Raw genomic sequence first — 210818 nt, forward strand, 5'->3', positions numbered from 1 at the left:
GTCACCTTCCGCATGGCAAGTGCATCTTGTCTGGGTGTCACTGCGAACTCCTGGCAGAGCTGGAGGCACCTCCATGCTTCCCACAGCTTGTCCCTGTCTGTGTCTGCCACCCCTGCTCTGCCTGCCACGCTCCTCGTGTTATTTGTTACCTACAGACCCCACACAGAACTTAAAACTCTTTCTGCTTTAAGGACAAACTAATAAAACCTCCAAGGCCATCAGAGGAAAGTTTTCCTTGCAATGGACCTGAATGCCAATGTACAATTAAATGTCTTTAAAAACTAAAAGAGAAATGGCAGACTCACCACAGCAGGGCTGTGGACCAAATAAAAACCCATGAACTAATGGTGAATTTTTCCACCAGCCACTTTGAGATGGTCACCACTGAAACCCGAGCCATGTAATTTGCAGATATGAGTCACAAGAGCTGGAGGTCCAAAAGCAATAACAGCAAAGATTGGAGAGATAGCAAAGCTTTGGAGACAAAAAAATTAGTTATTTTTAGGGTCTGATGAGACAGAGGTGAAAGTGTCAGTGGTCTACAGTAAGGTAAGTGTGATATCCAGGTGTTTTGGCAAAGTTGAAATAGTTTCAGTTTCTCCTGGAAAGAAGGTGAAAGCTGGGCATGACTCTGTACAGATAGGGTTACATGAGTTATGAGCAGTAGGACTGTCCCAGAGTGCCAGCTCCACGTGCTTTGACCTTTTCTCAAGTTTTGGGGAAAGTTGCTTCTCAGACATGCCTCCTGCAGCTGAACCTAAGCCCTGTTTCCATTCGCCATGGCTCACCCAGCCTGTTTGGTGTCAGGACAGCTGGCTCCTGCTGAGTCTGTGGAAAGGACTCTGTCCCAGAAGGGCTGCCTGGCTCTTTTAGGCCAGGAGTGCCCAAAGATCCAGTGTGACATTCCGAGCCTGATGGCCAAGCGGAATATCCTGACAACATCCAAAGCCACCCTGCAGAGGCTGCAGGTCAGCAGTGCTGGGACTCTGAGCTGGCACCTCTCAGTGCCCAGGAACACTGAGCCCCAGCTGAGTCCCTCCACCACAAAGCACCTCCACCACTGCCTTTTGGAAAGACCAGATTTGAAACTGGCTTCAGAATTCCACATCTATACCATTTGCATCCTTCAAGGCTTTGCTACCAAGATGCTTCCCCACCATGAGTCTTACCTTGTCTCATTCCTGTTTGAAAATATTTGGTTAATTCACTTTGATTTGGGGAATTCAAAGTGCAACAGATGACAACTCCCCTTCGTGCTTAGAATTTCATTCTGCAGACTGAGACTTTCACAATGCCCTGCTCTCAGTTTTTCTCTCCTGTCCTTAGGAAGTATTACAGACTGTGAGCAGGAGAATGAATCCTTGTCTACAATGTTCAAGCTGTATGTAGACAAGGGGAATTACTAAAACTGGAACAGGCTCAGCACTGACACTTTATGTAGGACATTATGTACCTCCTGAGCTGGGTGTCCTTGCTGAAGTGACACCTCTGCAGAGGAATGCTGACATTGCCAGGGATGTGTTGTGGTAGTGCAGAGGCTCCTGCAAAGACCCAGCAAGGCAAGTTAGCTGGGAGCATATAAAAAAATCTATAAATAACATTCTATAAACAAGGTTCCATAAAAAGACCTAAAAATACCAAAAGGGCATTTTGTCAGTTGTTGGGGTTTGTAAAGGTATTTTATTTATTTTTGTTCTACTGAATGAAGCAGAACAAGCTTTTGGAATGAAGCTTTAGAGCCAGATAAGAAAAGAGAAAAACATAACATCCAAACTGCAAGATGCTGTGTGCCTTTAATGCCCCAAGAAATCAAACTGGGCTGAGCTCCTATCATGGTGGCACAACCTATCCCATGGTCCTATCCCATCATTAGCTCTTTACAGTCATCATTCAACACTTGCTCGGTGCTCAAAAAGGATGATCCTTGATTTCAAGAAGTCTCAATTCAAGTAGTAAGGAATACTTGCAACTTTTGTTTCTGCATTTTGTTTTCATTTTCGTGTTTTAACTTCCTCTGCACTTCACAGTGAACAACAGACTTCAGCCATTGATCTCCAAATGGTTCAAAAACATTCCCTCCTGATTTCAGAAGACAAAGCAGAGTGGTAGCACATTGAAGGAATTTACCTAAGCTCCCTGGGCAGGCCAGGAGCAGAAAGAGCCCAGTCTCTGCAAAGTCACCATGACTCCTCCATCCTCTCCTCTTTTCAATGCTGTGAGTCTCCAGAAGGACAGCCCATGATGGCAGGGGTGACTCTAGGGCAGGAAATGAGCCAAAACAAGTGTCCTGAAGTTACTTCCTAACACAGGAGCAGGGGAGGGTTTTCTATCAGAATCCTTTGGCTCTCCCCATTGAGGCTACAATATTCTGTTAAGAGAGTGGACAAGGACCCAGACAATTTTCACATTCTGTTCCAGCAGAGCCTCCTGCATGGCATCTCTGTCTGAGACCTCAGTTATCCATACTCAGCTGTTGTGGAAGACACAGAATCCCACTGGGCTGCCAGTTGTTCACAGAGTCAGAGTGGAGACATGGCTGCTGTCCTCTGACTTGGAGGGCACTTTGCCCCACAGATCATTTTGGGTCACTGCTTTTGTTTTCAAGGTCTGTTGAACCCCTAAAATACGTGTTTTGAAGATCACCAAGGCAGAGGCTGCCGTGCTTTCGGTGGCATCTCTGTCACAGCATGCTCTCCTCAGAGAAGGAGCACCCAGCGCTCCCAGACATCCCTGCTATGGGAATGACACACCAGTCACACTGTTCACACCAACTGTGGCTGTAAACTCGAGTTCAACTTTGACATTTAGCTCCTGAACAGTGACTCATGGCTGCCCATGGTGCTCTGTTTAGGGATGCAAGGCTCGAAAGCCAATGCAGGAAAAAATCAGCAAGCTACAGAATTTGGAAAGAGGCATTTGCTGAAATGAGGCACCTCATAGTTTTTGTATGTTGCAGGGAAGGAACAATAGATAGGACATGTCCCAGCTGCTGTCTCTTTGCTGTGAGAACTGGCCATGTATATATAAAGTACTTTTCACTAAGTGTACTTTTACCTGGTGTACTTTTTATAAACAGTCTACCAGCCAATGGTGTCACCAAAACCATTCAGTTCAATGAAACCCTCAGCTCTTCCAATTTCCAGAGATTTAGAAAAAAATGGGACCACAAAGTTTGGAGTGCATGGAATAAAACTGTAAAGAACACCACATGCATTGTTTATCATGTTCATCCTGTTAATAATCATTGACTCACTGACTGATTTACAGCTCCTGAGAGTCACTGGATGACCATTTGTGTCCCTTCTGGCCAGGTCTGAGATGGCCCAGGGCATGTGGAAGGTGACAGCAATGAGGACATTCTGTTTCTTGAGGGACACTGAAGAATGTGGGAGCAGTGCTCCATTGTCATCGCAAAGAACCCACCATGGGGAAGCCAGGATATCAACCAAAGCTGATCCAGACACAACCAACTCTCTAACTGTCCCTTCTAATTTTACTAGCAATGTTCTGGAGCTATTTATGCAGCTGGTGTAGAGAGAGCACTAGGAAAAATAGTAATTTTTAAATCCTAAATAACTTTCTATATATGGGTGTCTAGAATTTCTTCACAAATACTAATTAGAACAAACAAGGTTGTATGTAAGTTAACAATTAAAAGTTTGTGAGTCAAGACATTCTGAAGACAAAGTGACACAATTCACCATTTCCTTAAAATCTGCACTACATACAAACACATCTTTCAAGGATGTGCTCTCACTTTTTCAGAGGCTGAAAAGGTGCTCCTTTGAGATGTTTCATTTCCCATGGTACAATTTCCTTGTGCCTCCAACATCTCTGTGAAACCATAACCCCCACTTTGGAGGCAGAGCTAAGCTCTGAGGTCTGTGAGGACTTCATGAGCTGAAGAACAGCCTAGAGTGCCCAAATTTCCCTTCCATTTCCACCTATAGATATAAAATGCATTACCAAACTCCTGTAGCAGAAAATCTGTAAACAGCTGCATGAAGGCATATACACATCTACTGCCTGGAAAATGTCCAAAGGAACAGAAAATCCAGCTCCTTTCCCTCACCTGCATCACAGAATTACTTATTTGCCTAACAGCAGTTTGAGGCAAGTAGTAGATTCAAAGGTTGGTTTAAGACTTATTGACAGTGGTGGGGGGAGGAAAATTGCAGTGGACGTCAGTAATGTGAGCATTTTTGGACTCAAGTAGTGCTCAGATTTAGGAGCAGTGATGCTATTTCAAGGTTATGTTTGCTAATATTAGTAAGTAGTCAGACATACCAGTGCTGCTTTTATTTTTTTGTTTCTATTTTTCCTTAAAGCCAAAGTTTTGATTTAAGACAAAATGCAGCCATGGCAGCAGGAGTAGCAGAGGGGATAACATGGCACCATTCAGCCAAGTCATTTGGATTAGCAGGTTTTGGAAAAAAAGTGGTTTCAGTATATTTAATATTCTTGTCTTAGATTTCTTGAGCTTGTTTCAAACCACTCAACCCTTAAAATCTCATGAGTCAATGTTTCTAACCTAAGACTCACAGGGGATATTCTGGATGCACCTAAGTGGTTTAGAATCCTGTTAGGCTAAGGATGAATGTATACTCTCTGAAGGGTTAAAAAAAAAAAAAAAAGAAAGACAATTCTGCAGGACCTGAGTCCTGATCAATGGGTATTGATAATCATTCACAGAATCCCAGAATGGTTTGGATGGGAAGGGACCTCAAAGCTCATCAAATTCCACGGGCAGGGACACCTTCCACTATCCCAGGTTGCTCCAAGCCATGTCTAGTCTGGCCTTGGACACTCCCAGGGATCCAGGAGCAGCCACAGCTTCTCTGGGCAGCTTTTGTGTGGTATGTGCAGTCAGGGGTCACCTGCTGGTGACCAGCACACTACACACTGCTCCTTACACAGATTACATCACACTATCTGCATGTTGCTCATTTGCAACCCAGCACTGGTCATTAAATAAACATGAATGTGACAGGCAGGCATCTTAACCAGGCATGCAAAAATAACACCAGGTGCAAAGAAACAACTTATTATACACATACAAGTAGGTAACTCAGTCCAGCAAGGCAGCAGGTAATACTGTCCAGGTGCCCTCTGGTAATCCCTTAAAAATAAATTTTTACATCTTTCATATAAGACCCTTTCCCCACTTAATTCCATCTTATTACATTTTATAGAAAATTCAAATGATGAACCTTCAGTTTCTTCAACAATGCATTAGTGTGGTACAGATGCTCTGATTTGGGGTCAATTTCAGTTCTTAAAAAACAAATTACTCATAGTATGTGGGAGTGAGAAGAATTACTGTTTACCTACCTAACTGCTCTGAAACCAGCAGATTGCCCTCACTGCTGTACTACATTTTTGCCATCATGATTCCAAGAAGATAACTGGCAAATAACAGTCTCTGAGCAGCTCTGCTAGGAGGTAAAATTCACAGTTAAATATTCCAGTGGAATGTATGTATGTATGTATGTATGTATGCATGTATGTATGCATGACAAGGCATGTGGATGTGCACTGAATTTGGAATTCTAAACCTGGACTGGTTTGTGTGAAATCCTCACTTTACTGACCTCAAACTCCGTTTTTCTCCCTGGAGAGTGAGCAGTTCTCATAAACAGAGTCTTCAAGGTGCTTAGGAGATTATTTAGAGGACCCAAGTAATCTCATAAACACTGGGTGATTCACATGATCACTGGGTGATTCCCCATGGGAATTCTGAAGGATGAGCCCTTCAATACTGTGCATTTGGCAGGAATTTTACTGTTAAAGGCATTAAAACCCCAAAATATTTTCCCTCTTTTAGATCCCAACATGTAACTCAAATCTGAACCTTTCCTCTAACCTACTGCCATCATTTCCAAATTCCCATGGACACCTCTGAACACCTCAGTGAGCACCCAGAGAGCCTGTAGGGCAGGAGGAGCATGTCCTGCTGTGGTGCTGCAGACCCTGGCCAGGTCTGGCTTTCAGAGCAGGAACAGCAGCATTTCCCACTCAGTGTTTGATGCAGTTCCCCTCTCCACACGCACAGGGAATGTGTGGCTGTGGAGGGAGGTGAAGGCTGATCCCAGGGCAGCATCTCACATTTCACTGCTTTTTAAAGCCCAGACCAACACTGTGCTGTCACTGTTCTGCCTTTAAACAAGCCCTTTCATTTTGGTGCCCTGTGCAGGGCTTTTTGTTTTGCCTTTGGGTTAAAATCCTTTTAACTTGGGATTCTTTTGTGAGAGTTTTCATCCCCCTTCTGGATGTCCCACCCACTCAGCATCACTTGAAAAGAAAAGATTAGATGCCAACTGGTCTCCAAGTACAGAATGAAAGAGAACAACAAATTCTACCAAGGATCTCTCTCAGACTGTAAAAATAAAAGATGAGTTTGTATTGGCAAAGGCCTCTCTTGATCTGTTAATATCAAGGAAGACAAAATTATCTGTGTTCTTTGTGAAGCAGCAGTTGTTTTAGTGGGGAAGGAAGCCAAGACAGCTGTTAGATAGTTCAGTACAAAATACTGACAGCGACACACCAACAACAACATCAGCAGAGAGGGACTCAGCCAAACCGCCAAAACACCAAATATTATTGATGTTTCTGCTTTTCAAAGGTTCGACAAACTGCGATAATTGAAAATTTTCAGAGTGAAAAGATGACTTTTGAGTTCATCTTGGCCAATTCTGCTTAAAGGATGCTGTGGGAAAAGCAGCAAAATCTCTCAGCTACAAAAGACTCCATTGAGAAGAGGGAGGCAGGTCCTGGTCAGCGCTCAAGATTCAGTGGGGAAGGAGCCATCCCTGTTTAGTTTGGATGCAGGACTTTACTCCTTTGAGGAATGAGAGGCTGTGAGATTTCAACAGCTTTTGAGGAGTCCTCAGGTCAAGCTACTTGAACAAATGGCTTTGTCCACATGACCTGCAGTGTACCCAATCCCATGACAAAGGGCTATGAAATCATTTCTTCCACTTCCCTCAGGCAGGATGAAATATGGGGTGCACTGAGGCTGGGAGCAGACTGGAGCTTCGTGGCTGGGACTTTGCTCTGACCCTGTCAGCTCACTCTGCTGCCTTGACCTCTCCTGCACATCATTTCCTCCATTTCTAACTTCCCAGGAAGGGTTTATTTGCAGATCTCCAAGACTTTCAGGTAGATGTTAATACCTAAACACCTGGAATTTAACTCTGCTTTCAGCTGTCCCCTCATACACCCCTACCAGGTACAGCCACAGGTAAGTTGCATATTAAGCTCATCAAGAGAGATATGAGGTATGGAGCAAGATTTGGCCATCAGCAGGAGCTCCAGCCACCAGTGCAATACAGGCTGTTAAAGACTGCAATAAACGTGCCCTCTGGCCTTTTCTGGAAGGTTTCACATCCAATTTCTCCCCTTCCAGGCCCCTGTGTCCTCTGGAAAAGCTTTCTTTTATTCAGCTACACCCTTCTACAGGGCACTCTACTTTCCTCTCCAGCTGCACCTTCTAAGCTTTGCTAACTCAAATTACTGTCTAAATTGCAGTTATGGGGGGAAAAAAAGGTCATTTCTATGAGTGTAGAATTACACATTGGCTGTTTTCTTATAGATTTGGATCATAAAAGAACTTAGAGAAAAAACCTCACGTATACACTTACAGCCCAGCTTGGCTGCAACAGTCTTTGTCTTGCATCAGTGGATGTAGTAGAGAACAGTGTGATACATTTTTATAATTAGGAACAAGAAAGATCTTGCAGCTCTGATGGAAATCAAAGTCCACCCCACCAACAGAAAACTCCCACTGATGAACCTGTTCCAAAAAGGAACTCAGCCCTAGATCTCCCCAAACACTCATTGGGAAACTATAATGAACACTCTTTTCACAGCATCAGTGATTCCTGCAACCTTTTTCCCCTTCTCTGTTTTTATAAGGGATGCATCACATCCTAAATTCCATAACAGATGTTTTTTACAAGGCTAGAATAATTTACAATGAGTGTTGTGTGGATAGGCAACTCAGACTTTTTGAAATCCCTGCGTTTGCAGTGGACACAGCTCTACTGCAGCACTCATGGTCAAACTCAGTGAAAATCCTGAAATCCTCTAACCTACATGTGGGAACTTTCCCAAACCAGAAGTGGATTTGACAAGCCAGCAAGCAGAGAGAGATAATTCTTAGAATTCAAAGTCAGTAGAAATATTTCAATGTCCACAGCAAAATTCACTTTCGGTGTCTGTTATTTCCTATCTCAGTTCTGTGCTGCGGCTCAGCATGGTTTTCACTCAGGGAGCAGATCCTTTTGACTCACCAGACTGAAGATAACCTTGCCAAAAGGGAACTTGCAAGAAGCTGCCCACTGAATTCACAGGAGATGAAAGGAAAGCAGCAGTTCTAACAGCAGCATCACCTGACAAAGTCTTTGGCATTTTATACCTAAAAAAAATCTTTTCTGCAACTTCTCGTAGTGTTTTCAACAGCTGGATGTTTTACTGTATTCATAGGCAGGTCCAAATATAAATAGTAGTTTCTCTACTGACCCACATACTTGGCCTATATTCAGAGTCTTTTAAGATGTTTCCATTAGTTGCAGAACAGTGTCAGGTCTTTCTCCAGAGCAGTGTTATTTATGAGGTCTTATTTCCCAGCACAAAACAGGACTAGATCAGCTGGAGTTGGGCTCCTTGCTCGCAGCTGGAAGCTTGTTTTCCTTCTATCCTCCATGGATATATATCTTTATCCTCAGTGTCTTTCATGGCTGCATTTTTAGATGTAATTTCCAGTGCTGTGTGAAGGAAGGAGACTGAAAGAGAGGATGAGCCACAGCTAGAGGGGAAACTGAGAAAATAAAAATCAAGGAAGAAAGCTAGTAGAAGCTGAGGCACATGGCTCCACAATTACTATTTTTTTTAATATTTTATAACTACATTTACTGTACTCATAACTCATCTGGCCTGTGAAATCTCCACTCCAGAAAATCCGGACTAACTGAATTAATCTAACTACAAAATCCATGGCTCAAATCCTCTGGCCTTTGTCTGGGGAAGTCTTTCATTGGAGCTTTCAGCTGGAAAGAGACTGCAGGAATTTGTGGCTGTGGAGCCTGCAGTTACAATAAATATATAATTCATCATGGAGAGGTTTGTTAAAACCGTTAGGAATAAAATAAATGTTCTTCTTTCCTATTGAAAAGAGATGTCAGTTTTTCTCTTACGATTACTAAAAGGGCCAGCCAGGGAGAATAAAGGCTTATTACATGGGAAAGCATATAGAGCCCTTTTATGAACTCTGGCTGCAGCCCCTCTCTTTGTGAGACTCTTTGTTTCAGTTTGTTTTTCAGCAGCTGTATCTGATCTGTATCTCGAACACTTTCATCCTGTGACAAAACACAGCTGCAAAGTGACTACAAGTTTCTCATCTGTCCATCTCTGTCCACTCTCACAGATGGGACAGGTATGAGAAGCACCAGACCTGGCTTTGGGGAGTTAAATCTGATAAATAATGGTTCAGTGAGTCACGAGGCCTGGCTATCTCTTGGCCTGGCTCATCTTTCTTGGAAGGACCAGTGATAGCACTGTATCACCTAAGATGCTGAATTTCACCAGCATAAAGTGAAGGCAATTACTGGCATAACAGAGTGCCTGGCATTGCCATCCCTTGAAAGGGGATTTTAAGGGCAGAAATATTTTGTTTTCAATTGCAGAATATAAGAAAACTATTCACCTCGTATTTAGTCTAAGCCTTCTACTCTGAAAAATCCTTGACACTCAAACAGGAGTGGCAAGAGCACAGCCAATGCACAGCAGTCTCGAGCATCTCCATGCCTGATTTTTGATGACATAGTTTAAAATATTACAAGGTCCCATTGTATAAAATGTGCATGTTAATGCTTCATTCAGACAAAGCTGCCTCGAGAGAAAATCGTTGATTTTACACAGGAGGGCTGCAGTGAATTCAGGGCATCTTGGACACCAAAGAAGAGCCATGAATATCCTATAAATTCTAGACTTGCCATCTCCCCCCACGTGTTCCCTCTCCAGAAGTTTCCTAGTTTCTCGAAGCACAAGCTCTGTGATGAGCTGCTCACCACAGATGGATTACCCTACCCTAGCCCTGCAAAAATTCCACTAGGAACAGCCACTTCCCAAACACTCCCAAGGAGCCCTGTCCTTCCTGCCCCATGTGATGCTAAAGAATCCCACAGCTGCCAGTTTTGATTTACAGAGAGGGGTAAGACACACTAATGGCTGTGACTTTTACCACTAATTACCACTTATTCAGGCACTAATGCACTTGGTTGGTCAATGCAAGTCAGATGGAAAAGCCTTTGCAATTTGAAAAGAACAGTTTGGAGTTATTAAACATTGTGGATCTCAGGCACTGGCAATGGTTCTCATGGCCACATTTCTCTCCACAGGTAGAAAAAGGGATGTACAGCACCAGCAGCTGGACATGTTTGACCTGGGCTGCACTTACAGATTTACTGGTCTCCTTACTTTGAGTTTGAATGCCATCAGCAAAAGGAGTAGACTGACAAACACAAAATCAGCAAATACCTCCAAAATCATCAAGGGACACCTTCAACTATCCCAGATTGCTCCAAGCCCTGTCCAGCCTGGCCTTGAATGTTTCCAGGGATGGGGCAGCCACAGCTTCTCTGGGCACCCTGTGCCAGGGCCTCTCCACCCTCACAGGGAAGAATTTTTTCCTAATATCCAATCTAACCCTACTCTCTGCCAGTGTGAAGTGATTCCCCCTTGTCCTGCCACTGCAGGCCCTTGTAAATATATTGTCTCCATATTGCTTGTAGACTTTTCTTGTAATCAGAGAGAAATGCAAAATATCAGATATTTTGCAGGATGGAAACTCTGAGTTATTTTTAGTGAAAGGATCAAAATTAGTTCATTAAGAAGCTCTGTCTGATAATGTCAAACCATTCATATCTATAATTAATCTTTAATATTGTGGTAATTTTTAGAAGCTGAAAAGAGCTGAACTCTGAAACATGGAGTCAAAATGAAAGTTGCTTTTTCAATCTTGAGTAGTATCAGTATTTCCGTTGAAAACTTCATCAAGACCAACTTCCCCCAAAATTCTGATTTTTGTGCCAAACCAGCATTTTCAAGACGACATTTATTCTGTCAAAATTAAAAATAAACGTAAAAACCCCAACAAAACAAACCAAACAAAAACCCCAAAACACAACACCCTGCCTGGCAGCCTCCACCTCTCTAAAAATAACTGAGCCAAGTCAAATCCACCCACCTTCCCTCTCCATCACAAAGGCAACCTCTCACAGTTTGATTACAAACCTCAGGGCACGCTGTGGTTTCGCTTCCAGCTGCAGGTCCTGATTACAGGAACACCCCATGACTTCCTACATGAGAAAGGATTTTTCTCAGAAAGAATTGGCCCAGACAGCAATGCCAGTAGGTCTGTCTTGGCAAACAGCTCTGATGGACGTTGTAGTGCAGAATGAGCTCTTTCCCCACTCAGAAGCTCAATCCCATCACACATCTGGCAGCCCAGATGCTGCTAGAACTTTCCCACTCTCTGGATGGAGTAGAGCTTTCCAGTGAAGATCATCACCCATTCAAGTGAGCAAAGGTTTCTCTTGCTTTCAGGAGTGAATTTGAAACCTTAACTAAGAGCATTTTGGGATCTGAGCTTTGCATTTTTCATTATGGGGTTGAGAGAATGCTCTAGCTTAATTAAGAAACTGAGGGGACTCAAAGTAAAAACAGAGCACCATTTCCAGAAACTCATTTAAATACTCTTTTAGAAATCGTTAATTATATATTGTTTAACTTTTTACTTTCTGAACATTTCTTTCCATTCCTACACACAAACCCCACTATTCCTCCACTTTTGGACAACCTGGTCTAGTGGAAAGTGTCCCTGCCCATGGCACAGGGTTGGAACTGGAGGAGCTTTAAGGTCCCTTCCAACCCAAACCATTCAAGGATTCCATGATTTAGAGCTGTGCAAAATCTTCCAAATTCCTTTGATTTGGTATGTCTTACTTCCACTTTGCACCCTCTTTTCATGGGTGTGATCAGCTTTAGGAAGAGGGAAAGCAAGGAGGAGAGGGAGATCCATGATCCACAGCAGGACAGGGAAGACAAGCAGAGCACACCCTGCAGCATTTACAGGCAGGAGGTCTAGGCAGGGAGAGAAATCAGGTAACCACTCTGGTGCAAACAAAGGTGTTTCCGGGTCACTAAAAAATCCAGAATTATTCCACATTTTCTCCAGTCTTCTTTTCCACTGCAAAGACCAAAACCTGCCCCGTCAGATGCCAACCAAGCTGTTACTTGTTTTGTTTTGCAGGTTGCTAAGGAACAGGGCTGTTTTTGCTTACTTGCCTCCCTTGGGCTATTTCACAACACTTTGTAATATACACTGCTCTTTTTTACTGCACATCTGGTTTTGATTTTAGGTTTCAGAACCCCCTCTGAAAACTGAGATATTAGTCTTTCATATCTATCATCTAGACAAAGTGCATCAGCCTGTCAAACTGAGTGCACCGGTGAGACACATTTAACCCTCTCAAGTTACCCTCCCAAAAGCTATTTTCATTTGTTGTCGAGTTCAGACGGTGGAAGTAGCTCAAGTATTTTGTCTAATTTGCTCTGTGAAATTAGCTGCAACCACCATTAAATTTTAGGTATGAAATAAAACTACCCCTTCCTTCAAAATGTGCTATTGGATAGGAAACCCTCCTGCCTGACAAATGCTAACAGAGGGCTGTGCTGTGGATTAATTGCTCATCACCCCATCAGATGCTCGGCAACTTCTCCCAAAGCTCCTAATCTTTCATTTTCCTTGGAAGCAGCTACTCCCAGAAAGCAGCTAACCAGCACAGAGAGGGGTTCTCCTGTGCCTCTGGAAAATGGTGTTGTGGGATGGCAGAAGAGCCCTGTTTGTCCTTTGGGGCAGCTGCAAACACAGCCCTCAGCCCAGCACTGGAGCATCGCGGAGTCACTGAGGTTGGAAAAGCCCTCCGAGATCATCGAGTCCAACCATTAACCCAGCACCACTAACCCATGTCCCCAAGTGCCACATCCACATGTTTTTTGAACACTTCCAGGGATGGTGATTCCACCACTGCTCTGACCACCCTTTCAGTGAAGAAACTTTTCCTAATATCCAATCCAAACCTCCCCTGATGCAACTGGAGGCCATCATCTCAACCACATATAAACACTGTGATGGGAATAACGTATTCCTGCTCTGCTGCTATCCCTAAACCGAGTGATCCTGACCTAAAGCCTCTCCCAAAGCCTTTCCCCAAACTCTGCAAGCAAAGCTCTGACAGAGAGGGGGTGGGCAGAGCTAACACTGCTCCTTTAGTCTTCACCCATCTGGTCCCAGCGTCATTTAAAGTTGCAATTAAAATTTATATCACTGGGCTAAGGTCACTGGGAAAACTTCTGCCAAGAGCTACATACATTTGACACCCTGCAGAGAAAAGAAACTGCCTCTGCTTTATCCTGAGAGTTTGCTTTTCCCAACACCCTGAGGATTTGTCTCCATGCCCTTCTCAAGCTACTCTGATGATCTGATCCTATAAAATTGTATCCACCAGGGAATCCTCTTTTCTCAGCAAGGCATGGGGTCCAGCAGGTTCCAGAGCTCCAGAGCAAGGCCAGGGTGATTCACTCTCTGGCCCTGTAGCCTCTGGCCCCTGGTCCTGCCCAGCAGTGCCAGGGAAGTCCTGTAGCACAGCAGGTTTGAATGATACAAGTTTTTCTAAGAATCACCAAATCTGGGATGATTTATTAAAAAATACCAGCCAGGAAAGACAGGCCTGGCACCTGCATTTTGTGCTGGATGAGGTGCTGGCTGCTGAGGCTACCAGGGCAGGATTCCCAGGTGGGAAGAGTGAAGTCTTCCACAGGGCACTCACCTTCTTCAGCAATACCAGACCAACCCTAAATCCACAACCTTCATCTTCAAAACATTAAGTGAATATTAAATTTTGAGTCTTCAAGATTTTCACCCTTCTCCTGAGATCTATCCCAGCAGTGTTACCCATTCACATTGAAAAAGTAATTGATGCTATGGAGGATCACACCAGTGAAAAATAAACTTGGAGACTCCCAAATTTTTGTCTTACAGAGACTGCCCTTCCCTAAACAGGTGGAAAATACCCTGAGACCACTCCATTGTGGAGGGGATGTAGGTTTATAAGATGCACAGATACCAAATTTTGTGAATTTTAGAGACCTGCTGAGTTCTGGAGATGGTGCCAGTGGCTGCACCTCAAGGTACTGTCCCAGTGCTACCCAGCTCCCTTCCTGACAGGGCACTGGAAGGAGCTCAGCAGCCAAAGGGAGATGTCTGAAGGACAACTGGGCAGTGTGACAGTGGATTTTCCCTTCCCCACCTTCTCCTGGACACAGCAGAAGTCAGCTAAGCATGGAGCTCTACGTGGCAAACCCAGAGCCTGGCAGCAAATCCCCCTCGTGTTTGGGACTTTCAGGAGCCAGGGATTCTCAGTCTCAGGGCTGATTGCTACAGGGTCTCTGAGATCCACACAACCACAGACACTGAGGTCCTGCAGGGCAGCAGAGACTGAGAGCATATGGGACAAAAACCCATGGAAAAATCTCAGGATAAAGCCCAGGCAGTGTCGTCATCACCCCGTCACAGCTTCTTAGCTGCTCCGAGGGCAAAGGCTGAAACAAAGGTATTAAATGTGGCAAACCACATCTTTCCATCTCTTTGCATCAAATCTAAACCACCCCAAGGCTTGGAGCCCTCGTATCCAATTTCCCCCCACACCCCTCTTCCCTCTGGTGTGGTCAGGCTTTCCCCTCCTGCCAGGCCAGCCCTGGAACACTCAAGCTGCTCCCTCCACCCAGTGAGGGTCCTGCCCAAAAGCCGTCCTGCGGCGTGAGCTCACCGTGACCTTTCAGCAGAGCACAGCCCTTCGTCCCTCCCGTGTTTGGAGGGGCTGGTGGAGCCTCATCTGCAGCCCGGGTGCTTCACACTTAACCAATTCATCTCTCTTCCCACAAGGCAAAGGCTGGGCTCTGATGGATGGGTGGCAGGGCAGGAGAGGGTTAAGAACATCATGGAGCAGTGGGGGCATAGGAGAGCTTAATCTGGAAGCAGTTTAAGTAACCTAAGGAGAATCTGATACAGACCAAAGACACACAAGTACAGATGCATTTAATAGAAGCCTCTCTCTGCTCAAGATCTACAGCTGAGACTCCTGCAGCAAAATGTGCTGTTTGGAACATCCTGTGCTCCAACCACCATGGCTATGGGAGGGATTGGAGCCAGTAATGTGCTGGTGCTCTGAAGGACTCAATGTTCACTTCAGACACACGTTTGGGGGATGTATATTTGTGCATAGATTTCGGGATGCAGCACATCCCGCTATGAACTTGGACAGCAGCTCACTCTTCCATCTAAGAATTCCTCTCTGAAGAAATCCCAGTGTTGTGTAAATAAGGGCACAGCCCAAGCTGTTCCAGCAGCAGCTGAGCCAGGTTAAGACATTTTCACCTCCGGCCTGCCCACAGCTGTGTATCCACTGCCCCCCATTAGGGGTTACCACCCTTTTCCATGAGCCTCATAACCACATCTGCAGACACTCCCAAATCTGGCTCTGTCAGAGTGATCCAGCTTAGCATAAGTACTTTTTAGTAGGTTTATTGTTTGGGCTTCTTTCTTTTTTTTTTCTTTTTTTTTTTTTAGCTAGCTCATCTTGAGACGGATAGCTTCTTGACTCAGTTCAGCTGCAACTGGAACAGCATCTCTGACCACACTCCAGTAAAACTGTTGCAAAATTGCATCTGTCAGTCTCTTCAGTCAAAGCCTGTAAGAGTATTCTAAAGGTAGTATATTTAATATTAATCCCCTAAATATTCTTTTGTCTGCTACCTCAGTGTTTCCAAGGTACTACTGGAAATTTAAATACCTCATGGTGGACTGATCACTTTTGTGGGCAACAGCCCTTATTCTCCAGCACCTTGTTTAAGATAATCAACACTGAAGACACAATCACAAAAAAAACCAAACCCAAAACCTCCAGTGCCTCCCTCTTCCAGAGAATTTATGTTTTCCCTTAGGTGCAAGAATCCAGTAAGTCACTGGGGAACTTGATCAGAGACTGTTGATGCATTTACACTCTGTATTATCACTCTGCTTCATTTCCAATCCTTGGCATATGGGACTTAGGAGAATTGTGCAGCCAGGGCCTCGCCTGGCTGTGCCAGGAGGCAGGAAAGGTAGTTTGGGGAGACACAAATATTTGCTTTGCTGACCTCTGTGTTTGGCTCCTAGTAGGTTTGATTTGCATTCTGGGCTGTGCTTGTGCTCTCAGGGAACACACATAACTCAGGCCAATTGTAGGAGATGGGAGTACAAAGAGGAGCCCAGCTCAGGCTCTGACATTTAGCAAGCCAAAAGGTTTGAAAATGAAGCCAAGTCCATTGCCTGGCTTGGCTGTACGAACCAAAACACAAGCCTCGCCACTGGAATTGATTATAGACACATGAAAAGAAAATATATAAAATGATACATAAGGTTCTTGTAACCTCCAGGAGCTGATGCCAGAATTCTCTCCTTGGCTTGGTCCTGCCCTGGCTCGACACAAGTGAGTGCAGAGCTCAGCCGAGGCTGTGCTCAAGTTTTCATCAGATTAACTCTTCAGCCCGGGTCAAAGCAGCCCTTCTCGGCTGCTCCCAGATCTGAGCCTTCCCTGCAGCCACGGGGAAAGGAGGAGCTGTGTGTAAGTGCAGGATTTACAGCCCTTTGCTGGTGCAAAAGGTGCTATAGCTGCTCACGGGAGGAAGGGAAATTGAATTAAAGGAGATTACGAATCTATACAACAGAGTAGCCAGGTGGCTCTTTATGCTAAATGTCAAATACTCCGTGAACCAGACCCACATAAAGTGTATTTTTCCTCTGCTGCAGGTCCCAGTTATCCCTCAACACAAACTGGGGTCTTTGGCTGGCATTTCTTAGCTTAATTAGAGCTCATAATTTAGTTAGGAAGCCTAACCCATACAGACCACTCCATTGATTCAAACAACAAAACCCAGCAGGCACTAAAATATTACGTTTCTTGGAAGAGTGCAAGTTATTAATAGTATTCTTTCAAATCCAAATATGTGTGCTTTTCTGTAGAGTCTCACTATTCTCCAGAAAGACACTTTTTTCTCAGTTTGAAGAATTTGATATGATAGCTTGATATGATTAATGTTACACTTTCAGGAAGGGCTCGAAAGCAGACATTATAATTTTACTGCAATACCAGTGAGACTCAGCATTTCCCTGGAAATGGGCAGAACTAAGATGATGTTAAGCATTTTCCAGTAACCCTTGTGCAAGGCTTTGGGACCTTTCTGAAATGACCACCGAAGGGATTGTCTGAAAAATTAATCAAGCCTTTACCCAAAAACTTTGAAAATTGAGTTACCACAGCTGACTTGCCTGTGGACAAACACCTTTCCCTTCTGAAACACCAAACCCAAGGAGTTAAAGCAAATAAAATGTTCCTGGAAAAGGGCAATGAAATGATCTTTAAGGTCCCCTCCAACCAAGCCATGCTGTGATTCTACAAATACTGGAGTCCAATATTCAGGAACATCATATCTTCTTCTAAGGAATGAGTAATTTACTACTGTTACAGTTACTCCTACAGCAATTTCCCTTTAGACTTCAAAAACTCCTGTGTTCTGCTAACAGAAAGCAGGAGTTCAATAGGGCAAACTCTCCCAATTTAACTTGAGGTTTAGTCTTTTCTGATTCAAAGACATTTCATTTGAAAGTGTTTTTGCTTTATAATAAACAGATAATAAACAGATTCTTGGTTTCCTACAATAAAAAGAGAAAAAGACTGTAAACTTCAAACTTTTAAAAGGGCACATGGGGCTATTCTCTAATTTTACTCTTTGGCTGTGGAATCTATACTCATTAAAAGTGAAAAGTTGAGCTCTGATTACTATTTGTGCTTTAAAAGCTTGCATTTCTACCCCAAATGAAAGGCAAAATGGGCTGATGTGCTTTCACTTTTTGGTTTTAGACTTTTTTTTACCTTCCTATTGCAATATGGCATCAAAATGCAAAGTTTGGATTTCCTAGAGTGCAAAGAAACAAACAACTAATGTAACACTGTTTTAAAGAACCTTTCTAAAAGGAAATGTGTGTATTTAAAGATGTAAAATATTGAAAACATTTTACAGAGTATGATTTTTAGCTCCTAAGTGATAGAAAGGGTCATGAAATGGCCCAACTCTTTCCTTGCTATGAATCATCCTGATATACTGATGATCCAAATATGTAATTCTTCCCTGTTTTGCTATATCTTTCTACAGAAGCATAGTAGATAAATACTAAAAATAATATAATTGAGTTGCAGACATAAATGGAGATTGGATTCTTGACAGCTAGCATGAGATAGACAATAATCCAACCTGATGGGAGAGGGCAAGGAACAAGAAAATGTTTCCATCTCCTCATTTTACTATTAGAAATGGAAATATGACATCTCATAAAGGTCATATTTTGGAGGATGCTGAGCTTCTGTACATTCTGTTGTTGTGCTATAGTAACAATCCTGCTGAGAGCCTGAAAAATCGGATTTTATGTGAGGCTAGGGAAGGGGTGGCAGAGGTAGGACCCACATTTTGGGCTGATCCCAGTGAGTGTGCAGCATCTCCCCGCACAGCCCAGCCCCAGATGCAGCTGCAGCCCTGCCCAGGCTGGGCACACCCTGCTCCCCAAGGCTTTGCCAAATCCTAAATGTCGAGAGCTGAGCTGTCTGCTCTCAGCAAAGCCCAACCGAGCATGTGCAAATCAACAGCACATGGATGAGTTTTCCCCATGTTCCCCACTCGGTTTGGCTGGAGAGTTCAGAACATCCCGAGCTTTAAAGGGTGTTTGGGAACTCTGCTTTCTCCTGCAGCTTGGAAAAAAAAAAAGCCCTTAATTATTATTTCATTAAAACTGTTATTTCAAAACTTGTTTTCGTTGCTAAAGCAGAGCCATAATGATCCAGCCAACACTCTCAATGCAAACACACTCAACACAAAATGGTTTTTAGAACAAACCATTAATTTCGAGACTTCCTGGTAATATATATTGCTGTTAAAGCAAATATTTTTCCATAGGTTTTGAGCCTGTGTTATCAGGGTTGCAATAAATTCTGCTATTCCCACATAAAGTCATTAAAAATAGAAAGGAGTTATGTGTCAACTAAATTATTTCCGTTGGATCAAATGAATTAATCTCATCCTTATTTTCCAACCTTAATTCTAAACATTTCTTGAAGGAATTGAAAAATATGTAAATAGGAACAATCACTTGAGATAAAAATATGCAGGGCACGTTCTGAAAATATTGACATGAAGTGATTGACATTATCAGAGGATCTCTTTGCCTCGAGAGCTCTCCATGAAATTAAATCGTTTCTGACAAGTTCCTGAAGAAATTTTTACTTCAAATGAAACCACATTTTCAAAGAAAAACATTTTGGAGACAAATTGTGTCTCCCCCCTTCTCAGGAACAGAGGGAAGCTCTTTGCCCTGGCAGGACTTTCACTCTGAATTTGCCTATTTTTAGTGCCCTGTGTCAAAACTCAGCAGCAACCTGGGGATTTTACATGCTTTTTTTTGTTTGTTTTTTCTCACTATGAGTAATTTGTGCTGTAGATTGATGCTGCTGCTGTTTGTAAACAGTGGGTTATGAGCTGTTCCTAAAAGCCAGAAGGGGTTTTACCAGAAGGGTGCTCAGCCTTTCCTTTAATTCTTCTTTCTCCTCTTCCCTGCGTGTTTAGCTACAAACTCAATTCCACGTATTCTCGTAAATGCAAGAGCAGAATAAATGTGGAACCACAGCACTTTCAGCTGCCCCACCTCATTCTCACCCCAGAGGTTTCTAAACTGCTCCTCACAGCCAACTTCTGCAGATATGCACGAGCAGCAAACCACGGCTGCCTCCAAGGCATGTCCTGTCTCCACACTCATTTGCAGCATTTTTCTTGGGACAAATCCCACGGGATGGATTCAGAGGCTGTTATTCATTTTTGCAACATGGCTGTTCTGAAATGGGGAAAATTCAAAATAGGGCACAAGCAACAGAAACAGGAGTGAAAAGACAAATGAGTTTCACACACAAACTCAAGAGAGCAAGCAGTTTTTGGGTTGGGGTGTCCAACTCTCTGAGCATGAGGTTTGGGGGTAGTTTTGGGAGCTCTTGTGGGATCAAGTTATCCATGTGAATAAAACATCTGGCTGGATGTAGCTGTATTCCAACTCAGAGATTTTTAAGCTCTACTTTAAATATTCCCCCTCTTCTCCAAGACAAAATGTTGGTAGAAATGATGGGAGAGGCCTTGTAATTCTTCCAGAAGATCAGCTGTGCTGCGTGTTGAGGATCTCTCGTGCTCTTTCAGCATTTCTGCTTCTAGGCTAGAAACTGGAAGTGAAAAGGCATCTTGCTGGAAGAACCCAGAAATCAAGAAGTGCGGAGCCAGGTTGCAAAACAAGGAAAACAATCAGAGGGAAGTAGGTGACCAAAAAGGAGAAAGGAGATGTTTCTAGATAATGCCTGTGTTTGTCTAGCTGGGCAGCAGAGCTACCAATTGACCAGTGCAATAAAAGGAATTCTTCATTTTAACCCTGTTTCTTATGGCAGTGTATGGAAACATCTGCAGGAGTCAGAGTTGCTCACTTCTGCTCTCCCCAAAGGTATCCATAAGAATACTGTGAATTTCAGCTGGTAAATTTTTGGCATATAAAGGAGAGAGCTGAAGAAATGCAACATTATTTCATAAGGGTTTCTCAATAACAAGGTTTTTGATCTTCCTAACATTATCCAGAAATAAAACAGATATTTTCTGCTCAGCTGAGCCCAGCTGGCTGTGTGGAAAACATTTCAAAATCTGCCACAAATCTTTGGGTTTTTTTCCCTGATGTCTGTTAATTTAGTTAAAACAAATCAATTAAACGTCCTAATTACAACTGAAATATATAATTACATTGTGCACTCAGTTCAGTGCATGCTAATGAAGCAATCACCACCTTCTTATTAGTCACTCTGGAAAACTAAACCCAAGTGGGAGCTGAGAAATGTTTTTCTGTATCTCCAAACAAGGCACTTGGTCCATTTTTTGTTTGTTTCTGATCTTGAAATTTGAGCAAAAAGGGCAGCAAAAGATACAGAATCATTATGTTCTTTTCTTTAACTTAGGGCAAAAATTCAAGAGGAATTATCATCCCCTAATGTGGGTCAGCTCAGAAATTAGAGATGATTTTTAACATATATGTTAATATCTTGTTTAAAAGTTTTAGCAAACGAGTATAGATTTTAAAAGACAATACACAGCTCTTTTAAAATTACTTTTCTATCATGTCTAAGTCTGGGTAAGCTTATGAACAGGTAGGGCTTGATTTTAAAATATTGGGAAAATGATCTGCTGCTGAATACTGACATTTATCAGAGGTGGGATCTTTTCCTGTCAAGAATAAGCAGCTCTGAGCTCTTTATACCTTGGATGCTTCCCCTGTTTTGCTTCATCCCAAATCTAATTCAGATGAGAAGTATTTTGGTGAATGTGCTTTGCCTGCCTAAACAGAAATATTAGAGGAGCTACTTACATGGTAATTGATAAATGCATAGAATTACTATCATTCAAACTGCAAATCAGGGAGCAAAATTCAATGATGGTTTAAACATTTCATTGCATTAATGATATAAATGCATAAATTTGCAGAGAACAGCATACAGCCACTTGGCAGCCTTCCACTGTATTTACTTAAAGGTGATAATGCATTTAAAAAGCACTTGAAGCAGAATATGTATTAAGCGCTACTAAACTTGGAGAGATTTATTAGCACAAGCTTTTAGACTGTCTCTGCCCTGAAGCAAACTCATTTTTATTTCTGAAAATTAAAAAAAATAAGGCAATACATCATTTTAAGAAACATCAATGAGGTCGGCATGGGAGTTATCTTAAAATCCAGTATTTCTTCATGACCAGTGCAGGTCTGTAGCCTTTAGCTTGTATGGGACTGACTGATAAGACTGGCCCAGAAATGCTGATAATATCCACAGGATGTTCATTTACACATTAGTGAAAGAATGGAAGTTTGGAAAATTCTCTAGGATCTCCAGAGATTAATGATCTGGCCCTTCCAGCACCTCAAAGTGCTCTGATTTTTCAGGCAGCACTGAAATCCTGTCCTGTCCAGACAAAAATCAAGCACTGCCAATTCTTTGGAGAACTTCAGCTGATTAATATTATTAATTCTCACAGCAGATATGAGCAAAGAGAGCAGGAAAATATTTTCAGCTATTTAAAGGTATTTGCAAAAGTCCTCTATGAGCATTTGCAGGACAGAAGGGATGCAAAAGGAAATATCCTAAACACTAAAGAGGTATCTCAGGATAAACCAGCTGGATATATGTCTGCATCACTATCTTCACTGAACAGAGATCCACAGAGTTTGGAAAGTAAGTGAGAGGCAGGACTTGGGACTTCTCTTTGAGTTGGCATGAAACAATGTGATTGAGGTGGTTGGTCAAACAAACATGGGAACTGTGTGTGTTGTGTGTCATGGCAGCTTGGGATAGACTGCCATTCTTCATTTCAGTAAACATCATTTGGGGCTGAAGAATCAAATGGGAGTGAGTTTACACTGTGACGAGTTCACCTGCTCCATTCCAAGGTGCCAAGGCTCCTAAATGCCTTGAAACACAAAGGGCAGCACCTTCACTTCCATGTGGAGGACATGGATGAAGGGTGGCATTTCTTGTCACCCAGCATTGGCACAAGGCACAGCATTCATGTCCCAAGAACTGTGCCAGGACTCTCCCTGATGTCCACCACAACACCCTAACTGGTGTTTTTAGTAAGAAACAACATCAATTAGTGAGGATTGCAGCATGAAGCTTCCCACTTCCCACCAGGTCAGAGGTGCTGGAGGCCCTGCATCCTGAAGCCAGCAGAGCTCCTGCAGGCTGCTATGGTACAATTCCGACTGTTTCATGCCTGCTACAGTCAGCAACATGGAGTGCATGTGGAAACACAGCCTGTCTGATCTGCTCCACAGAGACACATCCTGCCCTTGGGTTTTTGGGTCTATGCTGACAGGGCAGGCACCCTCCTCCTGGCTGGGGCACGTTCTGAATGGCTGAGCTGCAATGAGCAGATGACAGAGATTTCTCTCCGTTTTAATGCTTTTCTGGCCAAAATCCTCTTTAGAATTTCACTCAGCAAGATCTTTAAATACAACTGAGAGCAGAATTTGGCTCAGGGAGTGTTTCCCCATTTTATTCCCTACAGCTTTTCATTACCACCTTCTAAATCTGTAACGAAACCAGGAGTGTTTTTACGGTGCTCCGTATGAGAGCGTTGCTAATAAGTAGCTCCATTAAAAATAGTAAACATAAATCATTTATTCATTTTATGCATTTCTAAGTCCACTTGAGAATATTTTTGGCTGAGCCAAGGCACAAGTAAGGGTGTTAATTATTATCTTGCTAGAGCAATCAGTTAATAAGGCAGTTAGGAGAGATGTTTGTTAGGAGGTTCTGGGGTGCCCGGAGGCTACTGAAGTCATTGTCTGGGAGAGAACACGACTGCTGGAGCTCGCAGGAGTCTGGTGGCACCAACCCAAAGCCCTCGAGGCCTCTGTCTGCAAATTAGCTGAGAGGAGAGAGCAGACACCAGGTCTGAGCAGGGAGTTGTAAACAAGAGGTAGGAACTCCCAGCGCAGGATCTCACGGAGCAGAGCAGGGCTGGGGCCCCTGAGAGGAGGCAGGAAGGGCTCAGGCAATGGGGTGGAGATGGAGAGGGAATTGAGTTCAGTTTCCTTCTCCCCCCAAACAGCAGCAGCTTTTTCTGGGCTCTGCTGTCTCTTCAGGCCAAGGAGCAAGGCTGTGCACCACCTACAAAGCTCAGCAGCTTGGAGCAGCTCTGCTCTCCCTGCTCACTCATTCCTTCCCTGTGAGGACCCAAATGCTTTCAGTCTCCTCCAGGAGAGATGAGTTCCTTTACTCACTGTTCTGCTGCACCAGAACTGGATGGACATCCAGACCAGTGTGGAACTGACCAAACCCAATGACTGACTGACCCCAGCCAGATGGCCTTTGCTCCCACTGTGCTTCCAGAGAGCTCAATACCACTGAACCCATTCTGCTAAGTGGTGCTTCAATCCAGAGGCCAAGGATAGAGTGAGTTCTCAGATTAAATGCTCAAGGCTCAAGGAGAGCAGCCCGTTGGGGCATCCTGCTCTTCTTCTGCTTGATTTCTGCCTCTTCTCAGCTCAGTAACTTCTATTCTCCACTCACCACAGCAGCAGCGAGTGCCAGCAGCCAAACATCTCCATTAGTGACTGCAGGAGGGAGGTTATCCCAGTCTCCCGAAACCGAAGGAAAACCACAGCTGTCTGCCCTCAGCCTAGGGTGTGTCAAGGAACCTGTCCACAAGGGAAGTGTTTCTGGTTATGAATTATATGCTACAACATCCCCGTGACTCTATTAGGATGCACTCCGAGGTGCTCCAGGGGAAGTCTGTTCTAGGAGCTGAATTCTCCCTGTGGGATGGGAGAAATATTAGAGGAATTGCTGGAGAAGGGAGGGGAAGAAGCTACTTTCTGATGTACTTCAAAGCCAAATAATCTGACTCCTTCTGTCCAACATCCACAAGGGATGATCTTATACAACTTCAAAACACTTAAACTGATTTGCAGCACAGAAATAATTTTTAAATGCTGCTACTTTTACTTGTCCTCCCTAATCCAGTTAGCCCTCAAAATATGGCTGTAGGAGAGAGATCCCATTTCACTTGCACATGGGAGACCCTTTTCATTTGAGACAAAACAAGCCCAAGAACATATCCCAGATCTATCCTACAGTTTGGGATAGTACTGAAGCAGAGGCCTGTTCCTTGTCAGTGAGGGAAATACTGTCATTCCTGTTTTGCAGATGGGAAATTGAGAAAGAACGGGTTGAGTAGCTAATTCAAGGACACAGGAAAATCCATAATCAGGCTGAAAAGTGAACCAAGACCTCCTGACTTCATCCAGTGGGATTGTTGTTGGGCAGATTCTTTTTTCTCTCAGGAGAGTCAGTAAAGCTTCTAAGAAATCTAATATGAACAGCCCAGAGCTGACATTGTGCCTTGGAGCTCCCATTCCAATGGGAGAACATAGATGGAAAATAAATATTAGATAGATTTAATTCATTATTTAATAATCTATTTTGTGCTGGAATGGTTGGATCAGGGGTACAACCTACTCCAACCATTGCCCTGACAGCTTCAGCATCTCTCTGCCTAAGAAACCCCTCCTTCCCACAGACAGGGAGACATTTCAGAACTATTATTCTGTAGAGTTCAATTGACACTCCAGAAGACGACTTTGCTTTTAAAGAGATTAAGTTGATTCCTTCCCATAAATTCAATAGCTACCCCAACTATGCCTCATTGAGAAAACTTAGTCTGACAAGAGTCATGAATTATAACCAGGATAAAATGTTTCATTAAAATACAGATAAGGGAACTTAGGAAGCAAGGGTTTTGTATGGGTAAAACCAATTTTGCTGCAGAAGCAAATCCACAGCCATTTTTCAGGTCAGTAAGTTGAAGTCTGGGTGTTATAAATCCATCATCAATGTTTTCTTACAGCTATAGTAGCTGACACATCTGAATCCCTGGGAGCTAAAAGCATGCCAGGAGAAATGAGCACCATCAAAACACATCAGAAGGAGACATATAGCCATGGCTATAATGTACCTGACTGCTGACGGGACAATATTGGCTTCCCTTCCCCAAGAGTGCCCCAGCAAAAAAACGAGTTCATCATCAGCAAATGCCTGTCCATGAAGGAATTGATTTAAGGGTATCAATTAAAAATTAGCCCCAGTATCACTAGAGGGATGGGTTTAAGCACAATTAATGCAAAAAACTTAATAGCATTCTTTTTGAGGTTCAGTTGAGTAGCCCTGATGACGGTGCATGTGCAGCACTCTCCGCTTCCAGGGGAGTGTAAATTACTCCCTCCTGCACTGATCCATTGAAGTAATTGTAAAATCTTGATTATATCCATGTCAGACGGGTTCAGTTGAGAATAGAACTGCCCAGAAAATTATCCCTCCCTCCCCCACAAAACATTACCATTTCATTTAAAAAGTATGTTAATAATTAAGCAAACAATTGTGGATAAAATCATCTCCAAGTTTTTGTTTTTCTGGTTAAAAATGCATGTGAAAAAGGAGCTTCTCCCTCACAGTGTTCAAAGGTCATGTTTATGTCTAGATTCAAGTAAACAACAAATTTGTCAGTAACATTCTGATCAAGAGCATTACTTGCCCTAGGTGATAATCCAAGTTAATTTACAAGCAAAATGGGGTTTACAACTTTAATCTGTGAAGGAATAAAGTCCTAGAGATTGCTGCTGTGCCCTCATTAAATATCAGGCACTTCTGCAAAAATCCATGTCAGGGACAAGAGTTTCAAATGTGTCTTGTAAGCTGAAATACCCTAAAATGGAGGTTTTGAAACTGGCTTTGTCTCCCACCCCCACAGTGCCGGGTGGTTTTGACCCTTTCTGCTCTGTCCCAACATCCCCAGGGTGTGACTCAGGACAGGGAAGGGGAGAGCTTGGGGTCAGCTGTGGGGCACAACAATGATCCATCATGACAACTCCCTGCCCAGGCCAGAGAAGGTCCCAGGAAAAATCACAGCAAGCTGTGGGTGAGGAGAATTGCTCTGGAACTTGGTATTTCAGGTTTCTCTTACCTCTGTCCCAAAGAACCCCTTTTCCTCATTTTTTTCCAGAATTTTGTGATGCTGGTATGTAAATAATGAAGTCCGAAGAAGTTGTGTCAATGACTTCTGTAAGAAGGACTCCAATTCAGTATTTCTTTTCCGTTTTGTTTTTATCTGATCTGGACAGAACTGTAGGCACTTGGTGCTTCAAAATCTATATTTTGCAATAGGCTTTTGGAAGCCTTTAGATTTTGGAAGTCTGCGTATAATCTATTCTGAGGACATTCTGCCACTCTAAATGCAATTGTCTTTTAGCTATACAACCACCACAGTTTCAAAAATAAACATCTGAAGAAAACTCTGGGGTTTTAAAAATAAGACATTTGTAGGTTAATGATGTTTGAAGAAATCTGGAATGGTATTAATCATTTCAGTTACTCATTGATTTCAACACAAATGTACTGAGAGACGAATACGCATCTACTGGTCATGTTAACCTGCCTTCACCAAAAAATAATACTTCATGTGATACAATGAAATGTTACAAAAATGAATCATTACCTTCTAAACCCAAGCTAAGACCTTCAAAAACTGAAATTATGGGTGATTTTTAAAAGTGATTTCCCCATATTTTTGAAATAATTTTGCCTCTATTTTTAACGCTTGATTTATCTATGTATTTAGAAACCTCTTTCTACAGCCATTCAAAATTCTACTGAAAAGCAGAAGGATTTACTGAGTTACTGAGTTCTTCATGACCTGGGAGCTCCAAGGCCTGTGCAGAGTCAGGGACTCTCTGAGCAGGAAGCAGGAGGATGAACTTGCAGTGCTTTTGCTCAGCACACTGGAACTAAAGCAGTTGGCCGGGGCAGAGGATGAGGTGTGGGGCTCAGTTCCTCACTTCCACAAACCTGGATCAGGAGCACCAGGAGGGACACAAAGGCATCTCCAGGCTTTCAATATCCCTTGGCTGCTGCATCAGTTTGAAGAGCTGTGTTTTTGGGAGGGATGGGAAGCACCAATCTGCCTCGTAGCCACAGCTCCTATTTCTCCTGTTCCACCCAATGCCATTATTTGGAGATTGGCTTGTGCAATTCTCTGTTTATTGCCGGCTTGGTTTTCCTTTTGTTGCAAGAATGAAGCTGACAGCTAAACACGTGTACCTACATTATGAAATCATGCTTAACAAGGAAGAGCTAATTAAGCTGTTACAGTGTTGGCCCATGCCCTGAACGCTGACAGCAACGCCCCACGACTGCACTGCCCTGGGAGGGACAGGGAGGTGACACAGCACGGTGACACTCGGCGACTCGGGGATGGGAATGTGCCAAGAGAGGGAAATGTCTTTCCAGCCAAACGTTGCAAGTCTTCTTGGCATGGCCAGAGCCATCACCACCTCGTCTGTTCCCAAAATCAGTGTGCCCACGATAGGGAGCATAGGAACTTCTCACACAGCTTTTTTAACAAAGCGACTCTGAGGGCACAGTGACAGAAATTCTGTGTGAAACTGCTTGGTCACAGCTGACCCTTTGGAATTCTCAGCCTCAAAGTGTATGGTTTGGTACCCCAAAGTGAAGTCAGTCTCCTCCATACCCTGGCTGGGATGACCACAGTCAGCAGCACTCAGCAGTGCCTTTTGCACATTCCCAGCACTTCCCAGGAAGGTTTCTCAGCTGGAGGACTCAGAATCCACCATATTATTCCAAGAGGATTACATTATTCCCGATGTAGTAGGAATAAAAAACATTCTGTATTGTAATATGAACACAGTGTAGCCTTTTTGCACAACAAAAGCCTCCAGCCACAACACCAGCAAGAATTAAAACCACACTTCCAAGATGTCCAGCTACAGTATGTATTTTATCATTATTCTGCAGACATATGTTTTGTGTGACTTGGTTCATTTATTTCCTTTTTGTTTTCAAAAGCTAACACATGGCCCTGAACAAAAATTACACTTAATTTTTTATTTGTTCAACTCAGTTAAAATCACAGCATTTGTTTTGTAGAATTTTACATAACAATGTGCTGCTTTGTATGACTTTTATGTAATTTAATTTCAGTAAACTAGCCTGAAATAATTTAGGCAGTCTACAGAGAGTTTGTGTATTCAGTGTTAGGGACTTGCATTTTACACATTTATTCATGTCAGACTTAAAATTCAATTTGAGTGTGGGAGTTAGCAGCTTCCCTGTCCCTACATAGAGATAAAATCCACAACAGGTGACAGGATAAATTCTTCCATCCCATCCAGGACTACAAGGGAGGGCTGCTAAATTCTGGTGCTCATCTATTCAAATGGAGGACCACTGGGGAGGAAAAAAAAGATGGTTCAGAAAAATCATTTTACAAGTTTAAAGAGCTGAGAACTGTTTTGTGGACAGCTAGGAGTGCCTGATAATGATTGTTGCCTGATGGACGGACTGGATGAAGGAGATGGTTGACAAATGAAATGATGACAGACCCTCACTGATCTCTCTGGAAAAAGAACAACAAAATGTCAGTAGAAATAAGACAGAATGTATAAATTGGGGGAGAAGTCATGGCTGTGGGAAACCTGCACATCTCGAAGCTGCTGACCAAAACACACTGTGGAACAGTCAGGAAATCAATGCAGGGCTCCTCAATTATAGTTTTGTCCAGGTCTGCTGTTAACAGTTTTGGACAGAGCTAAATGATGCCTTTGGAAGAACTGCCCCCCTGCTAAACAAGGCTGTAGCCTGGGAAGGAGTGTGGCTAAATGGGCAAAATGAGGTGATTAACAGAGATTCTGAGGGTGAGATCCTGGTTTTGTGGAGGGGGAGCAGTGTGGCTGGTGCTCCTGAAAGGCAGGGAAAATACCAGTGTGACCACAGGGCGAGGAGAGTCTGAGAGGGAGATGACCCTGAGTGATGGGGCCAAACACATTGGTCAACTGGGGTTGAACTAAGGGAGTTTTCCTGGCTCTGCTGTCGCAGGCAATCAGAAATGAGACAGAAGTGACTCACAAAGGATGAAAAAACTCAGCACAGACACCCAAGGTGTCAGGAGGAGAGCCCCACGGTGGGTCTGACTGCAACAGTTCGTGCCCACACAGCATTGAGCAGTCAGTGTCACATCACCTTTGAAAACAGCAGCTGATTCTTCCTGAAATTACTTCCCCAGAACTGTTTCTTCCGAGGAAGCCCCTGGAAACCAAACGAGCCGTCAGACTCGTAACACTCGAGTCTGCATTTCTTGTCCTTCGTCTGCTTTCCTTCCTCTTTTCGTGCCTCTTCTGCTTTCGTAGGGACGGCGTGTGGAGCAGCGGGGCTCTGACATCAGAGCTGGGGGCGGCTGCGACACAGAGGGGGCTGACGAGCAGAGGAGGAGGAAGGAGTGCAGGAGAGGAGGAGGAAGGAGGGCAGGAGAGGAGGAGGAAGGAGGGCAGGAGAGGAGGAGGAAGGAGGGCAGGAGAGGAGGAGGAAGGAGTGCAGGAGAGGAGGAAGGAGTGCAGGAGAGGAGGAGGAAAGAGTGCAGGAGAGGAGGAAGGAGTGCAGGAGAGGAGGAGGAAAGAGGGCAGGAGAGGAGGAAGGAGTGCAGGAGAGGAGGAGGAAAGAGGGCAGGAGAGGAGGAGGAAGGAGGGCAGGAGAGGAGGAGGAAAGAGGACAGGAGAGGAGGAGGGCAGGAGAGTAGGAAGAAGAGGAGGAGGGAGGGCATCACGAGGAAGAAGGAGGGCATCACGAAGAGGAAGGAGGGCAGCACGAAGAAGGAGGGCAACAGAGGAGGAGGAAGGAGGGCAACAGAGGAGGAGGAAGGAGGGCAGGAGGGAGGAGGAAGGGCAGCAGAGGAGGAGGAAGGAGGGCAGCAGCAGACGTGAGCAGCTGTCCTGTCCTCGGCACCGCTGTCAGCGCTGCCCTCCTCATCCTGACACAGCTCCCACCAAGGACTGCGCTCCCTCCTTCTTCCTTCAGCTGGAGCGACGCTGCAGCTCCGAAGGCTCCAAAACGCTCCGCACGCATGTTTTAAATTAAAGAGAATTCGTTTTGATATGCCTTTTCCTTGGATCTGTAGACAAAATCAAAGGCAGGTTTCCCTGGGAGATACACATCAAGCTCTGCCTGCAGCTCTGGAGTGTTGCAACACAGCTCGTAGCAACCAGGGAGAAATCAGTTCTCCTTTCAAGGGATTGAAAAACAAAACAATTTCATTGTATTGTAGGAAAACCAGCTTTAGCAGACTGGTGAAGGCGACTTCCTCTGTATTTTTGAGGCCTGACCAGCTTCAGGACCACAACTCCAGCACAGTCAGGATTAAGCCCATTGTCTACAGAGATCATTATTACACTTAGATTCCTATTGAGGTTTCATGGTTCCAATAGGAGGGGGTTGGGAGGAAAGTAATGAAGTTACAGGCTTTTATTGTACAAAGGCAACTGGAGACTTTTTTTAGGATGTTATCTATCAGCCTGTCTGGCAAATGTCTGCCTAGTAATAATGTATCCGTCTGCTGAAACAAGCCTAAATAATGCATCATTATATCAATAATTAATAGGCACATGGGTCAACAAGTTCAAGATTGTTACAGGCAAAGGAGATGTGATGGAAATGGTTCATTCCAGGCCCTGCCAGGCCCGACATGGCAAGCACAGCTTTGCAGGAAAGCGATGGAAGGAGTGTTGGCAGCCAAATTCCAGAGCAGAATGAGCAGGAGACATGGCTTGTGTCTGCCCAGTCCTCACTTACTCACCCAAAACAGGAACCCATCAGGATGGAACTTCCCACAGAAGAGAGGAAGAGAGGCAGAGAGAGTCTCCCATGCTCTTGATTGGGGAACCCAACTTCTCTAACCATATTCAATAGCGCAGATGAAATGTGGTCAAGGAGGTGTTGCTGATTTTAGTACAAGGTGATGATAATGACAGCTGAGATCACCTACGGACCAAAAAATCTGTGCCTGAAGTAACCTGAGGGATTTTAAAAGGGAAAGAGAAAAGAATCAAAGTCACCATATGAAAATGAAATAAAAATCAAAGGGGATGTCAAAATAGAAACACAGAGGAGATATTAATAAAAACATCTCTTTTCCTGAGAAGTGTGCAGAAAGTCAGGCTTTTAGTAATTGTAATTCCTCACTCTCAAACCAGGGGTATGGGCTCCCATCCGATACAGAAGCCTCCTGACATTATTTGGTATCCAGGGACAGAAATGCAAAATTGAGGTTGCTATTTATAAAACAAACAAAGAAAGGAAGCAAACCATGATTGTGAAAACTTCATCCTCTGCAGGTTTGGTCAAGTATCCACATATCACATGTTCATGCTGATCTATGCACACACTCCCCACACACAACAGGACCCCTTAACAATGAAAAGTTAATAAAAATCTCAGATATTATGTGGTGTGAACACAGTATCTTGATGAAACAATTATAATGTCTATATTAAACTTGTCTTAATAGTAGTAACTTAAATGCTTGGAGGAAAGAATTAAGATTTTTGGATAGGTTGGGTTTTATGGTGGTCATGTGGGTTTTGGGATTTTGGGGTTTGGTTTCTTGTTGGGTTTTTTGTTTGTATTTTTTTTAACACAGGTCCTGTATAAGAAAACACAGCACCTATCACAGTTCCATTTTCAGAAAACCACAGCCTACTTACAACCAAGGCAGCACAGAGGGAAACTGAAAGTAGAAAAGAGAGTAACAAGTTGCAAAGGCAGTTCTAGTAACAAGTCATTTTAAAAACCAGATGACCAAAATAGAAAAATCCCAAATTAATAGTTACAGTAAACTGTGCTTTTAAAGTTGTGTGATAAGTTAGTTACTGAAGATTCTGTCAAAGGGGTTTTCTTCAGAGTGAAGCCCTAGAGTATATGGAGGCTGGTTTGTCCTCTGCCTGTTTCTAACCAGCAAACACTGACTGTGCTCACACAAGGAATTCCACCAAGCTCAGAGGAGTGACACCAGCAACAAGTGAGGACAAGACATGATCCGTTTCTGAACTAAGATGAATTAATAACAGAAAGTTGTGCAGTCCCACAGTTCACACAGCCAAGGCTCTCAAGAATGCATTATGAAGCTTTCTTATTTTCTTCTTACAGAGCTCATGGCTTTGGGGTTCAGTTGTCCAAAAACACCAGAGGACCTGTGTGCATCACCTTCTACTCAAGAGACCCAAACACTTGGGAGCAGATTCTGTAGAAATTAATTCTTAAATGTTAAAGCCACTTGTTCTCTCAAACTCTTTCCCAGATAACACTTTGCTGCTTTCTTGGGTGTTTCTGACCCACCAAGGAATCCACCCATGAGGTGGCTGTGTGGGGCTGTACTCAGTCAGCACACACCCACTGGAGTATGGAAATCTGCATTTAACCATACAGCTGTAAGCTTTGACAGTAAATTCCAATGCCATTTATTTCTCTACCTTGCCTCAGGACAGAGGTTCACATTCCCTAAGGAGGATGGGCCCTGGGAAGTGCAAAGGGCTCTGCATTGCTGGGCAGTGACACAGGAGCAGGAAAACAACACCCTGCTCCTGGTAAGGGCAATGTCTCCATCCCCTCTTCATTCCCTCCCACTTTCCATGGAAGGAAAACCTGAAATCGTATGCACATGGATGAAGAGTGAAATGTACCTCTGAGGGCATCTGCAAATGATTCCAAGATGCAAGACATCGAACAGGAAAAGGAAGTCTGGCACCAAGACTTAGGTGGAGTGAGAATTTTCCAAATTAAAGACACTACAGTTCTACAGGAAAGATCAGATGAGAAGACTCCTGACAAGAGGTGTAGAACATCATCTTATAAAGAGCCTTAGGCATGCAGATACCCAAACATCTTTCATTCCTAGTGGCTCATTCCCTTCTCCTTTGAACATCCATGTGGGATGCTGTTAGGTTTCCTATTTCTCTCCTAAAGATAAAACAATGAGAGGCATTTTTTTCCAACATATAGAAGTGAATTTCCAAGATTCATTTCTGAAGTTAACAGCAACAACTTCACGTTTCAAGAGTAATTTATCATAAAGACACATTTCCCTCAACTTAGTAGTACTGAAATCAGAAGGCACCTTTTATCCATACACATGCTCCTCACCATCTACTGACTCTTGAACTGCTGTTTCTCTCACCTGTCTTTACACCAGCTCCATTTTTATTGTACAAAGTTCCTCTGTTCTATTACACAAAACACTTTCCATCCATTCAGACAAAAGAGCTCGACTTCAAGAGATCCTATGTGCTCATAGCAGAAATTTGGTAGTCAGCAAATTCATATGGTTCATTTTATAGATCCAGTTACTTGATCCCAACTCCTTTCTCACCCACATGGTAGGAAGGATTATTCTTCTATTCATGCCTCACAGTCTTTTAATGGATTTAGGGCACAGCTCTTAAAAATGTATAAGAGAGACAGGCATCGCATGATTTTGCTATGGATATTTTATGAGCAAGTCTGGGTGCATGCTGTGTGCTTGAAACAAAAGACTGCACAATGTGCTACCAGGGCAGGAGCTGTGTCATTATGTCTTGCATTCAAGGCTTCTGAGAATCTTGGGCAAGAAAAATAACAAAACAAAGGCAGGGGAGAGACACCAGGACAGAGTAAATGGGTCAAGACAGCACCGATACAATTCGTTGTTATTAAGACCTGTAATTCAGTCATTTGTCAGAGAACAAATCCGATTTAGGGAGCAGCAGCTTGGCCCCTCCTTTTTTATTGGCTGTTATTTGGGGGTTGCATTTGTCAGTTAATTGACTTAAACTACTACCTTGAAAAGACAATACTGGAACCTACGTGCTTCTTAGTTCTGCACCTGCAGCAGCCACCATGAGATGTTTTGGTACCAAGAACTACTTCAGCCATTATTTATCACTGGAGTGATTAATTGACATTTGGAGCATAAACTTCCACTGCTACCGGCCTGATTAAAGGTGTTGGCTGACATTTTTCAGAGCTCTCAACTGCCAAAGAAGACATCAGTGATGTCTTGAGTCTTTCAGATGCGATTTCAAGGAATGCTCTTGCAATGCTTGACCTGTTCTATGAAAAAGATGGACACAGGATGCAAGCAGGGACACAGCTCACAATCCACTGCTCACCAGCCTTTCCAAATCTACTTCTCTCACCACCATTGCAAACAACAAAAAATGCTATTTGTATAGCATTATCTCTAGCATTGTATAGCATTGTATAACATTTATCTGTATCATTTTCACTATTATCATTTTCACAGACCAGCACACTCATGTGGTGCCCTCAACTGCAGGGCTGGAGGAAACTGCCCACCTCAGTACCAGTAACAAATACCCAAATTCTAACTGCAAGCACATGCATATGAGGGCATCTTCAGCTAAAAATGTGGGTGTTTTTCTTGCAATATTACTCAGAAATGAACTTTTAAAGAATCAGCTTTGCCAGAGATATTAGCTTCAATGTTCGGTTTCATTGCAGCTTCATCACCAGGGAGGGCATGAAGGAATTTTTACACATTACTTTTACACGTCACTACTTTTCCTGTTGGGAAATTTGAGTCTCCTAACAATATAGTCCATGAATCCTCAACAACGTCATAATAATGCTTAGAACATACAGTGTCTTTTGTAAATATTGCCTTATTATACTAAATGTAACAACTTCAGTTTGCTATTTATGGGAATGCTCTTTCTCAAGATGCTTCATAGTGGAGAAATGTAAATACTTCTGAAGTGGTAGTTTCTATAGAGACTTACTTTTCCACTGAACTGTAGAATAAACAGCCCAATTTTCTACAAATCTGGAGCATCTCTCCAAAGTGGCAGATAATAATACTTTACCACTCTGTAGCCATTTATGTCTTTGAAGCTTGCTGTAAATATGAACCACTTATGCCTTTGGGAATATCCTTAGGTAGTATCATTAGCCTCACTAAGAAAGGGAGGTAAAAGAGCAGCTAAAAGGCTTTGCACAGAGCAGGGTGGCACTGCTCAGCAGCTTGATGTGCATCACACTTTTATTGCTGCCTCTGTGATAGTTCATCTAATCCCAGCCTCAGAAAGCATCAGTTCCACTCCCAGAAAGAACAGGTCTTTCTCACTGGTAGCTCTGGAGTGAGGGATGAACACAACCCCAAAACAGGCAGCAGGATTTTTTAGAATATCTGTCAGTTTTGCCCAGTGGATGTGTGAGGAGTTAGTGAGCTCATCTCAGGTTTGGCAGTGCTGCTGCATGGAACAGCCCTGGTCTGGGGCTGGTTTGTCTACAAGACTTCCAGCTTGCAAGGAAACTAAGACAGGGAATGCATTTTTCCTGCCATTGATGCAGCCTGAAGAAGCTTCCACCAGAGCAGCCATGAGGAGTTCCTGTCCTCCCCTCAGCCTCTTAGGGAATGCTGTGCTCATCATGTAAGTTGAGGAAAGAAGCTGAAACTTCTTCGGGCTGAACAACTCCTAATATTTTTTATTGCCCTTTTTTACAGAGAACAAACACCACAACACTTGAAACACAGCGAGAGCGCAAAGCTGCACTTGCCCACGTGTGTCCCCTGACCCCTTCCCTCTGCACTGGGGCTGCTCCTGCTCCCTAGGCTCTATGGAAAGGTGCCTGGGCATCATCATTCATCCCCCGAGGTGTTTATCTGCCAGATCTGCCTGTGGCTGGTGGTGCTGCACATCCCTGTCCCTGCCGCCCCAGCCCCGCGCAGATGCCGCGTTAGTGCTGAGAGCAGCGTGGGAGTTGTTCCTCCTCCACACACCAGATGGTTCTGCGTTTGTTTTTAGTGCTTACCTATCTGCTCCTCGACTCCTGAGAGTCATGTGAAGCTGGGAAGGGAAAAATGAAAAGACTTCCCCAGCAGTTTACAGAAAAAAATAATTATCCAGAAGTTTCCTTTTCACGTGTTATCTCAAAACACAGAGAATGTAGTCAAGAAGCATTCAGAACCTTCTCAGAAAGCAGGCAAATCAAGAGATAGAGGCAGATGTGGAAAGTTCCTCAGTATTCAAACAGTGTAGCCAGCTCAGGCAGTGCTCCCTCTGCTCCAGGGACAGATGAGACACCCTTCAGACCAGACTAGATTGGATTAGACTGTCCAGCAATCAGTGCTGGACTAGATTGTCCAACACTTTGGCTGCCTTCCAGTTCCACTGCATAATGAAGAGCAGGTATTTTCCACTTTAACCTTGTCCTTCCTAAGCCAGCAGTATTTAAAAGATGGTGAATCTGCTGAATTTAGCAATGACAATCCATCTGATTTCCCCCTTTCACTTTTAGGAATGCACATGTTTTGATTTTATCTAAACTTATTTCTGCATTACCTGGGCAGTAAATGAACCTATAAATATATTAATAAATAGAAACTAGTGCAAGTAAGGCATTTTATGTGTGGTATTTCTTCTCTGGACTTTTTCAATCCAGTACAGTCCTACTAACTGTTGTGATTTATTCTGGAAGTTGAACGAGATCCAGTTCCTGGGGGCATATAATTATGTCTAAACATTTTTTCTCCAACTTGATTGCATGAAGAAACCTTAAAGTGCGACCGACCCATCTGCATTCTCAAGACTTAAAAACAAGAAGCCAAATGGAGAGATCTCCAAATGAATTTGTAATAAAAGCATCTGAGGAAAACCTTGTAAAAGCCTATTTCAGGTTTGTGGATACCTGACACAGATAAATGTGGTGATACTGACATGCTAAGATAGAAGATGGGTAATTTTACCCCTGGAGCCTTGGATCCTGTCAGGATTGGTGCTCCTGCCCTAGGAATCCTCACTTAGCATGATAGGCAGGCCAGGAGCAAATCCAAAACAGGGTAAGGTCAAAACTGTGTATTTTGTAATCACAATGTAGTGAAGGGAAGCAATAGGAGGCAGCAGTTCAGCTCTCAGCAAAGGAGATAATGGCAAAGTACAAAACCTAAAAATAGGGATCTCTACAACAAAAACACCCTCACCCAACTATGCAAGCAGAGCCATTCTTCCCTGATCCTTCCTTTCCTTTTGCAGATCTCTCCTACCTCTGCTTGGGCTTCTCACCTGTACAGTTGGAGCAATCACAGAGCACACAGAGGGGTGACCTGGGCCAGACACCAGAACTGGCTCCTGCATCCTGCACGGAACTGAAAGGGTGTCCAGCAACTCCCAGAGGTGATGACATTGCTAAAAGCACTGCTCGGGCCTGCAGGGATTTGGTCAGAAGTGCAGCACCTCATCCAGCCAGGGAGAGCAGTTTTGGAATGACAAAGGTCACCTCAAATCATCAGGCTGGGTATCCTCATGGGAAAAAAGCAAATTTTAGGGGTTTTACCGTCACTGCATTATCCTGCATTTACTTCCTATGGCTAGGGCTTGATGAACATCCATTTTCCCTTTCCCCACTGCCAATGTCTGTTGCTCTCACATCCTGGTCCCACTTAGCTCCATCCATATCTTCCCATACTGCAGAACCCACTTCTCCCCAAAAGTGGTTTCATTTCCTCCCCCACTTCTCCCACCACCAGAAGCCCTCTTTCCTCCTATTCCCAGCAAAGAGCGCTTTGCTCCCCTGCTGATTTGAATTCCTCCCTCCTTCTGTGGGCGAAGAATCATTCAGAGCAGTGGCATTTGAAACTCTGCAGAGAAGGTAGGTAGACTCAGTCCCGAGTGGGAGTGCATATCAAGTGCAGTGCTAGTGGGTGCACCCAACCCCAAGACCAGAAGTTCCCAAACTTTCCTGGTGTATAAACAGTGCCTAAGGGCTGGATGCTTCCTCCTGGTCATCTGTGTTGATGGCAGCTGCCCCAGCCAAAACCTCTGCCATGTTATGTATATGAATATATAACATTTAATATTTAATTGTTATGTATAGATAATCATTATTGTATCATATAATTACATTATACCATCATTGTAGATCATAGAAGATTCAGAAAGAGGTTATCTAGAAATATTATCTATAAGAAAACACTGTAAAAAATGAAGAAAAAAAAGAAAGGGGGGGTTTCCATTCCGTTTTAACATCTGGGAACACAGACTTACCATGAAATGCTTCTATTTAATCAATAGTGCTCTTTCCATGGAGAACCACAGAGTGTAACATTTTTTAATTCATGGCTTATAACCTACTGCCTTTTCTGCTGAAAGTGGAGTTGAATTCTTGCCTTATCCCTGCAGAGGTAGTCTTGGCTCCTGCATCACCAGCAGAGCCCCTTCTAGTTCCAGGGTGATTGGAACCAGAGCCACAGAGTCTCACCACAGCCCATGTCTCAGTGACATTTTCATTCTGAGTCACAATTTGATTCAAGGCAAGAAATAAAATTGCCACTGATGGAGGTTCTGCATAAGTCTTTATCACCTGAGCACATGAAACAGGAAAGCTACAGAATGAATTAGTCCAGAACTTGGTGTGCTTAACAAATGTTGTTTAATGACTCTGTTCAGAACACCTACATGTTTTGTTCCTGTTACTTGTACAGCTTTTACATGTGACAAAGAAACTAATTCTTTAACAGAGGAGGGAGAAGGAGAGAGAACAGCTTATGGGTTCTTTTTTTACTGAGTACAATAATAGTAATATGGGCTCTATACCATCTATGTCTCAGTGACTTCTTTTAAATATGTTTAGCCTATAATTGAAGGATAATTATTCTTATTGCCAACTCCATCAGCTCACACTGACATCAGAAAACCCAGCAGTGTTCTGGCTTATGTTTCATCACCAGTAAAGAATTTTGAAAACTGAATTTTCCCCTGTGTGCATGAGGATAATCCTTAAAATTATGGTTTTGGTTGTACCCAGCAAAGAGGCTGCAGCACATACGTGTCCCTGTGTGCACTGGTGTGTCCTGGACATGAATCACAGAATCCCAGACTGGTTTGGGTTGGGAGGGAATTTAAAGTTCATCTTGTTCCACCCCCTGCCATGGGCAAGGACACCTTCAGCTATCCCAGGTTGCTCCCAGCCCCATCCTACCTGGCCTTGGACACTTCCAGGGATCCAGGGGCATCCACAGGTTCTCTGTGCTGTAAAGGAGTATTTGCAAACAGATGTCATGTTGCCTTTTCAGGAAAGTCACCTCTTAGACTGAAAAATCTACTTAAAACCAATGAAACTCCTGTTTTCCTTTGGTCAAGCTTTTTCTGTGTCTAATCCTGCCACAGTTCAGATTCCCGTGGTGTAATTAAACAGACCACAAGTGACAGAGAAAACAAAATATGTGTAAGTGTTACATATAAAAGTTTTGAGGACAAAGGTTCTTTTAAAAGCTCATTTATGAGTGAACTGACATTGCAGTTTTTCTCACTTGGATTACAGACAGAGGCTAGCAAAATTTACAGTAACAAACCCTGTAATTCTCACTCCATTCAGAGAATGACTCAGCACTGCAAGGAAAAGCAGCCTAAATGTTGTGAAGTTTTGACAAACCAGCCGAGGAATGAGCAAGCAGGAGTCCAACGTGGAAGCAGTCAGAGTTTGCATCTGAGGAAAACTCTGCTGAGTACATTTTGGAGGTGGTTTGTCACAGGGCAGTCTCACTGCAAAGTGAAATCCCATGTGTGTATCGAATCCAGTTCCAAAGAATTCCCTTCTGGGTATAAAACTGGTCAAAGAATTCCAGGAAGCCCTTCCTTACAGAGGAAGCTAATTCAAAGTCCCCAAATGCATACCAAAAAATAACTTTCCTTCCACATTTCTCAATCTCAGGCACTTCTTTCTGGCTTCAGAGTGCCTCGACCACTATTTTCAGAGTTACCCTTCTCCCTCCATATCCACAATACAGCTGTTCCTGAGGAATTCACCAGCCCAGCCTCCACTTGTCTCCAGCTTGGGATGACTTGTGCTGCTCCCAGATACATTTCTTGAGAGCAGCCCTTTGATAACCTGCACACTGAGATAACCCCAGGTTCCCCTCCTGCATCTCCTGATAGAGCTGTCCATTTGTCCAGCTTCTGGAGGAGACACTGTGAGCAGGAATGGAGGGGTCAGATGAGGGGTAGCAGAGATAAGGAAGATGCCAGGATCTGGGGGAGGGCAGGGGGAAAGGGAAGAGGTCACACAGGACTGGAGCTGATCACTGTGGAAGATGCTCTGGGATGAACTTGCAGTGTGGGCTGCAAACCTCTGTGACAGCACAGCTGGCAAATCGCAGTGCGAATCCCTTCAGTTTCTACACTTCACACACAAAAAGAGCATAAATATTTTTCTTCCTCTGGCTAATTCTTATGCAAATAGAGGGAAGTTACAAGTTATAAGAAACTGCTGCTCCCCCCTCCAGGTTCACATCAAATCTCTGCTTCACAGCCACAAAAACAAGAACACATCGTGGCTGGGAAGAAACACTTCATTCCAGATCCAGGCTGGATCACAGACAAAAGCTGGCATAACCTCAAATCTCCAGGAGAAGCCATCAGGGGACACTAAGACTGATCTCTTCCTGTGCCTATTGCAACACATCTGCTTGGGCTGGGACTCCAGGCCATCCCCTTTCTGACAAACGTCAGCAAGCAGCGTGTGCTCCTGAAGGCTTTTACATCTGCGAACGACTCACGCTCACTCCAGAGGTTCCTGTTTCATATCCTGTTCTGATTGCTCTCTGTGCATCATGTACGTTAATTTCAAGTACACACAGGGGGCAAAAACAATTTAATAAAGATTATAAAGTCTGAGGATTTGTTAAGGGCTAGCTTGGTGTTAAAAGCACACTGTCACTACACAAATGCACATGGACACTCTGCACAACAGCTTGTATTTCAGAGGAAAGTTAAGACACAAAAATAAGAAATTTTCAATTCTCAGTGACCTTCTAGTGTACACCTTCAGAGACTTTCTAATTTTCAGAATCCTAACCAACATCACACTGACTGCTAGAGCCAGCAGCTCTTCCCCATCCCAGTAAAGTGCACTGGTGTGAGTCCTTCAGAGGCAGTGATCTCTGTGAGATGGGAACAGAGCAGTAACAGATATAAGTATTGGCTTCAATGATTTTGAAGAGAAACATTTCTCTCAAACAGCTGAAGTGTGTTGCAAAACTTTGAAAATCTTGTGGGTTTTGCCTTTGGGAAAGAAATATTTTGATTTCTAACAAACAGGTCTTCTTGTATCTGAGGCTGTCCTGCTGCATGGCCACTGCTGTGACAGGGAACACAGCCCTTTTTGCCATCACAGAGCTCCTGTGCTGCCTATTCCTGCAATTCCAGACAGCAGAGATGGGATTCCAGGCTGCTGTGCGGCGTCCTCAGCTCACACCCACAGACACTCAACACGCAATTCTCTGCCAACATGATTTTTCCTACATCCACGCCTGTGCTGGGCACTAATCCAGGGAAGTTAAAATCCCTCCTCCGTGACACCCACTCAGCACTACAGTATCTGTTTCCCAATCCTTCTGATAAGTGTGCCTGTTATTCGGTTCTAATCTTGTCCCAAACACATCAGTATGCCCTGAAATGAAATAGCAAAGGAGAATTCAAACTAAGCATTTACCTGCAGTGAAGTCTTTTTTTAAAAAAGCATAAAGATATGTCTCAGCCCAAACCCAACAGAGCATCACAGCTCCTGTCTGTGCTCCTCAATAGCAGGGACCATGCCAGGATATTAATTGAGTGCTACACTCAGCAGTCAGACATAAAATATTTGATGCCATAAAACACCAAGGGCAGGTTGTTTGGCTCTGCTTTTCATTCTGCAGGTTACAAATGTTTTGACAAATTTATCTGACTTGCAATCAGTAAATAAGCAAGGCCTAAGACACTCGATGAAGGAACTGTATTTCCCTGATAGAAACACTTTCTCATATAATTTCCAAAGGGAATGTAAGTCTTCAGTGAGTAATACACCATTCCTACTCCCATAGCCTACCCAGTTAGACTCAGATTACCTACATCCACTGAGCAAGAACTGGAAGAGTTACTGCTGCTTTTCAGTACAATCTGAGAACAGATCAGACTCTCTGAGTTACCTGGTTAATGCTGTCACTCACTGTGCTACAGATGTGCTCCTGTGAGCAATGTTTACACATCCTGTCAGCTCTAAAGGTGTAAGAGCAGAGTATATATTATATAGCAGAGTACATCCATGGAAAAGACTCATTATGAGCTCCTATTTCAAGTTAATCTTCATTGACAAATAGCATTTTGGACTTAAGAATTCACATGCATTTCCTCTCTGAGATAACATGAAGATCTTTTATCTTTCAACTCCCAATATCAGATGTGCCCTAAAACAATCTCCTGAATTGTTTCAATACCAACACAAGGATTCTTCAGACTGAGGAAGAGAAAGAGATGGCTGTATACCACATGAGAAAAAGGATTCCTCCTGAATTGTTGGTTCTCCTTAGAAACTTAGAGGAGGTTGTTTTGTGTACAAAACTGCATTCTGGGAGCTTGAAACTCTTCTCAGCTCACTACAGGCACAGCAGATCCAAATGGATCATTGGAGATGGTTATTTGTATGTTTTCATAGCATCTCACCACTCAGAACAGGTTGAAGACTGAACACACAAATAAATGCATCTGAAGAATCAAAGAGTACAATTTTCTCAGTCACCAAAACTGCTCTGCAATTTTTGATTTTCATTTACATCTGCCTTTCTGTCTCCTGAAAGGGCTTGTATATATTTAACTGTTTCTAATGTACTATAAAGAACAGTGAAGAGTTCACACTTCCCTGAACACGACCTGAAAGGCTTCAGATTTATGCAGTCAGAAATCACATACTTTATTAAAGATGATAAATTATGTGACTACAGAATCAGATATAATTAATATGGTGTGTCCTCATTCTCCAAGGAGGGAAAAAAGAGGGATTATCACCATGAAATATCAGCCATGGGTTAGACAGCATTAGAAAGAAAAGGATTAAAATGTGGATTGTGGCTCTTGGTCAGATATGCATCTTTAGTGGAGCAAATTTCACCTAATAAGTCAATTTTCCTCCATCCACCAACCACTAATCTCTGGTAACTGTGTTCCAGGTTATGGACTGGAGTGGAAATCCATGGAAAATGCAGGCAGGGTGCAGATCCTGGATACCTGTATTTGTGATGCTGTTGACACAGCAGCGGCTCGGGGTGCTCCTGCTCCAGCCACGTTTCCTGTTTCTATAAACATGCTCTGTTTGAAATGGGGCTACTCTGGGCACACATGTGCACTTTATGGCCACTCCTGTGCCAACATAAATCAGCCCCAAATGCCATCTGGGTGACATAATGTAAGACTTATGCTTAAGGGAGTCCACATCCATAAGTGAGTGGGTTCCAAAGTAATTAATTGGAGGAGTCCACTCACATTTCAATCTCCCAACCAGACAGGCTGCCCCGTGGTTCCCTTGGCTTTTTTGCCTCAGACTCCCCAAATTTCACTCTTCCATTTCCTTCACTTCCTCACCTTTCAGGGTCAGAGTTTAACGCCGCAAAGGGAAATGAAACAGAGAAAAACAAAACAAAACAAGCTGTGAAGCAGATTAAAGCCACATTTGACATCCAGAACTACACGGTTCCTTTTTCAGCTGCAGGTATGAAGCAGTAATAATTTTGTGTCCACAGTTCACAGTGTAAGCTTGTGTTTTGAAAAAAGGAGGTTTTCTAAGTGCATCTTTGCTCCAAAAAAAAAATTACATGGCTTTTTAAATGTATTCTATTTAATGGTCAAGTCAGCTGAATTCTTAATTGCTCTTTTTTCTTGCTTAGAAATGGAAGAAGAGAGAAACTCTCTTACACTTCCCTCCACTAAATGCACTAAAGGCACTGTCTCTGAGGGGAAGGTGCCTGCAGAGCAAGCCACAGAAATGTGTGCTTCTGCTTCTTGGAGAGGATGGGTCTGCCAAGTGCCTTCTCCTGAGCAGCACCAAGAGAATTGCCATCAGCCCATGGCTCTTGCAGAGCTCCTGCTCTGACTGCACTCCTCAGCAACAGCTATCTGCTCAGAGAAACTCACTCGCTGGAGACAGAGTTCAATTCCTTTCCCAGGAAAACCAGAAAATTAACTCCTACTACCTTCTGTGGAGGCTGGATCAAATGTAAATGAGGAGACAGGCAATTAGTCATGGGATAAAATGGCCCAGAGAATTCAAGAGGAGAGATGCTTTACAGGAGGTGATTAGCTTTTGCTTGCCCAGTCTATACACAGTGCCCTGAGTCAGTGGGAATTTCATGGGATCAACCCTAAGCCAAGGATTCCCATGTTTTCCCAGCAGAGAAAGCTGCAACTGTTTCACACACCAACACAAATGTTCTTTGCTTGGTCCCACATTTCTTCCTCTAAGGCACTCCCAGCTCATGAAGTCTCAGGGATTACAGCAGATTTCTGCAGATCCCAATCGGTTCTGAAACTGCAGAGTTCCCACATTTGTTTGTGCAATACCTGTTCCAGTGCAGAACCTGTTTCTATCAGCCAACCTGATTAAATCTTCATGCTTTTTAAGGAAGACAGATAGTGATGATGTGGACATTTCCAATGAGATCTCTGGCTCATTTGAAACATTCAACCTCACTTTCCAAAAAAAATTTCAGCTTTGTTTCTGGCTGAGTCTGATGAGTGTGTAACCCATACCAGGGCAGACTCAATATTTAAAGCACAGATTTCCAGGATCTTATGAAGAGATCATCATTCCAGCATGATCAATTCAGAATGAAGGAATATGGGAAACCAGTAAGAGAGGTCAGACTTCACAGACCTAGTGAGAAAGCCCAGAAAAAAATGTAATTAACAGTAGCAGAGCATGAGAAAGCAAGACAGGGACTAACCTTTCCTGGTGAATAAATATTTTGCTAAACTACTAACCAGGCAGAAATGAGAGACCCTCCCTTCCAAGGGGATTATTGCATTTTTTCTTCTTTCTTATCTGAGACCCAGAAAATCAAATTTCAAAAACAACTGTCATAGTTTTGAAAATCTAATATAATTTGCTGAACACCAGTGGCTTTTTCTACAACAGCTTAAATAAACGTGCAACACTTCTATGATTATGGAGTTCTGAGGGAGGAACAAGATTTTTCTTTTTACACTTGGAATTCTTCCTCTGTACTTGCCTTATGTCTGAAGAGATTTAAACAGAGGGGGGAAATGTGGCTAAGGGAGTTATTCACCAAATAAAAAAGTGCATGTATACACTCACAGAAACAAAAAAAAAAACCCATGCAGAGAGTTGAGTTTTTTATAAGAATCTCCATTATTTTAGAGAAGAAAGATTGCATGATGTGAATGTTTATGTAAAGATAAATGAACAAGTAAAATAACTGAACAAAGCCATCAAACAAGACTAAACGCCCCAGATATAATTTAATTCATGGTCATGTTGGACACTCTAGCTCATGTCCAGAGTTTCAAAGGGTGTTTCTGGAGCTCAGAGGTAAAACAGAAGTAGCTTTTCAACACATCATCCCAAATTCAGAACTGAATTCTTCTGCCACAAAGCAAATGGATGATTCTTCCAGCCTGGAGATGGAAGAGTCCTGAAAGAGAATGCACTGCAGGGATCAGCCCCAGATAACACAGGAACAAGCAAGATGAGAGTGGAAGAGATAAAATAAATGTGCAAGTAGGCAGGAAACACAACAGAGACTGGAGGCTTGTCCAGAGCTTTTGAGTTTTTAGGAAAACAACTATCTTCCATCACATCCTGTCTCTTGCTTTCGTGATCATTTTGCAACATCCAAATTTTTATCAGCCAAAAAGAGAACAACACTGTACTTTGTACATGATGGTATAACAGGCTAAACTGATTGGATGATACCCTGTGCCAGATTAGGGATCTCTCTGGTCCTTCCTGTATCTGTGGTTGCAGCCACGCACAAAAAAGTAACAAAAAAGTAAAAGGAAGTTTGCAATAGGCAGCTATGGGCAAATCTGCCCACAAGAAGTTCCTTTCTTCTCCCGAAAAGTCAAAGCCTCATTTGCACTCTGAAGTAATTCCCTTGTGCCTTACACAATCCTTAATTATTTTCAATCCTTGCTGTAGTCACTGTGTCCTCATAAACTGGATTAATGCACCTTTTGGAGAATTCACTCCTTCCTGGTGATTTTGTGGCAATTAATTTGTTTTAGGATCCAGATACCTTTCCAAGATGCCTTAATCAACAGCATATCCTGACTTCACCACAAAGCTCCTGAAATTTGTATGTATTAAGTCCAGATTGCAATAATGCAGAGAGGGAGTAAAAATGTCAGAATTTCTCACGTTGAACTGGTGGTTTTAAGTCAGGGGAAGAGGTGGAGCAAGCTTTAAGAGTATGTTGGAGGACCTGGGAAATAAAACCAGAGAATTGCTGCAGAGAACCAGAGATCTTTTAGTCAGAAAGGGATCATGCAATAAGCCAGGAATGAAATCATGGCTTGAGCAATGACTTTGTGCCACCAAGAGAATCCTGTGGGGAGTGGACATGGAAAAGGTGGGCTTAGGCTGGAGTTTTCACACTTAGGAGCACAGGCAGGGAGCCCAGCTAAAGAGCTGAGGGGGAATGATTTACGAGGACGGAATTAAATGGTTAAACAAAAAGTAAGGGCAGACATAACAGTCTACAAATACCCACAGGAGTAAATGCCAAGGGGTGTGAGGAATTTTTGGAACAGCAAAATAAATTTCCCAAGACCAAGGTGCAGTGGCTTGTGACACACTTGCCCAAACAGCTGAAATTTTCTTGGTCATGACTGGTTTGGGCAAAGGATGAAGAAATGAAAGGCAAGGAACAAAACAGGTAAAAGGGATTATACAACTCTGTCCCAGGTGAGCTCCATCACCAGAGAAGCTACTGACAAAGCTCAGCAAGGTCTAGGAGTTGGAGACAGGATTTTGGAACCCTCCTGCAGTTTCTTTCCCCCTTAGGATTTTTGTGGTGGCAGCAATTACAAATGTGATTTAATCCAGACAGTTTCAGGTTGATAGTACAGATGAAGAAATCACACAGCTGCTATTGCACAACATCATTCAGAGCTAGAAAGACTGTCCACCACAGCAGTAGCACTACAATTAACATCCAATTTAATTGGATAAAGGATGAATGTTAAAATTGCACCTTATCTCATGCCCACTTCAGCCCCTGAAACAGCTCTTAACTAGACTTGGAGTTTGTTCTGTGATGAGCACCTGCATGAGGGGTGAGATCCAGTCCAAGGTCATGTTTCAGGGAGGGAAAGATTTCAGCAGGAGGCCTGAGGGATGTGGCTGATGCTCCACATGAGGGGAAAGAGCTGCTAGGGCTACACTGAGCAGGAATGCAAGGGAAAGGGAAGGAATGCAAAGCAAAAATCGAACAAACAAAAAGGACCTTTGAGTTTTGGTTCACAGCGGGGCATTGCAGCTGTGACAGGGTCAGAAAAAGAGACAGCAAGGTAGAAAGGGAGAATGGGATTGGCTCTGGATCCCTCAGATTGCAAAATTATTGCCTAATTAAAGGAAATAAATAAAGGTAAAGGGGAGAAAACAACTCATACACAGTCCTGAATTGTGGTAAGGGGGAGAGGAAAGGGATGAAACAAATCAAAGGCACAGCCACAGGAAACAAATGTAACCCTAAGATACCCTTTATCTCCCTCTTCTCTGACAGATATTCCATTCCCAGTCCCTGGGGATTGGTTTGTGCACTCAGGAGGATAAAGCAGTTTCCTTACTTCTTCCTGCCCTGATTGAGACACTGGATCACTACCATGGGGTGTTGCTTAACTCAGGGCAGGAACCTACTTCTCACTTAGCCCTGACTCCTGGAAAACAATCCCAGCACTGGCATTCAGTAAAGAGGAGCCACATGACTCCCGTGGTGAGGAGGGGACTGAGAGAAACCCAGGGAAGCTGCAGGGGATTTTTTGGGGCTGACCATCTTTAGGTGGTCAGGAGATGATGGCTGTGAGGTTTCCATACAAGCACAGAGGGAAACTCATTGCTAAAATGTCCCCAAGAGAAAAGATGGATGTCAGAACTATCTAACAACAAACTGCACTTTATCTCCTGTTTTAAGGCTTGGAAAGAGCTGACCATCCTAGGGGGAAATGCCACTTAATGTCATAACAACATTTCAAAGCATTTTGGAGATTTAGGTGTTGATTAATAAGACATTCAGGTTTACAAGCCAAAGAAGCCAGGGAATTCTTTTTGCCAAAGGTTTACAAGTGGCAGGCAAAAAATTACTGAGGAAGAAAGGCCTTGTAATTAAATCCTTAACTTGAGATTCAGGTTCTTCTTCTCACCTTAATGCCTAAAATACAAGAGGTGCCTTATATATTTGTAAACACTGTGTTCCTTAAAGGGACAGGAAGGAATGTACAATTCCCAGTTCCTGGCAAGCTGCCAGGAGCCTACAGTGGGAAGAGCTGCCTGACTTTGCAGTAGTGTCATTCCTGTGGTAAATATTTCTAAGAAAATTCAGGTAGTGGCTCAGTACCCAGAATTGTGCCAGGGACAGAATTTGAGCCTATTGTATTTGTTTCCTTGCTGAGGAAGAAAAATGTTTTTCACCTCCCAGACTTCTCTGGGGCTTTTTCTTCTCAAGGTTTTTTAGAAAACCCCTGAGCAGGAAGCTAAAACAATTACCTGAGCAGAGCCAAACAGACTGTAAACTTTGACTCTCCCAAAGAAGCACTTTCTGATGTGCAACAGTTTTCCATGAAGGAGACACTTTCTGCCCTTTAGTTTTGTGGTTTGTTACAACACATTACACTGAAAACCAAGGTAGAACACAAAAAAAGAAAACAATCCTTACAGTGAATCTTTACTTTTGTCTGCAGTCCTTTTCTGGATGTTTATGGCAACCCGTAAAGTTGCTGAAACATGCCTGCTGTATTTTTAATTGTCATTTTAAATGCCAAAACCCAGAAGTCTTGCTTATATTGTATGTGAACACAGTGTCTGCTTATGTTCAAACCCTCAGGCGCTTTAAATAACTCCACTGTACACAGAGAACGTTGTTCATTTTGTTTTTACAATTTTTGCCCGTGCAGAAGGAGCTCTAACGTCCTGAGAACAGAAATGTATGTTCATAAGCAGGGAGCGAGATCACAGCTGGACTCTACCTGAGCCTTGGATCGCGTTTCTGCAGCGGCACGAGCCGAAAAAGCCGCTTATTTCTCTGTTTAATTTCCAAGAGCCACAAGTGGAACAGCACATAGTAGACTTACTGACGTAAGGCACAGGTGAGTGCAGGGTACAGGTCCACCTCTGTGCCTGATCCACAGGGAATATCAGGCTGTTCCAGCCAGACTGTAGAGCCATTACTGCTGTAGCCCTGGAGGAACCCAGGCTGAACCCTGGTGTGTTAGTAAAGGTGGCAGCTGGCATAACAGACTTCTGTGTAGCTTACAAATTTGGGGCATAAAATGGGGGTCTTTTTATGGATTCCAGTGAGTTTTGTACCAAGCCTCCATTGTTCTGCCCTAAAGAATATACCATTAGAGAATTTATAAGCTAATTTGTTGGGGGTTTTTTTTCTTTCAAGGATTAAACAGGAGCAGATCGTAATTTCCTTTAAATGCATCTATTATTCATGAGTATTCAGTAAGTTTTATTATGGGTTAAAAACAACAGCATGTATATCTTTATACTCAATTCCAATCTCCTACATGGGCTGTGAAACTCACATTTTATGTTTAGTTGTGATTGACCATGAAAGTCAGAGGGTAATATGTGTTCCCTGAGCAAAGACACAGACAGGTATCTGGCCAATGTTCATTTTTCACATTAGTTTTCTGTAAATAATCTTACATGCAATTTTGCCACTTCCTCTCTGCAGGAATCTCTGGGAGTCAGTTAGCAAACTGTGGCTTGCAGAAAGCTGACACACAGTATTTATGAACAGAGAGGAAGTAAATTAATTTCAGTGTTTGATTCAACATTGGAGAAAATCTTTTTGCAGTATTTAATCACCCACAGTAACAAGAGGAGGTACAGTCCCTCCTCTAGCCCAGACTTATGACCAGGAAAAGAAAGTTGTGCTGAGTTAGGACTAAAAACAAGGGGTCAATGAAAGAGACACTTAATTTCTCAGTGTCCATCCCATAATGCCAGTCCTGTAAGAGCTGCCACTATTTGTAAAACGTGCAGAAGAGGGATAGGTGGAGAACTGAAGCCACATACACAAGGTGACACCCTTTTTAAGCAACAACCACTTTTTGCAATGACCTGTGCAAGGGTCATTTGGGGTTTTCCTTCCCTTGGAGTCTGGGTTTCCTGAGAGGAAGGAGAGCTGAAATACAGGAACCAGTGGCTGCACACCATTTCCAGCAGCATGGGAGACCTTCCTCATTGACAGAGGTTTAGGAACCACATCTGAATCTCCAAACTTCCTGGTGTTCTCCCTTTGAAAGGAGGGAAGACGGGGGAGGACATGGGTGGAGAAGGTGAAGAGGTGGTTCTGTTCTTTGAAAGGCCTTGCAAACACAGCAAAATTGCTCCCAAACCCTCAAATCATCCTGGAAAATAGGTTGTGATACAAGTGGGAAATACAAGGAGATGTTTCAGCTAATAAAACATGCTGGACTAGCACCACACTTCTGCTTAAAAAGCTGTTTATAATAAACAACAATTACTTACAGTATCGTTGCAAGATCACGAGAGGACTCAGACATTGAAGAGCATCTGGTTCATCTGGGTGAGACCTGGAAAACAGTGTCATGTATCAGCAAACAGCAGCAATAGATGGATTTTTTGTGAGGGCTGTTAGAACAGGAGGAAATGCTCAAACTCTGACTGCTGGGACACTCTGTGATCTAATCCTGGCCAGGGAGAAGAAAATCTGCTCCTCACTAGATCTGATAAGAGAAAAACTTCAATTCCCTAGATAAGAACATCAGTTTGGCTGGGCTGTGTTGCAGATCACTTTTCCACCTTGCAAAGGGTTAATGGGACCCCAGAGATAATAAATGGATTAAGCAGCTGTGTAGGTAGGTGCTTTGGGAGATGAATATAGGTTGATTTTTCACAAACTTAACCCATGCAGAGTGAGTCATAATTTGCACCTTGCGTCACTCAATAAATGGGTCTTTTAAAAGTCAACCCACTGTGAATGGGCTGTGAGCTCTCCAAAAGCAAGGATCCTGCTCTCCTGCCCACAGGAGGATCAAAAAATCCCTTCTCCCTAGGTTACAGTGTGATGGCAATAATAGGGACCAAACAAACAACTCCGTGTTTGTGGGTTTGCCACGTCGCTCTTAAAAGGTCAAAAGGTTTTGACTGAAACAACTGTTCTTGTCTCATGAAAGATGAATTCTTAATCATAAATGTGTATTAATCTCATTGCTGCTCCTGCTGTGCCTTGCAACGCTGCTTCTTTATTCAATTATGCCTCATATCAACTTTTTAATTAATACCTACGTTAGGAAAACCTTGAAAGTTTTGATAAATAACATCTGCTTTTGTGCATTTCAACCGTGCACTTCTGTGAGGAGGAAATGTTTCTATTTTGCAGTCAGCCAGGAGAAAGAAAAGCAAGTAGAGAGGAGGTCTACATGTTCACAGGGATCTCAGCACTGAACAGACAGAATAATCATCTTTTGTTGAATACGAACATAACGAAAAACAAATCCAACAATACCCTTTTGTTCTGAGCAAGAAAGGCAGGGCTTTAATAGTCTTTAAACGAGATAGAAAATTTCCATCCAAATGGAACCATGGAGTAGGTAGACACATTACAATGTTTTGGAGTTCAGTGATTAAATTTAATACTGTGCCAGGCAGTGATTAGTTGATGAAGGGTGTTCAAAACTAGAATAGAAACAAGGGAAGTGTGGCTCCAGTTTAGCTCTGGGCCTCCCGAGCAGTTCAGTGTTCAGCTTTCTACTTAATAGCAGTGTCAAACAAAAAAAAAGTTTGATTTGATTTATTTCTCTAAGGAAACTCAGTGCAGTTGTAAACACAGGCTGCCTGATACTTATTCCTAAACTTCAGCATTCAGGGTCAGATCCAAGAAAGGACCTGAGGTAGCAACCAAAGCACAGAAACACATCCTTTTCTTCAGTACTTTAATACTTCAGTACTAAGCCCTAATTAAGGCTTCTGACTGCCAGCCTCAGAGCTGGGTGTCTAAGTCCCTTGTGGGTCTTTGCCTTAGTGCATTAAACCCCCTGGTGAGCCCAATATGACACATTGTCCTTAACATTTTCCAAACATGACTAATCCCCCTGGAGAACAGGAGCATAAATCCCTTTTAACTTGGCTGTGGTCTCTCCTAAGCCAGCCCAACCCAGGCCATGAGCATGTGGTGCTCTGAGAAGTCACAGCACAACCTGAGCTCCCTGGAAGAAGGTAGATAAACTCAACTTCAGCAAAGACTTCACTTTTCCTGTAAGTCTCACAAAATATAAGGAAAATCAAGCTGAGATCTAAGTGCTCTAGAAGACATGCCAGTTCTATTCTTCTTCCTTTCTTCTCATCAACTATTCCTACCATCCAAGCAAAGGCCATCATCATTCTAATTTGAAACAAGTCCTCTTACATTAATATCTATTTCGGACCAGACCTGCTCTTTGCTGCATTAGCATAAATCTGTTGTCTTTTCATGGACTTTCTCCAACTCTACTCTGGTCTAAGCAAGATCAAAATTTATTTTGGTGATAATTTGCAGGGTTATGCCAAAGGTCAGCATTGTGCAGGCCACAGATCTTGGTGAAATCTCATCTATTCAAGGGGGAAAGAATTTACAGTTACAATTTACTATAATAGTAACATGATTTTTTTAAAAAAATTATAACTTGTAGATAATGTTTCAAGCTTCTCCTTGAAATTTTAAAACCCATCCATCAATTAACAATAATTAATCACCAAGCATGTTAAGTATTAAAAAAAAAGTGAATATGGCACTTGAGGACATGGTGAACAGGGTGGTGGTGCTGGGTTGACAGTTGGATTTCATGATCTCAGAGGTCTTTTCCAACCTTAACAATTCCATCATTCTCTGTTATGTGTGGTAAGTTAACTGCAGCTTTCCCTACAAGAAAGTAAAACAAAAAAAGTCTAGGAAAAACTGTGTTGAAGTCTTTTTAACACTTCAAATGAATGCTTGTGTAAAGCTCCTCTCGGAATCCTCCATCACAGGCAACTTCCCCTGCTGCCAGAAGGCCTGGGAGCTTTTCCCATCAATGTGAGAAGCAAAAGATTTGCACCTTAAGAAAAATTTCCAATTTATCCTTCACATATTACTTGTGCTCCAGGTGGTGGTAAGACATAAATCCTGGAAGCTCTCTCCACAATGGTCGAATGCCAAGAAATGGAGCAGTTTACTGGAACAGCAGCAGTTTCTGATGTCTTTGCAATGCCAGTTTCAACTAGAAAGGTACAATATTTTATATTCTGAGAAGCTGAGCTAGACCATTTTGGCAAAGAGTCTGTCTGCCTACTGAGGGTGGGGTAGGTATTTACTATCTCTATAATGACTTCCTACTGCAAGTGGGTCAGGTAATTCAAATAACTCGCCAAAACTGCCCTTGGTGGAGTCTGGTGAAGTCTCGCCTGTAAGTAAATAGTCCCTGAGCTGCAGAGAGCACATCCTCTGCCATGTGATGTCTCAGCCGTTTCCTGGCACTGCCCCTCCAACAAATCCTTCACTTTATCTCCCTCCCATTGTAACAGTTTCACTGCTGAGGCTGCTGCTGCTGCACTTTGTGCTGCCGGTGGCCTGCTGTGAACTGGAAAAATACCTGCTGAAAAGAGCAGTCAAGGACTGAAATGATAGCAGAGGCTCCTCCTTTCTCTGCCTCTGTTATGGGCAACTGTCCAGTTTGTCAGTTTTGCTTATCCAGCTCCAAAACCAAATGTTTCAGCATCCAGCCTGCACTAATAACCAGGTTTTAAACAAAAAATGCAGCAGAAGATCAATTTGTTGCCTGTGATGTGTGCAGTGCTTGATTTTCCCTCACCCTGAGCCTCAAACACATGGCTCATGTTCGTTCTGGTGTTTGGAGTGGAGTAAAAGGCACCATCTGTGTGGTGGGAAATCACAAACTCGGCAAGGTCACAGAGGTGCTCCTTGCACAGTGGTTGAAATGTTAAAGAAGAGGTATGAAGGAGCTCAAATGGTAAGAAATCACTACCAGCTCCTATATGGCTCCTTAAGGCACTGTGGATGGAGAAGGATGCCAACCAGGAGTTGGACTTTGATGATCCTTGTTGGTCCCTTCCAACCCAGGATATTGTATAATCCTATGAACTCTCCCTTTGCACAGAGCAGCCTCACCTGAGAGCTGCTGGGAAAGGACACACTGATCATTGGAAAGATCCTGCAAGCATTCATTATATGCTTGTTTGCCAAAAACACAGTGGCATGGCTTGGTTCATCACCATTTCAGGCAATGCTGTTCATATTGTACCAATTCACTAAACCAAGTCAGCAAAACAAAAAGATGCTCAGAGACTCTTGCGAGCTCTGGATTAGACTGATGCCTTCTGGGCAATAAACAGCTTCATGAATCCTGGCAGTTTAGAGCAGCTTTTTAAAACAAAATTTCTGAAAGTTATTTCATAGATGAACTGTGTTGTCATGAAAAGTTTTGCTTGTCTATGTTTCCAAACAAGCATGTTCTGGTAAAGAACAAATGAATGTCAATATTATTCCTAAATGTATTTGAAAATTAATACTGTGCCCGTGTGTCACCTCAAAGTACTCTGTTTTGATCTTCCCAAGGTTATCCCAGTGGCTTTGCCCCACAAAAGGAACCACAACCCCGGCAGTGAATGAGTCAGGACACAGAGCTGACTGAGAGCAGGAGCAATGCCTTTGGAGAGCTCAGCCAGCAGAGGCACAGGGCAGAGCTAAGGGTGCAGCAGTGAGGTAACAGCTGAATGGACAGACTGGCAGAAACAGAGAACATTCTCTAAAAATTTTATCTCAAGCTCCTCCACCTCCCATCAAGGCAAAAGACTGTCTCAGGGTCTGCAACACCCCACCTGACAGACCCAAGTGTGCCCTGGACAGACGTGAGCCACACGATGCACGCCCCAAGCGGGAAGGTGGCCCACAGACCCAGCACTTCTGAGCAGGGCTTTGAAAAGAGTTTCCAAGGGCCCTGCACAAAAAGTCCTTTCAAAAGTGCTCCATAAAATACACCTGAAGAAAGCCCGTTAGCTCTGCTCTCTCTGTTTAGCTCAGGTGTTGTTTTTTCACACACAGAAACACATGTACAGACTTAGAGCACCATACAATGCCCCACTAAAGGCATCAAGTGCTGGTTATAACTCCATCCAAGATCAACAAGGTCTTTTTCCACAAGCAACCCTTTGTGTTTGGGAAGCCTTTGCCCTGAATTTTACTGTCTCCAAGTCAACCAACAGGTGCTCTGCAGTCAAACGTGAGCTATTTAAGTGCAACCTGCATAACAACTTCCCAGGCTGGCAGGCAACCTTAAATAGTAGTTAGGGAATGGAATGGGTAAGTTTTATGCAGACAAACAGAAACACTCCCAACAGGAAAAGAAGGGAGGGGGGGCAGGAGGAAAGGAAAATGATATCTTTCTTGGTTTCCATTTAATTTTCTCTTTCATATGTTGGCATAATAACCCTCAAAGAAGAGAGCGAGCCTCCCAAACCCAGACACCATGATAATCTGACATTATACAGTGGTTTTTCTTAAAACTTTCCAGTTTTGTTTTGGACAACAACATAATGTGCTGATTGTATATGGGATATTTTCTCCACTTGCACAGGGCACAGATAGCCTTTACTCCTAATACTGAAAGTGTGTTATTTCAGGCAATTTGACTTATATTTTTTCCCTGAAGAAAGCACTTTGGGGTAGGAAAAAGAAAAAGTGAAAAAGTTGTCTCAGCTAGATGCCAGATGTGTCATTTTGCATTGTAAAGCCACACCAGAATTTATAAGCCATGCAACTGCTCATTGGTGTACCATTCCCAGATCAGATTTTTTAAGTCTGTTTCTAGGATCAGTGTGCATTGTCAAGCTTAAAATGTGGTGTTTAGCATACAAAAGTCAGACCCATCTGAGATGCTATACAATTACTTAAGGGTCAAATTCATCCCTGCCTAAGCATTAAGTTTCCAGGCAGTGAGGGAATTGTATTATTCAGGAGATGGTGACATTACTGTAATTGCCCTCATTTCTGCTACTGGGATGTTTCAGTCTGCATAAAAACAAACTCTTACCTCTTCTCTGTCCTCTTCTTCCCCTACACAACTACTGGCACTGTGCCTTTTTATATTTAATCATAACTATTGATATTTGTGGGGCATGGGCAGGAGAGACACAGAAGAGAGATGTTCCTGGGCACTGCTGGTTGTGAAACAAGAGAGGCACAGGGAGCAAGTCAAACCCCTAAACAGCACCTGTGGTGCTACAATAACAAAAAATAGATTTATTTTTGTTGTGTGGTCTTAACATACATTATACCAGGGGTGATAACACCCAAACATAGGAACAGCCAGCAGTGAGAGCCAGCAGAGCTTTAGCTACTGCCTAACAAAATCCACAGAGCATCCTGGATGCAGCTGGAAGACAGAGAGCACCTTCCCACGGGCAATGGGACATTCACTGGGATACGCAGATCTCTGCATGTGAAGTGGCTCTGCTCACACCGAAAAAAGGCATATCTTGTGCAAAACTGGTTGGAATTCGATGGCTCAGGGAGGGCAGATGAGATCATTTCACCTGGCCTGGCCTGCCAGACAGACCCAGCTCAGCTGGTGCAGTTTTGCTCTTTGAAGACTTGCTCAGTATCAGTTGTGCAACAATTTAGCAGCGTGGGCTGCTTCCGTAGATACGGTCGTGACCCCTAAGAGTGGAAAAACTTGTTTTTGTTGTAGTGGAGGGATTTTCCTGAACTAGGTTAAATAATATTTATTGAGCTAAAGTCTGCAGTTGCTGGAGCTGCTCTGGATTGACATGAGCATGGCTGAGATCTTTCATCTTTTCTTTCATCTGCTACAATATAGAAAATCACTGTCTGTTCATTTTTGTATTCCTTCAACCTTCAGGCCAGAAACTCAGAACTGGCTTTCTGGATCCCTTGATCCTTCAGACAGAGAAATCTGACAATTCCTCAAACCACAGGAAACTTAAAAATAGCACTTGTTCCAGCACAGCTACACATTGTTGTTCTTGAAATCTGGGTTAGAAAATACTTACAGAGTCTCTGAAAGAGAGAGGCCTGAAGCAGAACATCTCTATTACTGCATTCCTTTATTTAAACAATTAACCCTGTGAACAGAAGAGCTACTGACACTGGATTTGCTCTTGATTTTCTTCCTTAAGACTAATTCTTGCATGGATTTCCCAGTGTCTAGCAAGTGTTTTATTTATACTGCAATAGAGGGGGAGATGGGGAAGCACAAGAAAGGGAGACACAGCTTGGGCCTCTACACTGTATTCAACTTTTTCTTTTCACTAAACATCCACGATTTTATTTTCAAGACCTCTACCCTTAATTTGAAGAGCAGGTTGAACAGTTACTGAAGAAGAAATCCAGACATGTATTTTTCCTCTCTGCCCTGCAAATTTTATCATCTAGGGCCAGGTGCTGGTGACAGTTGTGTGGGAACCCACTGGAGTCTTCTACAAAAAACTTTTAGGATTTCTTTTGGGACAGCAGGACACAGACCTCACCTGGCACTAATCAATAGCTTCTACTGAATGCAGCAATTCTGTATTTATTTACCCTTCACCCTCACACTTCGGGGGGCAACCACACTGTTTCCCTGGGAGGAGAAGACTCTCAGGCTAATGTAAATTCGATTAACAGCTCCAAATTTTTACTCAGACAGACGTGACTACAGAGTGCTCCTCCCTGCTAAACATGTCCACTGAAGGGTTTTATTAGCCCACACAGCAATAGCAGCTGCCTCCTTTTTCCCTGCTGGAGCACACCTGGATTGAGGGATCTCCCTGGCCAGCACAAAACCACTCCCTGTTGGTACAGTCTAACGAAACAATGAAAGTAGAGCAATAGTTGTGTCACCTTAATCCAGTGCAGGGACCTACAATTACTTAATATGCATTTGCCTACCTTAAGCAGTCCCTCAGTATTATACACTTCTTCACTTGCCCCTTTTTACACACAAGTTGCAATATTTGGATGACTTCCACCTCATTTTCAATTACAATCTGCTTGTGAAAAGCCTGCAGTGTCTTGTTCATAATCCTTTTTAAGTACAGACTATCAACAAGGCCTGTAAGTGTCCAGACAGAATCTACCCAGAGTGAAGAGGCTAAGATCTGCAAATGATATTTCTTTTCCACTGTAGGTGGATCAGTATGTGTTTGGGAATAAATTTGCTATCTTTTGGGAATATTTCCAGTTAACTCCATGCTAACCACATTTGATTTGCTTGGTTCTGCTTCAGGAACTGAAAGTAGCTTGGCTCCAGCACTAAATAACCAAGCAGGAAATAGCAGAAGGTTTACCATATACAGGCTGGCCAGGGGTGGAGTGACAGATTGAACTAAAAATACAGCAAAGATTGGTTTGGGGAGATTCAGATTGGTTCCAATTTAATTAGGAGATATACAAGCTCCCAGTGCTGGTGATTAAGTTATCTTCATTGAAAACACATTGACATATTCAAATGTCACCATGCTTCGAAAAGGGAAGTGTGGAGACATTAAAGCTTAATGCCCTAAAATGAGGATCTGGTCAAAAAATGCTTTCTGCACTTTGTCAGTCTGTCCCCAGGCCCTGCAGCAGGCAGGGTGCTTCCTCTGCCCCATCCCACACACAAGCAAAAGGGTTAGAAGAAACTTTTAGCTGCATCAGAAAATTCAGTAATATTGCTAACCTTAAAATCCTTGAAACTACTGTCCAATCTTTTAATTAACTTGTTAATTAGATGATACAAAAGAGTTTATGCCCTCATTTACCTCTGATACACACTGAGGTAGCATCAATGCAATCAGTGAACCAAGGCAAAACCAGCAGAAATTAAACTCAGTTTTAGACTTGGGTAGCAAACTCTAGATCTGTCCCTACATTATTCTTTCAATACCAAATATTTTACTGTCTCCCAGTCACATTCTGGACAAATGAATCCTATTCCAGATCTTAACTGGACTGCAAAAATAAAACCTCGACAGCTCATTTATTGATACAGTGAAATATCCAAGCAAGTAATTTTATTGCTATGAAGGAAAACATAACAGCTGGGGGAAAAAACCTCAAGCTGTCATTAGGAGTTCGGCTACAGAGACAAAAAAAGTGAAATGTTTGAAACAAACAGAAAAAGCCCTTTCCAAGGAATGCTGAGAATGGGGTGAGCCCCAGTTGCTCTGATTCCTGGCAGATCCATGTGGCTGTTGAGTTTGATGGATGAAGAGATAGGAAGTCAGGTGGGAAAGTGCCCTCCTGAAAGTAAATCCACATTGTATCTAATCCAGTAGGGAGGAAAACTGTGGGAAAAAAATATTGGCAGAGTCTGAGGCAGGAAAGCTGCCACACTATTCTGCTGTACTTCAGAGGAAAACAGGAGCCCAGATGTTAACACAGGGTCTCCCCAGCCTGGAAAAAGAAAAGGCAAAGAATACCTATCCATACTCCTACCATTATCAGTCTTCCCAGTGCTATTTAAAGAAAGCAGAAGGGCCAAGAGAAGAAGCTGTTTTGCAGCTCTGCACAAACACCCGCAGATAAGGGTGGTACCAGGTGTCAGCTTGCCCTGCAAAGTCACTGAAATGTCAAGGATTGTTTTTCCTCTACTCCCTTTCTCTTTCCTCCGACTGGGAACTGCCAATGTTTATTTAAAATATATCCCTTGTATTTGGCAAGAATGCCAGCGGGGCAGACGTTAATGGATTATTATTTGGGGCTGGCAGCCTGCCAGGGTGATAAGGATAGCCTGCCTGCCCCAAGGCCCAGAGCTGTGCCATTAACAGGGGAGGCAGGAACGCAATCGCCCCGCCAGATGCTCTGCTCTGCCCAGTGCAGCACGCTTTAAAAGCTGCCTCCAACTTACATTTGATCTGACCTATAAAAATAATGAAATAAGTAGAGAGGCAGACACAGCTATGGAGGGGCACTAATCCATCTGCAAGACCCAGGTCTGATACTTCTCTTCAGCAGCAGCGTGGAGAATTTGCTCAAAGCACCGTGAAGTCCCTGCGAGTGTTTCTGTTTCACCCCTGTGCCCTTGAACTAGATCTCAACCTGGGAGCCCTAAACTCGCCTGCTGAAAGCAGCACAAGGCAGGGACCTCACTGTGCTGCTGCAGTGGAATGACAACAAAAGCAGACCTGTCTGAGCCCTGCTGGGGAGAGGAGGAGCCTGGCTTGGAGCAGCGATCCCCACAGTGACACGGTTCATGCCAGTGCCCCCCGAGAAGGCAAGCCCGAAGGAATGTGAGATTTTACAGCTTGGGATATATTTAGATTAACATTGTTTACTATTAATCGTCTTTGCAAAGCCCTTTCTTTCCCAAGGGACGAAAAAAGGCGAGGATGGCTCCACCCTTGTTATCATGTATTTTTTGGAAGACAACCTTTGCCGTGGCCCATCAGACAGCACAGACTATAATTAAGGTGCTTATAATACAATTTAGGAGCTGGGGCACAGCAGCATTTAGTGCTGTGATTGAAAGCCTTCAAGGTTATGTGGAACTGTCCAAGTAGTAATTTTATCGGTTTGGACCTGGCAAAAAAAAGAAACTTTGTGCTCATTTGAGAAGTTGGGCTGCCACTAATGAAGGCAGAGCAAATTGAGCTGCTTTTCTGCTTCTTATGAATACAAACAACCAAGTATTACCCCAGACAGGTGTTCTCTCCAAAAAGAAAACATGCATAAAGATTTATATTACCTTTTTTTTTCCTCTGGATTTCTTTTTTCTCACTTTTAACAGGTCAAAACAAAGCCCCAGGCTCACATACTGTTACCTCAGGAAGGTACCACAGCCCACCTTTGCTGGTGACCTCTCCTGGCTCTGCTGTGGCCCACATTAAAGTCAGGTTCAGAACATGATAATACCCTCATGTCGAGCTGTAAGTCATTCCATTTCAAGAGTGATGGCTGATACTTCCAAAGGAAATTCAGTGCTGAAATAAAAATACGTTTCTTTACTTCTAACAATTCATTGTGCCTTTGCACAGCTACTCCTGAGGTTTTTAAATGGGATTTCTCTTTGAAACAGGGTTCCAGCAGCAGCACAAAATTCAGACATCAGGAGCTGTAGAGCCATCCTCAGTCTCAGGACCATCATAAGGAAGGTCAAGTACACAAGTCCAGAGAGAACTAATCCAACAGCAAACATAGGGTCTGGAAGTTGGTCTGACTTCTCTGTTCTTTCCTTACTCAGATAGTAAGGCAGAGATTTCTGCCCTGAAACTTTACTGGGTTGTCAGCAATGAAAGTTATTGAATTCTTGGATGTAGCTTTGTATTAGCATCAATTCCTGTGGTGGTTATTTAATGTGGAGGTTGTTTGGTATCGAAGTGCCTTGGACTCACAGCCATGAATTACTGGAGCTTAAGAAAGGCAAGTCACCCATGGATGTAGTGAAAGGTAAGTCACCCATGGATGCAGTGAAGCTTAAGTGACCCATGGATGTAGTGCACAGAGGCTCCAGGTTGTGATGGCACAGGCAAACCAGTCTGGAGAATAAAGGAGCACTTCTGCAAAGTGGGATACACAAGTCGAGCTTGTAAACAACATTTATTATTGTTTCTTTATCTCTCACTAGGAAACAAAGATTGTGTTTCTCAGCAGCAGTTTTACCACGACAAATAGCAATCTGATTCCATGGTATGACAGCTTATTCCTAGCACTAGGAGTGGGTGCACCAAGGCAGGACAGATGGAGGCTGTGCCACAATCAACATTCACTGGGGTGTCTGTCCTCACCCACTCATCTGCCTGCTCATTCCTCTCCGACTGCTCTGGGACTGCTCTGACCCCACCCGTGAGCTGTTTCTTTCCTGCTGCCTTCTTACTTGTTTTTCAAGAGCTTTCATGCTGCCCACATGTGTCCCCTCCTCCTCTTGGACGCTGTATTTTCTACAGAAGCAACAGATTGCGGTGATGTTGTCCTTTTGATCTAATGAGAGAAACTCCTACAAAAATGATGTGCATGTGCTTCTTTCCTCATTATTTACCAAGGGGACTTGGATATACACATCTCTCCCATGATCCTACTTTTTCTGTGGGTCCTACCTTTACTGCCCCTTCTGTCTCATAATTTCTGCTGCTTCTCCCCACTCAGCCATGAAGCCCCACAGTTTCCCTGCCTCCCTTGTCTCCTGCTGCTGCTGTTCTCCAAGGGAAAACCTTTTACACGCAGCGAGGGCAGCAACGATCTCAGTCTCACTTCACAGATGCTTACTAAGTCCTTAATCATCGTCTATTTGTCCACGGAATACAACACAGGGTTTGTGATTTCAGACACAAAAGCCTGGCTTTCAGTCAGGCAGGATAGACTCCAGGGTCACTGCTAAAACACCACCAGCACTGGTCCATTTTCTCTGCTGTCCCAGCTCTGGTGAGCTCTTTGTGGTTGAGTTTTATTTTACAGGGATATCAGGTTTCTTTCTCGTTTTTGCTCACGATCATTTTATTTCTGAATCATGGATTCCAGGACAGATTTTTAAAACTGGTGGTGATCATAGTACTGATACTGTTCTAAGATCTCAAAAACCTATAACCTCACACAAATAAATGTAGTCTTTAAAATCATCTCAGGAAGAGAAGAAATGGTTATACTCATGTTACTACAGGCAGTGAGGTTCTTTCAAACCTGTATGTTGGTGGTAAGAGAACCAAGCTCCAAAACGTGCTCCCCAAATAGTTTTCTAAATCCCCTGGAGCACCAGCTAACAAATCCATGTTTCTGTGCTCTGGTTAATCTCAGAAGAAAACAGCACTGCTTAGCACAAAGCCAAACTCTCACTGACTGAAGGAAGTATAAAAATGCATTTTCTTAGTAATTAGAGTTGTGCCTATCAAAGGGAACTTACTACAAAGGACAATTCTTTGCATTTCATTCCACTCAAAAACACAACAATTATCAGTTTCTTTTTAGACAATTTTCCTTTACACGTCTCACCTTCTTTCTAGGCACTTTATTGCTTATATTTCTGTATAAATTCCACCTGCCTCCCAAAATCTCCTGTCTGCCCCTGCCACAGCACTGGTGGGCTCCTCCTGCCACTGGCACTCACTAGCACAATGTGCTACAACTCCCAGGGCTGCAGTTTGAACCCCATAAAAAGCTCCTTCCCTTCTGGAGCCTTGAAGGACTGTGGAGGTCATTTAGAGACCAACCAGCAGCTGCTGCTGATACGGGGGAGGAGGTTGCCTAAACTGAGGATCCTGGCTTTAAGGGAGCACCACACATGGGATTCTTATCCGAGGGTAAAGTGGCTTTCCATCAGTGAAATGGAAAGCCACTTTATGGATTCCATGCCAATCTGTGTGAGGATATGGGCACAATACACAACCTGTGCACTACACACCTGTGCTCTGTCCAAACTGCAGAGTGCCCAAGGTTTTTCTGGTGTTGTGTCTTTGGTCAGAGCAAGGCAGGGCTGTTAACATCCCTTCTGAACATCCTCTCTGGGGGCCCAACTATGCCCTGAAACTGCTCCCGTGCTCTCCATTAAAGTGGAAAGAAAAAAGAGCACAGCTCCTGCAGCTCACTTAGGTCAAATACGAGGTTTCATTTGCCCCTTTGCCTCATTTTGCTGTCATCCTGAGGGGAAAAATAGGGGGTGGGAAGGCACCAGGAGAGAAAAGCATCATAAATCATTCACTGTATTAGCAGGAGGCTGGGTCGGCAAGCCTTGCTCATTTAGCTACCTTAAATTTCATCCAACCTGCTTATCCCCCAGCTGCACGAATAACAGACCACTTGAAAGGTAATATTTTTGCTATTAGTGAAGAAAGGAAAAAATGTGATCTTTGCTGTAGCATGGGAATAATTTTTCCAGAGCTACACAGAATGAGCCTGAGTGAATACTGCTATTTTTGGCAATAGCCCTCCTGTTTAGCTCACATCAATAATTTTAATGCTTTATTTGTGGTTTGGGCTGTAAGAAATGGTGAAAGCCTGTAGAGAAAAAAAAGAAAAGTGTCAAAATTAGCTAAATAATTTTGAGTTCATGACATTCATAAAAATACATGAATGTTTTCAGAATTCTTAGAGTCCATACACGCTCATAAAGCTGAGCTATGAAAGCATTTTATTTTACATATGCAAACATCACCGAATTACTCTTTATGAGGTTTTAATTGGATCTCTAAGGTTTCGGTGGTTACAATGACAGACTGTCAAACACATTCTTAGATTCCTGTGTCTTGCAATGTCAGGAACACAGAGAATCTCATGTTTTGTCCCAGTAGCATTTTTCACGGTATTTTTCATTTTTTATATCACAGCAGCACTGAGTCAGAGGCTCTGGTGTTTGAGGTGCTGCCTAAACAAAGAACTAAACCAGACTTTCAAGGTCTCAAAGCTCTTTACATTTGATGGGGAGATATTTCACTCCAATAACTGCAGCTGATGTTGCATCATCTTCCTCACATTCCCACAGCAGTTCTGACCCCTCTGTAGGTGGCCAGAGATCCCAGTGCTCCCTCTGAACATCAGTTTTCCTCCTACTGCTTACTTTTTCTGTTCCAAAATCTGCTTTGGGAAAGAGAGCAGTGTGACTGCACTGGATATGGGAAAAGATGTACCATAGGTGGGAACATGTCCAGCCAAAAAAATCTGTTGTCTCCCAAAGCTCCCTGCAGATTGGTCACTGGGTTGAAGACACTTTATTTTGGAAGGAAAAGCTTGATTCTTAACTTGCCCCTGAAGAGTGTTCCTCTTTTACAGAACTTATCAAAGTCCTGATAACTTGTCAAAAATACACACAAAAAATCATGCAGTTGACCACCCTTACAAAAACCACATTAAAGCACGAAGCAGCCCACCCAAATATTCACTGTATTTCAAATACAAGAGGAATCACACCCTACTTAGTCATATTGCTCAGGCTGCTGGAGCAGGGCATGTGCTTCATTACTCAGGTGGATTAATCAAGGAAAGGTATTAGCTGGGCCAAATTTTGTCTCCAACAAAATCAAGAAATGAAGATACTACTGGCATTCATGAAAAAGTAAAGATTTTCTTGTGTTTTTACAGGCAAACAGCTACACAGAAACATCCACTCAGGCTCAGCAGCTCAAGTTTAGGACTGTTGCTAAGTGAGTAACTTGGGCTAGAGGAGGGATAATCATTTTTACTACTGCATAGCAACTCTGGGTTTTTTTCTAAAAATTACATGTTTAAGTTCTGCAAATGCTGCAGCCAACACCAAATTCAAAATGATCACATTAACAGAAGAAAGAATAAAAGTGCAAAAAGGGAAACTCTGCTGCCTTCCCCCACTCAACAAATGCCCTTTAATGATGTCAGGCTGAGACTTACGCACAGAGAAGTGACCAGTAAATTTGATTTTTTTTTTTTTCCATTGGAAGCTAAGAGGGTAGCAAGGCCATCTGCATGGTGTTTACACCATGTACTGGCTGCAATTAGAAGCTGTGAATTTGGTCATTAGTTGACTGGTTTAAACACACTGCATTGGCTGAAATGCAGTCATTCCAGGTTCAAGAGCAGCTGTTGTGAAGTGTGTTATTTTAGTTAAGACCATTCCTGAAAGCTGCAGATAGAGGTTCAAGACCCTCTGGAGAAAAGGTACTTTCCTACAGCCTGGGTAAGAATTCCCTTCATTAGACTTGAGTTTTTAAATTTATTTATTCTAAATCTAGTTATGAGCATTTGATAAAACAGCAATACATTTACAACAAAGAAAATACTATGGATATCAGATAAATTAAAGATAAAACTAACTGGGAACAGTAATAACTGCATTTTCTTGAAGAATTACCATTCTGAAAAATAAGTTATCATCATAAAATATGAATGCACAGCCACCTTGATTCATTGAGTGTATAGAAGATATGAGTTTTTACGTCTCTGCAAGATTATGGGTTATTTTTCATTATATTCCAACATGCCCAAATTGTGTTGTCCATCCTCAGCCCAAGAACCTCCTCCCTTTTCACTCATCTTTTAAAAACCAAAATCCGTGTTTTACAGTATTGTAGCTTTGCTGCATAACCTCCTATCTCAAGCCACTGCCCGAGGCACAGCTGCTGTGAATCATTATGTAGAAAAATATCCCCCTGCATAGGGCAGTGAAAGTGCATTAAAAAGAATATCAGGATCTCCAGACCTGGCACAGAGAATCCCTGCAGTACAAGTTGATGAGAACGAGCAGATTTCCACCAGCAAAAAGCTTGAATAACAGTGGTTGAAAGGAACTAAATAGGAATCAGCCCCACACTGATTAGGGGCTGCAGAGGAACATGTGGCCTCAATCATGACAACGCTGGGTTTGAGAACAAAAGCTGCTTCTCCCTTTCCTGGGGACACTTCTTGAATTACATATTCCTTTACACAGGAGACCTGCTGGGCCACGATACACAGATAATCACTAGCCCAGGCACAAGGCTTACTTCTGCTCTGCACTGCTGTAATTATCTTAAGCAGGGTTTACAAATAAAAACACAACTCCCCAGCTCCTCATTTCAGTATATTCCACCTGTCACGATATATCCCAGGGACCACAAACCAAACATGGCCTCTGACTTCAGTTCAAACAACACATGGCCCAGGGTTTCCAAGTTATTATTTGATAATACTGGAAGGTATGGCAGTGTGTGGTCCATCAAAGGCATCTGAGCTGCTCACTCACCCCACAGTGAAGGAAGGTTTCCCATGCTGGTATATTTTAGCTGGCCTGTAATTTGAAAAGTATGATTTTTAGAGCTGGTTACAATTTAAACCGTCCAACATTGAGCAGGTTTTGGACTGTGATGCCAATGTTCATTAGGGAGGGAAATACGAGAAAAATTCCATTAAAATTTAGAAAATTTTAGACAACTATTTGTTTTATTTCACATTCAGAGGGCTCCAGCATCCTTGTATAGATGGTACTACACAAAGTAAATGCAGCATAAGGAACTCCAGTTCATAGAATGACAGAATGTGTGGGACCTTAAAAATCACCTCATTCCACCCCCTGCCATGTGCAGGGACACCTTCCACTAGACCAGGTTGCTCAGAGCTCCATCCAGCCTGGCCTTCTGGTTCAGAAGGGGAGCTCAGTTTTATGGAGTTGAATTCATCATGATGTCTTCTCACACATCAGAAAAGTACATTTCAGCCTAATGTGCAAAAACATCATGTGAATGTCCTTCCCCCCTTCCAGCCTTAATAGCTTTTGAACCAACTAGAAGATTTCAAAGACATTTAACAACACAGAAGAGATTTGTAAGAAATGAAACTTCTATGAACAGTGTGAAAATGGGTATGTGGGTAGGCAAGAAAAAGGTGATTAGTGCTCCCAGCAAGGGAAACATTGCAAAATGGGCTTGTCCTTAATGAGACATCATCAGCTATTTTCCATGCTGGAAATGAGAAATATGATGCTTTTCCCAGTGGTGAGATATTTAATTACAGTTTTGACCTTATATTCACTTAAAAAATCCAACACGGAATACTAAAGTAAATGTATTTTACTTCTTCTCTCGATTAAACTCCTTGTTTGGAAAAGAGGGTAACAAGAGAACTTTCTGGTTAAAATAGTTAAAATGTGATGGTTGATCTGGAGGTGAAAGAGAAGACAAGAGCAGCATTTTAATTAAAAAAAAAAAAAAGTTAAAAAAAAAAAGGAGCACCTGCTAACTTTGATCAGATTTCCTCCTCTCCCCCCAGCCTGCAAATATAAACAGATGGGGTGCCTCAGGTAAAAGATATCTGGCAGCACGGAAAGATCTCTTCCCACTGGTAATGAGGAGATGGATCATATTATCTCAGTAAAGTAAATATTATTTTAAGCCAAAATCTCAGTTATATTTCATGGATTTTTTTTCCCTTCCATTTGTGAACAGATCCCTCTGGGTTCAAGGTGAAATCATTTGGCATGTTAATAGGATTGATCTGCAGAAAATTACGGACTGAAAAACCCCACCCAAACCAACGACGAATGCTGCCGCTGTCACACATTTCATCTGGGTCACTGATGCAGCCTCAAACTTGTCATTTTTACTGGGCACAGAGCTCCTGGTGCAATTAATTCCTCGTAGAGAATTGTAGAGAGGAGGAATGTTCAGGAGGCTGAGTGGGGAGTTCACCTTGTGGCCTGTGCAGGAGCCCAGGAGGCTGCACAAAGCCGTCATTGAGAGCACAGGAGAGCTGTCATTGACACAAACACTTTCCAAAACATTCTTAACTGGAGTTTTGCTGGAAGGTGTGACACAGCTTCAAATATTTGTTTCTTTGTTTCCATGGGAACAACAGCACAGTGGTTTAATAATAAAACAACATCGATCCTCTGAGTTTGAGAAAGTTCCTTGATTTTTGTTTGGAGTTAAAGATTTACTTTTCTATGGGTTTCCCCTTTCCCCGACAACCAAAGAGTTGAACTGTTTTATTTTTTATTTATTAAACTGTGGTTTAATGACCTTTCAGTTCTTTGGGGGGAAATGCAAAACATGAAAGAAAAGTCTTGCAAAATTTGTACTGTCCTGCTGCATAAACCAAGCTCTGCACTAAACACATTCTAAGTTCACATTTTGTAGACTTGGAATATTTCATATCAGATCTTTAACATTCACAATCTTCAATTACCCTCTCTGAATTATGGAGTCTTGACACAACGTCATGGAAAGAGCAGAGTCCAGAATTTGGGGTGTAAAATTTTGTCAGCACTTGAACTTTTATCCCAGTTGTGAAAAGAAGGGAAGAAGTCCAAAGGTGGTTATTCACACAGCCTTATGTAAAATTGTATTTTAATACAGTCCTTCTCTCCAGTCCATAGGAAGAGGAAAATGCTTCCAGAGGGTGTGTCAGAGCAGAAGTTTACTTGAAAAGCTGCTGCAAAAGGCAGCTCAGAGGCATCTGCTCTACCCAGAGAAGCTGAGACAATGGCCTCTCATGTTAGGCACCAACAGCCATGTTTGAAGTTGGGCTATGGATACATTCCCCATGGATTGTGTGTAAATTTACTGTACCTGAAAGTAGTAGGTAAAAAACTGGAACTTAAATAAATGGTTTTGAGATTGAAGGAATATTTTCCTAAAGTGACAGCAATGTGTGTTCAGACCTTATTCCCAAATCTGATGAACATATTTGAATATGTACAGTTCTGACTAAAATATCTGATGCTTTTGGGGAACCAGCTGCATCAAAATACACAAAAGATGTTCTTGCCCCTCAGTGGGATGTGGATGTTTGGTACATTTCCTCCTCCTAAGCATGAGGATCACTAATATTATTCAAAAACCCACCGAAATTGTGGCCTAGGAAGGTCCTCTGCCCAAAATGCCTCTTCTGTGATAAACTATGGACGAGTGTGAGGAGAATCTCAGCACCAGTAAATACTAACCGTGCCACTGGAAAATAAATAGAGACTGACAAATTATTGCTGACGTAATCCCCGTGAGAGTGTCTAGACTAAGGGAGTCAAAGCTCCAGTCCGTAGGCTGGAGTTGGCTCCCTGGACTCTTTCCACCAGCCTCCAGCTCCTTGTGCAATACCCACTGCAATTCAGCCCACAGGCACCTGCTTGGCGGCAGCCAAAAGGCCACGGAGTGCAGACAGGGAGCTGGGAATGAATCCTGCTCCCCACCACAGCTGTCTTGTCTTTCACTTCTGCTCCTCCAGCCCCAGCCCAGGAATCCCCCAAATATCCACTAGCTCTTCATCTCTGCATCAGGCATGGTATCTCAAGGTCTGCAGAGCAATGGATTCTCTCAGCCTCACTTTGTGTTCACAGGTCTGAAAGGAGCTACTTTTCCAAAAGCAGAGCCTTCTTTTTGGCTCCTGCCAAGGGAAAAGAGAGGCAAGATGCAAAGGAAGGATTTTTTTTTTTTTCTTCAAGTGGAGATGAAGCGAAGGGTACTGGAATAAACCCAAGCAGGAGCCAGAAATTACTAACATGGAGGAAAAAGCTCAGAAAAATCAGGAGCTGGAGGAAAAGCTGGAGGTTTTTCCTCGAGGAAGCAACCCCTGAGTAGTGAGAAGAGACACAGAAATGTTTCATTAAGGCATTTTCTTCTTTAGGTAAATTAAAAGTTGGGTTTTTTTAACCTTCAAATGAAATCTGTAACATTCAAAAACAAATAAATCTCTCAGCAGTGTGAGAGGAGTGCAAAATGTGTCTCTTCACTCATCACCCACAGACTTGAACTGAAATAGTCATTTGGCCCTTGCCAAGGTGTGCAGCCGCTTCAGCAGTGCTGTAAATCAAAAGGTCCCCACAGTCTCCACACAAGTAAGAGTCTGAAGGTCACTAAGCATGATGCAACAGTCAAGCATGAAATATGTGTAACTAGACCTGGTACTGTATCATCAACACTGGGAAAAAAACCAAAAAATCTGTGATGCACCTGTCAGGATGGGGTGAGGTAGTCAGGTAGACAGTGCAGCACAGCCACCCTGCTTAACATAACAAAAACAGCTTCCCCAAGCAGGGTGGAAACGATAACTTCCATGAGATTTGGCAGAACAAACAGATGTGGGCAGTTTTGACATTTCACTAACATTTAGCTCTCTCATCAGGCAGGTGACTTCATTCTCTCTGCCAAATAAACAATCCAGCGCTTGCTCACCATAAGGAGACTCTTGTCGTTATCTGCAAGTCATCGCATCACCAACATCAAAGAGTAAGAACAGCTCCTTTCCAGTAAGGAAAACACCCCAGAACCTGTAGGAACTCAAGGCCCTTTTGTGAGAGATGGCACAAGATGAAAATCACCGCAAGATGAAAATCAAGTGGCTTCACAGAGCCTCCATGGGCAGCTGTGCACACCCTGCCGTGGGATGAACAGTTCTGCTGTTTTCCAGGCAGTTTGATTAAATTACAGCTGCTTTGAGAGACTTAAGTGAATTATCAAAATAGGCAGAGCAACCAAAACTATCACACACAAGAAATCATTGGTTGTCCTTCAGAGGGAAGAGGCTCTGCAGCTACTTTGAGTCTTGTGAGAAAAGTGCTCAATTAGCTGAGGAGAGAATCCAAACAAATGCTGTTTCCCTGGGGAACTTCCACCTTGCACTCAGCCCACCTGTTGGATCAGTCTCTATTTCATCTCTTTCACTGGACTTTTGGCTGAAGCCCACCATCTATGTGCTGTTTTCCCAAGAGTGGAGAAGCAGCTGCTTTCCCAAGGCCTGAGAAGACTCATCTGACACATCATGCTCAGGGTAGAGCAGGCAGGGAACCCTCCTGACTCTGGGACGTTGCAACCCATCCACACAAACAGACCCAATCTGCTGCATTCCTGCCAGCCAAACAGGGCTTTTATTTTTTTTAGCTGCTTCCACCATCTCTATCTTAACCAATGACTAAGACCAAAAGAGAAAAATACAGTAGAGAGAGCAAGAAAAAAAAAAAAAACAAAGGAAAAAAACCTTCTGTCGAAAAAACATTCCCTATGCCAAAAGTATTAGTTAACGATTACTGGAAGGCAGTCTAAAGCTTTGATTAACTTGGAAAAAAAAAACCCACAAAAAGAAAAGAAAACAAAAACCCCTAAGAAGAATATGTGAATTAACTACTCTCCATACTTTATTGAGGGTAGTAATCTTTGTGCAGAGGGAACCATCCTGCCAGTTAGTGTCTTCCCATTTATCCACTAAGGGCATCTCCCAGGAAGGGCCAACCATACTCTGAGGCACAGCCAGAAGATGGTGAGACAACCCAAGGTAAATGTGCTTTCTCTTTTTCTTAATTAGATGTCACTCAAAAAGGAAATTCAGACCTTTTGAGCCATTCTGAGATTTGTCTCCTGTTTACCTACATCTCAAGTAGCTCCAAAAATGTCTTAAATTCTCCCAATTCCAACAAGGAGCAGTGAGGCTCCAACTTTTTGCTTTGAGATCTCTTGAGGAAAGGCAACGTTCAAGTGCCAAATACTACAGGTTTCCAGTGGTCTCCAATATCCTGAAAATATGTTATTTTTAGTACGTGGCTGGCAGAGAAAGGAAGTGTTAAATCTTGGACCAGTATCAAATCTGGCTGCAAATTAGCAGCTAGGAACATCCTCTTTGATTATTTATTCTACTTTCCATATCCGAATAGCCCCAGAGGGACAGTAACAATGACAATCACTAGGAAAACACCTGCTGATGGCAGGTTAGTACAGAGCATTTGCCTGGTTCTCCCCACAAAAACATCCTGGAGTATGTTTCCTCATTTTTGACAAGCAGATTCCTGGTGCAAGCGGGATGGTCGGTCAGGAAAGGGCCCCTCATGCTTTGCTGCAACTCCTCCACTGCAACACTTGTAACAGAGCAGGAGGCAAGAAGAAAACCACAGACAATCCAATTCCAGATGCTTTTAGGATTTTGTCAGAGATCCTTATGGCACTGAGTTGAATTGTTTGTAACCATCAAAGCTCAAGAAGTTCATTACAATTTGTCAGGGTTCATAGAGGCTCCAAGGCCTTTCCTCTCACTGTCTGCTAGCAGCTTTCTAAATTAAGAAACATGACCTGCTGCAGCTTTAACAGCATTTTGATCTCGATTACATTTGGCATGGTGCTGGGGCAGCCTTCTTTAAATCACTGGAGTTTCTACAGGCACCAGTCAGGGTAAAATGGGAATTCACACCACTCACCCACAGGGTGGACACAGCCCAGGGAGGGATGGTGGGGCAGGACACAGCTCTAGCATCGTGTTCCTCATTTATTCAACTCTAAATCAAAATGGAGATGTCACCACAGCGCTTCCAGTGCTCCAGGTTTGCCCACACTATCAGAGAGTGGTTGAGTCAATGGCTGGGAGTTCTTGGGCACCATCCTCAACAACCAGTGAGCCTCCTGCACCACAGGACAGTCCCACTCACTCACTCCTTGCTCTGACCAGATCTCTGGTGCCCACAGTGCCACATGGATCTGTCTCTGTCACACTCTCTGCACATTAAGGCAGCAGGTCTGTGAGACATCCTTGTGGATCAGGAGGAATCCATGGTGCATATGCAGCTAGCATAAGCACAGACACTCCCAAGGTGCACAACCACACTATGACATCCTAAATAAAAGCTGCTTTCTTAATAGTAATTAGTGCAAACCTATTGGGAACCTTCTCCCTGAACCAGCTAAGCTTATCATGACTGTCAACCCACCCCTAGCAGCAAAGGTTTGGGTCTTGATTCCAATTTTGGCTGCCTTGCTGTAGCAGAGATGAAGACTTAGATCCAACACACATGGAATGGCCTCTGCTGAAGTACAAAGCAAACTTTCAAAGCTTTCAAACCCCACTCCTCATCCCCCAGCTCCCAGCATGACCCCTGGAACACCCAAAAGGCACCAGGACAGGGCATTTCCAAGTGCAGGACAGCACAGGCAGCTGTCACACATGCTCTGCACCAGAGGCAGGGCACAAACAGCTCTGAAATGCAAGGGGGAGCCTGCAGTGCTGCCAGCTAATAAGGTCAATACAAACGACATCAGCTCCTTCAGGTCAGAAGGAATGACAAGCAGGACATGCCACAGAAGGATGCATGGAGCATTCACAGATGGGCAGGCAATCTCAATTAAACTGTCCCCCCTCCCATTCTCCTCTGAATTACTGCTCTAAAACCCCTTAATTATCTAAACTCAATTAGTCTTAGAATATTTGAAGCTTCCTGTTCAGACTAATTTCTCTCTCTTTCCTCATTTGCAGTGCTTGACTTGCATTAAAGAACACTTAGTGCCTGTGGTAAGGAGAACTCTACAAAGGCGGGTCAGGACTTTGGGGTATTCACAATTTCCCCTCTATTCTTCCTGTGCCTGAGAAGATCATGCACTTAGTACTCCAGATGAAATTTCAGCATCTCTAACATGCTTTTTGATGCCTTTTTTTAATATCTTAAGCCAAACATTTCCATTGCTAGTAGTGACTGTCATCCATCGCAGCTATTTTCACTCCTAAAGATTTCCGTGTGTATTTTCCACAGTTATTTGTAAAGCTGTAATTTTCTATTATTGCTATTATTATTCCTGGGAAACAGAAAAACCATGGTGTTAATTCCAACAGAAAAAGAACATGGGTGGTAAAGCAGATAGTAAGGAAGACAATAGAAGGAAGCAGTTAAAAGATTCCCTTTTGTTTCAGTGATGCAACTTCTCCATGTAGACATTTTCATTCAAAGGGCAGCAATAAAATCACTGAATTTGGAGTCTCCTACTGTTTTAGCCTCTGCAGTGGTGGAGGCCAATATAAAGATTTAATTTTTTATTAGACCTCTTTGAGAAACCTCAATCTTAAGGTTTGGTGTCTTTCCTGAAGTCTGACTATGCCATTCTCCCTCCAATACCTGTGTGAATGTAGGGCCATTTCAGGTGGGGAAGCCCACAGGGTCACAACTTATAAAAACCTCCAGAACTGCCTAAAATCTTTTTAATGGACCTTTAAGTTTCACTGCCTTGATTAAATCAGATTTTTAGATGCACCTCTGCAAAACATGTACTGAGTTGAAAATTTCCTATTTTCACTTAGATTAAATCTACCCAAAAAAGCTTAAAGTGACCTTAAAGTGGTCACAGGTTGTACAAAATGAAAATATCTGTACTTAAAGCAAGTCACTGATGCCTCATGCAGGCAAACCCTCACGGACAGGAAACTGAAGCACAGACATTAAGTGCATTGCTTAAGATTAAGTAAGAAATCTCAGGGCAAGCCAGAACTGAACCCAGTCTGAGTCCTGATTCAGCACTTTAACCACAGAGCTGTGTCCATGAGGCACTTATTGCCTGTGTTTTGGATGCTGAGTGGGATCAGATGGAAACTGCTGCACTGGGAGCTCCACTGGGGAGCCAGACATCTCTGACTAAGGGGCAGGAGCAGGATCACACCTTTCCTGTTTGAGAGGAAACTTCTCCCTCCAGAATCATTCTGGCCCAGAACTGGCTAGAAAACAAGAATTAAGTTTTGCAAACATTTTTGAGCTTTTGCATTTAGTTTTATTCCTGCATTGGGCTAATAGAAAAGTAGATTTTTTTTTCATCAAGGCAGAGACATGAACCTTTTTCTCCTCTGTCCCTTAGAAGTGCTCTTAGTGAGAATATCACCCATCCCCTGTACTCTCACATCTTCAAATTCTGCAGTCTATCCCCTCCACAAGTTTTACCTCTGAGTGAAAAAGGTTTAAACAGACCAGCTCCTTTGAAACGACTACATTTCTACCTAAAGTTCTGTAATTAGCAAGTCATTCTTTCCCAGCAAGTGGCATTTTCTTTAGGCATAAAATGCAGGAGGAAGAGGCCACAGACCATGTTAGTCCTGGATCTAAAGATGCAGATCATAATGCAAAGAATCATTTTGTGCAGTCTAAAGTTGAAAATGTCCTGCAGACTTACTACTGTGGAATGGCCCATTTGTGTTTTCAAGCCACCTTTTGAGTTTGGGGTTTTGTTGGGTTTGGTTTGGCTTTTTTGTTTCTCTTTATAGTTGTTTATACACAGGGAAATGATGAAGTTTTGAATTTGTTTTCTACGTTTTTAGGCTTCATCCTAAAATACACTCTTCATATGAACCAAAGGGGTGACTCCACTTTCAGGTGAACATCAATTTGTTGTTGTGTGTGTTTTACCTTTCACAAGGAATCCATGTACAGAGTTTGGAAGAATATTCCCACCTTCCAACCACCCAGCTGGGCTGCAGCAGCTATTGCTGAAAATGCCAGCTTGTCATTTTATCTGAGAAATTTCTGCAGTGTCAAATCAGTATCAACTTCATGCCTGGCCCTACAGGTATGAAAAGCACTTCAGCTAAAATGCTGTCATTTATGCAAATTATCTAAACCTGTGAATAGTGAATATTTCAGCACCCAGCAGGGATAAGAAAATTTTTGACTTTGACTAGGGTAAGAGCCTCCTTCTTTCACCAATAAAACATGGTGGAAAGGACTAAAGTAAAGGTAAAACTACATAAACTGAAGTTATTGTAACAGCTTGTAAAGACACATGAGAGTCATTACATTATTTATGCACATGAGGGTACTGGGATAGACAGGATTAGATGATTTACCCAAGATCAAACAATGAGTCAGTGACACAGTTTTCTGCTGTCCAGTGAAAACACAGATGTACAGTAAGCTGAAAAGAATTCATTTATTCCCCATATCAAAAGGATAAAGGAGAGAGCATTCCCTCTAGCCAAGCTCGTGGTTCCAATAAGTGTTGATAGAACTGAATTTGGCAACCAGGAAATTAGCTGCACTAGTCACACATGCAAAGCATTTGCTGAAAACGAAAATCTTAAATTACTCAATTATCAACAGTTTTCACTTGCTGAAGCCACAGACCTATCAAAGTTGTTCCTTGCTGCTTTCTTGAGGAATTAGAAGGATACAACCCATCCAGTGTCCAAGGCATGGCATAATCCATCAGGACATTGTGCAATGCCAGAGTCTTGCCTCATGTCTGAGTTCAAATTGCCCAAACTGCATTACTGGGTTTCAGTCAACACCAACTTGGATGGTGGTGTTTTTGACTTATCCATGGCTCAGATTTTAGCAGCCTGATAGGATCAACACTGGAAGAAGGAACAATTCAGCTGAGGGCTTGTGAACCCTCAGAATGCCCTGAAGTGGGCCGTATCCTGCCATAAATATTTGCACAAAAATCCTGCTGACCTCAGTGGTGGTTCTGGGTACAAAATGATGGCAGGATGTGGTCACAGTGATCCTTCTAATAATAGGTTTTCCATTGAGATCAATGGACATTGGGCCCCATTTCATTGCCAAAGCCTGGTTCAGAGCTCTAAAGAGAGACATTGTTTTCCTGCAGCAGGGAGCACACAATTGCCAAATTTACTTCTGGCAAAGGCAGAGATTTATTTTTAATGCTAAACAACACCAAATCCATCTGATACTAATTAAGAGAGTGTCTTCCTTCGGCAAATCTCAAAAAAAAAATCTTCCAATGTGGCTGTTGGAAAGACACATAGAAAACATTAAAACATTAACATATCCATACCTAAAGTCAGATATAAAGTAAGTGAAAACCACTTTTTCTTTACCTGAATGCAGTTTTTAAGATGAGTTTTGCCTGCATGGACGTGGCAGGTGCTCAGCTCTTCAGGAAAGTCAAGTCAATTTAATAGAGGTGTTGAAGACCCAGGCCCCCAAAAAAGCTCCTCACAGGCACATTCCTGAGGCTGTGGGCAGCACCCTTCACTCCATTTTTCCTGAGCCTATCCCTCCCTTGGTGTTCATCACAGCTTTGATGCCTATATGTAGAAATCCTTATCTTCAGGATCCTAAAGGATGACTAAATGTTTTCCCGTGTTTTATTCATTATCTGAGTTCAACTTTAACTGATTTTAATCTTGTGGTTCTGCTATAAAGATAAGCTGTAGCCTGCCAAGGAAATAAGCATTTCACAGGTTAACAGCACCAGTCTTCTAAAAAGGAAGCAGGTTTGTTTTCTGCCTTATTTTCTGGAAAATGTTAAAACAATAAAACGAATAAGAAGCAGTGGAGAACAAGTTGTAAAGGAACTAATTTCCTGCTCGCAGCAGCTCTGATAAATTTCAATCCTGGATGACAGGGGCTGTGGAGAGCAAGGGGAGGGCTGGCTCTTCCTGGAAAGCCAGACAGGATAGGATTGATTTGAGACATCTTCATTGCCAGAACAGCTGGTATTGGCTAATCATCAGAAAACTGAGACCTCGACCTACGGAGAGCTGGGAGCAAGGGAGACGTCTGAATCAAAACTTCACATTCCAAATGTGAAACTGAACAAAATTGCAACAGAAACATTAAAAAAAATAAAATAAAAACGGAAGGCGGGGGGAAAAAAAGCGCCCCTCCTCGCACACAAGCCTTCCTGGAGCCAAATGCCAAAGGAAGTGCCAGTGCCCTGACTAACAAAAGAATCCTGAAACGCTGCAGGCTGCGGTGCCAGCAGCACCCAGTTGCAGTGGGAGGCTGCCTGACACGGCTGCCGGATGCTCCGTGCCTGCCGGATGGAGCAGACAGCTCAGCATGAATCATGGGGCAAAGGATTCCTTCAGTCCGGGAGGAATCGGGACAATACACAGCCTGCCTGCTGTTTGCTGCCTTTTTTTTTTTTTTTTCCTCCTCTTTTTTTTTTTTTTTTTTTTTTTTTTTTTTAAACCACTCCTGACTTTGAGGGACCAGCCGTTTCCTTCCTGCTGTGGGCGTGCAGGCGGCACATGACAGCTCATGGATGGATCTGTGTGTGAGAGAGCACATGAACCGCAGGGAGAGCAGCCAGCCCGGACCCCCCGGCACTGAACTCCCCCAGTTAACCCACGGTACCCTCGCTCTGACCCGAGCACATCTCCCACCATCGTCCTCCCAAGCGCAGCCGTTCATCCCGGTCATGTGCTTTGGACTCACACACGGATTAGAGTCAGCCCTGCAGCGGATTTCAGACTTTTGGAAATCCTTCCCGGAAGGAGGAATGTCTCCATCTTCCTGGCCACAAAGCTGGAAGTGGGACAGAGGGTAACAAAGGGTAACAGAGGGTAACAAAGGGTAACAGAGGGTAACAAAGCTTTCTTACACCCCTCCAAAAATCTACATAGTTCCTTAGGGTTACAGGCAAAGTTTACTTTGGTTTACTGACTCTTCTCGTCCCAGAATGGGGAGGGGAAATGCTTCTACTGGGCCAAACAGGTACCTTCATTCTCATCTCTGTGTGTCAGAACTATTTGAACCAAGCTCTCCTGAATCTGATGGACCACTTGAAAATATTCTCACTGGCCATCAGATTTCTGATGTCTCTACACACCCCAGGTCTGTTCTTAAGGTTACATGGACTCAAGCTGTCTTCTCTGGCTCCTTTGGAAGGACTTTCAACCAGCATCATTCTTCTCTCAGTTTCCAATGGCACTTAGCAAAGTTTCAAATCAATACCCAATTTTTTTCTCTCCACGGCTTGTCAGCCAACTTCAGCACTTTTTATCAAGCTCTTCTGGAAGTCCTGTCATCCCTTGCCTTAGAGGATTCTTTCCCCTAATGATTCCTCTTCTCCCACTCCCACCACACCTGCACACATTCTAATGAGGATCACCCACCAGCTTTCTGTTCCCCATATTTTATGGGCTCCTCAGTTTCCTACTCTACACAGAAAGCACAAGAAGCAAAGAAGAAATCTCATCCACAGTCATGAAAAAACGACAGCATCTTTATGCAGATGCAAATCCTTCTGCACTCCAGACCTTCAGCCCAAGTTCAAGTTCCACCAAATATATGCAAATAAATGGCACCAGGAGGTTGGAGTTTGGCTTTAAAACAACAGGAAGAACGTGATGTTTAAAGAAGGGAGTGTTGCTTGAAAACAACTGCCAACATGCCCTGTGGGTATTATTGGCCATATTCTTAATTGATAACATCTTTATCAGCTGAGAAGTTTTCAGAGGTACTGAGTATCCTGAGAGGGCCTGCAGAGGCAACCACTGACCCTCTCTACCCTCACTCTCACCTTTCCCATTAATAGAAGAGCTTCCAGCTCCCACTGCTCTTTGTATTTGTGTTTATCATCTCAACCCAGATCAGAAACAGCAGCAAGTTAAGATATTTACTATGGGAAAGGGTGAAAGGAACAAGTTCTGGTTATGGTCTCCCACATGTGGTGAGGCTCCTGCTTGGCTAACGAAGTGTGAATACTGATAAACCTCCTGGCTGTGCCTTTTGGCCATGCCCTGCCATGGCTCCTGAATCAGCACAGCGTGGGTGAGCTGTGGGTAGGGGAAGGTTCATGATTAACTGCTCTCTGCTAACAGAAAAATGGTTTGCAAATGAGTTGCTTTAATCCCCACAAAGTGTCTCCAGTGCCTACAGTTTGTATGGTGCCATTGTACTCTTGGAACAGGTGTTTCACTTGCATGAAGCAGTTCTGGGTTTGTTGGCAGTGGAATAAGCTGCATCTTTGTGGAGTGACAGTCTACCATCCTTTCTACATAAATTATTTTTCCTTTTGCCCGAATCATACAAAGATATTGATTGATCAAGAATCCATCAGTCATTTATCAATTAGAAAAGTAGAGTTAAATGCAACAGACTAAACAAACTGAAGAAAAAAGTAAATTCTTCACATCTGTATTTCCACCATGACTGAAAATTCTCAGGTTTTGACCTGCTATGGGAGATAAGTCTGTATATAAAAAAAATCATATAAACCATTCACATCCCCTTGCTGTGGTTTCAAGAGGATAATACTCATATCCTCAAAAGAATCACTTAGCTTTATCTCCACATCCTAAAGTGATTCAGTCTTTGAAAAAAAAAAAGAGTTGTGATCCGAGTTCTTCTTACATTTCCAAATTTCATACAAGAGGCTGAAATAAAATATTGGCATTTGCAACAAAACCACAGCATGGTAATTCCATAAATGATTCCTTCAGCTTCTAAGACCCAGTTGCCTTCAGTGGACCACCACTTCAAACCTGAACTTTGCTGACTGGCTTAGCAATTTGTTCCTGCTATCATGTGACAAGTTTTTGAAGCTCACATGTGTAATGGGGCATTTGCTGCCAGTATCAAAAGAAGGGGAAAAAAAACTAAAAAATATAGTAGAACATGAGGTTCCAATTGTCTGATAAGCAGAAACATCTGTTGGAGTCATGAGCAGTTGATTAGTGGAGTTCATTCCCAGGGTAAGGCTCCACTAGATCTGCTCTTCTATCTAAGTATAGGATTGTAGTCACTGGAAGCATTACACAGAGGTACAAAGAACAGGCAAAAGAGGCAGAAATCATTTTTTAGGGCACCAGGATCCTTAAAAACCAGCTATAATGCAGTGGTCTAGGGCACTGCTTCACATGATACCAGCATGTAAAATTAACAGCTGTATTTAAACTTCCCCACAACAGCTAAACATCTGCCAGTCTGTCAGCTATAAACCTACGCTGGTTTTAAAGCTGATAACTAGAGACTGTAAAAATTCTTCTGGAAGATAAAACACAAGGTACAAGCTGTCAGTCTGAGCGTATTTCTTACTTGCAAAATAATCAGACTGGGTTGGGCTCAGCATACTGGTCGAGGTAATGACAAAAACATGAGTTGTTTTTTAAGATGCTGCTTGGATTTCAGCCTAAAGCTTTTCCACCTCATTACACTAAGACAAGGATTAACACCTGGGAACATTTGCACAAAAAGCAGAGGCTGATCAGAATTGCTAATTCAGCCTCTAAAGCTGCAGCAATACTAGATGGATAGAGATGTATAAACTACTTTCATTAAGGTCACTGTTGCAGATCTGTGCTCACAACACCACAAGCCTTGGCACCCAGGAATACACGAAACCACCAGGAAGAGGATGTCCTTAAGGCTAAGCCTCTCCTTCATTAACTTGAATATCTAATTGTAGGTTTACTGGGAATCTCAGCCCTAGCTCTTGTTCAATTCCTGGTGTCGGTGGCCTGACCTGACCTCCCAGTTTCCTGGTGTTCCATCTGCATCCACCTGTCACCTCATGCCTATTCCCCATCCAGGAATGGGGTACTGTTACGTTAAAAATAACAACTAAAACTTGGTAGCCAGCAATTTCACTTCCCCTCCTGACTTTACTGACTGTTTTGTCTTTACCAAACCCCTAAAATAATAAATACAAAAAACCTTGTAAAATTGGTGGGGGTTGTGTTCAGTTCCTAGTTTGATTCAACCTAAAATGATTCTGGGAGATTTTTATTATACAGAAATAAAAGGTGTCCCCCTTTTATCATGAAGGACAAATTTCCAAGATGCTCCAGTTACCTAAGGAAATGGCCTTTTCTGAGGGCTATGAATGGGTTGATTTCAGGCTGTTTTCAGTCTATCTAAAGCAGAAGTATCTCTTCATGCTTGTAAAGTAAAAATGGTATTTGACTGTAAAAAATATTATCAGATATTCCTAAAAGAAATTGTTTCCATCTGAATAGATACAATATTTACAAGTATTTTTCTGCCTTTCAGAAAGTATTGCACTCCCACCCCTAAAATCCCTTCCGTGCCTTCCAGTTCCCTGTAAGAACATTTCTATCATTAAGACCCTACTATGTGCCTGTTTTTTCTTACCTAAGCTTACAGGCAGAAGGGGAATTCACCTGCCAGCACCCTTCTTGAGGTGCCAGTGAAACCAGGGATATTCACTGGCTCTGACAACACATCCAACCATCCTTCCCTATCTGAACATGTCATTGACTTCTGAACCCACATGTTACAGTGTGTGAGTCCAAGCATAACCGCATTTGGCTTTTCTAAGCACACATGTGGATCCTCTTTCCAGTGCTCCTTCCTGAGAATAAGAGTGAAATTGTTTCATCCAGGAGCCTTTTGCTGACCTTCATGACTGGCCCCTCAGCTAAACCTGACTTCTGTGGAAAAGATACATTCAGTTCTTCTCCCCTCCCACATAGCCTGAGACTTTCTGTGTGTGCTTTCCCCCTTTGTTTCTTCAACAAATCTTTTTTACAGCTCCTCACTGTACACATGAACTATCTTTTAAAAGTTACCTGAACTCTCTGGATGTAAGCCAGATGGAAAATAAACTTCAGACACCTACATTAGGCACAGCTATATGCCTAATAAGCTAATTATTGACTTAATAAATTCAGGCCCTTAGCAAGGGTTATTGTTTCAGGCCACAAGCTACTTTACCATGGACACATAATTCTCTAATATAAATAGTTTACACCTAGCTATCTTGGCATTTGAGCAGATAAAGCTGAAGTCCATCCACAAAAGACCAACAGACCTGCCCTGGGTGACTCTTATCAGGCCTAGAGGCTTTCACTCCCTTGTTAACTTTACCAGATAAGTGCCACCTTTTGTCCAAAACTACAAGCGCTTTCATGGATTGCCATTAAGATTTAATGACAGACTTTGTCACTGCAAAGACACCTCATGACACAAAAATTCCATTGCATCAGCTTGCTAATATCATAAAATTAACTTAAATTTTTATCAAAGATCTAAATTCCCAAAATTATCGGTGCTGTTGTAGCTCTGTGATGAGGATAAGTTCTTTGTAAGAAACGAGGGCTGAGATGAAAGATCTCTGGGGAGCCACAATGTTTCCAGAAGCCTTGGGGACTCGATGTCTCTTCCTCTCCACCACGATTTACAAACAATAGAAATCTCTAAATGATCTGCTCATCGTGAGTGAGCTTTGGGGCAGCTCTGTGCACCTCAGCATCAGAGGTGGAGGAAGGTGCAATTAATGAGAGCAGAAAGACATGGAAGTGGAAGACACAGCTCTGTCCCTTCACCCTGTGCACACTCATGGCTTGTGTCATTAATTGTGCTGCTCCAGGAAACACACACAGCCTTGGATGAACAGTGGTTTGGGGATTTATCTCATTATTGGGCTTAGGAAGGGTAGACACCACCAACACTCAAGGGCCAGGATATGTCTCATTTCTGCCTTCTCTTCCCAAGAATGGATGGAAACAGCTCCAGTGCAGAGGCTTTGGACTAGACCGAGCAAAAGGAAGGGACACTGGAAAAGCCTCTGGGAGCCACAGAGCACAGGGAGCAGGAGGGACTGCTCGGTTTTGGTGTCTGTATCCGTTATGAGTAAGTCAGGGGTGTCCTGACAAGAAGGCCTCAAGAGCTGGGGTGTGGCAGCCTTTGGCACAGGCAGAGGGGCACTGGAGCCGGCGGAGGGTTTCCTCCGGAATAGGCTGGAGTGTGAGCCAGGGCAGGAGGTTCCTGTGCCACTGGGAGCTGGGATCCAGCCTCTGCCAGAGCCAGGTGACTCATGGCGGGGGGAAGGCAAGACTTGGCAACCTGGGCTGTCTCACACAGCAGCAGGTTTTGTTCTCCACGGGATAACCCAGGGACTGCGTGGCACACGGCCAAACTCTTGAGTAAAGGACTGCAGTCCTCGTCCCTGTCTGGCCACCTTCCTAACAGCAGAGGACCACATCAATTCATGCAGCACACAGGGCTTGGCACATCCTCGTCCTCCCTGCTGCCCAAATGATGGGGGAAGGCTGTGCAGCAGTGATGCTGGTGGGACAAGGAATCTCCTGCTCCTTTCCCCTGCAGCAGGCAGACCTGGCAGGCCCAGGAGCTGGGAATGTCCGCCCGGGACAGGACGCCACTCCCACGCAGCACAGCGAAACCAGGGCTGTGATTCACAGGGGGAACCACTTCCCTTGGGACAGAGGTAATGGCTCCCATTTCCTGCTCTCTACCTACCCAATTTTTAAGGTTCCCATCCTCACCACAAGCATCACACAGCTTGCACAACAGCGGCTGGGCTGCTGTGGTTTACAGCCCAGCACTCCAAGGTGTTTCTGGTCAGTACCTTTAAAGCTGGGATGCATCCACTTGTGAGGAGAGCCTCAGGAAATTTTTAGGGCCTTCACCTTCCTTTGGTAAACACCTTCAGGATCACCATATATTGTTCTTGGGGCTCATGAAAAAAATCTGTGTTTTATTATGCCCCCTGAGATTATTTTACTGCTTTGCCTTTTGCAGGGCAAATGACATTAACAGTCATACAACCCAGGGAGTAGAGAATACATCTCACATGCCTGGAGATGACATATTAATGCTGTCCCTCCCAACCCAAATGAATGCTGAAGCCATGATATTTAAGAAAGCCTAATCATACGTTGGTATGTTTTTGGCATGCCAGACCAAATATCTCAATTAAATCTTTTTTTAAAATTGGATAATACACACATGGTCTGGCTCCTGTGACACACTGGGACTTGTGGCTGGCACTGTGTTCTCTACAGAGGGCTTTAGTAACCATATTCAAAGGATAACATGGCATTTCACCTCAGTGGGACTGACTGTGTGATAAGAGTTAGGCAGGTGACAGTGCTCAGTGCTGAAGTCTTTTGTGGAAAGTAACCATCTCAAAAAAGGTTCAAAGTATGATACCCCGAAAGGAAATACAATTAGGAGATCATAAGATCATAAAATAATTCATGTTTAAAGGAAATCCAGAAGGACATGTAGTTTAATCTCCTGCTCCAAGCAGAGTCATCTATGAGGTCAGACCAGATCACTCAGGGCTCTAACTGGTTCATTTGCATTTAGAATGTCTGTTGCTTGGTTTTTGCATTAAAACAATAGAATTAGCACTTAGTGAAAAGAAATTATAACAGCCTTTGAAATATCAATTAATATGGCCCACAGACTACCAGGAGTGAATTAGCAGCAAAAGACTCCCCAGTTCTAATTCCTCTGCTCTGATTTCCATTGTACTCTGCTAAAGAAATGAGTAAGCTGAGCTCTGGTGGTTGATTCTCTAAATTCTCAAAGTTTGCTCTCCACAAGTGGCAATGCCCTTGCCAGCCTCAAACACGTGGGTTGGTACTGTTTACATCGACACACACTTATTAGCAAAGTGTATTTGCTTCCTGGCCAAACACACTAACAATAAAATGTTGGCTTTTAATAAACTGCAACAAGCAGTTGGAAGCAATAAGCTATTGGTTAAAGATTCCATAGATTCTCAGTGACGTTTCCTGATAATGGTCCCATTTATAAATACAGATTACAGTTCCTACGCATGAGTTTAACAGCACTGGTTTGTTCCAAAGTGTGCTTTAACCTGGGTTATCAGAACAGGAGCTGAATTCCTCCTATGGTTAAAGGGCAAATTCAGATACCTTTAGTCACCTTTTTCCACCACAAGTCTCCCTGAATTAACTGAAGATTGATGATCAGACAATGAACAAAGGGCTGGGCATTCACACAGGGCTAACATGAGGGTTACCTTTACACTGTGGGACTTCAGACCACCTCTGTGGTGGAAAGGGCCCTGGGTGTTCTAAATTTCACCTTCAAATCACAACTTTTCGCTGTTTTATCAGTGTGGTTAGAGCAGTGAAACCTTCTAAGGTAGGTAAGTTTATATTTTCTGAATTCTACAGTTTAACTTAATTCATATACTGAAAGGAAACTGTCCTCGATTTCACTAGAACTACATTCAGACAAAGGATTGAAGATGGAAGAGTCTATAAAAAACACCAACATCACTAAAGGTGCTCTGCTTTAATGACAAGAGTATGGAAGATAGGCAACATTTTTCACTTTAAAAGCTACATGTGGGCACTTTCTGAATTCAGAATAGATACTGTGCTTCTGGCAGTCCTCCCACTATCATTTCATGAGTTTATCTTCCCAAAACCACACATCTTCTAAAGCTCTGGGTCACAAAACATGGCACAAGGTGTATGCTGGGACCACAACCAACAGGCAACCAGAAATGCCAGGGGGAATAACTTCTTTATGGAGTGGTATTCCCTAAATTCCAACTCGACCTTTTCTGGCTACCCCCTACCTTGTTTGGCAGAGGCAGGAGAATCCCTTTGCCGGGGTTTTGTTAAACTTCTCTTTGCTTATGTTTAGTATCCAAACCCTACAGCTGTAAATGGTCCTCCTAAATTACCGAATTCCATAGGTGTGTGTCACCTCCTGCCTCGTGGTACCAGAGTGTCTATCACCCTCTTCCTTATTGCCCGATCAACGATCCCCTCTAATCACCCTCTTCCTTATTGTCTAAATATTTCCTTCACTGCCATTCACACATGGGAATAACTTGTTTTAATGTTTTACATGACAGATATTTAAGAAACCAGCAGTATAAAAACAACACTAGGAACACAGACCAGATCTCAGCTAACAACGTGCATTAAATGAGTGCGTGGCAATCTCCTTTTTCTTTTCTTTTTTAATCTATACCATCAGTACTCTTAACCCCACCCACTAAATCCACAGCACACACCTAGCGCTGGTACAAAAGGAGCTAGAAAACACATTATAAACTCAAAAAAAGGTGGGGATGGTATGCCAGATTCGTAAAGAGCAGCATTTCATCCCTGCAACTACAGAATCCAGTTTTATAATAATAATTGTTTGTGCCGCAGACTTCCTTCAACACCTGTGACCCTGCTTGTCGTGGCCTCATTGCTTGCTGGAAACTTGGCAAAAGACAAGAGAAGAGATATTAGGGAACCAATGCTACATCCTGAGAGAGGCCATAAAGTCCAAAGGTTGAGCAGGATTGCCAGGAGCAGCCTGATAAAGGAAGGAAGCATGTGGCTCTGAGCAGACAAACTGCTGTGCCCGAGGACAATGTGTTCAGACTCTGGAGCTGCACCCCAATTCCTCCCACGCTCCACAGGGCACACTATCCAGGGACTCTTCCCAAACAGTCCCCTTGAAAAAGAATTATTTTAAGCCCCTTTCTAAAATGAGCATGTGACTGCTCAGTGCCAGAATTTCACAGATCTGAAATTCAAAAAACACCCGTCTTTATTATTTCAGATTAGGGTAGGATGATTTGTTGATTTGATAAAAGCAAAAATCCCGTGCAAGACCCCTTCTGAATTAGCATATTCAAGCCTTTCCAAAATCTGGCTCCAGTAAAGAACTTGTCCTTAAAAATCTATCAGACTGTAACTAAGCTTGTCACTTGGCATGTGAAATAAATAAGCCAATAATCAGCTCCTTCAGAAATTTTCAATTAAACCTGTAAAACTGTCTCATAAAATAGCCAGCATTTGAAGAGTTTTTATTCAGGAGAGTACAGCACCTAAAGGTTTCACATTAGGAAGAGCACTGGGCATTAATAATTTTTTCCCCCCTCTTTCCTACTCACCACTCGCTCAGTTACACGAGCACAAGGTTTTGTGATGCCACACTGTGAATTTGAGCAGAAAACCCTTTCCTGGCTTTCAGCACAAATGAAACCAAGAGCCCAGCATGGCCCCACAAAGGACTGAGCAAGCACAAGCAAAGAGCAGGACTGGCAGCCAGGGGAGGGAGGAAAAAGGACACGGATTGCTTTGAGCTCATATTGCTGCTGAGCACTTTCTATTATAAAACCATAACCTAATATGCTTTCAAGACTACAGCTCTGAGCTGCTTCCCACCGTGAGTCTCCTTCCCTGCGTGGATCCTACAGGGATCTATCCCATTCCCGAAACGCGCCGGAGCGTCGGACACCGTTTTCTATCCTATTTTCATTATTCACTGAACAAGAGGAAGGAGAGCCCTAGCAGTGCCCCTAAACACATCATCTTCCTTGAGAAGCAGCAGCACAGTCCACAGGGATGGCTCTCCCTGTGAGTGAAATGCCTGGCTCGGGAGAGCTGTCCTCCCTGGGGAGTTCAGCTGTGGGAAGCAGGAGCAAGGAACTGCCTTTTTAGGACTGTGGCTGAGCGGGGCTGGGAAGAGCTGGGGCAGGACAGAGGCTCCGGCAGCAGCTCCCTGGCCTTATAAGGACAAAGCCAGGTATTTTCCCAGCCAGCACATCCAGGTAAGATCAGGCAGGACTTCCTGGGATCTCCCACTACCCGGGGAGACTCTTGGCCACTGCCACACCTGCTCGGTGCAGACCTGGTGTCCCCAGCCTCCGAGCATTTCAAATAGGCCTTATTAGGAAACAGGGAAGCTTAATTAACTAATTGAAAGATCGTTTTGAGATCTGCAAAGCCAGATGGTTTGTGGGTGAACCGTTCTTGATATTAATGTGACATTTTAAGGCATTCACAGCAACATTTTGGAGTGCAAGTCTCTAATGTCAGGCATCTTTTTAGCTACCTACGTAAGAGGGAAGTTTTCCAGAGGTGAGGAGCAACTGGATTCTCCAAAGGCTTTGACAGAAGGCACAGGACAGCCAAAGCCTCAGACACTCAGCAATTTGTTTAGGCAATCTTTAGGAAAACACATGATTAAGACTCCTCCCCAGTTGCCTAAAAATTAAGGTTGCTTGACAGAAAAGCAAAAAGTTTTTTATTTCATTCAGTTTAAGTGACATTTGTGGTTATTGCCTGTTTTATTTTTCTAGGGAGCAAAACAAACTGAAGCACTTTGGGACAAATCCATCTCTGTAGGATATACATGTAAGCAGCCATGACCATGAACTCTCCCATACTGTTGCTCTTTTTACTTTCCTGACTCTAATTTTTATAAGTAAAGAGAAGGCTGTGACTGACATAGAAAAAAAGCACCATTTTCCCCCCAAAATTTTTTTTATTTGATTTTTGAATCTTTATCAGAAAATGGCCACAAATATGGAATGTCCTTGAGTATTTTTCTTTGGGGGAATAAAAAAAGTAATTTCCTTTTAGATATGGTTAAAAAAATAACTTGCAGAGTAGTGTTAAAATGAGGCACTACCCACCCGGGATCAATCCAGCTTCTCAAGCTGCGAATATGAAATGACACACTGAAATTCACAGAATTATATTTTGCCATCATAGTTTTTTGAGGTTAAACTTTGATAACTGTCTGCTTGGAGATGCTGAAAAGTGTGGGTTTAGTTGAAAGCAGCAACTTTAAACTTAACGATGAGAGAATGGCTTGACAGTTTTGATCTGTACAACTTTTCAAATCCACAGAGAAGTGTCTGCTCTCCATCCCAAACTACTGCACCATTTGTGCCTTCAGGTAACAATCACAGCAGGAAGACCAAAATTTTGATTCCTCTTGCCACATCCCACTTGCAACATACTGGCAAGAAAACATGGGGGAAGTACTAATTCCCCCTGGGTAATCACAGGGCATCCATTTCTAGGATTCCTTGTAAGAGGCCCATCAGCAGAAATGAGGCCACAGCCAACATTAAAAATGACATTAATTAAATATATTAAATATGTGACAAACTTAGTCTGAGCTCAGACATGTGTAGGATTTCCTCCAGTTGTTAACTGGGCTGGGATTACATTTCCATAGCTCCAAAGGAGCACCAGGGCAAGGCTACTTTCATAAAAGGAATAAAAGTTTTGACACCAGGTTTCATATTGTAAATTTCTCCTTTAAAACAACCTGCTTGCCAAAACAGCTCAGCTGCCAGAAGGGGAGAAAGAGAGGCTGGGAAACTATTCCCTTTTAAAAGCAATGAGTGGGCTGTGCTGCTCAGGTACACAAGGCATTGCTCCAGAACCAAGGAGTGCTGGCTCGTTAAGAGCAATTAAAAAAAATTCTGAGGGGATTTTAAAAACAACAACTTCCCAAAACAAAACATGTATATGTACCACATGCATTTGTTTATGCAGCTGTAATGAGTGATGAAATCCATTTATGAGCTGAAGTCACAAGATTCTAAGCAGGTCTTTGTTTAATCTCAGTAAGTCATGACATTTCCCTACTACTTATAATAATGTGATTTGGATCAACGTTTTCAAACTTATGCACCTGGTTTTTAACACTGTTCACCAACTGCACTCCTCTGCTTCACTGCAGACAGAGCAGGCTGTTTTGGAGGCACCACTTCGATCAAGCACCCTAAAAAGAGATGTAGAAACCTGGATTTAGTTGAACATTCACCTGCAGTTCTTGAATTCAGCACATCTTCTGCAGTTCTTACTCAAACTGAGACTCTGGGCAACCTACAAAGAGCGTAAATAAAAATCAATGAGACCATTAGTGGGATGAACACTTACAGCATCAGCCCTTCTATAACCACAAAGTCTGCCCAGATGGATGCCCTTAAAAGACTTTCAGAAGGTTTGCTTCAGACAAAGGCTCTCGTTCCAGCATGTTGCTGTGACTTGGGAGAATAAAATGAAGATATATGCAGCTGTTTCTGCTTACATTAATGCAGCATTAGTGCCCTCAGTAACAAAGGTAGGATAGAGTATGCAGGGAAATAAAAGATTCAGCACAAAAAACTATTAAGTTACATGTTTTGTGTATTTATAAACCATGCTAGGCTTTAGATGTATTATTATATAGCTTTAACATCAGTAATCCTGCATATAAATCAAGACCATGTTTTTAGCTTTTATATTAAGGAGAAGAAAAAGGGCAAACCCAAAGATATTTGGCACTGCTGCTTTTGTCATTAGACTGCTATTAGCTTTGCAAACAGCTCTGATGTTTTGTGAGGATCAGCTCAAAACTAAATGAATCCAGGTCCACTGGTAATACAAACAGAGTGATTTTTTAAATAGCTCTTTCAAAAAGGGAGAAAAGGTTAGACTCCTGGGCTGAACAATAAGTTAGTGCACCCAATGCACCAGGACAGGACATCCCAGACATACAGAAGTTCTCTAGGCCTGTAAGGTGTGAGGGAAAATGTTGTTCCCAACACATTTCCCCATTCCATCTCTCACTTGGCTCATTCACCTCCTGCTCTCCAGAGTCCCAAACGAGACAGGAGAACATTTTCCAGTGTGCCAGCAGACCAAGATGGCAGGAGGACATAAGGATAATGCAAGGATTTTTCACCTGGAATGTTTTGGTCCAAGGACCCAAATTTAAGAAGGCTCTAACAAGGCCAAAGTCAAATATGCATAACCAGCAAAGTCTGTGCATCACCCAACTGGCACCAATACAGTGTGCTCCTATTCCTTGCATTTTTTACAATTATTTGTGTTCATGTAGGAAAATAATATGCACTATTGTCTCAGAAATGTATATATATATTAGCTATATTCATGGGCAAATAAACTCAGATGCTATCTTGCTACATAAAGTCTAAGTCTATAAGGATTATATCTTATATTTCCCCATTTCCAAAGTCCTCTTCAGTTATTTTCCTTTTGCTTTTGGGATCTACTCTGCCAGAATGTCCGAAAGAAAATGGTTGTAAGTACTGGAGTCAGAGTAACAACTGAAAAACACATATCAGTAAAAACCATTATTTAATATGTGAGCCCACATGAACTAAACCCAGCTGAAAAGTTCTGAGAAGTTAAATTAAAATAAATAACTGTGAGAGTTAAGTAAACAGTTCCCTTACTGGATTTGCTATAACTGACTAAAACCTTTCTTCCTCTTTCCACATTAAAGGAGAGCCCTAAAACCACATTTTGCATATTTTATTAGTTCAAACCTTTTCTAACCTGGTTCCCAGGTCAGACCAAGTCTAAAAAAACTTTAAAAAGTGAATCTAACATTGTTCTAAAATAACAGAATTCAGTGGAGTGTGAAAAACAGGACTATCAATAAATGTCTACTCTTATTCCCAGACCCAGAGTGGAATTTTAAACAATTTTTAGCCCCTAAGATTCCCAATTTATTGAAGTGAACTTGCACACCAGCTTTAGCAATCAATGTTACCCATCTGATGCCTCTGAACGCATTCACCAGAGAGAGGAACTGCACATTTGGAGAAAGAAAAACATTTCTGTGATTGTTTTAAAAATCACAGTTGAAAGTTTCTGGAAAGGTCAGAAAGCAAGTTCTCCTGGTAGACACAGATTAGCAGGCAGAGGCTAGGCAAGGTGCTCAGGGTGTATGGGAAGGGTAATCCATCAGGTTGATAGCACCACTATGTATATGGTACAATTATATCTTATCTCCCCAGCCCTGCAACCAAAATAAACCCCATGGAAGCCTTGGAGTCTGCTTCTGTTGTCTTTAAGTACACACCCCTTAGGGTGGCGACCCAGGACACACCACACGCCTTTTACCTCATGTAAGACAAAAGCAAAACAAATATAATCAGTATTTTTCCTTTCAGGACTCTCACTGAGCCTCTTTGATGTGTTTTCCCTAATCGTTTTCTCTTTTTAATCATCACACTCAGGGGTTTCTCTGAGCTGAATATGGTTTAGGTTTTATGTAACCTCTTCCAGGCAGGCGCCTTCCTGAGCTCCCAACACAGCAACTGCTGTAACAGTACACAGCAACTCTACACCAAGGAATACCTTGGCCAAATGAAACCAAAAGGGAAATTTAGATGAGTACATTCTGCTTAGGTTGGAATTTTGGCTCAGGTACAAGAGTTCACACTCCTGGTCTTGCAAAAAGAGGCTCTAATGGAGATACTGAAAATGAAAGTATCTGTTCTACTTCAAAGCTGAAAATCCCGCAGCTTCTACAGAGTGTTTTTCTGCTCTGGGAAATTTTACTTCTCTACACCCATTTATGAAGGGGAAATCCTTGGTCCTGCAAGTTACCTGTGGGTTTGCCATTCACTTGACTAGCCCTGAGACTCTGCCAGTATGATTTACTGGCATAAAACTAGTTAAATTTCTAGTTTCCATGTGGCTCCTTGCCAATATTTCTTTGTCTTAGGAGCAATTATTCATATTTACATTTTATCTTGATTCTCTTTAGCAATATTCCTATTTACATAGACAATCCTTCAACTGATTACCACATTCTTTTCAGTTTTACCTAAGAGGTGCATCCGTGTCCTACAGTTCTAAAATTCTCCTGATCCACTGTTAACAAAATGGCTCCATTTATAACAGGCACTACCTAAAACCCACACAGATGGAATACCTATAAAATGTCCTGAAAACAATTGCCCCCCAACTAAGCTGCCAGTAGATTCATGAGGTTCTAGAGTCAATTTCCATTTCTCAGCTAAGAGTTACTGATATCACTGATACTCATTTCTGTTGTTCTCTGTCAGGACACTGCCCATGGAAAAGCAGGAGCTGGGATAAGAAGTGGAAACATTTCCTTCACGTGGGAAGGTGCACTGCTAAGAAACTGCTTATTGAACCTGACAGTGGGTGTATAAACAACATCAGAGGGAGTGCTCACACATGTACTCCCAATAAAGGGGAGGACAAGGTGGTGAAAGTCAGAGCTATTACAAGACAAATACAAATTAAAGACATTGTTTTTAATCTCCAGGATACTAAAATATTTTTTGAGTGCTCCCAGTGTTTGGGGGAGGAGGGAGGGAGAGAAGGGGGTAGGGGAACAGTAAATTCTGCTGAAATTTTTCTTATGGTTTTTATCATCTTTTGTGGGAAAATCATTCTAGAGAAAAGAGAGGATTTTGAAACTAACAGGAAAGGACTTGCTAAAAGGCACCTTGCTTTTTGTAAAACTTCCCATGGGACCTGAAAAAACACCCTGAGCATGCCCTTTACCACACAGCTTTGCATATGAGAAGTTTGTTTCAGAGACAGTTGTATATTTTTACCTGGGGGGTTATTCCTGTCAATTGTCCCCTGATTACTGATCTGTGAGAAACGAGGAGTCCGAGCTACCACAAAGATATAAGCACAACTACTGATGTTCATGGGAATTTCAACATTCCCCTTCTTTACCCAAAAACTTTAACCTTTGGGTGAACACTGCCATATATATTTTTGTTTGGCTGCCTGGTGGGCCACCTGAAAATCATCAGCACTCTGAGAAGAAAGCTGCTATGGTTTATTCGGAATTTCCTTGAACCGAAGTCCTGCTGTGCATTACCATTTCCCAGAAAGGTGCATTGTTCTATCAGCACCCCTATCAAATTCAAGAGCAGAGACGCGCTGTCGGGACGTGCAGCAGCTCAGATAGGCCGGGCTGTTGCAATCCTGTTGCAATCCTAGCAGAAAACAGAACGTTAACACTGGCATGCTGCTCCCACGCCCTCCCCTCTTCAGGCTTCCCATTAACTCCGTGACACCCTGCAGGGCACAGGATTTATTTACACAACACCACTCTTGAGACGAGCCTTTGTTCGGCTGCAATGTTGACAAGGCTTAGGAAGCACTAACCGCCAGAGTAAAGGTGTATTGAGCATCAACTGAGGATGAATGAAATGCTTTGAGACTCGCTTGATCGAGTTCCCAGCTGCAGCACCATTCCCTTTTAGGCAGGAGCTGTTGGGACAAACTCGAGGAGCTCCTGGATTTCAGGGAGAACAGCGGCTGGCACTCACACGGCGGTTCCGCGAGGACTTTAATCCGGGATGTGCGGTGACACCCTGAAAAGACGCACATTCCTCTGCGGCCAGCCATTCAGGTTTGTGCCGGGCTGGGTTTGAGCGGGATGTGTTTCCCAACAGCCTTCACCTCACGGCTGTGTCAGCCCAGGGAGGGGACAGCGTGGGAGCCGGAAGGAGGCAGGACAGTCTCTGGTGTCAGCAGGGCTGGCCGAGCGCAGGGCGCACCCGACGTCATTCCCGGCGCTGCTGATTTACATCGGCTCGGCAGCGCTCCGAGCTTTGCCTTAAAAAGCATTTCTCCACGGCGAGCAGTTTACAACGTAACATAGGTGTACAAACAGGCGGGGAAGCCCGGGGGCAGGTTTGCTGGGTGGAGGTATCCAAAGGGGCCCTAAGTGTCACCTCCCCACTCCTGCCAGGGACATTGGCTGTGGGACACACCCTTTCCCCTGAGGGGGGTGTAAAACAGGAGAATTCCTGTATTTCACGTGGTCACCTTCTCGTCAAAGGTTTGGACTAAGAAACAGGGCTATTCCTTAAAGAAACTATCAGTGGGAAGCTGGAGAGGTGCTGGTGGCTGTGCCTCAGCATCCCTTGGGGGAGCTGCCATGTGATAATTCCTCCGACATGAAAAACCCCAAATCACTGTCAGAGCCCCTCAGAGCAGAGACTCTTAATGGAAAGAAAATAAAACAACCCCCCAAAAAAGCAAGCCCATAGCAACTGGAAGATATTTGGTCAAAAATGTCAAAGAGTGACCAGAGAGTTAAACTGGCATAAATCTAAGTGCCAGTACATGCTCCACACAGTCCTGGGTCAGATTCAAAATGCATTACAAGGCTCATGGACCAGTAAAAATGTCAGTGACTGATATCCTAAAAGCAAATGGGGGCAGTAACAAATATTTTATATCAACAAGTTAATCCTAGATCTCCTTCCAGATGAAAATCCATTGCTTCTCCATACCTATTCCTTAATGCATTTTTAAAAAATAAAGATAGCTCATACCACTAGTCCAGCATTTATTCACCCCAGATCTGCCTGCTTCACTAGGACTTTAGTCTCATCATGTCCACTTTACAAGCAGGGAAATCAAGCTACAAAGATGCTAAAGGTGATTAAGGGTCATTCAGCAGGGAGGCAAAAGCAGGGAAGAATGAAGTTCCCATTTGCAGTTCCCATTTGAGTTGACTCTGTTCTGTTTTTCCTTTGGGTATACAGAAAATAAGATTATTTCTCATTAAACTCACAAGGTTATATTAAAGAGGTGAACAAATATTTTTGCCAAACTTTTAAAGTTTTCTTAGTTGTCTTGAAAGGAAATATGTTCCCCACCAGTACTGCTAAAGGGTTAGGTAAATACTCTGCTGACCAATAACATAAATGTGAAATATACCCCTGTTCTTATTAATATTTATGTAATAATCCAGGGCTGAAATTGGCTATCATTGACCTCAGATCTCTGACATAAATGCCTATTTGAAGCACCTGGCAATGGGTTGGGAGCATCCACACCCAGAAGTGCTTTGTCTGGGCTTGCAGCTCTGCCAGCCACACACCTTTTCCTACACTGGCTGCAAGGAACGCAGGAACTGGAAAACATCAGCACAAAACGTGCTTATGTAGAGCAAGGCTACGTTGTACCATTAACTCTTACAACACATGTGCTTCACCTCTCTCACATGACTTACCTGAGCCCACAGCCCTCTCCTCACTGAACAGAAACCTCTGGAAATCTGTGCACGCTGCAGCTGGTACCCAGCTCTCTAAATACAGACAGCCTTTTCTGCAATGGCTTTCTAGTTGTTCCCTATTTAAAAAAAAAAATTAAAATTTAAACCAATCTGAATTTCAATTCGCAACCATCACAGCCTTTGGGTCTTTGCTTTAGTATTGTCCTTTTATTCTGAAAATTCTCCTTGATCTTATGAACTTGTTTTAAACATATTCAAATGTTATGGCTTTTTATATGTTTCATATGTTCTCAACAGACTGTAAACAGTCCTGTGAGCTGAGCAACCCATCTGCCAAAGGCACTGCCAGCTGCTCATGGACTTGCTCTAGCACACATGGGAACAGTGCTCTTGAGCCCATTGTAAAAACACAAGATTTCAGGTGGTGATCCATACTGATTCTGGGCTAAATTCTCCATCTGTGTTTCCTTCTGAAACAAGTGGACATATAGATGCTGTAGTGTTGGCAACTGCATACAATTTTTACCCAAGAAAAGAGGAAAGAACTGCAGTTTTGAGGGGCTGAGTATCCTGGTTCTTCTCCTGTGGAAGTCCTAAGGGTCTGCGGTGGGTAAGACTGGGACATTGCCACCCTGAGAGGGGACAGGGCTGCCCAGACAGGGAGGAGCAGCTACGTCACTGTGTGATAGTTCAGCTGGGATCAGAGATCAGGTTGTTGTTGATTACTCAGGTGGGACTGAGGAAGAGAAGCAGTTCTGTAGCTCCTTCTCCAAAACAGAAGCCTTGAACTCTGCTTGTGCTTCCAGGCACTGTCCTTCCCAGGCCATGCCCTTTCCTCCCTGCATTGCCTTCCTTGGCTCTTTGGCAACCCTAACTGCTCCCACACCATGACTCCAACACAAATGACTGTCATCCAGAGTGAATGTTTCCATTTGAATTACGTGAGCAGGCACTCTGTAAACTTCCCCACAGGCTCCACCACACTAATCCCTGGGAAGGAGCAACCTGCAGGACCTACTTTCACTGTTGAATGCTTTCTCTGTTTGTTGCTCCTCCTGTCAGAGCCATTACTCGAATTCAGACAGGTGTCCTTACATCTGTCACCCACCAGCCACTGCTGACATTCAGTAACAGGAACTTTCTGTGCGTGCCCAAGGCTGAGCCCACGGCACAGAGCGGGAAAGCTTGATTGCTCCCTGGAAATCCCTGAGCTCTGTGGTGCTTTTCTCTGGGCAGTTTTGGTCTCATGCAGACTCGCTTCCTCCCCTTCTCCTGTTGCAAGTATTGCTTTATCCCAGGTTGCCAGGAGCCTACTGTGCCAACAGCTGCTAAGACAGAGCAAGGTGTCAACTTTGACAGGATGCCAGAGTGTTTATTAATTAAAAATTTAAGCACTCTGGATCTGTCCTGAGACCCTAATCCGTCCAGAGCTATTTTGCCAAGGGATCTGAAAGGCTAAATCCAGTTATTCTGAGACTTTCATTGACAACAGGCAACCATAAATAAATCCATTTTGTTGACACTACTGCCTGTTTATTGAAATACCCAAACACCACACAGCGAACTTCAGTTCTCCACAGTGAAACCCCTCAGTAATATGGGAACAAATGCACGCTTCCAGCAGGATCTTTCCCCCTGAACACAGCAAATAGCTTTTCAAAGGCATTCACCTGCCTCCCCAGCACTCAGCATCAATATGCTTCTATTTGTATGGTACATTTTTCTTGCTGCCAGCTCCCAATGCCAAGCAGAGCCGTCTGCTTCCCATATGCCACCCGTCCTCCAGTGCCTCCCCTCCTGCTTACCTTCCCTCTCTGGGCTCCCACTGTGGATCAACTGCTACTCTGCCAGCCTTCGTGGTGTGTAGAGGATTTTTCTGACTGCAAGCTCCACAGGATGGGAACTCTGCCCAATTCTCTATTTCCCGGAGCACCAGGTAAGCTGTGGTATAGAAATAATGAGCACAGAGACATTAATGGTGTGACATTTAGATTTGTAACATCCCAAACATCCTCCTAGAGCAAGGTGTCCCTGCCCAGGGCAAGGGGGTTGGGACAAGATGATCTTTAAGTTCCCTTCCAACCCCAGCCATTCCAGGATTCTAAAAAGCATGGGAAGCAAGGCTCCAGGGTTTCTTTCAGACTCATCTCTAGACAATGTAGTTAACTTCTACTTGCTCAGGGTTTTGATCAAAAATTAAAGAATACATACAAGTGTTTGAGTAAAAAATTATGAAGTTTATTACTTATTTGAAAATATATTTCTGAGCACTGAAATCCTCTATAAAGCAAGCTGGGAATAGGAAGCACAATAGTGAGAAATTTAGTATAACTATTGAGTAAGGAGATCATCCCGTCCACTTTAGAGACAATCATATCACATCTTTCATTCAGATGTTGCTGCACATCAACTTCCAGGGTTCAAATTGCTCAGGCAGCATTCTTAGGAAAATGGAAAATGTTTTTAGTGGTTCCTCCCTCACTTCTGCAGCCTTTCTGTGTGTTTACAGCACTGCTGTCCTGCCCCAGAGGTAACCCAACAGGTCTTGCAAAGTCTCCTAACATTGCCCCACCTCCACCATTCACAATCTTGTCTCTCTAACCTACTCATTTTCCCCCATTCCACAAACTATTAGTTTCAAAGAAATTCAGAGATTAATTAAAATGATTGGTGGGATGAGTAGGTGAGGGGGACAGGCTAAAGGGCTTGACAAGAAGAAAGATGAAAAGGACTAAGTGCGTATGGCTTGGTTATGCGATGACTAATGGAGGGTGGAGGAGATGGACACGATATTCATTTACAAGTGCCTGTGGTTCTGAGGAGCATTTTTCATGTGCAAAAGGAAGACTCGCTCAAGACTGGCTGAGTTTTCTTAGAGCTTTGGTTCCAGGGTTCTCCACGTCAAGTTGTGAGTCTCACTCTTCCCCCAGCCTCTGCATTGCCACCTTTCCCTCGTGTCCCCAAAGGTATTGATTTATTTCTATTTCAGACTCGGTTCCTGGATCTCCACCTGGCCACAGGAGTGCTACTGGGAGCAAAGAGCAAGAGGAGAGGCCACGGAAGCCGGGGGTGGATGAGGTGGCAGCTCTGCCACGCCTTGCTGTGCTGCAGACTTGGACCCACTTGAACTGACGATGCAAACACACCCTGAGGAACCGGGAAGGAACTTGGACCAGGAGAACCTAGGAATTGTTTTACTTCCACTTGGCCTAAGGAAACTCTGTTCTTTGTACCCTCTCACTCCCACCTTATTTTGTTATGTTTTGATGGAGTAAATAAGGCAAAAACACTTGTGCCTCCTGACTCTGCAAACTCGTGTCTCCCCCAGTTGGAGAAATCTGCTCTACAGTAATTCCTTAAGCAAGTGGAAAGCAGAGTGAGAAAATCAAGTAATTCCCAGTTTTATTCACTTTAGGCAGAGGTGAAGCAGGATATCATATTTTGAAACCATGAAGTGCTTTTTCTTTAAAAAGAAAAGGGCAAAAAATCTATATAATAATTTTCGATACAATAAAATCATTGTGGAAACTGAGACAAAGCAAAATAGTCTAATGTCTAAAGAAAATAATATATTTAAATACTTAATATACATATAATATATATGTCTCTAATGTAAGAAAACTATATGGGAAAAAAGCATTTTCTTTCTGTGAGCACTGTTTCCAATAGAAAAAATCAGAAACTGACACTTATTATTTTTTCTTTACTTTTTTTTCCCCCAAAATGATTTTGAAATAAGCCAAAAGCATTTGAGATACAGGAGTGAAATAAAACAACAAATCCATTTCTTCCTGGACACCAAATATAATTTAAATGGATGTGGTGTGTATAAGAAATTTTAATTTGTCCCTGAAAAGCCATTTAATTATTCAGATTATCTGATTGCCTCGCTCAGGCTTCTATTGATTGATTAGAGAAGTTTATAAATCAAAATCTGCATTACTGCTGCTCAACGCATCAGCCTCTCAGAAATACAGGGCAGGGATTGGCAATTCCTACCCACAAGTTTATTTATTGAGACATGTAAATGGCTATGGTTTGTTCCTGGGTCAGGAAGTGTTCTTTCATCCTACTGAAGGAATATTTTCTTAAGGACGTCAGGAAAGGGGGGATAAAAGCCCTGAATTAATAGGTGTTTAATAAATCAGGGCACAACCACCAGAATTCCCAGCTCCTTGGCTAATGGCCATGAGGCATCACTAGCCATGGGTCCCACTTCTGGTTCTGCTCCACTCTGAAGGTCTCAGGTGCTGAACTTGCAGCTGAAATCTCATCTTTTGGACCTCCCTAAGGTCCCAAATCAGGCAGAAAATCCCCTGGGAGCAGCCAAAAGCTTTTGCCTTTGATTTCAGCACTCTCCTGCTCCCCACAATCTTCATGAGCACCTTGACTGTCTATTGCAGCCTGGACCAAATAACCTGCAGTGAGCAGCAATTAGCATAATGAGGGTCCCCCTCAGCTCCAGGGCCTCAGCTCCAACACGTCTCCAGCAAACTGGAATGTCTACTCCTGAAACTCCGCCTCTGCAAGAGGAAGGAAGTAGAGAACTGAAATGGGTGGAGAGGGAAAAAAATTAAATTAATTTAATCCCTCCAGCCCTATCCAATCCTGCTGAAGTTAATCAAAACCTTGCATTGATATCAGGGGGCTCTAAAGGCAGTTTTTCAGGTTCTACAAATCTGTATTAAATAGTGGTTTAAGCTACCCTGAGCATGTTCCTCGTAGTCTGGACTTTGCTTTCTAGGACTAAAGAAACATGCAGAAGAAAACCCCAAAAGAGAAAACAAAACAACAAAACTCTTATATAATTAAATATATCAAGTTAATCAGAATAAATTTTATTAGTACTATTTGTTTATACAGCAAATTAATTGCATTGTTTCCTATGTACCAGAAACCACAAATAATCCCCCATTTTTAGCTTAATTCTAAAATATTAAAAATATTTTATTTCAAAATAAGAATCTCCTCGCAATAAACGACTTAGAATTCAAGTCTTGTGTTTCTCCAGAATTTCTTCCTTGCGCAGATGAGCCCTTTATAAACATAAAAACTGCAGAGTGACACAGAGAATATAATTTATAAACTATCTCCGGGAGTTGAAACACATCAGGGATCACCCCATCAGGTCCGACAAGATACCCATCTCTGACAGGAGCCAGGAGTGGATCCCCAGGGAGGCACACAAAACCAGGGATGCCCCCCCAGGCACAAGTCATTTGCAGCTCTGGGATTTCCAGAGCCAGCCTAGATGTTCTGTTCACAGACCTTAAGTGATTTCTGCTCTGTGAATTCATCCAATCACGTTAAAATCCCTCAGTCCACCCCTGCCAGGGAGTTCCACGGCTGAATTACAATTCTGTGAAATTTCTCTGGTTTATTCGAACCTGCCAGTTTCATTTGATGCCCCTTGGCTCTGGTGCCAGAAGAGTCAGTCAGTGGTCTCTATTTATCTTGTATGTAAAGATTAAAAAGGAATTAAACAACTGCTTTGAGCGCTCCCTGCATTAGTGAATTTCAGAAATCTTCTTATGCATGTGCAGTAACTTAGTGCTGTTTGGCTGAACTGTTTATGCAGCTGAAGTTTGAGTTACCCCAACCCAGAGGGATGCTGCCTCTGTGAAGGCTGTGCAGACACCAGCAGCACACAGCAAGCCCCCACATCCAGCCAAAACTGTATTTTGTGCCCCAAAGTGTTAAAACAAACACTACATGTATTGTTTCCATCATTCCAGTTAGCACCAGTGCCCACCGTGTGGCCAAACGAAGTCAGGTGGGAACACCAGGGAAAATGCAGAAGAAAAAAAAAAAATCGACTTCAAAGAGGGCAGCTGGACCTTCACTTTTCTTTCACAGCGGCTGATGTTTCTGTTTGCTTCATTGCTCCCTCCTATACAGTAACTGGTAATTATGTCATTATATCCAGGAAAAAATAGCACTGGAGAATTTGAAAGTGTGTTTTCAGAAGTGGACCTAAGTTTGTCAGCTTCGCATATCGTGAGAAGGGATTGAACCTGACAGACCAAGCTCTGCACTGACAAAAAGCCGAACAGCAGGTAACAGCTCCGTGTTGGAAGCATAAGGAGCACTTGTTGCACTGCTGGCAATGAAACACAGCAGTACAGCCCTGCAGTCCCTGTGCCACCCCGTATTGTCACCGGCTGTCCTCAAATACCTGCAGGACTTTATTATTGCAGAGGCAGCTGCCTGCCAGCACTCCCAAACCCACAGCACCCCGAGAGAAGGGTGTGCGGGGCAAGGTAAGAAACACGAATCCCTTTTATTTATGTTCTGCCCTGAACGCCGCTCGCTCCGAGCAGCTCCAGCGAACCAGACTGCTCCCATCTGTTGCTCCGAGCGCAACATGCCAGCACAGACTTCTCTCCTCCACCACGATCCTTCGGCTCCAGCCCTTATTTTCCCTCCCGACTAACCTGCACTTCCACACCAATACTAGGGCACTGTCTAAAATTAGGCCGTCGCTGTCCCCTCCCCTCGGAGAACGAGTTCAGAGAGAAACCCATCCGCAACCCGGCTTTTTCCTGTCGGGTTTTATTTCCCCGCTGCATTCTCCCGGTTATTCCCGAGGCCGGGAACTGACGTCCCGTGTCTCCGTAAAGGCCAAGCCGTGCCGGGGGGCGGCGGTGCGGGGGCGTGCGCGAACACCCGAAACCCGCGGCTCCCAGCGGGCTGGGCGGGCAGCGGGAGCGCAGCGGGGAGAGCAGCGGGGAGAGCAGCGGCCCCGCGGGGCTCGGCCCGGGCGGGGAGCGCGGGGTGCCCCCGGTGCCGCCCCCGGCGCTGCCTGGAAGCCGCGGGGGCGGCGGGACGGGGAAACCACGTGGGGCTCCCCGGGAGCGCCACCTGAAGGGCCGAACCACCGCCGGGGGAGGGAGGAGCGGCGAGCGGAGCGGAGGGGGGGAACACCACAGCCCGAAACGCGGCGGAGGCGGCGGCCGCCAAGCAAACGAGCAAACGCGGAAACAAACAAACAGACAAACAAACGAAGGAAGGCGCAGACACACCGGGAGCGGCGGCGCGGGGCCGAGGCGGGCCCCCCGCGTTGGTTCGGCGCCCGCTGAGGAGGCGCCCGGGCGGCCCCGCCAGCCAACCCCGCGCGCGCGGGACGCGGTAACCAGATATTTCAAAAACAAAGACGTCAGCCCACACTGCCCCGCGCGCGCCCCCCCCGGCATTACGTCATCCCACAAGGCCCCGCGCGCTCATGAAGCTTCTGAGGGGGGGTGGCCATGGCGACCCGAGCCGGGTCCGCGCGCCGGGGCCTGGCTCCGCCCCCCCCGGGGACGGGGCGGCGGCAGCCAATGGGGAGCGCGCGGGGTGACATCATGCGCTATTTTTAGCGGGCTCGCGGCCGCTGATAAGTGAAGGGCTGCACGGCGGGAGCGGGCGCAGAGCGCGGGGCGGGCGGGAGCGAACGAGCGGCGCGACTGAGTGCGGGCGCCGGGACGGTGCGGCGGGAATAGCGCGGAGCCGGGCAAGGGAAAGTACTTGTGGCGGCGGAGCGGCGTTCCGGCACCACCGGCAGAAGGAGGAGGAGGGCGGCGAGGCGCCCCGCCAGGCCGGGCGGGCTCTCAGCGCGGCGGCGGCAGCGGCGATCCAGTAAGGCTCCGCGTTTCTCCTTCCCCGGCTCCGCGTTCCCCTTCCCCGGGAGGGTCGGGGTGCCCGCGGGGAGCTGAGCGGCGGCCGGGCAGCTTCCCCTCCCCGGACTGTGTTCTATGAGTGCAAAGATGGAGCCTACTTTCTACGAAGATGCGCTGAGCGCCGGCTTCGCGCCGCCGGAGAGCGGCGGGTACGGATACAATAACGCCAAGGTGCTGAAGCAGAACATGACGCTGAACCTGTCCGACCCCTCCAGCAACCTGAAGCCGCACCTGAGGAACAAGAACGCCGACATCCTCACCTCGCCCGACGTGGGGCTCCTCAAACTTGCCTCTCCCGAGCTGGAGCGGCTCATCATCCAGTCCAGCAACGGGCTGATCACCACCACGCCGACCCCGACGCAGTTCCTGTGCCCCAAGAATGTCACCGACGAGCAGGAGGGGTTCGCGGAGGGCTTCGTGAGAGCTTTGGCGGAGCTGCACAACCAGAACACGCTGCCCAGCGTCACCTCGGCCGCGCAGCCTGTCTCCAGCGGGATGGCACCTGTGTCCTCCATGGCCGGCAGCACCAGCTTCAACACCAGTTTGCACAGCGAGCCCCCGGTGTACGCCAACCTCAGCAACTTCAACCCCAACGCGCTCAGCTCCGCGCCCAGCTACAACACCAACAGCATGGGATACGCGCCCCAGCATCACATAAACCCCCAGATGCCCGTGCAGCATCCCCGGCTCCAGGCTCTGAAAGAGGAGCCGCAGACTGTACCTGAAATGCCGGGGGAAACTCCTCCCCTGTCCCCCATTGACATGGAGTCACAGGAGAGAATCAAAGCCGAGAGAAAGCGCATGAGGAACAGAATCGCGGCGTCCAAATGCCGGAAAAGGAAGTTGGAAAGGATTGCCCGGTTGGAAGAAAAAGTGAAAACTTTGAAAGCGCAGAACTCAGAGCTGGCATCCACTGCCAACATGCTCAGAGAACAGGTTGCACAGCTTAAGCAGAAGGTCATGAACCACGTCAACAGCGGGTGCCAGCTCATGCTCACACAGCAGTTGCAGACGTTTTGAAGAGACTCTTCGGCGAGAACTGTGTGTTGTGGTACAACTAAAACAGGAAAAAAATCCAAAGTGGCAGAGGCATAAAGCTAATGGCAAAAGCTGAGAGGCTGGGTCCTGCCTGTGCTCCGCAAAGCGCATGTGTGGAAAGACTGGCAAAGCCTTCAGCCGGAGCCGGGAGTGGAGCGGCCAGCGCTGCTCCGGGAAGTGCTGTTCCTGCTCGGATGAGATGTCAGATCTTCGTTTAACATTGACCAAGACCTGCATGGACCTAACATTCGATGATCATTCAGTATTAAAGGTTAAACTGCAATAGAAACTGTAGATTGCTTTATGTAGTATTCCTTAAGACAAAAAAAAAAAAAAAAAGTGGGAGGGAGGTTTGTGGGAGGCTGATAAACAAAAAAAGAACTGTTCTGCCTGCCTTCAAGTAAATTGTGTATGTACATATCTTTTTTTATTTTATTTTATGAAAGTTGATTAATGTCAATAAACTACTTCATGACTTTGTAAGTTATTTTTATGTTGTTTATTTGGGCACTGCCCAGTATTGTTTGTAAATAAGAGGCTTTTTTTTAGCACTCTGAGTTTACCATTTGTAATAAAGTATAATTTTTTAATGTTTCTGTTTCTGGAAAAAATTCTAGAAGGTTCTATTATATTTAAGAAAAATAAAATAATTAAAATGTATTTTCCCCTCACACTTTTTTTTTTTTTTTTTGCCTAATACCTGAGTTGGGAAAATGCCCTTTGAGCTGCACTCTGAAGGGTAGGGATTACTCTGTAAGGGTGAACTTAATCTGTAACTCCAGACATATCCTGGAGAAGGTGTGAGGAGGGCAGGGAGAAGGCAGATCATGCTTACTAAACTCATACAACTTTTGGGGTTGTCCTGAAGTTGTATTTCCCAGCAGCAGCCTGACTGCCTTGCCTGCTGCATTCTTGGGGCCCAGTTTAGTTGTGGAGGGGTAGAAGGGCAGGGAATGAAATTGTTCCATAACTGGAGCAACTGGCTACTTGATCTGACATGCTTTTTATTAAATTAGTGCCCTCAAGAAGATAAGGCAGGCAGTTGAATTAAAAAAAAAAAATGCTGTAGGCTTCAAAAGTAAAAATATTCTCAGGTAGGAGGTGATTCTTGTCTGTTAATATTTATGACAATGCTGCTGTCAACAGTAAAATAAGTTTACAACAATTTCCCTGTCTCTAAATCCTTTCCCTTTTGGGTGTTACTCTGGGGTTCTAAACTTCTTGGCAATAGAAAAGCTGGGAAAACTGAACCTAGTGAGAAATGAAAACAGCAACTTGTTGAAAAACAGGAACTCCTATTGCTTGTTTCCAGCAACTTGCTGGAAATAGCAACTTCTCAGGCAGGTCCCAGGTATTTTTTACAAAAGAATCCTGATTTTTAGTAAAATGACAACATGCAGGTATATCTTAGAAACATGCTACTTTATTTAAGGGGGGTGGGAAACAACTTTATTACCAGGATTTTAAACACTGCACCCAGTTACTTTAGTTTAATAAACCTATTTGAAGGAGACCAGATGTTTTCCTGTTTGCTGTTTAGAGCCAAACAGCTAAGAGAGAATAGACGATATCAAAACACTGCCAGAAAATATTAGAAATTCATTATTCTCAAGCAGGCAGTCTTTAAAAAGTCTTTTTTTTCCCTTAAATTGGAATAAGCCTAATTGTAATTGAAGTGACAGCGTTGGTTAAGGTCACTGCACAAAATTACTAGATCATTTTATATATATATGTATTTATATATATATATATATACACCTTTACTGTTACCAAAATCATACTCTGAAACTTGCAACTACTGTGGGTCACTTCCTCACAGGAAGCAGGGAAGTATCTTCCCTCTAACTTGCCTCCCCATATATACACATTTTATCACACAAGAAGTAGTTTTAATGTTTAAAATACGCTCATTTGGTAGTGTCCTTCCCCATCCCAAGCACGTGTCAAGGTAGGCACCGGTTGGAGGGTGTTTGCTGCTGTCAGAGGAATACAACTGTAACAACACCAACCAAACAAAGGGTTACTAGGAGGATTCCCAAGTTTGCCAAGAGTACATTTTGCTGATGTCAGCAACCCGGAAGGTAAGTTGATTTTGACCATATGTAGGAATAGACAGCAGAGGGATAATACACAGCACTGCTGGGTGTGGTTTTACAGGGATTTAGCAAGTGCCAACTAGCAAAATAAGCAGGGCAAGGAGATTAATTACCTGCAAAGGTGCATGTTTAACTCTCAGCAGCGCTGGGCTATGGAAGAGATGTTACTAGCAAGCATTTTGCTTAATCACCTAATTACGTAAAAAATAAATACATTATATAAAATAGTATGTTAATTAAACACAGCTGAGTGACAGTGTGCTCCACCCTAGCCTCATGTGCACACACAGACATTCAGCATTGCAGTTGTGTGTTTTCTCTCAGGGTGGCATTCCGTGGCATGGGCAAAAGAGCTCCTGAGCAGTGGCACTGCTGGGTCAGTGGGCACTGTGTGATGGGTTGTTCCTGTCACACCAATATTTCGCTGGTGAACAGTCACAGAATCTGCCAAGCAAGGTGGGGTTTAGTGCCAGTTAGGCAGCTTCACAAGGAGATGAGGAGCACTTTAAGATGAACATTTTCATTGGTCCCTCATCACATTTGAGGATTAGGCCTGAAGAGGGCAAAGTAAGTTTATATTCTTTCCATCTCCATCTGTTTTGTAAACAGTGTGGTGGGCTGGGAGCCTGTTGCTATCTGGTCCACCTCAGCCTAGATTAAAATTCAGCACTCTCAGTATATTTATTAGTAGATCACTGTGTGATCAATACACACAAGGGTAATGAAAGACACGAGTGCACTTATATGTGGTGAAATGCAAAGTTGTAACACTTATTTAACTGCCAAGACTAAAATTGCCTAATGCACCATGGGCCTTACTTCTACAAGGAATAGTCAGTTCTCTCTGAGATTCAGAGAGAAACTCTTTTTGTTGCCCCAGCTGTACTCACAAGGGAATATTTTGCAAATAACAGCATTGTGAACATGTATTTTGTTTGGCTGTGAGTGTTGTCAACGGATTCAGGAAGTGAAGTCAGAAAAAGGCAGGGTTTCAAACAGGGCAGGCTACACAGAAATGCCTGGGCAAAGAGCCTCTAATCAGAACAACATGTTTGGGACACAGGAATATCAATTAGAATTTGGGTCTTTACTGAAACCAACAAAAGCCTCACACTTCCATCCCATGAACAGAAGTGAGCTATGAAGAGGGGTTTGACCATCAGTATTCTTGGAATAATTTTAAATCCCAAGTACTGTTCATTATAGGAAGAACAATAACAATCTAACTTACTCTCCAGTGGGACAGAGTTACAGAGTTACCAGCCACTTTCAACCTGAGAACACCCTGGAAGTTACCTATAGACTCCTCTGTATCTGTAGGTCTAAAAAATACCAACCTCAAACCAGAGGACTTTAAATACCAGCCTAAGGCAGCAGGTATCATTTAACAATGAAGTCTAATGACCAAAAGATGCCTTAGCTATCTCTATTTCATATGCAGCTGTCAGGAAATCCAGACAATATCTCTCCAATCTATGTGAAAAACGGCTGACAGTTCTGTCCCATGCAGAAGTCTAAGAAATCCATTACAGTAATTACTTTCTGAAAAGCAGCTCAGGCTGGAACAAGCTCAGGCACCGCTGGAGAACACCATGGCGTGGGCTGTGCCATGTCCAGGAGAAGCACAAGGCAGAACTGAAAAAAAACCCACTTATCTTTAAAATCAAGCCTAGCACTTTCTCTGTTCTCCCCCTCTTCTTCCCTCCCCTTATTCCCAAGACTCTGGTATAACAACATGGAATTACCCACATCAAGAACTAAAACCAGTTCAGGCAAAGTTGGCTGTGTAGGAGAAAGAACTTGCAAACATCGTGAGTGAACACAAAGTATTGCTAACAGGCAGATGGACAGCAAGGAAATACTTGAAATTACCATATACACAAACCCATTATGAAGCAAAATATACCTTAGGAACATCTGGCATTAGCTGAGGGACAGAGAAAGGAAGGTGGTATTAGCCTTACAAGTAAAGAAAAGGAAACTTCAAAATGCAGATGGTTTGCTTTATGGGAAGGTAATTCTTCCAGAGAAGTGCTTGTTCCTTGGAATTACACACGCTGCCAACACCAGAGCCTGCACCCAAGGGCTGGTGGCCATCCTAATTCTAACATATCCATTATTGTTGACATGAACAGGATAATGTGTCCTCTGAACAGAGAATATGCTCCTTACAAAGGAAACTTGTAGAAAGTCATCATATAATTTACCGTGAAAGCCTCTGACTACTGAAACACTTTTAGAGTGGTTTTGCACAGCAGGGCCCTCTTTTCCAATTCTGCACATTATTCTTTGCAGTACATTTTTGTTAAGAAACAATGGAACTACAAAAATCAAATTAGACTTTCATCACGGTCCCTTCTGTCCTTAAATATTCCGAAACACAAGAAGCACAGTTACAATGGGGAAGAATGGCTTTTTAAAAAGTTAATTAAATATTGAAAACACTGCTAATTTTCTTAGTTATAGAGTAACATCAGACATCAGGGGAAAAGCAAACAAAAACCTAATTCAGAAAAATGGACAAGTAATCTATTTTTGAAATCTCATACAGAACTTGATAGGTCATGACTGACCTGATTAATCAGAATTTATTTAAAATACCTAGAAATTAAAACCCTGTAGATAAAAGCAGAGGGAAACCTAGTATTTGTTTTCCTCAGTATCACAATTATTTTCTGATTTTGAGTCTTGTGTTCTCCAAACAATCTTTAAGTTGGAAACTTAAACAAAAGGACCATCAACTTGCTGAAAATTCCTCTGAACTCTAAACTTTATACCCCACTCTCTTTTTAATTAAAACCAATTCCTGTGAAACTTGGCAGCGTAATAACACCAAAGATGTGGGAAACAGGATAGGATTCCAGCAGATGGAGCTCAAAAGCAAACAGTCCTGGAACCAGCTGCACAGATGCCTGGAACAGGAGCTTCTGCTTAGGTGATGTAGTAGCCAAAAAACTTTAGATGAAACCTGTTATCATACAAGTGTGCTAAAAACAGAATAATTTTAACAGCTTCCTTGAATTCTTAAAACAATCACTGCAATGAGGAGGGAGATCCTGCATGATTTTAGTCCCAGAATAACCACAGTTATTTCAGAGGACTCCATGGGTTCAGAGTGCCCATGGCTGTTTTTCTCAATTCTGATGCCCAGTGATGATTTAGCTGGCATGGCTTGTGGATGGCACAGGAACTATCTGATATACATTGCTATCCAAACTCACAGAGCCTCTCCCTCACACAGCACTGTGTTGAAAAGAGAAAACTGAAGAAGCTTTGAATCTCCACTGAACAGATCGCTGGTGAGTTTAAAAGCATGGCCAAGCACTACCAAAATTGGGGACTACCTATTTCAGGTGATGTGATTCTCGAAGTTGCTGACCTCTGTATGAATGCAAATAAAAGCAACTTGGCAACTATGAAAATTTCACTTTCATTTGTGTCCAAAAGCACTTTCAGAACTTTTAGCAGCAGCAAAAATTGCGAGCTGCTGCACACACCTTGCAAGCTCTGGTGGTTGTTTGATTTTCACCTTGAGAAGTCAGACATAAAAATGCATAACACTTTAGAGATATAGCTCAGGATTTATTCCATTTAGGTTCTGACACTTAACAAAGCTGGGGAAGGAGGCACCACAGGTTCTCCTTATGGCTGACAGAAAAGCACAGACCCCTTAGAGAGTGATCTGGATAAATCAAATTGCTGGTTGAAGTGCCTGTGCCTCAGCAATCAGGTGGGGTTTTTTTAACTTTGGAGCCTCCAGTCAGATAGGCTGAAACCAGGGAGCAACAATTACCTGATTAGAATCAGGAGACATTCACTACACAGAACATTTCTGCAAACATCCACCACGTGCTCGTGATGAACAAATTTCCATATGCAAAGCTTTCCTCTGCTGCATCCCATACATAATGTACACCTTTTTTTCCCTATCCAAATATTATCCCCAAATATTAACTGTGCAAAATTCCTTGCAAGAAGTAATTAAAAACAAGACTTACGATGAACCCTCCAGTGGTGTCTCAAGGCCCCAGTCAAGATACGATCTTTATCATGTTAATAATCACCAAGTGTCCGATCCAAATATCTGAAGGGGAAAGAAAGAACCTAAACTCTCCAGGCAAAATCCATCTCCAATTTTCTTGTTTGGCTCTGCTATCACACAGATTGTCTGTTCTCCCTGCTTCCTGACTGAACAAGATAAAGTATTTATAGGTATATATATTGTAATTAGTTAAGAAAGTGCTTTAATATGCAAAATTACATAAAAACTATGTAAAAATATACAGTAAGTACAGCTGACTTTGGAACTGACAGAACAAGAGTTTGCATTTAGTCTCCAACAACTGACCAAAGCCAACCCCTGGAAAGTTAACATGAAATTTCCTTCTTTAAATGATCAATTGTAAGCAGAATTTAGTGCTCACTGCCCAGGTTCCTTCTCCTCGAAGCAGAGATTTCTAACCAGTATCTTTCTGGTGCAGCACTGCAGGTAGCAGCACAATTTCCAGTTTTTAGGAGTGTGAGCTATGGAAAAGCAGGCAGCTTTTCTCTAGGCAGATGTATCTATGCTGTTAATACTACTGTGTGGTTAAAGAGTTCTGGATTTTTTTTCCCACTTCAGCACTCCAAAAACCACCTAAGCTCAGTATATTTAGGGAAGTGCCCCTCACTACACAACTACTGACAGTTTGGGTTCCATGTAATTTTGAAGAAGTAACAATAAAGTTGACCAATTTGGTTGATTCTCAAAATACGGATAGGTACCAAAATCGTAGGACAAGTCCTAAAGATGCTGAATATCCCAGTTTTGGAAATCAAGCCACTGATAAATATTGGAAAGAAAACACATTTTAAAATCATAGTGGGGCTTTTTATGTTGGGAAATAGAGATGTCAGAATTGAAGGAAGGAAGGAAGGAAGGAAGGAAGGAAGGAAGGAAGGAAGGAAGGAAGGAAGGAAAGAAAGAAAATTAGCAAGGATAAATCACTTTGTACTAGGAGCTAGGTTTTCTCTTCTCTTAGCCTCAGACTAAACTTTTATATTTGTAAGCAGGTTACACATCTCCAGCTCTTTCAAAGGGATGGTCTCCAACTGTCCAAGTGTGCACATCTGTCTTTTTGTACAGCCTGGCACTGCACTGCTGACCTTGGGTAGCTTTAGCTGGTGTTTGATGAAGGCACCAAGGCAGCAGTTCGGGTTTCTGTGCCAGTTTGTGGACTGCAGTCACAAAGCCCTTGGCCACTACTGCTGCAAGGGTTGCTGCTGCTGCTGCCAGGCAAACACAGATCCACCTGCTGCCCTCAGGGAGCTCAGCTTTGATGTGTAGAAGCATTTTTTCTACCTTGGTGTCAGCCTGAGCAGCCACCTCTTCCCTTCTCCTTTACCTTTTCTTTTCCACTCCCTCCTTTGTGCTGGTAGTGCATTTGGGAATATTTTAACCTGCTTCCCTCATTCTGTTACCCACAGAGCTCTCCAAACACCTGAAATGAGGGGGAGCAACAGGGGAGGTGGAACATAAATGAAGGTGAACATAAATGCAGGTACTGCCAGTGAGGACGTGGCATCTCCTCAAAGAAATGCTCACAGCAATTTCCAAATTGCCACAGGTCGATCCAGAACTCCTAAATTCATTCTTCCCAATGGAACTTACAGTACAAAAAATGCCCAGACAGATTTTGCACCAGTTTTACTAACTTAATTTGAATTCACACTTTTGGTTAAACAAGCTCAGCTTCCCATATGGACAAACCTATAAAACATAGTTTGACTTTCACAGGGAACATTTTTCATGCAGCCATTAACTTGAACGAGAACTGTGAGACATTACTATACCTGCTTATGAAACTGTTTTTGTTAGATGACTAACTTTCTGCATATATGTTTAAAATTATTTAAGAGGGCAGCGAGGTTATTATTCCAAGTCTTATAAATGGAATTTCTCGCACATGTTCCTGATATTGGCTTCCATGTCTGTTTTGAATTTACTTACAAAGTACACTACCACACCCACAATTAATTTCAAGCTATTTCCTTGGCCCCCTCTGCTCGCTGCATTATCATCCCTACGTGCAGAAACTGCTTCTGTGTTTTTCACTGCACAGGAAATGCCAGGCTGGCAACATGAGAAAGGCTTGGATTTTAACTAAATGGTAATGGTTCTCGCTGTGGTTTGAATGTGGCAACCATGAAAAAAGCTCTCACATTTAGGATCTACAATACCTATTTGCTACTGGCAAAGCCAGTTATTGTTCCAATCAAACTCTAAAGGTAACAGTGACAATATAGGGACAAAAGCAACACAGTAATGAGATCAGCGAAGGAAAGATCTTATGAAGTTACTCTTTTTTCTGTTTCAAACAGCCCGATTCTCAAACCTGTTGCAAATGAGGAACATCAGCAGCTCAGTGCCACCTGATTTTCTGCAGCCTTTCTAATGGTGCTCCCTCCCGAAATTCAGCTCTACGTGTTTTGTCACTTGCACAGCCCAATCTAAGAAAGAACAGCTCCCATTATCCCCTTTTTAACACACTGCCCATCCCAGCACAGGGGCACAGCGCCATCAATCCAGGAAAACACTGCCAACCATCCCGCCCTGCCCTGCCTTTTCAGGAGGGTTTCACTCCTGTGCAGGCAGTCGTGATCTAAGGAAATTAAGAAGGAATAAAACTCCTTGTCTTTACAACTGTATAGAAATAGGAACAAGCAATTAACTCGCCATTAACATGCAAAACTAAACCCAGATTCCTCAGTGTTTCTGGGGTTCAGCTGATACCACATCAGCCAAGAGCACAAACAGTAACGAATGTGAGTTCTAATTCCAGCTACACCTTTGCATGAGGAGCTCCTTCACAGACCCACACACAGTTTTCCATAACTGCTGGTTAACAGAAATACCCAGCTTAATTCTCCTTTTTCTAGGTAGTCCAGGTCTTGGCTTAAGAAACAAAACTGGAAAGCCCCAGCCTTACAACCAAAAATGATAATTTTTGATGCTCCAAAAATCTATGAAAGGCACTTGAAACTCATGAGAAGAATCAGAATAAAAGCAGAGCTCTCGAATACTGAGAATTTTTAATGGCTTTCCATTTCTTTGGTCGACATCCATCAGTACTTTCATAGTCTAAAGCCTCTCCCATATGAACAATGATATATTAAAATGTATTTTAATTCATTTATCAAACTATATTAAACTATGTTTAAACATTGCTAGGTTTAGATCTAAAACTGGAGTATTAAGATTCACCACATTACAAAAAAACTAAGATTCTTCCAGTCCATTTGCTTAATATATGCTTGACATGCCTAATATTACAAGCCTCATCCTAATCTGGAATTTAGCTATGATTTGATACTTTATGCTCTAAGATTCCTTCCTTAACTCTGAAGCTTTAATTTAAGCCAGCTGTTCCACAATAACTCAACATGTGTGGGATTTTCCCACTAGATGAGAATGATAAGCAGGATTTTTTTTTTTTTTTTTTTTAATTTTTAAAGCTACATTTTGCCCATTGAGAGATGGCTCCTTTCAAATAAAGGCAAAGAAATTGTCACAATTGGTTCAGCCATTTAATGTGAAAATGATCATGTGCAACACAGCTGGGTTTGTTACTGGTATTGCCTTGGCCACATTATGGGTTAATGTAAAAAGTTATGTTGGTTTTTTTAACTTTCCATTTTTACTAACCTGTACTTTTTTTCATGGTGATAATTAATACATGAATATTAATATAGCAATATAATATTCCAAACCAGTATTTTTATAGCAATTAATTTTCTTCTGAACAGCATACACTGAAGACTATTTGAGCTCATGAGGGAAAGTGTATAAGTGCACATCTGTACTATAGAATGCTACTGGTGTATCATTAAAATACAGACAATTTTAGCACTGACATAAATAATTTTTCAATAGCATTTTAATCACGAGCAAATGGCAAATGGCCTCTAGAAAAAAAAAAAGCACTGTCATCCCAGAGGCAATAGCAGGTAAAGGGTTAAAATCAGTGCAGGATTTGAGAGTAACAGAACCTTTTCCTGTAAACTCCTTCTATGGTGTGATCCAGGGGAAGGTCCAACTCAAGTGCTGGATGTTCATACAGGATTTCCTATGACTAATGCTGTCAGCATTCAAGACTTTTGATTTAAAATGTGGGCGTTATACACAGATAGGAAATTTACCATTTACAATTTCTTATTCGAAAATGAATGGAAATTACTCTGATTTTCAGATTCATTTGCTCTACGTGGAATGATAGCATAAAATAAGGAAGTCACTAAGTGGCATATGCTGGGATTGCCTGCCAAGCTTTTACACAAGTCTTTTCTATTTGGATGGGATTCACAGGAAGCTTGTACAGGAAGGCCTTTTCCTTCCTTATTTTTCAAAAGCTTTGCTGGATGGAAATTATGCCAGTGAGTAAAAGAGGGGAAAGGGGAACAAACCACCATCCTGGTGGTTTTGGTGTCAATTCAAGCAAAACTGGAAGTCACATCTAGATGACATTGGTGCAACCTCTTGTAAAAATAAACTAACAAACAAGCCTAAGGAGCACAGAAGATGTTTTTGATTTGAAAGATTCAAAAAGAAAGTAATACAGAAACCAAACAGTATGGAAAATGCAAACCTGAGATGTAATTTGTTAAAATTAAGTTAAATTTAAATATTTCTAGCAAACCTGCCATGGCCATGTACAGTCTCTAGTAGGTTTGCTCTGAATTCTATTGTAAGCTCTGGCTGCTTCAGATAATGTTGAAATAGAGATATTTTATTGAATTAAACATGAAGTCACTAATAGCACTTGAGCTGTCATTACAATATCCCTTCTATTCACTTCTTAATGTCACGTTTATCCCATTTTCATGATGCAATATTAACTTTTAATTGAAACTGAGATTTCCCTATGTCTTGTGACACAAGGGAAAAAGAAGGTTGATTCCAGCTATTAAAAATCACTATTCTTTCCTTAATCTGGGTCTTCTGAAATCCCTAGTGGCCATATTACTGTTCTATTATTAAGCCAAGGATTTTGCTTCACTGGGAACCATACGATATAAAAATACATTTACAGGTAAATTACAGTGGGTCTAGATGCCTGTTCAGCATCTATCACATCACCTGACAGGAGTCCCACAAGTCTCAGAGAACTCAATTTAAACCTCAGAGTCTTGTAAACCCAGAACTGCTATTTAGGCAAAGAGAGGGGGAAAAACCAAACCCACCCAAAAAATAAAATTTAAAAGAACAAATAAAGAAACTTGAAAAACTTTCTCGTATAGGGAATGCTTCAACTGCACAGTAGAGGAAACTGAATTTACAAATGAGTGGGTTGAGTTTAGAGGGATAGTATGGAAGAGACTCAAAAAGGCATAAGGTAGCAATATTCAAAGGATGAAGAGGAAAGTTCCAGGGACAATGGAAGACATCAAAAGCATTAGGAAGAATGAAGAAATGCAGCTCTTGTAAAGACTGTTGGTGGAGGTGTGCAATTCTCTCCAGCTGGACATCAGAACCAAACATTCAAGTTATGAAAGCTATTATTAAACAAAAAAAACCCTGCAAAGCTGAAATAATTGTGATTCGTCCACAGAGCAGTTGTGGCCCAGGTACCAACCCTGTGTGCTGTGAGCAAAGGCATTCCTAGGGAAAACAAAATCCACGCTGGCGTTTGCATTACTCCTGTGACCAAAACTATCTTTTTTTTTTTTTTTAAAGCCTCTTCATGCAGCAAGTAATTCTCTCCTCCCAGTGCAGACCAGAGGAGCAAGGAATAAAAGCCTTAGTTCCAGGCATGGGAATAGAGAAGTCTGAAATGAAAGCTCCAGTTCAGATGGGACTGCACATGATCTGCACAGCGATGGAAACTGAGGGGGCAGCCAGGTCATGCCTTTCCCCTGCTGCATGAATCACTCTTTGAATGGAAATTTGAGTAGGAAGACATAATGGCTTGGGAACAAAGAGAGCTGCTGGAATATCACAGGTGCAGCCCAACACAGAAGGGTGTTTTGGGACATGCCAAGGAAAGCAAACACCATGAATCTGGAGGAGTTGACTTTGTGATTTAGGGAGCTCTCCAAATCAACAAGGGTGTTTCTCACGGAGTCAAACAGGCAGGAGGACAGCTGAGGTCCTGAGCCAGTGCTCCAGTTAATCAGGTCCTCAATGCTGGAAATTTATTCAGAATTCAGAAAAAACAGAAGTTGCTAATGTCCTATTGATGTTTCTAGGAGTCAAACTTGCCCTCCTGTGAGGCACCTCTGCAGTTAGAGGTGTAATCATATCCCTTGCTGGACTGGAACTGAGGTGAGGTGCAGCAATCCAGATCCTGACATACAAGAAGACACTTTCTGGGGGAGCCAAAATAGTCAGTTAAAGGCAGAGGATTCAAACAGAAGACAGGGGAAGCTGCCAGAACTGGGAAGAGGAGATAACATGAAAGAATTCTGTACACCTCAGAAAACCCTCTAAATGAGAACCACTGTGAGACTGAGCAAAAGATACTCACCAAATTACAGAACTGAGAATAGACTAAAACGCTAATATGCAATTAAAAACTCAAGATGATTTTAACCAGTTGATCAGGTCAGAACACAACTAAATGGTAATAAAGACAAACAGAATAAGTAAATAAACAAACAAGCAATTGCTTCCATTTCTTTTTCCAGAAAAAGGAAGGAAAATAATAGATTTTTTTTAAAATGTGGTTACAAGTAAGCCACTTGAGTAATTTGAATTGCCTAAAGACTAGGAAAGTGCTATAGATAGAGAGATTTAGACAGAACAGTGAAGATGCACCTTTGATAGATTTTTATAATCTCTAAGAACTAAATTCTGCTTGGTACTGATGTTAATTCAGAATAGTTTTTTGTTAAGTACTCTACCTCTACAAAGTAAATTTAAAATGGAAAAAAAATCTGCCAGTTTTGGAGAAAACCCTGTCCTTCTCTCCATTTGGTTTTGCTGATTCTTGAAGCTGCTTCTGCATTTAGTAACCCAATACTCCTACATCATTTACATTTTATCCTAATGATTGAGGGCTTCTGTTTTGCCATAGCTGTTTTCTGTTTGCTTGGTGGGAAAGAACACATTTAAAGCTCTAAAATTATAAGATAAAATGATGACACTGATACAGCTCACAGCCAATGAACTGGAAAATGGTAACTCCTCATTAGTAAAATCAGGATTAGTGCCAAGGTTTAGTAAATAAATTGACAGGCAAATTAGTTCTTAAATTTAAATTAAGCTTGTCACAGTAAATATGTCTGCAGAATAAATATGTATAAAAACAAATAACCAGTAATACTCATCACTTAGACACAAAAATTGTAACATATTTTTAAACTTTGCCTTATGAAAGTTGCGGTAGCTAAATACATCATTCATCATATCACAACTAATATTTTTTCTGTTTCTTTCAAACCAACTTTTATTTTATTTATTATGTACTGAAACAAGAACGTTGCTTTTCTTTAGCTCTGTGAAGCTAAACTAAAAAGTTTCTTCCTTCAACCTCCACCATGCAGCTTTTTAGAAAACAACCTGGCAAGTAATTCCATGAATAATTTTGGAAAAATACTAAAATGTAATATTCAAAACCTGAATAGGAAAAAAAAAAAAAAGAAAAAAAAAGGTTCCTAAGTAGTTTGGTCACCCTTCTTAAATTCTCTTATAAATGAATGATCAACTGGAAAACAATCCTAATCCTCAGGTTAGCTGAGTAATTGACGTTAAACCTCATTATTCCTACAGTGGGATGCAGCCAGCCTGCCTGCTCTGCTGACATTTACAGCCATCAGTGGCACTTTACAGATGTGCATTGTCCACTCACAGTTATGCCAGGTTGGGACTTTCATAAAAGTACACATTAATCTTCTGGAAAAAGAACAGTTTGCATTGCACGGGTGCAGTGCTGAATGTGACCTTCAGTTGTTTATGCCTGAGGAAACAGCCCTACAGTGCTGAGATAAGACTGTGGCTTGTTTTGGAAATAGAATAAAATACCTGGGTTATTATACCAGCTGTTGCTCTATTGGTATTTTAAAAGTATCCATGAGTGGGTAAATCTGGGAAGTTGTGCTTTCTGCAGGTTCCTCTTTCAAGCATTCAAGCATCCTGCCTGGCACAGGCTCTAAAGGGATGGCTCTGTGCTGCCAATGAGTGCAGGGGGATGGGATGGGATGGGATGGGATATTGGGATGGGATGGGATATTGGGATGGGATGGGATATTGGGATAGGAGCCCAGCTGTGAGTCAGGCACAGAACACGAGGCTGCCCAGATCAGCTCTCCCTGCCCTCAGCAGGCCCTGTGCAGAATGCTCTGCGTGTGCCACTGGGGATGGCACTTCCCTAGGGAACACCTCCCATGGAAATACCCACCAGGAAGGCCCCGAGCCTGCTCTCCACAGAAACATGACTGACACAAACTCATCACTCAGCACCAAAGCTCCCCTTTGGACTTCCTCATTAACTGCAGTTCATCTTTATGCAAAACCAAGCACTACATTTTTCCTCTTGCAGACATCCTGACTGCTCAGCTCTCCCAGTGTTCTAATAAGTGAAGCTCACTCTGATCATCACCATGAACACTTCTAGCACTGCTGTTTCTCCATCCAGCTCTACCTAAAACTTAGTTCCACCTCAACCAGCTCAGCCATACTTAGATTTCTGGTTATCCAAAACAAAGCCCTATTCATAAGCCATGTTTATTAAGGAAAATACCCTGATTACCCAGAGATATTTCTCCATCCCTCACGATGTTTAGATAACAATGTTAGCTGTGTTATCTCTCACAGGCTGGTTATTCCACAGCGAGATAAGTTCCCAAGGAGAGGCTCGGTGGAGGAATGGTGACCTCTGCAGGTGCCTCACTCCCACAGCCACATCCCCTCGCAGGTCCCTTTCACCACACTCAAGGTGTACCTCGGGTTGCTTTCATCTTTGAGAAATTAAAATAGAGAAAATTAAACGTATATTTGATGATGACATGGCAACATAGAATCAGCTAGAGAACACGGGCATGCGTTAATTTAAGAAATAAATGTTCATCGCTGAGAAGGCTGAAAACAATACTTCAAAGGACAAAAACTTCAAAGCACTCTATAACTTCAAAGCACTGCACCAGCAGTAATAAACACTTAGGACGTGTCTGTGAGGTAGAAAAAAAAATTTCCTTTTTTAATGCTTGTGTAAACAGGGAACAAGGATTAAGGGATTTGCCCAAGGACACGAGTTAGGAGCAAAACTGAGATTGCATGTCAGAAATAACTGACTCAAGTGTCCCAGCTACAGCCAGATTTAAACAGTTCCCTGCACAGACACTTATTCAGCAGAGGCCAAAATCGACATCTTTCCTATCAAGGACATCACCTGCCCTTCAAGTCTACAAATTTAGCAAAGCCCATAATTTTCCTTTTAAAATACCTTAATAAATAGCCTTTTAAAATAACCTAATAATCCAGTCCTTGAGCACATGGAGCTAAAGAAGCCAGCAGAAATAAAAGTGGTCTGTGAAGTACCTTATGCCCCTCTGAAAACAAATAAATAGAAAAGGTAACAAGGCCAAAGATTTGACTCTTCTTCTCTCCAACTTACTTAGTTTCTTAGGTCTCTAGTAGTGTTAAATACTGACATTTTTATTTTTAATGCAAGGTTTCCTGCTGATCCAACACATTTGTGGTCTCATGCACTTAATTAAAAGAGAGGAGGTGTTGAGCCTTAATATTTTTCACTTCTCTAAAACATTTACATTTCAAATAAAGTGAGTTAGTGAGTGAAAAAGATATAAACAAAAAAGCACGCTTCAAATAACCAATTTTGAATCTCTTTGTGAAGTCATTGTTGGAACAAAGGCTTAATTCTAAAAGTGGTTAAAATAATAATTAAAAAATAAGGGCTTTTAAAACGTAAGTTCTATAAACAAATCTATTCAACAAGCTTCCACAATTTTCTTGCCAAATGTGATTCTTGCTTTAAGATAGAATTTCCTCATAAGTCACATATTTATAATGAGAAACTTTTTTTAAAAAATGCATAATTATATTTTGACAACTGTGATTTGCATCTCATAACATGTCATTTGCTGCTTATTACTTTCCAAAATAAAGTGAAGTGGCTCTGACAGAGATGCTGCCTGCAAATATTGTTCAAATGTTCCTCCTCAAGGCCAGTGAGGAGAACTGCACCCTTCCCTCTCTCACTAGTACCTGCTTACTAGGGAACTTCAGTATTCAGAACACTGGGAAATTACTGCCATACTAACAGAATCTTAAAGAATATCACTATTTTTTTTTAAGATTTTTTTTCAGGAGTTTTTAAAATTCCTGTGCTGTCCATATTAACAACTCTGCTCAGCACCCATGTAACATTTTCCATTGCTACAACTCACAACTTTCCTGTGAAGCTGATCAAGAATTGTTATCTTTATTTTGCATGGGAAGAATAATAATGACAACAGAAAGATCCCATTTCCCCAAACTAAGTAAGGATAATTTACTCAAGGCACAGATTCAGGACTTTAAGTCAAACCTGAAGACTAAATAATTTGCAGCCCACAGACAGTCAGTGGCAGATTTGGGAACATAATTCAGTGCTCCTGACTCCCTTCATTAAACCATGGTTTTCCATGCTATGAGTTAACAATCATTAACTAAATGACAAAGGTTTTGCTATTCTTGGTGTAGTGCCCTTCTTTGCATTTTGCAGAGGAATTACTGGGCTTTTAAATTGGCTGTCAAATTTGCTGACTTGGTAACTGGCCTGCTTTCAAAACATATATTAAAAGTCTTGCTTTTCCCAGCTATTTCTTCAATAAAACTTTTTTTTTTTTTTTAATAGAAAAAATTTTGCAATCTTACTTATAAAGTTAAAGTCAACAGCAAAAAATTAAAAATCTTATCAGCCACCTTGTACATAGTATTAAAGAAAATACATGCAAAGGGAGCAGGACCCAGCAGAAAGGGCACTGAACTAAGAAACTGATGGTAAAGTTTCTCATTTGCTTAAATAAGGTCAAGGTTTCAGCTTTTCAGCTCATTTTACCTCCAGCTTTTCCCGAACTCTGTAATCTCAATTTCTCTCTCAATTGGTTTCAAAATGTGTGGATAATTATTATTTTATTTCCTCCTCTTCCACAGGGAGTTTAAACACCAATAAGTTAAATTAATTACAGCTAGATTCCAAGGTCCTACATCCATATGGAAGACTACACAGATTCAAGGCTCTAATTATACTTTAAATATTGCACATTGAATCACATGCCTTGATCCACCTCATGTACAAGAATTAAATTCCAGACAGACTCTGGGTTAGAGCAGGAATGACAAGGTAAATGGCCTTAAATATACCCCTGACTGGAGCTGTAGCTCATATTAGAAAGGCTGGTTCACTTTTTATAACCAGCTGCTTATACAGTTTATTTTTATCTAGGTCTTTATGCTTTTACTACATTGCATTATAGGGTTTTCACCTGCATAGCTGGCAGTGTGCACTCTTTCATTTCAGATCATATAAGGTGTGTGATCATAGCAACAGTAACTATGCTGTGAATTTTTTTTGGTCATGTTTAATTGACTGGTCATTTAGGAACCAGCTTGGCCAGAGGAACAGAGAAACCCGACTAACAACTATCTTCTATTCAAACACCAGATTCACAAAAGCATTTTTAAAATCCTTAATTACACATTAAAATCTGGAAGAAGGCTTCCAAGTGAAATATCTTTACGTATCACAGACTTTTGTTATTAAGCTGTACTCGTTGCTATGGAAGAACAGAAAGATCAAAGGACTTTTAACAACTAGAAAATGAAAGGTGAGGGAGTTTTGATTTCTTTAAAGATTTATCACTGATCTACAGCGGCTGTTGATTCATAGTTCTATGAAAAGACTGAAATTATGTGAGCCTGCTTTGCTATTTCCTATATACCTTCAAACAATAACTCAATTCACTTTTTGATTAGCAACATGATCATGCATTCAAGCAGCCTGTTTACAAATCCATATGCAATTGAAGTCCTAAGGACTAAAAAAAAAGAGCTCATACAAGGCATAAATGACCCAGACCAGCTCCTGCACTGGCTGATAGAAAATGGTATTTTTACCCTAGAAAAAAAGCTGGTCCTGAGTTTCTACAGGACACAAACAGAAAAGAACTTTCAGGTTTTATACATACTCATTTCTCAAGGTGAAAGAGCCTGCAGGGTCTTTTTAAATCCATGTTTAAACCAAGCTGAGCCAAAACTTTACAGCAAGATAAGAAAATACATCAGTGAAATAAATGAAAGCATTGGCAATGCCAGAAGACGGTTGGGTATTTACTTGAGAAAGACAAAATTTGTTTTGAAAATAGCAGTGAACAGCACTAGGGGGAAAAAAGACAGACCTAGGGAAAAAAAAGCACAAAGGGGCTACTAAGAAGAAAGGAAAAGTTTTTCCACTTTCAAGGGTAACAAAACCTAGAAAAGATCTTTGCCGCAGTCGCTAAAGGCTCCCTTCCTGAGTTAGAGAAAACACTGCAAGATAATGATCTCAATGTGCTAAACACTTCTGCCTGTTGCAGCTGCCCATGGCCATTTATCCATCACGGAATATTTGCTCAGCAAAGGTGCAGAGAGGTGCGAAGGACAGGAAAGGGAGAGCAGCTCTGCACAGGGCTGCTGAGAAAGGCCATGGAGGTACAAAGTGCTTCTCCGAGCTGCTGCTTCCATTTCTGCACATGGAAGGCGAAACACCACTTCACTGGCCTGCAGGGAATAATACTGAAAATGCTCCTGAAAGAGGCAAGGAGCTGCAGGAAGCAGAACAACTTTTGGCACATGGCAGCTCTCAAAGATGAGAGCAGCCTGGCCAAAATGCCTCCACAGGCCGGTGCCTCCGCTGAAGGAAAGGATGAGAGAGGACAGACTGCCCTCGGTTGTTTCTCCCAGAGCCACGCCATGTCCCCTCAGCGGCTGGCCTTGTCCCCTCACGGTCCGGCCGCGACCCATCCATTCCCCGACCCCTCACAGTCCGGCCGTGACCGCTCCGCTCTCGGCCATGTCCCCTCACAGTCCGGCCATGTCCCCTCACAGCCCGGCCGCGTTGTTTTGGGTGTTGGGTGTTGGGGTTGTTGTAGCCCGGCCGTGACGCCTCCGCTCCCCGGCTCCACCCTTTCTCTGCCCGGCCCCGTCCCTCCGCTCTCCGCCCGCCCCAGCCGCCCCGGGCTCCGCCTACCCCAGCTCCATCTCCGCCTCCTCCGCGGCCTCTCGCTGAGCTCCGCTCCCGCCCATCTCCGCGGCGCCGCTCCGCCCCTTCCCGCGATAGCGCCGGGCCCGGTGTCATGGCGGCGGCGGAGGAGCCCGAGGTGGACATCGAAGGAGATCCTGTAGCCGCGCCGGGGTGAGTGAGGGGCGTGAGGGTCCCGCTGCGGCTCCGGCCGGCGTGTGCTCTCCTCCCGCGGCGGGCGGGGGCCGTGAGGGGAGAGCCGCTCTGAGGGGGCAGCCCGGGCCGGGCGCTTCCCGCCGTGAGGGGAGAGACCTTGGGGTGTCACGGGGTGCTGTGGAGAGGGGCAGCGCCGGTGTGGAGCATCCTCGGAAGGGCACGGAGAGCGGGGCTGTGAGCGCTGCTGTGAGGAGAACCGCCGTCACGGGATCTCCCGGAGCCCGGAACAGCGCTGGGAGGCTGCTGGGAGAATCCTTAAAATACCCCTGGAGAAGGTGCAGGGTTGTGTAACTGTGTTAGCGAGCTGGCGGAGGCAGGGAGGCTCGGAGAGCTGAATGCGGGGAGGGAGGTGCGGACAACGGGTTCGTAGAATGTCCAGGGATTGGAAGAGGCCTTAAAGATGTTCTAATCCCAACGCCCTGCCATGAACAGGGATGTCTCCCACCAGACCAGGTTGCTCAAGGTTTTATTCAGCTTGGCTTTGGACGCTGGCAGAGTTGGGGAATCCATAATCTCCCTGTGCCAGGGCCTCACCATCTTCAAGCAAAGAATTTCTTTCTGATATCTAACCTAATTTTTCCCTCTTTCAATTTTTACCCATTACTTCTTGTCCTGCCACTACAGTTCCTGGCAAAGAGTCCATTTCCAGCTTCCCTGTAGCCCGTTCAGATAGTGGCTGTTTGCTGTGAGGTCTCCACACAACATTCTCTTTCCCAGGCTGAACAGCCCCAGCTCTCCCAGCCTGTCTTTATAGGGAAGGTGATCCAGTGTTATCAACATCGTAGCCTCCCCTGGATTTGGGGAGTTGTTCTTATGTTGGAGACCCCAGAGCAGGGTGCAGCACTCCAGGTGAGATCTCACCAGAGCAGAGTGGAGGGGCAGAATCACCTCCCGTGCCCTGCTGCCCATGCTGCTTTTGATGAACCCTGAATTCCACTGGCTTTCTGGGCTTCAGCAAATTCATGGATAAAGGATGCTGGAGTGAATGGGCAGCAACTGTTGCAGTGACTGAAACACCTCAAATCAAACACTTGGAGGTGCTGGGAGGGAACAAGAGGTTTGTACCAGAAACACTGACCTTGAGTAGCCTCTGTCAGTGCTGCAGACAAGGTTCCTGGCAAAGGGGCTCTTGATCCCACCCTCTCCTGGGTGTGCTCCAAAAGAAGCAGGAGGTGTATTGATTGCTAGACATGGAGACTCATCCTGATCCTTTATCCTATAAAGAGATGTTTGAAGTGCTGCACAAAGCAGTTCAGAGCAGTAGGTGAGTTTAATTTAGTAGCACTGCAGGGAATATAGGGCTAATTAGTCTTTAGATAAGTCTGAAAGTTCTGGAAGCAAAGATTTTTGAAAACAAGTAATTACATGAATGACTAAGGAGAGTTTATGCTGCATGAAAATAAAAGGAAGTTGATCAATGATGTTAATCAGTGACAGATCTCTGATTAGTAGTTATTTACAGAAAAGACTAAGCATGAACTGGATGAAGTCTGTGAGATTAGATGAAATTAGATTATATATTGGGAAGAAACTCTTCCCTGGGAGGATGGTGAGGCCCTGGCCGTGTTGGACAGGGCTTGGAGCAGCCTGGTCTAGTGGGAGGAGTCCCTGCCCATGGCAGGGGGTTGGAATGAGATGATCTTCCAACCAAACCATTCCAGGATTTTATTCTATGATTGTAACAACCCTGGATTACAGGATTCTGTTAAAACGTGGAGCTCTCCTCAGCAGGAAAAGCAGTTTGTCTTTACAAGATGTTTTTACCTTATTGGGGGAAAGATGTAGAAATGTTAAGTGGAGGTAATAGAACTCAATGACACTCAGTATTAAAAATGCAATTGCACTGAACACTGGAATCTCTTTCAGAGATCATGAAAACACAGCATCAAGCCTGCTGCAGGATCACTATCTTGATTCATCTTGGAGAACTGGCAACAGTCTTGTAAGTATTTTTTACATGGATGCTGCTTCTGACAAGGTTGTCAGAGCTTCTTTATTCTCTCTTCCCACCATGTTCATGCTCTTAGATTTTTAACCAGTGCTTTTTCCTTACTTATAGAAACTATTATATATTTACATATATAGTCACGGAACAGTGTGTCAGAATTCAGACATGAAAGTGTATTTTTGTTGTTTGCAGCCCTGGACGTTGGACAGCAGCATTAGTGAAGAAAACAGGGCTGTCATTGAGAAGATGTTGCTGGAAGAAGAGTATCCTTTTGCTGATTTGGTTTGATGTTTTCCTGTAGAACACTAAAAAAACTTCCTGTTTCCAAAAGAACTGGACAAATCTCTTCCTGTTAAGGTGACTGAAGCCCTGTCATCTTGTAGGTAGATTGCAGAAATGCTGCTGTAGAAACTGAAGTATTTGTTTCTACAACTGGCTAATTCTGAAGCAGTATAATTTATATTGTAATAAATATATTATTTTAAATTATTAAAATTCTCACATGTACCAATATCTCTGATGCTTTGAAAACTTACTTAGCGACTATTTCAGATACTATTTATCTAATAAATCACTTTCTGAAAAAATATGGCTCAACCAAAAGGAAATGGAGAAAAGATCTATGAAAAGGTAAGATGTGTCTGAGAAAAATTCTCAGCTGACTAGAAATAAAATAAGGTTATTTGCTGAGATATGCACCAGCATTGCAATTACTAATTTTTATTTTCTCTCTCTCTTTTATTTGCAGCCCACATAAGAAAACTGGAAAAGTCATGTACGTACATTTTAATGATTGAATTGCATTTTTAGCTCTGGTGTCTGATTTCGTTAAGTTACCAGATACTATTTAAAAAAACCTAAAGTTCCTTGCTTTCTTTTGTCTGGCTGTATAAAATTATTTAAGAGACCTTTCAACAGGAAGAAATATTGTTTTGTGTAACAACAGGCTAGAGTATATGGTTTTGGGGTTTGTTTTTGTAGCACAGTGATCCTTATGATAAAAATTAATTATAGTTGCCTTTTTTGCCTGAACTTTTCTGTTGCCTGCTTTTATGTATTTCTGTGCCATTAGTCACTGATGAATATTGAGTTACCTTGAATCTTTTGTTGTGATGGAGAAGCTCATGTGATTCTCAGTATTTTATTTATGAGTCACATTCATGTTTAAAGCAATACTTTGAGTTTTACCAAAGATGAGGAGTAGTCCTCCTGTTAGAAGGTGCCTTGAGTGACCAGGATTGGAGAATATCTGTTTTTGGGAAAGCACTGATTTCTGCTACCTGCATTCCCAGGATGCGGTCGCCTACAAAATCACCTGGCTGCTCCTTGAAGTGGACATCAGAGGAAAAAGAACTGTTTGAACAAGGACTGGTGAGTTTGTTTATATATATATAATATTTTAAATTGAATTAATGAGTTTATCTTGAATGGAGAAGTAGTGAACATGAATAAGCATATTGCACAATCACAATGCCATTTTAACTATGGGAAGTATAGTGTATTCTGAAGGCAAAACAGGTAATAAAGTGAAATCCTTTAACTACTGTTGTAAGGTCTGCAGAGATTATATTATATGGTTGTGCCAGTTGTAAAAGGGTTTGCTTTGCCAAGCACAAGGATTTTTGGGATAGCAGGCAGCATAATTTACAGAGTGCCTGAACTGGGGGAAGAAGATCCTCTAGTTAAGAGTAGCAATAATTCTTACTATTGGATGCAGTTTCGTTCTTGGTAGAACAGAATTAGTGAGGTTCCTTACCATGGGTTTGCTGTCTTGTTTGTGCATTTTAATGTATTACTGAAGTTTTGAACTCATTTGACACATGAAGTGCCATGTCTGGGATGCCAGAGTTTGGGTGACTTCCATGTGTTTTGTTGTTTTAGGTGAAATTTGGCCGCAGGTGGACGAAAATTGCCAAGGTGATCGGCACTCGAACAGTTCTGCAAGTCAAGAGCTATGCTCGGCAGTATTTTAAGAACAAGGTAAATGGAGCATCTCTGGAGTTGGCAAAAAGGTGTTTGCCTATGGGTAGCTTGTTTTTAATGTCTTTTTAGGGCATTGCTGTCAAAGCATGTACTCTATTCATTCCCATATTCAGAAAAGTGGAATATCCTTATTTGCAGATTTAAAGGTGAAATCAGAATTTATTGCCAATTCCTAGAGTGACCAATATTTTTATTGCTGATACAACTAAACAATAAATGTAGTATAATTGTGGTTTCTTACACTGTTGGATGTTAGTCTGAAAATACTGGTTTTCCACTACACAGCTGTTTCTACTGTGTTGTAGTTTTAGCTCTATCCTCATTTGAGATTTTGTGGGCTTTAAGAAGAAATAAGTACTTTCTAGGGTTTTTTGACTGGAAATACATGTAAATTTACACTTGGGCTGAAGTATACCTATAATGGTGTGTAAAAGTCAATTGCAATGGATTGAACTAAATTAAAAGGGGAAGTTGAAGAAGAAACATTGCAGAATATCTGCTATTCAAATAAAATAGTTCCGATTATTTGGGAGGCAGATGGGTTTGATTTGTTTTTCCCTCCTAAAAGTGTTTTATACTTTCTTAAGGCAAAAAATGGTGATTCTGAAAAAGAAGAGCAAAGTCGGTGTGGGAGCAGCCTTCCCATGGAAGATGGGATAAAGGTAGAAGCTGGAAACTTGAGAGGTCGTGCAGATCCCAACCTGAATGCAGTGAAAATTGAAAAGCTGTCAGATGATGAGGAAGTGGACATAACTGATGACATGGATGAGCTACTCACTCCTGCCTTCCAGCGAGAAACTGGAAAATCTGAATTATCTGTTATTCCAAAAAGTCCAGTTGAAGAAACAAAAGCAGTGGAACAGGGTTTTTCATCTGCTGGACACAATTCTGCAATTGCTTTACCTAAAGAGGATCCTCAGCATACCAGGCCAGAGACAGTGGATGCATTGGTATTTCCTGCTGTGGCAGCAACATGTTCCCAGCACCTGAATGGGGATAAATCTGTGAATTTAGATTACCAGCAGTACAATAATTTTGTTGAGAAAGCTCAACAAAGTGGACCAGCCACATGTCGTGGTACTGGACAAGGAACTGATCAGGAGCTCAGTGAGGAGCAAAGAGACCCAGCTGATAATGGATTGCTTTTTCCTTCTCCCTGCCAAGTGGATGAAGATCATCAAGAGGAAGCAGAGGAGCTGAAGCCACCTGATCAAGAAGTGGAAGTTGACAGAAGCATCATTCTGGAAGAAGAAAAGCAGGCTATTCCCGAATTCTTTGAAGGGCGCCAGGCCAAAACACCAGAGCGTTATTTGAAAATCAGGAATTACATTTTGGATCAGTGGTGAGATGCATTAATTTCTTTTACTGAAAGAAGTGATTAAGATGTCCTGGTTTGCTGTAGCTAAAACACTATTTAATACTAATAGCTTACTTCTGAAAAGAGTAAGATTAATTGTATGGTAGCTTGCCAGTGAATAGCATTCATTATTAATGCTTCTTTTGCATCTTCCCAATTTTTTCTCTGGCATTCTGGAAGCTGAGCAATGAATATACTTTGAAGCATTAAGAAAATGAATGTCCTGTATCAGAACAGGCTGCATTTATTTTGGCTATGCTATTTTCTTCCCATTTTTGCCATCCTATACATAAAAATGGTTTTAATAAATTATTAAATAACTGATGATATTAATTCTGCATTGGAGCCCTGCCTTTACAGAAGCACAGCAAGAAGTAATAATCTTTGCTGGAACAAATAATGTTGACCAAAAGAACGCCTTAGATTAAGAATCAATTTGACACGGTGCTTGTACACTTAAATACTTTATATTCCATCTCCAAAGAATTGATGTAAGGAAATGTAGTGACTTGTGGTAGCAGGCTTAAGATACTTTGGTTGCCAGTTTTTGGTTGTGTGCTTGTTATGATTGCTTTGAAGTAGAAAGAATTACTGAGTTTAACTCTGTCCTCACTCAGTTGTTTTGTGCACTGACAGCTTGTTCTAGTTGCAAAGAGAGACTGAAATTCCATCCCACCAGAAAAATGTCAAACTGAAAAGATTCAGTATCAGTTTAAAAGGATGGAATAAGTGCACAGAGAGTGAAAACAGGACCTCAGTTAAGGTCACACAATTCCTTCACTCCCCCTTGGTTTGTTCTGCTCTTTGACAATGTGCTGTGCTTTGTTTCAGGGAGAGATGTAAACCCAAATACCTGAACAAGACCTCAGTGCGTCCAGGCCTGAAGAACTGTGGGGATGTCAACTGCATCGGGAGAATCCACACGTACCTGGAGCTGATAGGAGCAATTAACTTCGGCTGTGGTAAAGATGTTTCTGTGGGAATCAATAAAGAGCCTCTTTTGGTATAATGTTGAAGGGCTGCCCAACCTTAGGGTGTGCTGCTCACACAGAGGATGTACTTTTGTCCTTGCTAGGAAGGACCTTCTGAGCAGGTTGTCCCTCATAACCATTGGAAATCTAGAGGAGTGTGTAACCTGTTCACAGGATTAGGAATTTTTGGGCTTACACAAAACCTTTCCTTTTTTCCTTTTTTTTCCCCTTCTCTCATGTTAAACCACACACCAGTTGGTGAGACCTTTTTTTTTGTTTTGTGCTTTTGTATATGTCCTGATACCAGCTGTATCTGAAATTCTGCCCTCCTTACTAGTCAGAATTCAAGTAATGGTTTCTTTTCCCATACTAAATTATAACTATTTATCTATATTTATCTATTATTTATCTAAATTATAACTGTTTCCTAAATAAACTCCAATGTCTTCATCCTCAGGGCTAGTTTTGATATGATTCAATTGTTAGAATTAGGTGACTTGTTAAAGTTAGGTGACCTGTTAAAAGTGTATGTGCACCTGTAACTTGATGTTGGTTCAGAGTCTGTGGTTGGATTTTGGTCCAAAGCTGAATGACAGTTAGGTAACTGGAGAAGAGCAATGTCCTGTAAGTACATTTTATCTGAAGTAAAGTTATTAAAAATTAATTAACAGTAGGGAAGGAGGCTTTGTTGTTTTGAAAGTTGTTTTGAAAGGGAGAGGGCTCTGTCATCACTCAGAATTATGACCATCAAGAGATGCCTTTTTACTGTTTTGTTTGCTTTTTCCCTGTGCCATTTGCTGTTGTCACCTATCCCTGTCATTCCTGTGTGCGTGGCAGTGCTGAGCTGAGTGGCCCTGAGCTCTGCTGACCCGGCAATGTGTCCCCTGTGTGTCCTGCAGAACAGGCTGTGTACAATCGCCCCCAGCCCGCCGACAGGAGCCGCTGCAGGGAGGGCAAGGACACGGTGGAAGCCTATCAGCTGGCGCAGCGCCTGCAGTCCATGGTAAGCCTGGAGGCAAAGCAGGGAAAATCCTCCCGGTTTGCATTTGCAAGCCAGGGCACCTCAGGGAGCTTCTCTCCTTCAGGTTGCAGCTTCCCTGGAGTGCCCTGTGTGTTTCACACCCACTCACATGTTCAGGTGCTTCACTACAGTTGTAGCCCAAACCCCTCCTCCCCTCCTCTCCATAATTTATTAGCCTGAATTAGCCAGAAAATGGTATTGCAGTGTGTGATGAAATTGCTTGCATTTTAACTGTTAAATACAGTAGGTGTGTGCTATGGCTTACTGAGAGCCTTGTGCACACAATTAATGCAGTAGTAACTCATTTATAACTGCATGAATTACCAAGCCTTGCCAGAGTTAATTTTTATATTCACACTTAATGTAGCATTTTTAACTACTTCACAGCAAAGTAAATCAGTTGATGGAGGAAAACTAAATCAATCCCACTTAAAAAATAGTAAATTGAAATGTAAAGAACTGTAGCGTACACCAAATGTAAACACACTGAGTTTATAGCTTTGTGTGTTGTCTGAGCAATAATTCAGAGCTGGATATCAATGCCCTGTTGCTGTCAAGGATGCTGATATTCCATGGAACACCGACAGGCTTTACAGCCTTAAAAACCCAAAACTTCACTGATGATAATTCATGACAGATTGTGAACTGTTTTATTCTACAGAACTCGAGGGTGTTCTTTATTATCTGGGAACATCAGAGTGTCAGTGCCATTCCTGGGGCAGTAATCTTTTGGACAATGTCCTTAAGGCTGCCTGGATGGAGTAAATGTAGTTTTTTCAGGATCAGAGCTTTGACTCATGGTGGTTTCTCGCCACAGCGCACGAGAAGGCGGCGAGTTCGAGACCCTTGGGGAAACTGGTGTGATGCAAAGGATTTGGAAGGACAGACATTTGAGGTAAATAACCCTCTTGTGTTTTAAACTTGCTTTAAATCGTCGATTCTTGCTAATTGCTGGCAGGTGGTGTTGCATCAAACAGACAAGGGAACAGTTGTGTTGTGGGGACTTAACCTCTCTTGTGGAAGCAGTAATTTGAAAGTGATGCAGCAGCTGATACATCTTCATGCTGATAAATACGACTGCTTTTGGGGTTTGCACAGGGGTTTTATGCCCATAAAGCTCATTGCCTTGTCTTGTCAGAGATTGCATGACCCTTTGCTTTCAGTTAACTGCCTTAAGGGTAACAGGAGGGGATGGGAGAACAACATTTAAATGCTTTTTTTTCAGTCCCATATGATTTCGTTGTGCTCATTATGCAGGTGGTAATGAGTTCCTAATATTAATTCTGCTACTAGCAATATCTCCAGAAATACTGTGGTTTATTAAGTGCTTAAAAATTCATACAAGGTTAAATATTTTATGGCAGAATTGGAAAGAGAATACTTGTCCATTCCTACAATTTGAAATTACATGAGAAGTAAAGAACTGTATACACTCAATTGTCCTGCATAGAAAACCTTTTTTAATTTGCAACCTTCAGTAATTACCTGTAACAATTACTTCCATAATGTTGTAATGCCGTACCTATTTTTGAGTGACTGTGGTTTAATAATTCCAGATATCAAGAGGGCAGGGATATCAAGAATTTATTTTGGGCTTGTTTTGCGGTCGGGGCTGAAAAAGACTTCACACATTAAAACATTTAATTTTTACAATATATTTTCAGCATCTCTCAGCTGAAGAATTAGCAAGAAGGAGAGAGGAAGAAAAACTGAAACCTGCGAAATCTTCTAAAGGTTCGAGACAAATCAAAAGGTATTTGATGTGCATCATGTTCAAACATAGATCTGCTAGGAATTGAACAAATGTCCTATGTGGTGTCAGGCTGGAACCCTGCAAGGCATTAATATGTATCATGGTCTGAAATAGCAGGCATGCGTTTCAGATGTTCCCTGTTGGAATTCAGGAGTGTGGGAAGTGACATTTCTGTATTTGGTGGAAGTCATCCTAATGTGGGATGAGAAAATCCAGGGAAGCAAACAAGGTTATTCCTCCTCTGCCAAGGAGACAGTGGGAAACTTGAAAAGTTTCCTGACTGTCCTACATCTTTAGAGAAATTTTCTTTCATTTTATAGTTCCTTTGATCCCTTTCAGCTGATACCATGCTGTTTGTTCACGGAAGAAAAGCAGGTATGTACCTCTGAGTGAATTACCAAGAAGGTTCACTGCTTAGGTTACTTCTCTTACACTCATTATTGTGTTTATCATTTCAGGAACCCTTTCAGGTGAAAGTGTCTTCCGAAGCACTCTTAATAATGGATTTGGTGAGCATTAAGTTTTGTTTTTCAAAAAGCTGTGATTTGTATGCTGTGGGCTTGGGGATTTTTAAATGTGCAACATAAGACCAAGAAAATAGAACTGAGAGGGTGTGGCTGCCCCATCCTTGGAAGTGTTGAAGGCCAGGTTGGGTGGAGCTCTGAACAATCTGGTCTAATGGAAGGTGTCCCTGCCCATAATAGGGGGGGGATAATGAGATAATCATTATGATGATTATCATTAAGATAATCATCATAATCATTCCAACCCAAACCATTCTGTGATTCTTTCCAGTCATACCTAGAAGTGAGAATATAGTATTAAATAAAGCCCCAAAAATTAATGGGTTTTGTATTGTGCTTACTATACAACTACTGACCTTCTAGAAAAACTAATAAGAGCTTTGCTACCTTACTCAGAGCTTTACTACTTACTACTCTCCATCATACTTTAAATCTAATTTGTTTAAAGCTACATTCTGAAAAAGACTGCCCTTCTTAAACCTATGGCTTCATTTTCTCCCAATCTGGGAATTGATTTTGTGTTTGCAAAGCAATGTGTGGGTTTTTTTCAAGAACAACATGCTGTACCAAAATGTGTGCAGTTGTTCAGCACTGCCCAGGCAGCAGTTATTGAAGCCAGCATTGCCTCGTGTATGGAAGTGTTACACCCTTGGGTATATAATGAGCAAATTTAATCTTTTCTGTTTGGTTTAAATGGAAGTATTGGGTATTTGAGAGTCTTGAGTTGTCTTGAATTTTCCTTCTATATATCCTTGAGAAGTCACTGACTTGTGAGAAATCCCACAGCTTGGACTTTCCTACTTGTTTGATCTCATTCCAGCACTCTCACGTGTCTCTGGCAGAAGTGATTGGGCTGCTCGGTGGAAGGTACTCTGAAGCTGATAAAGTTGTGGAAGTAAGTTTGTCTTTTCACATTTTCCCTATAATATTAAAACTAAAATTATCATAGTTATAATTTGAAAAGATGTAACTGTTGTTTCTGAGGGGAAATTAGTTCAATATATTTAAGTTGAAGTTCGTTACAGTAGTCTTGAAATATGAGAGTTAAGTTGAACTGTTGGGCTGTCAGCTGCATAATGAGGAAGATCTGGTAAATAACTCTTAAAATTCTGCAAGTTTTTTTTAGCTGATGGAGGTTATTTCCCCAGGTGTGTGCAGCAGAGCCATGCAACAGCCTGAGCACAGGCCTGCAGTGTGAGATGGACCCAGTGTCCCAAACCCAGGCCTCAGAGTCACTGGCAGCCAGGGGCTTCCAGGTCATTGGCTGGTACCATTCCCACCCTGCCTTCGACCCCAACCCCTCCATCCGCGACATCGACACGCAGGCTAAGTACCAGGTACAGCAAAAAAGAGCAAAAAAACAGCAACTCTAAAGCCTCTGTGGTATTTACAGGATTAATTCACTGTTGCACTAATGCATCTTCAGTCAGCTCAGGCATAAATGCTCTGGTTTAGGTTTCAGTGTTGCTGTTCTGAACAAGATTGGAGTTTTGTATGTGAGGTTTTTTGTGTGTTTTTGTTTTCAGAGCTATTTCTCCAGGGGTGGTGCCATGTTCATCGGAATGATCATAAGCCCTTACAACAGGAATAATCCTCTTCCATATTCCCAGATCACCTGTCTGGTTATTAGTGATGAGATCAGTTCTGATGGTTCCTATCGTAAGTACCCCTCTTTTATCCAGTGTCTTCATTTTCCTTTCCCTTTTGGGTGTTAAGGGGAAAATGTCTGGGTGTGAACCTGAGAAATCAGTATTTCTGTATTCATACTGGTAGTGTGATGGTATTGTATAAATAGTGTAATTTATATTGGTAACATGTGTTGGACAAACCCAGGAATTTCACTGAGAGAATAAACCTGTGAGTTGTCTGTGCTGTCATGACAGCAGTATACAAGTATAAATTCATACAAGACTGATCTTCTGTATTAGTAGTTCCCACAATTCATGAAAGAAGGGAAAGGGTTTGGCCACAGGTCCCTGTTATTTACACACAGAATCCACATGAACAGCTTAGAAACTTAATGTCTTACTTGGCCTTTGCTGCATTACGCCATTCTGAACAGATTCTCTGCTCAAGGAGACAGAAGTAAATAGCAAAGAACTGGCTGCTATAGTGGCCAAAAATCCTTAATTTTTGAGTAATGTGACATTCAGAAACTCAAAGGATCAAATAAATGTGCCAGCTGTCCAGAGGAACACAAGACATGAAAGCTGAAATGGGGCTGGTATGAACCCCCAACTACAGGAACAAATTCTTGATTAAAAATATCTTTAGCATTTCATGAAAACAGGATCTTTTCCTTTCTTGAACAGTTAAGGACACACCATACAAAATTTGCTGTATCCAAATGATAGATCTTCTGCTCTTTTCCTGATGGAGATTTCAGGAGAATTCCCTATATAACAGTAGCCGGTTCTGGTAGCTGCCTGTTCTCTCTCCTCCCTGTATTTATAAAGTCCTGATTTCTGCACCCACACTCCAAGGTTTCCAGTTCTCTTGGCACAGCAATAGCTAAGGCCATGTGAGCCCACAGTTCCCTCTGTTTTTTCCTGTGGAAGTAGGCAAGGGAGACCATCTGCCTGGAGCCTCACTGCACAGTCCTGGGGGAAGTGGAGCAGTGGCCACATCTGTGCACCAGTTCCTGTTTACCACACTGATAGTCCTGTACTTTATCCTCATTTCCCACACATCCCACCCTCATGGGGGAGAGCTAAAACACTGACAAACTCTATTGCCTTGAGAAGTAGACATTTTTGTAGTTACATGCATTTTCTGAGAGGATTTCAAATTTCTGTTTAGCTCCTGAAATCAAGGTTTTACAAAATGCTATCTCCTCTGGCTCTTTGGAAATTATGTACTGAAATGTACAGTCTCTTTTTTTCTCCCCGTTTTTGGTAAACGAACTGTGTTCTGCAAATAACTTTCTGATGGTGCTTTAAAACACTTTCTAAAATTCTCTTCCCCTACCTGCAGTACACTAGAAAAATTTCTTCATTTCTGAAGAAAATTCATTTGAAATGGAAAACAACAGTCAGCACTTCATCATCTACCCATTCACGCGTAAAACTCAAACCTTTTTTATTCATTTAATAACCACATAAATCTTAGAGAGACTACAAAAGTGCTACTAAGTTATAAACACTCAATTCCTTTTTCCATTTCTGGGTCTGTTGTAGATTTCTGTCCTTCCATATGGAACGGGATTTGGCAAGGGCAGGGAGAACAGATTTGTTCCTACTCCCACCAGAATTAAATTTGGAATCCAAAACACGTCATCCTTTCACTTTAACCTCCTTAATGTTGTCAAGTTACAACTACAGGCTTCTGCAGTCAGTAATAAATGAGGAACAGTAATGGGGAAGGAAGGGATTGCACCTAAACTAAACAGTGAAGTGTAGCAGAAACACTGAATAATGATGTTCAATTGGATGCAGGCCTGCCCTACAAATTTGAAGTACAGCAGATGTTGGAGGAGCCTCAGTGGGAATTAATATTTGAAAAAACAAGGTGGATAATTGAAAAATACAGATTTTGCCACAGGTATGTGTCTACTTCTGTTACAAGCAGCCAGGTTGGAAATTTTATATGTTTATTACTGTGTTTCAGTCAAGACCTGTGGCTGCTTTCTCTAGCACTCCTGTTTTGTTTTTCTTCCAACAGCAGTGTCCCCATGGATAAAATTTTTCATCGAGATTCTGACCTGACTTGTTTGCAGAAAGTAAGTTTTCTTCTCTTAACTTTTTAACATTAGATGTGTTTTAAAATGGAGATCTGTTTCAGGTCAGCAGAAGTCACCTTTACACTTTTATAAATCAGAGATGCAAATTCTTCTCCTCAGTTTGGAGAAGAATTAATGGCAAATTCCTCAGGTCTCTCCTCAGCATTTTGTGTGCCTGCACACATCTCGAGAGGAGATTTGGCCTTCTTGGTCCTTTGTTCCATCAGTGAAATAGTGCTGTGCCATGTTTATCATGGATAATAGGAACTTTAATTTTCCAGACAGTGCAGTCACTGCTCTGGAGCTTTGACTAATGGCAGCTGTACCATTATTGCACAAACAAGACAGAAACTCTGCCCAAAGCAAAAGACATAAACAGAAAACTTGCACACAGTAATTGCCCACTTCCAATTTTTTTGTTTCCTCTCAACATGACTTTGCTTATAAAGTGTAAATCTAAAATTGAGTTGGTAGAAAGCTCTGAAATTTAGCTGTTGGGTAATTGGTTTGAAAGACTTGGGTTTACACCACCATGTTCCTTTTAAATTTATAATGTACAAACACCTTTTGTAGTGTTAATCCTAAATAAATAAGGAAAAATCGCTTTGCAATCAGATAAAAGGGGGTCGAAATGACAATTTTAAACAAATTTCCTTTTCTCTTGCCTAGCTTTTGGAGTGCATGAGGAAGACTTTGGGCAAGGTAACAAACTGCCTCATTGCTGAAGAGTTCTTGACTCAGATAGAAAACTTATTCCTTTCCACATACAAGAGTGAGAAAAGGGATAATGCTGAAGGAAGTGAGAATGAACATTCACATGAATTGCCAGTGTGATGGTTTTGGAATTTTGATTCTATTTTGTAATTTCTTCCCCTCCTCGCCATTATGTCAACTCTTTCAGAATTGTGATCCCTTTTAATAGCAACTGTTAGAGAATCCAGTGTCATACTATTGTTGTGGTTTAAAGATCCTTTGAAAACTCCTAACATGTGTGACCTGTGTGCCTGAGGAGTGCTTAATGCTAACGAGTGCTGTGGAGTTCATGATTGACCAGCCTGGTGTTTGGGAAGGAGGACACCATGTCAAGACACATCAGTCTTCAAGGAGAGTTTGCCCTCTCTCAAGTCGTTCAGTTTGGCAATTTTCTCTAATGTTTTTATCTACAGGTGCACCTCTAGCTCAGAATTAATTTTTTCCTTTGCTTTAGAGAGTGTAAGTTTGAACGAGTTCACAAAAGGGAAACAACTGAAATGAGAGTTTTGTAGTTTAAACTTTCCTGGTATCCAGTCTGAAGTTTCATTGAGTTGTAGCAAAATACATCACTCGATTTCTTTTTTTACTGTTTTTTTTTTAATTACTTTTCCCCATTGATTCTGGTGGTCAAGTAGCTTTTTGGCACCTTCTTTGCCATCCTGTTTCTATATTGGGGAGAAAAAGCTGACAAGTTTTCATGACTTCTCAGTATTGGCTGTGCTTGTTTCCAGTGGAAATGATAACTCCTGTCTTACTACAGGTTGCATCTTTGTGACCTTCCATTCTACAGGGAGGTTTTATGTTGTTCTCTAGATCATTGTGGTTTGTCCACTTCCAATTGCCACTGTTTCCTGTGGAAACAAGAGCTGATGGATGGCAAACTGAGTGCAGCGAGCAGGAAAGTATTTGTGTTTTTCAAGAAAAAAATTCCCCACTTTTATATTCAGAGTCTTCTCTATAATGTACAGTTCGATGAGAGAACACTGGTTTATATCAGTTCCTCAGTTATGGTTTCATACAGGTATATATTTAGATAAATCAGTCACAGATTGATCTTGATTGAGAAGTTCCCTGATTGCAACTTGGAAATGTTTCATGAGCTGTAACACTGTGAATATTTTTAGGAAAAATATGCTTTAAATATTGCATTCTAAATACTTAGGAAACGTGACTTGTCTACAGATATTATGATTTACACAGGTTTATCTTGGGCAGAGTTTCTCACAGAGGTCTAAAATATATTTGAAAGTCTCAAACAAGACTTTGAGTAAATCTAGAGGGGAAGAAATGGACCCAATTTTTATTTTAAGAAAAAATGTGTGTGTGTGTATATACATATAGTTCTACATAACATAAATGGAATTTTAAGATGCTATATGTTTCAGCTTTTTGTTTGTATAAAGAGTTTGAAAAGCTTTAAAATCATAGAGTTGCATCCCAAGGAGGGCACTCCTTCCCAGGAAGTTAATGTTATATTTTTATCAGGCCTCATGAGTCTTTCTGTCACTAAGGGGAAGGTGCAGAACCTGATTAGACAAAAATGTGAGCCCTTGAAAAACTCAGTGATTTTTCCCACATTCAGGAGCTGTGGACTCAAAAGTGCTGGTGGGTATTCTGTGCTCTGTCTGTTCAGCTCTGCTGGGGCACAGCTTTAGGTCCCACCACTGTGTGTAATTTACCACTTGGTGTATCCATCTCCATCTGGCATGTTGACTCAGTCTGCATTTACTCTGAACTGTCATCTTTGGGTCTTCCTGGCTTCCAGTATTGCATGGATTCCTGTATTCCCAGTTAAACTACCCTCTAGGTGGGAAAGCACTGCTCCCTCTCAATCCTGGGGTGCTCTGCAGTTCATGGTGTTCAGCTGTGGTTTTGCACAGCTTGCTCCAGAAAATCTCCCAGCATCAGTGTCCTGACTGTGCTCTAACTAGAGCTGCTTGGGAGGACAATTTTGAACCTCTTGTGTAACAGCAACTTGAAGTAGAAACTGTTTGTTGTCCACATGCTATTCCAGCCCTTTAAGGATGGGTCAGGATTACCTAGGTCATGGTGACAACATCCTGGCTGCTTCTCTCTTTAATGGTTACACTGAGTTAAAGTAGTACAGTTGTGTTATTGGATTTAACAGTGTTGTTACATAAGGAAAGTTTTGAGTAATCCAGAGTTTTGAAGCGATTTGTTTCTGAGGACATGGGGCAGGAGTGAGTTTTTGACATGCACTTAAAGACTCCAGATGTCCAAGAGTTTGTTAGCAGGGTGATGTGGGAGAAATTACAATGCTTGTACCATCAGGATCCACCAGTGTTGCACACAGAATTCTGTAGGAATTGAAAAGAGCACAGTTGTGATGCTGAGTAATGATTTTGTTGACAGGAGTCAGGGAAAGAAAATGAACCTACTTTTCATCATTTAGTTTCACTGAGTGGTTAATGATACAAGTTTGGAAGTTGCATGCTTCCTAGGAGATAAAAATTTAAGTGATATACCGGTTCTTCTACCAAACACATATTAGGCATGAAAATTTTTTATTATAGAGCTTTCTTTTCCCCATCCAGGCTCTCAGTGGACCTGTGAGGACTAATCTGCTATTCCTTTCCATAGGACCAGTGTTACACCTTGCCAAGTTGTTACTCAGGAGATAAGCAATCGTTGAGTAGTGAGTAGAATGGTACAGTTAAAACTGGAATTCAACAGTTTAGAAAAGGCAAAAAGGAACAAACGAAAAGTCACAAAATAACCCCAAACAACATCCCCAAGATACCACTTCTGGCAAATACCCATTTGTTTGCTTAATCATGTTTTGCTCTCCCAGTTACCAGCAGGGCTGCTTCACAGGGATGCAGATCTTGTGTGCAAGGGGAGAGAACACCCCTATTTTTTTTTAAATAATTAACTTTCCCAAAACAATTCAGTTGAAAAAAATAAAATACATAACCAAGCAAAAAGTTAGCACTGTTGCCATTGTTATTCAGTACTTTTTTCCTTTGCTTGCTTCTCTGCTATTCCTGACTGATGATAGACAAGAGTCTACTAATAAAGACTGTATATGCAATACCCTGACAGATGTGTCTGTATTTGTAACAGGTTCTTGTTGCTGAGCACTGTGTCTAGAATTCCTTTATTCCGTGACTAAATGACAGAATAAAGCTCAGTCCCAGCAGAGGGCGCTTTGTTACAGCTGATGCAGGAAAGGTCGAACTCAGAGCAAAACTGTTCTCATGAGTGTAAACTTCTTGGTTGGGAGTACATTGTAGGGCAGCAGCTGCGTGCCTCGGTGTGGAGTTGTTTCTTTATTTGTTCTTACACTCTCTGTGCTTTGATCTCCTTCAGAAGATTATCCACTGGTGCTCAGGCAGGGATGGCAGGATGGTGACCCAGTGTGTGCCACAGACACTTCACACCCCTGAATAAGCAGTGTTAGGGGTTTGCATGGCAAATCATGAAGATGCCCAACAGATGCCTTTCACTCGGCCATATTCATTCCCCATATCTGATCCAAGCATGTTGCTTCCAGCTCTATTATCCAAACTCCTTCCTGCTGTGCTGGAGAGAGTTCACTCTGCTGGGCAGTGCTGAGCCACGAGGACAGAGTGTGTAGGGGACAGAGAGGCTGGACGGGGAGGACAGTGCACCCCAAAAGTGGGGTGTGGCACAGCTGTGCACCCCAAGTGTCTGCATGGGGAGGGAGAGGTGCTGTGCTGGTGCTGTGCAGCCCCCAAGGAAGTGAGGGATGAGAGACTTCATCCATCCCCACGGGAAGTAGTTGGTGGTTTAACATCCCAGTGAACACTGTAATCATATGTGATGCTGGACAAAGTATTTAATGGCCTAGATAAAAGTATTCGCGTTGTTTAATTGCTGTTTTACATAGACCTACTGCCCTACTTTTACGAGGTTTAGAATTGTGCTGAGAAATTGTTTCCATGGAAGCAGAGATCACTAAAGAAATGATGCACTCCCCATTTCCTACAGGATTATTCCTTTTACAGCCTGCTGTTCTAAATAATTAACTCTTGTAGTACTGTTACGGCTTAGCATGGATTAAAAGAAATAATACTTTTTTGTTTCATAGAAGTATTACATATTTTTAATATATATATAAATATATATAAGTAGTTGGAATATATATATTTGGAAAAACTTGTCTTTAAAGTAAGTCTGTTCCTTCCTTATTTCCCCCAGAGGGGAAAATCCACCAGTAAAAGTCAATGAAGAAGTGCACTTTTATTTTGAACTCTATTTCACATTTGACATTTAAATAAACATGAAATAAAGACAAGATAGGAGGGGGTAGGTGACAGTTAAATGGATTTTGACTTTGAAGGAGGGATGTGAAAATAAAAAAATTTGTAGTGTGGGCAAGTGAATGACTTCAAAATGGGAAAAGAGTTACTAAACTATTATAGAATCATCAACATGACAAATTGACTTACCTGGCAGTTTTAATAATAGTTTTAGCTGCAGATCTCAATTATTTTCCAAGAAAGGTAACTACTGTTATTACTCCCTGAAGGAATATCCAGATTGTGTCCTGCTTTTGCAGAGGGTATTTACACCTTGTTTCCACGTGGAGTTCTGATTTGACACCTATTGTGAGTTCTGAATGCTCCCTGGCAGGCAGGGTCCTTCCCAGTGTGCACACAGGCAGGAGCCATGGCTGCAGGAGCTGGCAGGGATGGCAGCAGGGCAGTGCTCAGGTAAGCAGAAGGAGCTGACTGCAAGGCACGGGGCTGGGAGTGCAGTGCACACACTGCTCTGTGGTCATTACTGGTCCCAAAATAGTGATTAATAAAGAGTTTGACATGGTTTAACAGATGGGACTCCCTTAATGCAAACTGGAAAATACCTGTCAGATGCTGCCAAAACATGTGGAAATGGTAATACTGGCTTTGTAGATCATTGGGAGGCCTGGGAGTCACTGGAGTGTTCTGTGAAAGGCATTATTTAAAGTTAACATTGAAAAATTTCTTCAGAAATTACAAACAACCTTGTAAGTGTACCACAAGCATGAGAATCAGCATTCCTGCTGCTGCCTTGGGATAAGCATGGGCCAAAGGAAAGGTGGGAGAGAAGCTTTCCATGCTGGAACGTGAGGCTGTGCTCTCTATGCAGGAGAGCAGCCATCAACCTGGTCACCACTTCTTCCTCTTGAACTGGCAGATGCTCCAGGCAGCAAACATCAAACTGCAAAAGGCTTTAATAAAGCTATGAAAGTAGAAAGTCCATAAACTGATAAGAATCTAGATAGGAGATTGACAGAGATGCTGAGGTGAAAGACACAGGATGGAAGTGGAAGAGTAGGATTTCTTCCAACAGAAATTGGAGAAACTCCTTATATACCCATTTGCATATAGTCCAGATGAAGTCTAAAGGAAAAGGGCTAGCTGTTTGTCTTCAATCCATAACGGAAGCCCATGGTAGGAGCTCGGCTGCTGTCTCTTCCCTGTTGTTTCCTCAGCAAGCAGGAGCGAGGGAGGCAGCTGGAGGCAGGTGCCACTCCCTGAGAGGTAACAGGGAGGCAGGAAGCTGTGGCTTGTTGACTGGGATTTGGGTAGGAGATGCCAGTTGTTTTGGAAGAAGAACCTGTTTGGTGGGTCTGATTTGAATCAATAAAGGGAGCAGCACACCAGTGTGTAGGAATGAGCAGACTCCATCAGTGGATGAAAGCTTTGGATGCTGCCTGCTGTCTCTCAGGACTTTATCTGTGCGTTTCTGCACAATGGAGCCTCTCTTCGGGGCTGTGCTGGGTTTCATTCTGGCAGTCGCTTCCCCAGCCCCCAACAACTGTACCTGTGCCACCAACAAGTGGGCAGTGTGTGCCCAGGACAGCCCTGGGAACTGCACCTGCAGGCTGGCGGGTTCAGATCACCGGGTAGACTGCTCAACCCTGACTTCAAAATGCTTCCTGATGAAGGCAGAAATGCTGCCCCTGAAGGAGAAGCGCCTCTGGAGACCTCCCCACGGGCTGTCAGACAGCGATGGCATTTACAACCCTGACTGCGAGGACAGCGGTGTGTTTAAAGCCAGGCAGTGCAATCAGTCCAGCAGCTGCTGGTGTGTGAACACTGCGGGAGTGCGGAGAACTGAGAAGGGAGACAGGAGCCTCAACTGCAGCGAACTGGTGCGGACAAGGTGGATCTACATTGAAGTGACACACAAGAGAAGGTCCAGTGCCTTCGATGTCCCCGACGTGGCAAAGGCTCTGACACAGCTGTTTGAGAGAAGGTACAAGCTGCACCCCAAGTACATCTCAGCCATCAAGTATGATCCCCCACGTATCCAAATCCGCCTGGACCAGAGTGAGAAACCCAGGTGGGATGTAGATATAGCCGATGCAGCCTATTACTTTGAAAAAGATGTAAACAATGACTCCATATTTTATCCCAACAGTCAGTTAACTGTCTCTGTCAATGGAGATGCTCTGGCTATCGAAAAGCTCTGGATTTACTACGTTGATGCAAAGCCCCCAGAGTTCTGCATGAGGCAGCTGGCAGCTGGCATTGGTGCTGTGGTCACCGTGGTGGTCCTGACTGCTGGCATTGGCATCGCTGTGCTGCTCATCCTCAGGTGGCTGCGCACAGGGAGGTATAAAAAATTTGAGAGTAAAGAAATGGGGGAAATTAAGGCACCAAGCTTAGAGCTGCCCTGAACTGAAAGAAGAAAGGCAACTGCAGGAAAAGAAAAAAAGAGGCAAAAAATACAAAAAACAGACTCAGTGTATATGATGGATTTGGAGTTTTTTTCTTTCCTACAAGAATATGTACAGTGACTGTTCTAAATTATTCTTCTTTAGTAAGAATTAATTTTTTGAGTATAAATGAATATGGGAGTCAGTTACCTAAATATTTTAAATGACTGCTACTTTGGGGTGTAAGAAAACAGTTACAGCTGTCTATTTAACATAACACAGAATGCTTTCACTCCTGCTGCAGGCCTGGCTCAGATTGCTTAAATACTTAAATACTCTGTGGGGTTCTTGGTGTATCTACTGACTGAAATTAAAATACTTGCCTCAGCATATTTGGGCTATATTGCTGCTTTTCTCTTGGTAGACTTTTTAAAAATGCAGTTTACTTTTTGTTCATGGGGTCTTTTTAAGAAAAAAGTTTCTGGAACTTTTTTTAGCAATGATTTCATACTTATTACTAAATAACCAAATAAGGCAATTATAAGATACTCCCCAGCATCAGAGGCTTTTATAGAGTCATTTGTTCAGAAACATCCCAGGTATTGGGTTGTTTCCAGGTGTAGAGATCCCAAGTTCCAGGGTTTGTATTCAGGCAGCACAGTGAGCTATTCCCACTTGTGCTCTTTAATGAGGGTCTGACACTCCTAGTCAGCAAAGATCCCTTGATCCCAATGCAAGTGTAAGTTAACCTTGGTGTTCTGCCCACATTCCAACTCTGATAATAGCTTTCTGTCTACCTAAATTCCCTGGGCAATTTTAATGGGAGGAGATATTTTTCAGTGTTGTACAGCTTCACAGAAACACTACACAATGCTCCGGGACAGGCTGAAAAAGAGCTTTATTCCAACTGAGCTGCGGGGGGAATTTAAGAGCAGAGTGTAATTACTGGACTTGGAATTTGGCCAACACACTACAACTGGACTGCTTTGCTACTACTCATCTGCTGCATTCCTTATTTGGGGAGGCATACCCACCATGAAGGACATTTTAAAGAAAATAATGCTTGTTGTTAAATGCTGGGATATTGTCAGTTCCATTCTCTGTGCTGTGTGGGATGTCTAAATCCATCACTCTCATCTGCTTCTTTCAGCAGCACCTGCTCCACCTGGGCACTGCAGCAGGGCCAGCAGCTCTGTTCTTCTCTGAATTAGTTTCAGTGTTGCTAGTTTGTACTTCTAATAACAGCCAGGAATGTGCTACTTCCATGGCAAACCATTAAACATGCAGCTCTGGTTCTACTGAATGAAAAGGATATCAGGGAGAAAAGGGAAAAGGCTTTGATTCTGTTTCTGCCTTGGTTTATAGATGCTATTGAGTGGTAATTTTTGGCTCAACATACACTATGTCCATTTAACCTCATACTTGTTCACTTACCTGCTGGAAAATTCTGGATACATAGTTTGGGGCAGATGCATCACATTTTTCCAAAGTAAGCTTTTTATGCAATTGCAGCAGCAGCATTAATACATTCACAGTTTTTGAGCAGGGTCTATAATTTATTGTGTGCCTTACAGCAACATGTCAAAGCTGGTTGTTTGTCAGTCCGGAATGCACTCTTGTGCTGAGAGAAGATGAAGTGAGAATTTGAGATCTAGGCTGAATCTTTCCATGTCATAGGAAAACTCAGAACTTAGCTTAACTTCACATGATATTGCAAACAGCCATTTATAAAACAGATTAAATTAAAAATCTGGAGCTCAGCAGCCCTCAGTGCTGAAGAAATGTAAGATGAGAATTAAAATTTCCCAAGTACATTGCTTAACCACTTTCTTAACTTACGCAGATCAAAGCCATGTGTTTGAGAGACTAGTACTGTCCTTCCATCAGAGATCATGAGATATGTGGTCTTTTCTGGGGATCTACTGTGGCTTTCAACAGTCTTTTAAAATCCCTGCATTTTTCTCTTTTCTGTCATAAGAAAAAAATATTATTTTCAAGGTGAATTATGAAATTTTATAATATAAACATTTAGGAATAACATTGAGTAGGAGAGGCAAAAGTGACTAATTGTTGAAAAAATCTTGGCAGGTAACAGTGGCAGCATCTTTCCATAGCTCCTACTTTTCCTTTTAGTAGCTGAGAGTGAGAAGAGAGGCTGTTGTGGTGCCATTCCTATTTTTATTGATCATTAAAAGACTGCCCTATGAAAGCCATGTGTTGTGGTTGGTTATTTCTTTGCCAGTCCTTAAGCACCAGTGGACTGCACACTGGTCAGGGACTGGAAATGCACCAGGGTTGGTTAATTGGAAAGATAAGGTGTCTGCAATTAATCAATAGAATGAGAAGATTAATTGAAACACAGGGCTCAGAGAACTTCTTGGAGTTCTGGGGATGACAGCAGAGCCCCTTTGTGCTATTGCCTGCTTGGGTTATAAAGGGAGATGTGATTGCTTTGCCAATGCCAGAGTTAGCTGTTGCCTAAATTATGTTCTGCAATTCCAACTGGCTACCTTGGAAAGCTCAAATTAAACACATGCAGAGAAAAGAAACTCCCCTGTCTGCACTAGAACTCTGAAGAGGCTAGTGCTGCCCTTTGCACACAGTGCCACTACCTCTCTGCAACTGCACAAAGTGAGCTTTGGCCTTCTCTTTCAACTAAAATTTTGTAACTACTCACGATCTGAGGACAGTGCCAGAAGCAATGGCAGCACTACAGCAAGGAAATGAAAGGAGGATTAAAACCATCTTAAACTCTGTTCTCTCTACTCCCCCTGGTAAAGTCCATGTCTGCTCATATACCTGAGTATGTACCCTCGAATTCTTTGACACAAAACCCCCATGTCAGTTTGTAGGTGCTGGTTGTGCACCCACCTGTCTGTTCCACACCTTCATTCCACACACACATCACTGTTTGTCAGAGCAGGGAAGCCCTCAGGAAAATGTTATGGCAGCAAATCCTCCTCTGCACTCACCACCCTGCAGCCTCTACCTCTTACCAGTGGTACAATAGTCAACCTGCTGCTGTTTTGGAACAGCAAAGAATCCTTTTCTTGTCCCATCTTCCCCTGCTTAAGAATAATCTCTTAGGGATGTTTAGACTGGGATTATGCCAGGTTAAGTTACTGATGTGAATCTTAGTGTTTGCCATGTAAATACACCGAGGTCTCTCTTGTTTGGATGGTGAAACATCTGCATGTCTGGGATGTTACTGACAATTGGAGACAAGATCCCTCCAGTAGTTCTTAAACCTTGGGGAATCGCCCTGGAAAAAGCCAAACCGATTTCTACTGCTTGAATATCGAAACCACTTTTTCAGTGAACAGTTAAAGAAGTAACAGATTTGCCCTCCCTCCACTTCTCCTTAATTGGGCCAGTTAATGCTATTAAATAGATCTTCTTCCTCACACAGGTATAATTATCCTTTCCAAAGCATTTTCACTGATTTGCCTCAGGGCTTTAAATACTGCAATTACATATTGTTCTTTCTTTTTTTTTTTTTTTTTGTTAATGCTAAAATCAATCTTAAGTCTTTACCATTGCTATGAAAGCAGGAAAAATCAGCTTCCTAAAGTTTTACTATTATTATTGAGCAGTTCTAACAAAATCTCTTGTACCAGGCTTTACCTAGTTAAAATTTCATCCACGCCAGGCAGCCTGACAAGATCCACATCTCATTTGCACGATGATCCCTGGTCCCTGAGGGATAACACTCCTACAGCCCTACTCCAGCACCAATCAAGCGCCACAGAAACAATTAGGGAGACTTTGCATTATCTAAATGAAAGATTGAATTATGAAAATGTGCACTGCTAATTTTCCACCGAGGTTTTTACATGTGGGCCCAACAGTACTGGTGGCATATGCACCCAAACTTTTTCAGGTGTTTCTTTTGTGATAAATACTTGTCCTTGCAAGGCTTGAAAGGAGAAATCTCAGCATTTTTGCTGCTCTGGTTGCACCCAGAAAAGCCACATGGAACAACTAGGAAGCAATGAAAAGAGCACTCCTGATTTACAACTCTTCACACATGTTTTGGAATTAAATTTGGTATTGAATTTTATAACAACTTTTAGAGGAGCAGTTTTACAGCGAACTTCTGTTTGGTTCAGTAACTTCCTTTTCTGGATTTTAAAACTACCTTTTTTAAACATCAACAACAGAGACCATATGCAGCAATAGTTAAAACCTATTCAATTCTTAAAGAGCATCCTCTATGTTATCTCAGTGGGGAAGAGGAGAGCAAAGGAGAGTATGCAACACAGTGGATCAAGGCAGGATATTCTAGTGCACAACATTTGGAAAAATCTTGATATTCATGAAAAGCGTTGTCTGATCTTTTAAATGAATGTGAACTCCTGATATTTCCACTAGCCAAACAGACCAAGTGGCATTAAATCCAATTTCTCACTTGCAGAAGGAGATGGAGTGTATTTTTTCTGCCAAGATTTTAGCCCAGCATCCCATGAGCAGAAGTGAATTACACTGGAACTTGAATAACAATACTATCAATTAATACTTTGTTTTTCATTGGATTTATATAAAAACCAAATATTTTAATATTTTATAGTACGTTTTTTCATTTGAAGCTGAACACTATATTTTAACTGACTTTTTAAATGTGATGATCAAAACAGGTGGCAAAGAGTCTTTAGTATCTGTAGACCAACCACAGAAAAATACTTTTTATATTCAGAATTAAACTGTTTCTCATTCCTTTTATTGGATTTGGCATTTGCTTATGTGAATAATTTCATACATATACAAAATCTCATTCAGTTCAGAATAACTACTTATATAAAGAGATACACCAATACTGACACACCCATCTGCACAGGGAAATTGTACCTGTTAAGGTGTTAATTGTTTAATTGTACTCAGGAAATCATGGCCTCTAAATAGATCTTCTGCAGTCTAAAAAATTGAAAATTTACTTTCTAGTCTTCGTCTGAAATGAGAATTACAGCCTTTTTTTGTAGAAGAGATGAGGCTTGTAAACAAAACCTCAGCGACAAAACGTGCCTTAACCTTCTTCTCTTTATCATAGAATATTCTATTTTATTTCCTCAGGGAAAAAATAGTTATATGCACACATCTTCATTAAAATTCAAGAGAAGCAATAGTATAAATTACTAGTTAGAATGTTTTTTCCACTACACATCTATTTAGAGAAAAAAACACTCTATAACTCTCCAATTGCTCAACTGTTTACTAGATTTTCATGTAGAGATATATTTAGAGTTGGTATTTCATAGATCCTATAATTACCTGTGCTGTATTTGCTGCTTGTCTGCTTTGAAATTTTAATTGCAAGTGATGCTACTTGGGGAAACTTTAGAAGTGCAGAATGTAGACACAACTTTTAGTCCCAAACTTGCACACTCAAGACATCTGTTGATTTTAACAGGAACTTAGTGAGTCAGGAATGTTGGAATAGTTCCTATACCCTCTATGCAGACAGAGTTAAATAATGCAATTGGAGAAACAAGTAATTGCAAAAAGAAACATGCGAAGAAAAAAAACCAAAACCAGTATGTTTTCAGAAGACTTGATAAAAAGTGGAGACACTGAGGTGGAAAAATGATATTTGTTCCACGGAAGAAATAGTACAAAGCCTTAGTGCTTGGCCTAGAAATGGAGAATTCTAGATGGAAAAGACAAGAAAAGCAAGCAAATATGAAGTCTAATAAGGATATTAAGGAGAGCTTTCAGTTCTACATTTCCTGACAGCTGGGACACACACAAGGCTTGGGTTAGACAAAGTGTTTTTCTGCTGCTACAGTTCAGCTGGTTTTGTGACTTGAGCTGACAGTCACAAAAATTAATGTCGTGTTACTGACTGACAGATTTTACTCTTCGTGCCTTTTATGATAATGGAGCCTGGGCAGGTCTTAAAGGAATTGTGTCAGATGGAATTATGAGATTATCACCAAATAAAGTTCCTTCTTGGCCTGGGCTGCAAGAAATGGTGACTCTGTATTTTCCCTGGCAATGAACATCAATGCTTAAGAACTGTCACAGGAGATGGTTCTGGTAATAAAAAGAGGTGGACTAAGGAGTACCTCAACAAACACTGAGCAATACTTGACTGTGCTCATCCACAGAGGATGTGGCTCTGAAAGGCAAAGATTTGTGTTTCTTTACCTTTGACAACAACAGGGCCTCTGTTTACGTTCAAAGCACCAGGGCTTATGTGCATCTGGGCTGCCCTGTCATTACCACACATCCCAGCCTCACCCTCCCTCAGCAAATAACCTGTTTTTCACATCACATCGCTCAAGATACACCTCTCAGCCAGATAAGTAGGACAAGAGCTACATAGTATGTTAGCAGCTTGCCATTTTCTTGGGAAAAACATCACCTCTGCCCCTACTGTGGCAGCAGATCTGAAGCTTCCTGACCAGGAGTGTCACCAGTCCTTTGGTGGCAGGAACCACTTTCCATTTCAGGTCCCCAAAACCAGAATCACAGAATCAGTTAGGTTGGAAAAGAGCTCTGAGATCATGGAGTCCAACCTGTGACCAATCCCCACCTTGTCAACCAGATCAGAGCACTGAGTGCCACATCCAGTTGTTCCTTGAACCTCCCTGGGCAGCCCATTCTAATGTTTAGTCACCTTTTCTGTGAAGAAACTCACTTTGATATCCAACCTGAACCTCCTCCAGCACAGCTTGAGGTAATTTCCTCTTGTCCTGACACACGTTATTTGGGAGAAGAGCCTGACCCCCACCTGGCTCCAAACTACTTTTGCAGTTGCAAAAGCGAGAAGCTCCCAGCTGAGCCTCCTCTTCTCCAGGCTGAACCCCCTTAGCCACTCCTCATAGGACTCTTTCTGTAAAACGGGAGCAAACAAGCCCAAGGCATAACCCCCGTGAGCTCTGAAAGCTCTGGACATTTTCCTGAGGGCTCTCAGGACCCTCTTTGAGGGGGAGGTTGGACTGGATGAGCTCCAGCAGTTCCTCCCAGCCTCACCCATCCTGGGAAGAAGACTGAACATCCATGACCTCTGAACTGCCAGGATTCAGGGCCACCCCAGCCATGAGGTTGTTGCCACAAAATGGGATTTGTTACTTGGCGTGCAAAAAGGCAATAATTAGACATTCAAGGAATTTTTTATTTTGGAGCCGTGCAAGCTTTGGTGCTTGGAGTCCACAAATCAAGCAGGACCACCAGACTTTTCCTGCCATTATTTAAATGCAGGAATTCAGAGCTGGTAACTTTCCAAGCACAGACTCTCTATTATGATTGATTACTAATTTCCATACAAGTTACATAGCCCCAGTTGACTTCCACACACCCTCAAGGGATGGGTTTTCACCTGGACAGGGTCTTTTTGAGCTATAGGCATGATTTTTATTACTATAATGATCATAGTTCAGCTATAGGGTACACAAGCCTTGAGTATTCTGCCGAGTTAGTAATGTATACACAGATATACATCAACACCTTGATTTGCTACATTCTTAAAGCGGGAAATCTTAGTTCCCGGCTGTCCGTGACTGTGGGAAGCTGGCTGCTGCCTGTTCCACTGATTTAGGCTTGCAAGCATACAAAGATCTAACATCAAAGAACACCCTGACTTAAAATAAACGCGACATATTCCACATTTTGCGACCAGATGACGCGGAAACCCCGCGGGCAGGGTTAAGGCAGGGTTAAGGCCCTCAGGAGAACGGGCTCTGTGCCTCATCAGGGGCGCGCTGCTCCCCGCGCCAACACAAAATGGCGGGCGCCGCTGAGGGGAGCGGCGGCGGCGGGAACGGTGGCGGGAACGGCGGCGGCCCCGCCTGAGGGAAGGGACGCGGAGCCCCGGCAGCCGCTGCAGCAGCGCGGAGCCCGTCCCGCCTCCCGCCCTCCGCCCCGGCTCCGTATCGACACCGGCTCCGCGGCCCGGCCCCTCCGCCGCCGCCTCCCGCGGTGGTGAGTAGGGGAGCCGGGTGGTTCTCGGTCCCTGAGCCGTGCCGCTGTGAGGCGGCTGGAGCTGTCCCTGCCTCCCCGGCCGCCATTACCCGGGCGGGCGCCTCACAGTGACTCCTCTCCCTCATTTCCCAGCCCCGGCTCCTCACATCAGCTCGTGTCGCGATAATCGCGGTTGCCCCCGAGGGTGCCGGGGGTGGGGGGGAAGCAGAGGCTGCGATCGGAGCCAGCGGGTGAAAGTGACAGCGGCGGGACCTCTCGGGCGGGAGGGCCTGGGTTTTGTCCATGCTAAGGCTTTTCTATGTCCATGAGGCAGAGGCTCCCGGCTGGCGGACACTTGGGTTCGCTGTGTTGTGTTCCTAGGCCGGGAGCAAAGTACGAACACTGTGCTCACAGATCCTGCTTTTCCTCATGGATAGGAATGGCCCCGGTGGGAAAGGTGATGACCCACAAGGGACACCTACAGTCACTCTGATCTGGTGGTAATAAGAGTGAAAGGAAAAAAAAGAAATCGCATCTTGTTTTATTCTCAGTGCTGCAAGACACTGATGTCTTTCACAGTCGGAAGTAGATTGATGCCTTAAAACTGTAACCGGATGCGGTTGTGACTGTGACCTTTTTTTGTGCAACGCAGCTGTTGGCAAACAAATACACAGTATCTGTTCGGGGAAAATGAAATACGGATGCAGAGTTTCTTGTTTGGGTGGGTTTCTTAATACCAGTCTGCTATATTTTTTTCTTTGTTTCAGGGTAACCAAGCAAAGAAGTTATGAATATCATCTGTGGTCTAAAGCTGCCGGGCAGGAACTGTGTTTTCTCTCATTTGGCTTCTTTGAGCAAGCAGGGGAAGTGCAATAATCTCTCTAGGTCTCACACAGGATGGTGCCGAACTCTGTTTGACAGAGATAGATGCCAAAGGTTGGATTTGAGTGGAAATGCTAGGAACTGTTTTTTGACTGGAAATCCTGGCTTCCGTAGAAACTGCATTGGTAAAGGACTGAGATGTCTTTTGGATGTCCCAAATACAGAAGTGTACAGGAATGCACACCATGGTTCAGGAAGGTTTTGCTCTGAGTCTTCTCAGCCACTGGGAGAGAAGATCCTATCCCTGCAGATCAGCTCTGTAGGGCAACTCCCCTGTCACTTTTCTGCTTGGAACATTCAGATCATCAGGTCTTTTCACACATCACCATCACTTCAGGCTGCACCAGTACCTCTTTTCTGGATTATTGTGAAGCCAGCTCAGAAATTATTTGCCATCATTCTTGGCAGGTAAAATAGCGTGTTACTTTCCTCTCAGTGCAAGACCCATCATGCAAAGTGTGAATGTGGGGAGGATGGCAGGTGTGTTTGTAGTGTTGTTTGACTGACAGATTGCTCAACAAGAAGTGTTTTTTCCATTATCAGAGGTGTTAGATGTATCTTTTGCTCTTTTCCATCTCATTTACATGTGGTAGAGGGAGATGAACCAAGACACTAAGGGGCATTCCTTCTCCTGTGGGAGGGAAGAAATGGAGTGGAGCAGAAGCCAATTACAGTATAACCTCCCATAAGCTCCTGTGTGAGATGAGACTGTGATAGAGAGTGCAGCAAGGACAGACAGCAACAAATTCCTTTTTAACTGTGTCCTAAGTTAACACTGTTTGTATCTTACAGGAGCATAAGAAATTGGTGGAAGGCACTTCCCCCTAATAAACGGGAACTCTTTAAAGAAAGTGCAAGAAAAAACAAATGGAAGATCCTGCTGGGTGTCAGCAGCTTAGGAGTTGTATTTGTCATGTTTTATTTTACCCACTTGGAGGAGACACCCATCACTGGGCGTGCTCGGCTGTTGGTGTTTGGCAAAGAGCATTTTAGGGAACTGTCACAGATGGAGTATGATATGGTAAGGTTTTAAACAAAAAATTGGAAATACCCAAAAACTGTTGCTTTTTTTTTTGTGGTGAGATAGTTCTGTTAATGAGATGGGCAAACAAACCTCATGGTGTCCTCGATAACCCTGCAGACCCTCCCCATCTGTTACTTCCTCCTCTTGCCCCCATCGTCTTCAAGAGTTCCCTTTCCATCAGGGGCACAAAAAGTTAAAAAGCACATGTGATGCATGTAGCAAACATTCCTAGCTGTATTATTTTAATAGAACAGGAAATACAGAAATCTGGTAGAGTCTGTAAAAGAGTAGTTGTATTCTGAGATCTGTCTCATTTCTGTGCTGATTTGAGCATTCTTTGGCACTTGTTTCAGGTCCTCTCTTCTAAGGTCACTTTGTAAGGTAGTTCTCTCCACCTGCATTCCATTCTTCTGTTTTATTCACTGAATCAATTAATTTTTCTTTAATTGATTTCTTTTTAACTGTCCATTGAACTAGTTCCTGTAAACTTCCTGTTGTAAAGTGAAACTCGATAAGCCATATCCAAGTGTATCCATATTCCTGTCAGACATGCGAGATAAGAACAGAACAAGTAGAAAGACATTTTCAAATTACGTATTTTGTATAAATTAATCCATCTTAAAAATTACAATGAATGAATTTTTTTTTTCAGTGGATGGAGCAATTCAAAGGTCAGATGTTACCCAAGACAGATGCTCGCTACCAGGTTGTGGAGAGAGTTGTTGGGCATTTGTCTGAAAGCAACAAGGACGTCCCCCAGGTCTCAGCACTCAAGTGGGTTATCCACGTGGTGGATGAGCCAGGTGTAAATGCTTTTGTGCTTCCAGTAAGTTGAACACGACACAGAAAATGAATAATATTGAAACAGCGCTTGATGTGTCTCCCACTTAATTTTTATTCTCTCTGTTTACAGAATGGTCAAGTGTTTGTTTTCACTGGGTTGCTGGATGCAGTTTCTGATATTCATCAGCTGTCGTTTATTTTAGGACATGAAATAGCTCACGCTGTGCTGGAACATGCAGTAAGTCTTTAAAGAAAGCTGTCTAATATTCTTAAATTATTAATTCTAATTACTCTAATTATGATTCTCCCTATCATTACCAACCAAGTTTTCAGTGTGGCTCTGTCTAATTAATGCAAAATTGAGTTTGAAATGAGTAGTCTGCTACAGTAGATCCTTATTATTCCTGTAGCACTTAATAACTGCCAGAAGACCTGTGGTAGTTCCTGTTAGCACAAAGGCTGCCAGGGCTTTTTTCAGAGCTGTACAGGTGGATTATGGCTCACTTTTAAAAGTCATTTAGAACTTGGTCTGCAGATCCCTCTTACAGCACAGACATAAACAGCTGGAGGTACTCAGCAACTCTGTTACTCCTATAATTGAATACAGTAGTGGATATACTTTTAAAAAGTGTCCTAAAATACATGATGCTGTTGTTATTGTAGCACACAGGTTTAGAATGTCATATTGTAGAATACCTGGAGCTTGATGCTTGTATGATTTTGGGTGAGCAGCAGCTCATACCGTGGTTTCTTGGGCTCAGTTGAGCCAACCAACCCTTTAATCTTCTAAAAATATTTCTAATAATAAAAAAAAACTTGTTTGTATGGAATCTGTGTCACCCAACTGGCACAGAGAGAAGTATTTCATCATGCTGCCTGTAAGTGCTCTGATGAATTTGCTGCGATGTCAAATAGAGCTCTGGAAAGCAGAATAATCTCTTAGATTCTGAATTTAAAGGAAAGCAGCAGAAAATAAAAGATAAATACATTATGTCTACTGTCCCCTTATCCCATTAGTGATCCTGTCTCAGTGATGTCTTATCTCTTTTCAAATTAATGTAAAGAATGGTCTCTGAGGTATTTTTATAGATTTTTCATTCAAACTGAGATGTTTCATGGCCTTTTTACTAAAGAACTTTTTCTGCATGTTGCCACCATCCTACCTCAAGCTTTGAACCTCTCAGAGAGGCCAATAAGCAGAATGTATTTGTTTCAGCTGTATTTATGCACTTATGTGGATTCTAGACTGAAAATACCTTCTATCCAACTGGATTTTTTATGGTTTAAGCAGGGAATCTTGTGCTTATCCTGTTCTTGTGACTGCATATGAAAAAAAAATCAGTGATTTTTAAAGTGTTTCCAAATTCTGTTATGTTACAGAGAAATGTCAGACAGTAAAGAATTAAAATGGGACAATTTCTGTTCACAGGCAGAGAAAGCCAGCTTGGTTCACTTCCTGGATTTTCTCTCACTCATCTTTCTCACCATGATTTGGGCCATCTGTCCTCGTGATAGTTTGGCAGTTGTTGGCCAGTGGATTCAGAGCAAGTTGCAGGAGGTAAGACTGACATTTTTTGTTGTCCTTCCTGAGTTCCTTGGAAAGACATTTTTAACCTTTTGCTACACTGAATAGCAAGTCTGGGGAAAAAGGCAAGAGGAGGAAAGTAAGCAGAAATTAGTATTTGAGTATGTTATGGAACAAGATATGTTTTTAGAAGTCTGATTCTGCTTTAGTTGATGCTGAATTTAAAATGTCATGTTGAAGAACTTTAGGTCTCCCTAAATGACTGGATTTAGTTGTACAGGCTCCAGGAACCTGCTTGCCAATTAAGGCAGATGATTGTCTTTTAGAAAGGTAACTTGCCCTTTGAAGTTGCATATGGTAAAATGCCAAGTTTTTATTTTAAATAGTTGTTAAATTGTTCCTAAACCGAATAAAATGCGTGGAATTCTTTAAATATATTGTTAGTGGTAAGAATGGTTTCCAAGATTAAAAGATTGAGAATATAAACACTCTTTTTATAAACCATGCTGTTGTACAAGTCACTGAAATAATCTTTTCAGCCAGCATATATTTCAGCAAAGTAAAATTCAGAGGCTTTGTGGTGCCAGTTTTCTTCAGCAGTTTAATTTACTCTCTGGACATTTACTGATCCATTTATTTTTTAAAAAGTGTGTTTTTTAAATAGAAATTTTGCTTAGATCATAAAACCTTAATCTGAATTAAAGTGAAAGAGCTCTTTGGTTGCTTTGACTTGATGCTTTTCCTGAGATTTCCCCTAGTTCTTCAAAAACATAAAATTAGACATAACCAATCTGTTTTGGTAGTTCTTATGCTAATGGGTAGATGTGTGGATTCTGAACATAAATTATCTCTAAAGAGCTTGGATATTTGCACAAGTAGCTAAGAAACCAATACATTGATGAATGCTAGCCAGCATTTTGAAGAGCTGAATTTGGCAAAAACATAGTGTGAATGAATCTTGAGACTGCTCATAATTTAGACAGCAAGATTCAACTCCCTGTCAGCATCTCTTCTCCTCCCCACAGAGAACAGATATTTTAGCATTGTGGATTGGAGGTGTGCTTTAGATTGGAAAGGGAATCTGGGTTTAAGCTCCTAGTCCTGTGCTAAGGAAACATCACCAATGGGATATTGTCCTGGTTTAAAAGGCTGATCAAACTGTAGTAATGTTGACATGATTAATACTTGCAAAGCTTTCATCCCATAGACAAAAGATGCTAAATGGAAAACTAAGTTTTCTAGTCACCCAGGAGTGCAATGTCTGTTTCCTCCATTCAACATTTACCTGTTGTGCTTATATGAAAATGAATCTCTCTGCAAATTTTCTCAGGATGTTTCTCCTCCTCTTCTTCCATAACTTTGCTTTTTAAAGCTTGAGCATCCTGTTCTGTGAAAGGGTTATTTAAGCCACATTGTGGTACTTGCTCCTGTTTCAATATTTGCTTTTCTCTTATATCCTCAGAGGCTTGACTTTCTGACCTACTGACTACTATATATTTTTTATTATTGACTTTAAGTGTTTGCCAGTGATTCTTTGTAGGCCTTTGGGCATGTGAGCTCCAGTTCTGCCTTTTCCCCCAAAGCTAGTGGATTTTCTTTCCTTAATAAATTGTTAACTTTTCTTATGACATTTATTTGTGATTGTTCTTTATTGTTCTGTATTTCTGGGCTGAATGTTGGCTTTGTTATAGAGCAGCAGTTACTTTATATGGGAGCTAAAGCCTGGGAATTATTCTTGGAATAACCCAAAGCACAACTCTGAATTTTGCTCATGTCCCACACACCAGTATGTACAGATGCAGTACTTTATCATCCTTTCATGTCCAACTCACACCATCAGATTTGTATTTCATGTGAAAACTGGTGATTTTGGGTAGTCAACATACCTGAAACTTCCTTTTCTTTAACATACACAGGCAGCTCTGGTAATTGATTTGAAAAATCAAATCCTTCTTTTTTGTGTCAAGTTTCTGACAAGGATTTTAGAGTTTGAAGTTCAGATTTTCCATTTTAGCTCATTCACAAAAGATTTTTAAAGCCATTTCATTTTTCAGTAGCAGATGCATACCACTGCATGTTAAATGCCTTAGGTCTCTTGTATGTTACCAGTTTGATTTCCATGTCTAAAATATTTTTAATAATTAAATAATTTATCTGGCTAACTGGGAAATGATGCTTCAGGTATATATGACAGATTAACCAGGACTTTATTTGCTGTTTAGTGAATACATATGCACCAACAGACCTGAACCACTTTCCAAGGCAATAAAAATACGTATTCCATTTTGAGGAATTACTTTATCATCAGAGGATTTAAAAATATATTTATAATTGCAATGTTTAAGGTCTGTATGGAAACTTCTTACTTCTAAACCAGCATGTTTGGCTTTAAAAAACCTTTAAAGGATCAGCTTTGGTTGGCTTCTATTTTTGACCTAGTAAAGAAACTCTATCACTACTACTTTGGAAAAAAGCAAAAAGTTATAGTTATCTTTATGTACTCCAGGGATTGGACCAATTCTTTGGTGCTCTTCATTTCAAACGGCTTTGTGGTTTTTGGTGTTTTTTTCCCTGAAACTCCTAAGGAGGACATATTTCTAACGGCAGATATAGAGCTGATAAAACCTTTTTGAGCTGATAAACCTTTCTCTCTTCTCTAACCTTGCACATTTGCCATTCTCCAGTTCATATTTCCTAATGGATGACTAAAGCAGGATGTTGTGACAGGCTCCTTATCTCTGCAGGAGCAGGCTGTTTTAACAACTCCTCATTTGCATTTACTAAAACGTGACAGACTAGGGCAAGGCTGCCCAAATCTACATGAGTTACATTTGAGAAAACCACCACTGCCTTAGTGTGTGTTAGAGCTCCAGAAAAAGGGGAGTTTGGTTTAGCTTTATGTCTTCTAGTTTGATTTCTCAAGGGCAGTTTGCAGCTTGTGTTAGGGAGCAAGCATGGCAAAGGAGTGATTTCTGCATGAAAATATTTATGGCTACATTCCTTATTGTAAGCTGTTTGCCATATGAAATAGATTATACCAGGCTTAAAAGTCACAGAAGTTTAGGGAACCACTGGAATTTTTTACACACAGTTGCTACAAAAATCTTGATATCAATAAAAGAGTGAAGTGAAAAAATTCTGGTGGAAAGTTGATGTTGAGCTTTCAGATGCTGCAAAATGAGACTGGCTGCTGAGAGGGCCCATGAAAATATGTCTAATTTGAATTAATTTTGACTGAATACAGGATCAATGAGTTACACATAATGGAATTAGAGATTACATTTAGAAAATTAATACTGATCACATGCAATGTGAGCATGATAGATAAACCCCACTTCTTATTGAGAAGGTTAAAAGACAGCTAAAATGCTCTGTCTTCATAGACGTTCCAAACCAAGAAACAGAGCTTTGATGTGCTTCTTTGCAGTTCATGTTTGATAGACCCTACAGCAGAACCCTGGAGGCTGAAGCTGATAAAGTGGGACTTCAGTTTGCAGCAAAGGTAAATAAAACTGATATTTTTATTAGCACTAAAAATAAAATTAAGAAAAAAAAAAGTACCAGACATTTTTCAGTTTCTGTTACAATCAGAGGGAGTTTCATACTTCATATGGAGGTAAGCTGTAAATTTTTGAAGATATGTTTATTTAGGAAGGGGTGGAAAATAAAATAGTTTTTTGGGAAAAACAAAGGCATTCTGGTTACTTGTATATCATTGTATATAATTTATAAAAACAATGAAATCGAAGTGTGTAAAGTTGTGCATTACCTGCACAGTATTCTTTCTGTGTAGTTTGTTGCTATTAGAAGAAACTCCCATGTATTTATAGAATGGAGAACTCTGAATAGTGATCTTCCATAAGTAGGATTTAATTATATATAAAGATTTAAAGATTTAAGCTAAGTACAGCCATAAGAACAATGCAACTTAAAGTAAGACAAAAACTGAGTCAGAAGCTACTCAGCATTTTTTTCATCATTTATTTTTTCAATTACTTTCATTTTTTTCTCATGTGGAATTTAATTCTATATTGAGGAAACTGAACCAACTCTGACTCCTGGCTAATGAAATAGATCTATGTGTCAGATACCAGTGAGAGCAGCACCATCTAGTGTTAATATTTCATAAGCAAAATTTCCTTTTAATAATTATTAATGTTTCTTCAAGGGAGAGTTTTTAAAATTGACTTTGATTCTGGGATTAAAATTGCATTTGTAATTTGAAGTTGTCTAAGGGAATAATACAACCCATTAAAAAAATGTAATTGCTGTGTTTGTGCTCACTGCTTTCTAACACTGAATAAGTAGGGCCATACCAGAAAATAATAAGTGAAGTGACATATGAGCATTGCTCTGCTTGTGCAGATAACCTTTCTATAATAATAATTCTAATAAATAAATTCAAAAGATAAAGCACCACATCTGTTTCAGGGGTGGGGAATGGGAAGAAGTAATTTTCTTATCTTCTGACTACTTGTCTCTTTTTTTTCTTAACAAGTAGAAGTCAGTGTAAGAAATCTAATTTATTTTTCTCCTTCACTTAAATGTAATAATAGTCTGTTGGTGATACACAAAAGCAATTCTAAAAGTTACTGTTCCATGACTTTCTATGGTTAAATGTATACTTCTCTGAAGAGAGTCAGAAATTCTGCAGAATTATTGTTTTAATCTGCCATGGATTCCACAGATCACCCATGAAAGGCTGTGTAATCACTTACACAAAAGCATTTCCAGTTAATTTTTAGGTGTATTTCAGAATGATTTTTTATCACCTTGTATTTTTGACTCTAAACTTCTTCCTGTAAATTTACCTAAATCTGTGGAGATAATTAATTTGTTCTAATAAATAAAACTTCAAATTTGCAGCTGGGCTTTCTTTTCAAAGCACAAGTATATGGCAGAAATTGTAAACCTATTGTTCTCCTGAATTTTCTTAATTCAGGTGTAAGTGTTTAAGATCAGTGGAGTTACACAGGTGCTAAAAAGAAAAAATCCAGTGTCTCTGCATGAGTTTTTTACTGCATTTAGATATTTTGGAACAGCTTTTTCCTGTCAGGTAGAGGAGAACCATCTAAACAGGCTTTATTTAAGATGCCTTTTGAAATTCAGTACTTTTTTTGTGTATTTATTATTTTAAACATGCAGTGGTGTTTTTATTTCCCTTCTGCTCACAGGCTTGTGTGGATGTCAGAGCGAGCAGCGTCTTTTGGCAGCAGATGGAGTTGGCAGAAACCATTCAGGGGCAGCCCAAGGTGCCTGAGTGGCTCTCCACACATCCTTCCCATGAAAACAGAGCTGAGCACTTGGATCGCCTCATCCCAGAGGTGAGCAGGGCTGAGGGAAGTGTCCTTTCCTCTCAGGAAAGTTGCCAGAAGTAGTTTGATATTAATCCTTGAGCTGCTTTGGTATTGAGTCACAATTTACTCTTACAGCACCGTGCTGATCTTTATCCTTACAGAAATTCTCTATTGCTAAGCTCTCAGCCTTAAAGGATTTATTAAATAAGGAAAAATTAAGATAGCACAGGTAAAATATTATTGTATTCCAAGTTGGGTTTAGGGTTTTTTCTGATTTCTGATCAAAGTGTAATATTTTTGGTTTTGAATGGCCTTTTGGTATAGATGTGACAGTGTTACAGGTCTGATCCACTCTTTCTCCTTTTTTTCCATTTTGGAAAGGCAGTTTTTAAGTTGGATTCCTAAATTCTCTTGACTTCTATTGCTTTTGTAGCAAATAAAAAATAAAATAGAGTGCTAAAGCACTTCACAATGACACTGGTTTTGAGCAAGCTAAACTGTGTTTGGAAATAACTTGTTTATAACCAGCTAGTAATTTCTTCCTTTTTTTTTTTAACTTTCTGTCACTTTAAGTCTTTCTCAGTTCCCAGCTGTAAAGATACTTGAAAATTTATTGGCAGAGGGAGCTCTAAAATGTTGAGGTGGTTGCTGACTTCAAAGGAGAAAAAAAGAGTTTCATGAATCCTTTGATGAGAATGAATACAGTAAATATTACAAATGATGGCATAAATCAAAGTCAGCATTAGGGGTAGGAGGCTGAAGAGTGGCTAGACTGGATATTTGAAATTAATGTACACAAGGTTTGTACTTTGCAAAAGCAGGCTGGGAGAATGTTTTTGATGGATTTTCTAACACATTAGAGCAGCTGAATAGAAAATGATTCTTTTTGTGGAGCCTCAGTTTTAGCTAGATTGAACATAAAGGGTTCAGGATCGTTTATTTTCATATAGTTGTTGACTGGCTTCTAAAGAGGTAATGAAATAAATTACTTCTTATGTTCTACCCCAGGCCTGAGCAAATAAGTTAAATAACTGAGCAACTGTGTAAAACTGTTACTTCTGTCTCATCTCTCCTAGTTTGGCAGGTGGAGCAACTCTCATCTTTTTAGAGCTACTCTCACTTCCAAGAGCAGTGGGGGCCGGGAAGGCTTCTTCCAAAAGATAATTGAGGGGGAGATTTTTTTTTGCCTTTTGCCTTCAACATTCTTTGGAGTAAGATGAGAAATCAAGGGCTGAAGGCTTCCTGTTTTTAGCAAGTTCACAAGATAAGTGAGGTTGGCACTACAAAAGTGGAGTGAAGATGAAACAAAGTGTGTAGAGGTGCTGTCAGAAGCTTCTTGTCTGAGGCATTGACTCCCCTTCTTGTGGGAGCTGCTGCCTTCAGGCTGGATTTCAGGCATGGAAAGGGAATCCCAGGGTTTTATTTTTGCTCAATATAAACCTCTTTTTGTTTCATTGTTCACATACCTAAAACTTTTTAGAACAGGATGTTTACCATTTATTAATTGCCATTAGATACTCAGAGCCCAGGGAGAGAAGCCAGATTGTCAAAAAAGGCCTTTTTATCTCCAGTATCTCTCTGTGAAGAAACTGGTACTTCTTAAGACTCAGTGCCAGATCCATCATGAGCATTACTTGGTTTCATGTGCTGGTGGTTTTGGAGCTGAAATGGTTTTCAGGACAATACAATAACTCCTGTTAGATGAGCTACTGTAGCTGTGACAAGCAGGGACAGGCTTTTGGACTTCTCAGGCCACACTAAGGTTTCTGCACAGACTCTTAAGCAGGTTCACAGTAAAATGCAATTATATAAAGTGAGAATTTTTCTTCAGGTAATGAAATGTCACATCTCAATGAGGTGACTGAACAGTCTTAGGAACTGCAAATTAATGTGGGAATATCACAGGGATCTTTTCCAGGTAGTTAAAAGTTTGGGAGCAAATCAAATGAGTATTAAAGGTCTGTTTTTCTGAACAAGTTGGCAGCTACAGCCATGCTGAGGAATCAGTAAACAAGAGAGCCATATGCAGTTACAAAGTGGTGCTGTCCTGGAAATAAAGTAAAGCAAATGAAAAAGATTTACGATGTTTTTAAAGTATTTTCCCCTCAGACAGGGAGATGTTTGGATTGTAAACTAGGAAAACAGAGTATGCACTTAAACAGGAAACTGAAATCTCTTAGAATTCCTACATGGAAGATGGAGAGATGCTCGATGAAGGCCTCGGCATTTTCTTTTCAGAAAAAAAGAAATCTTAAAATAATTTCATAGCAGGGGGGAAGGATAATAATTTTTCTGGATTACACTCTGGAGAGTCTGTGGGAGTGTAGTGCCAGAGAGAAGCTACAGGATCTTCTAGTTCATGTCAATGTTTTATTTTCGTGTTCTCTGGCTTGCTGCAGTTTGTCTGTTTCCTAGTGTGCTGTTCAAATGCAGCACTGTACATCAGTGGAAGCCTCAGCTAAAGTGAATAAAGCAGAAAGTTATCTACTGAGCCTTGCCTGTGATACAAAAATTCATCTTGATGTGACATTTGCTTTTTTAGCATCATGTTGTTGGCTCAGATTCCATTTTTGATTCACTGTAACTCCTGTTTCCACTTTCTTGTGGAAATGCCATGGTGAGATCATTTAGAGACTAATAATAAGTTGGAATATATGAACTGCACTGCTTGCCTTGTTTGCTAGGTCAGTTAACTTACCAAAAAAAGTTAATTAATTTACTCTGGCAACACCTGTTCTTGTAAATCCACATTGGATGTTTATTATTTTCATTAATTTTATTTTTATTAATTTTATGCTTATTCCTCAGTCTGATGCCTTTTGGGAATGGGAGATACATTGATTTTGCTTCCTTTTCAAAAGTGGGTTGGTATATTTGCCCTTTGCTTAGGATGTGAACATTACTTCAGATAATTCCAGTACTAGAATATGTTAATTAAGCCCTATCAATGTGGAAACGAGAATAAAAACCACTGACCTGCATTTCTATCCTCCCCATAAAGTTATTAAATATTTTGTCACAATTTTTCTTTTCTATGCCAACAGCAGTGGAAGATTGGAAGTATTAGCATTATATATAAGCTGCTTTTCTTCTCTGTCCAGTAAAATCTATCAATTCTTTTAATCATCTTTTTACTGCTACTTCATTAACACTGTAAGGGCTTGAGACCCAGCAGGTAGCCTGGTGTCTGTGACACTGTGAAGGATTAATACTAAATTAAAAGCTAAAAATTACTTATTTCTGTATTTGCCTCTGCTGATGGGCTTTACATGAAGGTGATAGAATAATTCAGACCTCACTAGTTCTTCTGCCTTCCCTGCTCCCAGACATTGCAGGGGGTGACTGTGATTGTATTGATTAAAAAAACCAGCTTCACCTTTGTTACTTACAAGCAAGAGTTTGGATGTTTTATTTGGGATTTCCTGAACCAATAAGCAGGCAGGTGGGCTGCTGTCACTGGAGTGTGTAGTTACAGCTGTCCTGAGCAGGGAGGTGACAAATTAACATGGCTTTCCTTTCCATATCTGTAGTTTTTTCAGTGGCATGGGAGGTGATGGTGTTGAATAGATGCCTTCTACCCCCTGCACAGCTTTACATGTAGCAAGAGCTCAGGTGTCCACAGGGTAAAAATGTTAACCTGTAGTACTGGTTTTAGCTTTCTGCTGTGACTTCAGGTGAGTGAAACCAAGGAAATAGGTCAGGCACTGTATAGCCAGGAAAACCCAGAGATACAAAATTGCTAAATTAGTTTAAAAGAGGATTATGTTGCCTTTTCCAGGATACAGCCTAAATCTGTATATTCCCATTTGCCTTGAATAACACTGCTTGACATTAATGCAGTCTTGCAGCAGCTTATGTTTTAGAAGAGAACAAGAGAAAACTCCTGGTTTGTCATAAATGTCAGTTGAGAAATTAATTGGTCACTGAAGCAGAAGAGTGTTCAGCAGTACAGTTACATTTGGTGACTACATGGATGATCATGCTGTAGAAAAACATGCTGTGAAAGCTTTATTCATATTTTTTAAAAGTTAGACAGGAACAGTATTTGCATGCCTAATCCAGACTTGTGTATCCAGTAATTTGAATTCTACATTTTAGCAAGAAACAGCTGGAGAAACTTGTGCTACATTCCTGAAATATGTCTTTTTCCAAAACCACTTGTTAATTTTAAATTCTATTTGTTTCTAGCCATTTACAGCAAACCTTATCAGTTCACTGTAGTAATTTTAGGGTAGAAATACATTTTGGAACCTCCTTATACCAAAAAAAAAAAAAAAAGTTAAGAAGCTCTGCTCTTCTATTTTGAAATCTGCTGTAGTAAGATGTTTCCAGTGCCTCCTGTGGAAGAATATCAAAGTGTTTCAAAATGTTGGGAAACACTTATGCAGAGCTGTACTGGAATATTTGATTTTATATTTCAGACAAAGCTGGTGTATATAAAGCAGATTAAAAATTTCTGCTCTGTCTCAAGTGCAGTGCAAGCACTGCTATGAAAACTGTGTTATTTTCTTCCTCTTCATTAATCCTTCTAGAACAAATTAATCAATGTGTGTTTTCTGCTGACAGTCCTGAGTACTGGCCAGGAGGCACCTGAGTACTGTTCAGGACAGGTCTGAAAAGGACATTGCTTTTCAGGAATCCATGGTTATGAAGTGAAGTGGAATAAAATGTACATTTGAACTGGTTTTCCCATGAAAGGATTAAAAACAGAGCTGGATATAAATCTGCCCATGGTTTTATGCTGTTAATTGAGGCCAAGACAAATAATATTGAACAAATATGACCATACCACAGTGACCATTGATTAATGGTAACTATCAGACTTGTTTTGGACTTGGTGTTTCATTTTGCAAATCTTGAAAAAATAGTTCTCACTCGAGATGTAGAATGCTCTGAAATTCTACATGTAATATTTTGCTATATGATACATAGGATCTACTTTTCTTAATTAGTTTAAATGAGTTGTAGGAGGATCCATGGATACCAATAGCTCTGTGCACAGTTGCTTGCAAAGCACTGCATCAGGTCTGTGCCAAACACACCAGAAGCTGCCTGTTTTTATGGTCTAATTAAGGTATTTCAGCTTTGTGACAATGAACACAACTTGGGCATCCTTTAAAACATCTGACTTTGTACAGGTTGGTATCAATTTCTCCACAGTGCCTTTGAGACACGAGGTTCATCCACTGTCATACCTTTCTCAGATTGCCAACCAGCCAGGATGATCTGGGGGACATGTGCTTGAGCTAATGAATTTTGATTCTCTGGGAGATTCTCTGGCTCCTTTGTGCCCCTGCTTTTTTATCTGTAAAATGGAAGCAATGGCACTTATTTAGTGAGCAGGACTAACTTAAAGTTTGGTCTCTTACTGCTAATCTTTTTATCCAGAGAAATGGTTACATTCTAGAGATATTATTTTCTCATAACACTTGGAAGCTGTGTATCCAAATGTTTCTTAGAGATGAGATCACTTGTGTAACAGAACTTTAACTATACTGATGAACCATCTGGACCTCTGTGCCAAACAGTTAAATGTCCATTATGTTACTGGAGATTTTCCCTCCTTTTTTTGATTCAGACATCTATGTATAGTTACTTCAATAATAGAACATATCTGAGGAAGTAAATTATTCAGAATCCTTTTTTTCTTGATGCAGTCATTTTCATTTACATTTGAATGTAAATATAAATATAAAAATATGAAGCTGAGATGCAATAATAGCCTATGGGCTGGATACACCCCCACTTAATTAAGTGGATTTCCTGCTGGAATTTTTCTTCTTTCTGAGGCATTTTAAAATATGGATTGATTCAACATTTTTCTTCAAAGTAGCCTGAAAGGGCTACAGAAAGTTTAGTTTACATATGAATGTAAATTAAAAGGTACTGATGTGGATAAGAATCACAGAAAACATTGGAGAACTTCCTGTCTAATTATGTTGTACCTTTTAGAGTATCCATCCTTGGAGATCACTGTGTGAGAAAATCATTTCACTCTTCATTTTTCCCATTGTTCTACCATTTTGTCACAGGAATTCTTCATTTCTGTTGAAAAGTTGTTCACAAGCAATTCAGGCTCATTATTACACTAATGAATGTGCAAATGCAAACCTGACTGGAAATCCAAAGTCATTGACTGAAAGCTTTCTTGTTTTTTCTATTTGAATGAGCTTGATTTGTTTTCCTATGTGTTCACAGGCTCTTAAAATAAGAGAGAGCTGCAATTGCCCATCTCTTTCTGGACCAGATCCTCGCCTTATTTTCAGACTTAACATGAAACATCTCCTGGAATTGTCTAAAGGTCGAGAAGCCCCAAATTCTACAAAGCAAGATCTCTCAAAACCAAAACTGGACTTTCCTCACACTCAAAAAGTGGAAGATATGCCAGTGACTTTTGCAGTTAAACCCACAAACTGATGACATTAATTTTCACTTTTTATGGAACTGGTGGTCCCTGAAGGTCTATCTTATAACACAAAATTGTCTTTGAGCCATGAAGAAGATGTAGCCACTCAGATTCTCCATTTCTTTTATGTGATCTCTCACTCAAAGCAATAAGGAGCTATGCCCACACAAGAAGAGCAGCGTGTTGGAGCAGAGAGTTTCTTATTCATTAAGAGTTACTAAAATAAATCACTTCTCAGGGGAAAGATAATCTCATACAATCCAGTCACACAGTGTAATTTTCAGCTTTATCAGGCTCACCTTGATCAGAGGACAGATGAGCCAGAAGCGTCCCTAAAGCAGAGGGAAAAGTACAATTTTCATCACTTAAGTTGTCTGGTTTATCTTGCCGTAATTTGGGTTAGATCTACTCAGCTTCATTTGAGAAATAATGAGGAGAGCTTACTGCCTGCTCCACATACAGTGTGTTTAAAAATATTAAGCTGAGAAGTGATAATAGCTATGGGCTGGATACACCCCCACTTAATTAGGTGGATTTACTGCTGGGATTTTTCTTCTTTCTGAGGCATTTTAGAATGTAGATTGATTCAACATTTTTCTTCAAAGTAACCTGAAAGGGTTGCATGAAGTTCAGTTTAAAAAAATGAGTGAAATAATTTTCAGGGGAGTCTTCCTTCTGGAAGAAGCACTGAAAGAGTCATTGTAGCACCACATGCTTTTCAAGGATGCCTCTTGTCTTTTTTAAATGATCAGGGTGCCTCATCAGAGGGCAGTTTTGCTGCCACAACATTTGCTTTGGATATATCCATTTGGATAGAAATGATTACTGATGTGGAGTATATTACATAGTAGACAAATACAAGGCTTCTTGACTGCACAGCTTTTGCAGATGACCTTATCATGAAAGCTGACTTCTCTTCAGGAAACTGGCATCTAATGCTGAGCATCCCTCCCTCCCTTTCTTTCCCTCCCTCCCCTTGAAGCCACACTTTTTATACCCTGGAGACAAATATGCACAATGTAGGTAAAGCTCTGCCTTTCAGGATGGGTGACCTGCTGTACCCAGCATGTTAATCTCTGTTTGCACATGTTTGAATTGTCCTTGCTTCGCAGTTGATGGAAATACTGAAATGTTGATCTTGCAGGAAGATGTAGAAAGAGGTGGCAGTGAATGAAAATAAAAAAGGGAAATCCTGTTCCTTCATCTGTTAAAATGTATTTGCTGTTATGCTTTTTGTTACTCATTTGATCAAAACAAAAATCTCTTTCATAAATGGTAGCATCTTACTTGAAGGAAACATTCAAAATATTTCACAGTGTATCCTATTTTGAAACATTGTTTTTCTGTATGGAGAAGGGTAGACTTAATCATATTTCTTCAATTATATCAGAATGCAAGTTTTTAAAAAGAAAAAAATAACCTATTCAGTGCTGTCAGTGAATTTAGTTGGAAAAACAGATTGTAAAACAAGCAAAGCTTTCACTGACTTCAGCCGATGAAGCCGGGTTCTTTGAGAAACACCAGCAACTCCCTTATCTCTGTTCAGAGGTAAGTTGATGTCTGTGTAATGTTGATGATTCCAGGTCTGATTATATAGGTCTAGATTGGCTGCATATTGCTTACAAGCTGTTTTTAAATCTCTGCTCAATCCTGCTGGCAGGAGGCAGAAGGTCCAGCCTGACCATTATTCATCCATCCATTTTTATTCGCCGTGACAGGAGTTTTTGTAACAGACGTTCAGTGATGTGTTGCAGCATTTGGACATTGTCACCTGAAGGTAAACAGAAAAATACACCATTTAGATTTCCCTGTGGACCTCAGAGTTTATCCTGCAGCACCAAAACCCCAACGCTGCTGCCTCTCTCTCGCTCCAGTGTCAGAGCTTGTTTTGTTATCCAGGGCTGCTGCTTGACATGCAACTGGATGCTTGTGTCTGTTAGCACTAAGGAGAGCAAACAAGAGTTTTTATGGCATTCAAGAGGAAGTATGAAACGACACAAATTTCATATTGCTACTGTCTGTTTTAAGTGACTGAAGTAATGCACTTGAAGGCTGGAGATGCAATTTTTAAGTTCACCAAGGGAGATTTTTTAAAATTGGTAAGTAAATAGTCTTGTAACCATGATCATGGTGATGTGAGAGAAGAGGTTTCAAGGGAGGGGTAATTGCTTATAATAGACTGACAAAGGGATTTTGTATTTTTTTTCCAGCTGTACTCATCTAATAAAAGATACCTCTCTTTTTACAAACATATATGCAGACATATATAAAGTCCACATACACACACAAGAACTACACTAGAACATTATGTGTTTAAATACTGTTTAAATTGTTTCAAATGTATAGTTTTACATTCAGTATGGGATGTTGAAAATTCCAGGTTTTACTTTACATTTTAATTTATCCCTAATACTTTTCTCAAGTGCTTTGGAAAGGGTTTCTCCATTCTGCTTCACTTGTGTCCAACACAGAAAATGCCTTATGTTCATCTACCTCTTGGGGGGCACTTTTTTCTTAAATTCTTCCTAAACACTCTATATTGGATCTGCCTATATTGCTAAAGTATTTTCTTTGTCCTTTCCAGAGAAGAAAAATTACAAAAATGTTGTCCTCCATAGTAAACATCTCACTTTTGAAGTCAAAGAACATATAATGGTTTCATGTTATGTGTGCATATGTCATACTAGACATAATATGTTAATATATTAATCATAATTGTTATAAATCATAAGCATATAATTTCAAACTATATCCCATAGGAAAACACTATGGTTGCAAGCTTCTGATGATCTGTAGAAACTTTCCATTGCAATTGTAACTCACTATGGCACAGGAAAAGCAGATCTAGATGTGTTGTTGAAGGAATTCAGTGCTTGGAAAACACAGCATATAAGAGGGAGAGCAGTGGCCAAAGTGAAAAAAGGTAAGCTAGTCCAGTAAAAATGCATCTGGATTTCCACCTCCAGTAGTTCATGTTGCACTTCACAGCTTCCTGCTGGAAGAGTAAATATATAGTACAAATTTCATTCAACCTCTTCATGCATTTACTGTAGTGGAATTGTTGAGAGATTTCGTGAGCAGGGGAGGTGCATTCAAGGCAGTCCTGTGATAAAAATGGCTCCTTTTGCCTTTTGGATTATCATATTTACTCTTTTGTTTTGGTTTGTTTTTTTCTTTTCTTTTGTCCCTTTAAACTTGAAATACAGAAGTGCTGGGAAAGCAAAGCAAACAGCTGTTAGAAAGCTCTTTGTTCTCCAATTCTGTTTGTAGTCACGAAAAGAGAACAATCCTGCAAGCTTGATGCTTTTTCCATATATTATGTAGGCTGCCAGAGCTTTTTTTTCTTGTGTGATATTTGTATCTCAGTACCCTTGGTTGAAAACAATTTTCTATGTAACAGTCTGTGTAAGCTATTCTACAGCCATCCAGATTCTCTCTGGTGAATATCTTTGTTTTTCCAGATCTTGGGAGCATTTGAAAGGGGAGCAGGATGATCACATAGTGTGTTTGGTGGTAGAGGTGACAGGCTAAGATGTTCATGTCAGCAGTACAATGTGTTTTCTTTAGGTTTCCACTCCATATTACACAGTGTGGGTTAAACACTCACTGGAAGGACTGATACTAACAACTTGCATTTCTAAATCACCTGAAGCACCTCATAAATACAGTTTTCCCATAGAACCTGCATAGGTGATCCTTCTGACAGTTCTGTTGGAGATATTTGAGCTCAGTAAGATGGAGATTTTAGCCAAGCTACACAGAAATTCAATAAAAAACTTGGAGCAGGAACTTTGGCATTCTGACCCATTCCTTAGCTTACACTGTAATGTTTGACTAAACCAGAGTTCTCACAGCAATTGGGGTGTAGTGATGGAGTTTGGGTGATGGATGCATTTATAGTTTTTCTTCTTTTGATGTATATCTGCAGAGGTTGGAGGTGCCTCTTTGTGCATATTCCACTAGGTTACAGTTATCTGTTCTCCATGTGTTTTCTTAACTACTTTCTCTTTTGCATAAACTGGTAGTTATTTGCTCACTGCCCATCATCACTAAACAGCTTAGATCTACATGCTGAAAAAAGTCGAGTCTCAAATTTGTGATTCCACCACAAAATCGGGGTTTGCTGTGTATTTATTGTCACATTGGCTGTCAGATAAAACCACACAAAAGTTGGCTACAATTCCTCCTTTTCCATAGCCCAGCCCCACCTTTTCCTAGAGCTGCAGGTGTCTCTGCTGGAAACAGCAAGGGCTGCTGAGACAGAAACGAGGATCAGCAGAAGGGGCTCCTTACTAAGTGGAAGAGGAGATGGGCTGGATGTTCTGCCTGTGATAACTTTATTGCTGGGGTTGACAATTGTTGGCAGGTCTGTAAAGAGAACTGACTGAGTGTCTCTGGTGTCGCTCGCTGCTGCCTACCCATATTGCAGCCATGCAGTAAATGTGCTGTTTGATCTCCTGGAGCCCCAGGCTGTGTGCCAAACCCAGGCCTAGCACAGTATTCCTGGCTGCCTTGTTCTGGCTGTGATGGTTCAAGCTTGCTGCTCTTGGTACAAGCCAGGGGCTCTTACCCTGATTTATGGACATATGCAGAGAATTGTTATCTCCAGCATATAAATTCATTATAACTATTAAACTAAGCTGAAATTGAACCTGTTGACCTGGAAGTGAATGGCTCCATAACATTTCATTAATCCTTTGAGATGTTTAATTCCTGCTAATTTGATATTTCAGATACAATCTTCTCTACAGATATAATGGCTTAATTAGTATACATTACATGATGTCTCTTCACACTACAGCGTGTACAGTATTTATCCACTAGAAAAGTAATTCAGTAGGGCTCAGTTATAATACATTGACTAGAGCATAAAAGTTGAAAAGAATATGTGCAGTAATTATATTTTAAGCATAAACATTTTTTAAATAGTCTTCTGTTTGTTGATATCTATTGCCTTCTAAAAATGATGGTCCTAAACATTTTGTTACAGCTTACTAAAATATTGACTGACAGCACTTTTTGGTGATAATACCGAAATCCATGCTAAAGAAATGTATTTTGTAGCATTCAGCTTGCAAATCTTTTTACTGAAGTCACCTGTTCCAGAGCACACAGCTCCATGTGACATTTCAGGACAGTGGTGCCAGTTGGGACTGCAGGGGACAAGCAAAGAGAAAGGTAATAGGTCTTTGGAATGTGGTCGTTTTGCTGCTGCCTTCCTCTGGAAAGTCAGTAGACACACAGATGTGAGGAAGCTCTGAGTAGTACCTGAATTTTAATGATTCCTGACCAACACAGCCACCCCGCTCTGACCACTCTCTGCAATCTAAGACCTGAGTTAATTAAATTTCTCTCTTTTTCACTTCTAACAACATTGATCTATATTGTGTATTTGAACTCTAGAGAACGAGAGCTCCTTACTCCTACCTGGGATACGTTGTCAGATTTTTTTCCATGTGTATCTGGAATAAGTAATGAAGGAATAAATGCTGAGGGAATAATGCAGTGCGAGTTTTCAGTCACCAGGTGGCGGCTGGGCTGCCCGAGCTGGGCTCAGACCGATGGATGCAATACCTGCGTGTTCAGTCCGGATTCAGTAAAATATCCAGGTGATTGTCCCTCAGTGTTAACGGCAGGGACTCCTCCCTAGAGTGAACTCGAAACATCAGGAGGAGAAAATGAACGTATTAGGATAGGATGTTCTTATTTTCTTCTCTAGATTTCTCTTTTAGGAGGATGAAGGATAATGGAGAGGGCAAGAGATCAGCCAGACCTACTTGTTCAGGAAGGATGAAATGGGAGGACTCTGATTTTGTTCTCTGGTTCAATGCTCGGTGTTTTCTCTCTCTCCTCCCTCCTCCCCATTCTATGTGAGGTATTTCTTGAACTAAAAGGCTGAAGGGCATTAATTGATCTCAGTAATTTGAGGAGCTGAGCATGTATCTCATAGATTCAGAGACTGCCATTTATATGAAGAACATCTTCCAGTTCTGAGCTGGAGAAGGTTTCTATGTTCTCTTTAAGCACTTGAGCAAAATGGCAGATGATCCTCAAAGTGCTCAGGACCTCAGTTGTGTCTGGTAGGGTTTTGCTCTCTCTCTTTTGCTATTTCCTCAGCTGTACCACCTTCCCTTTACTTTGATCATACAGACAAGGCTACACTGCTCTGTGTTTCATCATCTTTTCATCCAAAAAGCTAGAAGGAAACAAAACCCTTGAGAAGCAACAGGGTCTAATTTCCATTTTCTCAATGAGGCCTCTATTCTGTTCACATTGAAATCCCTGGCAAAAGTCCCAGTAGTTAGATCTGGATTTCTCCCTCCTTAAAACAATATTCTTCCTTTTGTGCTTTTTCCTTTGCTTGTCAGAATCAGCTGATTATGAGCTCCTGCACAGATGACATTTTATCTGCAGTCAGCAGGAAGGAGGCATGAATTAGGGCTTAGAAAAAATCTTCAATAATTAGCCACAGAGGAAGGAAAACATCCAAAAAAAGTATATAGAAGGAATTGACTTATTTCATTTGACTGGGCTGGAAAGTTCAGCTGTAATGATAGTGGTTAAATTAATTATGTTGATTTGGTGACAGGGAAACTAGCATGTTAGCATGTCCCCAGACAATGTGTATTATTTTTCAACCCAGATGAAGTAACTGCACACTGCTGGTGATGTGTGTCAGAGCTGTAGACATCAGGTACTCCTCAGGACTTGTCACCACATGCTCCTTCAGGATGGCACAGTTTGGTCACATACAACCCTCAAGCCCAAGTTTGGACAAGTGCAAGGCTTTAGTGCTTTCTCTGAAATCTTTATTATTGTGAATATCTGTGATGGACACCATTTTGGATGCTATGGTGGGTTGTGATCTCTGGCATGAAAAGGCACATTCTGCTGTAACTGGAGTGTGTCCTGGGGCTGTGCTGAGAGTGTTACCCATCTTCAGTAGTGACTGCTGGCAGGAATGATCCTGCATCATCCACTCCCACACCTGTTACAGCTCCATCCTGCCTTGCTGTAGCTGCAGTGACCAGAGGTGTTTGTGGGCACAGCAAATATCACATACATCACACATGTCCTTGTATGGAATTAGAGAATTTCATGGCTGTCTTGGGGTGTAGAATTCAAATGTGTTCCAGCTTCAATTCCTCATGGCTGTTTGGTCTCTCTTGTTGTTTTGGCAAATTATTTTTACTAGTAACTTCTGACATGCTGACCTCTCTTTGTTTGTTGTCAGCACTGTGGGAGTGAGGATCCATTGAAATCACTTTTCCACATGGCTGTGGAAGCCATTGAGACTATGGACTACTTGATTTTCTCTGGGAGCACGTCCCAGTTTATCAGGCTATCCCTGAAGAAATCTCCATCTCTTAACTTTGTACATTCAGTTTTGTCACTTTAATGTTTCATAGTGCTTGTGGGACATAGATGTCAAGAGACATCATATCTTGGAGGATATTTCTGAATGATCATCATAACCTGATCCATCTAGGACTTTAAAAGGAGGACCTTGAATTTGATAGGAATAAAAAAGACAGCCAATAAAATGAGCATGGCATTAGCAGGGAGAAATATTCAGAAGGTCCTCATGCATTGATACCTGATAACACTGATCATTTTCCTGAGAAATAACAGATTAAAATTCCCCTTTTATTGCCATTGAGGTGGAGTCAGGCTGTAACTCACTGCCAGCAGCACCCAGGCATGGATATGCAGAGATATGGGTGCTGATGAGCAGAAGGGTCACACCAAGATGCCATAATAAATGCGTAGTTGTTTTTAGAGGGGAAAAAACCAAAACCAGCCCAACATTTATGGCAGTTTTGCTTCATTTTATTCCACTAATAACACATTTTTGCCATGTATAACTGCATGTATAGAAACACTCTGCTCTAATGGTTTACAAATTTTCATATATCCAAAAAAAAAAAAAAAGTTCCTTAGAGTCATTTGGACTTGATATAATTTTTATAGTGTACACAATTCTGCCTCCTGGCATAAAACACACATCTGCAATTCTCTACTGCAGAAGCCATAGGCACAGCTCTTCCTCTCTACCACTAGACAGAGCTGCTTTGTGACCTCTGTCTGCCTCTAAAGCTTCTTCCACTGAACCTTTTTTCTTATACCCTGCTTTTGTACTTTAAACTTGACTGCTTGTGAAAAATGTAAGGATAAATCCAGATTGTTAGTCCATCTGCTACTCTGTTCTGCCTGTGTTTCCAAATAACAAGAAAAGCTTTGACAACTGAGAGCCCAGGTGAGATGAGGTGACTTAACCCATGGCATGTGGCAGTGGCTGCAAGTAATGCATGGCATCTTGAACTCCTCCTGCTGAGACTTCCACCCCAGGTGCTGAGGCATCAGTGACTCTAAATGTGCAATCTATTAACATCTTTCACTGTAACTGTCTAATGAGTTGCAGGAATCCAGCCTGGAGGTCAGGGATGAAAGGCTTGTGTTGGAGCTGCTTAGTGAACCTGATTCCCCCATCTTTAGAAGGTCAGAAAACTCCTCCACCAAGAGAATGACCTTTGCCAGGTCACAGGGACTAATGGGCAGCTTGCCCTGTGCAAATCCTAATTCTGAAACCAGTCTTGGAAGCAGAGAGAGGTGATTTCATGTTTTCAGTGAGACAAGGATATTCGATATCTTTGTTAGTTTCCAAAATAGGAAATCCTCCATCTTTTAAAATACTATTGAATAATGTGGAATAGAACATTCTCAGGTTAGTGCTGATAGGTTTGGATTGCAGTGCTTCCTTGGATTCAATGGGTTCATGTTTTTAATCTGCTCCAGTCCATCAGGGTGACCTAGTGAAAAGGGAATAGCAGAAATGCAACAAAGAAACTGTCAATACGGAGACAATTTAATTACAGTATTTTTCTTCTACAAGAATTGCCTACATTGAGAATACAAAAATAAAAATCAACCCCAAAATCCGTGGCAAAATACAGCTTCCTCAGGCTTCCTGAGGCTTCAGACATTCTAGTGCAAAGGGACCTCATGAAGCTATGTGTGATTTATAGAAAGAAAATAGCAAAAAAAGAAAAAAAGAAAAAAAGAGGATCTATATCTGTAACTGTCATCCTCACAGGTGGGCTTCAAAGACACAAAACTAGTCGCCTAGGAAACTTAAAATCTTGCAGAATTCTTTCTTTTAGAATAAACATTTTTTTAGAAACACAGTATTGTGATTAATTTTTTCAGGAGAATGTGTGGATTTGTACACTGTGTGTGGAACACAAAGGTGAAATGTCTGAGGTCCCTCCCAGTAGGAGCTTTGAGCTTTTTGCTCTTTCAAAGGCAATTAGATTTTGGCCAGAGCTTTGTAGAAGAAGCAGAACCACTTTCTCCACCCCTCCTCTTCTCATTTCATAGGTGCCATGTGGTTGGGGTTTTGTTCCCTCTACTTCCTTTGATTTACACTGTCATGTAGACAAATCAAAGCCTACCCTTTATTTATTGCAGCTAGCGAGAGTGTGCTATAGACTTAATTCAGGATATGGACTCAAATCCTTCCCTGGAGCAGAGTGGAGTACTTTGTCATTTGCAAACACTTGGAAGCACAGTGCTTCAGAGTTCCTGTAAACAAGAATAAATTCCAGGAAAATTTTTGAATTACATGTGTAGTTTGAATGAATACATTGGAATCAGAGTAGCACACAGCAAGACGAATCTATCCATCATGGGCATTTAGTGTAGAGCCTGTATTTGCTTTTCTTTGCTATTCACATAGATTCGATCAACATCGCACTTCTGTCATTCGCTAAACACATGGGCTCTGCTCGGCGGGACACCAGCTCATCAGTTACCCAGTGAGCAGCCTGTCACAGGGCCTGCACAGGCCATTTGTAACTGTCACATCCCCCCAGATCAGAATCTTCCCACAGCCTGATCCTTCCAGGCCTTGGAAACAGGCTTGCTGTACCTGAGAGCAGCCTTGCTGCTTTGAACAGCTCCTGGTGCAAAAGATGTGCAGTTGGAAAGTTGGGCTCTCTCGAAGTTAGATGGTAGGCAAAAGCCTGCAGCTCTAGTTTTTGCCTTATTTTTCTGTCAATATGCAAGAATACACTCACTTCAACTAACTGATTTTGGAATTCTCTCTCTAAAATAGTAGCCTGCTGTGTTTTTTAGGGGAGCTGAAGGAAAGGCATAGAAATCATGTTACAAACTTGGAATGATGTGTAGGCAAACCCTGGCACAAGTGCTAAAAATGTTACACTACCTGAAGTGAATCTCTGCCTCAATGCCAGAGTTTTGGTCAAGCCCTTTCAGATGCCAAACAACTATGTGAGTTACAGGGTGCAGTTTTTTGTGGCTCATTGTTTCCTTCTACATTTCTGCCTTTTAGAAAGCTGAAGAATTTACATTATTTTCCTCAGTCTATTTTATGCCTTCAGTTGCATTTTTTTCTAGACCTTGGTAAGTGCCTTAAACACAGTCAGAATGATATTTTGCAGCCATAACTGGTTTGGTTCTGAAAGGGTTTGTTCTTTTTTTCCCCCCACAGTTCAGTGCTTTCAGCTCCAGCTGTGTTTCCTTGTGCTTTTCTTAGTTCTTTGCAGGGGAGTTGAGGAGTTTCATAATATTGATGCTGGACAGTAAAACACAGTGTTAACATTATTTTGCTCTCCTGTGTCCTAAAAACTGCTGTAACATGGATCACATCTTTGATCCCTAATCTAGACTGACTTCTCTTTCATGTCTTTTTAAGATTATGGTTTTTATTAAATGAGTAGCTGCTCCATTTAACTTCAACAGAGCAGGGATTGTGTAGTGGCTGCATGCAGTTCTAAGCCAAAATTTCCCCGGTATTTTGTAGTAAGGCCAGTTGCTATAGACTAAGTGCTCTTTAAGGACCTGCTGAAATAGACCTGGTTATTTGGATTACAGATCCCCTGGAGATTATTGACATTATAGGCTTGGTAGAATATAACACTTCTTTGGGAGCATTTGTATTCTGTCACTGCAGTAATGAGTGTCAATAAAAGAATTAGGGTGACCTAGGACATTTCAATCATCCCATCCCTCTCTTTTGTCACTATAGTGCCCCTTGTTGCTCCTGGGAGACTGCTGATAGATCTCAGGTTCTTCTTCAAAAAATTATAATAAAACATTTTTGTGTCTTGTAGACCTGTTGCTCATTAATTCCTGAGCAAACGGGGAATTGGTATCTACTTGCATTTTTGTTATTATTACAAAAATGAACATGGTGAATTATGGGTGCAATGCAGTGGGAGGATGACCATGCTTCTGGATCTACCTGCTTATGTCCTTTTTCCAGCTGGAGATTTTTGCTAGGCAGACCTTAACACCTCCAGATATCTGGTGGACTGTCCATAGCATCTCCTGCAGCATGGCTGCCAAAAAGCCAAGTTTTTCTTGTATTTCTTAGCCATTACTTAGGGCAACTGCAGGATGTGCTTCATGAGAGCACAGGAACAGGCAGTTCTGTATCAGGAATCCCAGCACTCCTAGTAGACATCCAGATGAAATCTGCTGTTTCCAAGGGAGACCCTGTCACAGCCCAGCAGATGCCACTAATGCAAGACTGTTCCTGGTAATCAGACTGATAGTTCTTATCCTCAATTTTGTGCCATTACCCCTCGATAGCTCCCCTAAGGACTAAAAGTTGCTTTTTGCTCTTGCACACCCTTCAGGTACTTGATGATGACACTGCATTTTCCCTTCCCCCTGCCTGCCCTGAATCCAAGCTCGATTCACACTGAATCCCAACACACCCATATCATTTATGTTTTCACATTTTAGTTTTCAGTTAGTTTGTAAACATCTTTCTTTGACAATGCCAGGATACTCATAATTGTGTAGATTCTGTGTCATTGAGTTGTTTCAGTGACATTTCCCACTTAGGAAGGAAATGCCAGACTTCCACGGTGTCTTTGCTTTTCACAGTTTAGGTCAAACCCTGCCTGCACACTAACATACTTGGCTGCATGTTAATTTTAGTTAATAGCTATTCAGTAAAACAATGCATCCAGCTCAAGATATATGGCACAAATTAAGCTGAATGCCCAAACAAATTCAGCAACAGACCCTGGCCTCGGCGGGCTCTTTAAGTCCAGTGTAACATCCATTTACATTGTTTTATTTCTCTCTCAAACTGTAACTTGCTCCCTGTGGGGTTACATTGACTCCGTTTCATTTTCACATTGTACTGGCACCACGATAGTCTTGCATTTAAATAGTCTCATTTCATTTTGATATCATGATGTCACCTCCAGAGAGGTGTTTTGAGGCTGCCTGGAGAATTCAGAGCTAATGCCCAGGCAGGGCTGAGCAGCAGTACCCAGGCAGGGCCATCAGCTGACACATGGCTGTGCTGCACAGCAAGCTCAGCTTCCATTTCCTAGCCCAGCCTTTTCTTTGGAATGATCACAAAATGGATTTTTTTATCCTTTGTGCCCAGTTCCCTCTGCCACTGGCAGAAAGCATATGTGCATGGAAAATATGGTCTCAGGGAAAGGTGATTGTTTTGGTCAGCAGCAGGTCAGCAGTAGCTGGGACAGGACACGGGCAGGGCAGGTGCTCATGTCACTGCTGCTTCCTGCCTGGAGCCAGTGGAGAATTTGCTGTTTTGTCTAGTCATGGTTAAAGCTACCTGCAGCAAAATCCCATTTTGCAGGGAAGGGTGAATCCATCCCCTAGATGCCATGGAATGTGGGTGTCTCTGCCCTCCTACCTGGCTGGTCTGGAGCCAAGGACAGCCAGATGCCCTGAGTCCTCTGAGAAACACACACAGAGTTCCTGCATTGTCCCATGTGCCCTGAATCCCTCAGTAACACAAAGCACTTCCAGCTGGAAATGTCAACATCCCAATGGCAATCCCTGTACATCTGTCTGCACTCAGCATTTCACAAACTACTCACAAATTTTGTCCTGCCACATGGAAATTTGTGCTAGACCACCCTGTCCCAGCTCAGCCTGAGGCACTGGAGAAGGAGGGATCCAAGTTTCCACTGTCCATAGTCTGTCTCCAAGGCCAGGACACAGCTCTGTGACTTTCTCCCACACCCTCAGCTCCAACAAACCTCTTCGTGGCAGCAGCAGAGCTGGCACTTTAGGTCAAGGGATTTTTATTTATAGAGCTGCCATTAAATCAGTCTAACACAGTCATGAAGTATTTATGGTAAGATTAGATACATGACTGCATTCAAGGCAAATAGAGATTTTCACTTCTTGATGGAACATTCACTCTGAAAGGAAACCGTGGCTTTAATGTGTGTTTCTTTCCCTACTGCTATAAGATTTCCAGGGAAAAGTTCAATCAAGCTCTTTGACTCTAAAGGTGAAATCTTTGTGGTTAGTGTTTTTCTTCTAATTATTTTGTTTAAAAATAAATGAGTTCTGCAGCTTTTGAGCTTGAGGGTTAGTGGCTTGGTTTTAATTCTCCCCAAAAGCAGTGAGACTACTTGGCGTGAACATACAAAGGCAATTCTGTGAAGCTGCTGGGTTTAGGCATTTCTAGAATGATGCAAGAATAAGACCATTTGTTAGAGCTACCTCTGGGATCCAGTGCCTATGTGCATTTGTCAAAGGACACAATATTGAATGCTTCATTTTCCAAACACTAGGCTAAGATAAATTATATCTGGATGTTGAGCCTTCCTGATATAAATCAGTGGCATATCAATAATAGGATTCAGCTTTTAAAGTAAATGTGCTAGGATCCTTGTGGGAAATAGGCTGCATTTCATGGACTTGTGCAAGGAGTGTTTTCACTGAAGCCTGCTTTTTATTCTGGCCCATGGACTAATGGGAAGGTAAGTGTAAAGAGACACAAACTAAAGGGGATTGGGATGATGCTTTGGAACAAACCTTGCTGACTAATAAAGCACTGAGGGCATTAGGAAGCCCATGAAAGTGCTTTAAGATTAGAGATGAAGAAATGATGCTTTTGGAAGGTCACATGAGGCTTGGAAGTTAAACTGGTGGAGAAGGAAGACAAACAGTATATGGGACTGAATATTTGCTGGACTAGTCTTTGACTTGAGAGGCCCAGGGTCAAATCTTCTTCTAAGTCTTAAATTACAATTAGTTTGGTGGTTTGATTCCAGACTTCACTTTTCACATCAGGCCCAGGTGCAGTTCTGAAATCCATTTGTTATGACTGACATTTTATATTGATTTTAAAGTACTTTTGCTCGCTTATAAGGTGCTCAGTAACACTTTCATGGACTGTCTTTCAAGGCTGAGTTTTCCCTTATGCTTTCCAAAGAGTATCTGCTAATTCTCCGTGACATTCGTATTCATCACAACCTGGAAATAGTAAAGGCTTGAGCTTCATGCCCTGTGGCTTTAAAAACATCATTCTCCTTAATGAGAGAATACTGAATCTGCTTTTTTCCCCCCTTTGAATTAGAAAGCAAATTCTACAGTGGTTGATATTCTCCCAGGACTCTAAAATACAATATACAAATTATTTAGCTATGATAGCCATGAATTTCTCAATTCCTTGGTTATCCCTGACTTGCATACCTGGGATACAAAGAAGAGTAGGACTATTTTACCCTCCATGTACACCACACAGCAGCAGCAGTTGCACAGTTCCTCCACTGGCTTGATGTGATAAACATGCTAAAAGGGAGAACAGCAAATAAAGGGAAGAAAAAAGGCTGCACCCCAGGTGGCAGAGGTAGTGAGGATTAAAAAAAGAGAAATAAGCAGATGGAAAAAAAAGAAAGGTGAATGTCAGCAAAGACTGAAAACATGTGACAGATGAACATGTGAGCTGAAATGGACAAACCATCCAGTAGCACAAATGACCAAATAACAAAACCTTATGAATCCATAGACTGGGCTCCTTTTTTCTTCCTTAGAGGCTATCAAACAAACAGACTTGCTTTGCCACCCTTTCACCCCAGAGAGTGGAAGCAGCCCCAGGACCATATACAAGATTTCTGGGTTAATTTCAGTGCTTTCTCACAGGTTTCCTACTGACAAACCCAAGCAATCGAGTTCCTGTATCCAGTCCAGCAACAGTGAGTGATGTCATTGCTTCTTTTCCTCCAAAGGAATGGAAAACACATGTTTTAGAGCTGATTGGTGTGGACAAAGACCACAGGGTGCTTGGTGCTATCATGGTATTAGTCCCTATTTGCTTGCAACTTTATATTCTTGTCAAACAAAGCAAGAGAAGGTAAAAATATTTTGGGATGAATATGCTGGGACATTTCATCTTGAAATACTGTCATTGTCACAGCAACCTCCTCTTTTAACTCATACTTGAAAAGGCTTTTTCCCCCCGCATCTGTTCCAAGCAGATATTCAGACTCACTGATTCCTAAACCCCATGTTTCATTGCAAATTAATATTTTACCATGCCATATAATGTGAATTAATGCTGGCCCTCTGTGACTCTACTTTTATTTATGCTCTCCAGGGCTTAGTGGCTTATGGGATTATAGAGTTAAACTCAACTAAGTAAAGAAAAGGAGAGTGAGAAATCATACTTTTACTACTACCGAGAAATGTTTATACAGCTGCATGTTTCTACTTCTTTCACAGTAAACATTGTTTTATTCATGCTTATTATAATGTATTCCTGGGTGATAATTCATACAATGCAAGGCATCTCCCTTCCCTTTTGTATTTAATTATATTTGTATTATTTGTTTACCGATGGCAAATACTTTCATAGATGAAAGTAGATAAAAGGAATAGATGAATCAATCACCTAAGATAGGAAAAACATGTATCAGCAACAATCTGCTGGCTTTTAAAAACTGGGGCAAGCAGGAATGTGAAACTTTCAGGTTAGACTTACTACTGTCACTGTACAAGAATTCAGGACAGCAAACAGACCTTATCTTTGCCTCCAAAACTTTCTGTAAAGAACAGACATGTTAGGTTGGCTGCCAGGAGGTCAGAGTGGGAGAGCAAAGGCTACTTAACCCTCTGCAAGGGTCAAAAATGCTACCTGGAATTCTTGAGTGGCCAAATACCCTTGTCTTAAGCCATCTCTAGAGTCAACAGACTTCCCAGCAAATGTTGTTGTGAACTACAGTGCTCACACCATCAGGAAGTTGATCTTTTTACAGATTATTAAAATCTTGGCCATTGCAGCTTCATTTTAATACTTTGACCTGTTAAATGTAATGGTGGGGAGAAGACATCCCTTTGATTACTGTTATTGATTGGTCCTTACTGGTGAAAAATAACTTTCTTAAATAGAAACATTTAGAACATTCAGGGCAAATTCTTCTTTCGCTGACCCCAATATAAATCCAGAGGCATTTGGATGGATTACAGATTTATGATGGTGTAACTGAAAGCAGAATTTTGCCCTTAGTCTTTAACAACTCATTAGGGATAAATAGCTTTTTAGCTAATGAAAATGAGGCTTTTTGTTAACAGCTTCATAATGATACACACAAGTGCTGCATTGCCTTGATAATTGGAAAATTTACTTGCCTTTTTTCCTTTGGTAAAACATGGACCCTTTTGTAGTTGTTCCATAGGAGAATAACTGAGCCATAAAATCCAGACACCCAAAACATGCTCATAGCATTTAAAAATAAACAAAATGCAACTATCAGCAACTAAGCTCAATTCAAAAGTGGCTGAAAACAGAAGTGTGAAAAACACAATAGTGTTGAGTTCCCAGGGCCAAATGGGGACATGGAATTGAAAAAGAGAAGCTTCAGAGTGATCTAATTGCAGCCTTCCAGTACCTGAAGGAGCCTACAAAACAGTCTGGCAGATGCTTGATATGGCCACTGCCAGGTGCTGGTAAATTCCCTTAGGAAATGGTGAACCTGTCCCTTGTGGTGTACTGGGCTTCAATCAATCTGTAAGAGTTTGAAACTATCAAATGTGGTTCACAAGTTGTGCTTTGATTCCCCAAGCTGTCACAAACAGCACACAAAATTGGTGTCTGGGTCTATTCCTGGCTGGAGCACAACACGTTGCCTTTGTGTTGCTTTGATTTCCCCACTTTTACTGTCTTTTTTTTGCTTTGAAGTTCTTTGCTTTGGGGATTAATTCCTGCTCTGTATTTGGAACGCTCAGTCAAAAATTGTTCCTGAAAATGCTGGTGCTTCTGTACTGTGAATCACAATTTGATAGTATTTTGGAGAAAATATGACTAATATGTTTCTGGAGGGGAAAAGGGTTTCTGTTTGCTTTGATTTATTGGCACTTTCAATTAACTTCTGTATGTTTGTGTAGGTTTGAGACACTGAGCTCCAGTACCCACAGTGAAGTCAAACTCTGTGTTTGGCCTTTAGACCAAGTGCAACCCATAGATCAGGACAGTATGGAAGTATTTAAGGAATGTGGTGTTTAAAGGAAATACATACATTTGTCTGTATATCCATAGACTAGGTGAATGTCTGACATCAACTCCCTTAAAAGCAGTTTTTAACCAACTGTTGAATTCTCACCTCTGGCAGTAGACCTGATGTTCAAACAATGAAAATGCCTTGCTCGTGTTTCCGTGGGGTTTCAGTCTCTGTGACTTTTGCTTTCCCTTTGCTGCTGCTTTATTAGGAATGGAGACAGATAACTCTAAGAGCAATGTTGTCAATTTCTCAAAATCTGCTTATTAGGTTTAAGTCAAACATTTCTGCTTTCTATCATATTTACAAAAGCAATATTAATAAATATTGACAAAGCTAAATAGTCTCTGGGAAGAAGCAGCCTTGAATTGCTGTGCAAACATGCTTTAAAAATTACCTACAGACAATACTGCTGTATTAAAATAATAATCCAAATGAGAGTACTTGCTTGAATACTACTTGTTTTGCTTCCCCTTACATGCAGGAATAATGACAGATCTTGTGCTAGTTTTGAATGAAAATATCAATTGGGGAGTGGATTTACATAATAAAATTAATAGAGCATAGAAAGCTTTCAGCATCGCTTTCTGATTTTCCTCTGTGTGTCACAGAAGTTATATTTAAAAAGACAGATGATTGCAAGTTTGTTTAGGAAAACAAATCCTCTGGGCTGCATGTATGAGATCTTCACATATGACAGCTGGCCCAGCTCACAGAACACTCAGGTTCCTTTTCTGTTCCGATAAAGAAAATCTGTAATTGTGCAGAGTGCCACATGTGGGACAAAATGTCATCACTTATACATTTTTTCATATTTACTCGCCTGCTGCTCTCCATGTAGAGATGCCCTTCTTAGTTATTCTCTCTGAAGTGCACTCACCAGAGAGGAGATGGAATCAGACATCTGTTATGCAGTCCAATCCCAAATTTTATTTCTTTGCACATACAAAGGAAAGATTTTGCAGGAAAGTAACTTCCCATCTTTACACCCTGAATAACCAGTGGTTAATAATTTCGTGGTTGTCTGTGTCTGAGCTTTCTGTTGCAGGAGAGTAACAGGAGAGAAACACCAGGGGAAAAGGGGAAGGGGAAGAGTGTTTTCAACATCTGAGCTGCTGGTTCATCCCACCCAGACCCCTTCATTTATTCACCCCTGAATCTCAGCCCTCCTTCTGGAGAAAGCTCTAAAAGTGATGTCTGGTCCTGTAGCTGAAATCTGTCTTTTATTCATGCCTGTGCTGCTGCCAGTTTTGGATTGGTGCTGAGCTGCTGTCCATGAGCTGCTCCAGGCTCTGCAGATGGGGATGTGAGGTGAGCTTTCTGCACCCCTTGCAGTCTGAACCACTCACATTGGCACTCACTTTGCTGGCTGCTTTGTGAACCCTCTTTTAAGGCTTATAAGAATTTAGTTTGAGCTAAGACCAAAGAAGAATTTACTAATTTTGAGGCAGGGACAAGTTTGCAATTAGGTACTAATGGAAACTTCATGGTGCCCTAAGGGTGATGGATAAATGAAGGTTCAAGATAAAAAAAATAAATGTTTCAGGGTCTGCAGAAGAGTGAAAAGTGGTTTCCCTGATCTCACTCTGCTTTGTGATAAATCACAGGCTATGTTTGGTTGACTTCATTGTTTTCAGTCATGTCAACAAGGACCTATTTAATACACGAATCTATTTTGTTATTTTTACATATAAATTCCATTTCATAACAGCAATAATACTTTCCAGGCAGCTCATTTGAGGATGATTGCTCTACTTCAGAGGTAGTAAAACTCACTGTGTCTCATTATACAACTCAAGGTGTGTGAAGCAGACAATTGCCTATAAACATGCTGCCTGATGGGTGCTAATGCTGCATTATATTTACTGTTTTCTTTTCATGGCTTCAGGTAGCATGATAAACCTTTTCCCCAGGATTAAAATTTGGAAAATCTTTCCCTTTTTCTTGGCAGAGCATTCTTCCTAGTCTGGCAGTTTGTGCGCCTCAGATATTCTCTAAAAATTGAAAATAATATCCTCATCTTCACACTTGGCAAGAGGTTTTACAGCATAAGAAAAATGCCTGATTTGTTGTTTATGTGAGTGAGAGTGTCTTTGCAGAAATGTACAATTTATGCCAAAGTGTTTTAACTTGTGTGTTTAAATTAGGCACCAAATTCTGGTTAATTTCCCAAATAATGTCCCAGTTTACATCAGCGCTTAAGATGTGCTGAAGTGTACTCCTGAAAGGACAAGTGATTTTTCCGTTGTTTAGAAATGGGATTATTATTTGGGTCCTTTTGATCAGCCCCATAGACACCAGAGATGCTCAGCTAAAAAACGCCCCTGCTCATGTGGCTGGATTTAGAATTAGATGCCTGCATTAAGAAATTCGTGGCTGAACATTTTGGCCATCATGTTCTTATCAGTGACAGTTTAAATTATTATAATTATTACTACAAAACCCCCAAATACTGCACTGCTTCTTCCCACCCTGCAGTTGTCATGAAGAGGTTCAGTGTGTCTGTACTTATTTGAAAATGGAAAGGTTTCTCTAGTAGATGAAAATCACAAACCTCATACATTTTATTCCTGTTTAGAGGGTCAATCAGATTCTGTCTGGCTACTGTGAATATATAATTAGTAATAAGAATACAAATATTGCTGCTTTGATCTTTTGCAACACAGAACACTTACACTAAGGAGTCAAGCAAACTGAGGCAGATTGTTACCTGAGAGGTTCATGTAATGACAGATTTTCAGTTGGGATTTTGTGGTTGGGATCTTCCAGCCAGAATGCAGGTGTTGTCACACAGGTCATTGTGTAACCCTGAGATATACTTTGTTAATTTCTATGGCTTTTACATGACTTACAGTTTTATATCTCACGCTTTCCAAACAGTAATATGATGATTGGTTTTAATGGAGTGCTTGAGAAAACAGGGCTAGGAAAGATTTCCTAGGCTCCTAAGCCCTACCTGTTGCTGCCCTTGGCAAGATGTGCTATAATTGCACTCACAAATAGTGAGGTTGTCTTGTCTCCACTGGAGTTATTGCAGAATCTTAGTTTTCTCATGAAGAGCAGAACTGAACTTCCTCATTTTGCTGGTGGCTGATTTATACCCATAGTTTTGGGGCTGATAATGCCCTTTTGCTTCATGCTTCTTCCTTGAGGTATTCTTTCTTCCTGAGGTATTTGGGAAAAGTATTTCTATCCCTTTGACTATTTAATAAAGTGCTTTTGGATCCATCCCCTCAGCAATCTCTACAACTTGTCTCCCTTTTTTCTTCAGCTGTGATCTATAGGTACCTGAACTACCCCTTGCCCTTTCTTTTCATCTGCTCCTTTCCAGCAGAACTTTTCTGGGAGACAAATCATACAATCTAAACCTCATCTGGTCACTTTCTACTGAAGCTTAAATAATTGAGATGTCAATAACATACTATTTAAAATCTATTCTACTTAATCTCCCAGAGTGGTGTGTTGGCAGATTGTGAATGTCACACTACTGATGAGCAAAGGACTTGGATAACTATGAGCTTCTAATCAAGAAATTAATCTAAAATTGTATATCTGCGTAAGAAATGCTGGCACAGGAGCATGAAGTGCTCACTAAAAGCAGTTGGGTCTAAAGTGATTACTAAAGCAATTCAGGGCTTCAGGGGCTCTACAGACTGGAGGTCTCTGCAGTGATTCACCCTCATGGTTCTCAGATCCTTTCCTGCTGCAGTGCTCCCTAACAGAGGCAGTGTTGCAGCACCATCCTCTGGTTTGGGCTCACTGAGCCTCAGGGAGACCCAGGAATTGCCCCACTGGCTGAAATTGTCCCTTTGGATTGGGCTGGCTGTGCTGATGTCACTGTGGTGTCCACATGTGTGCCAGTCCTCTTGATGAACCTTCCAAGGAACAAGTCTTGAAGCTGTGGATGCTCACATCTCTCAGAACTGGTGTCTCAAGGTATCTGCAGATTCAGATGGGCACCACCATATCAGTTGTATTTAGAATGTATTATCAGGACTTCAAGCTGTAAAACACATTAGATTCCAGCCAGACACTCAGTAATGCTATTCCAGGGTTTTACAGTTTATCCTAGTGATTTGAATAATAAGCAGAATAACAGTTTATTCTAACCATTTGAACTGCACATCAGCGAGGTAACTGGGAATTTATTAATTATGCTTAGAGCTTACACATTGCATTTCAAAGAGACTCACAGACAGGAGGTAATTAATAACCTGGTGCCACTGATCTGCCTATAAACTTCAGTTCCTGTCACACACCTTAGTTCCTGTGAAGTGCAGTTATGATGGCTGAGATCTAAAGCACAGCTTTGCAGATCTCAGATGTCTCAGTGTGTAAAGAGAGGATTTTGACTGTGGTCTTACAAGAGGTGGAGCAGGGCACCCCTTCTGCAAGTGATTATCCTCTCTCTGGCCAGCAAGCACAGGAATGTCTCTTGGTGGTTTAGTCCTTGAGCAATGTCTGGCATAAGCAGTTAATTTCCCACTGTCTGGAGAGGGAATGGCTCCTGCCACAGGTGCCTACAAAACCACCATGGCATGCTGAAGTTCCTAATTGGCACTGAGTATTCAAAAAAACACAGATGATAAATCTTCCTTCTGTACAAGTACTTTTCAGCACCTTCCACTATCCCAGGTTGCTCCAAGCTCTGTCCAACCTGGCCTTGGACACTCCCAGGGATGGAGCAGCTACAGCTTCTGTGGGCAGCCAGTGCCACCTGCACAGCCAAGAATTTCACCCCAAGATCTAATCTAATCCTGCTTTCTGTCAGTTTAAATATTTGCATGAGATATCTCTCCTGACACTGGCATCAATAATTTGTAGTCAAAGGATCAGAGATTCAGGCCTACGATTTTAATAGTTTATTATTTTTTACCCAGTTGTGTCAGGATTTCCATATCAGAGGTTAAATCCTATCAGTAGAACTCATAGGCTTCCTGATGACCATCTGAATGTGGGTCATCTTTCCATGATTAAAGATTTACCTTGCTGGACTCAATATTCTGTACAGTAACTTGGTATAAATATTCATGTTTAAAGATAAGGGAAGTAATCTACCAAAGATCCCACAGGGCAACTGTGGAACAAGTGAGAAATGGTAATCTGGACTCTTTACTTGGCAGCAAGATTCAGTTTTTCCTGTTCTATAATATAATATTAATAAGTAAACCAATATTAATGAAAAAGTATTCTAAACCACAGGTTAAATATGTACTTTGAGGGTACCTTTGACTATCATAGATGGGATTGAAGCCATCTTTTAAAAATGTTAGGAAGTAGCTTTGCACACTTGATTTCTTAAGTGCAGAAGGAAATATCATTCTTGCAGCCTCTGCTTTTTCATCTGATTACTGCTAATGCAAATTACCAGTAGGGAATGCATAAATCTGCACTGCAGTTCTTGAACTTTGTGCAAACAGCAATTTTTTTCGCAAATACTTCTATCAGTTTCAGCCCTATAATGATTAATGCTGCTTTCTTACTGAAAGACTTCCCAGACCTTGGATTGTCACAGATGGAAGATCAAAATTTTATTTCTTAAAAACTGTGCAACCATTTTGGGTTTTGTTAGGTTCTCTCTGACTGTGTAGAACAACAGAATTTAATCTCTGTAGACGGTTTGAGAAGATGGAAGTTGTACTTGAAGGGAAAGTTGCACTTCTGACTAGAGAGGGTAAAGATGAAACACCCAGGAAAAACATTTAATAATGGCTCATTTTCCTCCTCTCTTGTAACAGGAGACAATTAGAAAAGAACATGATGTGGGAAGAGGAAAAAAGGAAACAAAGCTATAGAATTGCTGAGCAAATCCTCTCTTGCATTTCAGAGGAAGGATTGCAGAGAAGTTGACATTTTAATATTTTCTAAATTGCTCTGCAACATGTTTTCTGATGTATCTAATCTGGCACCTCTTCCAAACTGATATTTCATCCAACAATGTTTGGGCAAATATATTATTAAGCTGGTAATATAGTTTTAGCAAGTTTCATGTTTCAGTAAATTAAAAAAAAATAAAAGACAGCTTAATTTCCAGAGTTAAAGGAATTGGGCTCATTATTCCCCATGCACTGAGGTAAATTGTTTAACTAGCAAAACTGTGGATTGCTTTTCATCCTGCATTTCAGTAGTGAATGTTGTTTACACTAAAAGATGCAGGAGGGAGAGTGGGTGCTCATGAGGAAGGAGAAAGATGAAAAGAAGTTTTTGATTGTGGGACTAACATTCCTACACTCCTGAGATCTCCAGCAGTGACTCTTGGCTGTTACTATCTGAAAGCCAAAACCACATGAAATAAAATGGTTTGAGTCACCTGTTGTTGGTAATTCTCAGTAACTACTGAGACCTCCAGCTCTCCAGGCAAACCTGGAGTTATTGGGCATGTGAGCCTAGTTTGCTGGGCCGTTTTGAGAGAACTCCTGATTGAACACAAGTGAATTACCTAAATTCTTCTCATGTCTGTCTCAGGTGACTTTGATGAAGGGAAGAACTCTCCTTCGGTGTAACTCATCCGTCAATTTTCATCCCCTCATTCATTGCAAGAAGCTACCATCAGGTGACTTTCAGCACCACCCATCTGGTCACCTCTTGGCCAGTGGCATTTGAAATATTTCTGATAGTAGCAGCACATTCTGTAATCCTGAAAAGCCTGTAAAAGCTTGTGAATAAGCTGTAAAGTTCTCAAGAAGTGTAAGAAAGTGGGTGAATTCTATTCATCCTGGTCATTTCAAAGTGTTGATGAATATTACTTCAAGCCATAATGAGTCTGTTGTTTTTGACTGAGATCTAAAATTAGCTGTGTCTGCAGGAATATCTACTGCCTTACTTTTGTATAAATCAAAGTTTAATATTCATTTATAAACATCCATCTACATATGCTGAAAAAATGTACTTATAAACAATAGAGAAAAATCATCATCATTACAATCTCCCCAGCTTTGTTTGAAATTAAGTTTTGAATCTCAGCTTAAATTCAAGAAGATAATTTCTCTGCAGAAACAATCTTTGCTACTTACAGTTAGCAACACTGCCTTTTAAGTGTTTGTGTTGGTGCAAGAAATAGAAATATTCCTTTTCATGTTCTTTTCTTATCAAGTGACTTGGCACTTGACAAACTGCTGTGACTTGGCTCTTTGGGACAGCTGCAGACATGGCTGGGTGAGGAGGGAAGTGGGAACTGTACTTTGGATATGCAGGGGATTTTTGATAGACATTGGCTTATGGTGTGTCAGTGGCTGGTGGCTGAATGTAGGACTGTAAAGATGATAAACCCCATAATATCTGATTTAGGGTTATCAAGATGCTGGCTGTGTAGAGCCTTTTAGGGCTCATCAAGGGGAATTTAAAACCCACCAGCTGACAATGGGGAAAATGTATTAAAAATTGCTGAAAGACTTAAAATCAATCTGTTTTGCACTGAGTTAGCTTGTCACTAGAAAAGCTGTCCTCCTTTAATTACAGAGCAAGCTCAATTATTCCAAGGCCTGACCACATAGTGTTTACTTGATTTCCCCACATTTGATGGAAAAAAGTTAGGAATTATGCATTGACAAACAGAGTGGGCTGAAGGATTTTCTCCAGCATTGGACTGAGCTCAGTACATGACATCAGGTTTTGTGTATTCAGTCAAACACATTTACTATTACAAAGCAATCACTCATTTAATTACTGATGAAAGCAAACAGAAAGCTCTTGAACATATCCAGGGCACATTACTCTTTTCTTCTGTCTGTTCCCTCTTTTGTCTTTGAGCCAGACACCCTGTATGTCTTCTGAGCCTGGCACATACCCTTTATTTATATTGTACTCCTAACACTGTTAATGTGCTCAATAATTTATAAGACAGCTGACCTCAACATTAGGTGAGCTATTGAACAAACATCAGGGAGTGTTACATTCAGTTTAGGAGGCTGAAAACCCCTCTGAGTGCACACACTCCAGAAAGTCCACAAAATGCACAGAGGGAAGAAGCATCCCTGGGCTTTTGCACAGCCTTGGCTTCTGTCCTTAAACACTGAAATCACACACTCAGGTGGGTGGACCAATTTTTGTCCTATTGTCTCCTCTTTCACTTCTGTGGCTAAAGGTATAATCTTTGCACACAAACCCTGTTTAAGTACTCTGTTACTAAGGAAACAAACTTGTCAAGTATGGACCATGGGGGAATAATGGTGATTTATTTAGAAAAGGAAAGGTTTGTCATTTTAAGCTCACTACTACAAAATTGCTTTTTGATTACCTTCAAGCTTATTGCATTGTCTTGTCACAATAAACTATGGGAACAAGTGGAAAGGTTAATAATTGTGGGCTTTGTTCCTGTCAGTTATTCTGAAAAGATCTTACAGGATCTGCACCTTTAGCTCAAACAGAACAAATTTCAGCAGGACTGGAGCAGGATCCTGGAGTCCCTTTTTTCTGCTGTTGTTTTTATTATCCTTTTATTTCCTGTCTGCTTCCCAAGCCTGCCCAGCTGAGATGTGAGGATTCATGGACTGTGACAAGGATGGACTCTGTGACACTGCTGTGTAAAGGTTCTTTACACAGATTTTCCAGAGTGGGGGAAGGAGAGGGATCTGACCAGGATAGGGGAAAAACCAGGAGATTTGAGAGGGCTTTGTAAGGTCTGAACTTCAGTGCATCATCTGAGCCCCATCACTGATGGTCCCTCGTTAGGAAACATCAGGGATTTATTGTATTTTACTTTGTTTTATTTTCAGGAAGTCCATTTAGGTCCTGATAATCAGATAAAAACCATTCTAAAAAACTTCAGTGTTCTTTGAGTTATGTCTAATTTGCTTTTTGTCAGCAAAAAATAATATTAAATCAAGGACTTTTTTCTGGAGACAGTGGATCACTTTCCTGCTCAGAGGTGTGTTCACCAGGAAGTTCTGTTCCACTGTGAGCTGCCTAAAATTCTTTAGATTATTAGGGTTAAAGTATTTGAGGAAGAGTAGAGCAAGAGGTCCAAATCATTATTGAGTTTAGGGGTACTTTAAGGAATAATTTGCATTAATAAATCACCCTAAAGGTGTTTGTGTTTTCACAATATGACAAAAATTTAGTATGATGGAAAGTTTTTGAGTTGGCTGTTCATTAGGACATGGTTGGGCTTAGGATAAAGTTTTGAGGAGAAACACAAAACTGTTAATATAATTTTGAAAATTAATAGTTTTAGGGTGTTTTAAAAGTGTGAAATGGCTCCTTTTGGAATTTTTATCAAAGTAAGAATATTGGAAATCTAAATGAAATATTTCCCAGGGCTGAGAGGGAATTTATTCTCTTACATAATTCACATCTAGACTTTCTGTTGTTATCTGGATTAGCAAAACTAAAACCCCTTGAAGTATTTCCCAACAGAGGGAAATTCTTTCTTGTACACTTCTTGGAGATGTTGCCACTTTCTCTCAGTAGCAGGTTTCCTGCTTTCCAGAAAACCCTGAAGGCTGATTGGAAAAGAAAAAAAATCCCTGCTAATATCACTCCACTGTTTTGTCCCATGTGCAATTACTTGCCTCACATTCTGCTAGAAAATTAATAATACAGCAGTAAAGGATGCAGCATGAAGTATTTATGGCAGATTACTCATCTGCAGGACAATTCAGGTAATGGGGACATGGAACACACCTGTTCTGCTCCTCACTGGAGTGAACTTGTGAGGAGTTCTTTATCAGTGGAAGTTATTTTGATTAGCTACAAGTATGAATGTAGAATAAGTTAATCACACCGTTTAGGAGATTTATGTGTCAATTATGACCCATTTGGTATTATTTGCTACAGGTTGGGTAGGGCTCGTGCTTGATGAGGGGGTTCATGCCCTTGTGTTGGGGAATCTACATGGAACATCAAGCTGAAGGTGTGGGATTGGCTGCACTGAGATTTGGGCAGTTTTTATGTAATAGCAGTGTCAGACACAGGAATATCTTTATTTGTACTTTGGGAAGGACTAGAAGCATTCAAGGAGGTTCTGCAGTCAATTAGCTGCCCTTTTCTGTAGCCATTTTTTACTTGCTCTTCAGGATTCAGATTTCTAAAAAAGAGCTTAAAAATATGATGTTTGACTCAATGTTTTGAAATTTTATATGTCTTCAGACTCCAGATTAAAGCTGCTGAGCCATGGGCTTTTTTGCCACATGGGGACTCATGTTCTGAACGTTGGCACCATGTGAACAGTCGAATTTTCAGGTTTCCCTGGAAGAAAACAAAGGAAAAATGAGTTAAAAACAGTTGTCATATTAGCCAAACGTTTTATTTTTTTTCTCCTGAAATGTAGATTTATTTGTTCTTGAAATTGCACTTCTAAAACTAAACCCAAATGATGATTAGTACAGTTTAATATTTACTCCTGGACCTTAATGGGTGTGATCTCTGCATTATGAGAAAGGCAGAGGCAAAACAGATGTGGGGACTTTGTGGAGTGAGCCACAGCGAGTCTGACTTTCCTTCACAGCCCTTGGTGAACAATGAAATGATTATCAGACTTTTGGTCTGGCCTGGGTGTTTTAGTGTGTGGCCAGCCAATCCCAAGGAAAGACCTGTTTGCTCCATATTCTATCTAGAGAGTTGACTACATCTTCCAGGGAGGAATCTGTCCAGCCTTTAGCCATGTGCCACAGCCTGGAAAGAACAGCTCAGCTGCAGAGCTTCATTTTAAGGAGAATTTCCAAGCAAAAAGCACTGTAAGTTTGTTAGAGGATACCAGTGAATGGCTGAGTGATTAATTACTTGACCTTTTTTCTTGTGGGTTTGTTTATTCTAAATGCTTTAGAATGTGTTTTTATTTTGGTGTTTGGATGTTAAACACACTGTGGCAATCAAATGCTAAATCTGGTAACTTTCCTTTAAAATGCACTGACAGAGGTGATGATCAAGGATAAAGAAGATTTCACTGTCATGCTTGTGAGCCACACTATAAAAGCAGTTTGCTACTATCAGTCTGGCTGCCCTTCAGCCTGCTCAATCAATACCTGTATAAATATCTGTTCCCAAGAGATGAACACAAGGCACTGCCCTGCTCACTGCTGGAAGCAGTGCCAGTGAGCCATGACAGCAGGGCCAGGACAGTGGCCTTCAGAAAAAGCCACCAAGGCAGAGGGTCTTGAACCATTTATACATTTTCACCAAAGAAATACCCCTTTGCACTTCCCTCTGGCCCTTGTTACAAGCACAGCAGCCGCTCTCATTGAAAGCCAGAGCACATTTCAATAAAAGAACACACTAAAAAGGATTAATGTTACACACTTTAATGGAGGAAGAAACTCCTATTTCTAATCTTCATTTAGTGACACAGGGATTGATTTCCTCCCTGTGCTGTGTGGGGCTGGCATTGCTCCCAAATCCATCTGTGCTGCCTGCAGCTCCCACTGCTCTGATCTCTTCAGGTTACCTTGCAGCTTGATTAGGTCCTGCTGAGTGTGTGCTAGACCTGCTCAGCAGTGCTGTCACCTGGACATTTGATCACAGCTGAATTCCAGCTGTAAGAAACACCCAACAAAGCCACGTCATGCAGGGAACAGAGTTGTTTGGGTTCCCGTTGCTGTAGTTACGATGTCTGAAGAAAAAAAGCCATGGGAAACCCTGGCTGGAGTTTAGCAGGATGTGACATTGCTTAAAAGAGACTTCATTGTAAGGAGGGAAGTAGATCTGTGAGCCCCCAGTGATTCCACTAGCTTTAGTCTGAGAGGCACTGCTGAAAGGGGCAGGTGTCCAAAGCTGAGAATTCTGGAAATCCCTGGGTTGCATTTTCATTTCTACATTGAATTCATTGTGCAGGAAGGAGCACAGGGAAAGGGCAACATTTTCTACTGAAAATTTCCTGCCTTCTCATGGAATCACAGAATGGTTTGGGTTAGCAGGGAACTTAGCAATATCCTAGTTCCACCCCCCTGCCATGGACAGGGACACTTTGGACTATCTCAGGTTGCTCCAAGCCCTGCCCAACCTTCTCTGCAATATGGGACAAGGATATGCTGTCTTCAGACTTGTCTTCTTTCACCTTTTTTGGATTCCCTTGGGAGTTAGTGGATGGAAACAGGCAGCTACAAAGAACAATCATCACATTCATTGTAAGACTCTGAAGACCTTTGGTGAGGCCCATGTTCTCTCTTCATTAAATAGCCAAGGCAATTCATTTAGACTTGCTGCCCTAAAATATTAGGTGAGATATATCCCCTCGAGGTGCCCTGGCCAGCCTGCAGTTCATCAACAGGGGCCAAATCCTGCCCCAGGCTGTTGGCCTCATGCCTTGCTCAGAGGGGCACTGTGGCTCCAGGAACCTGCTTTTCAGTTTCTCTAAAAGCAATAATGCTGTTTACACTCCACCCATTACCTTCAATAGTCAAGGATTAATTGTTCTTCTCTAATTTGACATATAAGTTCCTTGTTCATTCATTAAAGCACTGTGCTAGGACCTTGTGCCTTTTTAGAAGCCAATACAACACTACGTTGTGTATCAAATCACAGGAAATATAGTTGGGAGCAATATTTTTCCTGCATCGAGACCAACTGTACATAGAATTATACAGATGCTATCAGCATTAGAATATGATCACTGCTCAGAGTCCTGAATAACCCAGCCATACAAAGGCTTTGGGACTGAATCCCCATGGGAGGCTGGCTGGGAGCTCAGCTGGGATGTCTAGGACTATAGCTTACCTCCTTTAAAAATATATGTTCTTTTCAAATTTCTCTGGTTTTCAGAGTCATAAATTACTTTCAGGCCTTTCTAACATTAAAATTGTTACCTGAAGACCAGAAATGATTTACTGAAGAATAAAAAAAAGTCCATCTCCATGACATGAGCCTCTGTAAATATCTTAGATGTAATTTCATAAAGGTAGATGGCATCATTTCAATTTTTCTCTGCTCAAGTGGCAGAAGCCCAGCAGAGTGAACAAAAGGCAGGCAGCAGGATGTCTTAGAAATAAATCCAATTAAATTTCTGTATGTGGATTGATTGTATTTTATTTACCCAGACATAAACCAGATTCTAGATAATCAAAGCTTTGGCTTGTTGCACTGTATTCGATTATTCCCAACAAGTTGTTTTGTGGGAGGCACAGCGAACATGAGCTGATTTTGTAATACGTTTGGTTTCCTCCCAAACCAAGCTGGAATAAACAGGAAAAGTTTGGTCTTGCTGAAAGGTGTTCTGCTAGGATTATCTGTCCTGCAGCTCTGTGACTGCAGCTGGGGGACACCAGGGTACCACAAACAAGCTAGGAAGCCTCTATCAGGTTTCAACAATCAGTAGCTCTGATATCTAATATTTTTTAAAAAGTTGTAGCAAATGTTCTCAGGGGACATGTGGGAAACACCAAGACAAAGTGCTGGCCTTTGCTGTTGCTTTTTAATACTTTGCAGCAACACATTGTTTTAAGTGAGAGAGTTACATTGGAGCTGAAATCAGAACATTTTTTGTGGTGGGAGGAGGGGTGGAGGGCAGGGGTGAGGAGGATTGGCAAAGCTGGAAATGCAGTTCTGCTCCTCAGTTCTAAATCATATGTGATGGTCGGAATGGACAGATCATAAAGACCTTAATTTCCAGATGGGTTCATAGGATGTCTTTTTTGTGATGACTCAGCTGATTAACAGGATCACATAGATTGACACCAATCTGACTGCTATTTCATGAATAATTTTCCTGAGGTTTTTAACCCTATTTCTGCTGTAGGTCAGTCTTGGTTTTAATGCAACTTTGCAAGAAATCTTGAAACAGCTGTTACCTACTTCCTAAGCCTCACAATTTTTTTTTCTTATCTCCTCTGTCTCTCCTTGCCAAAAATATTCACCTTTTCCAAGTGGTACCATTTTTCTTGGAAAACACACAGGGCAATCTCATTTCGGAAATCAACCCTTTCAATGTTATTTTAATGTCTTCCCTATATTTTCCCTCTTCAAGCACAGAGCAGAAGTCCTTCACTGTTTTGTGCCAAAGCAGTGAGCTTTCCCTGGGTGCCGAGTGCAGTCAGCACATAAATAAACACAACAGGCTCATTAATGGCTCTTGTCAACTGTCAGTAATGGCTGAGAGTTGCAGCTTTGTACATAATAACCTACTTTATTCAGCAAGGGTAAGTTAGGATGCAAGGGCTATTCCCTGGGCTGCTTAGAAAGTGCCAGGACATCTTTAGCTTCCAGCTGGAAGAACCACCAGAGAGTAGCAGGAGGAATCTTAGTTTAAACACCTCATTTGAAGGTCAGAACCTCTAGCAGTGTAGCAGAAGTACATTGCAGTGTCAGCATTGGTTATGAGCCCAGGGCCTAATGTAGGGCTCAAAACCATGACCTTCTACACCAGAGGCAAGAATGTTACCAACTGAGCCCATCTGACATTAATCAAACCCTCATTAAAAAGGAGGGCTCTTTTCCTGGGTTGAAATGTGATTTCCTCTGCAAGGTTTTGTCATGCATATTTTATTACGGATTTTAGCATGTGGACTGTAGACCCTGTTCTGATCTTTTGGAATCACTCAACGTGGCATATGTTCCATGCAGATGGGAAACAAAAAAGGGAGAGGAATATCCATATTCATTTGTTCTAGTGTGTAGGATAGGTGGCTGTACAGTGACATTCAGGAGCAGCTGAAAGGGAGAAGTTTAGGGTCTATTATCACATCTTCATATGGGAAATGTTCCATGGGGCATCAACACACAAACTCTGCAAGATTTAAGTTACATGTGAGATCTCAGGATTATCCAGAGGTTGAATATCACCTGGCAAGAGAATCTGGGAAAAGTCCCATGCCCATTCTGTTTATTCTTATGAGTCCTCAGGGAAGCACAGTTCCTCACAGGCCTGTTTTACCTGCAGTGAAACACATTTTCTCCTTTAAACCAGCCAAGAGTTACAGCAAATACAGGAAAGCAGTGAGGAAGAGTTCAATGTTAACAGTGTCTTCATTTGGAACATTATCTGAAGGATTTATCAGAATTGCTGAGGCTTTTTCCAATCTGGTGCTGCAGGGATTGGCCGTTAGGGTATTTCATAGGAGCTTGGATGCCTGGGCTACTCTTAGTTTTGCCATTAATTCTGTATTTAATCCAATTTCTCCATCAGCAAGAAAGAGAAAGTCGTGAAACAAATCCACAGCCATGGAGTGCTTTCGAGTTAATACCCAATATTTCAGAATTGCAGTGCAGCCCAGTAGAGCATCCTTCCCTGCTGCTTTGGCAGCAGCTACAGGATTTCCAGCATTGGCTCAGGGTCTGACCCAGCTGAGCCACGGGAATTCCTTCCAGCAGAGGCCAGCACTTCTTCCAGCTCTGCTCAGCGTTTGCTGCTTAGCTGCAAGCAGGGTGAGAAGAGAGCTCTCATGGCTGTGATGTTTTGGTGTCTGAAGCACCTGTCTGAAGTACAGAAGCCCTGAACAAATGCAAAATGAAATTTCACTGTCTCAGATAATAATCCCTTTGACAGCACTGACCTCATCAATCTGTCTTTTGCTCAATTTTGTTTACACATTGCTCCTCCTAATCGCAGCTTTTCAGTTTCAGATGCTTTTTCCTCCCTTTTAATGGCACACTTTCAGTTCTTCCTTTCTAGTAGGCAACATACAGCCAAACCTCTGCTCCTGTCTCTTTTTCTGAGAAGACAAGATTCATCACTCAGGATTTCTTGACCCTCTGAGGAAAGAAGCTGATCTTTCTTCCTTGCTCAGTGGGAATCCCTAATGCCAAGACACACTTCACTGGGAAATCAATATAAATAAAAAGCAGTGAAATGTCTTTGTTGTGAGGCAATCTCTTTGCATTGCTCGTGAGCTCATGCAGAGGGCACATCCCAATCTCCAGCCTAACTGAGCAAGTAGCAACACCATTGATTCAGAGTCCATCTTACTTCCCATCCTCTCCTGCACATCGATTCAGCCCAATTCCCCCCTCTCAGCTTGTCCCCTTTGGTCAATTGATTAATCATCAATATTACTCACCAAGGACAGCTACAATTAAATAGACATTAGATGACTTCCCCTCGCATTTAATAACACCAAGCTCAATCAAACACCCAACACTTTCTTCCTCAAAATATTTTAACCAATATCCAGAGAATAAAATGCTGTATATTCAGCACCTGCTGCAAACCCCTGAGAAGCTGAATGGTTGGACACCTTGTTAAGCACTGACTTTCCTCATCTTGCACCTTTGTGTTATTGACAGTTCATCTGTGAGCTGCTGTGACTGAGATGTGTCTGCACCTCGGAGCAGCCCAAAGGAAATGTCTTATGTATAAAGGAGCTGGTTCGAATGGAAGCAGAAATGTGTTTTATTGATCAGAGAGAGGAGAATATCCACGTGAAAACTTGAAATCTGTGAGAAGGTGGGCTGTAAACCAGTGCCATCCACCCCTCAGCTGCTGTATCTTGAGTAGGGCAGTATTAGCTGGCACAGACTCCTCAGATCACCTTGTTTCATTTTGGGGGCTTCTCCTGGTCCTGTCCTATGGTACTTCTGAAGTCTGAGCAAGATTTACTTGCCTTTCTTCCCCCAAACCCCATGAGTTTCCTCCGTGGGGCTCTGAGCAGTTCAGCCCCAGGGTGATGTAGTGCTCTGTGAAGGGAGGTCCCATATTACATTTGCATAGAAATAAGTACAATATCTCAAGCCTTGACTTTGCACTAATTCATGTGCAGATTATAAAATGCCACTGAACTTTTACCTGCTGCCCACTGTCAAATGGAGGTTTTTTTACCTTTACCTGGGTGCAAACAGCTATGGCAGGTGAGGGCAGTCGAGGAGGAGACCTGTTTTGTTCTTGGAGTGTTTCTGGTGTTCCACAGACTCACAGGTGGTTCAGAGTAGCACAGTACAATCAGTACTCCTCTGTAGGTGCTGAAACTGAGCCTGTTTTCCCGAAGAGAGAATAGGATTTATCTGTTAAACCATGCCATCAATTGATACCAAATACTTGAATAACCTCAGAGAAATAGAAAGAAAAAAATTATAGATGGGAAGCAATACAGAGTCTTGTCATTATCATAGTGTGCTGAAAGTTTCCTTTCTTGTATGCATTCATCATCCAAAGACTCGCTGTTTTTATAAATTTCCTGCCTGGCAAGTTTTCCATCCCCAGATTTCTAAGAGGGTTGAAGCCCTAGAACATATATTTAGCTCCTGCCGACAGGTCCCTAATTATGCTTTGATTAATCACAGCAGTGCCTGCACCTGTCTGTGCAAAACATCTTCATTTCTGCTTTGTGACCCGTGCAGGATCTGGGGACGAGTGGAACTACAGTTGGGGAACACCCAGCTTGCTTTGCTTCCCTGCTGCCAGCTCTGCTCCTGCCCTGGCCACAAGGAATTCTTGCTGTTTTGTGGGAATAGGGGCTTCTTCCTTTGCTGATGCTTCTGGAGGGGCTGGTAAACACTTGGAAGCTTTTCTCAAAAGTCAAAAAGGGCTAAAACCTGGTTGCATTAACAGCTGATTTTTACACACTGTGCCTTCCACAGCAATGGATTCCCATCAGCCCCAGTGCCATTGATGGGAATGTTCACAGGATTTCCCCTGGATTTGGACAAAATGCCTTTGTCTTTTGAAGGCCATAAAAAAACCCCAGGAAACCCCATAGATCTGGAATTGTTGCAGCCTTACAGGGATATACAAAACTGTGACTTTGGTGGGTTTTCCTCCTGAGCAAATGCAAGAGATTTTTCCCCCTTGCTTTATTTTGGAAAATTCTTTAGGAACCGTTAATTCTTAAGGACAAACCAAGCTCTTTTCTAGGATGCAGATCAGGGTAGTTTGCACAGGACTCAGCTCAATGCCGTGAATAAGGAGAAGGAATTCACAGGGCACTTGAGGGGAACGTGAAACTCCAAGCCATCTCCTACTGGGAAATACAAAGAACACAGAGAATCCAGTGAACTGTGTTGGGAAGGGACTCAAAGGAGAGGTTATAGAATAGTTTTCTGCAGAGCATCCTTTTTTCATTTTTCAGAGAAAGACTGAAAAATGAGACACACTTGGAAGGGATCCAGACAGAACTGAGAAAAAAAAGTCTTTTTTATATCACTGAGATGAAAAGGCCCAACTGAAACTGCTGTTAGTGAGGAATGGGAGCAAAACACATCAGCTTTCACCTAATGGTAGAGGATTTTCTGTTCAATCTCCTAACCAAAATCTGGAGAACACAAATTTGGTGTAGATCAAACCGAAGCAGATCTTACATTTTTCACCCTGAAATAAGAACCAGAAATTCAATTAATCCAGTAGAGAACATTCTGTCTAACCTTGGAATGAAATGTTTTCTGTTCAGAATCTTGTAAAAATAGCCAAAGAAATGAAAGGTTTGATTGACCAAACCTGTGAAGCTGTGGCATCTCCCTTTAATCCTACATTTTTGGGACTTAAGTCTCTTCCTGCTCCAAGGAATAAATGTCATTCTGCATACCTTGCCTGATGCTGCAATCTGCCCTTGGAAGGGCTTGTGGTCCTTGTTGATGCTGACATTTCTAGGAGTGGTTCTGGAGCCCTTTTGACTCAAGTGCACCCTAAATATTTCCTTTCCCATCTCCCATTCAAGAATGCCATGACCAAACAATTCTGTTTAAACACAAATTCAAATACACTTACTAGATGTACAGCTAGAAAAGCCTCAGTGCATCATCCCCTTCATTTTGCAGGAAAGAAGAGCAATTCTGCCAATAAAACTCACCTCCTAGAATTGCATTTGCTTCCAAACAACATGGGCTTTCCTACTTCAGGGAAACATTTCTGGAGATAGCAAGTAGCTCCATCCAACCAACCACTTAAAAATAAAACAAAACTACTTTTGTTGTGAGTTTCCTGTTTTGGACAGATGAAGGCACACTGTCATTTGGAATCTGTGAAGGACACAGGATGTGCTCTGTAGAACATGAAGCAAGGGTGTCAGGATTGCCCCAGCTGGGTTGGTTGGACTGAAATAAATATTGTGGAGAAGAGAGTTCACTAAATCTTTTCAGCTTGTGTGTGAGAAGGAGGTGGCAGGAGAATAAAAGGCAGTGCTGACAGTGCTGGCCTGGGAGAAAGGGAGGGAGCAGGGAGGGAGGAGAAATTAAGAAAATAATGGAGAAAGGCAGGAAGGGGGAGGGTGGAGGATATAAGAAATAAAGTGCTCCGTTTTGTCCAAGTTGCCCTTGAGCTGGCAGTGGGGTTATGCTGGATGGTGTGTGGAGAGATTTATGTGTGTGGGGTAGGCTTGGGAAGGCAGATTTGTGAGTCAGCACTGAGGTGATGTGGAACAGCAAGAGAAAGCCATGAGACAAAGGAAGGGAAATGAGCCCAGCACAGACTCTGGAGATGTCCAAAGAGAAGGAAGGAGCAACATCACCCAAAGAGTCACCAGAGAGCAGAGTGTTCCCCAGGAAACAAACAGCAAGGGGAGTTTGGTTCATGGAGGGAGAAGGAGCATTTAGAACTGAATTTATGGGAAATGCAGTGTTGCAGTTACTACTAATTGTTCTTATATGCCATGGATTTGGAAGAAGGACTGAATTTGGGTAGCAGTTGGGATTCATGGATTGGTGTCTAGGCTGGAGCATCCCTGAGGAAACCTGTGCCTTGAGTCAGGCCACAAGGGAGGGAGGGCAGAGAGAGCATGAAGAAAACCCAGGAGAAGACAGACTAAGGCATCTCCACCCCTGGGGAGGCTTTCAGCTCTGCTGCCTGAGTGGCAGTGGCAGGGCCACCCTCCTTTTGATCCTCTGCTCCTAAGGGAGCAGCACAGGCAGCCTGAAAAACTGGGAAAGAAATGGAGGAGACAGGGCTCTCAGGACCTAACCACTGCTTGTTTCCAGGGTTTACCCTGATTTATTCATCTTTTGCTGGGTTTCAGACAAGCTCTAAGAAGGTTTAAGAGCTCAGGATGTCATGAGGATGTCATCCTGCCTATGGACTCCTGTGTAAACTCTTCTCTAACCCAAGCATCATTCCACAGCACACTTATAAAATGTTCAGATCTGCACCCTGAGGATCATTTGCAAATGGCAATTGTAATTTGTGACAACCAGATAATGTTCCTGCTCTGATTCACTCCCTGCACCTGCTACACACAAATGTGTATAAACAGCCATGGGATTTTTAATAAACCCATCCTTTGCCACAATGTAGCACCATCTTTTGAGGAGAAATTTTAAGTTCCCCACTTGCATGACTGAGAGAAGATGGTTTGCAAGAGAGCTCAGGGAGTTAAAAGGCAAGCTTTCAGGAGCATTCTGTCCTTCACAGCTTCCATCAGGAAAGGTATAACCACTTTTTTTTTTTTTGGAAAGTGAGAGCTGGGGAAGGCAGCTTTTGGGGAATCTCATTGATGAGTCCTGATTTTAAGAGGTGCTGAGTGATGCAGCTGCTCCCCATGGCCAGAACAGTGCATGGAAATGGTGTAAGTGGGACTGGATGTCAGGAAGAGTGACAAATCCCAGGAGGCTCCATGTCTTTAGGTACCTAAATGCCTTTAACCATCTGCCTTGTGTCAATATTTTCTAATGAAATATTAAGCAGATCTAGTAGGTAGGTAATTTGATTTTGGTTAATGTCAGAAATCACAGACAATGTGATTTCAGTTTGTGCATTTTTTTGTTATTTTCAGTGGATCTTTCCTTTTTGACTTTTATTTTGAAGCTCCTGATTTTAGGCTGTTATTTTAAACTTCTCTCAGCTGGTGACTCTGATTGCTTTTCAAACCTTCTATTTTCCAACCTTTGTACTCTTATGCATGAATCCAGGCCAAGTTCCCTCCTTCTGTTCGCTTTCTAGTGTCTTTGAGCTTTAAAGTAAGCAAAATGCAGTTTGGGGCTGTTGGGGCTGGGAACCTTGGAAGACACCAAGATGGGCTTCTTTTGTTAATTTTTTTAATTGGCTTTTCTACATTGGATGAGTCACCATCCATGTGGATTTTTCCCTACACCTAAACCTTGTTTATCTGAGCACAATTAAAATACAATGTGCATAGGAGTTTTGCCTGCAAAGCAAAGGTGGATGCTGTCACATAACCAGAAGAAATTAAGAAGGGAGCAAATTTTACAGCTCTCCTGTGATCATTGTTCAAAGGAGAATTCTCATGAAATGAGAATGAAAATCTAATTGATGGCCTGATTCTCCATGGCTGTGCAGCCACCCTTCCCTTCTCTGCTTCTAATAAATGCTCTCTGCCTTCACCCCCACGTAGGCAAGAAAAATCCATGTGACCAGCTAGGGAGACCTTTAAGAAAAGACCAATATTTGCATATCTATTATGGCTATACTCAGTGTTATACTTGTTTCATTAAAATTTCTATTTGGATAATATGTAAGGTCAATACTGTCACTGTTCTGGAAAATTCATTTATTTTAAAATTAAAGCTAAGCACAGCAAGTACGATTCTCCCCATGCCTCCACCTGAATAAATCCACTGAGTTTGACAGGGTCAGTAAGTGAAAGCAGAATTGGGCCCAATGTGTTTAGAAATTGGGGTCTGTGGGGGAGAAAAACATGCTAATTACATGGATCCTAATTGTCAAGGTAAATCACTTGTTATAGGTGCTCTGTGTTCCTGCTTTTTGATATTCAGGGGATGGTTATTATTTCAGCTGGGTGCCTACTGAGGTCCATTAGCTTTTACACACCAGTTAAGGTTGTCAATTGCTGGGATTGAAACTACACAAAGAAATACTTAGGATTACTTAAAAATACGATGCTTCCCTAAGGTTTCCAGCTTTCAAACCTCAAGCAGCCATTTTCACAGGAATTTGTTTGTTGAGAAGGCTGGGGATGGGAATTCTTTTCCCAGAAGAGGGAGGGGATCACTGCTTTTGAAGTCAGGTGTCAGTGGGTTTCCTGGTCTGTTTTGGGGTCATTAACATTTTTTTAGGGACTCTGCCTTGTCTGGTTTTAGTATTTCCAGGGTTTGGGCTCTTTTGTGTGGTCAGTTGGTGTTTACAACTATTGTTTAACAACCCTTAAAATGGCATCTGCTCCAGTCCTCAGAAATCAGGGAAGTAGAAGAAATGATCTAGGACAGCTATTCTGGAAGTCACCTTCAAAGTCTTGCAATAATATATTAAAAGCAAAACCTATTTTCAACGTGTGCCAAGGGAAATTGTGTATTAAGGTGGATCTGTTTTAATTTTAACATTTCTGGTGTAAAATTGTAGCTTTTTAAATGCTTCATTTTGTCTCCAGGAAACGTCTATGTGTCCATTCAGTCCTACTGAAATCACAAATCTGTTTGTTAAATGGCCATGTTTGTTAAATAACCATAAACTGCTTACCCTCACTTTCACCCTTAAGGCTGGAAAGCATCAGATGGTGTCTGTTACCCTTTTCCAAGGTGTTAGTGGTCTCTTATATGTCAGATGGGCTCAGTGGCTTTAATCCCTGTCCCAGATGTGCACAGCACAAAGAGCAGGATCTCAAGCAATAATCTCTATGTCAGTCTCCACAGACAGAGACAGGACTACACTCACCCAGGGGAGAAGGAGCCTTTCTTGTCAGCAAAGGTTTTTCCTCCAGCAGAAAAGGAATATTTGCATTAGTGCTTACAGTGCATGGTCCTTTCTCCAGGTCTATTTCTGAAAATTAATTTCATCTGTAGATGGGAGCAGAGTGAAGTGAAAGTCTCCAGCAAAGAAATGTCTAAACTCACTTTTTTCATTCAAACCCAGATCTTGTGCAGTGTGCTGCTTGTAGGATAATATTACTGTTTTATAGGAGACTGGATTCCAAAGGTGGGATTCTTTCCACTGAATTTAGTAATCTAGAAGTTAGCTGTAGGCACCCATTCAGAGTTCTGAGAAAGAACTGGTTTCTCCAGAGGGTCAGTCAGTGGCAGAGCAATTTTCTTTCAGAGTGTGTGGCAACTAACTTGTAGACACCTGGAGAAAGGCCCTGGGAATCCCACCTTGCCTGACAGAAACCTTGATGAGGGGGAAAACAGGAACTGAAGAATCCCAAATGCACAGCTTGCTTGCTAGACTGTCTTCCCTTATTTAAATTCCAGATCTATTAATTAAACATAGATGTGTAAGTAGCTTCATGCATGATGCTGTTCTGGGCATCCTGGGAATGCAGAAGGTTTAGAATGAGTAACTCACAGTGGCTTTAGCTGCTACACTCGGAAAAGCCACCAGGATAGGCTCAGCACCCTGGATAGGTCCTGCAAAGAAACCCAAATCAGCAGAAACTTGCACCCTGCCAGAGTTTCTGTGCTGTAGAAATCAGGGACTGGTCTTCTTTACATGAGGTTGTACTGGAGATGAGCCTAAGGTCATCAGTGTGAAGGCAGAGGACTTGTGAAAATTCAGATCTCTGCTCAGATCTTGTAATCAGAACTCAACAGTTATGAAACTCAAGGCCAGAAATGACTGCTTCCATTGTATTTCAGTAGTGCTGCTAAATGCTGTTTGAATAGCCAGCAAAAGTACAGAAAATCAAACATTTGCTACTGATCCAGAATCAGGCAAAGTTTCTATTAGGGACATGGAATTATTCCTATCAGAAAAAGATTAAATTGGACAGCATTTCAGCAATCACCGGTGTATTTATAATCTCATTAGAAATGATTAAAGTGGGGTTTTTTTTGGCTTAGTAAATGCCAAGATCTAAGAGAAGCCTGAATGATGGTAAAATGAAATCATCACTTTAACATCAGTGAGCAGGAGTTGTTAAAATTGTCATTTCTTTCCAGTTCTTCACCCATGAGTTGAGAAATCCAATCTTATCGTTGTAGCAACCAGTGTTATCTCAGGGGAATAGAAAGGAACATCTGGATGCAGAAAATCCATGGCATTGACCTGCAGAGGCCAAACTGTGATCCTGGCCAGGGCTGGGGGTGAAGGAGGCTAAAGGCCAGGTTTGAATCCTGATAGGTTAAATCAAGCTCAGAGAGGGACTGAGGGAGCCAGGAGGATTCCTAACCCTGGCAGCAAAGGGATTCTGTAAGCTCCATTGTTCTTCTGGGCTGGGAGATGAGGACTTTGCTAATTAGGATACAGTGGTGATAGCACTGCAGAAACTTCCAGGTGATTTCAAGACTAAGCCTTGCTGCAGGGAAAAACGTGGCACTATTCACTGGAAAAGAATGAAAGGAGTGAGGTGTCAGTCCACAGT

The 210818-nt window shown here is 42.0% G+C and overlaps 5 protein-coding genes and 2 long non-coding RNA genes across 9 annotated transcripts; 6 read left to right on the forward strand and 1 right to left on the reverse strand.

The window, feature by feature from the left end:
- Positions 1–28586: 28586 nt before the first annotated feature.
- LOC146433648 (uncharacterized) lies at positions 28587–124868 on the reverse strand. 2 transcript variants are annotated; one of them, XR_014853667.1, is made up of 7 exons: positions 124790–124868; positions 98599–98734; positions 90671–90760; positions 51138–51202; positions 31417–31633; positions 29811–30735; positions 28587–29018 (listed from the first exon to the last, which is right to left on the reverse strand). It is a non-coding gene; the product is annotated as an uncharacterized LOC146433648 (long non-coding RNA). The 2 variants fall into 2 exon arrangements; XR_014853666.1 differs by having other exon boundaries at positions 28587–31633.
- Positions 94690–100082, forward strand: LOC146433649 (uncharacterized). Its single transcript, XR_014853669.1, has 2 exons — positions 94690–95176; positions 99783–100082. It is a non-coding gene; the product is annotated as an uncharacterized LOC146433649 (long non-coding RNA).
- Positions 104220–106149, forward strand: JUN (Jun proto-oncogene, AP-1 transcription factor subunit). The gene has a single exon (XM_085067464.1). It carries the CDS (start codon positions 104527–104529, stop codon positions 105469–105471), a length of 945 nt encoding a protein of 314 aa, XP_084923590.1. The 5' UTR covers positions 104220–104526; the 3' UTR covers positions 105472–106149.
- Positions 123548–124702, forward strand: LOC146433651 (CARD- and ANK-domain containing inflammasome adapter protein-like). The gene is given in 8 exon segments (XM_085067307.1): positions 123548–123878; positions 123881–123939; positions 123942–124042; positions 124044–124118; positions 124120–124188; positions 124190–124330; positions 124332–124591; positions 124692–124702. Coding segments are annotated over 8 exon segments (1047 nt in total).
- MYSM1 (Myb like, SWIRM and MPN domains 1) lies at positions 124827–139257 on the forward strand. 2 transcript variants are annotated; one of them, XM_085067456.1, is made up of 20 exons: positions 124827–124954; positions 126863–126938; positions 127137–127207; positions 127497–127574; positions 127693–127719; positions 128237–128315; positions 128826–128924; positions 129515–130269; positions 131116–131246; positions 132155–132258; positions 133094–133171; positions 133941–134029; positions 134350–134404; positions 134488–134538; positions 135374–135448; positions 135702–135890; positions 136080–136212; positions 137988–138093; positions 138214–138271; positions 138941–139257. In XM_085067456.1, the coding sequence occupies exons 1-20, from the start codon at positions 124896–124898 to the stop codon at positions 139103–139105; spliced, it is 2478 nt and encodes an 825-aa protein (XP_084923582.1). In that variant the 5' UTR covers positions 124827–124895; the 3' UTR covers positions 139106–139257. The 2 variants fall into 2 exon arrangements, with proteins under 2 accessions (XP_084923582.1, XP_084923583.1); XM_085067457.1 differs by having other exon boundaries at positions 138217–138271.
- A 4446-nt stretch (positions 139258–143703) lies between these two features.
- On the forward strand, positions 143704–146059 carry TACSTD2 (tumor associated calcium signal transducer 2). Its single transcript, XM_085067298.1, has one exon. The coding sequence runs from the start codon at positions 144744–144746 to the stop codon at positions 145671–145673; it is 930 nt and encodes a 309-aa protein (XP_084923424.1). The 5' UTR covers positions 143704–144743; the 3' UTR covers positions 145674–146059.
- Positions 146060–153328: 7269 nt separating this feature from the next.
- On the forward strand, positions 153329–170682 carry OMA1 (OMA1 zinc metallopeptidase). The gene is made up of 9 exons (XM_085067467.1): positions 153329–153569; positions 154316–154838; positions 155223–155451; positions 156107–156280; positions 156368–156475; positions 157667–157795; positions 161190–161264; positions 162937–163086; positions 169258–170682. Exons 2-9 carry the CDS (start codon positions 154336–154338, stop codon positions 169474–169476), a joined length of 1587 nt encoding a protein of 528 aa, XP_084923593.1. The 5' UTR covers positions 153329–153569; positions 154316–154335; the 3' UTR covers positions 169477–170682.
- The last annotated feature ends 40136 nt before the right edge of the window (positions 170683–210818 follow it).

This window comes from Lichenostomus cassidix, chromosome 8 (genome assembly GCF_008360975.1).
Source record: "Lichenostomus cassidix isolate B80296 chromosome 8, HeHo_3.0, whole genome shotgun sequence".
Classification (NCBI taxonomy): Eukaryota; Metazoa; Chordata; class Aves; order Passeriformes; family Meliphagidae; genus Lichenostomus; species Lichenostomus cassidix.

Excerpts from the sequence above, each read along its gene's own strand:
- JUN (XM_085067464.1), top strand. The coding sequence starts at position 104,527 with ATGAGTGCAAAGATGGAGCCTACTTTCTACGAAGATGCGCTGAGCGCC.
- MYSM1 (XM_085067456.1), top strand. The coding sequence starts at position 124,896 with ATGGCGGCGGCGGAGGAGCCCGAGGTGGACATCGAAGGAGATCCTGTA. Across the intron at positions 124,955-126,862 it reads GATCCTGTAGCCGCGCCGGG|AGATCATGAAAACACAGCAT; the intron begins GTGAGTGAGGGG and ends AATCTCTTTCAG. Across the intron at positions 128,925-129,514 it reads GGCAGTATTTTAAGAACAAG|GCAAAAAATGGTGATTCTGA; the intron begins GTAAATGGAGCA and ends TACTTTCTTAAG.
- TACSTD2 (XM_085067298.1), top strand. The coding sequence starts at position 144,744 with ATGGAGCCTCTCTTCGGGGCTGTGCTGGGTTTCATTCTGGCAGTCGCT.
- OMA1 (XM_085067467.1), top strand. The coding sequence starts at position 154,336 with ATGAATATCATCTGTGGTCTAAAGCTGCCGGGCAGGAACTGTGTTTTC. Across the intron at positions 154,839-155,222 it reads TTTGCCATCATTCTTGGCAG|GAGCATAAGAAATTGGTGGA; the intron begins GTAAAATAGCGT and ends TGTATCTTACAG. Across the intron at positions 161,265-162,936 it reads GACTTCAGTTTGCAGCAAAG|GCTTGTGTGGATGTCAGAGC; the intron begins GTAAATAAAACT and ends TTCTGCTCACAG.